This window comes from Callithrix jacchus, chromosome 10 (assembly GCF_049354715.1).
Source record: "Callithrix jacchus isolate 240 chromosome 10, calJac240_pri, whole genome shotgun sequence".
NCBI classification, from domain to species: Eukaryota; Metazoa; Chordata; class Mammalia; order Primates; family Cebidae; genus Callithrix; species Callithrix jacchus.
In genome coordinates, this window is record NC_133511.1 from 57,414,770 (window position 1) to 57,703,127 (window position 288,358).

The 288,358-nt window shown below is 39.3% G+C and overlaps 3 protein-coding genes, 2 long non-coding RNA genes, 2 other non-coding genes and 4 pseudogenes across 10 annotated transcripts; 4 read left to right on the forward strand and 7 right to left on the reverse strand.

Moving 5' to 3' along the window:
- Window positions 1-19,448: 19,448 nt before the first annotated feature.
- Window positions 19,449-49,880, reverse strand: DDIAS (DNA damage induced apoptosis suppressor). Of its 2 annotated transcripts, none has more exons than XM_054241859.2 (7): window positions 49,806-49,880; window positions 41,537-41,655; window positions 39,072-39,195; window positions 37,633-37,761; window positions 25,265-25,426; window positions 24,237-24,354; window positions 19,449-22,390 (listed from the first exon to the last, which is right to left on the reverse strand). In XM_054241859.2, exons 4-7 carry the CDS (start codon window positions 37,743-37,745, stop codon window positions 19,775-19,777), a joined length of 3,009 nt encoding a protein of 1,002 aa, XP_054097834.1. In that variant the 5' UTR covers window positions 37,746-37,761; window positions 39,072-39,195; window positions 41,537-41,655; window positions 49,806-49,880; the 3' UTR covers window positions 19,449-19,774. The 2 variants fall into 2 exon arrangements, with proteins under 2 accessions (XP_054097834.1, XP_002754793.1); XM_002754747.6 differs by having other exon boundaries at window positions 49,668-49,880.
- An 85-nt stretch (window positions 49,881-49,965) lies between these two features.
- PRCP (prolylcarboxypeptidase) lies at window positions 49,966-130,598 on the forward strand. 3 transcript variants are annotated; one of them, XM_054241860.2, is made up of 10 exons: window positions 51,164-51,359; window positions 93,218-93,358; window positions 99,690-99,791; window positions 102,775-102,956; window positions 103,231-103,388; window positions 104,072-104,241; window positions 113,691-113,855; window positions 114,556-114,743; window positions 121,070-121,283; window positions 128,398-130,598. In XM_054241860.2, the coding sequence occupies exons 1-10, from the start codon at window positions 51,192-51,194 to the stop codon at window positions 128,404-128,406; spliced, it is 1,497 nt and encodes a 498-aa protein (XP_054097835.1). In that variant the 5' UTR covers window positions 51,164-51,191; the 3' UTR covers window positions 128,407-130,598. The 3 variants fall into 3 exon arrangements, with proteins under 3 accessions (XP_078196241.1, XP_054097835.1, XP_002754795.1); XM_078340115.1 differs by lacking the exons at window positions 51,164-51,359; window positions 121,070-121,283 and adding an exon at window positions 49,966-50,141; XM_002754749.7 differs by lacking the exon at window positions 121,070-121,283.
- LOC118145928 (U6 spliceosomal RNA) lies at window positions 56,899-57,000 on the forward strand. The gene has a single exon (XR_004731412.1). It is a non-coding gene; the product is annotated as a U6 spliceosomal RNA (small nuclear RNA).
- On the forward strand, window positions 83,787-84,939 carry LOC144578092 (cytochrome c1, heme protein, mitochondrial pseudogene; annotated as a pseudogene).
- On the reverse strand, window positions 87,190-107,014 carry LOC144578094 (uncharacterized). The gene is made up of 4 exons (XR_013523203.1): window positions 106,800-107,014; window positions 104,802-104,863; window positions 95,370-95,461; window positions 87,190-89,592 (listed from the first exon to the last, which is right to left on the reverse strand). It is a non-coding gene; the product is annotated as an uncharacterized LOC144578094 (long non-coding RNA).
- LOC118146051 (small nucleolar RNA U13) lies at window positions 108,926-109,026 on the reverse strand. Its single transcript, XR_004731513.1, has one exon. It is a non-coding gene; the product is annotated as a small nucleolar RNA U13 (small nucleolar RNA).
- On the reverse strand, window positions 116,478-117,444 carry LOC144578093 (eukaryotic translation initiation factor 2 subunit 2 pseudogene; annotated as a pseudogene).
- Window positions 130,599-134,478: 3,880 nt separating the features above from the next.
- LOC144578095 (uncharacterized) lies at window positions 134,479-174,066 on the reverse strand. Its single transcript, XR_013523204.1, has 4 exons — window positions 173,912-174,066; window positions 173,696-173,810; window positions 143,981-144,096; window positions 134,479-135,121 (listed from the first exon to the last, which is right to left on the reverse strand). It is a non-coding gene; the product is annotated as an uncharacterized LOC144578095 (long non-coding RNA).
- Window positions 147,173-149,306, reverse strand: LOC100394996 (melanoma inhibitory activity protein 2 pseudogene; annotated as a pseudogene).
- On the reverse strand, window positions 153,644-154,553 carry LOC100395362 (RNA-binding motif protein, X chromosome-like; annotated as a pseudogene).
- A 57,959-nt stretch (window positions 174,067-232,025) lies between the features above and the next one.
- FAM181B (family with sequence similarity 181 member B) lies at window positions 232,026-233,894 on the forward strand. The gene has a single exon (XM_002754750.6). It carries the CDS (start codon window positions 232,163-232,165, stop codon window positions 233,429-233,431), a length of 1,269 nt encoding a protein of 422 aa, XP_002754796.1. The 5' UTR covers window positions 232,026-232,162; the 3' UTR covers window positions 233,432-233,894.
- Window positions 233,895-288,358: the final 54,464 nt, after the last annotated feature.

A 288,358-nucleotide genomic window follows, 5' to 3' on the forward strand; every position in this document is an offset into this window, starting at 1 on the left:
AGACCTGGCACCATAAAAACCCTAGAAGGAAATCTAGGCAAAACCATCCAGGACATAGGAGTAGGCAAGGACTTCATGAACAAAACACCAAAAGCATTGGCAACAAAAGCCAAAATAGACAAATGGGATCTAATGAAACTCCACAGCTTCTGCACGGCAAAAGAAACAGTCACTAGAGTGAATCGGCAACCAACAGAATGGGAAAAAATTTTTGCAGTTTACCCATCTGATAAAGGGCTGATATCCAGAATTTACAAAGAACTCAAACAGATTTACAGGAAAAAAACAAACAAGCCCATTCAAAAGTGGGCAAAGGATATGAACAGACACTTTACAAAAGAAGACATATATGAGGCCAACAATCATGAAAAAATGCTCATTGTCACTGGTCATCAGAGAGATGCCAATCAAAACCACATTGAGATATAATCTCACGCCAGTTAGAATGGCGATCATTAAAAAATCTGGAGACAACAGATGCTGGAGAGGCTTTGGAGAAAAAGGAACACTTTTACACTGTTTTTGGGAGTGTAAATTAGTTTAACCATTGTGGAAGACAGTGTGGCGATTCCTCACGCCTTAGAAATAGAAATTCCATTTGACCCAGCAATCCCATTGCTGGGTATATATCCAAAGGAGTATAAATCTTTCTACTATAAAAACACATGCACACGAATGTTCATTGCAGCACTGTTTACAATAGCAAAGACCTGGAATCAATCCAAATGCCCATTGATGATAGACTGGATTGGGAAAATGTGGCACATATACACCATGGAATATTATGCAGCAATCAGAAATGATGAGTTTGTGTCGTTTGTAGGGACATGGATGAATCTGGAGAACATCATCCTCAGTAAACTGACACTAGAACAGAAAATGAAACACCACATATTCTCACTCATAGGCGGGTGATGAAAAATGAGAACACATGGACACAGAGAGGGGAGTACTAAACACTGGGGTCTATAGTGGGGAAAAGGGGAGGGCCAGTGGGAGGGGGAGGTGGGGAGGGATAGCCTGGGGAGAAATGCCAAATACGGGTGAAGGGGAGAAAGGAGGCAAAACACACTGCCATGTGTGTACCTACGCAACTTCTTGCATGTTCTGTTCATGTACCCCAAAACCTAAAATGCAATAAAAAATTAAAAAAAAAAAAAGAATTAGAGAAACAAGAGCGAACAAATCCCAAAGCTAGCAAAAGAAAAGAAATAACCAAAATCAGAGCTGAACTGAAGGAGATTGAGACATGAAAACCATTCAAAAGATCAATGAATCCACTAGTTGTTTTTTTTTGAAAAAAATAATAAAACAGAGCACTACCTAGTCTAATAAAGAAGAAAAGAGAGAAGATGCAACTAAACACAATCAGAAATGACAAGGGGGATGTTACCTTTGACTTCACAGAAATACAAATAATCATCACAGAATATTATGAACACCTCTGTACACATAAACTAGAAAATCTAGAAGAAAGGAATAAACTCCTAGGCATATACACCTTACCAAGACTTAACCAGGAAGAAATTACGTTCCTGAATGGATCAATAATGAGCTCTGAAACTGAGTCAGTAATAAATAGCCTACCAACCAAAAAAAGCCCAGGACCAGATGGAGTCAAAGCTGAAATCTACCAGATGTACAAATAAGAGCTGGTACCATTCCTGCTAAAACTACTCCAAAAAATTAAGGAGAAGCGACTCCTCTTTAACTCATTATATGAGACCAGCATCATCCAGATACCAAAACCTGGCAGAGACAGAACAACAAAAAAGAAAGCTTCAGGCCAATATCCTTGATCAACGTTGATGCAAAATCCTTAACAAAATACTAGCAAATTGAATCCAGCAGCACATCAAAAACCTTATCCACCATGATCAAGTTGGCTTTATCCCTTGATGGAAGTTTGGTTTAACATACAGAAATCAGTAAACATGATTCATCACATAAACAGAACATTCATCACATAAACAAAACTAAAGACAAAAGCCGCATGACTACCTCAATAAACTAGGTATTCAAGGAAAATTCCTCAAAATAATAAGAGCCATCTATGAAAAACCCACAGCCAAAATCATACTGAGTGGCAAAAACTAGAAGCATTCTCCTTGAAAACTGGCACAAGGCAAGGATGCCCTCTTTCACTACTCTTATTCAACGTAGTATTGGAAGTTCTGGCCAGGGAAATCAGGCAAGAGACGGAAACAAAGAGCATCCAAACAGGAAGAGAGGAAGTAAAACTATCCTTGTTTGCAGATGACATGATCCTAATCTAGAAAACTCCACAGTCTCAGCCCAAAAGCTCCTTAACTTCAACAAAGTCTCAGGATACAAAATGAATGCGTAAAAATAACTTAAATTCCTATATACTAAAAACAGTCAAGCCAAAAGCCAAAACAGGAATGCAATCTCATTCACAACTGCTACAAAAATAAAATAAAATAAAAACCTAGGAATACAGCTAACTAGGGAGGTGAAAGATCTCTACAAGAAGAGCTACAAAACACTGCTCAAAGAAATCAGAGATGGCACAAACAAATGGAAAAACATTCCGTGCTCATGGATAGGAAGAATCAATATTGTTAAAATGCCCATACTACTTGAAGCAATTTATAGACTCATTGCTATTCCTATTAAACTATCAGATATTCTTCACAGAATTAGAAAAAAAAATATTTTAAAATTCATATAGAATTTTAAAAAGAGTCCAAATTGCCAAGGCAATACTAAGCAAAAAGAAAAAAGCTGGAGACATCATGATGTTAATACCTGACTTTAAACTAAACTACAGGACTACAGTAACCAAAACAGCATGCTACTGGTATAAGAAGAGCAGCACGTCTGCCAGGGGCTCTTGGCCAGCAAGAGGGTCCCAACCTTGATAGGGGGGTGCACAGAAGATTAAAGATGACAGACAGATGAGGTCTGGAGGGTTGAGAAGCTATGCTTCACCAACAAATTTATTGTGCTCAGGGTCTGGTTATATATGTTACGAGCAGAGTTGCTTACATAAAACACAAAAGTTATTTCCATGAGATAAAGGGGAACACAAAGTTTTACCATAAAATCACAAGTCTCCTTACATCAGATAAGTGTAATGGAATACTTAAGTCACAAGGTAAGTAAGTTATGCCCAATTGTAAATACTTAACAATTGTAAATACTTAAGTCACAAGGTAAGTAAATTATGCCCAGTAAATACTTATTATTTTACAACTATTGTAGCAAGGATCCAAAAATGAACACAATGAAGCAATAAACCATAAGGAACCGAAAGTGGACACAATGCCTCCCATGTCCTCATATCCATAAAGTAATGTCTGTTAATTATTTTGAATAGCATAGTCCCTCTCTCGGTTCCTGCTTTCCCTCAGCTTGACTTCCCCCAAAACCGGGGATCTGAGTCCGGGCTCAAGCTCACCGTACGGCGAGGCCCATTTCCTAGGGGCCTCACACAGGAGCGTTCCCTATACTCGTATGAAAACAGACACAGAAACCAATGAAACAGAATAGAGAACCCAGAAGGCTGCCCACCTACAACTATCTGATCTTTGACAAAGCTGACAAAAACACGCACTGGGGAAAGGGTTCCTTATTCAATAAGCGGTGCTGGAAAAATGGCCAGGCATATGCAGATGACTGAAACTGGGCCCCCTCCTTACACCATGTACAAAAACTAATTCAAGATGGATTAAATAATTAAATGTAAAACCCAAAACTATAAAAACCGTGGAAGACAATCTAAGCAATACCATTTGAACATAGGAATGGGCAAAGATCTCATGGTGAAGACAGCAAAAGCAATTGCAACAAAAGCAAAACCTGACAAATGGGATCTAATTAAACTAAAGAGCTTCTTCACAGCAAACAAAACTATCAGCAGAGTGAGCAGACAACCTACTGAATGAGAGAAAATTTTTGCAAACTATATATCCAACAAAGGCCTAATTTTCATCATCTATGAGGAACTTAACAAATTTACAGGAAAAAGACAACTTCATGAAAAAGTAGGCAAAGGACATGAACAGACATGTTTCAAAAGAAGACATACATGCGGCCAATGATCATATGAAAAAAGCTCAACATCACTGATCATTAGAGAAATGCAAATCAAGTCCACAATGAGATACCATCTCACACCAGTCAGAATGGTGATTAAAAAGTCAAAAACTAATGCTGGTGAGGGTGCACAGAAAAAGGAACACTTATACACTGTTGGTGAGAGTGTAAATTAGTTCAATGATTGTGAAAGACAGTGTGGCAAGTTCTCAAAGACCTAAAGACAGAATTATTATTCATCTCAGCAAACCCATTACTAGGTATATACCCAAAGGAATAGAAATTATTCTATTATAAAGACACATGCCTATCTATATTCACTGCAATACTATTTACAATACCAAAGACATGGAATCATCCTAAATGGCCATCAATGATAGACTGGATGAAAAAAAATGTGATACATATATACCATGGAATACTATGCAGCCATAAAAAGAATGAACTCAACTAGCTGGGCATGGTGGTATGCATCTGTAGTCTCAGCTACTCGGGAGGCCGAGGCAGGAGGATGGTTTGAGACTGAAAGATAGAGGTTGTAGTGAGCAGAGATTGCACCATTACACTCCAGCCTGGGTGACAGAGCCAGATCCTGTCTCAAAAAAAAAAAAAAAAAAAAAAGTGAGACTGTGTCATGTCCTTTGTAGGAACATGAATAGAGCTAGAGGCCAACATCCTTAACAAACTAACACAGGAACAAAAAACCAAACATGGCATGTTCCCACTTATAAGTGGCAGCTAAATGATAAGAACACATAGACACACAGAGGGGAATAACACACACTGAGGCCTATTGGAGGGTGGAAGGTGGATCAGAAAAAACAACTAATGGGTACTAGGCTTAATATCTGGGTGATAAAATAATCCGTACAACAAACCCCCATGACACAAGCTTACCTATGTAAAGAATCTGCCCATGTGCCCCCGAACTTAAAAGTTAAATAAAGAAAAGAAGAAAAAAATACAGTTAAAATGCCATAGTGTCTGATACATAATAGGCATACAGTAAATGGTAATATTATGTGTATAAAGTAAAAGATTAATTATCTAGCAGGCCACTGAAAGATGGTGTCTAGTTAATTAGGCTGAATGGCACTCAGTTACAGGTTTAATATCAGAGTCACCATATTCACTTTCTTGTGTTATATAAGAAAGAAATATTCCAAGATAGAGTTATATTGTCAAAAGCATTTTATTCACTTTACTTAGCTTAATCATGTCCATTCAGCCTGTTCAAATTTATAGTTGTTCAAATGCTTTCAATCAATCTGCCTTCATCTGTTACCAGCCAAACTGAAAGCCCTGAGACAAGCAATCTCTTTAAGGCTGCTGAAATACAGCTATTTTGCCAAACACACAGTACCCTAAGCTTAGATCTTAAAAAGGGTGATAAATGCTTCTGCAGCAACTGCTGGTTTTGGGGCCTCTGTTTTGACATCTTGCATAATATTTTTTTCATGGTTCTTTTGGTTGGTTGATTTCACAATTATTAAAGTCGTAGCCTATAGCAAGTATATACAACATTTGGATTCAATTACAGGTGTTGTTGAATCTATTAGCCCAGCTCTGAGCCCTTGCAGTTACTTTCACAAAATGAAAGGCTGCTGGTCAGACCTGGGTTTTACAATGCCATGTTATCATTTTCCATTCAAAGCAGGCAAAGGGTGGACAAACACTTGACTCTTGGCACAGCTGGTGCCTCTAGTTAGCAGAAAATGCTGCAGACTGTCAAGGAGCTGTATGGAAGGGACAAGTGGTCATGCACTTCTGCTTGGCACATTAAGGGAACTACAGGAAATAGACTGGATCCTATTAGAGGAAAGGTGTGAGTTTTTACAGGTGCATTTATGTTTCTCCCTTAGAGGCAATTTTCTCTAATCGCATCACAAATTAGGCTGAAAAGCAAGTGATGGATCAGAGGAAACCTATGCTCGACTTTAAGTTATTCAAGTACTTGCAGACATTGAACAGGAAGGAAGGTGTTTCACAGAGAAATGCCTAGTTTGAGAGATGGGGGTTCATGTAGCATTCTCCTTTAGCTTCATGAGTGGCAGTGCAGGATACTGGAAAAGTTAGAGCTCTGATTCTGCCACTTATTAGTGACATGGCCTTAGCCTTGAGGAGGTTACTTTATCTCTGCAAACTGAGTTTACAGAGCTTACAAAGATATTTTACTCAATCCTCATAGGTTACTTATAAGGAATAAATGAGCAAGTATGTAAAATATCTAAGATGGCTCAGAGGGAAAGGCTCCACATGTAATGTCTTTTGCTTCCCTCCGTATAAAGCACGTATTCCATTTTTGAAAAAAAGTGATTTTTAAACATCTTTAACATGAACTAAAACATGAATACAGAAAAAAATGTATTATGTAATGAACTATTATATCTCTTCTTTCTACCTCAAAGTAACCGCTATTTTGACTTTCATGGTCATCAAGGAAGTGATGCACCCAAATGTTTATCTCAAGGCACTTAAGTTTAATTTTGCCCATTAAAAACAAAAACAATTATTATAAATTTTTAAATCATTTTAGTATAAAGGTTTTTCCTTTACCCATTTCTTTCCCTTACAATCATCTGTGGAAGAATGTGAAGTGTTTGACTCACAGTTTCTCACAGTCTGGTTTTTCCTGATTTTTATTTATTTATTTTATTATTATTATTTTTTTTGAGGAAGGGAGAGATGAAGGAAGGGAGGAAGCGGGGAGGGAGGGAGGGAGGGAGGGAAGGGAAGGAAGGAATTCAAGCAATGAGAGAGACATTGCTGACCTGGATCTAGAGGTTTACAAGTTGATTTCTTTTTTTTGAGTGAAGGAAAGAAGAAAAAAATGAGTAAAGGAGAGGAAGAAAGAGGAAGAGAAAGAGGGAGAGTGAATGGAAATATTGCTGTATTCTGAAAAAAAAAAATCGGTACTAATAATGGCCAATCAATGTTTCATTTAAACCTATGAGTAGGTGTGATGTGGTATTGACTAGAATGTTTATTTTGTGTATTTGAAGTGGAGAGCTCTATAAATATTTATTAAGTTTACTTGTTCTGGATCTGTGTTCGAGTCCTTGATATCCTTATTAATTTTCTGTCTCATTGTGTCTAAGTCTCTATGTATCTGGGTGTTAGGATCGTTAGCCCTTGTTGTTGCATTGATCCTTTTACCACTATATCTTTGTTGCTTTAAAATCTGTTTTATCTGATATGAGAATTGCAACTCCTGTTTTTATTTATTTATTTATTTATTTTTGCTCTCCATTTGGTTGGTAAATCTTTCTCCATCCCTTTGTTTTGAGTCTTTGCGTATCCTTGCCTGTGAAACAGGTCTGGATGTAACATGCCATTGGGTTCTGGCTGTGTCTTTTGATTGGGGGATTTAGTCTATTTAAATTTAGGGTTACTGCCATTTGATGTTAACTGGCTGTTTTATCCATTCGTTGGTGTAAATTCTTCTTTATGTTGGTGCTCTTTACTTTTTGGTATATTTTTAGAAGGGCTGATACTGGTTGTTTCTTTCTGTGTGTAATGCTTCTTTCAGAAGCTCTTGTGAAGCAGGCCTGGTGGTAATAAAATCTCTGAGTTCTTGCTTGTTCATAAAAGATTTTATTTTTCCTTCAGTTGTGAAGCTTAGTTTGGCTGGATATGAAATTCTGGGCTGAAGGTTCTGTTCTTTGAGGATGTTGAATATTGGCCCCCACTCTCTTCTGGCTTGTAGAGTTTCTGCTGAGAGATCTGCTGTAAGTCTGATGGGCTTGCCTTTGTGGGTAAGATGATCTTTCTCTCTGGCTGCCCTTAGTATTTTCTCCTTCGTTTCAACCTTGGTGAATCTAACAATTATGTGCCTTGGGGTTGCTCTTCTTGAGGAATATCTTTGTGGTGTTCTCTGTATTACCTGGGGTTGAATGTTGACCTGCTTTGCTAGTTTAGGAAAATTTTCCTGAATAATATCCTGAAGGGTATTTTCCAGCTTGGATTCATTCTCTCCGTCACATTCAGGTACACCTATCAAACGTAAATTTGGTCTTTTCACATAGTCCCACATTTCTTGGAGACTTTGCTCATTCCTTTTTATCCTTTTTTCTCTAATCTTTTCTTCACGTTTTATTTCATTAAGTTGGACTTTGACCTCTGATATCCTTTCTTCTGCTTGAACAATTCGAGTGTTTAAACCTGTGCATACTTCTCGGAGTTCCTGTATTGTATTCTTCAGTTCCATTATTTCACTCATACTCCTCTCTAAGTTGTCTATTCTCAATAGGATTTCATCAAACCTTTTTTCAAAGTTCCATGTTTCTTTACATTGGGCTACAACGTGTTCTTTTAACTCACTGAAGTTTATTATCCATTTCTTGAAGAGTGATTCTGTCATCAGGATGTGCTCATTCTCCATCAAGCCTTGTTCCATTGTTGATGTGGAACTGTGATCATCTTCAGAGGGAGAGGTGTTCTGACTTTGAGTATTCTCAGCTTTTTTACGCTGGTTTCTTCCCGTCATTGTAAGTTTATCCTCCTGTGGTCTTTGAATTTACCAACTTTCAGATTAGGTCTCTTGAGTGGGCGTCCAGGTTGTTAGTTCCCAGGGCCAGAGCAGCGGCGTTAAAACTGATGGTGCTTTTCTGCCCAGGATTCTCTTGTCTGGCTTCCTTCTTGTGTCCATAGTGGGCGACTCTGCCTTCCAGGGGCTCCAAACCTCGGTCAGAAGGGGAGCTGGTCCCGTTTACTCTGTGCCGAGCACTGCCTCGCCGAGGTGCCATCACAGCCGCTGCGCCGGGCTCTGGTGTCGTCCTGGGGGCCCTTGTGGGTCTTCCGAACCTGTTTACTCTGCTCTGAGAGCTGCCGCGCCGAGGCTCCGGTGGAACTGCTGTGCCGGCCACGAAAGTCGCGCTGGCGACCAGTGTTATTACTCCACTGGGGATCTTTTGCTCCGTGAGTGACCAGAATTTGTCTGAAAGTGTGGCATCATCTAGTTCTCCGCACCTTCACTGAAAGCTGCAGTCCCGAGATGTTAGCGATCAGCCATCTTGGATCGGACCCTGATTTTATATTTATTGTGGAGGTCTGCATGTTCTGTCAGTTGTATATTTTTCATATTGACAGCTGGTTGCCTAACCTAAGATATATAATTTTATATATAAAATAAAAAATACAAGAAAATATTTAAAATAAAAAAATCATTGGATAGGTAGAAGAGTAAATTGGACACACCTGAAGAGATGAAAAGAAATCATATAGAATGAAGCATAAACAGATACAAAGATGAAAAATATCAAGAAAGTGTTAAAGAGACATGGAAGATAGAGCATATAACATTTTACTTGAAATCTTAGAATTGGAGAAAAAAGAAAATGGGATAGATGTAATATTTTAAAATATTATGGCTAAGAATTTTTCAGAATTGATGAAAGAAGCTAATCCACAAATTCAGTAAACAATGAATTTCAAGAGGGATGAATAAAAAGAAATCCACATCTCAACACATCATTAGTAGAACTAAGGAACACTGAAGACAAAGACAATAGACATTCAGAAAGAAAAAAATTCAGTTCATTTTCAAAAGCAAAAGGCAGTTAGATAGAAAGCTGGCTTCCTAACAGCAATGAGAGCCAGAGGACAGAGGACTGGCATTGTGGTTGGAAAAAAAATAACTCCCAATCTAGATTTCTACATTTAGCTAAAGTATCTTTTAAGATTGAAGGCCAAATAAAAATATTTTCATACAAATGAACAAGCAAGCAAGCAAGCAAGCAAAGAAACAAAAATTGAGTTTGTCATTAAGAGAACTTAACGAAAGAAATTCTAAAAGACATATTTCAGGTCAAAGGAAAATTATATAAGGTCTGAGATGAAAGATACATCAAAGTATGGAAAATAGTAAATATGTGGGTAAATCTAAAAAAAAGAAAGAAAAAGGAAAATGGCAGAAATTAGTATTCATTGGAGTTAAAAAATGTAGAATTACATGACAAACATAATTCAAGAGAAGAGTAAATGGAATAAAATAATTTAAGGTCTTTGGGAAAAGACTGTAAGTACTGATTAGCTTTACCACTTTGATTAGCTAAGTTTGCATGTTGTAATTCCTAAGGTGAAAACAAAAGAAACAGCATTTGACTTTCAAACCTAGGAGAAAACATAAGAATAAAAGTAACAGAAAAAGAAAAAAAGAAAGGAGAAGAAACATCAAACAGGCAGGACAAATTGAAAATATGAAATAAGATAATTAACATAAACACAAATATATATTAATTGGTGCATTGTTAATGAACCAAATGTTCCATTTAGAGGACAAAGATAGTCAGACTGGACAATAAAACAAAGCCCAACTATAAGTTTACAAGATGAACATCAAAGACATAAGGATATAGAAAGATTGAGAAAAGAGTGGTGGGATCTCTCACAAACACTAACTAAAATAAAGCTAAGGTAGTATAGTCATAATAGTTAGATTTTAGGACAAAAAGCATTAGTAGTGATATAAAGGAACTTCTATGATGAAATCAGGAAGACACAAGACGGAATTTGTGTCTAATAACATAACCTCAAAATAAATTAAAATGGACAGAACTAAAAGGAGAAATAAACACATTCACAGTCATAGAAAGAGTTTATTTGGGGGGTGTGTGTGTGTGTGTGTGTAGAACAATTGTTGCTTAGAGACGGAGATTTTAACATCTCTTTTAGTAATTGATAGAACAAGGGGAAAAATCAGTACAGATATAGATGATTTGAACAATATAATTCATAAATCTAACATATGCACATAAAATACTTTAACCATAATGTAATTTAGGTAGAAAGCATTCCAAAAGACCTAACTAGAAAAAAATCCTTTCTGTTTAGAAATTAAGAAACACATTTTAAAATAATTAATGCGTAAAAAAAACCACATGGAAATTATAAAACATTTTGAACTGAATTAAAATAAACAAATTAACATACAAGTTTGGTGTCAGAAAAAAATTTAGATAGAAGATAGACTTTGGATTAAACAATGTATTATTCCTGGGCACAGGACAAGAACTCAGGACCCACTGAATGGCGGGGATGAAAGAGCTATAACACAAACAGGGCTGATACATGTCTCTTGCTCACCATATTGAGGGCAACAAAAAGGAAAGAAGAGCTGCGGCCCTTTGGGGAGCCCAGACTTAGTAGCTCCTCCAGCCAGGGCTGTGACATCCTCTTTGGGCCTCTGTGGTACCTGGCATCTCCAAGCTTCTGGGCACCACCACATTTCCCAGTGTCAGCTATGGAGGTAGCCTGTGGGATGCCTGGTCTAGCCACAGCCTTACAGGGAGCTGATGCGTGTGCTGGTGCCTGGAGCTGCCCATCCTGCTGCAGCCAACATACCTGGCTGTGCACAGTGGCTGGACCTCATGCTCGCTCACTCATTCACTCTCCCCTTGCTGCTCCTTTCATCCTTGCAGGCATGGGATTCAAACTGGCAGTGTGAGCTGAGTGCAGGAGGCCAAGCTGAGTGGGCCCAGTGGGCCTGAGAAAAACTCTGGCAAAGGTGCCATTGGCTGGCAATGCAACACCCCAAAGATCCCATAAGAGTACCATGCTGATTTGGTTATTATAGCTTTGCAGTAAATTTTGAAGGAAGTAAGATGAGCTGAAAGATTTTGTTGTTGTTGTTGTTCAGGATTGCTTTGGCTATTTGAAGTTTTCCATGGTTTCGTATAATCTTTAGGATTTCTTTTTCTATTTCTTCAAAGAATGTTATTGGTATTTTGACAGAGATTGCATTTAATCTATAAATTGCATTGTGTAGTATTGTCAGTTTAACAACATTAATTCTTCCAATCCATGAGCATGGAGTATCTTTCCTTTTTTATGTTCTCTTCAACTGTTTTCATCAATGTTTTATAGTTTTCCTTGCATGGATTATTAGCTTGTTTAAATTGATTCCTAGGTATTTTCTAAACTTTATAACTGTTGTAAAAGGAATAGTTTCCTTGATTTCTTTTTCATATTGTTTGGCCTATATAATTTGGCATATATATATCCTATTGATTTTTGCATATTGATTTTGGATCCTGCAACTTTACCGAATGTTGATCAGTTCTAACATTTTTAAAAAAAAGTCTTTAGGTTTTATTCTTTCTTTTGCCTTAGTGTTGTGGTCAGGACTTCTACTACTATATTGAGTGGAAATGGGCATCCTTTTCTTGTCAAAGACTTTAGAGGAAAGGCCTTCGTTAATTTTTCCCCATGTAGTACAATGTTAGTCGTGGGTTTGTCATATATGGCCTTTATTTTGAGGTATGTTTCTTTTATACTCAGTTTGATGAGGATTTTTATCATAAAGGACATGAATTTTATCAAATGCTTTTTGGCATCTGCTGAAATACTTATATGGTTTTTGTTCCTGATTCTATTAATGTGATGTGTGGTGTTTATTGATTTGTGTATATTGAGCCATCTTTCAATCTCTGTGATAAATTCTACTTGATCGGTGAATGATCTTTTAAATGTGTTCTTAAACTAGGTTTGCTAGTATTTCATTGAGGACTTTTGCATCTATGTTCATCAGTGATATTGGCCTGGAGTTTTAACTCTGTGTCCTTATCTGGTTTGGTATCAGGGTAACACTGGCCTTGTAGAATGAGTTTGGAAGTATTCCCGCTTCTTCAATTTTTTTAAGAGTTTGAGTAGAATGTGTTTGTTCTTTTAAAAATGCTTGGTAGACAAACAAACAAACAAAACACATACACACACACACACACACACACACACACACAAAGTAAAAAATAAAAATCTTGGTAGAATTCAGCAATGAAGCTCTTAGTTCTGGGCTTTTGATGGTAGACTTTTTATTACAGCTTTGATCTCATTACTTTTTATTGGTTTATTGAGGTTTTCTATTTTTTCATGGTTCAATCTTGGTAGGTTGTATGTGTCCAGGAATTTACCCATTTCTTCTTGGTTTTCCAGTTTGTTGGTGTGTAGTTGTTCATAATAGTCTGAATCTCTGTATTTCTGTGGTCTCTGTTGTCTTCTGTTTCTAATATTATTTGTCTGGGTCTTCTTTCTCTCTCTTTTTTGTTGTTAGTGATATGGTTTTGATCTGTCTCTCCACCAAATCTCATGCTGAATTGTAATCTCCAGTATTGGAGGCAGGGCCTGGTGGGAGATGATTGGATCATGGGGGTGCATCCTTCATGAATGATTTAGCACTATCCGCTTGGTGCTGTTCTCATGATGGTGAGTTATCATGAGATCTGGTTGTTTAAAAGTGTACAGCACCTCTGCCCACTACTCTTGTGTGTGCTCTCACCAAGTTTGCCTTCTGCCATAAGTAAAAGCTCCCTGAAGCCTCCCTGGAAGGAGATCCTGCCATGCTTCCTGTACAGCCTGAGAACTGTGAGCCAATTAAACCTCTTTTCTTACAAATTATCCAGTCTCAGGTATTTCTTTATAGCTGTGTAAGAATGGATTGATATAATTAGTCTAGCTAGAGGTTTGTTGGTTTTGTTTCTTTTCAAAAAACCATTTTGTTTCATTGATCTTTTGGTTTTTTTTTCTTTCATGTCGACTTTTGTGACATCTTTTGGGTTTTCTTTAAGTCTCTATTTCATTTGTTTCTGCTCTGATTTTTGTTATTTCTTTCCTTCTACTTATTTTAGGTTTGTTGTTGCTTTACCCGTTCCTTGAGGTACATCATTAGGTCATTTATTTGAAATCTTTCTACTTTTTGTTGTACAGGTGTTTATTGCTATAAACTTCTTAGTATTGCTTTTGCTATATCTCATAGATTTTCATATATTGTATACTAATTTTCATTTGTTTCAGAACATTTTAAAGTTTCTTTTTTTTTTTTTTGAGACGGAGTTTCGCTGTTGTTACCCAGGCTGGAGTGCAATGGCGCGATCCTGGCTCACCGCAACCTCTGCCTCCTGGGTTCAAGCAATTCTCCTGCCTCAGCCTCCCAAGTAGCTGGGACTACAGGCATGCACCACCATGCCCAGCCAATTTTTGTATTTTTAGTAGAGATGGTTTCACCTTGTTTGACCAGGATGGTCTTGATTTCTTGACCTCGTGATCCACCCGCCTCGGCCTCCCAAAGTGCTGGGATTACAGGCGTGAGCCACTGCACCCGGCCTCTTTTTTTTTTTTTTTTGAGATGAAGTCTCACTCTATTGCCCAGGCTGGAGGGCAACAGTGCCATCTCAGCTCACTGCAACCTCTGCCTCCTGGGTTCAAGCAATTCTCCTGCCGCAGCCTCCTGAGTAGCTGGGATTACAGGTGTGCACCACCACCTGTAATTTTTCTATTTTTAGTAGAGACAGGGTTTCACCCTGTTGGCCAGGCTGGTCTTGAACTCCTGACCTCGTGATCTATTGTGCCCAGCCTGAAGTTTCTTTCTTAATTTCTTTATTGACCCTTTGGTTGTTCAGGAGAATGTTGTTTAATCTGAATGGAAATTAATTTTGTAAAGTTTCTGAGGTTCCTCTTGATATTGATTTCTTGTTTTATTCCATTGCAGTCAGAAAAGATACTTAATGTGATTTTTACCTTTTTTTTTGAATTTGTTCAGGCTTGTTTTTTGACTTAAGATATGTTCTATTCTTGAGAATGTTTTATGTGCTGTTCAAAAGTATGTGTATTCTGTAGGACCTGGATGAAATGTACACTATGTGTCAGATAGGCCTTATTAGGTGTTTTCTGTCTAGGTAATTTGTTCATTCCTGAGAAAAGTCTTCTATTATCATTATTTTTAGAGACAGAGTCTCACTCTGTTGCTCAGGCTGGAGTGCAGTGGTGTGATCATAATTCACTATAACTGTGAACTCCTGGACTCAAGTGATCCTCCCACCTCAGCCTCCCAAGCAGCTGGGACTACAGGTGTACACCACTATGCCCAGCTAACATTTATATTTTTTTGTGGTGATGGGGTCTTGTTATGTTGACCAGGCTGGTCATGAACTCCTGACTTCAGGTGATCCTTCTACTTCAGCCTCACAAAACACTAGATTGTAGGAATAAGCTACTGTGCCCAGCCCCTCGCTATTATTACATTTCAGTTTATCTTTCCTTTAGCTCTATTAATGTTTGCTTTATATGCTTGAAAGCTCTGGCACTGGGTGCATAAATATTTTTAAAGGTTATATCCTTTTGCTGAATTGACCTATTCATCATTATACAGTGACTTTTTTTTTTGGTCACTTTTCATGTTCCTTGATTTGCATTCTATTTTATCTGATACAAGTATAGCTACTCTTGTTCTTTTTTTGGCGTTCAATTGCATAGAATATCTTTTTCCACCCATTCACTTTTAATCTATGTATGTATTCATAGGTGAAGTGGGTTTCCTATAGTTAGGCCTTGTTTCTCTATCCATTTAGACACTCTGTAAGAGGCACCATCATTGGGCTGGGCATGTCAGCTCACACCTGTAATCCTGGCATGTTGGGAGGCTCAGGTGGGAGGATTACTTGAGCCTAGGAGTTCGAGAACAGTCTAGGCAACATAGGGAAACCCCGTCTCAACAATATTTTTAAAAATTGGCCAGGAATGGTGGCTCATGCCTGTAATCTCAGTACTTTGGGAGGCCAAGGTGGGCAGATCATTTGAGCTAGGAGTTCGAGACCAGACTGGCCAACACAGCAAGACTCTGTCTCTACAAATAATAATAATAAAAATTTAGCTGGGCATGGTGGTGCACGGCTGTAGTGCCAGCTACTCTGGAGGCTGAGGTAGGAGGATTGCTTGAGCCCAGGAAGTGGAGGTTGCAGTAAGCCAGGATTTTACCACTGCACTCCAAGATCTGCCTAATAAAATAAAAGAGGCATTATCTTTTTAGAACAGGCAAATAAAGAGGCACAAAAGGACAATACGAAGAGAAGATCAGAAAGTACCTCTGAGACCTGGGTGAGTGGATATCCTGTCACAGCCCCTATGCTTCAGGAATGTCTTCCTCAAGGTTCCTCCTAAATTCTCTTCTAGTGTCTAGTACTAAGCAAAAGGTCCACCCTGAGCCTGGACCTGGTCCTATGTGGGAGCTAGTTGCCAGAAGTGCCTCCCTTGAAATTTTCTAAGTCTCACTTTTGTGCCTGGGATAGTGCCATTCATCATCCCATTTGAGGCATTCTCCAACCCTCTACATCATGTTTGGTGTGTTCCAAATGTCCCCAGGAGCTTAGCACTTGCACCTATGAAATCAACCTGGCTCTTAAGAGAATGGGGTCGTTCCCATTGGCTGAGGCAATAGTTCTTTCATATGACAGTACAAGACTGGGCTGCCAGAATGGTGCTGACATATTTTTTAGGTGACTCTCACAAGTTCAGGGTTGTGGCTACCAAAGGTCACCACTGTCCCTTGGGATTGAGTTGTGTGTGTAGGCCTGTGCATTGGCTTTCCCAGGTCTGTGAGGGTAGTGGCAGCTGTTATTTACCATGTCTGCCTCCTACCACTGACACCAGGAAGGTTACCCTTCCCCCTTCTACAGGCCATGCCTATATCCTTTGAGGCCTTTTAAGACTGATGGTCCACAATGCCAGCGGGCACTTCCAATCAATATCCTCTCATTTCCAATTTACAGTGACACAATGCTTTCCAGATTAGGCGTTAAGCCATGCTGATGGAGGAACAGACACTCTTTGCACAAATGAAACCACTCTTCTTGCTCTAACCACAGGCCTCTTGCCTATCCTTCCAGAGTGCAGTCAACATTGAAAGAGATCACAGTACTAGGAATGTAGTAATTGCAGCCTAGAATGTTCAAGAGACTGCATGGTTGGAAAGCATGTTCAATATTTAGTCCAAATGGTAAATATGACCAGAAAATTGATTATTATTAATTTTTCTGAACACTCTGGGTGTGACTTGGTTTTTTGGTAATTACCAGCGAAGTACAGTAACAACCTTTGAGAGATCATTGGAAACGAGTATTCACAGTAGCACAATGGATGCCACATCATAAAGGAGGACTAGCATTAAACAAATGACATTTTGGAACTGCTGAGGCAAGATCTCTGTAGTTCAACACAAACAGTTTCTGAAGTCATGACATTGTAAATACTAACAGCATTGTTACTCTTATCACAGAGGGAGATATGAAATTAGCCAGGAATAGCATATCTGACAAAAAGCAGAGACTACTTCCTAGTCCAAAAGACTAGGAAACAGTTTAGAAAGAAGAATCTTTGTATGCACTAATTGGACAATAAATATGCACCAGTTTCTTGGAGACAGGGTCACCCAGACTGGAGGGCAGTGGCATAATCTCAGCTCACCAGAACCTGCACCTCTTGGGTTCAAGCCATCCTCCTACCTCAGCCTCCCAAATAGCTGGGACTACAGGCATGTGCCACCATACCTGGTGAGTTTTTTGTAGAGATAAGGTCTTGCCATGTTGCCCAGGCTGGTCTTGAATTCTTGGACTCAAGCAATCCTCCTGCTTCAGCCTCCCAAAGTGCTGGGATTACAGGCATAAGCAATGGGGCTTGGTTTATTGTTATTTTCACTGGAAAAATAAATTCTTGAGTCTGTAGTAATAGAAGGAAAAGCAAACTCATTTACCACCACTGACTCTTTACTCTTAAAAAAGGATTTAAAAAACCTGAATCCCATCTAGTCTTTAGGCCTAATTTTCAGGGAATTTGGGGACTGGGCTAGGGTAGAGGAACAATGTACTGTTAGTATAAGGAAACAAACACACAAGTGAAGAATTGGGGCATTCTACAAAACAGTGGTTTGATTTTTTTTTTTTCCGTAAAGCTAATATTATGTGAAATAAGAGGTGAGGTTATAGAAAAACAGATGGATGAAACTTGATGAAATTCTAGTTAAATAACTTCAATAAGTATACTTTGGGGACAAGTAGAAAAATTTGATTATGGGCTGAATATTTGATGATATTGGTGAATTACTGTTATTTTTCCTTGGTGTGATAATGATACTGTGGTTATGTAGAAAAAAGCCTTTAAGAAAATTTACACTGAAGAATTTAGGGGTGAAATGTCCTGTCTGCGGCTGACCTTTAAATGGTTTAGCAAAGCCAAACTGTATCTATATACACACACACAAACCAAACACACACATAATGCAAAAGGTAAGATGTTAAAAATTATTGAATCTAGATGATATATACAGTTACCGTATCACTGTGGTAGTCTTTCAACTTTTTTTCTTTCTTTTTTTTTTTTTTTGAGACAGAGTATTGCTCTGTTGCCCAGGCTAGAGAACAGTGGCACAATCTTGACTCACTGCAACCTCTGCCTCCTGGGTTCAAGCAATTCTTGTGCCTCAGCCTCCCAAGTTGCTGGGATTACAGGCATGCACCACCATGCCTAGCTAAGTTTTGTATTTTTAGTAGAGACAAGCTTTCACCGACTTGGCCAGGCTGGTCTCAAACTCCTGACCTCAAGTAATCCGCCCGCCTGGGCCTCTCAAACTGTTGGGATTATAGGCGTGAGCCCCCGCGTCCAGCCTCTTTCAACTTTTCTGTTTGCAAATTTTCAAAATAAAAAATGTGAGGAGGGAGAGAAACAGTAGAGCAAGAAGGTAAAAATACAGGGGGAATATTTGGTACAAGACCTCAAAGATAGGTGTAATAGATCAGTAGTCTAAATGGAAAGATTAGCACCACTTAGACAGTGAGTACCATTTTCTATGACTAGAGGAAAGCAGCTGTGGGTGAGTACAGATATAGACATGTGGGTAGGTATGGTAGTGGGAAGTTGAGAAAATATCAGGTGATCTCAATGTTCTCCATGAAGTAGGAGGCAGGGAGTGGCAGTTGGTTTGCGACATGAAGAAAGTGTTGTTTTAGAATGGTTGTTGTAGGGAATGGCAAAGGAAGCTGACCAGGGATATGTGAAAGATTTCACAGGGTGCAGTAGAGCTGTTGCTGACTTGAGTGTTTGAAAATTGCTTCTCATTTTTGTTCCTATTAGCACCCCATGCTTATCTCCTATCATAGAACTTAACCAGAGTCTAATTGCCTGATTACTCCAACTGATCACAAGTTTGAGGGATGGGGCTTTTTATCTTCAGTTTCCAGCACTAAGCATGGTGCTAGGCATGTAGACATTCTAGGCATGTAGACATTTAATGTATAGGTATTAAATCAAATAGTAACAGTTTCACATATAACTTCTAAATAGTAAATTTTTTTTTAACGTTTCTTCTTACCCTCAGCTCTCTAATGGGTTAACTGCTTTTCTTCCATGCTCCCATAGCAACATAAACGTTTGTCATGACTATTACAAACCCGCATCATTGCGTTTTCTCCATTGTATTGAAATTATGTTTTTATATATCTGTCTTATCCAGTAGATTAAATTATTTTGAGATGAATGATCTTGTAGCTTTCTATCCCAAACTCAGCACATTTGTTGACCTATAATATAGCAGGCATTTTCTGGTCTGAGCTGAATTAAGAAAGACTAAGTTTTGGTTCGTAATGGCTTTATTTCTGGATGTTTGTGTGATTTTAACAAATATTAATACTTTCAAAAAACAATCTTAACAATATTATTAAAGTACAATAAACAGTATAAAGTAAAGCACTTAATTATGTAATCATAGTATACTAGATAAAACCCTGGGGAAAAATAATGGCATTATATTTTAAAAGGCACAGTAGCATTCAGCACAGTCCCCTTCTCAATTTGCTTCTCTCCAAGTGTTCAAAATGTAAAGAACGCTTTCCATACTACCAAAGGCAAACATTTCCAAACAGATCTAGAAGTTCAGAAATTGGGTTCAGGTGACTTTTTATGAAAACAATTCAGGTGACCAAGCACTTTTAGTTTCATACACTGAAGGTGGGCCTTTTCCTGAAAATGGAAGGCAACATTTGACTTCTGAACAAGAATCAAGTCCAAGAATAGGGTACAGCTGAGGTGTTTCTAAGACTTGAATGTCTGCACATTTAGAAATCCAACTTGAACTTTTACAGTTATATTTAGGAGTATTCTCTTTTTTAACTATTGCTGCAAGCACATTCTTTAATTTCTTCTTAATTAAACCTCTTTTGGTTCCCTGTCTGATATGTTTCAGTTTCTTTCTTGCTAAGTCTTGTTGATCAGGGAAATGATGGGCAGCAAGGGATTTCCCTAGACCTATTACTTGGAATCCAAGCATATCTGAAGGAAATATTTTTTGTGTGGTAGGAGGGACCCATTCGTCACTATCAGTTTCATGGCACTTAGCTAAAGGATGGTGGTTTAAAACTTCTGTTGGTGATATACCAGATATAACAGGGCTTCTGATTTTCTGGCTAGCTGTTTTTATATATTTTGGAGAGCTTGGGCTGGCTTGCTGTTTGTCATTTTCAGGGAAAATCCTTATTTTTTCATAGTTAGCATCAAGATCTGAATAAAATACAGGTATTTTTTTGGAAGCTCTGTTTATCCCATGAATTCTGGTTTGGTGGAACCCTGAAATTGGAGTTGACTGTGAACATGGAACAAAGTCTTGACTATTTTCAAAGTTATATTCTGAATCTGATTGAAAATGAGGTGTTGGAGAGCTTGTTCTTGAATGCCTAGAGTCAGATGGGTTTTGCAAGGATAACTTCTGTGAAGGCTGGATGAAGTCTTCAGAAAGTGACCTCAGTGAAAAATCAGACTCTGAAGGATGACTTTCTGGCAAAGACATTCCCCACTCTAACAAACTATCCTGTGATTTTTTGGTAATATCTGTTGCAATGTCCATTTCTTTAGCAATATCATCAAAGAGGTCAGCAGAGGCATCATAGCTACCTTCACGGCCAATAGAATTGCTCTGTGTTAAGTTATTAGTGATATGTCCACAAGACATGCCTTTCAACGTATTTGTACTTCTATCTGGATTACTGCAAAGAGTTTCTAAAGGATATGTAAGTTTTCTGCAAATTGTAAAACTGTCATCTTGGTTCTTTGGCCACCTATAATGTTGTTTATTTTCTAATTTGCAAAGATCAGACACATCATTATACTTCCTACAACACAGAGTTGTCAACTTTTCATTCATTTCTGAAAGTAATTTTTCTCCACGTCCATTCAAATATTTGTTATTTAGACTAGAATGGTCACTCTCTGAAGTAATGGGCCTAAGTAGAATTTCATCACTGTGTGGTGAGATTCTTACAGTCTTCTTAAGAGTAACTGTTGTTTCTACATCTTTTGAAGATGAAAACAGAGCTGACAGTTTTGGTAGAAAATATTCTGACATATCTCTTCCATTATGATTTACAGAGACAGCCTCTACTTTGTTATCTGGTTGTGACTCCTTTTCAACACTGGGACTTAGATTTACTTTACAGTTGAAAAAGAAGTTATCTTTGCCAGAGTTTGCTTTGACTATTGCTTGTGATGATCCTAAAACTATATGTGGTGTATGCAAAGCTCCAGTAGTTCTCTGGGGAGTCACAAATAACATGCTGTGGTCTGCATAAAATTTATCGATGTCATTTTCTACATGATGTTTCCTACTACTGACATCTGCCTGGGTTATAGTAATCTCACTTTCAAGAACTGCCAGAAACTTGTTCAGGCTTTCAGAGAATGGTAGATCATCCCATATTTCAGGGTCACAATCCTCGGAACTGCTGGCTGTCTCTTCAAGTCTGAGTAACGAAGGTGAACAACATGCAGATCTTTTTTGAAGGCTAATGGGGGTATCTATACCATGATGCTGGAAACATGGTGGCTCATGCTGGGACCTGTTTTTAATTTCCACTGTACTGTGGAAGGAATTTGCATTACTTGACTCAAGGGGCTCTTGCATTTTCAAAGAGTCATTAACTCCAGTTTCATGATGACTGCTGTGAACTGTACTCAGCTCCTTAGCTTGTAAGCCAAGTTCTTTACCCAACTTTTCTGCTGAACTCTTTTTATCCATATATGAAACAAGGCTCCATGAATCCTGAATGGGATCATGGCAGCTATTGGAACCAGTGGCCTCTGCAACAGAGATGGATTTTCTGTTCTGGCGAAGAGTACCAAAGGCCATATCTTGTTCTGAAGCTGAAAAATCATCATCTGTCAGTTGTGAAACAATGGAAGTGAATTCAAGTGATGGCGGCCAGAATTTTGAAAAAGTATCCTTGCTGCAGGACTTGAAAAAATAAGAAGTGCTGTCAGGAGAATATATGCTGCTGAGATCACTACTTGAGTGATCTAAAGCAAGTAAGTTACTATTAGGTGCCTGAGAGTCACAATGAAGTTTCCTGAAATTAAAAGTCTGCAAAAGTTGATTGAAGTAGTCAAAGACAGTAAAGCCTGAAACATCTGGGTCTGGTAGAACAATCTGGCAAGCGACTAGTGCTTTGGCTTTTCTTTTATAGACAGAGCATTGTTGTAAGTAGTTTTTGGCCTCTGAACCTTGTCCAGATTGGTTTTCAAAATTCTGTGAAAGAAGTAAAGAAATTTAAATAAGAATAAAATTTTCTTCCTTTTACTTTAATATGAAACAAAGATTTAGCTAGGTGCAGTGTCTCATGCCTGCAATCCCAGCACTTTGAGAGGCTGAGGCAGGCAGATCACTTGAGCCTCAGCAAACTGGGCAATATGGTGAAACCCCGTCTCTATAAAAAACCCCATAAAAATTAGCTGGGCATGGTGGCATGCACCTGCAGTCTCAGCTACTCAGGGGGTTGAGGTGGGAGGATCACCAGAGCCTAGGGAGGTCAAGGCTATAGTGAGCCATGATCTTGCCACCGCACTCTAGCCAGGGTGACAGAGTGAGACGCTGTCTCAAAACTAAACTAAACTAAACTAAACAGATTTAAAAGGTTAAAATAGATACAACTATTACTCCTATCCTTCAATTCCAATTTCAATTCTGTTAGTGTTATAGGCAAAGTACCATATTTAAGAGAATATAAACCTTAAAGAGCTTTAAACTGATTTGAAGAAATTCTAGTTCCAGCATTTACTAGTAGTGTTGAGACACTGGACAATTTATTTAACCTCTCTGAGTCTTAGTTTTCTCATTTATAAAATAAAAATAAAAATGCAGAATTACTGTTTAGCAATAAAATGGAAAACTGCACAATGCTTAGAAAATAGTAGTGGCTCAATAAATGGCAACTTATATTTCTCATTAGTAAGAAAGAGAGGAGGGGAGGGGAAAAAGGGGGAGGGCAAAAGAAGAGAGGAGAGAAAAGAACTGCTTACGATTTTAACAAAGTAAAGCTCTGTAGCTGTTGATTCTACCTTCCCTTCGGATTTTTCTTACTCTTCTATTATGGAATCCTTTATTCCCTCTTTTAAAACCCTGATTCCAGTGTGGAAAAAATGTCTCTGTGTTGCCTTTAGCATAGATGAGACAGAAAACTATTACTCCTTCTGTCAGGCCTCCATGTGCAAGCCCAGACCCAAAAAGTCTAAAGTCCTGCCTGACTTGGCAGATCACCACCCCCTACCCTGTGTTCGCCATTATCCCTGATCGCCCACAGGGGAGCTTCCCTCTGACATAAGCTTCCCCTCACCCCACCCTGCCATCTTAACTACTCTTATCCCACCAGACATTGTAACTGAACTTATGTTAATCTATACTCCTTGCCCCTACTCCCACCACTGAAATTTATCTTACTCTGTAACTTCCCACTGCCCACCCCAAACCTATATATAAAACCAACTCCTATCTCACTGCTCTTCGCTAAAGTCCTTTTCGGCCTTAGCCCACCTGCACCCAGGTGAATAAACAGCCATGCTGCTCACACAAAGCCTGTTTGGGGGGTCTCTTCATTCAAAGCATATGTTTTTAACACCTTCAAAGTCAATACATTCTTTTAACTTCTTCTACAGTCATTTTTATAATTAAAGAGCATCCTTCTTAATATAGTTTTAAGATACTTTGCCTTCAGTGTTCCATTATTCTCTTTTTATAGATGACAGAATTAAAAAGCTAGAAAATTGATGCAAGTTTTACTACAGAATTTGAATAAAATCTATAGGGCAAAATAAATACTAAATACCCAAAATCAAATATCTAACATTTCTAAATATATAATTAATTTATTTTCTTTAAGCTCTGAAAGTATTTGAAGTAGGCTTCCCCGATTTTTGAAAGAGGAAGTTGCTACCCATAGTGTTTTAACAGACCACCTATAGGCTATTTTTACATAGTTTAATGTGTTTCTACAGGCCTTCACATTTATATAACTCCTAACAACAATTTGTAAAATTCACATAATTCATTACAATGAAAATATTAACAAATTATTAAAAAGAAAGCTAGTCACAATTACCGTCACTCCAAAAATAAAGCTTTGTCCCAGAAAGCAAGTTTCAACTGCTTTAGTTAATAGATCCTGAGTTGTATCATTGTCCAGTGTTTCTGGAATTGTTTTAGGATCCTGAATGTACCTTGATTGAAAAAAAAAATGTGAATAAACTTTGAAATTAAATCATGCTGTAAAGTCAGAGACACAATTAGTTTGAAAATGCAGCATGAACCTTTTATAGAGAAAAAAAGTCACTTTAAGAGCTATGCAGTTTGTTCTCTCTAGTTTCTCATAGCACAGAAAACTCAAAAAAAAAAAAAAAAAAAACAATTAATCAAGTGTGAGTAAAGTAGATATCTGCCTAACCATCAGGTCTGCCAATGATTGTAGGAAATAATTAAAGTGGCAGAGGGAATAGTGATGGGCTGGCTCTCTAGCCCTTTACTTCAAAGCAGGAAAAAGTCTTCCCTTTTCTCTGATAATCCTGGTTGTAGTCCTTTTATTGTCACAACCACAAAAAAGTAGACATAGATTTCTTGCAAGTGATTAGGGGAGCAGGGCAGAAGACTGAGGAGGAAGAAAAGCTTTAATTACTTATTCTTATATTCTCAGGACAATGTCTTAAAGGTCAAACTATGCAAATGAAGTTATAATACAGATAAAAAAATAACAAGATTTCAATTTCTGATATGCAAATATTCCCTCAATTAGCTTCTCCTGCCTCCTAACCATTTGAATGCCAACCTCAATTTGGATAATTCTTCAATTTGAAATGATGTTACTTTCTCCTCTGTTTCTCTAACTTGGATTAGAGATTTATAATTTAATATTCAAATTACAGATTAGTTACCCTAAATAAAAGGAGACTGTTTTAACATAATCACAATATGTATTCAGGAAACAAACATCTTTCTTACTTGCTAGTCTTTTAAAGGGAACTGATCATCTGAGATTGAAAGATCATCTTTTTACAAAAATGCATATTGCCTTATAAACTTGTATCTTTAAATTCTAAGGGCAGCTAGGAAAAAGGATGTTTTAAGTATTCTTACCTGTGCAAACCAGTGGCAGTAAGACCAAAAAATGTATCTAAGCAACTTCCAAATACAGTAATAACATATAATTTGTTTGATTCCGCAACTTTTAAGGAAAGTTTGTATCTGTAGTTGGCATTTCCAGATTCACCAACAGAGCCACATTTTGGACACTTAGACCTAAAAAAGTGGTGGAAAAAAGTGTGGAGATAATCATTAAGTGTTTTTTTCATATGATCAAAAATCCAGAACAGTAAAAATTTAAAATCACATTTTCTGTACAAATGCTCCCATAGAACTCACGTTCTTCTTAAACTCTTTCAGATCAATTTCTTTTAAATTTCTCTATTCAGAATAGTTAGCTTTACTGATTTAAATTAAATAGCTCCAAGTTGACAGAAATACATAATAAATTGATAGAAAATGAAAACTGTGCATGAAGGAGAGGATGAAAAGTAAATAATTTTAAAATATTTAATATATATTTATACAAAAAGCACTTAATTGCATTTTTCTCACAATAATGAAAATTAATTAATTGGAATATGTTGATAACTTATCAGATTATAAAATTAGAGATGAAAGCCACACATTTTTTTAATATGAAAAGTGTTTATTCAGAAATAGAAAGTCTGTTCTTACAGTTGATAAGAACAAATTTTAAATTTACCTGTAATTTCAAGCATTCCTCGGTGGGCTGGAATAAATGCATTTGATAGCACAGTGACTTAGTTATTATATACAGATCCATTTTTTTCTTGTTCAATAACATGTCTTATTTTGGTTGCTGCTTGATATTTGGGACATTTTTTGGACACTTAGAAAAGCTGGGGAGGCTGAGGGTGCTAAGTAGAAAAGCAATAGGCCTGGAACCTTTCACCTTGACTGTGCATTTTGTTCACCAGTTCAGCCTGGAAAGCCATGCAATTTAACTTGTTTTTAAGACAATCTGTAATGATGGCCAAAGGCTTTCCAGTGATAAAGTATACATCTACATGACAGTGTAACTCTATTGCCATGTACTCATTGCCTGATAGTTACTAAATTCTTGAGTTCTTCATCCATAAAGTCCAGAGCTGAAGGAGGATTAAAATAGACAAAATAAATAAAGGGTCTAGTGCAAATATTGTGAAATTAGTATTAGTCTGCTTCTCTCTCATAACTATATGAAGTATTGTGATGATTATTGTCACTTATACTGTTTCCTTCTTTTCTAGTTTGCAATGTATTATAACTCTGATTTCCATCTTTCATCTTAATTCCCCCAAGTTATGTTAACTTTATTTAATAGAATAGTATCAAAATTTTTTTGAAATAGAACAAGCACCTAAAAACATCTTATGGTAATGGCTAATACTAGAACTTTGTTTTTTCTTCAGGTTGCTAAAGATCTTAAAAAAGAGTGGCAAAATGCAAACAGAAAGCAATGTGAAAGATGGTTGGATAAATCTGATTGCTGCCAGATAGCCACTAGGGGGAGTCCAAAACCTGTAGCTCTCAAAGTGACTCACCTTTATTACATCTGTGTTATCATTTTTCTACCATACTGAGGATGGATCTGTACCAACCCATTCATAGAATCCTACAGAAATCTGCTGGAGTTTGTGCTGTAGGTTAGCCACAGAATAAATTAAAGGCAACTAACTCACTAGGGGATAAAACCCCAGTAGTACCAAATTCTAGTGAAATGAACTGTTTAAAATATATATTGGAAGTTCTTTAAAGGCTATGCAATAACAATGTATACATATTTAATGTAAAATTCCTAGCAAAACAGACTAATACGCATTAGAATTAAATTTAAAAATGTTTTCAACATACATTATCTCATTTTTATAGGTAAAATTTACACATGGGGAAATTTGAAATTTTATCTGAGAAGACAAAGTTGGTAAATTTATGACCCAAGCCCAAGGCTGTGAACTCCTATCATGAAGTTCTGATATTACGATATGATAACTATGAGACTAAATGGTTAAAATAAAGAACTGCTTGCAAAGGCAGTATCAATAATAGCCTCAAAAAACTATGTCTATTAGTGTTAATACATTTACATATTAAACTATATACACTTTTACAAAGTACATTTGTATAATGAAGACATTTATTTATATAGCTTCCTCTAATAATCCTTTTAGGAATGATGGTGGACTGAAACAAATGTAAGTATGGTGTAATACAGATTAAAGCTTCTCAAACATTAATGTGTATACAAATCACCTGGAGATTAAAATGAAGATTCTGATTCAGGAAAGCTGGGATGAGACCCAAGATCCTGCATTTTTAATACACTCCCAGGTGATGCCAATGCAGATGTACCTTAGGCCATACTTTGAGGAACAAGGGTACAGACATCACCGTTCCCTGATTTAACTTCTAGAGGCACCCTTATTTCTAAAATGTCATTTGTTACAGAATAACTGTTTCAAAATTTTTGGTCTCACACTCCTTTATACTCTTAAAAACATTATTGAGAATCCCAAAGAGCTTTTGTTTATGTGAATAATATCTATATATTTTTCAATTTAAAAATATTTACTTGGGCCGGTTGTGGTGGCTCACACCTGTAATCCCAGCACTTCTGAAGGGTGTGGCAGGCAGATTGCTCAAACTCAGAAGTTCGAGACCAGCCTGGGAAACATGGCAAAACTGCGTCTCTACAAAAAATACAAAAACTAACCAGCACAGTGGCATGTGCCTACAGTCCTAGTTACTTGGGAGACTGAGGTGGGAGGAGTGCTTGAGCCCAGGAGGCAGAGGTTGTGGTGAGCTATGATAGTGCCACTGAACTCCAGTCTGAGTGACAGAGCTGGACCCTGTCTCAAAAAAAAAAAGTACTTGCCAGATATTGTATATATTCAAGGTATACAACATGATCACTTGAAATACATGTACACTGTGTAATAATTACCACGATCAAATTATTTAACACATCATCTGTTACCACTCATGCTGTACTTTAGATCCACAGAATTTACTTGTTCATCTTATATTTGTCTATATATATATATTTTTGGTTTGTTTTGAGACAGGGTCTCACCTCACTCCGCTGCTCAGGCTGAAGTGCAGTGGTGTTATCATAGCTTACTGCAACCTCAAACTCTTGGGCTCAAGAGATCCTCCTCCCTCAGCCTTCTGAGTAGCTGGGACCATAGGCACGTGCCACCATGTTGGCTAATTTTAATTTTTTTTTTGTATAAATGGGGGTCTCATTATGTTGCCCAGACTAGTCTCGAACTCCAAGGCTTAAGTAATTCTCTTGTCTCAGCCTCCCAAAGTGTTGAGATTACAGGCGTGAGTCACCACACCTGGCCTCTATCTCTATTTCTCATGAAATGAGAAATTAAATGAAAGTGAGAAATTAAAACTGAGAAATCTAAAAAATATTTATTAATTAATTAAAAAAAAGACCCATTACATGGTTAACATAAAAACATATTTTTATGAAAAATAGTTGTTTTTCAAATTTAAAAAATTAGTAAGAAGAGACTAGCATTGTTTAACATTTTGCAAATCTCTTTAGTGTCTGATTTCATAAAAAGACAGCTGGATTCTCATATCTGCTTCTCTGCTCAATCTTTTATAATATTACATGTCGTGTAGCCTCTGGGAAACTCCGTTATGCACTCAAGAGAGGCTCAGAGTGAAAAGGCAAATAATGCCGTAGAATTATGAAAATAGATTAGAGCTCAAGGAGCCTCTGAAAGTACCTATCTGAAATAATAGCTGTAATTTGCTATCTTTTTGTTTGATCCCAGTTAAAACAGTAAGTTTCATTTGTTTATTTTTAAATTTTTATTTGTTTGTTTTTTTGAGACAGGGTCTTGCTTTGTTGCCCAGGCTGGAGTACAATGGTATGATCTCAGCTCACTGCAGCCTTGACCTCTTGGGCCCAAGCGATCCTCCTACCTCAGCCTCCTGAGCAGCTGGGACTACAGGCATATGCCATGATGCCTGGCTAATTTTGTTTATTTTTGGTAGAGGATAGGTCTCACTATGTTTTCCAGGCTGATCTCAAACTTTTGACTCAAGCAATCCTCCTATCTTGGCCTCCCAAAATGCTGGGATTATAGGTGTGAGCTACTGAGCCCAGCCTAATTTTTTATTTTTGTAGAAACAGGGTCTCACTACATTGCCCAGGCTGGTCTTGAACTCCTGGACTCGAGCAATCCTCCCATCTTGGCCTCCCAAAGTGCTGAGATTACAGGCATGAGCTACCATGTCCAGCCTCATTTATTTTTCTAGAGTACTTATATATAGCCCAGATGTGGAAGAATTAGTGAGATAAGTAATCCTTAATGTTTTCTTGGTCTTAAAAACCTTAAAAAATCTGATGAAAGAAATGGAGTCACTTTCTTTCACCAAAAAAACATATATGAAAACAATATTCTACATATTTTGGGGACTGGAGGATTCATACACACCTATAATGTATCCACAGATTCCAGTTTAAAAATATCCTGACTATATGATTGTATAACATCCCTTTCCAAGTTTATAGACCCAGATTAAATATACACAAAGTAACCAGACGTATTTTAAAAAACATATCTCTTAACGCTTCCATATATCACTTTTCTCACAAAAGAAGAAAACTATGATTCTATTTGTGTAAAATTAAATTTGACTTAAGTAAATGATATAAGCTTTTTGGGTAATCGGGAGTAGGGGAGTGGATAGGGAGTCTCTGATTGATGAGTCCTATTTTATTTTATTTTATTTATTTATTTATTGAGACGGAGTTTTGCTCTTGTTACCCAGGCTGGAGTGCAATGGCATGATCTCGGCTCACCGCAACCTCCGCCTCCTGGGTTCAGGCAATTCTCTTGCCTCAGCCTCCCGAGTAGCTGGGATTACAGGCACGCGCCACAGTGCCCAGCTAATTTTTTGTATTTTTAGTAGAGACAGGGTTTCACCATGTTGACCAGGATGGTCTCGATCTCTTGACCCTTGATCCACCCGCCTCAGCCTCCCAAAGTGCTGGGATTACAGGCGTGAGCCACCATGCCTGGCCAATGAGTCCTATTTTAACTAGGAAAAGAAAGTTATTAGAGACAGATTTCTAGGCTAAAAGGGATTATGGGTCCCATTAGTCACCTAGAAGGGCAATTTCTATCTGTTTGGGCTGGATGAATAGCTTGTCTGTATAACTAAATCCTTTCTCTTGTTTATAATTTTTGGCAGTGTACAGATATACACTATTGTGTGTTTATGTGTAGTTATTGCTTCATATGAAGGATCAAATTAACTCTGCACACATATATTTTTATAGATGTATATCTATGTCTGTATATTTATATAATGAAATCCCCTTTCAAATGAAATTTAACCTGGAACACTAATATAAGGATGAGAACAGAGATCTTGTTGAAACTAATGTAGGGGCCCTGGAGTCCTACCTGCTACTCAGTACTATGCATTATTATTACTCTAATCCCATCTCCCTCCAGAAGCACTTCCATGGAGCCTCAAGGCTCTGCAGAATACCTATGGATTGAAAATGACCACTGATCGTATCTTGGAGGTTAAAAAAAAAAAAAAGTTAATTCCATAAAGCACAAAATACTTATTATAATTTTAGTCACTAAGGATTTCAGGATCAAAGAAAATATTTAGGGAGTGGCCTCTTTGTTTTTCAGCATCTCTAAGATTTTTTGCAAAGGTAAGAGCATGGAACTCCTCTGCCATAAAGTTGCTGTGCGATAGCAATGGGGAAATGAACATGAGGAATTTCTGTTTCCTATGTTGGCTTGCAACTGATTTCAAGTATGAAAAAGGGAAAGCAAAAACAACACAAGAAAAGATAAGCACCAGGATTTAGATTATCATGGCGGATGGGAGGCAGAACTAGATTGCAGCCCCAACTCAAATGGACAGAGCAGCATGTGGAGGCTCATGTCATGAATATTAGCTCCAGAACAAGTGTAAGAACAAGCCAGGAATGCCAAGAAGACCCACAGACCCTCTGAAGGAAGTGGACTGCTCCTGTAGGACCCAGGAGACACCCCAAATACCATACTCATATCCATGGCTGAGAGACCCATAGACGGTTCACATCACAGGATTCTGTGCAGACAACCCCCTAGTACTAGCCCTGAGCCAGCTAGACTTGCTGGATGGCTAAACCCAGAAAAGAGATAACAATCACTACAGCTTGGCTCACAGGAAGCCACATCCATAGGAAAAGGGGGAGAGTATTACATCAAGGAAATATCCTGTGGGACAAAAGAATCTGAACAATAGCCTTCAGCCCTAGACTTTCCCTCTCACAGAGCCTACCCAAATGAGAAGGAACCAGAAAATCAACTCTGGTAATACGACAAAAACGAGGCTCTTTAACACCTCCAAAAAAAAAAAATCACACTAGCTCACCGCAATGAATCCAAACCAATAAGAAATCCCTGATTTTACCTGAAAAAGAATTCAGAAGGCTAGTTATTAAACTAAGAAGAGAGTTACCAAAGAAAGGCAAAGCCCAATGCAAGGAAATCCAAAAAAATGATACAAGAAGTGAAGGGAGAAATATTCAAGGAAATAGATAGCATCAAGAAAAACAATCAACACATCAGGAAACATTGGATACACTTATAGAAACGCAAAATGCTCTGGAAAGTCTCAGCAATATAATTGAACAAGTAGAAGAAAGAAATTCAGACCTCGAAGACAAGATCTTGGAATTAACCCAATCCAACAAACACAAAAAAGAAAGAATAAGAAAATATGAACAAAGCCTCCAAGAAGTCTGGGATTATGTTAAATGGCCAAACCTAAGAATAATTGATGTTTCTGAGGAAGAAGATAAATTTAAAAGTTTGTAAAACATATTTGGGGGAATAACTGAGGAAAACTTCCCTGGCCTTGCTAGATACCTAGACATCCAAATACAGGAACACAAAAAACACTCGGGAAATTCATCACAAAAAGATCATCGCGTAGGCACATTGTCATCAGGTTATCTAAAGTTAACATGAAGGAAAGAATCTTAGGAGTTGTGAGACAAAAGCACCAGGTAATGTATAAAGAAAACCTATCAGATTAACAGCAAGATTTCTCAGCAGAAACCCTACAAGCTAGAAGGGATTAGGGCCTATCTTCGGCCTCCTCAAAAAAACAATTATCAAAAAAAACTAAAAAAGAAAAAAAAAATCAAAAACAATTATCAGCCAAGAAATTTGTATCCAGTAAAATTAAGCATCATGTAAGAGGAAAGATAGTTTTTTTCAGACAGACAAATGCTAAGAGAATTTGCCACTACCAAGCCACCACTATAATAACTGCTAGGCCAGGTACAGTGGCTCAGGCAGGTGGATCACCTGAGGTCAGGAGATCGAGATCAGCCTGGCCAACATGGTGAAACCCCATCTCTACTAAAAATACAAAAATTAGCTGGATGTGGTGGCAGGCACCTGTAATCCCAGTTACTCAGGAGGCTGAGGCAGGAGAATCACCTGAACCCAGGGGTGGAGGTTGCAGTGAGCTGATATTGCACCACTTTACCCCAGCCTGGGTGAAAGAGTGAAACTCCATAAAAAAAACAAAGAAAAAAACACTAAAAGGAGTTCTAAGTCTTGAAGCAAATCCTGAAAGCACATCAAAAACAGAATCTCTTTAAGGCATAAATCACACAGGACCTATAATACAAAAATACAATTTAAAAAGCAAAAGCAAAAACAAACAAAAAAATCCAAGGTACACAGGCAACAAATAGCAACATGAATGCAATGGTACCTCAAATCTCAATACGAACATTGAATGTAAATGGCACAGATGTTCCACTTAAAAGATACAGAACAGGAGAACGGATAAGAACTCACCAACCAACTATCTGGTGCCTTTCAGGAGACTCACCTAACACATAAGGACTCACATAATCTTAAAGTAAAGTAAAGGAGTGGGAAAAGGCGTTTCTCGCAAATGGACACCAAAAGCAAGCAGGGGTAGCTATTCTTATATCAGACAAAACAAACTTTAAAGCAACAGCAGTTAAAAGAGACAAAGGACATTATATAATGATAAAAGGCCTTGTCCTACAGGAAAATATCACAATCCGAAACATATATGCACCTAACACTGGAGCTCCCAAATTTATAAAACAATTACTAATAGACCTAAGAAATGAGATAGACAGCAACACAATAATAGTGGGGGACTTCAATACTACACTGACAGCACTAGACAGGTCATCAAGACAGAAAGTCAACAAAGAAAAAATAGATTTAAACTATGCCTTGAAACAAATGAACCTAACATATATACCACAAATTTCATCCAACGACTGCAGATACACATTCTAATCAACAGTGCATGGAACTTTCTCCAAGATAGACCATATGTAACACCATAAAACGAGCCTCAATAAATTTAAGAAAACTGAAATTATATCAAGCATTTTCTCAGACCACAGTGATATACAACTGGAAGTCAACTCCAAAAGCAGCCTTCAAAAACATGCAAATACATGGAAATTAAATAAGGTGCTCCTGAATGATCACTGGGTCAAAAATGAAATCAAGATGGAAATTAAAAAATTCTTTGAACTGAACAACAATAATGACACCACCTATCAGAACCTCTGGGATACAGCAAGTGTAGAGCTAAGAGGACAATTCACAGCCCTAAATACCTACATCAAAAAGACTGAAAGAGCACAAACTGACATTCTAAGGTCATATCTCAAGGAACTAGTGGAACAAGAACAAACCAAACCCAAACCTAGCAGAAGAAAGGAAATAACCAAGATCAAAGCAGCACTAAATGGAATTGAAACCAACAAACAACAAAAAAATGTAAAAGATAAATGAAAACAAAAACCTGGCTCTTTGAAAAGATAAAATTGATACAACATTAGCAAGATTAATCAAGAAAAAGAAATACAATAACCTCATAAAGAAACAAAATGGAACATATTACAACTGATACCACTGAGATACAAAAGATCATTCAAGGCCACTATGAACACTTTTACACAAACTAGAAAACTAGAAGAGATGGATAAATACCTGGAAAAATACAACCCTCCTAGCTTAAATCAGGAAGAACTGGATACCCAGAACAGATCAATAACAAGCAACAAGATTAAAATGGCAATTAAAAAATTACCACCACCAACAAAAAAGTCCAGGACCAGATGGATTCACAGCAGAATTCCACCAGACATTCAAAGAAGAATTGGTACCAATCCTTTTGACACTATTACACAAGATAAGAGAGAGAACCCTCCCTAATTCATTCCATGAAGCCAGCATCACTCTAATACCAAAATCAGCAAACGACATAACCAAAAAAGAAAACTACAGCCTGATATCCCTAATAAACATAGATGCTAAAATCCTTAACAAAATACTACCTAATTTAATCCAACAACATATCAAAAAGATAATCTACTATGATTAAGTGGGTTTCATACCAGGGATGCAGGGACAGTTTAACATACTCAAGTCAATAGATGTAATTATACCACATAAGCAGAATTTTAAAAACAAAAATCACATAATCATCTCAGTAGATGTAGAAAAAGCATTTGACAAAATCCAGCATCCCTTTATAATTAAAACTCTAAGCAAAATTGGCATACAAGGGACAAACCTCAAAGTAATAACAGCCATCTATGACAAGCCCAGAGCCAACATAACACTGAGTGGGGAAAAGTTGAAAGCACTCCCTCTGACAACTGGAACAAGATAAGGATGCCCACTCTCACCACTCCTCTTCAACATAGTACTGGAAGTCCTAGCCAATGCCATCAGACAAGGGAAAGAAAGAAAGTGCATCTAAATTGATAAAGAGGAAGTCAAACTGTCACTGTTAGCTGATGATATGATTGTTTACCTTGAAAACCTTAAACACATTCCCTCAGTAATATATGCAGAAACAGATTATATTCCCCATAGACTATGTTTCCACAGGCAAGGACTATGTGCCATGGGTTTTATATTCTGAAAGCGTCCAGTCATAAGTCCTTTCCCAGGGCATTTTAAGCTCTAAGAAAGAGAGGGGAAGGTGTCATTCTGAATACACATTCCACTGCTAATTTGGAAGTCATATGGTGATTATGAAGGTAAATAGAATTTAGATTGTTTAGGCTTGAATATGTTTCTGCCCCTAACTAGCTGGCTGTATGATGATTTGTGGTAAGCTTCACTTGTCTCCTTTAAAGGTTGGCATTAACAATAGCATTCACTTCATAGGACTGTTGTATTAAAAAATATAATGTCCAAAAAGCTCCTAGCACAGTGCCTACTGTACAGTAAACACTCACTAATGTTATCTATTGATAATACCAGTCTAAATAACAATGGCATTATTGTTCAACCTAAATTTTTGTTGCAGATTATCTTTAAAATAAATGACTGAAGAGTTTAAAAAAGATTTTATATCTATATATTATTGGTAATGTATCAGACAATGTTCTAGGCATGTTATGTATATTAATCCATTTAATCCTTACAAGAACGCTATGAGGCAGATATCGCTTTCTGAGCCATTTTGAGGCTCAGATAATTAAAATGACTTGCCTGAGGCCACACAGCTATAACAGGCAGGGTTGTGATTTGAACCAGGCAATCTGTTCCAGAGAATTATGATTTTAATCATGATAATATACTGTAATAAGGAAAGTATACTTATAATAGACTATAATAATAATAGCTACCATTTTGGAAATCCTAATATATGTTATGTATTAGAACATTTTGGTGCATTATCTCTAACTTTACAATTATCCCATATTGTGGGTACCATTATCCTGTTTTACAAATGAGGAATTAGACTCACAGAAGTTAAATATCTTGCCCTAAGTCACATAGTTAATGAGTGCCAGAGCCTACATGCAACTCTGTTGTGTTCTCTGAAGTTTGAAATTGTTCCCTTACAGTAAGTCCTCACTTAATGTCAATGATAGGTTCTTGAATATTGTGACTTAAAGCAACACTACTTATAGCAGGTTCTCAAATAATGTCATTATAACATTGATGAGAAAAAAATTGGTTTAATTATACATCATTCTGCTTAAAGTTGGGGTGTCTAAGAATCTGACAACATTAAGTAAGGACAGTATACCACACTGCTTCTAAGTATAGATCCTGATGAAAGGCAAGTAGCCCAACGGTTTTAGTTATTTCAAATGACCGGCAGCAAAGTGAAAATAGGTGAACCTAAGACAATCTAAACACTATAATACCATCACTTATTCATTCATTTAATGAACATTTGTTGAATATTTTCTATGAACCAAGCCCTAGGAGGGATGCCAAGGATTTAATGATGAATAACACAAACAGGTCTTTCCCTTAGAGTTTATAAATGAGTACTTGAGAGAGTGACTTAATAAATAAACAGTGTAATAACTATTTCAAGGATTACTTAGAGTCTAGATGTGAGTTATAACTGCCAATCCCTTTCTGCCTCCCCATTTAATGCTAACTAGACAAAAAAACTAGTTAGGAATATTGCTGGCACATTACTCTTTCCTAAATACTTCTAGCTACTTACTAGGTATTCTTCTCTTCTCTTTCATGCAAGAGAGACAGTGTTCTGGAGAAACTTCAAATCTAACCTCTCACTTCTACTCTATAAAGATCAGAGGAAGATTTTAGGCTCTCAGATATAGTTGGCTTGCATCTGAGCATGATAATAAAGAATTATATGTCAGCTGGGCGCGGTGGCTCACGCCTATAATCCCAGCATTTTGGGAGGCTGAGGCGGGTGGATCACGAGGTCAAGAGATCAAGACCATCCTGGTCAACGAGGTGAAACCCTGTCTCTACTAAAAATACAAAAATCAGCTGGGCATGGTGGTGCGCGCCTGTAATCCCAGCTACTTGGGAGGGTGAGGCAGGAGAATTGCTTGAACCCAGAAGGCGGACGTTGCGGTAAGCCGAGATCGTGCCATTGCACTCCAGTCTGGGTAACAACAGTGAAACTCCGTCTCAAAAAAAAAAAAAAAAAAGTAAATGTCAAATACCTTTCTAGTTGCTAAAGAATAGATATTACTATAACATAGTACCTGGTCTCAAGGAGTTTATTTATTTATACTAAAAACTATTCTGTGGATCATGCAAAAATAAACAATAAACAAAAGCCTCCTATATTATTCCCAGGGATATCCCAGAAATGGACTATGTTTTGTACCAATATTGGGACTTACTCTCTGATAAGTTATTTTTGTTCCTTGAGCCAGGTATTTATCAAAGGACTTGATAGTAACTTAAAACTTTTCTCTCATAATAGAGGATTAGCAGTGAAATCTGTTCTGGGGTTTACAGAAGAACCAATCCGTGAGAGAATCTGATGTCCTGGTTTGGGAAATTTGGTCTTTGCTCTTGAGCCACAGGAAATCTACAGTGTGCACTTATATTTCCTCTCTCACTTACAGACTTTATTTTTACCTTTGGGAGACTACGATTATCCTAGATAAGCACTTCTGACAGGATGGATATATAAAACTTGAATTCTGGAGAGCAAGTACTGAGGCAAGAAGAAATTTTCTTCTTCTATTCATGTGTTCACTCTGTGGCCTGCAAAACAAAATAGCCATTGAGATGACTGGCAAATCGTTCATTGTAGTACACATTCATTTCTTAGGAAAACCATTTAATCTCCATGGCTAAGCTAACAGATGTCATTTTTTTACTTTCAAAGTAAAGGTGGTACTAATGTATTAGATAATTTTTTTCTGCTTAAAATATTAATAGGAAGAAAATCATATTTAAAACAGAGTGGCTTAAGCAAATTCTTATATCCTATTTCTTAATAAATGCTCCATCCCAGAAATTCAGGAAAGATGTCATTTAACTTGCTTCACACCTTTACAAAAAGATACAAAACTTGTGCCTGCCATCAATACGAAGGAAATTACAGGTTGAACATCTTTAATGTAAAAGTCCAAAACTCAGAATCTGAAATTTTTTGAGTGCTGCCATGATGGCACAAATCAAAATTCCACACATAAGTACTTAACACAAACTTAGTTTCATGCACTAAATTATTAAAAATATTGTGGCCAGGTGCGGCGGCTCATGCCTGTAATCCCAGCACTGGGAGGCTGAGGCGTCAGGATCACTTGGCGTCAGGAGTTTGAGACCAGCCTGGCCAACATGGTCAAACCCCCACGTCTACTAAAAATACAAAAATTAGCCAGGCATGGTGGTGGGCGCCTGTAATACCAGCTACTTGGGAGGCTGAGGCAGGAGAATTGCTTGAAACTGGGAGGCAGAGGTTGCAGTGAGCCAAGGTCGCACCATATAGCACTCCAGCCTCGGCAACAAGAACAAAACTCTGTCTCAAAAAAAAAAAAAGAGTATTGTATAAAATTACCTTCAGGTTATTTATATAAGATGTACATGAAACAGACAAAATTTATGTTTAGACTTGGGTCCCATTCCTAAGATATCTCATTAATTATATGCAAATATTCCAAAATCCAAAATTCACAACACTTCTGGACCCAGAAATTTCAGATAAGGTATATTCAATCGGTACATGAACTTACATAAAACCTTTAAAGAACTAAATTGGTGGAAATGGTTCTTTTTTAGCTGAAATATTGCTTTATTAGATTTCAATGTGCTCATTTATACATGTTGAGAAAAAACAGAAAAAGCAAAATGTTACATGTTAAAGGATAACTCAAAGTGTTTTAATATTCTTGTATAAAACACATCAAGAAGGCCAGGTGTGGTGGCTCATGCCTGTAATCTCAGCACTCTGGGAGACTGAGGTGGGAGGATCACTTCAGCCCAGGAGTTCGAGACTAGCCTGGGAAACACAGGGAGACACTGTCTCTACAAAAAATATAGGAGAATTAGCTGAGTGTGGTGGCACGTACCTGTAGTACCAGCTACTCTGGAGGCTAAGGCAGGAAGATCACTTGATCCCAAGGGGATCAAGGCCACAGTGAGCTACGATTTGTCATGGCACTCTAGCCTGGGTAACAGAGCAAGACTATATCTCTAAAAAACAAACAGACAAACAAAAAAAAAAAATCAGAGAAGTAAAGTAATGAAATACAGACATATCTCCTTTTATTATACTTCACTTTATTATGCTTCAGAAACGCATTTTTTTTTTACAAATGGAAGGTTTATGGCACTCCTGTGTCAAGCAAGCCCATTTTTCCAACAGCATGTGCTCACTTTCCATCTGTAACATTTTGGTAATTCTCACAATATTTCAAAAGTTTTCATTTTTATTATATCTGATGGTGACCTGTGATCAGTGATCTTTGATGTTACTATTGTAATTGTTTTGGGGTGCCACAGACTGCACCTGTATAAGACGAATTTAATCTATAAATATATGTTCTGACTGCCCTACCGTCTCTCACCCTCTTGTTGGGTCTCCCTATAATGAGACGGAACAATATTGAAATTAGGCCAGTTATTAACCCTCCGAGGACTAAGTGTTCAGGTAAAAGGAAGAGTCACATGTCTTTCATTTTAAAACAAAAGACAGAAATAAAAATTAAGGTTAGTGAGGAAAGCATGTTGAAAGCTGAGATAGGCCAAAAGTTAGGTTTCTTGTGTCAAACAGCAAAGTTGTGAATGCAAAGAAAATGTTATTAAAGGAAATTAAAAGTGCTACTCCAGTGAACACATAAATAAGAATGTAAAACAGCCTTATTGTTGATATGGAGAAAGTTTTAGTGGTCTGGCTAGAAGATCAAACCAGCCACAACATTCCCTTAAATCAAAACCTAATCCAGAGTAAGACCCCAACGCTCTTCAATTCTGAGGGCTGAGAGAAGTAAGGAAGCTGCAGAAAAAATGCTTGAAGATAGCAGAGGTTGGTTCTTGAAGTTCAGGAAAAGAAGCCATCTCCAAAACATAATCCATAACTTGCTGCAAGGTAAAGCAGCAAGTACTGATGCAGAAGCTGCAGCAAGTTATCCAAAGATCTGGTTAAGATAACTGATGAAGGTGGCTACACTAAACAATAGATTTTAAATGTAGACAAAATAGCCTTATATGGGAGCAAGATGACATCTAGGACTTTCATAGCTAGAGAAGTCAGTGCCTGGTTTCAAGGCTTCAAAGAACAGGCTAACTTTCTTGTTTAGGGGCGAATGCAGCTGGTGACTTGATATTGAAGCCAGTGCTCATTTGCCATTCTAATAATCCTCTGGCCCTTAAGGATTACACTAATTCTACTCTGCCTGTGCTCTAGAAATGGAAAAATAAAGCCTAGATGACAGCACATCTGTTTATAGCATGATTTACTGAATATTTTAAGCCCACAGTTGAGACCTATTGCTTAGAAAAAAAGATTTATTTCAAAATATTACTGCTCATTGACAAGACACCTGGTTACCCAAGAGTGCCAATGGAGTTAACACAAGGAGACTGATGTTATTTTCATGCCTGTTAACACATCCGTTCTATACACATGGATCAAGGAGTCATTTTGACTTTCAAGTCTTATTATTTCAGAAACACATTTCTTAAAGCCAGAGCTACCATTTATGCTGCTTCTGATGGATCTGGGCAAAGTAAGTTGAAAATCTTCTGAAAAGGTTTCACCTTTCTATATGCTAATAAGAAAATTCATGATTTATGGGAGGAAGTCAAAATATCAACACTAATTGGAGTTTGGAAGAAGTTGATTCCAGTCCTCATGGATGACTTTAGTGGAGGAAGTGACTGCAGATTTAGTGGAAATAGCAAGAGACCTAGAATTAGAAGTGGAGCCTGAAGATGTAACTCAATTGCTGCAATCTCATGATAAGGCATGAACTTATGAGGAGTTGCTTTTTATGGATAAATAAAGAGAATAGTTTCTTGATATGGAATCCACTCCTGGTGAGGATGCTGTGAACACTGCTGAAATGACAACAAAGGATTTAGAATATTCCATAAGCTTAGCTGATAAGCAGTGGCAGGGTCTGAGAAGAGTGACTCCAATTTTGAAAGACATTCCACTGTGGGTAAAATGCTATCAAACAGCATTACATGGTATAGAAAATCTTTTGTGAAAGAAAGAGTCAATCAATGCAGCAAACTTCATTGTTGTCTTATTTTAAGAAATTGCCTCAGTTTCCCCAACCTTCAGCAATCACCACTCTGAGCAGTCAGCAACCATCAACACTGAGGCAAGACCCTCCACTACAAAAAATTGATGCATTGAAGGCTCAGATAATCATTAACATTTAAAAATAATATTTTTAACTAAAATATGTATTTTTTTAGACATAATGCTATTGCATACTTAGTACACTATAGTGTAAATATAACTTTTATTAATATATGCACTGGGAAACCAAAAAATTTGTGTGACTTGCTTTACTGCAATACTTACCTTATTGCAGTGGTCAGAAACCCAACCTACAATATCTCCGAGGTATGCCTGTAGCAATGTTCCCTCTTTATATTTTCTTTGTAAAAATTCAGCTTGAGCAACATGGTGAGACCTCATTTCTGTAAAACAAAAAACAAAAAACAATTAGCCGGGCATGATGGCATGACCTTGTGGCCCCAGCTACTTGGGAGGCTGAGGTGGGAGAATCGCTTGAACCCAGGAGGTGAGCCGTGTTTTTGCCACTGCACTCCAGCCTGGGTGACAGAGTGAGACTTTTTCTCAAAAAACAAAAAACACAAAAAACCCAAAATTAAAAGATTGGTCTGTGGCTGGGTGCGGTAAGTAGCTCATGTCTATAATCCCAGCACTTTGGGAGGCCCAGATCACCTGAGGTCAGAAGTTTGAGACCAGCCTCACCAAAATGGTGAAACACTGTCTTTCCCAAAAATATAAAAAACTAGCCGGGTGTGATGGCACGGGCCTGTAATCCCAGCTACTAGGGAGGCTGAGGCAGGACAATCACTTGAACCCGGGAGGCGGAGGTTGCAGTGAGCCGAGATCATGCCACACTGCACTCCAGCCTGGGCGACACGGTAAGACTCTGTCTCAAAAAAATAAGTTTGGTTTGTTTACTAATTTTTTAAATGGATTAGGTTATTTATAGCATAAAATACTTGCTTTAAAACAAAGGTCTTTGTAACTGTTTAAGATAAAGCTATACTAAGAAACTTTCATTTGTAAACACATGGCAAAAGCTTTCAATTTCTGAAAATGAGTGATACTGTTTTTGATACTGGCATGAGCAAATTCTGACAGACTGGAGGTCACTGGTTTTAAAATAATAGAATCTTTTTGGTATAGTACTCCATAAAGACGATCAGAAATGTAGAAATGTGGTGAGTATGGAAGGGAGAAGTTAAAGTGATACTAATCCTGATAGTCTATCAAAACAACATTTCTATAAAAATAAAATCTTTGCACCTAAGGTAATAAGATGAAAATTTGCAAAGATGAAAGATAAATAATTTACATAAATCACTGATCTGTGCTATTAAAAGGAGCACAGAAAAGAAAAAGCTAATCCTATTTTTTTGCTATCCCTGTTGGGACTCTTATGTATACATTAGTAAGGTTCTGCCACAAGCAGATGAAATATTCCTAGATTTGGTTGTCACCTTAGGCTACATGGCAATCTCTAAGGACACAATAGGGTAGGTAATACAGATACAAAGGAAAGACAGAAAGAGGGATAAAAGAAAACTGCCATTATGAGTGCTAAAACCTTAAATTCCTTGCCATCGCAACTATCAAAAAACAAAATTACAACAATTTTGTGAAAGATCTTAATTGGCTTTATTTATGATTCTGTCAGAGGAGTTTGAACAAAAGCAACTCCACCTTGTCTAGAGGCTGGGTAAAATGAAGCTGAGACTTACTGGGCTGCATTCCCAGATGGTTAAGGCATTTGAAGTCACCAGATGAGACATGAGGTTGGCATAAGATATAGGTCATAAAGACCTTGTTGATAAAACAGGTTGCAGTAAAGAAGCTGGCTAAAACCCGCCAAAACCAAGATGGTGACAAGAGTGACCTCTGGTTGTCCTCAATGCTACACCCCCACCAGTGCCATGACAGTTTACAAATGCCAGCTGTCAGGTCAGGAAGTTACCCTACATGGTCTAAAGAGGGGAGGCATGAGTAAACCAGCCCTTGTTTAGCATATCATCAAGAAATAACCATAAAAATGGGCAACCAGCAGCCCTTGAGGCTGTTCTATATCTTTTATCCCTTTACTTTCCTAATAAACTTGCTCTCACTTTATGGACTTGCCCTGAATTCATTCTTTCTTTTCTTTCTCTCTCTCTCTCTTTCTTTTTTCTTTTTTTTTTTTGAGACGCAGTTTCGCTCTTGTTACCCAGGTTGGAGTGCAATGGCGCGATCTCGGCTCACCGCAACCTCCGCCTCCTGGGTTCAGGCAATTCTCCTGCCTCAAGCCTCCCGAGTAGCTGGGATTACAGGTACACGCCACCATGCCCAGCTAATTTTTTTGTATTTTTAGTAGAGACAGGGTTTCACCATGTTGACCAGGATGGTCTCGACCTCTTTATCTCGTGATCCACCGCGCTTGGCCCGCCCTGAATTCTTTCTTGCGCGAGATCCAAGAACCCTTTTGGTGGGTCTAGATTGGGACCTCTTTCCGATAACAATTCTAGAACTGGGAAATACTTTATTCCGTAAAATAGAATAAATGTCCCAGGGGGCTGAGCAGAGAAGTTTGGTTTTATAGACAGAGAAGAGCTGAAGAAAGTAGAAACAAAGAACAAAAAGCAGCTTAGTCATTTCAAAGTTACTTTCTTCCTAAAGTAGGAACAGAGAAACAGAAAAATATAGGAATAACTGGTTAACATAAGGCTACTTTCTGTTGTTAAGTATCAAAGGTTATTTCTCTCTCCTGAGTTCTAGGAAGGTCAGATAACAATGTAGTTTCGATTTGGTGAGGTGGAACTTTGAAGCATAAATAACTCCATTTTGATTTTTAGTCTGGTCCACTGGGGTGTAGTGCAGGAGCTCAGTACAAAACAAAGACCACCTATAACTTTTAGTTAACACAACAAATGATGTTATGTCAAAAAAGGTACCTTCCTTCCACATCTCTAAAATCTAATTTAGGATGGGGTATAATATGGTGGTACATCCACCTGTGATTTAGGGGAGCTAAAAGAACATAAAGCTCACTCCCGAAGACGCTGTCACTTACCTGCTTAAAATCCTCTTTAGAATGAAGTCTCAATATCTCATAATGATCTGTGCAGCCCTGGGTCATCTAGATCTTGCCAATCCCTGATCTCACTTTGTACTACTCTCCTCAATTACTGTATTTTAAGCCACGCTGGCCTTCTTTTCAGCTCCTCAAGCATACCAAACAATTTCCCTTCTGAGGGTTTTGTGCTTACTGTTCTCTTTACCTAGGATATTCTTCCCTTAGGTCTTGGAATAGTTGGTTCTTTACCATTCTTTAATCTTTAATGTTATCCCCTCAGAGAGTCCCACTTTAGCCCAAGCAGACTCCTCCTTTCTCTTAGTTTCTATGGCACCACCTGTTTTATCCTTTGTGGTACTATTCATGCTGGAGAGTCATCCTATATATGTCTTTGCTTACTTATTTTTGTTCATTCTATCCACCATTTGCCTAAGTTTCATAAAGAAAGGGACCTAGTCCATCCTGTTCTCTACAGTGCTCAGCACATACTAAGTTTACAATAAATCGTTATTGAATGGGGCCAGGTGTAGTGGATCAGGCCTGCAACCCCAGTACTTTGGGAGGCTGAGGTGGGATTGCTTAAGCCCAGGAGTTTGAGACCAGCTGGGGCAACACAGCGAGACCTCATCTCTACAAATAAGAATAAAAAAAATTAGCTGGCCATGGTGGTGCACACTTGTAGCTCCAGATACTCAGGGGCTGAGATGGGAGGGTTGCTTGAGCCTGGGAGATTGAGGCTGTCATATGCAGTGATTGCGCCTCTGCACTCCAGCCTGGGCAACAGAGACTTATCTCAAAACAAAATTTACTGAATGAATGAAGAACTATAAGCACTATCTTGCAATTTAAGAAAATTTTTATAACAGATGAGGCATATGCCATATGATACCAGAATTTTCTTCCTGTTTCATTTGAAGTTCCCTAAAAAGTCTTTCTTTGTTAACAAACAGAATGGCTTTTCTTTTTTTTTCTACACCATATACTATTGTATCTTTGTAGTCCTACCATTTGTTTTGTCTATTGTAGTGTATCGTCTATTTGGTTTTATTCTCCCTAATGCCTATTCTCTTAACTTTCTTTCTTGCTGTTTATGTGCCAGTAGTTTATGCTAAGGGAAACAATCTGAGTTGTGTTCCTTTCTTCCCCACCCCACAGTATGTTTCACATTTCTATGCCTTTGCTTTTTTCCATTCTTCTCTCTAAAATGCTCTTTCATTCTCCTGGTAATGCTTATTCTTCTTTAAGATCCTTCCTAGAAGTCTTCTTTTCTATGACATTTTCCGAGAAGTTAAATTACTCTTTAATTCATCACATGCCACATTATATTAAATTTATCTGCTAATACTTTTTTTTTTTTTTCCTGGACCCAGAGTAAGATCTTAGAAGGACGATCTGCTTATATTTTCAGAAATTGTCAATGTGAACTTCAGATATTAATCTTCTTCATGACTTGCAGTTCCTCTTCCTAAGCTACAATTTTGCCACATAGCATTAAATATAAAACAGAATTTTACCACATCATAAGATTATCTTATATTCGTATACAAAATACACAAACTAGTTTCATAGACAGTACCTTATTTAGTACTTATTTTAATCATTACTTACATCTTACCCTCACTTCTAATTTTTTAACTTGTGGTCATATTGTGAGCAGAGACTATTTTCTTTAGGGCTCTAAAACAGAATTTTATACTGTACCACAACAATATGGGCATTCATCAAATCATATTCTTTACACAATTGCTATTCAAACTTTAGGAAATGGGATAAATTTGTAACATGACTAGTATACTGGGCTAAGTAAAAATAAGATACCGTCTATCCCAAAAAAAATTTACTAATTGGGCAGACAACTCATGAATAAATGAAAAACTTAAATAAGCAGGAAATTTTGAATTTATTTCTAAATTAATTGTGCCAGCACTTACTACTGTGCTTTTAAAGGTTGCTTACACTGTCTTTAAGGGTTTATTGCCCTCTAGTGGATCAAATAAGTAAGTCTAAAAAATCTATTAAAAACAGCAAATTTGAGAACTGTAATGAAAAGGATCATTAGTATTTTCACTATTTGTATTTCACCTGGTGAACCCCAGCAAATGACAAAAAGGCCTCCTGTTTATTGTCTGTTGGACAATAACAGAATAAGATCCTTTCAGACAGTTACTGTTAACTATTTTCTTTGGCGTTTTAATAGTATTTCCTTCATATTTGCCACCTAGTTTATTTATTTATTTTTGTATTTATTTATTTTTTAACCTAGGCTCTGGGGTGTGTTATAGTTTGCTTTATTTCTCTGTCTCTCTCTACTGCTTGACTTGCAGTATAGTGACTACATGTCTGATGAATAATTAAATGAAACATCAGAAATAAGTAAACACTAAAATTACAAAGACATGATGATATACTCAGGAACAATTTCATACATCGTATCTTTGCAATTTCTCTTTCTTCTCAGATTTATTGAGAAGAATGATGATATAGTATTACATTTCTTTCAGCTCCATCACAGAAAATCATATTCCAATTTAATATACTAACACATTTATTTATTCATCAGTTATTAATTGTGCAGTTGCTAAATGCCAGGTGGGGATAGTATGACTGATGGACAAACAGACAAGGTCTCTTCCTAGACACTAGACTTACAGGCTAGTATAAGAGACAGACATTACATAAACAATCACAAAAAATTTATCTGCAATTCTGGCAAATTCTACACAGGAAATGCATACAGTGCCATGAGAAAATATAACAAGGGGATTAATTTAGTTTTTGATGGGAGGGATGGGGAAAGAGAAGAGGATAGGCAAGACTGCCTAAAGGATGAAATTACTCCTTTAAAAAACTTCTAATGGCATAAAGCAAAGAAAAGTATAACTAACTTTTCTCCTTTTCTTCATTCCTCTCCAAACTGCTCTTGCCTTGCAAGAAAACCTTTGTCACCTTATTATTCTCCAATTTTACATTTTATATTTTACAGGCCAAGAGGCCTCAGCTATGGGAAGGGTTGCTATTTTGAATTATTTTCTTAACACTATCTAATGGTCTCCTCCAAGGGCACATATTCGTTTAATTTTTCTAAAGGCAGTCACAATAAGTCCCTAAAAAATAATTTTGTGACATGAACACGAAAATTCTAGAAAAGTAAGACAGGCAGGCAAGAGAGTGAAAATTAAGTAAACAAAAAAACAGGCCGGGTGGGGTGGCTCACGAATGTAATCCCAGCTATTTGGGAGGCCGAGGCAGGTGGGAGGAGATTGAGACCCTACTGTCTAACACGGTAAAACCTTGTCTGTACTAAAAATACAAAAAAATTAGCCAGGCGTGGCGGCACGTGCCTGTAATCCCAGCTACTCAGGAGGCTGAGGCAGGAGAATCCCTTGAACCCAGGAGGCAGGGGTTGCAGTGAGCTGAGATTGGGACACTGCACTCCACCCTGGATGACAGAGTGAGACTCTGTCTCAAAAAACAATAAAACAAAAAAACAAAAAAAAAAAAAGAGAGAAAAGAAAAAACAGAGAGAAAACCTCCAAAGGAGAACTACTGATGAAAAATACTTTAAAAACATGAACCAGGAAAATCTTAGTACAGTTTTTCCATTGACTATCATTTATGGGGCATTTATTACAGGGATGTAGAAGGTAACAGGGTTAAAGAGATAGAAAAAACAGGCTCTTGTGTTCAAGGAATTTATAGTCTATTGGCTAAGACAAACAATATATAACTATCAATGAAATGGTAATTCATGCAAGCTCTAGACTTCCATACCTTAACTGCTTACCTGAGAGCCAACCCTACTTGATGTCTCATAGGGATATCAAGGTTTAATAGTTAAAAAATCTGAATTCTTAGTTTCCTCTCAAACCTCTTTGCCTGCAATTTTCCTCCATCTCAGTAAATGGCACTACTTACTAACCAGTAACTCAGGTCAGATACCTAGGAGTCATTTGTCATTCCTTCCTTTCCTTCATATTCCACATGACACTCATCAGAAGGTACTTGAATCTACTTCCATACCTAGAAACCATCATTCGCTTTTCCCTCATATATTCTGCCATCACCTTAATCCAAACCACCATTATCTCCTGCTTATGGTGCTGGATTAACATCCTAACCATGATATGGCCCCTATCCATCTCTCCAGACTCCTCTCATATAAATGTACTTTCTGAATATATTCCAGCAATACCGGTTTTACCTTAGATTCTTGAACATTAACATGCCAAGCTCTTTCCTGTCTCAGGACCTTTGCACAACCTGTTCACTCTGTTTAGAATGTTTTTCCTTCCCTCTCTTGCATGGTTGGATCATGCTCATCTTTTTGGCCTCAATTTAAATATCAACTCCTTAGAAAGGCCTTCTTAGACCAGTCTAATTCATAGTTTCCTCGTTAATTCTCCTTAATTCCATCCATAAAAGGTAAGTTTCATGAAAACAGGAATCTACCTTGTTCATCATTGGATCCCAGTACCTAGCAGTTCTTGGCACAGAGGAAAGAGGTATTTAAGTATCTGCAGAACAAACAATTTCTTGATGCTCTGTGATCCAGTCTTGCGAGGTCAGGAAAATCTTTCTGATTTAAAAGGCTTTGCGAACTGAGTAAGAATTAGCCAGGTCAGGGACAGGATCAGAAGACGGTTTGGGGTGAGAGAGACGACAGTATCCTTCAGGAACACAAAAGAAATTCTATATGGCTGGAGTGGTGAAAAGGCTGGAGTGGTTTTCAGCACTGGGGCTGAAAAGGCAGGCAAAAGTTAGACGGGAAAGAGCCTGTAAGTCATGTTAAAGAGTTTGGGCTTAAACCTGAGACCAAACAGGAGCGACTGAAAGGTCTTTAATGGGGAGTGTCTCAATCAAATATGAACTTTATCAGCCGGGCAATGTGGAGACTGGACTGGAAGGTAGCAAGACTGAAAGCAGGTGAACCAGGCGGGGGTGGGGGAGGTACTATCACAGCTATGCAGCAGTCATAGGGTCGAACCAAAATAATGTCAGTGAATAATGGAGAGAAGTAAACAGATCTGAGATATTTAAGAGGCTGGTAGGGACTGGCTAGGTGTGAAAAGGAAAAAAAAATTCAAGTTCTGGCTTAAGCACATGGCTCAGTTAATTATGGCCCCCTAAGCCATCACAGGAGTTGGGAAGACCCCCCTTCAGCAACCCCCCTTCAGCACGTACTACTCTGCACAGCGGCCAGCTGAGTATTTGAACAAAAGCGAGAGTCGCGCCTTTTCCTCTCTGTATTTCCGATTCTAAAAGCTCACTCCGCGACTAGCTCCATGGCACAGTAAGTGTTCAATAAACGTTCGTTGGGTGATAGCCACAGCACTGAATCTAAAATAAAATTACTGACGTTTATACCCTTACCCTCATGGATGCCGGTTTACGGAGAATGACTTGTGAAAAAACAAGTGCGGGCTCTGGGTCTCATTCAAAATGAAGTTAAGAGCCACCTTGAGAGTCTCCGGCCCTTGGGCTTCCCGAGAACCACTTTACCCAGTTCACCTGAGGCAGAAGACCAGGAGCGGGCCCAGGCGACGCACAGTGACGCACACCCACCGGGAGCCTTCCAATCGAATCTCCCGCGTCCTTTCCGCCGGAAGTAACTCTTGGGCCGGGATTATTCAGAACCAATCAGAAAAAGGCGCAGCAGAGGGTGGAGCTTAGCCAAGAAATCCTGCAAGCATCCGGGAACGACCATTTTAATCAAACTGCGGGTAGAATATTTCTCCCCGACAGGTGGAGCAGCAGTAAAGTCTGTAAAGTTGGTTTTGGAGAAGCTCTGAGCCTCCTGGGGCTAGAGATTCCCGGAAAGTGTGGAGCGGGCGAGGGCTCCCTGAGGTCTGGCGGAGTGACTGAAAGAGGGAATGGAAGCTGGATGAAGAGGGTTGAGAGCTGTGGAGGCCAGACTCCGCGCCGTCCTAGGGGCTAGCGCTACAAAGGGGAGGGAAGAGGAAGGGAGCGGCGGCAAGGAGGGTGGTGGGGCACGGAATTGGTTTTTGGGTGCCGGATAAGAAAGGGGGCGTTACTTGGAAGAAGGGACCGGGACCCGGCGGGATTTAGGAGCGATGAGGACCTGGGGAGACCTTTGTAATGGATGGGTTGTGCGAGCAACAAGGGTTTGGGTGACCCAAGAACGGAGTATCATAGGGAGTGGTTAGGCTCCATGATGGAGGTGGGTGCAAAGAGCACAGTCTTTGGAGCTGGACCCAGCGGTCTGCGACGACGTGCTTCGCTTCCTGCTATCAGTGATCTAATGCAAGTTTCCGCACCTCCCTGAGCCTGTTTTCTCATCTGTAGGTGGGAATAACAATCATATAGGACGCACAAGATTGCTGTGATGGTTGAGTTACAGGAGATGATGCCTGTGCCACCCTGCCTCGTGATAAACTGGCTTGTAGTGAACCTTCAATAAATAGACATGGTAGCTGTTATTGCCATTATGTGAGATATGCGGAGGGCAGGAGGTGTCGCAGTGGAATTGAAGCAGCCCGGGCGGGGTTTGGCGGTAATGATAATGATAGGGATACAGGGTGACCTGAAGGACAGGTGGGCTTTGGGGGCGCTTTAGATAAAGCGTGGGATACAGCGATGAGGTAGGAGTAGGCCCTAGCACTATAAGGGCAGACTTTTGGCGCAATGAAAATGAGTGCTAAGGAGCAGACGGCGCGAGAGAAAAGTGGAATGGAGGCGGTGCCCTCGGGGATCGGGGCAGAGTGGCTGGGGTGACCTGGTTTGGGCGGTGACTGAGGAGCTGGCTGGCTCTGGGTTTCCCCCGGGAGGAGCCGTTTTGCGGCGGGCGGAGCTGCAGGCTGGGCAGGGCTTAGGCTGTGTGCTTCTGCCGGCCTCCTTTTCGCCCTCCCACCCGCACCGCAGCCGCCAGCCTGAGCCATGGGCCGCCGAGCCCTCCGGTTCTTGCTCCTGTTGTTTCTGGCGCCCTGGGCCACCATAGCCCTCCGGCCGGCCTTAAGGGCCCTCGGCAGCCTACACTTGCCAACCAACCCCACATCCCTCCCACCTCTAGCCAAGAACTATTCGGTTCTCTACTTCCAACAGAAGGTAAGGGAGAACGGGGGCTTCGCTGTCCCAGGCCCAACTGCCAGGAATCCCCGACCCGCGGAGCCCAGGCAACGGAGCCCACCTCGAAATTCACACCCCTTGACGCCTAGGATCTGTTCGGTTTTTGGCTTACATTTTCCAGAGGGTGGCCCGAAATCCCAGTTCTGTTTAAATTTTCTCCTCTCTTTACCAATAATTTAATAGTGGTTCCGGCCCTATACTCTTGATTCAGGCTGTTCTACAACTGGCCACGACAGTCACTTCAACTCCCCCTGCTTCCAGAGGGTGCCCCAATCCGAATTCCCTTGACCTTCCCTCAAATGCAAATTATTAAATGTCAGCTCTGGTACCTAGTCTGCAGTGATAGTCATCCTTTGCCCCAAGGCAGCCCTAAATACAAAGTCTAATATCTTTACCTATGGATAATATCCGAAAGTTATGCAACCTAAAAGCCAGCCTCTCAAGGGGTCAGCTCAGAGCTGATTTTGTAGGCTTATTAATTGTTGACAGTCCCTGTTTCCCATAAGAGTGAATGTGTGTAGCCTGTGCTTGTAAAAGGCCTGGTAGGAGTTTGTGGTGGGGATGGGGATTAGCCTTTCTATGGTCTTGAGTTTCGAGGTTTAAATAGGCTTGATGCCTTTGTGCTTGGCTGCAGCATGAGGGATTCCTCCCACAGGGTTGGATGCAAAAGTACATCCTCTGTGAAATGACAAGAAATTCTGACAGTTCTGCATTTCTGAAAGTCTGGGTAAAAATCGGAAAATATTTGGAAAACGCTGGGATTAGAAAGAGTGCAAGGGTCTGAAGCTTGGCTTTAGGAGTCAGTCAGATAGAACCAGATTCCACCTTGCTAGCTCGGTGACCTTGGGCAGGTTACAGAACTTCTCTGAGCTTAATTTCTTGAACTCTTGAGGTTTCTGGTGATGGTTAAATGAGAACAGATAACATGTTCCTAGCAGAGTATCTGGCCTCAAGTAGGCACTCATATAATATGTGGTTATAGACCTATGTGAATTTTTGTGGTTGTTGATTGTGTAGAGACAGGTCTCATTATGTTGCCCAGGCTAGTCTTGAACTTGTGGGCTCAATAATTCAGGCGTGAGCCACTGAGCCCAGTGCTTATGTGAATTTTGGATGGGAATTTGTGGTAGAGGGATGTCATAGACTTCCAGAATAACTTAGAAATAACTGAATTAAAAAAAAATTTTTTTTTAAATAGAGACAGGGTTTTGCCATGTTACCTAGGCTGGTCTTGAACTGCTGGGCTCAAGTAATCCCCCTGCCTCGGCCTTCCAAAGTGCTGAGATTGCAGTCGTGTGCCACTGGGTCTGGCCAAGAAACAATTTTTAACCCAGACATTTGAGTTCAAGTTTATAAAGAAGAGGAAACACTTTAATTTTAGCAGAGGTACCAGGAAATAGTTTTTGTTTTTTCCCCTCAGGGAACTCCCTTAAATCAATTCTCTAGGGCATAATTCCCTCATTTGTAAATTAGGAAGGTTGGGACAAGGACTAATGTGTTTTACACTTTACTGAGGAAAATTAAGGGCTCTTTGGAGAGCTGTTTCAGAGGGAAAGTGGATGAAGGCTGAAGTCAAGGCCAAATGTAGGTGCTCCAGTTCCCCTCCTCTCCTTGACCATTTTCAGGTGGCTTTCTATGCTTTTATCTGTTTTGTATGCTGGGATTTTATACACAACTATTTGCAGAGTTCAATTCCTAAAGTAAAACTGGGGGGAGGCTATTGGAATGGAAGATCTCTAAAATCCCACTGGGATTGATGAAAAAGAGAACTATAAGCAGAAAAGGAGAGAGTGAAAGGATGAAAGGGTGGAAGGGAATGAATGATTTGTTAGTACCTTAGTTCCTAATTTATATTCCTTTATTGTAGATTCCTTTCTTGGCCACTGTACTCTTTAGAAATATAATTCAACACTGTTTCTTTTTCCATTTTTGATGATTTGCAAAATCCAGCTTTATTCAGCCACCTTTTGCCCACTGGCTTATATTTAATTTAAATTTTAGGATACAGATTCCATGTATGTATTTAATAATATAATAATTTTTCTTACATCAATTTCAGTTGAGTTTTATTTCATTTTCTGAGGAAAACTTTTACATATGTATTTATTGCATAATTATAATTATACTAGTTGCCAATTTCTGAAGCATTGATTTTTAGTTGGGACTATGCGTAAACTCAACTTTAATTTTTTTAGTTAGAGCACATGAAATACTTTCATGCCTTCTAATAATAAACCTATTATTAAGACTGTAAGGCTTAGTTTTTATTGAAAGTTTAATTTTTATCAAACTTTATTTATCTGTGATTATATTTGCCCCAGTGACCAAGCTGGACCTAGCTGTCCTTCTATGTATGTAAAGGATGTGGTTTTATGGAATGGTCTCTAAAAAGGCTTAGCCCATGGCCTTGTCCCTCCCCTGCTTAGAAATTCCTTCATAAGTCTGATTGCAGGATAAAGCTCAAACTCCTTGGCATGGGAATTCATTGTTCTTTACTATGTAACCCTAGCTGGTTGTTCCAACTTTATATTCTGCCATAACCCCCCATCCCAGCTTGCACTTTAAGCAACCTAACAGACTCAAGTGACTTACACTGTGTCAGAAATTCTGTCTGGAATACCATCCCTCTTCTCCACTATTTAAACTCATACTTCTATTCCAGCAGAAATGTCACCTCTTCTGTGAATCCTTGACTTCTTTAAGGCAATTTAGTTGGTCTTTTTTCATCCTGCACATTTACTTTATTTTATATGGCCCTCCAGCTAGTTAGTACTCTACAATATCTAGAAGAGCCTATAAAAAAACGTAAAGCACAAAATAAATAGTTGTTGAAAGTGAATGCAAGATTATCCAAAAAGAACCTAAACAAAGCAAAGGCTACCATCATTTAATTGTCACAAATCATTTTTATTTTTCTTTTTATCTTTTACTTTAATTCTTTACTAATTATTTTTTCTTCCTTTTTCAAAGTCTTCAAATACTGAATTAGGTAGGAATATTTGTTTTATTTTTACCTGAAATAACTGAATTAGTAAACCAGAGAAAGGATAGTACATCACTTGGACACATCGAGGCTCTGGGTACATGTATGGTATGTGTGGTATCAGTCTCATAAGGGGCTCCCTGGAAATTGTGGCTTATGGTTACAATGTTGCATGCTTACTACCTTGTACCTCCCACCTGAGCCCCTCAGGCTAGAATGTGAGTCCCAAGTCACACATTTTAGTGTGTGATGTAGTGGAAAGGGAGAATGGGTCCTGGCAGGCCATGATTTTTCTCATTGGTAAAGTTGGGAGAAATACTTATTTTATTGTCAGGATTTGTGTCTGTGTGTCTCTCTCTCTACAAGAGAGATTTTTATTAAGGAATTGGCTCATGCAATTGTGAAGGCTTAGTAAGTCCAAAATCATCAGGGTAGGTTGGCAGGCTACCCAGGGAAGAGTTGCAGGAAACCCAGGGAAGAGTTGGCAGGAAACCCAGGAAAGAGTTGCAGGAAACCCAGGGAAGAGTTGGCAGGAAAACCAGGGAAGAGTCGCACTTTGGATGCACAGACATTCCACTGGCAGAATTTCTTTTTGCTTAGGGGAAGTCAGTCTTTTTTTTTTTTTTTTTAAGATGGAGTCTCGCTCTGTGGCCCAGGCTGGAGTATAGTGGTGCAATCTTGGCTCACTGCAACCTCTATCTTCCGGGTTCAAGCAATTCTCCTGCCTCAGCCTCCTGAGTACTTAGGATTACAGGTGCCTGCCACCATGCCTGGCTAATTTTTGCAGTTTTAAAAATACAGACAGTCAGCAAGTACCAGGGCAAAAGAAAAAAGAAAATGCAGATGGGGTTTTACCATGTGGGCCAGGCTGGTCTTGAACTCCTGACCTCAAGTGATCCACCTGCCTTGTCCTCCCAAAGTGAGGGAAAAATCAACTTTTTTTCTATTAAGGCCTTAAACTGATTAGATAAGGCCCACCGAAATTATGGAGGGTAATCTGCTTAAAGTCCACTGATTTAAATGTTAATCTCACCCAAAAAATACTTTCACAAAACATCTAGAATGATGTTTGACCAAATAGCTGGGCACCATGGCCTATAAAGTTGGCATATAAAATTAATCATCACATCCACCAAGGTTGTTGTCCGAGTTCAGTGTGGCAACACATGAAAGCCACATGGATGGTGCCTAGAACATGCCAGGAATTTAAACAACTTAATGGAACAAATGCTAGTTCCTTCATAACTGTGTCCTGAAAATTCACTTCCATCCAAATGTATGACAGTAGTGGTAATGCCTCCTCTGAAAACTTAATAACCACTATTCCTGTTTAACTGCTGATCATTGTTTCTGTTAGAAGTCTGTGTTAGCCCAGCATTAAGCTCATGGTCACTGACTCCTGCAAGTCCTTCCTGCAGCTCCTTCCTCATCTGCTGGGAGGGGAATCACATTAGTGGGCTAAGCTATATGTAAATTTATGTACACCCTTTATAGTTCTGCTTTCAATTCCTGTTCTAGGTTCCCCTTGACCAATTTTTTTTTTTTTTTTGAGATGGAGTTTTGCTCTTGTTATCTAGGCTGGAGTGCAATGGCGTGATCTCAGCTCACCGCAACCTCCGCCTCCTGGGTTCAGGCAATTCTCCTGCCTCAGCCTCCTGAGTAGCTGGGATTACAGGCACGTGCCACCATGCCCAGCTAATTTTTTGTATTTTTAGTAGAGACGGGGTTTCACCATGTTGACCTGGATGGTCTCGATCTCTTGACCTCGTGATCCACCTGCCTCAGCCTCCCCAAGTGCTGGGATTACAGGCTTGAGCCACCACACCCGGCCCCCTTGACCACTTTTGTCACAGAGGCCCTGATGTCTGGTAAAATGTTATGTCTAGCTATGTTAGGTCCCTTGGAAGGGTGTGATGATAATGATCTTTCTCCTCCTTTAAATTTTTCTTCCCCTTTTTCTTCTTATCTGTTCATTTCCTGATGGCCTTCCCCTTAGGCCTGGAGTATCCTGTCAGAAATATTGTATGAATTCAGAACTGATTTCTGTGTTTCGTGACACAGAATCATTTTTAGAAGGGGCCTTAGAGATCATGTAGCCTCCCCCTTAGATGTGATGGATTGACCTTGATCTAAAAGAGAGTCAGAAACTTGATAGAGCTTGAATAGGATGGTGGTTAAAGGCATAGCTTTTACTTCTGGGTGTGGCGGTTCCTAGCATTTTGAGAGGCCAGGAGGTTCACTTGAGGCCAGGAGCTAGAGACCAGGTTGGGCAACATAGTGAGACGCTCTCTCTACAAAAAATAAAAAACAACAACAAACCCCAAAGCGTATCTTTTAGAGAGGCAAACAGATTTGAGAGAAAATTCTATTTCTGCCGCTACCTGAGTAAGTTACTCAAAGGCAGCCCCTATTTTCATAATCAGCAAAATGGGGATAATTGTATTACCTATCCCGTAAGTTTGTTGTAAAAAGAGGTGGTATGTGTAAAGTGCTTATTTAGCACAGTGCATTACACTTAGTAAACAATAAATGATAAACATTTTTATGGTGCTCGCTTTGGCAGCACATATACAGAGAAGATTAGCATAGCCCCTGTGTAAGGATGACACGCAAATTTGTGAAGCGTTCCATATTGTTTTATAAATTAAATATTAAAAAAACAACATTTTTATCTTGCAGTTTCCTAATGTACGTGGCTTTAATTAACCCCTTCACTTTTTTTTTAAATCAATAAGATTAATATAATCAGTACTTTAGTAAATTTTTGGCATAGGAATTCACTTTTTTCTTGCTCAAAATTAATCTTTTTACACAAGATTCTGTACATAAAAAGATACATGAAACTATTTCTGTTTTTCTTTCTATGCTATTTTAAGTGTTAAGAAAGTATTGGGAAATATGGTAATGAATTTACCCTTTTAGGTTTTTGGAAGTACTTTCTTTTTATAATAATAAAAATCTAACACTGTCTTTCTGATGGCTGTGTTTTTTATTTCTTACTAGCTAATGCTAAAATCTAATTTCAATAAAAATTAACTTTAGGTTTTTCACTATCTTGTTTATATTCCTCTGTCAGCATATTGCAGGGACTTTGTGCTTTAGAGAATTTAGACTTTTAAAACATTTTCCAAGTTTGGGTTCTTGGATCAGCCCTGCCACTAACTCACATCATACTCTTGGGCAAGTTGCTTAACCTTTAGATAATTGTACTCATCTGTAACATAGATGGATTGGATCTACTGATTTCTGATACACCTATAATTCTGTTCACTGAGTGCCTCCTGTTTATAGGGCACTGCATTAGGAGCAGTGGGAATGTGGGTACAAGTTCTGTTTTTTGCTATAACATTTATTGCTTTTGGTGAATTGGACCTAAACAACTTTTCCATCTTGACTTTGAAAAAGACACAGACCCATAACATATAAAGTGTTTTTAAATTAAAAAGTAATCAACTCTTCAATTGATACAATATTTATAACATTGCATAGTTGGTATATATTATAATATAATAGAACTTTGTGTTTGTGATTGGAAAGTTTGCTTGGTTGTGGGGTCTATTGGAGAAGAAAGGAGAATCATAGGTAAGGAAAAACATACCTCGATGGTAGATCTTATGGGTCTTCATTCCTAGTGCCTTGCATGGTACTTAGCTTTTTTTTTTCTTGTGGTTCTGAGAGGATATGGTACTTCTTAATAAAGATATTTTGAATTGAAAAAATTGACCATAAATTAAAATGAATAGGGAGTAAGAGATGAGAGTAAAATGACATATATAATGTAAATGTGTCTAATGCATTATTAATAATATACTACCATTTATTGAAAGCTTCAAATACCCTAAATATTATCCTAAGTACTAATAGACATTCATTTATTTGATCCCTATTAATGTCCTGTGAGGTAGATGCTATTATTCCATTTCGTAGGTAAGAGAACTGTCTTTTTTGTTTGTTTTTGGATAGGATCTTGCTCTGTCACCCAGGCTGGAGTGCAGTGGTGCGATCATAGCTCACGAAAACCTTGAATCTCTGGGCTCAAGTGATCCTCCCACGTCAACCTCCTGGGTAGCTGGGACTACACATGTACATCACAATGCCTGGCTAATTTTTTTAATCTTTTTGTAGAGATGGAATCTCATTATGTTGCCCAGGCTGGTCTTGAACTCTTGTTCTCAAGCAGTCCTCCTGCCTTGGTCTCCCAAAGTGCTAGGATTACAGGCATGAACCATCAAACTCGGCAAGCAAGAGAACTATCATACAGAGAGGTTAAATTATTATACTGAGCTATACTGCTTATCTGTACCATTTTGGTTTTTTTTGAAATTAAACTCTGATAAATTTCTAGTTCTGAAATGAATGTCATTAACTTGTTTGTATTATCCAGGATAGGTTAGGTTTTGCTGCTGTAGTAAAATTTATGAATTTTAGTCTCTTAACCTAACAAAATGTATGTCTCTTACTGTCATAAACTTCCAATTGAATGAGCAGGGAGCTGTGCTCATTATGTTCACTGAGAGACTGAGTGGTTGATGGGTTTTCCTTTTTAGCATATCTTTTAATAATCACTTATCTGTGGAAAAAGAACATGGAAGGTCGCATGTAAATGCTCCAAAATGGAAATTACTTATGTCACTTCCTCTCACAATTCCTTAGCCAGAACTGTTTAAAGCACTGTACCCAATCACAGGATAGGGAGACAAAAGTATTGGCTTTGTAGTGCCTAGACAGAGAGATAGCACTAATGACTACCATACTCAATCAGTCAGCCACCCACCCACCTACTCATGCTGATCCAGTACCTTTTATATGTCAGGCACTGGGCTAAGTCCTGGCCACGAAGAGATGACTATATCCTGATGGAGCTCAAATTGTACTTGTTGATCATTCCAATTGCATATACTCAAACTTGTATCTAAACAACATGGAAAAGCTCTGAAAATTGTGTAATGTCTTGGCATTCATCTGACTCCAACTCATGGATTGCTTCAAGAAACAGCCCTGAAGTGAGGCAAATTTTAAAAATATTTTCTTGCTTATTAACTTGTCATCATTATAATAGTGTACTGACCTGTTGTGTATATACAGTAAAGCACATGATAAAGAGGAACTTATTTATTAATACCATTGTTCAGTAATTAAAAATAATTGTTTTGCCTATTTTTATTATAATAGAAACAAAATTGATTTAGAGATTTTTATAATCTCAAGTGTGCTTTGATGAGTGGTGAATAATTGTTAATAAAAAGGATAGTTCTGTATTGAAAATTTTTATTATCTATTTAAAAATATGTTTGTAACAGGAGAATTTAAAAATTTTTCTGATTTGCAATTTAAAAAATCCTAGGTATTGTTTATGAGAAGTGAATGAACATTTATTGATGATCTACTCTGAGCTCAATATTATGCTAAACTCTTTACATCTCTAATTATTATTAACGTAATCGCTTTTTAAAATAGATGTTTTAATTGAATCTGATAGAGGTTAAGTGTCTTAAGCTATTAAAGGACAATATTGTGAGTCACATTTTAATCTGTTGCTTTCAAGATCTATGATCTTTCATTGATATCATGATGCCTCTGTAATCTAAGCAGTGGTAACAAAACTGATGACTCTGTGTCCACCTGTTAGTTCATATTCAGCCTTTACAACAATCCTGTGAGGTACATATCCCATTTTTAGAAGTGAAACTACTGAAGTTCAGAAATATTGAAGAAACATCCAAAATATCCCATTTATAAATATCCTGGGTTTTTAGTTCCAAATTGTAAATAATTTGAGGAATGTCTATAAAATGGAATATTATTAGCCCTAAAAATTATGGTCTTGAAGTATTCTGACAATGTGAGAAAATGTTTATGCATTAATAATAATTAAAGTAGGCAAGATAGCAAACGAAATGTTCAGTGTGTGTCTAAATTCATTTACCTAATTTTTTATTAGGTGAATACTATTGAAGTATTGAAATGTGAGATTATAAAATTAACACAAGACAAAAGTATGCCAAACTGCAGGGTCTTTATTGCCAGATACCACGGAGGACTCATGTCTCTCCAACCCGTGGCCCCGAAAAGAGGGTGACAAGACTCTTTTATACTCGTAAACCACCTCCGGGGGTGGTGGTGAAGGGATTCAGACATTCTGAGGGCTAGTGGATTCTGCAAATCACCTTCTGGGCGGAGATAAGGGTGAGGGGCGGGGGTGGTGGTGAAGGGATTCAGACATTCTGAGGGCTAGTGGATTCTGCAAATCACCTTCTGGGCGGAGATAAGGGTGAGGGGCGGGGATGGGGGTGAGGGGATTCCGGACATTCCGAGGGCCAGGGGACTATTTGACATTCTGATTGTTACTTATGTGGTTCACAAAAGCTAAGATTAGCATTCGTTTACATATTGTCTGGGTAGGGTGGCGATCACAGTCCTTAATTACTTATTCACATTTGGGTTATAGATAGCAGTTTCAACAGAAAGCTGAGGTATGGTTGAGGTATGCAGTTTTATGGGGCTTTTTACCATGTCACACTATATTTGAGGCAATGGGGAAAGAGCATTCTAGGCATGGGGAAAAACGTTCTAGGCACAGGGAATGTCTAGGCAGGGAAGATCAAGTGCAGAAACCCTGAGGTAGGTGTGTTGCCAGTGGGAGGAACTATAAGGAGGATGGTATGTCTGGAAGGACATTCCCAAGGGAATGAGTAATAGAGGAGGACAGAAAGGAGGTTCAGGAAACCAGATAACGTGGGGACAACTGGGCCATTAAGAATTTGGCCATAAATCAGAATGGGATGAGAAGGCTTTGGAGCTTTAGGTGCAGAAGAGTGACATACTCTGATTAATAAGTGTTAAACACTTTGGCTATCGTATTGAGAATAGACTATGGAAGGGAAAGGGGGAAAAAAGAAAGACCAGGTTGTTGCAAAAGTTCACGTTGGAGACGATGGTGGCTTCGATTAGTGAGGTAGTGGTGGAGGTTGAGAAGTACTCAGATACTGGATATTTCTGAAGGTGTAGCTGAGAGGTATAATAAATGAATTAGATGCAGGTGTGAGATAAAGAGTTGAGGATGACAATAACACTTTCTTGTGCTTGGATGGAAGAAGGAAAAAAAAGAAAATAAGTTAAAAAAAAAGAAAAAAGAAAAATAGTTGAGGTTGACTCTAAGGTTTTTGGCCTGAGCAGTTAGAAGGTTGGAGTTGTCATTTACTAAGATGGGGAAAGCTACAGAAGTAGGTTTGGGGAAGGAAGGAGATGAGGAACTTGGAACTTGGTTATAGTAATGGTATTGAATCAAGAATTTAGAAGAAAGTGGGCAAGTAATACAGATTCGAAGCTGACAGTGTACAGATGGTATGTATAAAACCATGAGATTGAAAGAGAGCAACAAAGGAGTTAGTGAAGATAGTCTTTTCTTTTAAAGATGATCTTCTCAACACTGCATATTTAGAAGTCAGGGAAATGAGGAACCAGTTAAGGAGACTGAGAAGGAACAGCTGGAGGAGGAAAACCAGGAGGGTGTGATGGCCTGACCACTTAATGAAGAAAGCATTTCAAGAAGATAAGCAACAGTGCCTAAAAAATGACTAGGAATCGGCCATTTGATTAGCAATGTGGAGGTTATGGTGACTTTGACAGCAATTTTTGTGGAGGGTGGGTGGAGGCAAAAGCCTCGTTGGAGTGGATGCAAGAGAATGGGAGAAGCTGAACCGAGACCATGAGCGTGGTAATCTGAGCAATTTTGCTGTGAAGGGGAGCAGAAATATGATATGGTAGAGGGAGGGGAAGAGGGTTCCCATTTTTAAGATGGGAGAAATAATTGTATGCTAAGGGAAATGAGCCAAGAGAATGAGAAGGTGATGGAACAAGAAAGAAGTAGGATTGCTAGTGGGATATCTTAGGCAAGAGGGAATGGGATCTAGTGAAAAAACAAGAGCATGAACTTGACTGTAGTAATACGGTGTAGGCACGTCACATAGGCACAGATGAAGGTGAGAGGTGGTATGGTAGTGAGAGCTTGTGTGCTGTTTTTCAGAATGCTTCTTTTTTCTCAGTGAAATAAGATGGAAGGTCATCAGTCGAGAATGAGAAAGGGAGAGAACAGAAATGTTCCTCTAGCAGAGAAGGAAAGTAAATGCACTAGGGATGTGGAGTTTAATTGCAGGGTGGCTTTTAGATCTCATATAAGTTAGTAAGCCATTTGATGTGGCTGTATGTTTCTCTAGCTACACTCAGTTCCTTGGGTATGGTTGTGGAGTTGGTGGATTGCCCTTTTGCCAAGTGAGAACAACAAGGTAAGAGAGGCCTGGGTAGTGAGAATTGTATGCAATGGAGTTATTGCAGCCCCTTGTTGCAGCTATTACCGCCTCCCGTGACTATTAGAAGAGTAGACCAGTGGTCCTCGGCGCTTCCTGCAGTTCCTCCTCCAGTGCAGCTTCCATGGGTTGTCACACAAATCACCTCTCCTCTAGTTGAATCACTGTTCTGTTCAGAAACTGCAACAACTCTTTATTGTTTGCTTTATTGAGAACAAAATCCGGTAACGTTTAAGGCCTTTCAGTCTATAGCCCTAACTGCCTTTCCATTTTGCTAATCTATTCAGCACATATGCCCATTCCTTTCCTGTCTCTATGCGTTAGTCCACATTGTTCCCTTTGCCTGGAACCTCTCTCTCCCTCGGGCCTAACCTCTTTTTATCAATCCCACCCAATTTTTTAACCCCCATCTCTAACACTTCCTCCTCTAGGAACTGTTTTTTTCCTGCTGTTTCTGCAGCTTCCTCTGCTGCTTCTGCCTCTGCCTCTCCTTCTGTCTCTGCCTCCTCCAGGAGCTGTCCTCTTCCTCCTCCTCCTTCTTCTCTCTTCCTCTTCATTGTTTCTTTTCTTCTTCCTCTTCGGTCTCCGCCTTCCTCCTTTCTCCTTCCCTCCTACTCTTCCTTCACCTCTTCCTCCTCCTTCCATTTTTTTTTTTTGAGAGAGTCTTGCTCTGTCACTCTGGCTGGAGTGCAGTGGTGTGATCATAGCTTACTGCAGCCTTGGCCTCAAATTCCTGGGTTTGGGTGACCCTCCTGCCTCAGGCTCTTGAGTAGCTGAGACTATAGGCATATGCCACCATGCCTGGCTAATTTTTTTTTTTTTTTTAAAGAAATGAGGTCTTTGCTATGTTGCCCAGGCTGGTCTTAAACTTTGGCCTCAAGTGATCTTTCCACCTCTAACTCACAAAGTGTTGGGATTACAGGTGGGAGCCACTGCACCCAGCCCATTTTTAAATCTCCTGGACAGTATGTGATTTGTCAAATCTTTTTTTGTACTTTTATGGCATATGTCTTATTCTAGCCTTGTGTTATATATAATCTTTTACACTCCTCTCTTATTCTACATTTAAAGTAGGAATCCTGTCTTATAAACATCCATACTTTTCTATAGCACATGTGACATTGTTTTTCCTAGAGTATGGTTTTCACAAATCTGGTGAAACTATATCTTTTCCCCTCCTTCTCTCCAATTTTTCTACACCCTGAGGTAAGGAAGGAGTGTGTATATGGAGGAGGGGGAAGGGTAAGGAAACTTGGATTTCAGCTGTCTCACATTCTTTGGCGAGCATGACAGAATGTCAGATAAAGACTGACCTGCCTGTTTTAATTTTCTTATTTTGGTGTCCTGGAAGCTGTGGCTAGAAGTTTGTGCTTTTCCTTCTTTCAGCATATCTACAGAGAAAGGATTATGGGAGGGAATGCTGCATTTCTTGTTTTTTCTTTGTTTCGTTTATGGGCAACGGCTGAGATGAAGAATGAACACAAGGAAAATGTCTCCTTAAAGGCTACTTCTGTGGTAATTGTGTACCACCTGTATTTATTACTAGAGTGTTAAAGTAAACTTTTCATGATTTTTGTTTTTCATTGTGGAAAGTCGGTTAACTATGTATATTTGTGATTTTGGTTTTTCAAGTGGAAGTCGGTTAACTATGTATATTTGTAAATCCTTACTTTCTATGGCATACATGTTAGTTCAAGTTGCCCTGCGGTGCTGCGGCTGGAGAGAAGCAGCAGCTGTGACTCTGTCAAGCCTACGATGTTATCTTTCCTGCTGCTCATATTGTGCAGATTGCCTACACAGGTTAGGAAAAAACACATTTGTTAAAGTCAGATTTCCTTTGAAGGTTTCTCTGAGCAGCCCTGCAATTTGGTTGTATGTTACGTAGGGGCACAAAAGTGCATTGCATTTTCTCACCCATCATAAGGGTCATGGTCAATACTCCTATAATAAAATATAGGTTAACAAGAGAAAAGCATAACAAATTTATTTAAGCACAGTTTTACGTGACATGGGAGTCTTCAGAAATGAAGACCCCAAAAGCTCAGGGAAAACTCTTCATTTTTAGGCTTAAGTTTGATGAAGAATGGACAGTCCTGTAGAAATGTGATAGAACAAAAAGGGAATGATCTTAGTGGTAATAGTCTGAGTGGGGAAGCTCAGCAAGGTCTGTCTGTTCTGATTCTTCTTGGTCCCTCTGTGTGGCATTCTTTCCTTCTGGATATAGTGTCAGATTTAATATTTCTAGGCTTCATGGCTGGCTTTCAAGAAGAAGGGTCCGAGTTTTTTTTTTTTTTAGATGGAGTCTTGCTCTTGTCACCCAGGCTGGAATGCAGTGGCATGATTTCGGGTCACTGCAATCTTTGCCTAGTGGCAAAGCTTCCTGAGCAGCTGGGATTATAGGCATGTGCCACCGTGCCTGGCTAATTTTTGTATTTTCAGTAAAGACGGGATTTCACCATGTTGGTCAAGCTGGTCTTAAACTCTTGACCTAGTGATCTGCCTGCTTACGCCTCCCAAAGTGCTGGGATTACAGGCGTAAGCCACCACACCCGGCCAAAGGTCCTAGTTTCTATGACCCACCTTGGGGGAGAAAGAGAAGCAGGAGAGAGAAAGCCAGAAGAGGGTCAGAAAGAGACTTTGCTTCTGAGACTCTTCCAGTGTTCTTCAATTCAGAGTACTCCCAAGAAACAATACTTTGGCGTACTGTTTTCTGAGCTCCAACAGATAACAATGAGGGATCACTCTGATAATTGATAAAATATCAATACTTTGTGGTATTGTTTTCTGAGGCCCAATGGATAACAATGAAGTATCACTGTATGATAGTTGATAAAATATCTAACAGTTACATAGTAAAACAAACAGCACAGTCATACATTTATTTAATACATATTTGTTGAACTCTTCCTTTGTGCCATATTCTGAGTTAATAGCTAGGGATAAGTGGAAAGCAAACATAGGCCTCATGTAGCTTAGTGAGAAAGAAGATAGTCACAAGTAATTACAAGTGTGGTGTATGCTTTAAGGAAGTATGGGATGTCTAAAATGGGGTCTAAGTCTGGAGTAGTAGGGACTTCTATAGATGGCAATGATGTTAAAGCAGAGACCAGAAAGATGATTAGGGATGAACTAGGAGAAGGGAGATGATAAAAATTTCTGTCAAGGTAGAAGGTATATCAGGTACAAGATCCTAAGGTAGGAAAGACCAGGCTGTGTTGGAGGAACTGAAAAGACGTCAGTAAAACTGAGATGGAGGGTCAAAGATGATGAACTTGGAGGTTGGCTTCCAACACTGTGAGGTCAGTATTGTCATAATTTCCATTTACATGCACATGGTGTGGATATTCCTTCCCTGTAGCTTTCATTGACTTTAAGAGCATAGCTTTGTGTTGAAATGGTGTGGGACGGAACACAGTTGATCAGAGTATGGTTGTCTTGTATTCATCTTCTGATGGCACTGAATAAATGCCTATTTATTTTTTACCCTGTGGGGAGTTACTCCTCCAACTTTATAGAGGAAAAAGGGCACAGAAGCTGAAGTGATTTATGCATGATTGCATAGCTGATAAGTGATAGAGTTAGGATTTAAACCTGGCTCTGTCGACATCACAGCCTTTGTAACATGTTGCTTCTATATTTCAGAAATAGGTTTTATAATTCATGGCTTATATTTAATTCATGAAGTTCAATCAAGCGTGGTGGCTCACACCTGTAATTCCAGCACTTTGAAAGGCTGAGGTAGGAGGATCGCTTGAGACCAGGAGTTTGAGAATAGCATAAGCAACAAAGCAAGACCCTGTCTTTAAAAAAATATAAAAATTAGCCAGGCATGGTGGTATGCACCTATGTTCTCAGCTACTTGGGAGGCTGATGGAGGAGGATCACTTGAGCCTAGGAGGTTGAGGCTGCAGTGAGCTATGATTGCACCACTGTACTCCAGCATGGGTGACAGAATGAGACCCTGTCAAAAAAAAGAAAAAAAAAAGAAAAAAATTCGTGTAGTTCATGGCTGATTTAGAGATATTAACCCATATTAAATAGCAATAAAGTTGAGGATAAGGAGAATTTTATTTCTCCTAATATTAGGTTGGGTAATTTTGGACAGCAAAAATATAATGGAGGTTTCAATTATACAGAAATTTCTTCTGACTTTGACTTTGTGTGACAGAAAGAAGAGTTAAATTGATGGAAACTATGTTAGCATCAGAAGGGGGCTATGAAAACTTCTAAGATAAAACTATGAGTTCTTTTGGGTAGCTCTGTATATTGAGATGTTAAGAGACCTCCATTGACTATCACAAAAACGTCCTATCCAAGGGAATAAAGGAGGATATATTGGTGAGGCAGGAGTAAAGTTTCTACTATGGAACTTTGTCCCTGAAAGCTTGGTGCTCAGTACACGAGCAGATTATCCATTTTAAGCTTTCCCAATAGTCTGTGTATAAAATTTGACTTAGAATAAGTTACATAGTTTGTGTAAAAGTCGCTGCATGGACTGGTCACTGCCATATATTTAACTTTCACTCTTGGAAGAGTGGAAGGTCCTTGCATGTCCCTGTCTTGTATTCTGATGTTGAAAGATTAGGGAGTCAAAACCAGTTAACTACTAAAGTATTTTGTTTTCTTTAAAAGCCTGGAGACTAGTCTTATTTTTAGCATGTTGTTTAGACTAAAAATACTATTCTTCTTATTTAATAAAGTGTATAATTTAAAAGGATATTAGACTGAAAATTTAAGCTAGTCTCCTTAACCACATTTATGAAAAGCCTGGCTGTTTGGACCATGGTTGTAGTTGTATTATTCTGCCATTTAAGGGGAATAAATAGTCCTTTGAGATGTGGATTTATAATCTTCAGCATATGGAACAATGAAAGTGATATCACAGATTATTTAAAAAGTAAAATATCCAAAGCACTCATGTTATATTTCTGCAATATATACTATTCCTCATAGCTGTTATTTATACAATTATGAATATATATTACACATGTCATAGCATTGGTGACTGTAACTGAAGAGAAAGGGAAAAAAAAGCATATCATATACCAGGACACATGGTATCTGGTGTATAAGAGGTTCTCACTATCACCAAAACACTGTCCTGTTTCTGTTTTCTGTTCCAAGATAGCTGCCATTAAAAAAATAATTTTACTTTGCAAGCCATCATTTTTTAAGTGACCACGGAGAACAGATTGCCAAAGTTTTAAATTATATTTTTTCTCTCACATGACAATATTAAGCACTGATGACATTTATTGTATATATTTATGCATGTGTTTGAACTGGGAGGTGTGTGCTAGTAACACCTTGCAAAATATATTAGTAATAAATCAAGCCCTTACTTCCTGCTGGCCCCTTCTGGGTACTTGCACACATGTATTATCCAACTAAATCATTACAACACCCCTCCGGTAGGTGTTATTTTTTCATTCTGCATTTGAGAAAACAAGCCCAGAACCATGAACTTGGTTAAGTAGCTAATAAATGGCCAAGTTGGCACCAAAAGTCAGGTCTGTCTGCAAATTCCCTTATCTTTCCACTACATCAGAACATTCGTGGTCTTCAGAAGGAGGAAAAAACAAAGGTTTTAAAAGGTACCCTTGGTAGAGATTAAATTTTATTAGTGCAAAAGTATGTATGTTTATGTGTTTAAGACCTGACACAACTGGATTTTTTGTAGTTGTTGTTGAGACAGGCTCTCACTCTGTCTCCCGGGTTGGAGTACAGTGGTGTGATCATAGCTCACTGCAGCCTTGATGTCCCGGGCTCAATCGATCCTCCCATCTCCTGAGTAGCTTCCTGAGTAGCCTGACTACAGGTATACCTATCATCCCAGCTAATTTTTGTATTTTTTGTAGAGATGGGGTTTCTACAGTTTACCTGGGTTGGTCTTGAACTCCTAGGCTCAAGTGATCCTCCTACCCTGGCCTCCCAAAGTTCTGGGATTACAGGCCTGAGCCACCATGCCCAGCGTAAATGGCATTTTTGATAAGTTTTCCTGATGGCATATGACTAGTATGTTTGGCCAGCATCATTGTGATTGAATAACCTAATTTAAACCAGGAACTACAACCCAAACAATGGCTGTGATTCAGCAGATAGGAAAGTAAGGAAGTACTTCATTTGTCAGTGAGTTTATATTTTTATGCAGTTTGAACTATGGGTCGTGCTGCAGACACTGTCCTTTAAAACTGTCGGAAATCTCTGCCTCTTCCTGAGCACTGATGGCCTCTTCCTTTGAGGGAGCAGCTCATACACCAATTTTGGAAAGCAGCAGCGATGACTCCCTTCTCCTTGGCGTTGAGTGCTTCCTTCCTCTTGAACAACTGGCTCTAGATGACAGTGACCAGTGCAGACTAAAACAGGCTATCGGTTTGCCTTTTTATGTAGTCTAATTTCTAAAAAACAACAACCCTTTAAAAGAGATGGGCATTTATACTTACCAACCACCTGTGATTTCATTAAGCAACCTTGGGTCACACTCATCTGTGCATTTGAGAGGCCTTCAGCAGCACCAAGTCTCATCTTTGGTTACACACATCTAAAAAGTGCAGGCAACACTACTTGATGTTGTGAATTCTTTTTTATGTGCTTCCTTTTTAAATTCCAAACTTAGTGACCCCTTTTTTCCGTGATATCTTGAATGCCCATCCCTTGCTTAGCTAGGGTAGGCTTAGACAATGCAAATATATTTTAGAATCAACCTTTAAAAACATAATTAAATAAATCTGCTAGAAAACTCTAATATTTATTATTTATTGTTATTATTGACACTGTGTGTCAGACATTACACATTAGTCATCTCATTTTGTACACAGTATATTGGGATGTGGCTTATATAGTGCTGCTGTCAGCTTGGAATGGTTTATCTTCCTCTTTTCCTTCCCTAGCAAACTCCTGTTCATCTTTTGCTGCTTAAGTCTTGTATCACCTTCTCTTGTTAGGAACTGCTTTGCCTCACTCCCATGGGCTGGGTAACTGACTACTATCCTCTTTGAGCCTCTTACTACTTTATAGATAATTTGATGATGCTACTCTGGATTGCATTGCTTTATTTATATGTTGGTGTCCCATTGGACTGTGAGCGGCCTGAATTACACCCATCAATGTATCAGTGTGTGCCCTCATTAGCCCTTCAAATAACTAGCTCAAGCAGAATTTATTCTTACTACCATTAGTACTTGGTTTAGTCAACAGTCTGCCAGTATTATACTACCAATATGGCTTAGACACTGTCCAGTCAGAACAGAAGCTAGTCATGGAGCTAAGGCTTTTTGAAGTACCATGGTTCTTTAGGTCTGGAGATCTAAAAAAGGAACTGGGGCATTAGGGAAGGGTGTGTGTGTGTGTGGTGGTGTTGCACAGGTAGTTTTTCACCAACTAGTATGGAAGTATTTCAGTATTTCAAGAACTGGCTCAGCATCAGCTTTGGTCCTCCCAGGTAGGGAGTACCTAAAGAATAGGATTCTGCTTGTACTGCTTCGTGTCCCTAATATGGATATCTCAGTGTAATTCAGGTGTCCAAAACAGGTTAAACTTCTACAGCAGATGTTAATGTTATTACCTAACACTTTTTAAAACTCCTCTGAATTTTTCACATTACTGTTAACGGTACTGCAGTTGATCCTGGAACAACATGCGTTTGAACAGATTCACTTACACACATTTTGTTTCAATACATCTGTCTGTCTCCCCTTTTACCTCCTCCACTTCTGCCTCTGCCATCCTTGAAACAGTAAGACCAACTCCTCTTCCTCCTCCTCCTGTTCAGCCTTCTCAAAGTGAAGATGAGGATAAAACCTTTATGATGATCCACTTTCACTTAATGAATAATAATTATATTTTCTGTTCCTTAAGATTTTCTTAATAACATTTTTCTCTAGCTTATTTTGATAAGAGTATGGAATATAATACATATACAAAATATGTGTTAATTGACTTTGTTATCAGTAAGGCTTCTGGTCAAGAGTATTCTCTTAAGTTTCTGTGAGTCAAAGGTTATAGGAGTATTTTTTGACTGTGTGGGTTGTGGAGGATGGGTAGGTGCTCCTAATCCCCCTGTTGTTCAAGGGTCAGTTGTACCCTCCTGTTCACATGGGATAGAAAACTTTGGAATTTTCTGGTTCTCTCACCTTCACATCTAAACCAAAATCCAGTCAATCACCAAGACCTTTCCAAGATTCCTTCCTAGTTTCTGCTCCTTCTTTGCTTTCCCAGGGTTACCAGTTTGTACCATATAATTCCAGGCTAACTTAATCATAGCCCCTTCAGTCCCTCTGTTTAAAAGAATAGAGCTTCAGTCCAGGCCAGCTGGCACCATGGTTCTCCTCTCCTTTTTTCCACTCCAGGCTTTACAGGGTCCTGCTTAAACCCTACATCTTCAGAGAAACCTTCCTGTGCTGACTCAGCCCAGCAGGGGCTGTTCTTCCCTCAGGTTCCCTAGTACTTACTATCTGTAGCACGCATTGGATGTTAACAGTGCTTTACTTTGTGAGACTGCCTGAACCGTAATTACATCTTCAAATGACACTGAACAGGTGGTTGTCCCTCAAGTAGAGAGCACACGTGCCCACTAAGTGAGAATTAATACACTCACAGGGGCATAATGGTTCAGGCCACTCAGTTTTTTTTTTTTTTTTTTTTTGAGACAGGGTCTCACTCTGTTGCCCAGGCTGGGGTGCAGTGGCACAATCTTGGCTCACTGCAACCTCCACCTCCTGGGTTCAAATGATTCTCCTGCCTCAGCCTCCTGAGTAGCTGGGAATACAGGTGCATGCTACCACACTCAGCTAATTATTTGTATTTTTAGTAGAGTCGGGATTTCACCGGGCTAGCCAGGATGGTCTTGATCTCCTGACCTTGTGATCCGCCTGCCTTGGCCTCCCAAAGTGCTGGGGTTACAGGTTACAGGCATGAGCCAGACTGTATTTTTAAAATTTCTTAATAGAAATAAGTTCAAATTCTGTAGCTTGGTTGCTGAATAGCATGACATTTTGTCAAAGAAAAATACTGACCATGATCCACTAAATGAATTCCTAACCTGCTAATGGATCACAACCTCCATTTTATAAAACCCTGATCTAGACCACAAAGGCCTTAAAAAGAAGAGTGTTTCTCTCATAATGGAAAGGTAAGACCTAGAAGCAAAAGCTTTTACTATGAGTATAAAGTATTGCAAGAGAGGTATAAATCATGCAAGTTTAGAGGAGGGAAAATTGCACAGTGAAAACGACTTCCTATTGTAGGAAGATGGTTCTCTGTTTGTGGAAGAAGGTACTTGGCAGTGGCTTGGCAGTTTATAGGTTTTTTTCCCTTGAAAATTAAGTCATTCCTTGCAGAGGGTTTTTTCCTTCCATAAGGGCAGGTGGGAAAAACATGCATTAATTCCTGCTCTCTAGTTTTCCTTAGGCTTTTATTTATTCACCATCTTGTTTTCCTTCTCACTATTTTTGCTCTTGTATAACAGCAGGGCTTGTTGAGGTTTTCTGATTTGGACTGTGTTTCTAAACACTAAAATCAGCAAAGCAGTATAACATAAAGGAGATTTATCTTTTGTTTAATACTCATTGTTTTGAGATGATCAAAAAACAATTTAAAAATGGAAAGTTCTAGAAAGTACTATGCCATGGGATGAAAACATCATCACTTGCAAATGGCTATAATTATCTTTTAATTGTAGGCTGCTAGCATTATGGTTTTAAAGGGAAGGAATGTCCTATAGTAAATAGTAGTGACAGATTATAATTATTATCCCTGAGTCAGTTTCTCTCCAAATGTGCTGTTTGGTTTTCATTGATTATTTTTTCCTTAGTGAAATGAGTCTTTGTGGTAAAGCTTTTCTTGGTTATATTCTTTGTGGCAATTTTCCATTGTAGGAGATCCTTTATTTGAAGGCTATCTAAAATTATTTTTATTGCCTAAATTAGGACAGAATTGTACCTGGAGAAAATGGATCATCAAACACCTTTTTTACGTTCTTCAGGGTCACATGCTGTATTAGTCTGTTTTCATACAGCTGATAAAGACATACCCGAGACTGGGAAGAAAAAGTGGTTTAATTGTTCTTGCAATTCCACATGGCTGGGGAGGCCTCAGAATCATGGTGGGAGGCAAAAGGCACTTCTAATATGGTAGGAGCAAGAAAAAATGGGGAAGAAGCAAAAGCAGAAACCTCTGATAAACCCATCAGATCTCATGAGACTTATTCACTATCATGAGAATAGCATGAGAACTGACCCCCATGATTCATTTACCTCCCCCGGGTCCCTCCCACAACATGTGGGAATTCTGGGAGATACAATTCAAGTTGAGATTTGGGTGGGGACACAACCAAACCATATTGTATCCCCCCTGGCCCCTCCAAATCTCATGTCCTCACATTTCAAAACCAATCATTCCTTCCCTGCAGTCCCCCAAAGTCTTAACTCATTTCAGGAGTGACCCAAAAATCCACAGTCCAAAGTCTCATCTGAGAGAAGGCAAGTCCCTTCCACCTATGAGCCTGTAAAATCAAAAGTAAGCTAGTTACTTTCTGGATACAATGGGGGTGTATGTATTGGGTAAATACACCATTCCAAGTGGGAGAAATTGGCCAAAACAAAGAGGTTTTAAGCCCCATGCAACTCTGAAATCCAGTGGACAGTCAAATTTTAAAGCTCCAAAATGATCTCCTTTGACTCCTAGTCTAACATCCACATCACACTGATGCAAGAGGTGGGTTCCCATGGTCTTGGACAGCTCTGTCCCTGTGGCTTTGCGGAGTACAGCTTCCCTCCCAGCTGCTTTCACTGGCTGGCATTAAGTGTCTGTGGTTTTTCCAGGCTCATGGTGCAAGCTGTCAGAGGGTCTATCATTTTGGGGTCTGGAGGACAGTGGCCCTCTTCTGACAGCTCCACTAGGCAGTGCCCCAGTAGGGGGCTCTGACCCCACATTCCCTTCCGCACTGTCCTAGCAGAGGTTCTCCATGAGGGTTACACCCCTGCAGCAAACTTTTGCCTAGGTATCCAGGCGTTTCTATACATCTTCTGAAATCTAGGTAGAGGTTCTCAAACCTCAATTCTTCTGTGCACCTGCAGACCACGTGGAAGCTGCTAAGGCTTGGGGCTTCCACCCTCTGAAGCCACAGCCTGAGCTCTATGTTGGCCCCTTTCAGCCATGGCTGTAGTGGCTGGGACACAAGGCACCCAGTCCCTAGGCTGCACACAGCATGGGGACCCTGGGCCCAGCTCACAAAACCACATTTTTCTCCTGGGGCTCTGGGCCTGTGATGGGAGCGGCTGCCGTGAAGCTCTCTGACATGGTCTGGAGACATTTTCTCCTGTGCTTTTGGGGATTAACATTAGGCTTCTTGCTATTTATGTAGATTTCTGTAGCCAGCTTGAATTTGTCTTCAGAAAATGGGTTTCTCTTTTCTACTGCGTTGTCAGGCTGCACATTTTCTGAACTTTTATGCTCTATTTCCCTTTTAAAATGGAATGCCTTTAACAGCACCTAAGTCACATTTTGAATTCTTTGCTCTTTAGAAATTTCTTCTGCCAGATACCCTAAATCATGTCTTTCAAGTTTAAAGTTTCACAAATCTCTAGGGCAGGGCAAAATGCCACCAGTCTCTGCTAAAACATAGCAAGAGTCACCTTTGATCTAGTTTCCAACAAGTTACTTATCTCCATCTGAGACCACCTTAGCCTGGACCTTATTGTTTGTATTACTATCAGCATTTTTGTCAAAGCCATTCAACAAGTCTCTAGGAGGTTCCAAACTTTCCCACATTTTCCTGTTTTATTCTCAGCTCTCCAAACTGTTCCAACCTCTGCCTGTTATGCATTTCCAAAGTCGCGTCCACATTTTCAGGTATCTTTTCAGTAATGCCCCACTCTACTGGTACCAATTTACTCTGTTAATCCATTTTAACGCGGCTGATAAAGACATACCTGAGACTGGGAAGAAAAAGAGGTTTAATCGGACTTTCGGTTCCACATGGCTGGGGAGGCCTCAGAATCATAGCAGGAGGCAAAAGATGCTTCTTACATGGGGCAGCAAGAGAAAATGAGGAGGAAGCAAAAGTAGAAACCCCTGATAAACTTGTCAGATTTTGTGAGACTCACTATCATGAGACATAAAAAGACTGGCCCCCATGTTTCAATAACCTCCTGGGTCCTTCCCACAATACGTGGGAATTCTGGGAGATAGAATTCAAGTTGAGATTTGGGTTGGGACACAGCAAAACTATATCATGTGCCATCTGTAAAAATATACGTATGGTTGTAATATACTTTTGTGTGTGTTTTGTTTAATACCACAATATAAAGTTACTTATGGCTATCAGTCACTGGGAGTATTTGTTGAGCCTTTGCTGTGGTCAGAAATTTGTACATACGCCACCTTGAATACTTGCAACCTTGTAAGTATTAGTTATTAGTTTTCCCTTTTGTAGATGAAGCAATTGAGTACTGAGATGTGAAATAGCTTTCTGAAAATCACCTAGCTGGAAAGCGGCACAATCAGCATTTCAACGTGGGAGTTTTAGGCTATAGAGCTGGGCTATTTTCACTGTACTGAGCCAACCTTCAAAACTGTGACAGCACAGTATGGTGGCAACTGTGCTGGAAGATGTTACAGGATCAGAGAAGGAGCATTCTCCTTTGGGCCTGGGGTTGTCCTAGAAAACTTTGCAGAGGGGACAGCACTTGAGTGGGCATTTTTAGGATGAGGTAGTAATTTTTTTGCAATGATGTGAGAGAGGAAGGCATTCCACGCAGGAGGAAATCCATGTAGAGAAGCCCGGAAACTTGAGAAAGCATATGTCCAGAAACTTTCTGGAATATGAAGTGGGAGAGGGCCATGTGGTAGAAGATGAGGCTGGAAACAAGGTGAGCAGAGTGCCAGGACAGATGTTATCAGCTTCTCTGAGTTTGCCTTCCCGAAGGCCTTCGGTACCAGTGGTTGGTTGAGTTGTGTCTCCTCCTGGCTGCCATAACAATCACCCTGTTCTCACCTACATTTGTAATGCGCATTCCTTGTATAGAAATAATTTCTCGCTTGCTTGTGGACCTGTGGCCTCCTTGAGAGCAAAAAATAAGGCTTTTATTCTTGTATCCAGTGTAGCCAGGCACATAGAGAAAGCACTCAGGAAATGGTGGGACGATGAAAGGGCCTTATCTTTGCTGAAGAGTCTCAGTATTAATTATAATCAACTGTGTGTTTACTGCTTTTCTACCTTTCAAGGTTGAGTTGGATTTTAACAGGGTAATCATAGGATCTGTTCACATTTCTGAGGCTAACACACCTCTGATAGAAAGAAAACAGAGTCTTACTGCTGGCCTCATGGCATACAGCAGAGTTAACTGGTATAGTCTTAAGTTCAGGTGAGGTCACTTGGTCTTCAGGTGTCACAACATACTTCTCACTTCTCCCAGTTCAACTCAGGAGTCATTGATGTAGCAAGGCCTGTGCATGTTGTGTTTTGTACTGTGTGCACTGGAAAGTGGCACAATAAGCATTTCAACGTGGGAGTTTAAGGCTACAGAGCTGGGCTCTTTTCACTGTACTGAGCCAACCTAGGTACAGAGATGAGCCAGAAAGGGAGAGGCAGTGGGGCATGGTGGGGAAAACACAGCCTCTCTACTCCGTAAGGTTCCTCTGAAGAACAAAGGAGATTATTTACATAGAGTCCTAGTTCAGCCTTTACACTATTCACAGGGGCAGGAGGAAATAACACACATGGTATGATAAATTGATTCTAACTTTTTAAATATGGGTTTTTGACAGTTTTGCAGTTTGTAATTGTATGGCAGTTACAAGACATGTATGTATAAATAACTATAGTGAAAGGCTACATTTGAAAAGAATATAATATAGCTAAAATACCATGAAAACACAAAGAAAGCAGGAATGCTTCATGAAGGGAGTGGTGTTGAATAGAACCCCCAGGTCCTTTCACAGGATAGATGGCTAGATGGCTGTGGGGATTAAAGGTGTAACTATTGCCTGCTCGAAGACTTCTTTTCTGACCACCCTATTAAAAGTCGATCTGCCTCTGTTATTCTCTATCAGAATAAAACCTGTACCATTAGTTTCCTCTTTTTGAGACAGGGTCTCACTCTGTTACCCAGACTGGAGTCCAGTGTTGCAATCAGCTCACTGCAGCCTTGACTTCCTGGGCTAAGGTGATCTTCCCACTTCATCCTCCTGAGTGGCTGATACCACAGGTGCATGCCATCATGCCATGCTAATTTTTGTGTTTTTTGAAGAGAAAGGGTTTTGCCACGTTGCCCAGGCTGGTCTCGAACTCCTTGGCTCAAGTGATCTGCCGGCCTTGGCCTCCCAAAGTCCTGGGATCACAGGTTGAGCCACTGCACCCAGGTAAAACCTGTACAATTAGTTTCTAAGTTCTTATTTGTGTGTTTGCTTGTTTGTTTTCTGTTTCTTATTGTCTGTTGCCATACTATAAGCCCTGTGAGGGCAGTGACCATATCTAGCTTGTTCACTCTTGTAACTCTAGAACTTATCCCATGATGGGCACTCAAGAAATACACATCCTACTAGCTCTGGGAAGATGTTGATTATCTGGTGATGTGGTGGCAAAAGCACCTGAAAGTAATCAAAGGAAGCCACTTAGTTACATTTGAACTTGCTGTTATTGTTCTGAGCTTTTTGGTTTCTGCTGAGGATATCCTTTTCCCTTCCTTTATCTTTTTTACAGCGCCATTATCATTTAGACCGGATGAATGTGCAAAACAATGAGCAGTCTGTAGTGTGTGTCTTTAAGATAATGATAAAAAGGTCCCCGGAGGACATTTTATAGTGAAATCAGTACTGCAAATTTGATGTTGGAGTTTCCAGGGAGGAAAAAACTTAGACGTTACTTTCCTCAGCTGCTTCCTTTTGTGGATGCTATTCATGTGGGGATTTTGTAAAGTTTAATTTTCCAGAGTGTTTTAACATAATGTATTTTTTAATGTGATAAAAATATTTTAAAGCAGTCTCTGAAAAGAGGTTGTAGGTTTTCTGTTACAGTGGTTCTCACGAAATGATTCACAGAAGATTCTCCATGGAGGAGGAAAAGTTGTATCTTAGCATTATGTTGTAATACTATGTTTGTATGTGCTTTTTCTTTTTAAAAAATGTAGTTTAATAGTTCATCAGAGGTAACCAGTGAAGATTGTGGCCGCTGATGTCTTTTATCTCATTAGGGTGGAACAGGACCAGTTGAGAACAATTAGTTTATTACCTTCTATCAATTTCTTTAACAGGTTTTGGAGAAAAAGGTTAGCAATAGAATATGCTTTATTGACTTCTATTAAGTGCTGGGGGGAGCGTGATGGCCTTGAAACTCTTTTGCCAATTTAGTGGGGCATTTAGTGTTCAGAATGCCTACTGTCAGGGCCAGTGCAGAATCTGTTATAAATGGGCTACAGTGGTGACTAAAAAGACTTCCTTTTGTTGATTGTTGTTAAACAAATACTGCTGGTGTCATATATTCCGTCCTTTATTGAGATCTTTCTTGGGTGTATTATGATATTGGAAATTAAACATTGTTATATAGGTAAAATATGTAGGAATTTAAGAGGGACCAACCTTGGCTTGAAGCCTGGCTTGTTCTCATAATCATGTGCCATGCGGACCTTTCGATAGCTTTCTACTTATTCTCTTTCTTTTTTTTTCTTTTAAAAATTTTCCTCTAGGCCATCTTCCACAGAACAGGTAAGCTGATCTTTTTTTTCCTTTTCTTTTTTTTTTTTTCAGAATGAGTTTTAAAACTCTTGAAGGCTTCCTATTGCCCTTAAATTATATTCAGACTCCCTATCATAGCCCACTTAGCTCTAAGCCTCATCCAGTGCCATTCTCTTTGGTCTTACCTCTGTTTCTACATTAAGCTCTTTCTGGTCTCTGGCTCTTTGTTTTTTCTGTTTCTTTTTTCTAGAGTTCTTTCCTTGTCTGGCTCCTTCAGGCTTCAGTTCCAGTGCCACCTCCATAGAGAGGCCTTCTGTATTAGTTTCTTAGGGCTGCAGAGTATCACAAACTGGGAGGCTTCAAACAAAATAAATTCATCTTCTGACTTCCAGGGGCCAGAAGTCCAAACTCAGGGTGTCAGCAGGACTGGTTACTTCTTGGGGACTCTTAGGGAGAGTCTGATTTGTACCCCTTGCTAAGCTTCTTCTGGCTGTTGGCAGTCTTTGGTGTTCTTTTGCTCGCAGCTGCATGACTCCAATCACTGCTTCCATTGTCACATGGCCATCTTGCTTCTGTGCATCTGTTCTTCACATGGCATTCTTCTCTCTGTGCCTGTCTCTTTGTATCTTCTTTTAAGAACATTAGTCATATTGGATTAAGGGCCTACCCTTCTCCAGCATGACCTCATCTTAATTAGTGACATCTGCAGTGATCCTATTTTTAAATAAAGTCACATTCTGAAGTTCCAGGAAGGACATGAATTTTGGGGGGATGCTCTTCAACCCAGTATACCTACCTGACTTTCAATTTAAAGTAGGCTGTGTTATTGGAGCTATATAGTAGTCCTCCCTTCTTTATGGTGGATAAGTTCTAATACCCACAGTGGATGCCAGAGATGTGGGTTAGTACCGAACCCTATATATACTATGTTTTTTCCTATACATACATTCCTGTGATAAAGTTTTATTTATAAATTAGGCACAATAAAAGATTAACAACAATTATGACAAATTATATGAATGAAGAGTAAACAATTATGACACATTATGTGAATGCATAGTCTCTCTCTCTCTCTCAAAATATCTTGTTGTACTGTACTCACCTATTTTCTGACCATGGTTGACTATGGGTACCTGAAACTGCAGAAAGTAAAACCATGGATAAGGTCTGTAAACTTACTCACCGACTATTCCTGGCCAGTGGTGAGCAAGGCACTTCATTAGACCACATGTTACATATTGTACTCAGCTCTGGGCACACCATTTGTAAGAGAGAATGTTGATTGATCCAGAGTGTCAGCAGGGTTAGGAGGACTTTAGATTATGTTGTTATATGGGAAGTAGTAAGAATTGGGGTTGCTTAGTTGGAGAACAGAAGATTTGTGAAGTCATCACAGCTCGCTGCAGGAGGAGGGATAGTATGCAAGATTGGATTGTAAGTTACATAGATCACAGGTCTGAACTCCCGTACATGAGAAACATGGTTTTGCCTTTTTTGGGCTTTGAGGAGTCTTTGTCCTTTTATATTATACCACCAGATACCAGAGGAGTCTTTGTCCTTTTATATTATACCACCAGATACCAGCTTCAGTCTCTCAGAAGATGTGATGTAGTTATAACAGTGGTATCTTGAGAACATTTTGCATGTATAGATACATTCAGAATAGTCCAGGTGTGGTGGCTCTTATCTATAATCCTAGCACTTTGGGAGGCTGAGGCAGGTGGATCACTTCAGGTCAGGAGTTTGCGAGCAGCCTGGGCAACCTGGCAAAACCCCGTCTCTATTAATACTATAAAAATTAGCTGGGCATGGTGGGGTGTGCCCATAGTCCCACTACTTGGGAGACTGAGGCATGAGAATCAGTTGAACCCGGGAGGCGAAGGCTGTATGAGCCAAGGTTGTGCCACTGCACTCCACCTGGGTGACAGAGCAAGAGTCTGTCTCAAAAAAAAAAAAAAAAAAAAAAAGATTCAGAACAATAGATTATAAAGGAAGGAAAACAATAGTAATACATCATCTTATGTTTAACAAAACAGAAGAATATAAATTTGTAAGGCTTTGATGATATGTAACCTTATTTTTATAAGATTATATTGAAATGTTTATATATCATATATATGAGTTCTGGCAAGATTATTTACTCCTTAAAATAGAATAAATACAACATGGTTTAGATTGCCTTGCAAATCAGCAAACAGATTATGGCAGCATTTGTCTGTGGTGGACAGGACCTCATAGCTCTGGATATATTCAGGGCTGCATGGAGATAGGAATGACCTTACTTCTCTCGCCCCCTGTCCTCTGTCACAACCCCTTTATGGAATTCTTATCTTAGAAACGTATCTGCTCCTGCTTCTGGGTTGTGAATCCCTGCTAAGCAAGCTCATATGTAGGCAGGTAATTGTGCCTACAAATTCAGTCTCCAGCCTCAGGAACTTTATGGAGGCCTAGGCATCAGGTTTTCCTTTCATGCTACACTTTTACCTTTGTCTTTAAATCATTGCCTTCCTGGGCTCTCTTTTACTATCTCTTTTTAATAGATTACCTTGTCCCTCTACTTCATTGACTAGAAACTAAGGTGTTTTATGAGGGACATTTTAACTAGAACCCTTTCTAATTAGTTTTCCTCCCTTGCTAGTTAGAGAGAACTCCTGCAGCCATCTGTTTCCCAGTGGAGAAGGGGTTCCTTGTCCTCCTCAAGTCAGATCCTTCTGTTGGTGCTGTTGACCCCATTCCCTCCTTCCTCCCCAGGATCTCGCAGCATCACATATCCCTCACTTACCTATTTTCTCAACTATTCCCTCCAATTACTTTTTGTCCTAGGGCATTGTACCTCTCCCCTGTTTCTTCCTTCTTAGAACTCTGTTGTTGGAAAAACATATTTTACACTTTGATCAAATTAACATTTCGCAGCACATGTGGGTTTACCAAACACTAGTATGCTGCTGAATGAGCTGCTATGTTGTATATTTTACAGATAACTGTTACTCAGGTAGTTATTGTGTCCTGGCTGACAGCCTTGACTTTAAACTCCTTTCCAGTCTTAAAAACTTTGACTTATAACTCTATCATAAGATCAAGTCTATTTTAGGTAATATACTTTGGGAAAATGCTGATTAGTTCTTCTCCTGCAGCCCCTGCAATGCTGGCCTTCTGTCCATATTATTTATAGTTATTTATTACCGTTCTGTCACCCAGCAGAAGGCATGCATTTCCTGCCTCCTCAGCAGGACAAACTTATGGGTTGGCCTTAGATTTTAGGCTTGGATTCTCCCTTAGGCATGTGATTTGTCAGTGGGCAAAAGGCACTGTTGTGCAACTCTTCCAAAGCTAGGAACAGATCCACTTTGGGTCTGCACAATAAATGAACCTGCACAAACTTGACCTTGGGAACTTTGCTTTCCATTCTCAGTTCTGTTTTTATACCAACTGCAGAGCCACGATGCATGCATGCATTTATTCTCAATATATTCATCGGTCTTCTACTGTATACCAGGCCTTATTCCAATCACTGTGGACTCAGCAGTGGACAAAACAGACAAAAGTCTCTGCCTAGTTGAGTTTATTTCCAGTGGATGTTTTTTATTTCCTGTTGGTTTAGAGAAATAATCTTGGATTTCAGCTAAGTTTCTTCCTTCCCTTTCTCCCCCCCTTCCTTCCTTTCTTCCTTCTTACTTGTCTTGTTTCTCTTCTCTTCCTTTCCTTTCTTCTTTCTCTCTACCTTTTTCTTTCTTTCTTTCTTTCTTTTCTTGAGACAGAGTCTTGCTGTGTTGGCCAGGCTGGAGTGCAGTGGCATGATCATAGTTCCTTGAACTCCTGGGTTCAAGGGATCCTCCTGTCTCAGCCTCCTGAGTAGTTAGGACTACGGACATGTACCACCACACCCAACTTTTATATATATATATGTATATTATATATATACATGTATATATATTTTATATATATGTATATTATATATAATATACATATATACAAAATATATATACATGTATATATAATATACATATATACATGTATATATATAATATACATATATATTATATTATATATATATATATATATATAGAGAGAGAGAGAGAGAGAGAGATAATGAGAGAGAGAGAGAAAGAGAGAGTTTGTTTTTTGTAGAGATAGTGTCTTGCTATGTTGTCCAGGCTGGTCTTGAACTCCTGGGCTCAAGTGATCCTAGCACCTTGGCCTCCCAAAGTGTTGGAATTACAGGTGTGAGCCACTGTGCCTGGCCTAGGTTTTTCTTTTTCTTTTTCTTTTCCTTTTTTTTTTTTTTTTGAGACAGAGTCTTGCTTTGTCACCCAGGTGGGAGTGCAGTGGTGTGATCTCAGCTTACTGAAACTTCTGCCTCCCAGGTTCAAGGGATTCACCAGCCTCAGTCTCCAGAGTAACTGGGATTGCTGGCGTGTACCACCACGCCCAGCTAATTTTTTGTATTTTTGTGGAGATGGGGTTTTGTCATGTTGGCCAGGCTGGTCTTGAACTCCTGGCCTCAACTTGCTCCTCCCATGTCAGCCTCCCAAAGCGCTGGGATTACAGGCATGAGCCACCATGGCAGCCCAGTGAGTCTAATCTCATCTCCCATGTCTTCCCCTCATAAACCTCTTGCCATAAAACAGCAGTTCCTGAATTTATGCTCATTCTGTATAGTTCATCATAGCTTTGCACGTATTTTTCTCCCTTTGCTTGAAATGCTCTTCTGTTTCTTCTGTATCTGAAAAAAAAAAAAATTCTTCTCTGTGTCGAAGTTCAGCTCAGACATTACTTCCTTGGTGCAGCCCTCTGTAATTTCCTCAGGCAGGATCACAGCTTTGGTTTGTGAGCTCCCACAGTGCTTTGCAAACAGAACTTAACCACACCACGGTCTGGTTGTTTACTAGCACATTCATCACTCCTGTTAGATTCAGAACTTGAGAAATGGAATTGTATCTTAGTTTCTTTCTTAATACCTGCCTTTTTTTTGAGTACTCAATAAATATATATATATATATTTTTTTTTTTTAAATTTTTTATTGCATTTTAGGTTTTGGGGTACATGAGCAGAACATGCAAGACAGTTGCATAGGTACGCACATGGCAGTGTGCTTTGCTTCCCTTCTCCCCTTCACCCACATTTGGCATTTCTCCCCAGGCTATCCCTCCCCACCTCCCCCTCCCACTGGCCCTCCCCTTTTCCCCCCAATAGACCCCAGTGTTTAGTACTCCCCTCCCTGTGTCCATAATTCTCATTTTTCATCACCAGCCTATGAGAGAGAATATGCGGTGTTTCATTTTCTGTTCTTGTGTCAGTTTGCTGAGAATGATGTTCTCCAGATTCATCCATGTCCCTACAAACGACACAAACTCATCATTTCTGATTGCTGATAATATTCCATGGTGTATATGTGCCACATTTTCCCAATCCAGTCTGTCATCAATGGTCATTTGGGTTGATTCCAGGTCTTTGCTATTGTAAACAGTGCTGCAATGAACATTCATGTGCATGTGTCCTTATAGTAGAATAAATATTTTTAAATGAAAGAAAAATTTAATATTAATGTGACTTACTGCAATATAATTTACATATGAAATATATGCTGGGCCCGCAGGCTGCGGGGCTCCCGGGTGCGCGTGCCCAGGGTCTGCTGTGCAGAGCGCGCTCAGGCAGCTCCTGCTGCGGACACCTCAGGCAGTGTCCTTGTGGTAGAGGCCGGAAGGTGATGCTGTCAGCACTGGGCATGCTGGCGTCAGGGAGTGCGGGGCCGACCGTGGCTCCATTCTGCTGTGAGTGCCAGTGACCTGGAGCTGCATGCCCCCAGTTATCCGTGGTCTCACCGTGGCCTCATTTCTTCCTTATACCACACCAGCATCGGTAGGGGTTTTCAGGTATATAAGCAGGTGTGCTCTTCCTGCCACAGCATGGACTAAGTGGCTTACCGCCACCTGGTTGGCATGTACTACACTGAGGCTGAAGCTAAGGTGCTGGCTGAGGAGGTGGAGGTTCAAGATGGCCCCAGTGAAAATGGGGAGTTGTTCATGCGGCTAGGAAAGCTGTATGACTATTTCCCAAAACCATACCCCCACCCTGAGGCTGACCTCAGCTACACTGTGTGAGCTAGGGTTGGTGGTGAGGACTACATCTTTTTCCTGCTCATGGGCTACACTGCGAGCCACCCACCAGGGTGTCACTGCGGAGAGGTCTCTACTTCAACCCCTATTTTCCTGGCCAGGCCATTGGAATGGCCTCTCCCATCTACACAGATGTCCTGGAGTTTGACGATGGCACCCCAGCTGCCATGTCCCAGGTAGCCAAGGACGTGTGCACCTTCCAGTGCTGGGCATCTGAGCCAGAACATAAGCAACGAAAACACATGTGGCTCAAGATGTTGATGACGATGATGCTGCTGGTACCCCTCATCTACACCTTGAAGCGGCCTAAGTGGTCAGTCATGAAGAATTGGAAGCTGACATAGTATAGTGAAATAGAAATGTAAACATGTACCTTATAAAATATATATCTAAAATGAGATTTTAAATGTTTACCAATCTGTTTTTGAATGATCTTATTATACATATTAGAACAATGCATTATCCTAACTCCAGAATCCCCTCATTCTCTTTTACAGTCACTTTTCCCCTGCAATGGTAACCAATATCCTGGTTTCTGACAGCACAAATATTTTTCTTTTTTTAAATTTAAGATAGGGTTTCACCATGATGGCCAGGCTGGTCTTGAACTCCTGACCTCAGGTGATCCACCTACCTCGGCCTCCCAAAGTGCTAGGATTACAGGCGTGAGCCACCGTGCCCGGCTGACAGCACAAAATTTTTAACCATGACTTTAAAAAGAAGGGGGATGATTGCTCTGTTTCAGTTTTGTGAATATATACTTATTTAGAAAAGAAAGATTTAAAATAATTGGCATCTTTGTGTCTGTTTTTTAAACAAGAGTTTGGACTTGAGATATAAGTTTCCTTTCTGTCCTAAGATTTTATGAAACTTAGTTAAAACTTAACGAACCAGGTGTGGTGGTGTGTGCATTTAGTTCCAGCTACTCTCAGTCCTAGGAGAGAGGATCGCCTGAGCCCAGGAGTTCGAGGCTGCAGTGAGCTAAGATCGGGCCACTCTGCTTTACCTGGACCATAGAAGGATGATACCCCCATATCTTAAAAAACAAAAAACTTAATGGAGCTTTCCGACATTACTACTTGTGTAAGAGCGCCCTCTAGTGGTGTGACATTTCCTAAAATTTATATGCCGTTGTTTATTACAGCAAAACTTTATCTCTAATTTGGGAGCTTGAGCTGTGGCCAGGTAATTCTCTCAGTACAAAGCTTCCTGAAGCCATGGGAAGGCATTGATTATGTGGTGCTTTCACAGAGCAATTCGGCCAACAGATAGAATCTCCCTCTAATGAAACACTTAACACTGTTATTTGACAAAACATGTTATTTCTTGATTTACTGGAGCATTTTAGATATTCTCAAGGGCAGGATAGTTTCACCTTTGTTTTAGCAGTAAAGCAAAGAGTGTTTTGATTTCACAGCATTTTTATAACTTAGTGATTTTTCCTCTGGGGCCCAGAGTTCTTGGTTAGAGGAAAGGAAGGTTATTAAGCACTGCAGAATTTTTGGAGAGGGTGTTTTCCCTCCCCATTTGGTTACTAAGCACATTTTTTTTCCACATGTAGGTAGATGCTGTTGTTGTATTTATATATACCATTAATGAATTTTTAATAGCTTCTTATATATTTTCTCAAGCACTGGCTACTAATGTATAACATATCTGTGATAATTTTAACTAAATTAACAAGGGAACCTCATACTCAGAAACGCAAGAATCACTTACTTAGAAGATTTGAACTGCTTCACAGTTTAACAATTATCTGTAAAGTATCTGCCATGTACAAGGGCACCGTGGTAGCTATTGTGTTCTTGCCTGTCAAATTATCTGAGTATAGGAGACTGGGGCACCAAATTTTCCCAATGATGGACTCTCCCATTATCACTTTTTTTTTCTCTTCCCTTCCTCATTTACCATTTTCTTTTTAATTAAATTTATTTCTAAGGTCTCATTTTTAAGATTAGGGGCATGTTAGGACCAAAAAAAAGCATAGGAGTCAGGGAATGCCGTTCTCTCTCCTGGTTAACACTTACATAAGGTGTATAAAGAGGGGCAGTGTCTTATTACATACAAATATGATTGTCTTTGAAGGATATCTCTGAGAGGACTTCCATCTTTTTTGTTAAGATAGATACTCGACCTTCTAAGGTTGGTAATGAAGAGAGCATCTTTGTGGGAAGAGAGGACAGTTCTTTTCTGGACTCTCCTTCCTCTTGGAGGGACTTGTAAACATTTCTTTTGCCACCACCACACTGTCACTGGGGGATACTAATTCCCCTTTAATTCCTTAAGTCAAATTTAGTCTCCAATACTTTCTGGTAACCTCACTGTACAGATGAGTAAAGGTAGAATATTTAAGCAGGATTTTTGAAAGGCTTTGACATAATAAAGAAGAAATAAACCAGGGGTCATCCACGAGCCAGAGATCTGACTCATAAGATGTGGCTTTGCTCTCTGATCTTGTCCTAGCTCTAGGGTGCCCATGTGTGAGGGACAGCTTAGTAGGATCCCACTCCTAGACAGCCATATTTCTCCAACTGTAGATCTAGGGCTTGTCTAAACTCCACCTTTCTTCCACATTTTAGTCCTTCTTTGGGAACCTGTGTTCTTCTAACAGAAAGGTGTTCATCCTTTCAGGGGATATCAAGCTTGCCCAGAAAGTTTTCAGTCTCCATTTAAGAACTCTAGTGGAATGTAATACCACAATCCCCGATTAACATAGGACAGACACATCAAATGGGAGAAAGAGGGTCTTATTTTATTTTAGCATCTCTGCATTAGAGTTGGAAATCAGAGCACATGCAAAAACTCCTTTAAGATGCTTTGATTTATTGGAGGCATTAATATTTTTGGTCATGTATATCTCTGGGTAAACTTTTTGTATCTTTAGTAAAATTTCAGTTAACTGTTATTAGATATCTGGGTGCCTGAATAAATCCAACTACATACTGAGTTTTCTAAAACCAAAGACTGCCGAGAAGGAGTCAATGTGATTTTGGGTTTTATCAGTGTCCTAATGGAGTTTGCAATAGTAGTGTAATAACAATTATTGTCAAGTCAGAGAAGAGACCCACATTCCACATATTCTGCAATGTAACTGTTAGTAAATGGCTGGGATATTTGTCCTTTATTTTGCAAATTTAGGAGAAAGATACTCAGAGTGTCCCTTACCGAGGGTTGAAGTTTATAGTCAGCTTTATTTGCATGAGCCTGTTGTAATGCAAGGAGCAGAAAGATCTGGGTTTTCTTGGAGGTGGGATTGGGTAGGGGTTAAAAGTACATGAAAAAAATTACATTTGATTCCTAATTATTCGTTACCTTACCTTGGCAAGTTATCTGGTCTCTCTGAGCATCAGCCTTCTTATTTTAAAAATGGATGATGAAAGTGCCCCCAGAGCATAACTGCTGAGAGGGGGAAGGGATCTGCGTAAAGCAGCAGCATGGTGGCAGACATGTGGTAGGTGCTCTGCGTTATTCCCTTCCATCCCCACTTCTCCCATCCCCACTGCCCCTAACTTGCCAGCAAAACTAACAGATGTAATGTTGTTACTGATTTTTTCTGGATGCGAACTTTATTCTTGAGTGGCTTTAAGTCCAAATAATTTGTACAATAAACATAATTTAAAGGATGCTCGCTTTTCTTCTTGCCTACCCATTCTCACAGATCTATTTCTTCTCCACATAGTAAAGTGGAGAAGCATGTTTTGAAATTTCTTGGATTATAAAAAAAATTAAAGAAATTTCTTGGACTATGTGCTAGAAAAAACTGCTGGGCATGACCAGAGAGGTTTGTTTCCTTTCTGAGGTCACACTGTGTTGCCTTTACAGTGCTATTATTTATTTTAATTGGTTCAATAAACCAAATTGCAAAAATAAAGTTCTAGCTTTGCCTCAGCCTTGTGACCCTAGCCAAGTCATCTGACCTCTTCGAGCCGAATTTCTTCAGTTGAGCAACACAGATGCATGATTTCTAAGGCCCTTGTCACCTTTTTGTTTTGTGATTCAAAAATCTTTATTTATGAGCCCAGAACAGGAAGTGGCATGTGGGTCCCACTTCTCAACAGCAGAGAGCATACTGCCCCTAGTGTGCCTGGCCATTTGGTTTTGAAATCTAGCCAGAAGTTGATATCCTTGAGGATAGGAAGGACCCAAGGAAATTCTGTTAATTCGTGTTATGCAAAGGACGTTTCACTACGTATTTCCAATTGTTTAGTACTTAGGTGAAGCACTACGAAAATAGGAGATTTGAAACATTCTAAGGTGCTGTAATTCTGTGAAGAACTTAATCTGCCTTCCGTCTAAGTACTCCATGCTTAGGATTGGTATGCAAATGGATGGAGAAGAGAAGTAACATCTTTTAAGCACGTATATATCAGGAACTATGCCTGGTACTTTAGGTGCATTTTTCGTATCCTCACAGCAATCCTCTAAATTTTATGTTGTTATCCTTATCTTATACAGGAAGATACTAAGGTTCAGAGAGGTTAAGTGATTTGCCCGAGGCTTCACAGAAGAGATTCAAATTCATGTCTGTTAACTCCCAAGTCTACTTTCTTGCCAGTTCCTCTCTCTTTTCCCCAGTCTTAATAATCAAGGACAATTGCTAGGAGCAGAAGTACCTTGGGCACGGCCACACAAGGGAATTTGGCTTTCTCTGGTTCTAAAGTTCTTGTGGCCTTTGTAATTCTAGATGGAAGTGTTTCTCTGGCAAGAACTTTTTATCAGTTATATTAAACATGACTGATACAAATACCCACGTTTTCAAATTTGAAAATTTTAGACTGGATTATTAGTGTTTTTCTTTGTGGGCTGCTTTTAAAGGCCACAGCAATATTTCATTTTACATGAAGACTCAGTTCTGTAGGCAGTGGGTGAGGTGAAAATCATTAGAGCAAAATTATCTTCAAGAATCTCGTGGGAAGGCATCTTGCTCGAGAGCCATGAGCTTTCTTTCTTTAAGTTCTCCCTTGTTGAAACCTGCTGAGCTTCAACAGGTGTTCCTGTGGTGCTTTCTCACATTGAGTGTCAAATGATAGAGTTAGCTTATATTTGGGGGTATGTTCAGTGGTAATTCAAATCTTTAGACACCAGAGTCTCATTCAGCATAGCGAGATGCTTATGGTATTAGGTATTCTGAAACCTAGAACAAGAGAAGGAATAGCACATTAATGTCTTATTTTGATGCTTATTCTAACTCAGTGGTTTTCAAAACTTTACAGAATCGCCTGTAGGGCTTGTTAATAACAGTTTACTGGGTTTTACCCACAGTTTCTGATTCAGTAGTTCTGGGATTCAGCCAGAGGGATTGCATTTCTTTTTTTTTTTCTTTTGAGACGGAGTTTCGCTCTTGTTACCCAGACTGGAGTGCAATGGCGCGATCTAGGCTCACCGCAACCTCTGCCTCCGGGGTTCAGGCAATTCTCCTGTCTCAGCCTCCTGAGTAGCTGGGATTACAGGCACACGCAACCGTGCCCAGCTAATTTTTTCTTTTTTTTTGGTATTTTTAGTAGAGACGGGGTTTCACCATGTTGACCAGGATGGAGGGATTGCATTTCTAACAAGCTCCCAGGTGATGCTGATACTGCTGGTCTGGGGACCACACGTGGAGAACCACTGTACTAACTTAATGCAAGCAGGTGGAAACACTTGTCCATCTTCCTTTCACTATCTGTCTGCTTCTCTTGCCCTTTTATTTTTAGGCTGAGTGGATGTAGTTGAATTAGTTTAAGTTAAATGCAGGGATTGTAGCTCAGCCAACTCTTTTTTTTTTTTTTTGAGACGGAGTTTCGCTCTTGTTACCCAGGCTGGAGTGCAATGGCGCAATCTCGGCTCACCGCAACCTCCGCCTCCTGGGTTCAGGCAATTCTGCCTCAGCCTCCCGAGTAGCTGGGATTACAGGCACGCGCCACCATGCCCAGCTAATTTTTTGTATCTTTAGTAGAGACGGGGTCTCACCATGTTGACCAAGATGGTCTCGATCTCTTGACCTCATGATCCACCCGCCTCGGCCTCCCAAAGTTCAGCCAACTCTTTATCCCATTGCTTAGTTTAGTACTTGTCCCAGAATAAGTGTTCAATAGATGCTTGTTGAGTGAATGATTGAGTAACAGGTATAATGGAAGAGTTTATAGCACATGGACATCATTATAGCATACCTAGTCCATACAAACTGCTTATATTCCTGAAAAGTAGACTGTCTTTAGATTAGAATATATTTTAGGACTACATATGGTGATGATTGTAGATACCAGGAAATATAAAGTTAGGTACAGTTTTGAGACACTTGCATTTTGGGACCTGTGGTATAAATGGGAACTGTGTGTTGATAGAGCTGGGTATAGGAAATCCCATCTGTTTTATAATGACCTAGGCAACTCTTACAGGACCTGGTTTAGGTCAGAACTAAGCGTTGCTCCTGGAAGACTGGAGCAGCACTGAAACAGCCTAGGTCTGATCCAGACTGGGTGCCGCATTCTCACTTCTGTCCTTCCAAAGCACTGAGGAACTCAGCCCCCATAATGCAAAAGACTCAGTGAGACTCCGTACTGTGGGATAACTGTAAATTCAGATAGTTGTACACGAATCTTACCATGTTATAGTATTTGATAAGTAATTTTAAATAGTAAATTCAAAAAACTCAAAGGGTAAAATAATCTAAAAAATATATTTTAAGTTCAGTTTAAGAAATCATTTTCTTATGTAGCCAAAACAATTTCACTTTTAACAAAATGAACAGGCCTTTAGTACAAGTTGAGTATTCATTCTCTGACATGCTTGGGACCAGAAGCATTTCAGATTTTGGAATTTTTTTTTTTTTTTTTGATTTTGTAATAGTCACATTGCAGTTACTGATTGAATATCCCTAATCTGAAAATCCAAAATTTGAAATGCTCTAATGAACATTTTCCTTGAGTATCATGTTGGTGCTCAAAAGTTTCAGATTTGGAGAATTTTAATTTTGGATTTTTGGATTAGGGATGTTCAACCTGTATCATTTAATACCCAGTCCATATTAAAATTACACATTTGTTCCTACATTGTCATTTATATCTTATTTGTTCAAACTAGGATCCAGTCCAGGGTCATGTATAATGAATGTCTGGTTATTATGTTCCTTAAAATTCATTTTATCTAAAATAGTCCTTTCTCATGATATTGCCTTGTTAATTGTCCTGTAAAATGTTCTATCTTCAGATTTATCTGTTGTCCCTTTAAAGTATCTTCAACTTGCTCTTTTACCTTTGTATTTCCTGGAACTTGGAAATTAGATCTAAAGGCTGGATTAAGATAAAATGGAACATTTTTGGCAGGAATACATCATAGGGGGTATGTACTTCATCTTTTGCCACATGAGGAGATACATAATCCCTGCCTGCTCTACCATTCATGATACTAACAAAATTGATTACTAGTTTAAAGTGATGACGGCCTGATCCTTCCATTGTAGTTATGTTTTCCCCTTGTGACCAAAGAGTATGCTCTATGGTATTATTTTGATACTAGATGAATGTTAATTTTCATATTATCCATTTTCCTAATGCTTTTAACACCAATTGATAATTCTTGCCTGAATCAGTAACTTCACAGAACTGTCATTATTCTAATTCTGTCATTCCTTCTACATTAGCTGACATTTGACTAAACACAGCTCTTCTTTATTAACTGGGACTATTCAGTGCTGTCAGATACAGTTCTGTTGGACAGGCAGGTTAAATGTTGAATTTTTTACTTTTTAATTCCCAATTTCCCCAAAGTAAGGATTTGATTTAATTGATAACTTAAATGGTGGCAAATGAAACTTTTCCTTGCTTTACTTTTTAAAAATATTTTTGTGGACTAATGGAGTTTCAATTAACTACAGTCATTATTCTTTTTATGTTTAATTTGTTTCTGTTTTAGGTTCAATTTGTTGAAATGATAGTCCCTTGTAGTTCCGCCTATGTTCATTAAGTACAACTCTTCATTAATTTTGAGCACTTTCTTGGTTCCTTGCATAGCAAGATACGTAGGCTTATCTTGCAGCTTCCTTGTCCCAAATGTCAATCAGCCTCTTCACTAATAAGCCCTAGTTTCTTTTGGTGGAAATGGTACAGACACAAAATTTTGGAACTTAGAATGTCTATGGTGTGCTGGGGTGACAAAGTTTATGGTAGTAAACCTTTTCAGTTGTCTATTTAATTCATGAATTTTCAATATTGAAAGTTTGTATAGTGAAAATTCAGATAGTAAGGGATATTTGTATTTTGAAAAATAATGTATTACGTACTTAAAAATTGCTCTAGGAGTAGATTTAAGTGGTCTTACCACAAAAAATATAAATATGTGAGACAATGCTTATGTTAATTAGCTCAATTTAGCCATTCTACAGTGTATACATATTTCAGAGCATCGTGTTATATACACCATTTGTAAAATTTATTTACCAATTAAAAAATACATTTAAAAACTAAAACAATGGGTTCATATTCTATCAGCAATTTAATTTTAACATTATGTTTTTAAGTAGCTACTGGATTTTATAATTGTATTTTTTCTTTTACATTGAAAATCTTGACCACCAATAGCAAACATTGCTTTATTTTATAATATAAAGAAAATGATTTCAAAATAATATCCTTATTGCTATTAATAAGAAAACAATGAACTTTAAAATTTCTTGTGATTATTTTTATAGTATAGGTTGATTTTAATGGAAGAATTAATTTTATGTTGATCTCATTTAATTACTTTCCTTTGAAATATGCTTTGTTTTGTTTTTATCACAGGTTGATCATTTTGGATTTAATACTGTGAAAACCTTTAATCAGCGGTATCTAGTAGCTGATAAATATTGGAAGAAAAATGGTGGATCGATACTTTTTTACACTGGTAATGAAGGGGACATTATCTGGTTTTGTAATAACACGGTATGTGCATATCTGTGAAATTCCAGTGCTCAGTTTGCCTTTTATTATGATAACCTGGAAGAAATGTTTTGCAGTATATATGACCAAGGATTACTGTGGTTAATTGTAAAGTTCTGTAAAAAATAACAAAAAAATTAACTCACTAATAATAGAAAAATAGCAAAAGTACCTAAATAGGAAGTTCATAAAAGAATTAAATACAGATATCTAATAAGTCTGTATATTCAGCCTTAAAGAATTACAAGTGAAAAGAATAATGTACTATTTTTGGATAATAGAATTATTTTATTTTATTTTTCATGGATTACCTGAACATCCCAGAGAACTGAATTTTGCAAATTTTTTGTTTTTCTTTGTTTTGTTTTTAAAATCTTAGCTTACTTCTGGAGTGAACAAGGTTATAAGGGAAACAGGCATAAAATGTTACTGTGTATAGTTTATTTTGATTATGGTCTCTAGAAGGTAAAAACAAGGACAGGAATTTCTGTATGTTTGTTTAGTATTATATTGTCAGTGTCCAGGACTGTATTAGGCATATAGAATGTGATAAACACCTGTTGAATGAGTGAATGAATAAAACCTGAACAAAGCCAATGCAAATGAGAAAAGATATATAAATAAGATTTGGAAAAGGTTAAATTGTAGCTACATTTTAGTTTAGCTTTTCTGTTCTGCCATTTTTCTTTTATTTGTGAGGGTTAGGAATAGTATATAGCCTGTTAGCTTGCTTTCCTGACTATATTTTCTATCACTTTTTATAATGCTGAAATCCATTAACAAAACTTAGTTTAGAAAGACATGTGAAAGGAAGAAATGCTCCTTTTCAATGTGTCACTGCTGAGACTAGAAAATGCCAACTTTCTACCAAAAAGCTAGTTGTGAACTACCTTAAAGTGGGGAATGAATTCTGTATTCTCTCCAATGCCAATGTCTGGCATGGTGCCTGGTAGTCAGGAGGGCTCAGTAAATGTTTGTTGAACTGGTATATGAATTGAAACTAAAGATATCAATCCAATTACATTGTTATTGCATTTCTTATTTCTGGTTAAGAATGTTAAGAATCTGAGTAAGTTAGTTGAAATAAAATACTTCCCTGAGAAATGAGATCCTAGGAGGCTTATTGCTTTTAGGTCAGTGACGAATGAAATCAGGACCTCCTTACCATCAGATTCCTGTTCTGTTATTCTGTGAAACAACAGAGTCTGCCTTGTTTATTTTCTCCTTTTTGTGTGACTTCCTTTTATGTGAAGGCCACAGGGCAACTTCTCCTGTCCAGTGATTTTTCCAGTTCCCGTTCTCTTTTATTATAGGCAGGGAGCTGTTCCTGCCTCCACTAGGCACTACTCTGACAGGCACTGTGGCAGAACTTAAGGCTTGCTGGGGAATCTCCATTCTCAAAAGTGGTGGAAAGGAAGAGATAACTCAGTGTAGGAACAGTTCCAAAGAACTGCTAGAGGCAGATCCTAGAAGGGCAGATCTTGGCCCATCCCCAGCCCCAGAGACCTTCCTTGACATACTAAAATGTTCCAATGCACATTCACTTCTGGACATTAATTTACTGAGAGGCAGCATCGTACAGTGGTCAAGGGTGAAGGCTTCAGCTAGACTGACAAGGTTTGAGTGCTGATTTTGTCACTTTGCTGTGTGACTTTGGGTAAGTTTCTTGTTCTGTGCCTCAGTCTTCTCATCTGCTAAATGGATACAGCAATAATAGCTAGTTCATAGAGTTGTGTCAAGATTTAAAGAAGATTAAGGGACTTGCAAACCCATAATGTTAAAAGATGTTAATATATTATGTAGACCTCTTTTGCAAAATAAGAATACTCCTGAAATAGGTCACTTATTACATTGTGAACTAGTTCAATGAAATTGCCTCCTCTCAAAGCCTGAAGTTGACTGCACAGAGGTCTGGACATTTTAATGGATGATCTTTACTCTTAAGATACTCAGGGTCTGGTGTGTGTGACATATATGTAAGCAAATTTTGCAGCACAGTATCCAGGATCTATACCTAGCACAGTGGTGTCGAGAAGCAGGAGTGATCAGCGCTTCCAGGGTGGGGCAGGCAGAGGTGGGCATGCTTGAACTGGATGTTTGCAGGATCTGTAGATAAATGACAGTGAATGAGTAGGTCCTTAAGAGAGAAGGTGGGGTTATTTAAACTGTCACAAATAAATGGTTAAATTTTCTATCCTTACATGTGTACAACTCTTCCAATTGTTCATTCATTGATGAAAACAAACAAAAACACTTGAGATTCTTAGTCTTTGTTAGGGAGCAGCAACACACTAAAAAGCAACAATGTGCACTGGAATGATAGTTTTCATCTGTGCTTAATCTAAATCTAATTGATTGACGTTGACTGCCTAGAATGCTTTGTTGAGAAAAGATTCTGAGGCCACAACAGAATAAGTGAAAAAAATGAAGTGATTGGCTAACGACCAGATATAGATGTTGTAGCAAGGAGACATTTAACAGCTCTTGATGTTGGTGGCCTGGAGCTAGATGCCTATGTTTGAATCTTGGCTCTGCTGCTTACTAGCTGTGTGAATGTTGAAGGTTATTTGTGCCTCATTGTTCTTGTCTATAAAATGGGGGTAATCAAAGTGCCTATTTCATAGATTGCTATGATAATTAAGTGAGTTAATACATATAAAATGCTTAGAACAGTGCCTGATACATTATAAACACTCAGTTAATATTAGCCTTTGCGAGCTATTATTTATTTTCCAATAAATAAAATAAATTGAAAGCCCCTAGGGAGTTTAGTATGCCTGTTTGTTTTCACTTTTATGTTGTCAGTGTCTATAAGTAGACAGCTTCTTTAGATACCTTTAGCTCTTTCCTAGAAGATTTGGCAAACAGTGCAGTTTGAAGACCATTTTTTTTTAAAGTTAAAATTATGTTTTATTTTAAATTTGTTTTCTCTCCATTGTGTGTATTTTTTTTTCTTGATGTTTATTTTAGGTTCAGGGGGTACATGTGCAGATTTGTTAACTTGGGTAAATTGTGTGTTGCTGAGATTTGGTGTATGAACAATCCCATCACCCAGGTAATAAGCATAATACCTGATAGGCAATTGTTGAACTCATGCCCTACACTCATACTCCCTGCTCTGTTAGTCCTCAGCACCTCTAGTAGTCACTCAGTGTCCGTTGTTCCCATCTTTGTGTCTAGGTGTATTCAGTGTTTAGCTCCTGCTTATAAGTGAGAACATGCAGTGTTTGGTTTTCTGTTGCTCTACTGTGTCACTTAGGATAATGGCCTCCAGCAACATCCATGTTACTGCAAAGGATATGATTTTGTTCTTTTTAATGGCTATTTAGTATTCTGTGGTATGTATAGACCGCATTTTCTTTAACCAGTCTACTGTTGAATGGTATCTAGGTTGATTCTGTGTCTTTGGTATTGCAAACAGTGCTAAGATGAACATACAAGTGCATGTCTTTTTGGTAGAATGGTTTATTTTTATTTTAAATTTTAATTTACTTTTTAATTTTATTTTTTGTAGAGATGGGGTTTCACTACGTTGCCAAGGCTGGTCTTGAACTCCTCGACTATAGTGATCCACCTGTCTTGACCTCCCAAAGTGCTGGGATTATTTTTCTTTAGGCATATACCCAGTAGTGAGGATTGGTGGGTTGAGTGATAGTTCTATTTTAAGTTCTTTGGGAAATCTCCAAACTTCTTTCCATAGTAGCTGAACTAAGTTAGTATCCCACTAACAATTTATAAGCATTCCTTTTTCTCCACAACCTCACCAACATCTGTTATTTTTTAACTTTTTAGTAATAGCCATTCTGACTGGTATGAGATGATATCTCATTGTGGTTTTGATGTGCATTTCTCTGGTTATTAATGATGTTGAGCATTTTTTCGTGTTTGTTGGGCTTGTGCCTGCCTTCTTTTGAAAAGTATCTGTTCATGTCTTTTGCCCACTCTTTAATGGGGTTGTTTTTTCTTGTAAATTTGTTTAAGTTCCTTACAGATTCTGGATATTAGACTTTTGTCAGATGCATAGTTTGCAAATATTTTCTCTCATTCTGTAGGTTTTCTGTTTACCCTGTTGATAGTTTCTTTTGCTATACGGAAGTTCTTTAATTTAGGTCCCACTTGTCAGTTTTTGTTTTTCTTGCAATTGCTTTTTAGAACTTAGTCATAAATTCTTTGCCAAAGCTGATTTCCAGAATGGTATTTCATAGTTTTCTTTCTAGGGCTTTTTTTAGTTTTCAGTTTTACATTTAAGTCTTTGTCCATCTTGAGTTGATTTTTGTATATGATGAAAGGAAAGGGTCCAGTTTTAGTCTTCTGCATATGGCTAGCCAGTTATCCCAGCACCATTTATTGAATAGGGAGTCCTTTTCTCATTGTTTGTTATTGTTGACTTTATTTAAGATCAGGTTGTTGTAGGTGTGTGGCTTTATTTCTGGATTCTCTATCCTGTCACATTGGTCTGCATGCCTAGTTTTTAATCTGATGTTTTGGTTATTGTAGCCTTGCAGTATAGTTTGAAATCGGGTAGTGTGATGCCACTGGCTTTGTTTTTTTTGCTTGGGATTGCTTTGGAAATTCAGGTTTTATTTTTGCTGTTGTTGTTCTATATGAATTACAAAAGTATTTTTTCCTAACCCTGTGAAAAATGATGTCAGTAGTTTGATAGGAATAGTATTGAATCTGCAAATTGCTTTGGGTACTATGGCCATTTTAACAATATTGATTCTTCATATGTATGAACATGGAATGTCTTTTCATTTGTTTGAGTTGTCTCTGATGCTTTTCAGTAGTGGTTTGTAATTCTCATTGTAGAGATGTTTCACTTCCTTGGTTAGCTGTATTCCTGGGTATTTCATCCTTTTTGTGGCTATTGTAAATGGGATTGTTTCTGATTTGGCTGTTAGCTTGATTATTAATGGTGTATAGACATGCTACTGATTTTTGTATGTTGAATTTGATCCTGAAACTGTACTGAAGTTGTTTTGTCAGTGCTGGAGGCCTTTTGGTGGAGTCTGTCGGGTTTTCTAGGTATAGTATCATATATATCATCTGCAAAAAGAGATAGTTTGACATCCTCTCTTCCTATTTGGATGCCTTTTATTTTTTTCTCTTGCCTGATTGCACTGGCTCCAACTTCCAGTGCTATGTTGAATGGCAGTGCTGAGACAGAGAATCCTTGCCTTGTCTTAGTTCTCAAGAGAAATGCTTTCAGCTTTCACACATTCAATGTGATGTTGGCTATGGGTTTGTCATAGATGTTTCTTATTGTGTTGTGGTATGTTCTGTCAATACCTGGTTTATTGAGAATTTTTACCATGAAGGGATTTTGAATTTTATTGAAGGCCCTTTCTGCATCTGTTGAGATGATCATGTGGTTTTTATTTTTTAATTCTGTTTATGTGGTGAATTCCATTTATTGATTTGTGTATGTTGAGCCAACCTTGCATCCAGGAACAAAGCCTGTATGATTCTGGTCAATTAACTTCTTGATGCTGCTGGATTGGTTTGCTAGTTTTTTGTTGAGGGTTTTTGCATTTATTTTCATCAGAGATATTGGCCTGAAGTTTTCATTTTTTATTGTGTCCCTGCCAGGTTTTGTATCATAATGATGCTAGCTTTATAGAATGAGTTAGGGAAAAGTCCCTCCTCCTTGATTATTTATTTATTTATTTTTGAGACGAAGTCTTGCTTTGTTGCCCAGGCTGGAGTGCAGTGGTACTATCTGAGTTCACTGTGACCTCTGCCTCTTGGGTTCAAGTGATTCTCCTGCCTCAGCCTCCCGAGTAGCTGGGATGACAGGCACATGCCACCATACCTGGCTGATTTTTGTATTTTTAGTGGAGATGGGATTTCACCATGCTGGCCATGAACTCCTGACTTCGTGATCTGCCTGCTGGTCTTGAACTCCTGACCTCGTGATCTTCCTGCCTCGGCCTCCCAAAGTGCTAGGATTATGGGCATGAGCCACTGCACCCACCCTCCTCCTTGATTTTTAAAAGTAATTTCAGTAGCATTTGTATTGGCTCTTTGTAGGTAAAGACCATTTTAGATGTAATGTTGATTCTAGGGCTAGTGTCAGGATAAAAAGATGTGGATGACTAGTAAATGAGCAGCCTGGGATTATTTTTAATTGTTTCACTCATAAAGTGTGAGATTGCTATGTAACAATAAGACAGCAATTATATCATTTATTGGTAGAACAAACATAAATTGTGCAACTTTTCAGGGTGCTCTTTTTTGGTCTGGCTTAACATCTATTTCAAATGGTTTGCCAAAAGGTTCAGTGACTTTTTTTCACCTACTGATTTTATCCTGTGAATTTGTAAACTCTTCTTAGGGTTTCATGTGGGATGTGGCTGAGGAACTGAAAGCTATGTTGGTGTTTGCTGAACATCGATACTATGGAGAGTCTCTCCCATTTGGTGACAGCTCATTCAAGGTAAATATACTTTTTACTTTTAAGTTACAAGTTTTTTCTTTTCAGTTTAGAATAGTTTCTAAATTACATGCCCCACTGTGAGATAACTTTAATTTGAAATGCCTAAAAGCTCAATAGTTTATATTTAATCATTGCCTTTTAGATATAATTTGAACAGATTGAGGGTTTCTTTTTTAGCCATTTTATTATAATTCTTAATGTTAATCAGTTTTTAACTCAGTATGCCTCAGGCAGTTAAATCTTACTCTGTGGCTACAGAGGCAGTACAGGGAACTTTTTATTATTTCAAAACTATCAGTAAACAATTTCGCTTTATAAAGTGTACACTTAAATTATTGAGCCTTCCACTGGAAAATATCTAATGAGCATAACAAATTTGTGTGGTGTTTTAAATAAAATCAATAAAATAAGGACAAATAAGCTGTGTGATGCATTAAGGCCCACTGACGCCTTGGATTCCCTTTCAGCCATTCCTGTTCTCACAGGAGCTTTGGCCTTTGTCACAGACTCTGCACCTAATAAATCAGGAAACTTTTCCTTCAACTGAGTCATTCATATACTACTGCCCTTGTGACTCTGGCTATAGTAATTTGCCACGTGTACTATTATTTACTTAATATTTTTCTTTTTTTTTGAGACGGAGTTTCGCTGTTGTTACCCAGACTGGAGTGCAATGGCATGATCTCAGCTCACCGCAACCTCCGCCTTCTGGGTTCAAGCAATTCTCCTGCCTCAGCCTCCCAAGTAGTTGGGACTACAGGCGCACACCACCATGCCCAGCTAATTTTTGTATTTTTAGTGGAGACGGGGTTTCACCTTGTTGACCAGGATGGTCTCGATCTCTTGACCTCATGATCCACCCGCCTTGGCCTCCCAAAGTAATATTTTTCTTTAATCAACTCACTTTTAAACTTAGCATTATCTTAACCAAGGACTCTATGTACTGGTAATTCTTTCCAAATTACACTAAAATAAAACAATAAATGTTCCATTAAAAATGTGTGCTTCCTAAGACCACCAGTATATACATATGCTTTGGGGAACTCTCAGCTGGAAGGACTTGGGGCCAGTCATTTACTAGGCTGCCTGTTTAGAAAGGAGTTTTTATTTTTAAAAAGGAGGTTTTACTATCACAAATTCCAAATAAATACATGAGTAAAAATAAGTAAAAAATGTTGTGTTATAAATAGAAAGTGGGACAGTTTGCTGATATTTTTTGGGCTGTATGGGAAATTCTATTCTTTAGCTTGGTATTTTGCATAAATACCTGATTAAGGGACTTGACAGATCCTGAAGCTATTAGGAAGCAGTCAGCTTGTTGCAGATAGAAATATAACTTCCTCTCCTAGGTTCCTGTGATTGATACTGTGTTAGCAAAATGAAGCTAGGGGTTCTTTTTGATATACTTCTTTCCCTTTGTGTGCTCACAGACTCTGTCAGTAGCATGAGGGATGTTACAGATATTATGCAAGGATTAGGAAAAAAATTACGCTCGACTGTACAGAGTGCCATAAAAACTGAAGTAAAGGATAGCGACAGACAGGGAGAGAGGAGGTAAGAAGTTAGAAAGCATACATCTTGGAAGCGTGGGAAAGCTAAAGGAGTAGGTGGCATATATAGGAGAGAGGAAAGATGAGATCTATGTGATTCAGTAATATGCAAGATGATGGAAGGAATCAGAATGGTGAGACCAAAGCATGAATGTCAAACAGGGTAGCCTAATAGAGGTATGTAGCATTAGTTATCTATTGCTATGTAAAGATGTGCCTCAGACCTTATGGCTTAAAACAGTAATAAACATCTATTACCTTATAGCTTACATGGGTGAAAAATTAGGAGTGGTTTAGCTAGGTGGTTCTGTTTCAAGGAGTCTCATGAGGTTAGGATGTCAGCTGGACTTGCAGTCATCTGAAGGCTTAACTGGGGCTGGAGAGCCTTTCTACTCATATGGAGGATCACTCACATGAGAGATAAACATGCTGGATGTTGACAAGAGGCTACAGTTAAGGACCTACTTGAATTCATTACAAGGCAGCTAATTTCCCTCAAAGTTGACAGTGCAAGAGAGCAAGGTGGAAGCTGCAGTGTTTTTTAATGACCTAACCTTGATAGTCATATATCATTATTTCTGCCCCATTCTGTTCATTAGAACCAAGTCACTAAGTTCCATCCAAGTTCAAAGGGAGTGGAATTAGACTTCACCTTTTAAAGGAAGGAATGTCAAGAATTTGCAGACATATTTTAAAAGACCTTAGCCTCCTCAGCTCGGCTGGACACTGAGCTTCACCTTCTTATACTATAGTAGGTAAATTGTCCTCATGTAGAGAGCAGGATGATTATGAGACTTAACATTATGAGTTTTCCTTTTCTCAAAGATCAGTGTCTCTTGTTGCCTGTTTTCCAATACCTGAAAATAGATTTTTTTTTCTTTCCAATTTTATGGTTGTTTACAATAGGCAGGCTACTTCGTTTCAGTTGTTGATAAGGCCGAGGTCACATACAATCTTTCTGATGAGGAAGGGTGAGTTTTATTTTTACTGGCAATTCTTACCTCAATTGTCCACAAGATTGAGTTTATGTTTGCCTATGTGGTCGACAGTTTAAATGTGCCAAGATTGGAAACAAAAGTTATAACAGTTATCTATTAAGCTTAGTTTATATTTTATCACATTTGCTATTAAATTATACTTATAGTTTGTTTCTATTGTTTCTACAACCTTAATAAAGTCTTTGGTAAATAGCATTTAGTAGAAATTACACTTGCATGCAAAATACATTATGTTTTTCCACAAACTTAAAATCATTTTCATGAGTTGTTTAAATCCGCAAAGCTATTGCTTTGACTAGGCGTTTTAGCTCAATTGCCTAGAAATTCTATTTGGAGAAAAGCTTATCTGACACTGGTTCTTTTCTGGATCCATGCTATTCCTAAGCTGCTATTATGTGCACATTTATACCCATGTTCTTTGTTATTTTTCTTTAGGATTCCAGACACTTGAATTTTCTGACATCAGAACAAGCTTTGGCTGATTTTGCAGAGTTAATCAAACACTTGAAAAGAACAATCCCAGGAGCTGAAAATCAACCTGTCATTGCCATAGGAGGTTCCTATGGTGGCATGCTTGCAGCCTGGTTTAGGATGAAATATCCTCATATGGTAGTTGGGTAAGTGCATTTATGTTGGACATGAGAGCTTCTTAATGATTAATCTCAAGGTAAACTTAGAGATTCATTTTGGGTAAAACATGTTCTATTCTATTACACTGAGTTTTCTAGCTTCTGTCTCATTAACAGCTATGTTATTTTTCTCACCATTTTTGTTTATTATAAGTTTCAACTTTAAAACTTGATTTAGATGACATATATACATGTGTATATATATATATATATATATGTGTGTGTTTTTCTTTTTTCCTTCTTTGATTTTCTTGCCGTTTAGAGCTCTTGCAGCATCTGCCCCTATCTGGCAGTTTGAGGATTTAGTACCTTGTGGTGTATTTATGAAGATTGTAACTACAGATTTTAGGAAAAGTGGTCCACATTGTTCAGAGAGCATCCACAGGTCCTGGGATGCCATTAATCGATTATCAAGTACTGGTAAGGTCTAATTAAGAGAATGGAATTGTGTACTTTTTTAGCCTTTTATTTGTTAAATTCAGTAGTTGTCATTTTTTAAGTAAACAGTATATTAAAGTATAAGGTACATACAGAAAAGTATACAAATTGAAATGCATAGCTTGATGAATTTTCACAAAGCAAGGACATAATGTAATTAGAATTTAAATCAATAAAGGACATTGTCAGCATCGCAGAAATCTCCTTGTGCATTTTCAGTCACTACCTCCATACCTACCCAGCAAAACCAAGTCCTCAATTCTAGAACCATAGATTGATTTTTACTTGTTCTTAAATGTTTTAGTAATTGGAATTACATAGTATGTCTTTTTTTGTGTCTACTGTCATTTGCTTGGCACTGTTAGATACATCCATTTGTTTTATTTAGTTTTAGTTTATGTATTCTTGTTGTTTGATGGTGTTCCTATTTGTTCATTTTAATGGTATCTTAAAAAGTAGGAATAATTCTGAATACTCACTCTGGTAAACTCTGTGAGGATAGGCAACTTGTCTATCATGGGATTCTCCAGTTTCTCTAAAAATATTCTGGGAAAGGGGGTGTAAAAGATTGAGTTTTCTAAAATACTATGTGAAGAATAAATGATCTGTAAAGCCATCTGTTGACCAGTACCTTTTAGATTCCAACAATGCGATTCTATTCCTAGGCAGTGGTTTGCAGTGGCTTTCTGAAGCCCTTCACTTATGCAGCCCATTAACTTCTGAGGACATCCAACATTTGAAAGACTGGATCTCTGAAACCTGGGTGAATCTGGCAATGGTGGACTATCCTTATGCATCTAACTTTTTACAGCCTTTGCCTGCTTGGCCCATCAAGGTAAGAGGAAAATGTCTTCTTATCATTTTTAATAACCCACTTCTCATTTTTTTTAACATGAATTCTCTGGCTTTCTGCATCAGAGAAAGTCCCAGTGACAAAAGGGCTCTGGAGTTAGTCCAACCTGATCCAGAATCCTGTGTTCTGCTACTTTCTGGTTATGTGGGCTTGAACATGTTACCTAGCTTTTTTGAGCCTCAGTTTCCTTATTTGAAAATTGGAGGTAAAATTTATTGATTATAGAGTTGTATGAATTAGAAGTAATACCAGAAGTTGCTGTTAATGGAATAATTACCATTTGTCAAATCCTGGGCTGTACACTTTGTGTGTATAATTTATTTAATCTTTGTGATATATGTGTAACCTGGGTCTGTGTAGTACATGATTGGTGCTTAAAAATGGCAGTCATGATCATAGTTCTGTGATCTAGTCAGCTGTGAAAGCATTCTAAGTGCTATACTCAGTGTGAAGAGTGACCCCATGCAGCACAGTAGAGTTGAAACAACATCAAATTCAGTTCTGAAAGTGAGAGTTTGGTCCAGAACTGCTGCTTCACTTACCAACTATGTGATCTTGGGCCAGGTGCTTTTCTTTCCCCATCCTCTGTCTTCCTCTGTTTGTGCTGAGAATAAAATAAAATGTTGGATATGAATCACTTTGGAAGTATAAAAACATATTACAATATAACTTTTAAGGTTCTTTTTATGTCAAAATTCTTTCTTATTATGTTCATTTTAAGCATTTCTTTGTAAAGAACTATCCTTTTAGTTTTAAGAACAAAGGCTGGCCAACTTGATGGTTAAATTTAGAGAATATAACCAACTCTTCAGCTAGAATGAGTGTTGGAAGTGAAAATAATATTGGTGATATGAGAGCCGGGTTTCAAACGGGCTTTAACCACCCCTTTGAATTATTGCATGTATACCTTGCTTAAAAATTTATAACTAAAAAAGTTCATTTGCTATTATTTTTCTTCATTTAAAAAGTAAAATGACTAATAAGTGTCTTGCATATATCAGGTTGGAGGTCAATAGGTATTGAATTCGATTGAATTTTGATAATACAAAGTTGTTAAAAAGAGCAGATCACTTTTATGTTAGAAAACCTAAATCAATAGGCCTGATGTGGTGGCTCATGCCTGTAATCCCAGCACTTTGGGAGTCTGAGGTGGGACGATTGCTTGAGATTAGGAGTTTGAGACCCACCTGAGCAACATAGTCAGAACTCATCTCTACTAAAAATAAAAAAAATTAGCAGAGCATAGTGAAGCGTGCCTGTAGTTCCAGCTGCTTGGGAGGCTTACGCGGGATGGTTGCTTGGGGCTGCAGTGAGCCTTGATTATGCCACTGTATGCCAGCCTGGGCGACAGAGCTACACCCTGCCTCAAAAAAAGAAAAGAAAGGAAAAGAGAAGAAAACCTGGATCAAAATAATAAGGAAAAAATAAATCTAAACCAGTTCATTTCATAAACGTCTATGTGCTAATAATGCCTTATCTGTCTATATTATTTTACTATTTACAAAGTACTTTCATGTGTGCTGTCCCACTTAATGTTTATAAAAGTACTGTGTAGAAAAAGAGGTATAAATCAAGATTTATGGAGAAGAAATTAAAGCTCAACTAAGAGTTGGTAAAAGTGGGATTTGAACTTGGGTCTTCATTGTTCAGAGCCTATATCTACTGCATTGCATTGGATTAGGAGGAAACTTGACTGAAGTTGAGTGACCATAGCTTGCAGTGTGACATCTATCAGATTTAACTCTGTATCTGTCTATGCACAAGGTGAGAATTATATTTGCATCTTTATTCTCACTTGAAGAATGAATGCGTTGTCAGATGATAAAAACATATGGGGAATTCTCTTGTTATTTAGAACAGAGACTGACAAACTTTCTCCATTTAAAGGGCTATGTTTTAGGCTTTGCAAGCCATATGGTTTCTGTCACAGTGACTCAACTCTGCAGCTGTAGCATGAAAGTAGCCGTAGATAATATGTAAACAAATGAGGATGGATGTCTCCAATAATACCTTATTTGTGAAAATAGGCAGTGGGCTGGATTTGGCTTGGGGAATTGTACTTTGCCGACAACTGATCTAGAAAAAGGCTGGAGAAATATAGCTGTTTAATGTTAGTTGGTGTACCACAATTTGGAATAGTGAGAAGTCTAACTGGTTTTCTTCCTAACTCTTTAATGTACATTTTGGGATATTTTGCTGTTCAGTCTTACATGTAAATTGATATTTTATCCTTTGCCCTTCTAAATAATTACTCAAAACCAGCAGAGTATACCTCAAATATCTTGTCATCTATTTTTGATTTAATGTAATCCTTTTATCCTTTATATATATGCATTATAAACGTTTATTTTTAAGGTAAGATATCTTTATGTCTTTCCCTCACAATCACCTTTTACTTCTTTTATCCAGGATTAATTCTTGTAATTCTCTTCAGTTATTTCTTACTGACATTATCCTTTCTCTTGACAAACCAAGGAATTCTTGACTGCTTGCATTTATGATTCTGTTTCCAGCCTGCACCCCACCAGAAGTAATCTTACCTCTTGCCTCTTGCTTTGAGAAATTCCATTTGCTCTGTTTTCCATTTTCATCCTATAGTTACCCATTTGATTTTCAGAATTTTTCCACTATGTCTTCCTTCGAAACTTGTAGCTTCAGATCACTTTCTTTCACTGTTCATTCTGTTTCTCCTTTTTTGACCCCCTCTCTGTTCTCCCGACCCACTAATCCCTGGAACACTACCCAGTTGGGGACCGCTCTTTCACTTGGATAGTTCCATTTAACCAGAACTCCTCCTCCCTCTGATACACTTCCTTCTTTTTAAAGGGCTGACTAACAGTGGTCCTTTTCTGAGTCTGTAACTCAGGCTTAGGATGGTGAGATAATATGTAACAGTTGGGTTATGAAAAAAAGCAGGTGATTTCCAATTCTGTCTGGGACCTTGTACAGTTCTGAAGGATCCATGGGCAGCGACTAAATGCCATTTTCCGTGTCAATTCAAGTATCGTTCTTTTTAATTTGTCTTTGGGCTTTGCATGCTCAGACTCCATTTGCTTTTGTTTACTGTTAACAGAAGCTGCAACATTCATGCAGAAATAATTATGGACTTGGCTGGTAGAACACAAGGAAGAAGAGAAAAGGGAAACAGAAAACCCCTCTGTCATTTGACTGTTCTGTCAGCATGAAAACTATTAGGTCTCTTCTCAGCTTAAAGACAGTTTTAAAGGATGAAGTAACTTGTTAATTTTGGAATCATATTTCAGCTGATAACTTCTCAAATATTTTAGCATAGGCTTCTGTGCATATAGATAGATACAGTGAAATAATGACATAAGATGGAAAAATCTCTTCCGTTTGTCTTGCTGTTTGGTAATGTATGCGACCTCTCTGGGTGGTTTAAGCGGTTTAGGTGCATTCTATGAAAAGGGAGCTTTTAATGACAAAACTAATGTGATTATCTGAGTGAGTGTGAGAGGGGTATTGAAGCCTTGGAGAAAGAAAATCTGTTAGAAAAGCTGAATGTATCTGCTTAATCCTTTCTCTAATGTGGATGGACTATGCTCTGAGAGGAGATTGGTCTTTTTTTTTTCCCCAACCTATCTTCTTTCCTTCCTCTGTTAAAAAATTCTCTTTGACCCCTTTTTCTTTCTCTTATTTAAATGTGTACTATCATAGGTAGGAACACTTAAAGCTTTTAAACAAATCATCTTCTTTACTTTGTCTGGTGTATGTGGGATCAAAGGGCAGAACCGAAATATTTGGTTGCAGATCTGATTAGTTTGGTACTAAGGTTGCGTGAATGTTCTACTTTCTCAACTATTTCTATACTCTTTAAAACTGGAATGAGTAAAATGGACTTTCCAGTACTCTTTCTGTTTCCTGAATGTTCATCTTTATTCTAGGAAATGCCTCATATTACTTTACTATTTTGCAGGGTTTTTTTTTTTACTATTATATGCTTTTAAGGTTTTATGATTTCATATTGCCACAAAATTCCTTCTAAGTTTTTGCCAAAACAAATAAACATAGAAAAATATAAAGATAATCTAAGAATTAGAAAAATTGTTTTAAAAAGGTAAGCATGAGACAGCACATATATTTAAGCATTGTTTTTGTTAGGATAATTTTTCTTTTAGCTTTTAGTTGAATACGTGTTATATAGTTACAGTGATTGTAAGCTCCAGAGAGTCTACATTTGTGTTCTTTTCTTTTCTTTTCTTTATTTCTTTATAAGATAGAAGGTCTCGTTCTGTCACCCAGGCCTGGAGTGCAGTAGCATGATCATAGCTCTCTGCAGCCTCGAGCTCCTGGGCTCAAGAGATCCTCCTGCTTAAGCCTTCTGAGTAGCTAGGATTACTGGAGTCTCTATTGGAATCCCAGTTCTGCCATTTCTTTGCTGTGTGGTTTTGGGCAAGTTTCTTAACCTCTCTGTGTTTTAGTTTTCTCATTTGCAAAATGTGTATAATAACAATTGTAATGCTTACTAGGGTTTTTATGAGTATTTCATAGGATCTAGTATAAAGTAAAAGGACTAAATTGATGCTAGTTATAAATAATAACAATAGTTATTATTATTATGTAATATTGGGAAACCAGATGATTATATCAGGACTTTGTGGTCAACGTCTGCATTGAGACCTATATTCATAGTGCTTTTTCTTTTCCACATCAGATAGGTAATGCGCTGATAGCATAACTGGGTTTGAGGGAAGTACATTTCACATGTGAGCATGAAAACCCAGTCGTACACTTCCTACATTAATAGTTTTTAAATTGTGTATCTGGAGCCAGACCTCTGAGCCTGTTTCTCTTCTGTGAAATGGGAATGATCGTCATATGGTACTCTCTGGGTTATTGTAAGGAAAGTACCTGCCCTCAAAGAATATTCAGTACTTGTACTAACAACCTCAGTCCCAGCTGTTCACATTTTAGCGCATTTACGGCATGTGTAGGAATGACGTGCCTTATGTAGAAATTGTTTAGAAGAAGCCATTTGCTGGAACTCACAAAATAAATAGAAAGTATACTCCAGGGCTGCCTGGATGTTGAGTATTTTGGATAGAGATGGTGGGCTAAGACTCTTGTTGTCTGACTATATCACATCCTGTATGTAAAAAATCAACAGGCCAAGTGCTTGCTTTCATCATGTGGGTAATATCTGCAAATTATCAGGGGTAAGCTAAAGTACTGTATGAGGTTGAGCCAAAATTGCTGATATTTGACTGTTTTTGACTTACAAATATGAGAGTTTCATATGGTTCAGTTTAATATTGATGTATTTTATGTAATCCTACAGTTCTTTGATAAAAGTATGTGAGTATCTCCTTTTAAACTACTCTAGCCTTTTTTTTTTTTTTTTAAAGAGATGGACTCTCACTCTGTCACCCAGGCTAGAGTGCATTGGTGTGATCATAGCACTGGAGCCTAGAACTCCTGACTGAAACAGTCATCCTACGTCGGCTTCCTAAGTAGCTGGGATACAGATGCGTGCCATCACACCTGGCTAATTTTTTTAACGTTTTGTAAAGATGAGGTCGTGGTATATTCCTAGGCTGGTCTTGAACTCCTGGCCTCAAGCGATCCTACTGCCTGGGGCTCCCAAAGTGCTGAGATTACAGACTGAACCACTGTGCCTGGCCTTGAGTTACTATAGTCTTTGAATAAGCATGAGAATAGCACCAAGGTCTTGCTAATATTTTTTTTGAAACTTCATTCACTATGCTACCAAATTGTTAAGAAAGTGCAAAGAGATATTAGGGATTCTATTTTTTAATGCTAGAGGATGATACTTGGACTCACAGAATCTTTCAGTTAGAAAGGAACTTTAGAATTACCTAAAATAAAATATACCTAGTAAATTTGCAAATATTTTGCAAAAAAAATTTTAAGTGACATTTTTCAGGCCTTTTATTTAGCATACTGGTAGAATTATAAATCAGTACTTCCTTTATATAAGGCAGTTTGACAGGATGTACCAAGGGCCTTAAAAATGTTCATTTCCTTTGAGCCAGTAATTTGTTTAAGAATTTATCTCAAGAAAACAGTTAAGGAGATGTGGAAAAATTTAGCCCCAAGGATATTTATTGTAGCCCTATTTGTAATGATGAAAGGTTGGGAATGACCCAATTTTAGGGTTGCTTCAGCGGTTTTTCAGCTCCCCACCCTGATTCCTGCCTTCTAGATTTTCTAATATTGGTCGGTGCCCTTCATAAGTTGTCATATTCCACTACTCCAAGGGTGATCTGACCTCACAGAGCACAGTGGCTGGGGATTGCCCTTATTCTGGACTTGGAATCCCATCCATACAGAGGCCAAGTCTCTGACCATGATGTTCTTTCTGTGTAACTGGGGCTGCTGAAACCCAAGTATTGTCAGCCAGTGCCGGTCTCCAGCTATGCTTGTCTTTTAAGAAGTGACGGTAACTGCTATTTGTGGAGATGGCTATTCATAGGGACTCCTTTTCTTTGCCTGACAGAGGCCCAGTGTTCTAAGTTCTAAGAGGGGCTCTGATGCCAGCATGTGAGTCACACTCACTTGCTACTGTTCTTTTCCAGAGTTTTGGGCCACTTGTTGTTTCACATCAGTACCTTCTCTCCCTGTGCCTAGCTTGCATTGTCGCCCTGCCCCCTACCATGCTGTGCTTGAACACAAGGCTCTTCTCTGCATTCCATGTGTCTACTGTGTAGTTTTGTGCTGCATTTTGAAAGAGCTGAATCGGCTGTTGGTATCCAGATTCAGGAAAGAATGCTGATCAACTCTTGGCAATTGATGGTTTAATATATCTTATGATTGTTTCTTGATTTCCATATTGTCTTGAGTTATTTCTTATTGGCATATTTCCTAGGAACATTTTCAGAGAAAAGCACCATGCAATGTTAGGTATTTTTTGACTACCATGAAAAATCGAGAGTTGTTAAAATGATAAAACACTGTTTTGACTTTTAATTTTTCTTCAATTGGCATTTCCTTATTGCTTTAGGCTTGATAGGTTTGCGAAGCTCTTAGTTTAGCTCAATTCTGTCTCTTCATGTACATCCTAAAGCCTGATATTCCTTATTCTTATGACCTCATAGTTACATTTAAAGGTATATACCATTATTTGGACATCTTAATTTCTGACTTTTCTCACACTCAGCAGTTCTAAAAACCTTTTGGGAATGATGGACACTCCAGCTTCCTTTGGAAAGTCATATTACTTTTGAGCATGTTAAAGGTTCTGAGAAATCCTCTGAAATTATATAATAATAACAACAGTCAGGAAAACTGTTCACCTTTGCTAGTATATAATTTCTCAAAACTATTGGCAAGGAAACGTTTATTTTCCACAAAGTACCAATTAACGTTCCATGGAAATATTGTTGTGCAGAATATATTTGGGAAAAGGCATTGAATTTTTCTGAAAATTCATTTTCTGTTTTACAGTTTTCTTTTCTTTTTTTTTTCCAGGAAGGTATTGCTGGCAGCTGGTGCCAGGCAGAACTGTGATGAAGGGCTGGGTTTGGTTGGATCCTTTCTCAATACCTTCTTTTCTAGGTCGGGAGCATACGCCTAGCCCAGGCCTTCTTATTCCTGCTGCCCAAAATCTCTCCCTGAGGTGGGGTAACTGGGCTCCTTTCCCAGCTCCTTCTCTGGACTGGTGTCTTTTTGTCAGAACTAGTCTATTTCATATATATATATATATATATATATATATATATATATATATATATACACATACATATATATAGTTTTTTCCACATGAAATGGGAAAGGACCAGATTACTGAATTCACGTCAGAGTCAACAGAGAATTCAAGCTTACCGGGTTTTCCTTGCTACTTGGGCTATTTGTAGTTTTACACGTGGACACTTCCCAAGCTGAGTGTCATAATGGATAAGATGTATATTTCATAACTGGAGACAACTGGGGATGAATCTAGGCCCTATTATTTGCTAACTGAGTGACCTTGAAGATGACTTAACCTAAGAATCTGGGTTTTTTTTTTTCATGTAAAATAATAGACAATCATCTATCTGACGAATCTAGGCCCTATTATTTGCTAACTGAGTGACCTTTAAGATGACTTAACCTAAGAATCAGGTTTCTTTTTTCATGTAAAATAATGGACAATCATCTGTCAACGGTGTAATTGTTGGAAACCCAGAGCTTAATAATCACTAGATGTTGTTGTCGTTAGTATTATTCAGCTATGATTCAATTGCCTGTGATTTTTCTAACATTTTATTATGGAAAATTTTAAACATATGGAAAAGGTAAAATAATTGGGCAGTGAACACTCATAAAACTAACATCTAAATTCTATAAATAGTATTTTGTTGTATTTATTTATCGCATATATATTCACCTATCCATCACTTCATCTATCCTTTAATTTATCTTATTTTAAAATGCATTTAAAAGTAAATTGCAGACATTTTCCCCCTAAATACTTCAGCTTTATTATTAACTAGAGTTCAATATTTGTGTATGGTTCTTCTTGTGGTGGTGGAGGGATGAAATCTAGGTACCATGGAATGTACGAATTATAAAATTTTTCATGTGACACAACCCCTATGAAGATATAGAACATTTCTGTACCCCAGAAGGTTTGCAATGGCTCTGTCTAGTCAGTTCCGCCTTTACTCCTAACCCCGAATATTGTCTGATTTTTATAGCTAGAATTTCAGGCATTTATTATAGTTTAGTCAAAGGAATATTTTAGAGCTGGGAGTTATAGCATATGCTTTTCATCACACCACAGATGGCTAGAACTTGGTGTAGTTTTTCCATATAAAATTGTATAAATTTTGCATTTTTATAAAAGTATAGTAATTCATTCAGCAAACATTTAGTTACCAGATATCTTGCTAAGTACTGAGGGAGACATTCTGAAATCAAGTCAGTGAAGTAGAGCATTACAGAGGCTCTGATAAAAATAAGTACAGGGTATAGTGGAGGCACCAACACGGGAGAGGGTTAGTTCTTCCCGACTTGGAAACATAGGCAAGGATGCCCTTGAAGAGGAGGTGATATGAGCTGAGTGTTGTAAAAGATGAATTGGTGTTTGAAGGCATTAGTGGAGTGGGAGAGGAGATAGAAAACAGTGTTTCAGGGTGAGCAAGGGGAAAGAAGAAGAAGGAGCCTGGTGTGGTGGGGAATGGTTTTCCTAGGCTGGAACAAAGGCAGCAAAGAGGAAGCTAGAATGGTAGTTGGAAAGGATTTTGCATACCATGCAAATGACTTTGGTTTGTTTCTATAGTCTAGGGAGTAATTGAAGAGGTTTATTTATTTGTGAAGGGGATTAAACCCAAGAAAGAAATTGTTAAACAATGCAGTTGGATGCTTAAGAATATTTTATGATCAGATTAAAATAATATTTCTTCTTTGTGTTATTAAACTCATTTTATATTCATATTCTGACTCTTTCCCCATTTATCTTTCTAAAATGACAGGTAGTGTGCCAATATTTGAAAAATCCCAATGTATCTGATTTACTGCTGCTGCAGAATATTTTCCAAGCTCTTAATGTGTATTACAATTATTCAGGCCAGGCGAAATGCCTGAATATTTCAGAGACAGCAACTGGCAGTCTGGGAACCCTGGGTTGGAGCTATCAGGTAAATGTGTATAATTTTCCAAGAGGAATTTACTTTTCACTGATACAGTTGTGCTATAAGAAAATCAGAGTACACAAGATTTTGTCAACTAACCAGGATCCAGTTTTGGGCCCTGTTACCTTACGCTGTAATACTATGGACAAGTTTCTTTGTTTATTCATTTGTTCATTTACTAATCACCAAATAGATATTGAGTTCTTATCACGTGTCAGGCACTCCTCTAGGTTTCAAAGATACAAAGATAAATAGTACATGATCAAATGTAGTTTAGTGAAAAAGTAAGTAATTAGTATTTCAATAGATCTTGATAACTCCTACAAAGGAAGCATTTTATGGACATAGAAAAGAAGGGGAGTCCAATTTGTCCTTCATCTGCACAATGAGACTAACAACAACAATAAGAAGAAGAATAAGACTTTCCTTCCAGAGTTGTTTTGAGGGTTAAATATGATAATAAATGTGAAATCAATCAGTTTGTATTGAAGGGATATAATGCCAACTTTCATAACTTCTGGGCCAAGACTTTTTTAGAATAATGAGAGATTATGTGTCATAGAAATAAAGCACAGGGGCTTCAAAGCTGCCTTGCCTGAGTTAAAACCCTGCCTTCGCTACTTACCAGCATTATGACTTTGTATAATTTATGTAACCTCTTTTGCCTTATTTTTCTAATGGGATTCTCTCTTGGTTTGCTGTTTAGGCCTGCACAGAAGTGGTCATGCCCTTTTGTACTAATGGTGTTGATGACATGTTTGAACCTCACTCATGGAATTTAAAGGAACTTTCTGATTACTGTTTTCAACAGTGGGGTGTGAGACCAAGACCCTCCTGGATCACTACTATGTATGGAGGCAAAAACATTAGTTCACACACGAACATTGTTTTCAGGTGAGTTTTTGCTGGTCCAAAGAGAAACTTCAGCTGATGGAGATATTTGTAGAATATTTGAAAAAATAGAACCAGGAAAATGCTGGACAATAGAACAATGTAGAATACAACAGTGGTACTCATCATTGTTTTCCTCTGCCTTGAAAGATAGGATGCTGAGAAGAGACAGGATTTTTTGCTCTATTACAATGTGCTTTATTAAAGGCTTAAAAATCAACAGCAACAAAATTAAAAAAAAAAAAAACTCTCCAGTACAAAATAAAGCATCATCTGTCATTCTCAATTTCTCATTATTGTTACTGTTGCTGCTGATGAAATAAATTTTCAGCATTCAACATTTTTGGAGTGCCTGCTTCATTCTGGTCCAAGTACTAAATGAGGCACTTTAAATAAATTACCTGGTTAAATCCTCACAACAACCCGGTGGAGTAGTTCTTATAGCCCCTTTTTTACTTTGAAGGAAACTGAAGGTCACTGTGTTCAATCCTTGTCAAAGCTCATCCACCTTTGTTTTAGTTACTAAGTGATAAAGCCAGCTCTCTACCATGGCCTATCTGACTACAAATCCTGTGTTTGCTTTTCTATGTTACGCTGCTCCTTAAGAAGTCACATCGTTGCTACTGGTTCACACTAGAGTTAATTGAGTAAACTCTATGTGTATCTGTCTGTGACTTCAAAATTTTAATGTTTTGACTGGAACATTAGGTTGTCAGCTATTAAAATAGCAACAAATTAATCAAGAATTTCCCCAACTCTATGTAGAAATAGGAGATACCACTACTTACCTCTTAACCGGAGCTACTGTTTAAATTGTAAATGCCATTCTTTTACAAGCTCTTTTATTTGTCTTAATTTTTATTTTTTGAAAAGAAATCTTAAACTTTATTTTGCATTTTACAAAAGTCTATGAATAGTTTTTAAAAGGTGCCTCCTTACTTCATATCACATTTCTCTGACAGTTGTTAAAGTAGGCAGTGAGTATATCACCAGCTTGAGCATTGGCATCTTGCAAGGATTTCAGACCAACCAACCACTAGCCAAATAATTTGGCAGCTTTTTAATCTTGTTTTTAAATACAATGGTAGATCCACTCTGATGGCAAACTTATCCAGCCAAATCTCCACAACATGCTTTGCAAAATCAGTGATTAGCAAATTGGTTAGCTTTGGCATAGAACTGTGCTTATTTGTGCATTACAGCCTGGTGTTGATACGGCAACCAAACATTGAGAGGGACAACTTTTGCACTGTAAGAAATAGAGTTGGGTACCCTTCTGCAGGATTGTGTCTGGAGATCGGCATATGTGACATCACCTTGACAATTCCTTGATATATCAAGGGCTAGTGTTTTCCAGACCTTTTATGAGGCACTACTCTGTTCATAAGGGTGGAGACCCATAACTTAAGTGACATATTCCTGGATACATCTCCTCAAGACATTTTCTGTTTCTGTTGGAATCTTCCTTTGATTACAAGTTGGTTATTACCATCTATAGAACCACTTGTACCCAGTTCAGCCAACAAAAATGCAAGGAGGCTGGTTGCAGTAGCTCACTCCCGTAATCCCAGCACTTTGGGAGGCCAAGGCAGATGACTCGTGGAGCCCAGGAGTTTGAGACCAGTCTGGGTAACATGGTGAAACATATCTTTACAAAAAATACAAAAATTAGTCGGCATGGTGGCATGTGCCTGAATTCTCAGCTACTTGGGAGGCTGAGGTGGGAGGATAGCTTGAGCTCAGGATGTGGAGGTTACAATGAACTGAGATTGTACCAGTACACTCTGGCCTGGGTAACAGAGCCAGATCTTGTCTCAAAAAAAAAAAAGAATCTCTCTCTCTCTCTCTCACACACACACACACACACACACACACACACACACCCCAACCCACAAAACAACAAAGCCCAAAAACGCAAGGAGACATTTGGGCTGATGATGTAATAGTTTATAGATATCCTTAAAGTTGATGAAAGGAGTTTTCTTGGTTCCTACTTGTACAACCTGCAGAGGTTTCACTGTGAATTTCCTTTTTTCTCAAGCAACCGTATCTGGATTCTTTTCCCTTATGATGTTGAACACATGATCCAGTAGCTCCTCATTTGTGCAGTCTCTTTCTAAGCCTACCTCACAGGGCCTATCTGATTATTGAATGAGATAGCATCGTCTTTTTTGCTGTCTTCATCTTCTAGAGCTGTGTCTTTTTTTAGTATTTCATTCTTATCTGGGAACTTGACATTCTTCTTTTTCTTGCCAAGTACAATGTTAAGGTCCTCCTCTGGTTCATCTTGTTCTTGAACATCACTTTCAATCTTAAGATCCTTTATACCTTCTTCAGCTTTATCAATATCAAATATCTTTTCCTCTTCTGATTAAAGAAGTTCATGCCATCTAGAACATCGGAAACATGTTTTTGCCTAGTGCCCTGTTCATGGGCTTCTACATCTTTGTCTTCAGCTGGCTCTAGCTTCACTTTTTGGGCTGGTTTTTCTCTGTTTTTGTATCCCCTTCTTCATCTAACATAAAGGGATTCCTCTTTTTCTTCTTGCCCATAGTAGGATCAAAAACTGTCTCATCCCTGGACATGGCTGTGGCTCAAGTGGGCTCAGACAGATGGGAACTCAGACAGGTCAGCTCCAGGTTCCTGGCAGCATCGCTGATCCCGCTACTATGTCTCCCACCACTGCACTCTACAAGTTATTTTAAATAAGAGTCAGATTTGGCCTTTGGTACGTAGCCAAAAGCTTTTAGGGGTGAGGAGTGCTGTTTTTCTGGAAGCTGATTCTGAGTTTAGGCTGGTGGCACTGCCCACTTTGTAAAAAAGCCCTCTGACTTAATTAGACTCATCCTATTTTCTTTTTTAATTTTTAATTGTAATTTTTACTTTAAGTTCCAGGGTACATGTGCAGGATGTGCAGGTTTGTTACATAGGTAAATGTGTGGCATGGTGGTTTGCTGCACCTATCAACCCATCACTTAGGTATTAGGTCCAGCACGCATTAGCTATTTTTCTTTTTCTTTTGAAGCAGAGTTTTGCTCTTGTCACTCAGGCTGGAGTGCAATGGCACGATCTTTGCTCACCGCAACCTCCACTTCCCAGATTCAAGTCATTCTCCTGCCTCAGCCTCCCAAGTAGCTGGGACTACAGGTGCCCGCCACCACACCCGGCTAATTTTTGTATTCTTAGTAGAGATGGGGTTTGACCATGTTGGCCAGGCTGGTCCTGAACTCCTGACTTCAGGTGATCTGCCCACCTCGCCTCCCAAAGTGTTGGAATTACAGGCATGAGCCACTGTGTTTGGCCTTAGCTATTTGTCTTAATGCTCTTTTCCCCCCCACTCCACCCCGTGACAGGCCCCAGTGTGTGTTGTTCCCCTCCCTGTATCCATGTGTTCCTATTGTTCAGCTCCCACTTATAAACAAGAACATGCAGTCTTTGGTTTTCTGATCCTGCATTAGTTTGCTGAGTATAATGGCTTCCAGCTCCATCCATGTCCCTGCAAAGGATGTGATCTCATTCCTTTTTATGGCTGCATAGTATTCCATCCAGCAGGATACCTGTTCCCAAATAAAAGGCAAGACACTTTAACAGAAAACTTAAAACTGTTTTTAAAAAATTTCCTTAAGTTGTGTTCCTTGTTCTCAACTGGATTCTTCAAAACTGTACTCTTCAGCTCAGTCTTTAAAAGTTAAGCAAATAAGTCTCTGCTTAGGATGTTTAAGGAAACTGTGCCAGATTTAGAGTATTTGAAATCAGGAAAACTTGAAAGAACTGAGAGCTTTGAAAAAGACCTAAGTATAAGCCTTTGGGTCTGTCTTAGTCCACTAGTGCTGCTATAGCAAATCACCTGAGACTGGGTAATATATAAATAGCACAAATGCATTGCTTACAGTTGTGGAGGCTGGGAAGCCCAAGATGAGGATGCTGGCAGGTTTGGTGTCTGGTGAGGGCCCAGTATGTGCTTTCAAGATGGCATCTTAAGGCAGTATCCTCACATGGCAGGAAGTGGAAGGGCAAAAGGGGCCTAAGCTAGTTTTCTCCAGTCCTTTTATAAGGCACTTCTCTGTTCATAAGGGTGGAGCCGTACAACTTAATCACTTTCTTAAAGGCCCCACCTCTTAATACCACCACAGTGGGGATTAGGTTTTAAAACATGAATTTTGGGGGACAGTTGGACTATAGCAGTCTCCAAGCTCATCTTTGTTCCATCAGAGGAAGAAGTACTCAATCAGTTTCTTAGTTTTCTTTAGGAGCTTGTCTCTGTAGAGTGTTTATATACATTGCTCCGGCTTTTGAACTTTAAGCTCATCCATCCTTGCTTTGACCCTACAAAGCTGAAGATCAAGTTGAATTTTTTTTTTTTTTTGAGACAAGGTCTTGCTCTGTTGCTCAGGCTAGAATGCAGTGGTATGATCTCGGCTCACTGTAGCCTCAACATCCCAAGGTTCAGGTGATTATCCCACCTCAGCCCCCCAAGTAGCTGGGACTAAAGGTGTGTAATTTTTGTATTTTTAATAGAGATGGGATTCTAGCACGTTACCTAAGCTGCTCTGGAACTCCTAGGCTCAAGTGATCTACCTGCTGGTCACCTAAAGTGCTGAGCAAAGCACCCAGCAAGTTGAAAATGCATTGCCCTTCTTAAATCATATTGAACCATTATATACAAGTATTTTAGTTATCTATTTGCTTTTTTATGTTATCTTTCTCAGACTGTCAAAGTGATTATAATAATTATCACCATCATCATCATCATCACTGGAGGAGGGAGGATATATTGTGAGAAAAGTCAGTAGGTAGGAATTAGAGCTCTATGTAAGAAAGGACTTTCAAGAAGAGCTGTACAAATGTAGAATGAGCTGTTAAGTAAAACTACTTAGGCTTTTTTGTTAATCAGTTTTATCCTCTGTAAAATGAGAATAATAATACCACTTACCCCATAAAGTTGTTGTGATGCATTAAAAGAGCCCTTCAAAGTACTTGGTCCAGACCTGGCAAATATCTGTGCTCAAAAAATATTTGTTAAATGAATAAATGAAGGTACACTTTCACCTTGCCCTTTATGTTCTAGCCACAGGGAACTGTATACTTGTCCCTGAATGTCCTTTCCCTTTCTCCTTTTCCTTAAGACTCATACCTTCTGCAAGAAATATTCCCTAAGGGAGGATAGGTTTCTACGTCCCCCTTACTTCTAGTAGCACCTATAAATACCACTTTTCACTCTGTGTGGTAGTTATCTGTTTGTGCTTCTATCTGCGCCATGAGATTATGAATTTATCCCCAGCAGGGACTTCATCTTAACCATCTCTGTATCTTTAGCACCTGCTACAGTGACTGGCACATAATGAATGCCCAGTAATGTGCCTATTGTTGATAAGGACAATGAATGAAATACACAGCTCAGGAAGGCTTTAGAAGCATGTGACAGTTTAAAGGCAAGACTGTTCGAAGATGCTGGTTTATCTTTTTGCAGTGGCAGGTCTACTTTTACAAAGAAATCTTTTTCTACAGTTTGCTAGGTATGAGAAATCCAATGTAAAAAGTTTTAAGTTATTAAAAAATTCAAAATTCTCTTACTTTTCTGAAGAAAGAGCACTCCCAAAGTAAAGGAACATCCACAGGTGTGTCTATTCTATGTACTTTATGGCCATTAGCTATAAAGCGTTTCTGGTTGCTGAGTAAGAATGTGTCCAAGTATAGGCATGGGGAAAGACTTCATGACTAGAACACCAAGAGCAATGGCAACAAAAGCCAAAATAGACAAATGGGATCTAAGTAAACTAAAGAGCTTCTACACAGCAAAAGAAACTATCGTCAGAGTGAACTAGCAACCTACAGAATGGGAGAAAATTTTTGCAATCTATCCTTCTGACAAAGGGCTAATATCCAGAATCTACAAGAAGCTTAAACAAATTTATAAGAAAAAGACGAACAACCCCATCAAAAAGTGGGCAAAGGATATGAACAGACACTTCTCAAAAGAAGACATTTATGTGGTCAACAAACATATGAAAAAAAGCTCATTATCACTGGTCACTAGAGAAAGGCAAATCAAAGCCACAATTAGATACCATCTCATGTCAGTTAGAATGGCAGTCATTAAAAAGTCTGGAAACAACAGATGCTGGAGAGAATGTGGAGAAATAGGAAGACTTTTACACTGCTGGTGGAGTGTGAATTAGGTCAACCATTATGGAAGACAGTGTGGCAATTCCTCAAGGATCTAGAACCAGAAATACCATTTGACCCAGCAATCCTATTACTGGGTATATACCCAAAGGATTATAAATCATTCTATTATAAAGACCCTTGCACATGTATGTTTATTGCAGCAATATTCACAATATCAAAGACTTGGAACCAACCCAAATGCCCATCAATGATAGACTGGATAAAGAAAATGTGGCACGTATATACCATGGAATACTGTGCAGCCATGATAAGGATGAGTTCATGTCCTTTTCAGGGACATGGATGAAGCTGGAAATCATCATCCTCAGCAAACTAACACAGGAACAGAAAATCAAACACCACACGTTCTCACTTGTAAGTGGGAGTTGAACAATGAGAACACATGGACACAGGGAGGGGAACATCATACACCGGGGCCTGTCAAGGGATGGGGTCCCGGGGGAGGGTTAGGTTTAAAAGAAATACCTAATGTAGATGATGGGTTGATGGATGCATTAAACCACCATGGCGTGTGTATACCTATGTAACAAACCTGCATGTTCTGACCATGCATCCCAGAATTCAAAGTATAGTAATAATAATAATAATAAAGAAGGTGTCCAAGGAGGCCTGCGGAACGCATCTTAATCTTTATGTCCAGGTTTCTCTCCCTAGGCTGCCTCACATGAATCCAAGTTTGACTGCTTTTCTGGTTGGGAAGTTTAATCTTTTAAGTGTTGGATTGGAGATTTTTCAGTTAAAGCTTTGAAGTCAGGTAGACCTTGATGCCATTCTTCTTCTTCCCTGAATTAGCTGCATGGCCTTGGGCAAATTGCCAATTCATATTAGTTAGGAATAATAATGAGTACCTAATAGGGTTATTTCAAGGAATAAATGATTGTGGAAGTAAGCAACAGATTTTGTCTGTTTTGTTCACTGTGGAGTCCCATGCCCAATCAATGCCTGATATATAGTAGGTACTCAGTAAACATTTGTTTACCTGTTAATAGTCTCATTACAGCAATTCTTTTTTTATTCCACTATTTTTTTGGGGGGAAGATTTATTTTCTTTCCCAACTCGTAGACATTATTTTGCCAACAGTCATTCTCAGTTATTTTAGTATAGATCCAAAAGGGAGTCCCTGAGGAGCTGGTTAGTTTAACACCATTTCTCAGGCAAATTAATTGTTGCCAGTGACTAAGTGAAGCTCCCTGTTGGGGGAATTTTACCCAGGCATCTAGATCCTCTCATGAAAGCCAGCATTTCTTTTTCCTTCTTGTTGTAGATTTCCCAATGATTGGTTTAGCTTTCACAGGTCTAGGACCAAGAAATTCAAGTTCATGTGCAATCTTAGGTCTCTCAGCAACTCCAAACACTGTTGCTAAGCCACTAGGCTATTTCAGATGACCTTTTAAATCAAATGCAGTTTGCTTATTATGTGGCTGTTGGGATAGCTTTTTTGTTTTGCAAATAATGGAGAGTTTCCTATCTGGGTTGGGCTTGTCAAATTGGAATAAGGATAAAGGCGATTTGTTCATTTAAGACATTCCAACTCCTTGTGTAGTTTACTTTAAAAGTTTATCTGGTAGTTGAAAACTAAGGCTTCTATTTTATATGAGATTTTCTTTTTGTTTTTAATAAAACCAAAAATGTTCACTTCTGGAGTATAGTTTTTTGTTGTTGTTATTTTTAAAGCATTATGTTAAGTTGCAATTGAACAGAGGATAGGCAATTTTTTTTTTTTTTTTTGAGACGGATTCTTGCTCTGTCATCCAGGCTAGAGTGCGGTGGCATGATCTTGGCTCACTGCAACTTCTACCTCCTGGGTCCCAGCCATTCTCCTGCCTAACCTCCCAAGTAGCTGGAACTATAGGCATGTGCCACCATGCCTAGCTAATTTTTGTATTTTTAGTAGAGGTGGGGTTTCAACATGTTGGGCAGGCTGGTCTCGAACTCCTGATCTCAAGTGATCTGGGCCCCCACAAAGTGCTGGGATTATAGGCATGAGCCACCGTGCCTGGCCAGGACAGGCAATTTTAAATTGTATTTCAAACACACATAAACTTATTGTGCCTAAATTTTTTTCTCATATAATTTGTACATTTATATTTTCATGATTCATTTACCTCTTGCTGGTGTTAATACTTATGCTTACAGAATATGGTAATAACTATAATGACATCATACATTTGTGTAGTATTTATAGTTTACTTATTTCCACATATATTATTTGACTTGGGCCTCACAGTAGTTCTCTGAGAGAAGGATATTATCTTTCTTAAAAAACATTTTTTTCTATAATCCACATGAGAACTGAGGTTCACAAGGGTCAGTAACTTACCCAGCATCATGCAGCTAGTAAGGATGTACAGCTTAGATCTGCTGAATTCATTGTTCTTTCCACTATTAACACACAGTTGAAGGCCAGTCTCTTTATATTTATATTAATCATTTATAAAAACTTTTCTTACCCCTGTAAAAAGTATTGAAGTGATTTACAACATGTTTATGAACTTGCATATGTATATTTATAGATGTCTAGGATGGGCATCCAATATAAGGCCACAGACAACTAGATACTTTTTAAGTTCATTCAGTAATTTTTTTGGGGGGCTCTTACTGTGAGCCAGGTCTGCTTCTAGGAACTGGGAGATATAGAAATAAACAAAATGGACAAAAATCTCTGCCCTCATGGAGTTCTAGTTTGAGAGATAAGCAATGAAACAAGATAGAACTTATAAATATGTTAAAAGGATATAAGTGGCAAAAAGAAAAAAATGAACCGGGGAAAGAGGATATAAAATGTCATAGGGAGGGAAAACAATTGAAATTTTTTATTAGCATGACCGGGAAGATGTCATCAAGGGGTAACTTGTAAAAAATGATATAGAGGAATTAAAGGAGCTAATCACGAAGTTGGTGGGGTAAGAGGATTAACCAACGGCAAAGGTCTTGAAAGAGAAGTGTCCCCAGCATGTTCTTCTTCAGGTGAAGTAAGGTCAGTGTGGCTGGAGTGGAGTTAGTGAGAGAGTAATAGTAGATGCAATCAGGGAGGGAGCAGAGGCCCCACATCATGTAGAAACTTTGTTCTAGTAAGGGCTTAGGTTTTTGATGAAAGAGATAGGAAAACTTGGAACATTTTGAGAAAAGGAATGACATAATCTGGTTCAGGTTTTAGTAGGATCAAGTTGGCTGCTCTATGGATATTAAATTGTAGGGAGACAAGAGTAGAAGCAGGAAGATCAGTTAAAAGGCTATTGTAAGTAACTCAGGTGATAACGACTTGGATCAGGGTGGTGCAGTGGAGGTTTATGGATATATTTGAAGATATAGATGACAGGATTGTTGACAGATTGTGTGTTAAACAATGAGAAGATTAAAGAGTAAAATCAAAAAGATTAAAGAGTGACACGAAACTTTTTGGCCTGGGCAACTAAAAGGATAGACTTTCTACTAACTGAGATTGGTAAGATGGCGGAAGGGACTGGTTGGCATTTGGGGAGTATCTGGAACTGCTAAGTGTCTAATTTGACTTCCTTGTAAAAATGTAAAATAGACAGTTGAACTTTGGTTCCGAAGTTTAGGGGAATAATCCTGGCTAGATATATTATTTGGTAGTCATATGTGTATAGGTTGTACTTTTAGCTGAGAAGTTTTTTGATGGTTATGCAAATTATGGGAATAATTTCATGTATTTGATAATGTGAGCTTAAATATTTTTGTTTCAGGCTTTGAAAACAGTATTAGCAAAATGGAGTTTGCATTAAACAAATATCAGGACACATATAAAAATGTTCTATAAGTGATTCCAAGTGGTAGGTAGGTAAAGATAGGCCAAGAGGTACCATAGAAGGGGAAAGTAATCTAATACTCGCCCTGGGCAGAACACTCAGATCCAGGTATTTCAGTGACAGTTTTTTCCCTAAGGAATGTGTTAGATGAGAAGCAGACCTGAGACTGGAACCAAAGTGTGTCTGATCCCAAAACTCATGTTCTTTTTACTCTACAGCACACAAGTTAAGAGAATGTGAACTATCGACTTCCAACAGCAGTCATGTTTCTGCGAAATGCAATGCCGTATAAAATTAAGCATTGGACTAGGGTTTTTAGAGCTGTGTTTGAATCTCAGATTTGCCAAGTCAAATGATTTTGGCAAGCCTTTTAACCTTTTGGGTATTAGTTTTCTCATCCATAAAAGAGTTGTAATTAAACCTACTTCATAGGGTTGTTACAATGAACAAATGTGAAAGGCTTTGTAAACACTAATGCAATCTATGCATAATATGTTATATTAGGGAAAATTTGATTTAAATAGCATCAAGAATAAAATACTTTGGCAAAAGTATTAATTTAGCAAAAGAAATGCTAGATGTATACATTGGAGACAAAGAAGTTAAAAATTGCTGCCTTTAAATGGAAAGACAGCTCATGTTAAGTGTTAATACTACTAAGTGTTAATGCTATTAGTATTAACACTATTATTATTAACAATATTAAGATTAATAGTAGTGTTAATACTATTAAGTATTAATATTAATATATTATCAATAGTATTAATATGGTTGTTATTAACACTATTAATATCAATTTAATATTAATTAATATTAATTTAATTTAATATTAATTTTAAATTGATGCACATTTGTGCATCATCAATATCAATATTAATTTAATGTTAATGTTAATAGTATTGATACCATTAAGATGACTTAATAGTATTAAGTGTTAATACTTAAGTGTTCATACTATCAAGATGTATTAATGCTATTAAGTGTTAATACTATTAAGATGACTGTGCTCTTTAAGTTGATCCACAGATTCAATGTGATCACTATCAAATTTCCAGCTCACCTTTTTTTTAAAAAACAGAAATTAACAAACTGCTCCTGAAATTTATGTGGGAATATAAAGAACCCAGAATAGCCAAAACAATCTTGAAAAGGCAGAACAAACTTGAAGAACTCACACTTCCTGATTGCAAACTTATTACAAAGCTACAGTCAATACAGTGTGATATTGACATAAGGATATATATAGATATATAGATAAGTGGAAGAGAATTGAGTGTCCAGAAATCAAACCTTATATGTATGGCCTATTGATTTTTGACAAAAGTAGCAAGACTATTCATTGAGAAAAGAATAGTTTTTTCAACAAATGATGCTGGGAAAACTGGAGATCTGCATGCAGAAGAATGAGGGTCGCTCCCTATTTCATACCATAACAAAACAATCAACTCAGAATAGATCAAAGGCTTAAATGTAAGAGCTAAAGTGATAAATCTCATAGAGGAAAACTTAGAAATAAATCTTCATCACCATGGGTTAGACAGCAGTTTGTTGGATACAATACCAAAAATACAAAGAGAAAAAAATAGATAAATTTGACTTCATGAAAATGAAAAACATGTGCTGCAAATGATACTATCAAGAAAGTTAGAAGACAGTCTACAGAATGGGAGAAAATATTTGCAATTCATGTATTTGATAAGGAACTTGTATCCAGAATAGATAATGCTTTGTAAACAATACCAGCAAAATGGAGTTTGTGTTAAACAAGTATCAGGACACACAAAAAATTGTTCTATAAGTGATTTCAAGTGGTATGTAAGTAAAGATATGGCAAGAGGTACCATACAAGGGCTTGCCATGGGCTGAGTACTTAGATCCAGGTATTTCAGTGACAGTTTTTTCCCTAAGTAATCTGCTTCCGTGAGATTAGGTAGATGAGAGGCAGGACTGAGACTGGAACCAAAGTGTGTTTGATCCCAAAACTCATGCTTTTCTTACTCTGCAGTACACAACAGAGTATGAGCTCTCACTCAAGAATAAAAAGACATATAATCCTTGTTAAAAAATGAGAAAACATAAATATATGACTAGGCATTTTTCCAGAGAAGATATACAAATGACCAATTAGCACATAAGATCTTTAAATCCCATCAGTCTCTTGGGAAATGCAAATTAAAACCACAGTGAAATACCATTTAATACTTACTAACCTAGGATGTCTAAAATAGATAATAATAAGTGTTGAAGAAAGTGGAACCCTCAACTGTTGCTACTGGGAGTATAAAACCGTGCAGCCCCTTTGGAAAGTAGTCTGGCAGTTAATAGATTGTTACCATATGTCCTAGAAATTCCTAAGTATATGCCTGAGAGAAGTGAAATCATGCATCCACACAAAAACTTGTATGTGAATGTTCAAAGGAGCAATACTCATTAGCTAAAAAGTGAAAACAACACAAATGTGCATCAAATGATGAAGAGAGAAATATGATGTATCCATACAATGAAATATCATTTGGCAATAAAAAGGAACATGTACTGATTCATGCCACAACATGGATAAAACTTGAAAACATTAAGCAAAGTGAAAGAGGCCAGTTCCAAAAGACCCCCTATTATTTAATTCCATTTGTATGAAATGTCCAGAATAGGCAAATCTATAGATTCAGAAAATAGATTCATGGTTTCCTGGGGCTGAGAGCAAGCTAGGAAGATGGGGAGTGACTGCTAATGAGTATGGGTTTCTATTTGGGGTGATGAAAATGTTCTAAAGTGGTGTGTGGTGCTGGCTGCATAATTCTAAGTATACTAAAAACCATTGAATTGTGTATTTTAAATGGATGAATTCTGTGGTAGATGAATTATGTCTCAAAACTGTTCAGAAATATTATTAGGGATGCTGTCTGTCTGTGGTTATATTGGATTTTTTACTCAGTTAAACTAAATAGTTTCAGTGACTGATCCTGTTTACATTATTCTGAATTGTGTTGTGTGAACCAGCTGAGACTAACAACCTGGTAGAATTTCCTTAACTTTAAAGCCAATGTAAAATGAGGATTTTTGAGTAATATCCAAATTTTCTGATTCTAGTTCCTGGTGTCATTTTTCAGCTCTACCATCCTGTTTTCCAAAGTACTGTATTGGACAAAAAATGCAGCTTCCTCCTTTCCTCCCTTCCTCCCTCCCTTTCTTCCTTCTTCCCTCCGTTGAGAAGACGGGGTTTCACCATGTTGCCCAGGCTAGTCTTGAACTCCTGGGCTTAAGTGATTCACCATCTTGGCCTTCTAAAAAGCTGAGATGATAAGCATTAGCCATTGGGCCTGGCCTGTTATCTCTGTTTTACAGATTAGGAAACTGAGTCAGGCAACTTGCATTATATAACTTTTGAATGATGAAATGAGGATTGAAATTCAGGTTTCTAAATTTCATATCCCAGTACAGTCTAGGATGATTTATGGGAACACTCCCTTCAATAATCTCTGGTTCTGTTTTTTCTTTTTTGCACTTGGTTGCAGGAATATTGCAAATCTCCAGTTTGAAGCATCTTTCTATACGATAAATTAGATCCTCAGATCAAATCCACCATGCTATAAGTTTATAATTTTAGGTGTTAAGCATATAATAGGTTTCTCCTAGCTTTATCTGAGTAGCGATACAAAAACGTAACAACTTTATTTTTTCTTCTTTTTTTCACTTGCAGCAATGGTGAACTAGACCCCTGGTCAGGAGGTGGAGTAACTAAGGATATCACAGATACTCTGGTTGCAGTCACCATCTCAGAGGGGGCCCACCACTTAGATCTCCGTGCCAAAAATGCCTTAGATCCCACGTCTGTGCTATTAGCCCGCGTCTTGGAAGTTAGACATATGAAGAATTGGATCAGAGATTTCTATGACAGTGCCGGAAAACAGCGCTGAGAAACTTGATTTTTTTCAGTTTCTTCTTTTATGTTCACACCACTACATTCCCATTTACTTTGATTTTCTACATGCAATTACTTTATCTTGTTTATCATTAGATTTGATGGTGCCAAGGTTGAGATAGAATAGAGGGTGATGATGGTAAGAGCAGCTGTCCCATGAGTGTGATTTCCTGGGTTCTCACTGTCTTTGCACCACATCTAGGAAGAATCTTCTTGATAGCTCTCCCATACCATCAGTGGCCCTCACAACTGGAGCAGAGTTCCTGACTGCCTTTCATAAGCGGGAGAGTTAATTCCTTTGTATCTGCATGCAGAGATTTCTCCTTGGTTTTGTGGTTGAAGTCTCTTTGGCTCATTTGTAAGTCCCCATCCCTACCCTACAAAAAGTAAAAGCAGAAGATAGATAAAAAATGATGTAATTGCAGCTGGTAGGATGTCTGGTGCCAATCCAGGAAATGAGAGCCATTTCTTTTATACTGGATTTAATGACTTTGAACTGTGCTGTAAATAAAAAATACAGCTGGACCTTATACCTGTGTGTTGCTTCTGAAACTCACTCTGACTCCGGCTGTTGGGAATGCTGTGTGCACTGGGCTTAGCTGTTTTTGGAAAGTCCTTTAATTTTTTTCTCTTTCACTTGGCAACTTTTCTTAGTTCTGGGATATTGGCCACTGTGATACTGCCAGTAAGAAATCTGGCCTTTTTCTGCTCCATTTCTCTTTGTTTCTAAGGTCAGTTTTGTGGTAATTTGGTTAAATTCTGCCAGTTTAGGAAAATGACTCTCTCTTGTCTTTTTAAATATAAGCAAGCTTTATGTCATAGTCCCTAATTATATTTCAGTAAGAATCCTTTAAAATGGATGAATCAGCTATTCCAAAAGTAGAATATAACATTTCAGCTTTAAAATTTTTTAAATTTTATTTTCTGATAGTTCTGCTATCATTAAAACCAGAAGTATCAGACAAACAGGCAGGTGCACAAGAACTTTTCTGTATGACTTCCAAAAGACAAGCTGACTAATTCATGCAGGCAATATATTTGACATTAATAAATGGCCAAGCCATTCCTATTTCCAAGGGGTTGGCTTCTTTCAAGCACTTCTTACACTGAGACCTTTCTTCAGAAGAGCTTTTCTAGGATAACAAATAGGGTTGGATCAAAACCTTTCAGGGACACAGAGAGAGAAAGAGAGAGAGAGAGAAAGAGAGAGACTAACAGTTTCTACTCTGTTGAAAGATTTCTTCCTCCTTGTTTCTTTTCATTTTCTTTCAATAATTTTTTTTTCTTCAACCTGCCTTGGGAACATTTTCTGCTTTTTAAAAAGCTGTACCTTGAGCTTGGTCATTTCTAAGGCACTTATTATTTTTTTTTAAAGTGCAGATACAGAGTTCATTCTTGGGGTGGAAGGCTGAAATTTTTTTTTACTTTCCCTGGCATCTGGGAGATATAGGAAAATCTTTGTCTTGTTTTAGAAGCCTTCAGTTCTCATTGTAATGAGTTGTCTATCAAAGCATTTGGTCGCTATTTTTGTTTCAGCACCAGAGAACAATCTATTGGGGTGGGAATTTAAGGGTCAAAACAATACTAGTTTTTATGCTTTGTCAACTAAGAAATTATATAATGCAGGCTTTATGGGGTTAATAGAGGATATCCTTACAATTTATTTTATGGGTTTAGGGATTTTTCCTTGTTTAGAATCTTTAAAATACTTTGCCATTTTATTTAATATTGGTTGTTTGGATGAATTGCATCATTCTAAAGAAACAAACTGCAAAAATATAGATTTTTTGGCAAGCATAATTTTATCCTATTACTGTATGCATTTTATGAATATAGATAGCAGCCTTAATTGAAGTGAGTGTAATTATAATATGCTAAAGTTTAATTTTAAAATGAAAAAGAATTGGAGTGTCAGATAAGCCTTATTATTTAAAGCATCCCCCTAATAAAACTGCACTTTTTACTGACACGGAAAGAGAGACATGGAGACTTGAGTGCTTTTTATTTTTATTTTTTTCAACTCCCAAGAGCTTAGAAAGAATTGGGTGCTTTTTATTTTCTGTTTTTGTTACTTTAACTGCCTGGATGCAATGGGTAAAACTAAAGAAATGTAGGGGGACTTTCTTAGGGAATCTGTAGCACCAAGAGGTTATCCGGAAGAGCTGGTGTCTAAGCCAGCATATTAGAGGGCGAAGGCCCCCGAGATATCCAGTTCAACTCTTATCATTTTGTAATAGAGAGAATTGTGGCCTAGAGAGAAGGAACTTGTCTAAGGCCTCACAGCTCCTCTGTGGCAAAACTGGGGCTCCTTTTTGGCAGATTTTGTTTGCTTCATTTTACTGGTACAGTTTAATTTTTGTTTGGATTCAAAAAACAAAAACCCATAAAACCAGCTTAAGGAAAAGAAACGTTTTGAAACAGCAAGATCAGTGCCAGGACTTGGGTTACTAGGAATCATGGGGAACTAGAACTAGGGTCTGGAAAGTTATTGAAAATCAGTACTACTTTTGTGTACTATTTCACTTTCAACAGCGGTGACCTGTTGTCAGACTGTGGTTTGGATTTGGTTGTCAGAGGTCTACAATTCTGTAGGCAGTCTAGAGAATGCATCAGAATTACCCAAAAGGGCTTGTAAAAATGCTGATTGCTGAGCCCCATCCCAGAGTTTCTAACATGTGTTGGGGTGGATCTTGGGAAGTTCCATTTCTAACAAGTTCGCAGGTGATGCTGGAGCATCACACTTTGAGAGTCACTAGTTGAAAGAATCTGAAATTTGAATTTGAATTTAGTTCACCTTACTTCTGTCATCCTGCCTGACTCAACTGAGTGTGGGAGCCCTGCCTAATTCATCTCTCCCCATGACTGCTTTATTCTCCCTCTACAGACCGGCTTACTTTTCTCTATTTACACAAGGCCCATGGTGACTTCTTAGAATGGTATCCTCAGCCCTCTGAGGGAGCAATGCCTCACAAATTCTCAACTCTCAGGTAGTTAGGGAAGGACAGGTCCATGAAAACATGGTTACAGAGGTGTACTTCTTAGGATGGGGGAAGCAGTGCAGGCAACTCAATCACACGGCATCTATCACACAGTTTCTTGGAGCACTGGTATCCAACAATATGCCAGTAACTTGGGTAGTAGAAAGACCTATACTATTGTGGAGCAAGTGTGGAAAATAAGGGGACAAATGAAGTTAAATAGTTGTTTTGTATATCTGTAGATAGTATGTGACTCTCTTAAATGGTAATTGAGAATACAACTTTTTATGTTCTTGACAGAGACGTAAGGAATTGGTCTAGAACCTGAAAAATACAATGGTGAAAAAGCAAACACAGCACTTAATTTAATAAAGTTTATGTTCTGCTACGAGAAAGACATGACATGTCAAGTTATACATTACAATGATAAGTGTTATGAAGAGTTGAGGCAATTAGGACATTAATTGCAATCTAATAGGAAAATAGAGATTAATTGCTAAATGTCCTACTCTAATGGTCCCAACTCTTGATAACACTAAATGTTAAATGTTTAGCATTTAGACAATGTGAGGTAGTCTGGGGGAATAGGAGTGCCTTTTTGAGATGCCACATTTTTGGTGTGATCTAAATGATGAATGGGAGCTATACTAGGAAGAGGAGTGGAGAAAATGACATGAGCAAAAGCCCTGAGTGTAGCATATTCAAGGAACTGAAAGAAAGCCACTGCAATGGGAAACAACCACAGAGAATGTGACATAAGATGAATATGAAGACATGGGCAGTGGGAATGCTCATTCAAGTAGAATTATACGGATGAAAAACCTTTGATGGGCTTTAATTAGGGGTGTGACATGAACAGATTTTCATCGAAAAGGACTACTCTGGCTATAGAGTAGAGTATGCATTGTAGGGACAAGCGAATAATGTAGGAGACCCCAGTTGCAGTTGTCAGGTTAAGAGAAGAAGGTAGTTTTGACTAGAGTGGTAGAGATGGAGATAAGAAGAAGTGGAAAAATTGGATAAAGATTTAGTAAAGAAAGTCAGCGGGATTTGGTAATAGTTCTATATGAGATATGAGTTGGGCAGGTGTCAAAGATTATGATGTCTGGTTTGTGCACTTGGATAGATGATGGTGCCATATATAGGAGAAGGTGCCCTGGAGGGTGTCCAGGTTTGACAGGAAGACTTGAGTTCAGTTTTGTCATGCTGAGTTGTATGAACTTTTGAAATAACCAAGTAGAGTTGTTGGACATAGGGATGTGCAACTCAATGTGTGCTGGAGAGTCATGGTGAGTAGATGGCAATCAAAGCATGGGCTCAAGGCGCTAGTGTTTGAGAAACATATTTCAGGAGCTCATACTGTACTTTCGTTACCCTGATACTTTTTAAAGAAATATCAAAACATCCTAATTCCCCTACATATTACGCCACTGATCCAAGACACCACTGAGCCCCGGTACAGCCTTTCCTTAAATTACCTCTCTGGACCCACTTCCCATTTTTACTGCCACCCTTCACTTTCCTAATAACCCTGCACTTCAGCTGTACCAAACTTCTCATTATTCTGAAATACCGCTCTTCTGTCTAAAATTCCTTTCTCCCAGCACTTTGGGAGGCCGAGGTGGGTGGATCATTAGGTCAAGAGATCGAGACCATCTTGGTCAACATGGTGAAACCCCGTCTCTACTAAAAATAAAAAAAATTAGCTGGGCATGGTGGCATGTGCCTGTAATCCCAGCTACTCAGGAGGCTGAGGCAGGAGAATTGCCTGAACCCAGGAGGCGGAGGTTGCGGTGAGCCGAGGTTGCGCCATTGCACTCCAGCCTGGGTAACAAGAGCGAAACTCCGTCTCAAAAAAAAAAAAAAGAAAAAAACAGAAAATTCCTTTCTCAGCACCAACCTCCATTTTTTTTTTTTTTTTGAGATGGAATCTCATTCTTTAGCCCAGGCTATAGTGCAGTGGTATAATCTTGGCTCACTGCAACCTCTGTCTCCTAGGCTCCAGCAGTTCTCCTGCTTCCTCCTCAGCCTCCCGAGTAGCTGGGATTACAGACATGCACCATCATACCCAGCTAATTTTTGTATTTTTAGTAGAGATGGGGTTTCGCCATGTTGTCCATGCTGGTCTTGAACTCCTGACCTCAGGTGATCCACCTGCCTTGGCCTCCCAAAGTACTAGGATTACAGGCATGAGCCACAGTGTCCAGCCTCCAATATATTTTTTTTTTTTACTGGCAAACTGCTGTGCATCATTTAAAACCAAGATCAATTTGATTGTCTTCCGTGTGAAGTCTTTCCCAGCTTTCCTAAAGGGAGTAATTCCTTATCTGTGCTCTCACAGAACCAGGTTTACACCTAGTGTGTCAGCTAGAATGTAAACTCCACCAAGGTGGGGATTGTCTGTCTGTTCTTCTAGCACTTTAAGCAATACCTGGCCACCTCTTATTAGTCCTTGTCTTCAGAGAGCTTGGTTTTCCTAAAAACAGGGTGAGAACATTAAGCAAAATATTATAACTTAGGATATATATCTTTGAAACTGGAAAAGCAATGACAAAAAAGGGGTACCTTGGGCAAAAGTATTTGAACATGGTTGAAACAAGTTTAAACAGGTTATCTTTATTACCAAATCTCTCAAACCTTTAATATGCTATAAGCATTGTGAATCAATAAGAAACTTTCCAAAACTAAGTTTTTTTCCAAAATGTATTTGATTGAGAACCCTTTTTCATGTAACATTTTACATATTGTGAATGAACAAGAATGTGACATTTCTCAAATTTATTTGATATGAAACTCTTTCTAAATGGAACATTTGAGAAATTAGTGCTCTGCTGAACACCTGTTGGGAAATGCTGCCATAGAAGTTTATGTATTTTCTGAAGATGAGGGCTAAGAAAATCTGGCTCTAAGCTTTCTAGCAGAAAACAAAATGAAGGCAGTTAAGCAGTTTACTCTGTGCATCAGATAGAAACAGACCAACTAATCTGGAGAAGCCCATGCAGGAACTTATTGGAAGAACCTCAGAAATGAGAAAAGTATGAATGAGAGCTCCAATCTCTCTTCATATATTTATACGTTTCACTGTCTTCATAATTGTACAATCTTGCATTATAGATGAAAGTCATAAAACCAGAATATAACAATGATTTTACAATTAACTAAGGAAATATAATACAGGTATACACATTTTTGCTAATCTGGTTTAATTTAGAAATAGATTTTAGTATCTGGAGGGACATTCTCAGCCAAAATTTTGCTAGATGTTTCTTGGCCAGTTTAAATGCCTTAGTAGATAGTTGAACGGGGGAAGAAATAATGAAGTAGTTTTGAAAATGAGCTCAGACACCAAATATACTGTCATCCTATTTCGCTTAGAGGTGAACTGGGCTTCCCAGCCATGGGAGGCAGAGTCAAGACAAACAACCAGGAGCTTCTTTCAACACAGAGAGGTTGGCATCTGTTACTAAATTTCCTCTGTCCGTTTGGAGGAGTGGTGTTAACTGTTTTTCTTTGTTTCATAAGTCCTAAAATGTAGAGATACATAGCCAAAGAAAGAAAGATTTTAACCATCATCAATAACTCCAAGATACTAAACTCTAAATGGAGCTGTGTGCTAAGGATGATTAGAAAGTACTATGACACTGAGAATGTACAGTAAGTGTCCTTAAGTTTACAGAAGTGGAAGAAGCCAGATGACTTGATAAATGGCCTTTTCTCAACATCAAAGAGCTATCAGATTATTCCTATTTCAGAAGTCTCTTTTACAGTTAACAGAAGACATTTCATATGTTACCATAATGTCAATTCATTTGGTTAAACTACCTCCCTTCACAATGGAAGGTAAAATATAAACCAGTAAAATACCCATCTGCTTTATCTTTAAGGAGCTTACATTCAGATCCATCATCTCTTTTGTCTCCTTTTCTGAATAACAGGACCCTCACCTGCAGGAGTTTGTTCTTTAGGTTTGCAACAGTGCTTCCCAACTTGTAGCAATTTTGCCTCCTAGAGGACAGCTGGCAATGCTGGAGATGGTGTTAGTTGTCACAGCTGGGGTGGAGGTGTGCCAGCGACATTCCTGATGCAGACCAGGGATGATGCTGAACATCTTACAATGACAGGACAGTTCCCCCCATAACAAAGAATTACTGGGCCCCAAATGGCAATAGTGTTGATGTTAACTTAGTCTAACCTAAATTTTTCCCATCATAATTTGAGACCCTTTCCTCAAGTTTTGTCCTGCATACAAAATGAAAAACTGATTCTTAACTCAATAGCCTTACACTTTACCCTCTAAACAGCACAGTAGCACAATGTCTAGTATAGACATTAATCAGCAAATTTAATAACCTTTATTTTGGAGACTGATTCTTGGGATACTTCCTCTTTTCTGGGCCAAATAACCTCAATTCTTTGGATTGTTTGTTTACTTATCATTCATTCACTCATTTATTCAATGGCAACTTTGTGCAGGTTTAGTGTTAAGGAGTTTAACTGTTTAAAGGTAAAGCTCGGTGTTCTCAAGAAGTTCAAGTCTCATGGAGAAAGACAGTCACAATGTCAGATGATTACATACATTGGACTAAGAATCTGTGCGGCATTCAGGTTACCGTGGGAATGTGAATGCAGATGTGATGAACTCATCCTACAGGTCTGAGGAAGCCTTTCAAGGAGAAGCAACATTTAAACTGCGATTTGAGGGATGAGAGTTTACAGCATGGTTGGGGACTTGAGGGAAAGATAGTAAAAGCACTATTCATTGAGAAAAAGTTGTTAAGCACTAACTACTGGTAGGCCAGTAGTTAGATACCACACATATTACTGTGAAAAAATGAAACAAAAATCCCAAAACACATAGCTTTTATCATGGGGCCTATTAAAAAAAGAAACAAATAAAATCTCCCCTTTAATGCTTGAATCATACTATATAGACCTCAGAACTCTTCTGTCTACGTTTTCTCATTTTAGCCCCACAAACAGCCTGGGTGGGAGAAGAAACACATATTGTCTCAATTTTATAATTGAGGACCAGAGGTAAATGAAGTGACTCCCTTCTCTCCCCAACCATGGCCACAGACCTAGTAAGTGGTAGTTGCCCGATTCCAAATCCTGTGTTTTTCTGCTCTTTTGTGTTTCCAAATGCAATTTCCCGTGGCAGAGAGGCAAGCACACTCCTTTGTACCTGCTCCTTGCCCTTGCTGTCTTCATCTCTTTCTAAACTGTTTTCTGCTAGCCTCAGTGCTGAAGTCATTTTCCAGTCCTTCCAGTTCTGAATGCAGAGGACTATCCAGGGGAGGAAGGACTGAGGGTTGCTGTGCAGCCACCGGCCATTTGCAAAATCATTTCTACCTTCATTTCCCAAATTTTTGAGGAGAAAGGAAAACTGAGATGTGGGACAGAAACCCCTTTTGTTTGTCTTGTGTTTGATAATGTATGCAACCTCTCTGGGTGGTTTAAGCGGTTTAGGTACTTTCTATAAAAGGGATCTTTTAATGACAAAACTAATGTGATTATCTGAGTTGAGTGTGAGAGGCGTATTCAAGGCTTAAAGAAAATCTGTTAGAATAGCTGAATGTATCTGCTTAATCCTTTCTCTAATGTGGCTGAACAATGCTCTGGGAAGCCATTGGTCCGTTCTTTCTTCTAGTAAATGCCTGCCTCCAGAGGTAGGGACCGTTTGCAGCTTTTGATACTCTTATGCTTCACCTTCTCAGCTGCACAAAAGCACAGGAAAAGCTGAAGGAGTCCGAAGCACGGACAGAAAGCAGTGTCCCCTCTGAATGCTGAGGGCTAAATGTACAGCACATGGCGTGCTTTCTCCAGGACATTCTGAGAAGCGAGGACTGTTGTCACCATTGGGCATGGCACCTCAGAGAAGGGTCCCTTTTCTGGCACTTGCTTTCATGAGGTGCTGGGTGTCAGATAACTTATCGATGTTTCAAATCTAACACCTGAGGTTTAAAAGTGACCAGCCTGACCAACATTTAATTAATCATTTTGTGAAATCCCATCTCTACTAAAAAATACAAAATTAGCTGGGCATGGTGGGCATGCCTATACTCCCAGCTACTTGGGAGGCTGAGGTAGGAGAATTGCTTGAACCCAGGAGGCAGAGGTTGCAGTGAGCCGAGATTGTGCCATTGCACTCCAGCCTGGGCAACAAGAGCATAACTCCGTGTCAAAAAAAAGAGTGGTTTAGCTATTCCTCTTTGGGAATGCCTGGGCAAGAGAAACTTAAGAAGGGATAAAAGTGATACAGGTATGAGTTCTGCCACCTGCTGTGTAACTTTGGGTCAAAATTAAATTTTTCTGGTCCTCTGTTCTCTCATTTGTGAGCTAGAGATAATAATACTTGCCCGTTTGTAGGGACATGGATGAATCTGGAGAACATCATCCTCAGCAAACTGACACAAGAACAGAAAATGAAACACCGCATATTCTCACTCATAGGCGGGTGATGAAAAATGAGAACACATGGACACAGAGAGGGGAGTACTAAACACTGGGGTCTATTGGGGGGAAAAGGGGAGGGCCAGTGGGAGGGGGAGGTGGGGAGGGATAGCCTGGGGAGAAATGCCAAATGGGGGTGAAGGGGAGAAAGCAAACAAAACACACTGCCATGTGTGTACCTATGCAACTATATTGCATGCTCTGTACATGTACCCCCAAACCTAAAATGCAATAAAAAAAATAATAATACTTGCCATATTAATTCACTGTGGGAATTGAAATGAAAATGGGAACATGAACACAAAAGTGTCCCAGCTAATCTGGAATATTACCACATAACATGTTGCACACTTTTTATTTTAAAGTTTTAAATCTTGTTCTTTGAAGAATACCATTCTAGATGTATAATTTAATTTAGCTCCATAAAGCATTTATAGGCCACTTAAGTGCGGGTCATTATGCACAGTTCTGGAGATGCATATAGGAGTAAGTCAGTCTCTGACTTTTAAAAAAATCACAATGTTATAGGGAGGCAGGCATGTAAGATGTAGCTAAAAAATGTCTCTTAGAAATAATTAATTCTAACTTGGGATAATTAATAATAATAGCTAAGCCTCATATAGTGCATACTATTTGCTCGGAGGTAAGCCAAATGCTTTGCTTGAGTTACCTCATTCAATCCCAACAGCCCCAGGAGGTAGGAACCGCTATCATCCCGTTCACAGATGAGGAGGCTAAGGCTCAGTCAGATCAAGTAAGTCACTTTTCCATAGTATTACAGCTGGCATGTGGTGGGCCAAATTAGTGTCCTGGGTCTGCTTGGCTTCCCAGTGTAAACTCTTCCCCATTGTTTGGTGCTCTATCCCAAGTTAAAAGAGACTTCCTAGAGGATGTGACCATAGGTGGGTTTCAACACGGAATTTGAAGTTTGCTAAGTACACTGAGGAGAAAGGGCATTGTGAGCAGAGGGAACAGCACAGGTAAAAGCACCTTGGCCAGGAAAGCATTTGTGCAGAGAGGAACTGGAAGCAGTTTGTAGTTAGTAGTGGAATGGGGCAGCTTAGAGGAATAAGCAGGGGCCCAACTATGATCTCTTATGGCCCCTTTGTGAAAAAAAAATGAGTGTTTATATTTTAATTATTTTGTTTATATCTTGTTTGTCAAAAAGGGTTTTGCAGCAAAGTGGGAACTGTCGTAGCCTTTATGGTACAAGGTTACAAAATATACTTCAAATTTTAGGATCAGAAAACTTTAAGGATGGAAGGCACTTAAAAGATCATAAATTTATTCTATGCAAGAGGAAATCAAAAGTGAATGTATGTAGATGTCTCAATCAAGGTTACAAAGGAGTTTAGCCAGCCAAACCAGAATATTGGTGTTTTTTAGGTGAATTATGGACTTAAAGAAAACATTAAATGAGAATTACAGAATTATCTTCAGATTCATTTATAAAAATTGGTGAGTCGAAAAGAGGGAGAGATGCAGTTGATAATTCCAGGAAGTGAGAAAGGAAGTCTTTCTCCTTTCTGTCCCCTCCTTGAACAATGTAGGAAATTTTTTGAGGAACCTATTGCTGAAGCTATAGGTTTCCCATTGAGAATGCTTGTGACAACTCTCTTTGGAGAATGGTGCTGGGTGTCTAAGTTGGTGCCTTGGCTGGGTTAAAGCTGGGAATCGGATTTGTCTGGAAGGTAGAATTTATTATCTTTCTATGTCTATTTATTAATTTTTATTGACTTCTTAAGTGGGGGCCTGGTACAGATGTGGCCTGGTTCTTGTTCTCACCAAGCTCATGATCTGAAAGACATAACAGACAAGAAAACAGGTAATTGCAACAAACTGGGATTAGTCATATAATATGGAATAGGAGCTTTGGAAGCCCAGAGAAATGAGCAACCGAATGGATTAGGAAAAGCTTCATGGGAGAGTAATATCTAAAGAGAAACTTGAAAGGTGAGTGAAAGTGGGGTAAAGAGGAGAACAAATAGTGCTCTAGGCAAAGGAAATGCCCCAAGGAGAGAGACCACAGCTTGAATGTGTTTCCCATTTGATAGTTCTGTGTGGAGTGTGTGTAAATTGGGAGTGACATGAGAGTTTTTCTCCACCCTTTCCTTCTCCAATATACAAAGATATATATATATATATATATAAGCAGTTTATTAGAGAATGTCACAAGTCTGATGAAGAAGACTGCAGGTCATTTGGGAATGCCACAGAGAGCAAGTGCTGACATGCTGAAGGAAACTAAATGACTGCACAAAACAAAAACTCCAATATTCCTCTTTCCCATGTCACTACAGCCATCCCACTGACCTGAGAACCAGTCTCCCCAAAGGGACTACTTCTCACCCTAAGATGGAAAACAAAAAGGCATGAAATCGATGCTCTGAATGTAAACTAGACAGAGTACAGCAGGAGGGGAGAGCAATAAAGTGAGCTGGTCTGAGTGATGGTGGTAGCCAGCTGGATTCTCAGGTCACAGAGTAATTTACTGACTAGTCCTAAGCCACTGGCTAATTATCCAGACAGCCCTGATCGTGGTGCAAAGCCTCCTGCTGCTCATGTTATTAATACCAGCAGCAACCAGCGGGCGTTGGTGGGAGCAGAGAAGCAGACTAAGTTGTCAGACTGAGCAAATGCACAGACACCTGCCTGGTCCCTCCGAGTTGGACCTCACCATGAAAACAGACCCAGCGCCAGCATTCAGCTCTTGGCTCAGCCACTGCATGGGCCCCAGGGAGAGGCTCCCCAAAGATGGCTGAGAACTTGGGTGGAGGAAGAAGTCATCCAAGTCCTGGAGTTTGACTAACTTGTGTCAAAGAACCTCTGCCCTTTTCCCCCTTGGAGCTGACTGGAAAATGATTTTGAAGTCTCCCTGGAATAACTTAATACCCATGGAGCAATGTCAAACATTCCTCTTTGACATGGCGTGGGAATTAGACTTCACTGCACGCAAATGGGGCCAGGGAAGGTAATGGTGTCTGTTTTAGGGTTTAATAATTTGGGAGCTTGACCTAAGGTTACTCTGAAGGGATTTCAGGGGCCAGTTGGGATGGAGATGGGGTGGGGTTCTCTTATCTCATATCCCACTTTGAAATGGGATAACAGGTAAAGTGCTTAGCACATAGTAGACATTTTTAATCAATGTGAGTTCACTGCCTTCTTTCCCCTATAACACTGTCCAGTGAATGCCCTCCATTTTACTGATCTTTCATCTTCTTTTCCCTCTAGGACAGTGTTTCTCAATCGGGGCAATTTTACTTGCTAGGGACATTGCAATGCCTGGAGACTATTTTGATTGTCATAAATGCGGGCAGTGGGACGTTGCTGGGATTTGGTGGAAGAGGACAGAGATGCTGCTAAAAATCCTACAATGCACAGAACAACCCCCCATAACAAAGAATTATCAAGTCAAAATGTTAATAGTGCTGAGATTGAGAAATCCTACTCTAGGAGGTTCTGTGCATTGTAGCCTGAGTAATCCCTGTAAATACATATCTTGTCATTTGCTGACTTAAAAAAACCCCAGATGGTTTAGTTATCATAAGTAATGCATTCCAAATTACTTACTCAATACATACAGAGCACCTGTCCTGTGGCACTCACTGTGCTGTGGCGTGAGATTGCACAAGTACATCTTTGTAGACCCTGACCTTGAAGAGATGCTTACAAAACGCTGGCTTCCTGTCATCCCCAGGGTAAAGTCCATTCAACTGAAGGTAGAGATGGGATGTGGAAGAATGGAAAATAAGAACTTGTTTTAGGACACGAGGAGCTAGTTTGCTGGTGGGACATTCAGGTAGATTGGGTAGAAAGGACAAGAAACAGCACATTAGATGCGGAAGAAATTTCTACACCAAAAAGACTGAGAATATGCGTGTTTTTAATTTTAGTAAATAGAACTCCCAGTTTCACAGGTTCCAAGCCAGGAACCCATGCTTTCTTTCTTTCTTTTCTTTTCTTTTTTTTTTTTGAGACGAAGTTTCGGTCTTGTTACCCAGGCTGGAGTGCAATGGCGCCATCTCAGCTCACTGCAACCACTGCCTCCTGGGTTCAGGCAATTCTCCTGCCTCAGCCTCCTGAGTAGCTGGGATTACAGGCACGCGCCACCATGCCCAGCTAATTTTTTGTATTTAGTAGAGACAGGGTTTCACCATGTTGACCAGGATGGTCTCGATCTCTTGACCTCGTGATCCACCCGCCTCGGCCTCCCAAAGTGCTGGGATTACAGGCTTGAGCCACCGCACCCGGCGAACCCATGCTTTCTTCTCGACCCTTTCCCTGTCTTAGGGTCTCTATTCTGAATATCATGAAGGAATTATGCCCTGATGGTGTAAAGTATCCATTGTGTGTAATGGAATTAATGTCTCACCATTGCATCAGGAAATGGCATTAGCTATATACCATTGTTAGGATAATTTTTTAAAAAGTAATTCATGATATTTTTTGTAGAATTTAATTTTCTCAAGAGACCTTTACTGAGATAGACTGCCAAACATCGTGCCTCTATGGTGTGTGTTTTAACTGAACTCTTAACATTATGATCTTTAAAATATCTCTTTTCTTTTTTTAAAAAAATAACAATCTCTAGTGGTTACCATTTGCTTTGAGACAAGGTCTTACTCTGTAGACCAGGCTGGAATGCAGTGGTGCCATTACAGCTCACTGTAAAGCTTCATTAAAAAAGTTTGAAACACCTGCAAACGTCCAAAAAAGTTACATATACAGATGTTTTTAAACTTAAACCACTTGACAATAAGCTACTGAATTAATGTACCATTGCCTCAAAATACTTTAGTGCACAATTCTAACAAACCAGGATATTCTTCTTAGTGACAATATATCATCAAAGTCAGGAAATTAGTACTGGCATATTATTACTATCTAGTCCTCAGATCCCATTAGTTACCCCAGTTGATCCAATAATGTGCTTTATAGCCAAAAGTTATAGTTCAGAATCAAGCCTCGAATTTAGTTGTTATCACTCCTTTAATGTGGACCAGTTTCTCAGACTTTCCTTGATTTTCATGACCTTGAAACTCTTGCCAATTATTGGCCAATTATTTTGTAGAATGTCTTTCGCTTGTGTCTGCAAAAAGTTTCTTCATGGTTACATTCAGGTTAGGCATCTCTAGCAGGAATGATGCTGTGTTTTCATAATATCTTATTAGATGATGCATAATTTCAACTTGTTTGGCTACTGATGATGTTTACTTTAATCATTTGATTATCTCTGCCAGAGTTGTCCAGTTAAATTTACTCATTTTTAACTTTGTAAGAAATCAGTCTTTTATGGGCAGGGACTTTGAAAATATGTTAATAACATGTTCTCCTTTGAACTTCCCATTTGTTTATTTATTTATTTTATCCAATGGGTTATACTTTGTTACTATTTTTATTTTGCTGCTCAAATTTTCTTTGATTTGGTTGGTAGGAACCTTTCAAGCTGAATTTTTCTGTCCTTTTGACATGGCCCCATCATTCTGTGAGCTCTTCTGTGTTTTTTAGCATAAGATGTTCTAGGCTTATCTTATAATCTCTTTACCCCAGCCCTGAAATTAGCTATTTCTCCAGTGAGCCCTGGTTTCTTTCACTAGAGAGTGGTATTTTAGAAACCACACATTGGTACAAATTGTACTCATACCTAGTGAGGTGTTGCTGGTCTCAGACCCTCTCAGGGGACAGAGGTAGGAAAGATATATAGCTTTCCATAACAATATATACTATACACACAAATGCGCGCGCGTGTGCGCACAGACACACACACACACACACGTATTTCTACATCTATCACTATATATGGAAAACCATGATGTTTCCAATTTCAGTCCAGTATCACAGGGTTTCTTCTAGTTTTATTCCTTTCCATAATTATAATTCTCTTTTCTAATAATGAATAACCAGCTCTCAATATCCTTAATATATTTACTTACTTGATCAATCTCCACATGTGTAACCAATCTTCTATCAATGACACCATCCTTTTTTAGCATGTATTACTTCTCACTCTACTTGGGTGGAAGCCTCCTGTCTTGATCTGCTTTGGCTGCTATAACAAAATGGATAGAATGAGTAGCTCATAAACAACAAAAATTTGTTTCTCACGGTACTAGAGACTGAAAAATCCAGTGCCTGGTCAGGACCCAGCCTTCTCATTAATAAATGGTGCCTTTTAGCTGTGTCCCCACATGGTATAAGAAAACAGCTAACTTTCTGTTGCCTCTTTTATAAGGGCACTAATCTCAACCATGAATGCTCTGTTCTCATGGCCTGATTACCTCCCAAAGACCCCACCTTTCAATGTCATCACCTTGGGGATTAGGATTTCAATACATGAATTTTGAGGGAGACACAAATATTCAGACCACAGCACTCCTTCGTCTAATGAACCTCCTTCTCACCCTGCTAGGGCTCATGTGGGGTCGACCTCCACCCCACACTGTATGGGTACCCTTTTTGCTCTGATCAGGCTCCAGTACCTTGTGCCAGCTTTCATGGATGCCCTCCTTTTCTTGTCTTCAACCCTCTGCACCAAGCAGCTCTCCTATACAGCCAGACCCCTCCTCACCCTACTTGAACTGATACTCTGCACTGTGCTCACCCTGCTGTAGAAGCCTTATCATCCTGTTTAGATTCCATCCATCTGATGTTCTTTTTGTTTCCAAAGAAAAAAATTGCTCTTATTTCTCATTTTTAAAAGAAAAAGAAATAAAGTGTATTCAATTAGAAAAAGAGGAAGTCAAATCATCTCTACTAGCAGATGACATAATTGTATATTTAGAAGACTCCATCATCTCAGCCCAAAATCTCCTTAAGCTGATAAGCAACTTCAGCAAAGTCTCAGGATACAAAATCAATGTGCAGAAATCACAAGCATTCCTATACACCAGTAACAGACAAACAGAGAACCAAATTATGAGCAAACTCCCATTCACAATTGCCACAAAGACAATAAAATACCTAGGAACTAACAAAGAAAGGATGTGAAGGACCTCTTCAAGGAGAGCTACAAACCACTGCTCAAGGAAATAAGAGAGGATATAAACAGAAGGAAAAACATTCCATGCTCATGGTTAGGAAGAATCAATATCATGAAAATGGCCACACTGCCCAGAGTAATGTATAGATTCACTGCTATCCCCATATAGCTACCATTGACCTTCTTCACAGAACTGGAAAAAACCACTTTAAACTTCAAATGGAACCAAAAGAGAGCCTGCATAACTAAGACAATCCTAATCAAAAAGATCAAAGCTGGAGGCATCATGCTACCTGACTTCAAACTATACTACAAGGCTACAGTAATCAAAACAGCATGCTATGAGTACCAAAATAGAGATATAGACCAATGGAACAGAACAGAGGTCTCAGAATTAATGCTACACATCTACAACCATCTGATCTTTGACAAACCAGCAAAAACAAGCAGTGGGAAAAGGATTCCCTGTTTAATAAATGGTGTTGGGAAAACTGGCTAGCCATATGCAGAAAGCTGAAATAGGACCCCTTCCTTACGCCTTATACAAAAATTAACTGCAGATGGATTAAAGATTTAAACATAAGACCTAACACCATAAAAACCCTAAAAGAAAACCTAGACAAAACTATTCAGGACATAGGCATAGGCAAGGACTTCATGACTAAAACACCAAAAGCAATGGCAACAAAAGCCAAAATAGACAAATGGGATCTAATTAAACTAAAGAGTTTCTACACAGCAAAAGAAACAATCATTAGAGTAAACCAGAAGCCAACAGACTAGGAAAAAAATTTTGCAAGTTATCTATCTGAAAAAGGGCTAATATCCAGAATCTACAAAGAGCTAAAACAAAATTGCAAGAAACAAACAAATAAACCCATTCAAGAGTGGGCTAAGGATATGAACACTTTTCAAAAGATGACATTTATGCAGCCAACAAACATGAAAAAAATGCTCATCATCACTGGTCATTAGAGACATGCAAATCGAAACCATATTGAGATACCATCTCACGCTGGTTAGAATGGCAATCATGAAAAAATCTGGAGACAACAGATGTTGGAGAGGATGTGGAGAAATTGGAAAAATAGGAACACTTTGACACTACTGGTGGGAGTGTAAATTAGTTTAATAATTGTGGAAGATAGTGTGGTGATTCCTCGAGAATCTAGAAACAGAAATTCCAGTTGACCCAGCAATCCCATTACTAGGTATATATCCAAAGGAGTATAAATCATTCTATTATAAAGACACATGCACACGTATGTTCATTGCGGCACTGTTTACAATAGCAAAGACATGGAACCAACCCATCAGTGATAGACTGGACGGACAAAGAAAATGTGGCACATATACACCATGGAATACTATACAGCCATACAAAGGATGAGTTCATGTCCTTTGTAGGGATATGGATGAATCTGGAAACCATCATTCTCAGCAAGCTGACACAAGAACAGAAAACCAAACACTACTTGTTCTCACTTATAAGTGGATGTTGAACAATTAGAACACATGGGCACAGGGAGGGGAACGTCACACACTGGGGTCTGTTGCGGGGTGGGGAGCTAGGGGAGGGACGGTGGGGGTTGCAGAGGTTGGGGAGGAATAACACTGGGAGAAATGCCTGATGTAGGTGATGGGGGGTATGGAGACAGCAAACTACCATGGCATATGTGTACCTATGCAACAATCTTGCGACATCTGCACATGTATCCCAGAACTTAAAGTGCAATAAAACAAAAAACAAAAAACTGGCATACTAAAAAAAAAATCAACAAAAATTTATTTAATTAAGCACAAAGTTACTTTCACATTTGTCTACAACCACAGTAAATACAGTCCTAAAGACACAGGCTTTACACTTAAAGCCTCTCCACCTGCAAGATTACATATATAAAATTCTCGCTATTGTTTATATAATAGTGGATTCATTAATCAAATTGAAATAGTTATAGTATTAATAAAATAAAATGGGTAGAATTTACTCATAAGATTCATATTTAAATCATTTTTGTTTATAAAATACTATCCTGAGAATGGAAGCTTAATGCTTCAATTTGAGCCAAAGTTTAATATTTAAATAACAATAGTTACTTAGAGTGAAAATGAGATCAGTCAAAATTAATTGAGAAGAGAGCAAAAATATTGTCAGGTTTCTTGCTGTGGTTCTGGATGTTCAGTAGCAGGCCGAATTGACCTTTCTACCTTCAGAATGTGGGGTTGGAGGGAAAAATCCAGGCCTTGCGGGAAGATAATAGCCAAAGAAAGCATATTAAAACTTCTGAGTTCTGCCGATCCATGCAGTCTACCAGAATTAGAATAAAATCTGTCTTGCCTTTGTGGAAGAAGAGCTGAATCAGGATATGATTGTCCTGGTGGAGGAAACATCATCCTATGCTCCTGTTCCCACGGAGGTGACAGGGACACAGTGTCAGGAGCCCTATGAGGACTGGTTAATTAGTCACAGCTTGATTCTCTCTTTCATTCGTAATCTGAAGTTTCAGAGGATTCCCTGGGCTTCTTGAGCCTCTTCCTCCTACCCTGGGAAGCAACGATGAGAGTCTGAGTGGACCCTTGAACAAAGTTGGAAGAGAGAGAAAAGCTCTCATTTCAAATGAAGGCCGACTCAATGGTGAGGGACCATGTGGGGAATGTTCTCTTTCAAATGCAGTATTTGGAACATAAAGTACATAACAGTGGTTTTCTAAAAGTTGAAATTTAAACACTGTTTCGGTTAATTTTTGTCTGTTGTAAGCATTTTCTGTCCTTAAATCATTGAGGTTTCTTTCAGAAGTCTGAGCTGCCAACCAATTATCATGTGCTTTTTTTCTCATAGGCAATAATCTGTCCTTGATAATAATGAATAGCTCTCTCCAATTCTTCTTCAAGATCTTTGGCTTGCTTTCTATAGGTCTCCAACTCTTCAGTGCTGTGATTGATCTTTTCATCCACTTTAGAAAGTTTCTCTTCTTTCTCTAACTGGTAATTTTCCTCTACTATTAATTTCTTGTGGAGTTTTATTTCATTTTCTTGATATAATTCAGTCATTACTCTAAGTTTCTGTTGAAGTTTCTGATTCTCACTTTCAAAATGTGTGTTTTCTGACTGCAAAGATGCTTGTTCAGTGTGAAATTTTTTAACATGCTCTGTAAACTCTTCCTTTGTTTAATCAATTTCAGATAACTGAATATAAATTTGTTTTCTTTCTCCTTCTAAGGTTTTTAAAGAAGCATTTAACTTAATTTCAAAGCTCCTTTTGGAGGATTATCTAATTAAGCACCATTTTCCAATTCACTGTCCACTTCTAATTCCAAGTTCTCATCATTGTTACATCTTCTCCAAGCATAGCAGCCCAATCTTTCATCTTTAGCAAGCATCAGTCAAAGTCTTGATGGATTTTATCATTTAGAACTTGTTCTGGGTGTACTTTGGAGTCTTCAAATGTTATTTTCTGTTTGTTAGGTTCACTTACTTGTTCTTTCCATACTTCGGCTTGTTGAAAAAGTTGTTCTGGTTCTCCTGAAGTTGAGAATGTTCATTCAAAGCATCTTTTATTGCTATCTTCAGTTGTTCTTCATTCATTTGAATTATCTTGAAGGTAATTTTGGCTTCAGCTACTTGTGATTTGAGGGATTTTGACTCGTCTTGTAGAGACTGTAATCTTTTTGAAATATCCACCATCAATTCATCTTGTTCAGAATGTTTAGATTTCTCTTCTTTTAACTCTTTTACTAGACAGAGTTTTTCATCCTTTAGTTCAGAATTGGACCTGTTTAGCTATTCACAGGCTGCCTCCAAACTTTGCATTTCTGTTGCCTCCTCAAAGCTGGCATCCATTAAAGATGATGCTACTTCATAGCCTTCATACTCTTTTTGAACAAGGCTAAATTTTTCAAGTAGTTTACATTTTTCTTCAATTAGTCCAGAAAGTGCCACAGCAAGCTTTTTCTCTCTTTCCACATAGAGCCAACTCCTAACTGATCTAAATCTTCTCCATACACAAAAAAGGGAAAAGCAAAAAATCCAATAATAGCTGCCCATATCACCAATTCCCATGGAAAACCATAAGGATTAGAATCCCGTATCATACCATCAGGCAGTAGCACCTTCAGGACCACCTGTAAGTACTGCTGAGGGGTAGCTCGGGGCTGCTCCATAGTGCCAAGGCTGCTCTGGAGGTTGCTTCAGTAACCCGGGCCTGTTGGGGTCACAGTGAAGGGCAGAGAACACTCAGCATTCGGTCTGGAACCCAAACCATTACGGTCTGGAACCCAAACCATCACGTGGCAACTAGAGCGGACCACTGCGGAGCTGGCTGCAGGGAGAGCTGGGAGACACAGGCACCCACAGGCCTCACAGTCCCACGCTGCCCACCCCGGCCCCCTTGTTACAATTTTCATCCTGAGACAGCAGGTCTGAGCCCAACCCACACAATCCTGTGATGCACCATGTTGTCACCACCCCACCCCTCGGTTTGGTTTCTATTTCTTATTTTTTGGAGACAGAGCCTTACGCTTGCCCAGGCTGGAGTACCATGCTGCTACTGTTATCTATGGCGGTTATCCGATTTACCGGGAGCGAATCCAGAAGGATCTGCAGCAACCTCAATTCTTGCCTCCTCAGAAGAAAGAATTTGATGGAGGGGCATAAGGCAGAAGAAGAGACTAAGGAAAGTTTTAGAGCAGGAGTGAAATTTATTAAAAAGCTTTAGAGCAGGAATGAAAAAATAAAAAAAGGTAAATTACACTTGGAAGAGGGCAAAGTGGGCATCTTGGAAGACAAGTGTAGGGTTTGACCTTTTGTCTCAGGGTTTTATATGTTGGCATGCTTCCGGGCTCTTGCATATTCTCTCCTGATTCTATCCTTGGGGTGGGCTGTCCACCTGAGCAGTGGCCTGCCAGCACCTGGGATGGGCCACATGCACAGTGTGTTTACTGGAGTTACACGCATGGTCACTTGAGACGTTCTTCCCTTACCAGCCTAATATTCCTAGAAGGTCATATACCAGTTAAAGTCTGTCATTTTGCCTCTTAGTGCACATGTGTAAGTCCATTCACCTAACTCCTGAAATCTTAGCAGGAAGCTACAGATCACCAGTTCCAGGTTTTTCCTATCTATAGGGAGCCTGCCTTTTCCTGGTGCTGGCTGCTAAGAGTTATTAGAGAGACAGTTAACAACTGCCTGACCATCACCTGATGGTCGTTTAACTTTCTTGGAGTGGGAGGCCTCTCTCCTTCCCTGTTTATGTCTAACTAGCTACCAGCTGTAACCTTATCACAGCTCACTGCAGCCTCAACCTCCTGGTTCCAGCAATTCTCCCACCATAGCCTCCCAAAGTGCTGGATTACAGGAGTGAGCCATCATGGCCAGACCATCTGACACTGTACACAAGGCCTCTCCTATGTAGGAATGACCGCCTCACCCTATTCTGACTCCAATATCTCACACCAGGCTGCTCCCACATGTGGATGTCCTCCTCATCCCCTGTGGGCTCAGATTTCCAATGATGGCCCTCCCTGCTGTACAGACACCCCCCTCACCCTGCCTGGGTTCCAGCATCCCACTCTGTATCACTGTGGGTCCCCTCTCTGACTGCAGACCTAACTTGGTGCCACCTAATGTCTTGGCACTGAATTGTAAGGGAAGGGAAGGAGAAAAGGAAGAGGGTTATAGTAACTTAATATTTGTAAAGCAACTGTTTTCACTTATCAAATTTTTTTGGTTGTTTTAACTTTTTTTAGATTACAATCATTTTTGGAGACAAAAATCCATTAGAATTCTAGTTGCAGTTGCATTGGAAAGGACTGCAGTTGTTATATTGTGAATGAAATCTTCTAGAGAAATTTGGTAATCGTCTCTGCTTAGTTTTTGTTTTATATTTTTATGTGAGATTTTATGGTTTTCCATTATACAGATTTTATACTTGTTAAATTTATTCCTAGGTATTTTATGAATATAAGTGGAAATTTTGTCTGATATTCCTTTCTAATGGATTATTGTCACAAGGAAACAAGCTATTGATTTTTGTATGTATGCCTCCTTTACTGAAAATCAACTGATCATCTTGAACTTTGAATGTGATGTGTGGCAGGACTCAGTCCTTATACTTCTCTTTTCAGTCTATAATTACTGTCTATATTATCCATCATTCTCCTGGCCTTAATATCATATATATACTGATTCTTATGTCTAGACTCAATTCCAGACACATATATCAAACTGTCTACCCGATCTCTCCACTTGAATGGCTAATAGAGATCTCACACTCAGGGTCCCCAAACTGAATTCCTGAATCTATTTCTGCAAACCTGCTCCCCGTGCTGTCTTCCTCTTATCAAGAAATGACAGTTCTGTTCTTCCAGATTCTTAGGCCAGAAGTCTTTAGAATAATTCTTGAATTCTTTCTATTGCATTCTGCATCCAATCTGACAGAATCCTGGCAGCTCCACCTTAAAATATATCTCACTACCTTCTCTGCTATCACCTTTCCCTGTACGGACTTTTCCTTTAAGGCCTTATCAACTAATAATCAATATATTTTGTTTATTTATTTGTTTACTCTTTGTTTCCCACCACCGGCACAGTAAAAGCTGTTTGGGGGCAGGACCGTATTTCTGTTTTCTTCCTCTGTATCCTCAGCTCCTAAAACAATTCCTGGAGCACAGCAGCTGCTTATTAAATATTTGTTGAATGAGTTTGGTATCTTGTATTCTACTGTCTTGACAAATGCTAATAATAGGTTTTAAAGAGTCTCTTGGGTTTTCTAAGTGTAACTTGTACAAAATGATAGCATTGTGCATTGTGTCTCCTTTTTAAACATTATGCAGATTTTATATTTCTCTCATCTCCTTGTATTAGCCCAAAGCCTTCCAAAAACAATGCTGGGTGATAGTGGTGATAGCAGCCAACATTTTTGGTTCTTGATTACAATGAAAACGTCTTCAGTATTTATCTGTTTAATGGGATATATGCTTTTGTTTTTGGTTACTTTATAAAATTCAAACAGTTAATTTTTCAGAGTTAAAAAGATTCCAATGGTGGCTGAATTAACAAACGCCTTTTCAGCACTCTGAGAATACCTGTGTGTATATGGTGGGAATGAATGGTGGTTTCCCTACTACCACACAGACCTTATGGTTGCTTCCCTTCCTTCTTGCCTATATCATCCTAGGTGTGCTACATATTTATTTTTCCCTTTAATTTCCCTCGAAGCATCATTAAGCAAAGTTATGTCTGGCATACTTTCAATAAAGGTTTGTGTAACCAAAGGGGTTGTTATAGTATGTATGTGTAACAACTGATAGCTATCACTGATATAAATATCAATGAACCATTTCTTGCTCTATGGATTTCTGGCTAGAAATATTTTCCAGCTCACTGTCATGCTTTCTGGCACCATTTCTCTTCAAATTCTCCTCCTACCCTTCGAGCTTTTTGCCTCCTTCTTGTATATTCCTGCTGCTTATACAGTTATTCAATTCTCTCTGTGATTTTACTTTCTCCTTTCTGCCATAATTTACATTTAAATGTATAATTGTTGTAGTTTATTCAGCATCTAGATGTTTCTTAAAGTATGTATTCTATCATGCTGTCAGTAATATACATCTCTGTTTTTGTCTCTTACGTTCTTCGAATATTGCTTTATTGAGTTACACATTATATTCAGTAAAATGCACAAATCTGAAGTGAATAGATCAGTACATTTTTTTACATAGATATAAACTTATGTGACCATTATCCAGAAAAAGATTAGAACATTTCAATGACTCCAGAAAGTATCCTTACGTCTCTTTTTGGGTGATGCCACCCCCTTCCAGAGGTAACTATTATATTGATTTCTGTTACCATAGATCTGTTTTACCTGTTATAGAGCTTCACATCAATGGAATTATACAGAATGCACTTTTGTTTCTAGTTTATTTTGCTCAACAGTTTTGAGATCTATCCATGTTATCACATTAGTAGTTTATATTAGTGACTAGGTATAATTCATTGTACAAACACAAAACAATTTCTCTCTCTCTTTTTTTTTTTTTTGGCCAAACTTTTTATTTAGTATTCTGTAGTTGTTTAACACACACTAAAATGGTCATATTGGGGGAGGGAAATGGGAGGTTCTTGCAGATTTCCAGGGAAATGTCAGAAAGACAAAATGACCAGCATTATTCATTTGCTTTTTTTGGGTTTACTGGGTAAACAGCACTTTCCTTACATAAGTATCTGAATTCAGGTTTTCATACTGAGAACATTGAGATTTCAGTTGGAAGACACCCTGAAATCTTGAGTAGCGTACCCCAACCACCCTCTAATAGCTAGCTTGTTTCTATAGGCAGAATGATTCTCTCCATTTTTTACATGGCTGGATGTTTTATGGAAGATCTTAGAATTGCTTCCCTAATTTACTGGGGAAAATTACATAGGAAGTGGCCATTAAGGACACTTTTACTTGGAAAGTTGCAGCACTAGTACAAGAAGTCTTAAGACCTTTAACATTTGCTTGTTGAAAAGCAATGTCATAAAGTCAATAAAATTAAACATGTTTTACTTTTTTCCTCACAAGAATATAAAAATTATGGAAGGGAACTTAACAGGAAAGTTTAAAAAGGTAGCATATTTTTTTCTTTTAGTAGTCCTTGGGTAGTTATGACAGAATAGTTTCCACTTTTTGTTTGTTTCTTTGAACTGGGATTTTGGTCTCAGTTTTGTTTGTTTCTAGTCTCTGTTTCTGCCTCCCCCTCTATCAGATCGGCTTCCTTCATGGCCACCACCTCTTGGTGTTCCTCGGCTTGAACTGCTGTAGGAATCATGTGAAGGAGGGTACCCCCTTTCCATAGAAGGAGGAAGCCCTCTTTCTTGTCTGTCAACCCGATCACAACCACTTGAGTAGAGATCACTTCGGCTGCTTGAGTAACTGTCTCGACTTCCACCATATCTGTCACATGAGCCGCTGGAATCGTCACAGCGACTGCTTCCACCATAAGATGGTGGGGGCCCTCGTTTAGGTGGAGCACTATGTGAGTTATCATAACTCTCATATGAATCTCTGTAGGAACCTCCACTTGGATGATCTGAAGAGTCACGATCACGACCATATCCATCTCTATTACTATAGCCTCTTGGTGGATAGTCATCACGTGAACTGGAGTGACCATAATGGCGATAAGTATAATCTTGTGGTGGTGGTGCATAATCTCTTGTATCAGGAGAACTTGGGTAATCGCTGCTTGAGTAGCTATCTTTACTAGAATACTCATCATCTCTTGGGGACAAATAAACATCTCTACGAGAGACCAGCAGTTCCCTTTGAGGTGGACCTCGTAACTCTTTCTTCCACACGATACAGAAGCTCTTCCTCCCATTCCACTGCTGCTGCAAACTGGTCCTGAAGGTGCAGATCTCTTAGGAGAAGGACCCCCACTTCTTGGTGGTGGTATTCTTTTTTTTTTTTTTTGTATTTTTAGACTTTGTTTTTTTTTAAATTGCATTTTAGGTTTTGGGGTACATGTGAAGAACATGCAAAATTGTTGAATAGGTACATGCATGGCAGTGTGATTTGCTGCCTTCCTCCTCATCACCTGTATCTGGCATTTCTCCCCATGCTCTCTCTCCCCAACTCCCCACCCACCACTGTCCCTCCCCTGTTTCCCCCTGACAGACTGCAGTGTGTGATGCTCCCCTCCCTATGTCCACGTGTTCTCATTGTTCAACGCCTACCTATGAGTGAGAACATGCGGTGTTTGATTTTCTGTTCTTGTGTCAGTTTGCTGAGAATGATGGTTTCCAGTTTCATCCATGTCTCTACAAAGGACACAAACTCATCATTTTTTATGGCTGCATAGTATTCCATGGTGTATATGTGCCACATTTTCCCTGTCCAGTCTATCATTGATTGGCATTTGGGTTGGATCCAGATCTTTGCTATCACTCTACTTTGATAATTATGGCTATTATTGTTTGACATGCTCCTCACCCACTTTCCTGTCTTCAACCTGAATTATTAGTAAATTTTGATATCATATTTTTATCTATTACTATTTCAGTATATGTAAGAGATAAGGAGTGTTTAAAAAAACAATGCAACTACAATACTCCTATTATGCCTAAGCAAGTAACTATAATTACTCAATATCATCTAAATGTAGATTAGTTTCCACATTTTTCTGGTTGTCTTATAAATTTTAAAAATTATTTTTCTTATTTTTTGAGACAGAGTTTTGTTCTTGTTACCCAGGCCATAGTGCAATGGTGCAATCTCAGCTTATTGCAACCTCTGCTTCCCAGTTCAAGCAATTCTTCTCATCCTCCCAAGTAGCTGGGATTATAAGCATACCACCATGCCAGTCTAATTTTCGTGTATTTTTTTAGTAGAGATGGGGTTTCACTATGTTGAACTCTTGACCTCAGGTGATCGACCCACTTTGGCCTCCCAAAGTGCTGGGATTACAGACGTAAGCCATTGCACCTGGCCAAAAATTATTTTTTAAAACTAAACTACGGATTCAAATGATTTCCATGTATTGATTTGGTTGCAGAGTCTTGCAAGTATGCTTTAATCTAGTAAATATACTCCTGCCCTTTACAAATTATTTTTTGAAGAAATATTGAATTTTTTTTTCTCCCTATAGTTTCCCACCCTCCAGATTCTGCTGTTTGAATCTTTTTGGTGTGATTTAAAATATTCGCTCTCTCCTCCAATTACTGTGAATTGATGATTAAATCAGCATTCCCCAAGGGGCTCGAAGACACATGCAAATGGCTCAGTACCTATGGAATTCACTGGCTAGGAGAAATGACAACAAGTTTGATCTCCAAGTTAATGTTTCCAATCTCTCTTTTTCCTTTTTGACAGAATACAAAGGGGAGAAACCTCATTCTGAGTAGCTCCATTCTTCTCCTGTTGGCCTCCTGGGTCAAATGGGTCAAATATTTTTTCTTGTGCAGAGGGCCCTTGGTGCAGTGGAGCCCTCATTGCTCCACACTGGCGCATATTCTTAGGCATTTGGTACACTCTCTCACCTGGATTAGGAGCCCGAGCTACCTCTTCCTTCAGGTACAGAGATCTTGGTGCAGCAGCAACCCCCCTACTCCATGCCCAGATGTATCTCCAGGCATTTGGCACAACCACTCTTCAGGTGTTTAGGCTACTCCTCCCTTCCTGGGCAGAATACTTGGGGAAGCAGAAGTTTCTCCACTCCACACTCAGGCACAACTCTAGGTGCTTGATGCTGCCTCCTGGACTTCCCTTTTGGAGCCAGTGCTTACACTTGCCATTGGGGGATGAATAGGTGGGCCTGCCCAGTTTGGCAGGCCAAGCTTGGTCTCTTCTGGAACTGAGCAGAAAGCTCAGACCACTGTGCATTCCACAGGATGGCATGTTGCCTCAGGAAACAGGGAGCACCTTGTGGCAAACAAAGATCAAGCATATACCCATTTACCTGAGCTGCACCTGGCTCTTACTTATAAGAATCACCCACAGACTGAGAGGATCAACTAAACAACCCGAAATATAATTTGCTGACATAAGCACACAGCAGCGAGGAACTAGATTAGCTTCCTGGGGCCTCAGCTGTATGGGCCATGCAAGAGGCAGTGAGCCTGCTCATCTGCCCAGTACATTGCTACTACAACCAGCATTGAAGAAAGCTCCTGTACGAAAGCTATCTATAACTAAGGAAACTACACAAAGTCTTTGCCACTGAAAGCACCCAGAACCAAACCCAAAGGATTCTATTCAACAATATTGTAGTCAAATTATCTAGCGAGAGAGAAAAATCTCATGCCAAGGAAAGTAAATTCAAAAATAAGAGGAAGAGACAGCTTACCCAGATGAGAAGGAACCAAAAGAAAAGTTCTGGAAGTATTTAAAGAGAGTGTTACAACATCCCCAGAGGATTACACTAACTCTCTAACAATGGATCTTAACCAAAATAAAATTTTTGAAATACCAGATAAGGAATTCAAAATATTGATTTTAAAAACACTTGATGAGGAGAAAGTTGTATACACACACACACACACACACACACACACACAAGCACACACACTAAGGAAACTACACAGTCTTTGCCACTGAAAGCATCCAGAACCAAATCCAAAGGACTCTATTCAATGAATATTGTAGTCAGATCCTTGAGAGAGAGAAAAAAATCTCATCACAATGAAAGTAAATTCAAAAATAAGAGAAAGAGATAGCTTACCCAGATGAGAAGGAACCAGAAGAACAATTCTGGAAGTATTTAAAGAGAGTGTTATAACACCCCCAAAGCACCACACTAATTCTCTAGCAATGAAACTTAACAAAAATGAAATTTTTGAAATACCAAATATATAATTCAAAATATTGATTTTAAAAACACCCAATGAAGAGAAAGTTGAAAACACACACACACACACACACACACACACACACACACACACACATGCACACTTGGAAAAACAATTCAGGATGTTAAAGAAGAGATAGATATTAAGAAAACCAAACAGAAGTCCTAGAAATAAAAAATTCATTTAAGGAATTACAAAATACTGTTGAAAGCTGCAACCATCGGCTTGGACAAGCAGAAGAAAGAAATTCAGAGTTGGAAGACAGGTCTTTCAAATTAACCCAGACAAAAATAAAAATGATTTTTTTTACATGAAAAGAGCCTTCAAGAAATATGGGACTATGTTTATTGCCCAGACCTACAAGTTATGGATATTTGAGAGGGAGAAGAGGCAAAAGTTACAAGTATGGAAAGACCTTTTGGAGGGAATAATTAAGGAACACTTCTCTGGTCTTGCTAGAGATCTATATAGCCAAATACAAGAAGCTCAAACTTCTTGAGGATACATTACAAGAAGAATCTCACCAAAGCATATAGTCATCAGACTATTAAAGTTAACATGAAGGAAAAAATCCTTGAAAGAGGAGAGAAGCATCTAATCACCTATAGGGGAAATCCCATCAGACTAACAGTGGACTTCTCAGCAGAAAAGACTGGGGTCCTATTTTCAGTCTTTGTAAAAAAAAGAAATGCCAGCCAAGAAAGTTTTTGTCTTTCTAAGCTAAGCTTCATGAATGAAGGAGAAATTAAAAGCCTTTCAAATACAAACAAACACCAAGAAAATTTCTCACCACTAGACCAGCCCTACAAGAACTGCTCAAAGGAGATCTAAACATAGAAATGAAAAGGTGATACTTTCTATCCTAAAACACACGAAAATGTAAAACTCCTAGGTCTTATAAAGCAGTTACACAATGAAGACTGCAAAGCAACACAGTAATAATTAACATTGTAACAGGAATGGAACCTTATATATCAATACTAACCCCAAACATAAACAAAATTCTCTACTTAAAAGATACAGGCTAGGGAAATGGATTAAAAAAAGCAAAATCCAATCATATTCTGCATACAAGAAACCAACCTAATGGGTAAAGACATTTACAGACTCAAACTAGAGGGGTAGAAAATGTTATTCCATGCAAACAGAAACCAAAAATAGGAGCAGTAGTAACTCTACTTGTATCAGATAAAACAGACTTTAAATTAACAACTATAAAAAAGACAAAGGAGGTCATTATATAATGACAAAAAGATCAATCCAACAAGAAGATATACAATTCGAAGTATATATGCACCCAACACCAGAGCACCCAGATACTACTAGATCTAAGAAACAAATACTACTAGATCTAAGAAAAGACATAGACATCAATACAATAATACTGCAGAGTTTAATATCCCACTGACAGTATTGGACATATCATTGAGGCAGAAAATCAATAAAGAAACTCTGGACTTAAACTGGATTCTAGACCATGTAGTTTTAACAGACATTTGCAGAACATTCTATTCTACAAACACAGAATAGGTGGGAGGATCTCTTAAGCCCGGGAGGTTAAGGCTGCAGTGAGCCATTATTGTGCTAATGCAATCAGCCTGGGTGACAGAGCAAGACCATGTCTTTAAAAAGCAAGTAAGCAAACAAACAAAAAGTAAAAGAAAATATAAAAGTGATAGATGACTAGTAGGTTAACTGATTTAAAATGGGATGATTCTAACAAGCACAATAAAAAATGATAAAGGTGTCATTACAATTGGTACAATAGAAATAGAAAAGATAATCAGAGCATCTCTATGTGTGCAAACTAGAAAATCTAGAGGAAATGGATACCTTCCTGGAAACACGAACCTCCCAAAATTGAATCAGGAAGAAATGGAAATCCTGAACACATCAATAATGAGTAGTGGAATTGGATCAGTAACAAAAAAACTTCCAAAACAACAACAACAACAACAACAACAACAACAATCCCAAGACCAGACAGGGTGTTCACAGTTGAATCTTTTTTTTTTTCTCATTTGGCCCAAATAAATAACTGGCCAGTGTTCTTCTACACTGGCCAGTTATACCAGATATACAAGGAAGAACTGATACTAATCCTACTAAAACTGTTCCAAAAAAATCAAGCAGGAAGGAATTCTCCCTAACTCATTCTATGAAGCCAGCATCATCATGATACCAAAGCCAGGCAAGGGCACATCACAGAAGAAAACTATAGAACAATAATCCTGATGAACATGGATGCCAAAATCCTCAACAAAATACTAGCACATTGTATCCAACAGCACATCAAAAAGATAATACACTATGGTCAAGTGGGTTTTATTCCAGGGATGCAAGGTTGGTTCAACATACATAAATCAATAAATGTGATTCACCACACAAACAGAATTAAAAACAAAAGCCGTATGATCACATTGATAGATGCAGAAAAAGCATTTAAAACATCCAGCATCCCTTCATAATAAAAATCTTCACCATATTAAGCATAGAAGAGACATACCTCAAAATAATAAAGGCCATATATGACAAATCTACAACCAACATCCTACTAAACAGAGAAAAGTTGAAAGCATTCCCCCAAAGAACTGGAACAAGACAAAGATATCTCCTTTCACCGCTTGTATTCATATAGTGCTAGAAGCTCTAGCTAAAGCAATCAGGCAAGAGAAAGGAATGAAAAGCATTCAAATTGGAAAAGAGAAAGTCAAATTATCTCTGTTAGCCAATGATTTAATCTTATACCTATAAAAGCTTAAAGACTCCTCCAAAAGATTCATAGATTTTATAAGTAACTTCAATAAGGTTTCAGGATACAGAAATCAAACCAAGAAAGTTAGTAGCATTTCTATAGATCAATGATGATAAAGCTGAGAACCAAATCAAGAATGTAATCCTATTTGCAATAGCTATAAAAAGACTTAGGAATACATTTAACCAAGGAGGTGAAAGACCTCTACAAGGAGAACTACACAACACTGATGAAATAAATCATACGTGACAAAAGCAAATGGAAAAACATCCCATGGTCATGGATGATCTCCTCCAAACTAATTTTTCTGTTTTTCTTCTTCCGTTTTGACAGAATACAAAGGGGAGAAACCTTCCTATTTTGAGTATCTCCATTCTTCCCCTGTTGGCCTTTAAATATTTTGGCCTATTTAACAATATTTATTGGAAGAATCAATATTATTAAAATGCCCATACTGCACAAAACAATCTGTAGATTCAATGCAATTCCTATCAAACTACCAACATAATTTTTCACAGAAGTAGAGAAAACAATAGTAAAATTTATATGAAGTTGAAAAGAGCCTGAATAGCCAAAGCAATCCTAAGCAAAAAGAACAGTGCTGGTGGTATCACATTGACTTCAAATTATACTACAAGGTTATGGTAACCAAATCAGCATTGTACTGGTATGAAATAAATACATAGAATAGAGAACCCAGAAATGATGTCACACACCCACAACCAACTGATCTTTGACAAAATTAACAAAAATATAGGAGAAAGAACACCTATATTAGTCCGTTTTCACACTGCTGTAAGGAACTGCCCAAGACTTGGTAATCTATAAAGGAAAGGGGTTTAATTGACTCATTGTGGCTGGGGAATCCTCAGGAGACTTACAATCATGGCAGAAGGCAAAGGGGAAGCAAGGCACATTCTTCACAATGTGGCAGGAAGGAGAAGTGCAAGCGGGGTAAAGGTCAGATGCTTATAAGACCATCAGATCTCATGAGAACCCACTCACTATTGTGAGAACAGCATGGTGGCAGCTGCCCCCATGATCCAATTACCTCCACCCAGTCCCACCCTTGACACATAGGGATTATGAGGATTACAGTTTAATGTGAGATTTGCGTGGGGAGACAGAGCCAAACCATACCAACACCTTATTCAATAAGGGGTCCTGGGAAAATTGGATAGCCATATGCAGAAAAATGAAACTGAACCCCTATCTCTCATCACTTACAAAAATTAACTCAAGATGGATTAAAGACTTAGATGCAAGACTTGAAACTATAAAACTTCTAGAAGGAAACCTACAAAAGACTCTTCTGGACATTTGTCTAGGCAAAGAATTTTTGACTAAGTTCCCAAAAGCAATGGCAACAAAATGAAAAATACACAAATGGGCCTTAAGCTAAAAAACTTCTGCACAGAAAAGAAAATAATCAACAGAGTAAACAGATAACACATGGACTGGGAGAAAATATTTGCAAACAATGCATCCAATAAAGGGCTAATATCCAGAATCTACAAAGAACTTACATTACTCAACAAGGAAAAAAACCCAATTTTCCATTAAAAAATGAGCAAAGGACATGAACAGACATTTTTCAAAAGAAGACATACAAGGAGCCAATGAACATATGAAAAAAAAAATGCTCATCACTAATGATCAGAGAAATGCAAATGAAAACCACAACGAGATACCATCTTAAAGCAGTCAAAATGGCTATTAGTAAAAAGTCAGTAAACAACAAATGTTGGAGAGGATGTGAGGAAAAGGGAATGCTTATACACTGTTGGTGGGAATGTGAAATCAGTACATCTATGGGAAATAGTATGATGATTTCTTAAACTAAAAACAGAACTACGCTTTGATACAGAAATTCCTCTACTGGGAATCTCCCCTAAGGAAAATAAATGATTATGTAAGAAAGACACCTGCACTTGTTTATCACAGCACTATTCACAATAGCAAAGTACTGGAAAGAACTTAAGTGTCCATTAATGGATAATTGGGTTAAAAATGTGATATATATAAAAAACATAGATAATGGCCTCCAATATAATATATATGTTACATATAATGTATTTATTTTATATATTATATTAGAGGCCATTATCTATATTATATATTATATATATATATAATCTTTTTTAACTAAAAAAAGAATGTAATCATGTCTTTTGCAGCAACATGGTTGAAATTGGAGGCCATTATCTTAAGTAAAATGACTTAGAAAGTCAAAAAATTTATGTTCTCTCTTATAGGTGGAGCACAACAATGGGTACACATGGGCATACAGACTGAAACAATAGACACTGGGGACTCTAAAAGATGGGAGGGGGAGAGGGATGAAATATCACCTATTGGATACAAGATACACTATTTGGTAAAGAATACACTAAAAGTCTAGATTTCACCACTACACAATAAATCCATGTAACACAACTTTACTTGTACCTCTAAATCTATAAAAATAAAACTTAAAAATTTAAAAAACATACCATTTTTACCTATCAGATTGAAAAAGATGAGCATATTTGATAACACACTGCATTGGTGAGAGTGAGGGAAATTAGGCACTTTAATAAATTGCTAATGAGATTGTTAACAAGACAGTAATTTGGGAATAACTTTTTTTTTGAGATGGAATCTTGCTCTGTCACCCAGGTTGGAGTGCAGTGTCGTGATCTTGGCTCACTGCAAACTCCTCCTGGGTTCAAGCAATTCTCCTGCTTCAGCCTCCCTTGCAGCTGGGATTATAGGTGCCTGCAACCATGCCTGGCTAATTTTTGTATTTTTAGTAGTGAAGGGGTCACCATATTGGTCAGGCTGGTCTCAAACTCCTGACTTCAGGTGATCCACCCACCTCGGCTTTCCAAAGCGCTAGGATTACAGGCATGAGCCACTGTGCCCAGCAGCAATAACTTCAAAAAGTAAAAATATACCTAGCATTTCTTTTCTCCTGAAGTTCTATTTCTTTCTATTTTTTTAAATTATACTTTAAGGTCTGGGGTACATGTGCAGATTGTGCAGGATTGTTACCTAGGTATACACATGCCTCCGTGGTTTGCTACCGCCATCCCCCCATCACCTACATTAGGTATTTCTCCTAAGGTTATCCCTTCCAGTCTCCCCACCTAATGTTATCCCTCCCCAATCCCCCCACCTCCTGCCTTCCCTTCCCTAGCCTCCCCACCACCAATAGGCCCCAGTGTGTGAAGTTCCCCTCCCTGTGTCCATGTGTTCTCATTGTTCAACACCCACTTATGAGTGAGAACATGCGGTGTTTGGTTTTCGGTTCTTGTGTCAGTTTGCTGAGAATGATGGTTTCCAGCTTTATACATGTCCCTGCAAAGAACATGAACTCATCATTTTTTATGACTGCATAGTATTCCATGGTGTATATATGTCACATTATCTTTATTCAGTCTATCATTGATGGACATTTGGATTGGTTCCAAGTCTTTGCTATTGTAAACAGTGCTGCAGTGAACATGTGTGTTCATGTGTCTTTATAATGGATTGATTTATAATCCTGTGGGTATATACCCAGTAACGGGATTGCTGGGTCAAATGGTATTTCCATCTCTACATCCTTGAGGAATCATGACAGTGTCTTCCACAATGGTTGGATTTACACTCCCACCAAGAGTGTAAAAGCATTCCTATTTCTCCACATCCTCTCCACCATCTATTCTCTCCAGATTTTTAATAATTGACATTCTAACTGGTGTGAGATGGTATCTCAATGTGGTTTTGATTTGCATTTCTCTAATGACCAGTGATGATGAGCTTTTTTTCATGTGTTTGTTGGCCACATAAATGTCTTATTTTAAAAGGGTCTGTATCCTTCACCCACTTTTTGAAGGGGTGGTTTGTTTTTTTTCTTGTAAATTTGTTTTAGTTCTTTGTAGATTCTGGATATTAGCCCTTTGTCAGATGGGTAGCTTGCAAAAATTTTTTCCCATTCTGTTGGTTGCCGGTTTACTCTAATGATTGTTTCTTTTGCTGTGCAGAAGCTCTTAAGTTTAATTAGATCCCATTTGTCTATTTTGGCTTTTGTTGCCATTGCTTTTGGTGTTTCAGTCATGAAGTCCTTGTCTATGCCTATGTCCTGAATGGTATTGCCTAGGTTTTCTTCTAGGGTTTTTATGGTGTTGGGTCTTATGTTCAAATCTTTAATCCATTTGGAGTTAATTTTTGTATAAGGTGTAAGGAAGGGGTCCAGTTTCAGCTTTCTGCACATGGCTAGCCAGTTTTCCTAACACCATTTATTAAACAGAAAATCCTTTCCCCATTGCTTGTTTTTGTCAGGTTTGTCAAAGATCAGATGGTTGTAGATGTGTGGCATTAATTCCGAGGCCTCTGTTCTGTTCCATTGGTCTATATCTCTGTTTTGGTACCAGTACCATGCTGTTTTGATGACTGTAGCCTTGTAGTGTAGTTTGAAGTCAGGAAGCATGATGCCTCCGGCTTTGTTCTTTTTGCTTAGGATTTTCTTGGCTATGCAGGCTCTCTTTTGGTTCCAAATAAAGTTTAAGTTGAGATTTTTTTTTCTATTTCTGTGAAGAAGGTCAATGGTAGCTATATGGGGATAACATTGAATCCATATATAACTTTGGGCAGTGTGGCCATTTTCATGATATTGATTCTTCCTAACCATGAGCATGGAATGTTTTTGCTTCTGTTTATATCCTCTCTTATTTCCTTTAGCAGTGGTTTGTAGCTCTCCTTGAAGAGGTCCTTCACATCCCTTGTTAGTTGTATTCCTAGGTATTTTATTCTCTGTGTAGCAGTTGTGAATGGGAGTTCACTCATGATTTGGCTCTCTGTTTGTCTGTTATTAGTGTATAGAAATGCTTGTGATTTCTGCACATTGATTTTGTATCCTGAGATTTTGCTGAAGTTACTTATCAGCTTAAGGAGATTTTGGGTTGAGACGATGAGGTCTTCTAAATATACAGTCATGTCATCTGCAAATAGAGACAATTTGGCTTCCTCTTTTTCTAATTGAATACTCTTTATTTCTTTTTCTTGCCTGATAACTCTGGCTAGAACTTCCAATACTATATTGAATAGAAGTGGTGAGAGAGGGCATCCTTGTCTGGTGCCAGTTTTCAAAGAGAATGCTTCCAGTTTTTGCCCATTCAGTATGATATTGGCAGTGGTTTGTCATAAATAGCTTTTATTATTTTGTGATATGTTCCATTGATACCTAGTTTATTGAGAGTTTTTAGCATAAAGGGCTATTTAATTTTGTTGAAGTCCTTCCTCGCATGTATTGAGATAATCATTTGTTCTGTTTATGTGATGAATTACGTGTATATATTTGGGTATGTTGAACCAGGCTTGCATCCCTGGGATGAAGCCTACTTGATTGTGATGGATAAGCTTTTTGATTTGCTGTTGCAATTGGTTTATCAGTATTTTATTGAATGTTTTTGTATCAATGTTCATCATGGATATTTGCCTGAGATTTTCTTTTTAGTTGTACCTCTGCCAGGTTTTGGTATCAGGATGATGTTGGTCTCATAAAATGAGTTAGGGAGGATTCCCTCTTTTTGTGGCTTATGTACCAAAATATTTAATAAAACTTTTTTTGGTATGGAATAATGATTAAAAAGACAATCAGATATTTAGAATACTTGACAATGGTTTGAGAATGTAAAACAAAAAAGAACCAGAGAGTCAAGTTTTAAAATTATTTTTTACTTTGCTGAATCTTTTTTTGGCATTTTGACTGAAATGTACCTATCATTAATTCCCTCTTCATCTTTAAGATGCTTGGCAATAACAGGGTCTGTACACATTTTGCTTTTGCTGTATACAAAAATTGTAACTGAAAAAGAAGGCAATTTAAAAGTCAGCGTAAAGAATGTAAAGATGTTTATATACATTACAAAAGGCTACCTTTTCTAAAAACTGTGTACACATAATTTATTAAAGAGCTTAATAGATATTTTTTAATGTTAGAAAGTAGAAAAATAATACTAACAGTTCTATCTATTTTCAGACTGTGCAGACTATGAGTATATCATTTGTATCAATAAAAACAGTTATGCAAACAAACTTTTATTAGTATAGAATAAATTTTATAGGTAAATATATTCTTGTATAAAGATACACAAGAAACTGGTATCCTTTCATGCCTTTAAAATGTTTTACCATGTATATGTATTTGCTAATAAAAATAAGTTATACAACCGACTAAAAATACAACTGATAAGAAAACTATCTGTAAAAAGTAATTTAACTTTATATGTACTTGATTTGTCATTGGCAAACTTTTGACTTAGTGGCTTGGGCATTTTTGCAAAATTCAGCAAATGAAATTCCTGGATTATAACTTAAACAGTTAATACAATTAAGTTAATTAACATATCTGAATTGTTTGAGTTAAAGCCTACTCACTGTTCCAGCTTTCTCATTGTTAAACTGAACAGCGAGTCTGTTCACATGCCTTATTGAGTTGCCAGAGAGATATCTGATGAGGGTTTCAACAGCAACTCATAAAGGTGATGGAATTGCAGAAGAAGGGTCTGCTGCAATTTGAGGCCACTAGGCCAAAGTTAGCCAAGTGTCCTCCCTCCTATTCATCACTTCATCACTTCCAGGAGTGTAAGAGCATCTCAATTATTCCATTGGTTTGGATTTGTGGATCCAACCCACCTTCTCTTTCATCTTTGCCCTGAATAGGCACCTCTGCCTAGGAAAATTAGTCTTCTTTGTGAGACTAATTTGGAGCATCACAATCTTCCCACTGCTGAGCCCACCCTCTGCCATCTTTTACTTCTTCCTCTTCCCTCACTCAGCCCCATGCCCAACCCATCACCAAGTTTGGTTGCTTCTGTTATCCTAATGTTTTTCCTCTCTGCTGCTGACTCTTCATCTATACAAGCCCATAGGAATAGCTTGATGTGTCTTCAACTGGGACCTCTGCTCCTATTGCCCTTCCTCTTCATTTTACCTGGTGAATTGTTATTCGATTTTCAACACTCAGATTAAATTTGTCATTGAAACTTCCCCTGTGGGTTTCAAATATAAGTATATTTCACACTTATATTTGGTGCCCTATACTTCGTGCACACCTCTTGTAGGTTGGTAACATCACAATATAATTATGTGTTTTTTATATTTGTTGTTCTCACTGGATAGGGATACTGACCCCCTCTACCTTTCTTAACTATTATTTATTGATTATCTTCTATGTCCCAGGTACTGCATAAGAATTTTACCTAAGCAAACTAATTTCACTGCTTCTTTAGCAACATCTGGAAATAGGTATTATGAGCTCCACTTTACAGGTGCGGATTCAGAGAACAGAGATTTGAAGTGACTTGCTGAGTTGTGAGTTGAATGTTTCCTCTTTATATTCTGCATCAGCCAGACTTGGGACCAGGCATGTGGCAGATGTTCAAGGCTGAGTTACCAGCTAATATTATGAAGGTAAACCTCACTGCAGACATCATCTATTCTAGGAATCCTTTGTAGCCTATTTCTGCTGATATTGCCTTGTCTTTGTTGCACATGAGCCTGTAACAGTCCTCCATTATCACAGTTCTCACACTGACTTTGATCAAGTCAGTTTTCTAAGCGTGTGGAGTGGACTATGTAAATTTTATTTATATGTATCTTATGGCAAGAGTGGGAGGCTGGACTGCCGAGCCAGCTCTGGAGAAATACTCCCAGAGTAACCAGGACTGAGGCAGTTAATTTGCCCCAGTGGCGAGGAGGAAATTTCTTGTAAAAGCTAGCTCCCCTAAGAACAAAGTGGCCTTTTATTTTTTAGCTTTGGAATGGAGCCTAGCTGTCCGTGGAAACAAAGAGAGGAGAGAATCACTGAACCAGTCTTGCACATAAAAAACTGGCCATGCCTGTCTTTGAAGTCTCCTTTATGTCATTTAGAAGACTTTGGATTATAGGGGTGTTTTTCCCTCCTTTTCTTCCTCAGTTCCTCACCCACCCCAATTTTTTTTTTTTTTTGGAGAAAAGAGGGAACTGGATATAAGAGAACCTTTCTTTGAAACAAGGCAGAAGTCATTAATTAAGGTTTCCATTCATCCCTGCAGACACTTGCTCATCAATCAGATTTCCTGTTAGCATTCTGATGACCTCGCTGACCTGGGTCCTCCATACTGTCTGCTAGACAGAATTGAGACTCAGACCACACACCAGAACTGAGGGAGTGGGCTCTGGCTCTTGGCTTCCTGAGATGGAGAAGAAAGGGTCTGGGGGCAAAGCTGGCTGGTCTGCAGCTCTTCTGGCCAAGGCAAAGGTGGATAAAGAAGACATTTTCTTTGCGGAAGCAAGTGTTGTTTGCTTCACACAAGCAGTGATCTATAGCTGCCCTTCTCTTTTTCCCCAGAACCCAGGGCCAGCCATGGAGCTTGGAGCCCAGCCAGCTGAGCCCAGGGGAGGAGGCTAGCAATTTCTCTCTGCCAACTCAGCGCTGCTAAAAGAAGTTAACAACTCTAGTCTTCTCTCAGAAACGTATAGGAAACTGTTCTGGAGATGGGGTTGGCATCTAGGTCTAGTCAGCCTAAGGTGTGGGGCTTTTATTTCAGTATTTGTTCATTCATTCATTCATTCATTCACTCATTCAATATGCATTTACCTGGCAGCCACTATGTACTAGGCAAATTTTATGTTATGTATAGTTTATCACAATTTAAAAAATAGAATTAAAAAATTATGTATGTAGATAAACTTGGGAACACAAAAAACACTTGCTACATTATTGAAGGTAGGAAGATTGTTGGTAAATTTATTCTGTATGTCTGGTGCTAGAAAATATTTGCAAAGCAGGAAAACCTTAAAGAAAGAAAGGGCAAAGAACTGAAATAGATTTTTCTAGAGAAAAATGTATACATAAATGATTAACAAATGCATGAAAAGATATTCAATATCATTAGTCATTAGGAAAACTCAAAATCACAAGATACTACTTCAACACACAAGACGGCTATGATAAAAAACAATAAAAATGGAGAATAGCATATTCTAGCAAAGGTGGGGGAAATCAAAACTTTCATAAATGACTGGTGCAGATATATTAATAAAATGGTGCAACTTCTCTGGAAATGCAGAAAAGGAGAAGAGATTTTCTGGAATTATGCCTTTTTAACCAAGGGAGTGGGGATGGCATCTCATGTACAGGTTGGCCTGAGTTAAGAATGAAGACGATCTATTTACAGTAACGGGAAGGAAGGCGGTGAGTGTGGGCACAGACAAATGCATCAGGTCAAATGTAGTGATGCAGCTTCTGGAAGTTCTATATGACTGTTCCTACTTCCTCAGTGAAGAAAGTGGAGAGTGAATGGATCCGGGAGATGATTTCCAAGCAGTTACAAGGGCCTGCACGAGCTTAGAGTCACAGACTTAAGTCGGACCAGTCAGTATGGTTGTGTGTTACCTTTAGCCAGCTTGAGTTGCTCAGGTGCAGGCTGGAAGTGAACAGGTGAATCTCACTGAGGTTCTTTGAAACTTTTCAAGAAAGTATGATAAAGCAAGAAACATAATTTTTCTAGTTGAAGAGAGAAATTATGATGATGAGACTATGCTCTAAGCTGGAAAAGGAGGGGAGGGGAGTGAAGTCTCACAGGTATTGATAGTGGTGGGGTAGCAGTGTAAAGGAGTGGGATCTGCAGATTGGTGGTCTCTGTGGGGTCAAAAACTTGCTGGAATTGGGACACTAAACTGGAAAGATAAGAGAGGTGGTGATCAGAGAGTGGGATGCTCGAAACTCAAATAGGTAAAATTTGCAAGTATTGGTAATAATAAGGTGTAGGACATTACCATGGGAATGAGTGGCTAGACGAGGGTGTGAGACAATATCATTGGAGGAGATGAGGTCAATGAATATATAAGCCAGGATATAGGAAGGAAGATCTGTATGGTTATTTAAATTATGCCTCAGTGAAATTATTAATTTAACTACATGAGAGCAAAAGTGAGATATGATCTTCAAGAAACGAAGGAGCACGACTTAGAGGCCAGTAGATGACAGCAATGAAGTGGGAGTAGGAGTTGTATAACCTGGTGATGTGATTAAAAGCAGAGTGTTAGGGCAGAGGGGTGAAGTGGTCAACAGGCATCAAGATGGACAAGGAAACATTTGCCCCCACCAGGGCTTTGTGTGGTACAAGGAGTTTTAAACAGCAACCACTTGAGAGGGTTTCTGGAGAAGCAGTGTCTTCCTGGGAGAGTCGGGAGGATGTATGGGATTTGCTGATGACTGGCTCTGATTTCCAGGGGGATATAGTGGAAGAGCTTCCTCAGATATCTCCCCAGGTAGATGGCATCAGAAAAGTGGATATAGCAAGCCAAATGGAGATGAGAGCCCAGAGGACAAGGAAGCTCCACACCACTTTTGGTGTCTGATTTAAGCAGAGTAAAGGGTTTATGAAATTAACCCTGATTATCTTGAGGCAGGTAGGGGTATAGGCTGTGAGTGTTGGAGGGATAGGAGGAGGGAGAGCGAGGGTCCTGTCTGGAGCACAGAACCCAAGAAAGGGTGGTCTTTTCTGGATCAACCCAAACTGTGAGGCACTCTTCTCACTTATATGGCACAAGATGCTCTGAGGCTTTCTCCTGACTTGATTGGTGGATGTTTCTGATGGAACTGTGCTGCAGTTACTTGTTTAAAACCATCTATTGACATTTATTCCAGACCTGCTTTGGCTCCTTTTATAAACTGGGATGTTGGAAAGTAACCTGGCAGGCTCACTCTTAAATTTGGCTTTTAAAATTGTGAAAAACTCAATTTGGTTGAAGATAATCATGGATTACTAATAGATCATTTGTGGCAGGTTGCAAGTCAGTCAGGGCATCCTTGATTCTGGGATGTCTGGCAAAATGCTAGGGAGTAAGAGGTCATTGAATCTTAGTGTGCCCTTTCGACCAGGTCTGCTGGTGGTGTATACACATTCTACAAGTGTACTGGGCATCGTACTTTTTGGACTATTCAGATTATTTTTTAATATATTATAAATCTTGCTGCCTTGGAGCTCTTCACTCAATGACTCAATGTCATCATCTCTCTGTCACTGCAAGGGTAGAAAACAAAATGTCTATTGCTCAGAATTCAGTTTCATCCCAGAGTTCTTTTATGAATTTCTGGTACAACAACAGTTTTGAGATCAGGCATTTTTGACAGAAAAGACTGATTTTTTCCTTTATTATTATTTTTGAGATGGCGTTATTGCTCTGTTGCCAATGCTGGCCTCAAAATCCTGGATTCGAGCAGTCTTCCTGCCTCTGCCTATCAAATAGCTACAGGCATGCACCGTCCTGCCCGGCCAAGATAGATTTTTTAAGTCTTAAGCTATCTTTATATACTAAAAGCATTGCTTGGATTTCTTTTCATTTATGTATTTTTTTTTTAATTTTTCAACATTCACATTTAAATGTAGCCAGTGATTTTCAGGGTTTTTTTTTTTTTTTTTGGTGTGTGTGTGTGTGTGTGTGTGTGTGTGTGTGTGTGTGTGTGTGACAGGTTCTAGCTCTGTCACCCAGGCTGGAATTCAGCGATGCAATCACATCTCACTGCAGCCTTGACCTCCTGGGCTCAGGAGATCCTCCTACATCATCCTCCTGAGTAATTGGGAATACAGGCATGTGCTACCACACACAGCTAATTGTTTTATTTTTTGTGGAGACAGGGTCTCACTATGTTGCCCTGGCTGGTCTATAACTCCTGGGCTCAAACAATCCTCCTGCCGTGGCTTCCCAAAGCGGTGGGATTACAGGCATCAGTCACTGCACTGGCCTGGACTTTTTGATTACAATCTATGGTGAATATGTTTTTTGTTATTGCTAAACACACACACACACACACAAACACACACACACACACATACGTACACATGACACATGCACACATTCATGTAAAATTGTAATAAAATTTTCAGGAAATAGTATTGCCCTTACTTTAGGAGATGCCATCTGATACTTTTTATTGTGTCTTATATTTTGTTTCTAAAAATCTGGTCTTGACCCACTAAATAGATTTTATGACACATTAGTAATATAGAATTTAAAAAATTACTATAAACCATAATACAAGGAATGATCAGGGTACATAGAAAAAGGCTCTGACTCATGAGAAATAACTTGAGAAATTCCACCTCTTTTGGCATTGTTAATGTTGGAAGGAGAAGAGAGAGCATGGAAGGATAAGAGAGACAAACACCAGTGTCCTCATTTCCGCATCTTTTTAGGGTATAACTTTGAGGTGTGTGTGTGTGTGTGTGTGTGTGTGTGTGATGTGTATGTGTGTGTGTGTGCGGGATGTGTATGTGTGTGTGTTTATGTGTATGCACTGTGGAAGTCTTCAGAGAGTCGTAAGAGAGTCATAATAGAAATAGTGGCCTGGGTTCAGGGCTTAGGGATGCAGCAAACCTCTAGAAGAAGTGCGTTCGAGTTAGCATTGAGCCTAAGCTGAGGCAGAAGCTGCATAATGTAGCAGTGGTTGAGAAGTGGCCTAGATAGTGTAAGATAGTACTGCTGATTCCCCTGGCCTGTGCAGGAGCCATAGGGAATTCAAAAGTTTCTGCTTGGTTTGGTGAGGGGGCTCAGATGTGCCCAGGAGATTAGTGGATTAGCTGAGCTGGGCTTGAGATAAAGAAAAGATCATTCGCATAGAGGCCAAGTGTGGTGGCACACACCTGTAACCCCAGCACTTTGGAAGGCAGAGTTAGGTGGATCACTTGAGACTGGGAGTTCAAGACCAGCCTGGCCAAATGGCAAAACCTTGTCTCTACTAAAAATACAAAAATTAGCTGGATGTGGTGCTAGATGCCTACAATCCCAGCTACTTGGGTGGCTGAGGCAAGAGTATCACTTGAACCTGGGAGGAAGAGGTTGCAGTGAGCTGAGATTGTACCACTGCACTCCAGCCTGTATGACAGAGCAAGATGCTGTCTCACAAAATGGGGGTGGGGGTGGGCAGGAAAAAAGACCACATAAGAGTTTTGCAACCCAGACAAATGATAACCTTAAAAGATATGATGGAATTAGCAACACCTCATCATGAACCAGTCTAGAGGCCAAAGGAGAGAGTAAAAACATAAGGAACTTTCTGGAGAAACGCAAGGACCTTTCTCTTCAACTGCCACATATTCAGGTAAGTCCCTCCTCTTTGACCCAAATGCCATTTCTGAGAGGATCAGAGGAAGGGAGAGAAAGTCAAAAGAGCAGAGACCCCAAAGACACCAACATACACGGAAGAGACTGCTAAACATGAAGAGAATGAGATACCATGAATCGAAAACGTTGTTTTCTCTCTCCTGTAACTTTTGAGGAGAATTGGAGCAATTAAAGAAAATATGAAATAGTACCCTAGTTATGCAATAATATTTCATAAAATATGAAAATATAAATTGCACCCTTGTTACAGGAGTACTAATTTCAAGATATTCTTAGTGACCTGGACAAGCATGATCATCCTGGTATTCACCTACAAACTGGGAAGTTTAGACACTGACCAATCACCCCAACTCAGAAGGTATGTGCTATTGGCCTGACGTCACAGATAAGGGTACCGAAACCAAAACGTAAAGTAATATGTCCAAGGCCCCATAGCTGGTAGTAGCTTACCTGCTTTCAGGACTATGTGATTTCCTCTGCACCCTGCAGTCTTCTTTGGTGATCTAATTACGTTGTTGTCCTAGGCAGCATGACAATTGACAGTCACTGATTCCTTCACTTTGTCCTAAGTCATATATAGGACAAGACAGAAATAGGCAGATGATAATCTGATAAATATACTCAGAATCAGAATCTAGAGAGCCTTTAGATGCTCTTAATACTTACTTATGTTTACAGTGCTTTAGAGTTCGCAAAGCTTGTCACATGTCTTAGTTGACCTTTACGAAAATTTCGAAGCAGGTGTTCCTATTATTCCCTCTCCACAGATGAAGGAGCCAGGTCTTAGAAGGCCCAGTAAGTTTCTGAAAGGCACACAGTGAAGGAGTGGAACAGAAACCCTCAGCCAGATCTTTTTTACTCCTAGAGAAATGCACATCCACAGACTGTGCTGCCCTATTTAGGTCAAGGACAGGAAGATACTGGCAAAATGTTCTGTTATGGTCCTGTCGTCTTCTCTGCAAGTTGACTACAGGCCCCTTGGCTCTCCTTCATGTCCTCCTTCTTGTCCTCTGACTGGTGCTTGTCTTTGTGTGTCTGGCTCTGCTGTTGAGGACAAGTGAAGTCTGAATTTTTGACAGGTGATAAATGGCTATGGTTTCATTTCCCTCTCTCTAGTCTGAGGGTTGGCAAGCACTGCAGCTGGGAAGCAGCTGCCCAGAGCTCGGGTGTGGTGGGAGAGGGGCGTCTGGAGGATGCCTGGCCACGGGCTGATGCAGTCACACAGGCTCCTGCCTCCACAGCCTTTGAAGGAAGGTCCTGTGTGAACTTAGACCTCTCTTACCATCTGGTTAGGTATCTTTTCCTCTCTGGTTTTAAGGAGTCAAGAGGTAGTTGAGGGACAATGGACAAATGTTTCCCTGGTGACTAGAGACCTATCTTGGAGGCCCGAATAACTGGCTTCCACATAAATGAAAAAACAAAAAGCTCTAAATGAATTGTAAACAGAAGAACTGATGTGCCTCTTATCAGTCTGCTGCCTGTAGACTTTGGCTGAGAGATAATCACCATGGTTAGTGAGGATCCTGGAAGCCAGTTATTATTCATTCCTGACTGTGTTCTCCCACCATTGTTGTGGCAAAACAAAACCCTAAAGAATATAAAATCCCCGGTGCTCTGTGGCATCGTGGCTTTTCTCTATGAACCATGACCTCCTCATCTTTCTCCCAGCTCTCCCCATCTGCTTGCACTTCCACCCCCACCAAGTGCAAGGGACAAGGAGGGGGCTGAGCAGGTGGCATTCTGGACCTCACACCTTCACTTCCATCAGACAAGCTCTGCTCTCATCTGCTTTATGTAATGACCTACTGGGCACCATTTGCTCCTAAGGTTTCCTCTGTGAAGCAGGTAAAAAATCACCTGCTCTCAGATGTTCACCATCTTTAGCTACAACAGACAGGGTTGGGGAAGATGGTGAGGTGGGTGGATTCAGGCTTCCTGCTCTCCACTTATTGTGTAAGTAGGCACAAATAATTGTTGGTGCTTGCCGTCTGTCTTTCTCTCTAACTGTGACACAACAAGGAAGGTGAGGAAGGCCTGGCACATCCTGTGTGTTCAGGTGTCTGACATCTAATCAGCTGCCTTTTCTTTTCTTTTTTTTATTTTTTTGAGACACAGTTTCGCTCTTGTTACCCAGGCTGGAGTGCAATGGCGTGATCTCGGCTCACTGCAACCTCCCCCACCTGGGTTCAGGCAATTCTCCTGCCTCAGGCTCCTGAGTAGCTGGGATAACAGGCACGCTCCACCATGCCCAGCTAATATTTGTATTTTTAGTAGAGACGGGGTTTCACCATGTTGACCAGGATGGTCTTGATCTGTTGACCTCGTGATCCACCTGCCTTGGCCTCCCAAAGTGCTGGGATTACAGGCGTGAGCCACTGGGCCCGGCCCTAGCTCCCTTTTCTTGATCAGCCTTGTGTCTCAGGTCCTCCTGCGTCAGCGTCCTGAGTAGATAAGACTACTGGCTTGCACCACTAGACCTGGCTAGCATTTTATTATTTACAGAGACAAGAATCTTGCTATGCTGCCCAGGCTGGTCCTGAACTCCTGGTCTCAAGTGATCCTCTTGCCTCAGCCTCCCAAAATGGTGGAATAACAGGTGTGAGCCACCATGCCTGGCCCCTTGCTAGATCTTCATGGATAAATTCTAGGAAGTTTCCTGCCTGAATTCTTGTTAAGAGGTGAAAAACAGGCATGTGAACACGCAAGGAAAGCCCAGAGGAAATAGTAAAACCTCTATTAGGATTGAGAGATTGGGCTCGTGCACAGAATTATGAACAGGCATTGGCTCAAGTGCTTGAACCCAGAGGTGGATCAAGACCCACTCTTTGCCTTCATGGTGCTCACTGGCCGGGTGCTCTTCATGGAAGAGAAGGCAACTTCCAAAGCAAATAGTTCCAATACAGTTTGCTCAGTGTTGTAATAGAGTGGATATCAAAATCCATAGGAAGGAGAGAGTAATTGCTGAACTGTAAGGTTCATGAAGGTAAATATCCCTGTCTATCTTATTCACTGCTATTTATCTAGAACCTAGCAAGGTACCTGGGACATAAAAGCTGTATATATATATATATTTGTTAAATGGCATTGATTCATTGACTCCAGGTATATCCAATGGTTTGACTCATTTATGTGATTATTCATTCATTTATTTAGTTATTTATCCACTCCTTAATTAGTATTAGCTATTCATAGGTAGTAAGCAACTTATTAACATTTAATTTGAATATAAAGTTATGCTCGATTAATAGTAGGGGGAAGTTTGATTAAATACAAGTGAAAAAATAATGACCTTGGACAGACCTCAGGGAATAGCTGACAAGTAGTGAGAGCACCTACCCTTAATTGCGCAATGATAGCTGCCAGGTTTCTCATAAGGCGAATAGTATTCTATTTCTTATGCAGATTAAAAAAGGTTACAGAGCTGACATAACTTACCCAGCTCATAATGGGATTCAAACCGAGGTCTCTGCCTGACTCCAAGTCCTGTGATCATTCTCTACTCCACTCTGCTTCTACGAGGGGGTATGAAACTTCAAAGTCAGGCCCTGGAGAAGTGACTGGAGCTGGACTCAGGGAGGGCCCATGTTGGAGGAATGAAGCTCTCTGTAGGAGAGACCTGACCTCTGACCTCTGAGGGGGAGAGCCAAGAATTTGGTTTAATTCAGGCTGGTACCGGGTGGCCAGAATTTTTCAGAATTTTTTTCTGGGAAGCAGAACCACTCATGATACAGCAGCAAGGGTTCTTGGTAGTGATGATTCTTAGACAATAGGGAATGGGGGTAAGGAAGGGACAGGATATGAAGTAGGGTTAGAGCTAGCATCAGGTTGGGAGGTGATGCTCCTCAACAAAGGTTGGGAGGGTCTTAGAACACAGATCAAGCACGCTGGGTTCAAAGAATTAAAGTAAAGCAGGAAATTGCTGAACTAAATTAAAAGTTGCTTTTTAGGGGACAGCTCTCATTTTATCCTTTTGCCGATGTATTAACAGCATGGCAGCTGTGTGGTGCAGTATAAAGAATTTTGGACTTCAGGCTCCTTTACCCATAGTTGCTGACTCTGAAGTTTCATCAGGTGACCTAATCTTGGATTTCATTTTCCTCTTCTTAAATGTGAGGATTTTGATGCTTGCCTCACTCTGTGCTTCTGGGGATCATATGAATCATATGAGAGAGGTTGTGAAGTAGCACACTGTCAGGATGCTGAGGCTTTGAAACCACTGAATCATATTCTCTCATAGAACCAGGGCTTGAAACTATGTGAGTAGATGCTGGTCTTGAAGGCAGAGCTGGTGGAATGGTATGTGCCAGTGATTGTAGGGCAATGGGGGCAGCAATTAAAAATGGACCTTCTTTGGCGGAGGTGGTGGGGCCTAATTGAAAGTAACAAGAAATGCTCATAAAACAGCTCTTTATGCAGAGAGGAGCCAGTTTTTGCCTTGTTGCTAAGGTCCCGATTGTTTCCTGGCTGTGTTTTGTGTGTCTTTGTCAGGCCATTCTGTGGGCTCCTTTCAGGAACTTGGTGATATTGGCCTGCAGATAATTAGATCAGTGTCATCACTTTCACTGTCCCTGTTTTTCTTCTGCTGGGACAATTTGCATGAAAAAAGAAGTGGGAGATATTCCTTTCCCATTAATAACGCTCAGCCTCTTTCTTGGGGGGCTATCCACATATATGGGATTTGGAGAAAAGTCCCAAATCTACATATAAGTGAGGCTTTTTTTAAAAAAGGCCTTAAAGACCCAAAGGTTCAGCCCAACCATGCACTTCACAAAATGGCCTTTAAAAATGGTTTCCTCATAATGCAGAAGATCTTTATATGGGATGTAGGTTTTTCAAGAGAAACTTTTAGGAGACCTGTATTCTGCAGTGAAATTTACTCTGATGCTAATAAATATATATAAGTTTTTACAGGTCTTACCTTAGCTTACAGCTTATTAAAGAGCTAGATCCATTAGAAATCTCACTTTGCACAATGAAGTTTGGGAAGAAGATTCCCATATTTGTCATTAATTTGCTGTAAAGCAGTGGGGATGCAGTAAAAAGGATAGGTTTGGGCATCAATCAGAACTAAATTTAAATATTTGCTCTACCATCTACTGGTGATAGGACCTCAATAACCCTGTTTTCTCATCCACAAAATGGGGACAACAAACTTAACTTGCTGTTTTCATTCTCATATACAAACAGACAAATTATATATAAAAGGCTCTAAATGAATTCTAAAAAAAGAGGCAAGAGGCACCTATTAATTTGTTATTGGGTTTACTTTTGCTTCTTCGTCTTTTTTTTTTTTGAGACAGAGTCTTGCTCTGTCACCCAGGCTGAAGTGCAGTGGTGAGATCTTGGCTCACTGCAGCCTCTGCCTCCTGGGTTCAAGCAGTTCTCCTGCCTTAGCCTTTCAAGTAGCTGGGATTACAGGCACCTACCATCACATCCAGCTAGTTTTTTGTATTTTTAGTAGAGACGGGGTTTCACCATGTTGGCCAAGCTGGTCTTGAACTCCTGACCTCGTGATCTGCCCACCTCAGACTCCCAAAGTGCTGGGATTACAGGCATGAGCCACCATGCCCGGCCTATTTTTGCTTCTTGTTCCTTTATACTCTTTTCTCTCTCACATTTCTTAGTAATTAATGAAGAGGTGATATCATTTGGGCACCCAACTTCCTGGATCAATGGTTTTTACACTGCCTGCTCCTAGCACATGTGAAATCCATAACATGGGGTGGTTTGTTTTTGATGTAGATCAAAAGGCAGAGGTTAGCTTTGTTTTGTCTATTAAATGTAAGAAATTGCCTCCAGAAAGTGCTCCCATCCAGAAAATTCTCCCATCCTGAAAATCTTATGAGCATTTTCATTTTTTTGAAAGGAGTATTTGAGGAGTGTGGAGAGGGTGGAGGAGGAGGGGAAAAGAAAGGCTTTTTTTTTTTTTTGATGACTACTTTTCCAGTGCTAAGAGAAGCAAGACAAAAAAGGAAGTTTTCTGAGTTATTTATGAAGCTACATTTATTTTTAGGTCAGCATAGATATTTAAGATGTTATTTTTTTTCTCTACATTTTTTCTCATTTCCTTCCCCACTTTGAGAAGGTAGCCTGTCCTTCTGGTCCTTTGCCCCAGAAGTTGTGGTAAGATAGACAGTAGGGGCTACCCTTTCCTGACTTCTCCGCCGAAAGTCTAAGCCTGCTGAAGAAATCTTGCTGAATGTCCTGAGGGGTGGAAGTGAGGGATTGTGCCCTTTGAGATGCATCAGGCAAGAGACTGGGTAGGGTATAAAGATTTGTGGGTCCCTTGAATGATGACTCTTTCTCTGTGCTTTAGCAGTACCACCCAAGAGATGCAGAACTTTGGAGGAATCCCTAACCCTGCCCAAGGTTGCCATACTATAATTCATTTTAAAAACTAGCTAACATTTACACCTGCTATAATTCATTTATTTCTCACATAAACTCTATGGGTTAAGTATTATCATTCTCCCCATTTTATAGGTTAGAAAACTGAGGTTCAGATAGGTAGAGACAGAATTTAAACATGGGGGATTTGGATTTGGCCCCTGAGCCTATTTTCTAATCATATTTTTCTGTAATTCTGTACTTCTGGGCAGAACTGGCCTGAAGATTATGTGAGACTGTATATCAACAGGAATAACCTATGACTGAGCATGTCCCAAAGTCCTGATACCATGTAAGACCCCAGAACCTTGTAATGCTTGGGGAAGGGATAACTCCAAGAAGGATTGAGGTATAACTTCCTGCCTATAGAGCTGGATGAGAATCTTAGTATTGAAGTGAAAATGATTTAAAGAAAATTTTAAAATGTGTATGTGGTTTTTTTGGTGGTGGTGTTGAGCATTGAGATTCTTATCTGCTAATATCTTTGATAATATGTGGCAAAGGAGTGTAAAAAAGGATTTATGTAATCTCACCTAAAATATTAACATTAATAGCTTGCATTTATTGAGTGCTTACATATGCCACGAGACATAATATCTTTTTAAAAATAGCATATAGATTTTGGGGATACAAGTCCAGTTTTGTTACATGGATATATTGCATGGTGGTGAAATCTGGGCTCTTAGTGTAGACATTACCTAAATTGTGCACCCTGTACCCCTCAAGTAATTTCTCATCCCTCACCCCTCCCATTCTTCTCAGTCTCCAGTGTCTATTATTCAATACTCTATGTCCATGTGTATGAATTATTTCACTCCCATTTATAACTAAGAACAAGCAGTGTTTCATTTTCTATTTCTGAGTTATTTCACATAAGATAATGGCCTCCAGTTTTATCCATGTTGCTGCAAAAACATGATTTTGTTCTTCTTATGGTTGAGTAGTATCCCATTGTGCATATATATATTACATTTTAAAAATCCAGTCATCCACTGATGGATACTTGGGTTGATGCTGTATCTTTGCTATTGTGAATAGTACTGAGATAAACATACGTATGCATGCATCTTTTTAATTTAATGATTTCTTTTCCTTTAGGTAGATACTCAGTAGTGGTATTGCTGGATCAAATGGTAGTTCTATTTTTAGTTCTTTTAGGAATCTCCATGTTGTTTTCCATAGAGGTTGTACTAATTTATTTAATCCTACAGCCTTATGTGGACAGTCTTAAGGTCCTAGGGAAATTAAATAATTAATTCAAGCACAGACCATCACTAAGTTGTGGAGTTAGGATTCAGATCCAGGATAACGTGATTTGAAAGGCATTATTTTTTCCAGTACAAAGCACTCTGATGCTTTCACACCACCACCACTAGGTAGAAACATTCTCAATGAGATAACCCACCTTTAATTTATGACCATATTAAAAAGCGAATACATCATAAAACATGTAGTTCAATTGCAGAAACACTAGGAAAATCCAATATTAGTAAATATAATAATAAAATAATCACATAGAAATCATCTTGATAAAAGTTAAAAAGTCATTTGAAATAAATTATATACCATGATAAGTGGGATTTATTCCAAGTATTCAAAACTGATTCAACATTTTAAAAATCAATTAATGTAATTTTTCACATCCATGGACTAAAGAAGAAAGTTATATAATTTTTCAAATGTAGAGAAAAGATTTGACAAAATCCAGCATCCATTCATTATATACATTCTCAGAAAACTAGGAATAGGCAGAAACTTCAAGTCTGATAACAAAATAAGGATGTCTCCCTCACCATTCCTATTTAACATCATATTGGAAGTCCTAGCCAATGAATAAAATGAGAAAATGATTTAAAAGGCATACGAATTAAAAAGGAAGAACGATAACTATGTTTGCAGATGATATGATTATCTATTTTGAAAATTCTGAAGAACCAACAAAAAAATCCTGGAACAGTGGTTATAGTGAGTTTGCAGGAAAAAAAATTAATATAAAATACTCAATTGCTTTTCTGTATAATGGCAGTGAACAATTGACATTTTAAATTAAAAACAAAACTTCTTTTATATTATCACTAGAAATATGTATAATACTTATATGAGGAAAACTATAAAACTGTTAAAAAATCAAAGATGTAAATGAAAAGATACTCCATGTTCATGGACAGCAAGACAATATTATTAAAATGTCAGTTCTTCCCAACTTTAGCTATAGATTTAACGTAATCCTAATCAAAATCACAGTAATTTATCTTGTGGATATTGGTAAACAGATTCTAAAGTTTACATAGAAAGGAAAAAGAACCAGAATATCCAACACAATATGGAAAAAATGAAGTCAGAGGATTGTCACTCTATGGCTTCAAGACTTACTACTGAGCCATCGTGATCAAAACATTGACAAAACAATGGACAAATAGATCAGTGGACCATAATGGAGAGCCCAGAAATAGACCCATGCAAATATAATTAAACTGGACTTTGACAAAGGAGCAAAGGCAATTCAATGGAGAAAAGGCTTTTCAATAAATGGTGCTGGAACAATTGGATGTCCCCATGCCAAAAAACAAAGCAAACAAAACAAAACCTAGAAACAGATTTTAATACCTTTCACAAAAATGAACTCAAAATGGATCATAGACCTAAACATGATACAAGAAACTATATGACTTCCAGAAGACAACATGAAAGAAAATCTAGGTGACCTTGGGTTTGATGATGACTTTTTAGATACAGTACCAAAAGTATGATCCATGAAAGAAAAAGTTGATAATTTGGACTTCTCAGTGGTAGACAATGTTAAGAAAATTAAAGAAAAGCCATAGACTGGGAGAATATATTTGCAGAACACATATCTGATAAAAGACTTATACCCAAAATGTACAAAGCACTCTTAAAACTTAACAATAAGCCGGGCGTGATGGCTCATGCCTGTAATCCCAGCACTTTGGGAGGCCAAGGCGGGTGGATCATGAGATCAAGAGATCGAGACCATCCTGGTCAACATGGTGAAACCCCGTCTCTACTAAAAATACAAAAAAATTAGCTGGGCACGGTGGCGCGTGCCTGTAGTCCCAGCTACTCAGGAGGCTGAGGCAGGAGAATTGCCTGAACCCAGGAGGTGGAGGTTGCAGTGAGCCGAGATCACGCCATTGCACTCCAGCCTGGGTAACAAGAGCGAAACTCTGTCTTAAAAACAACAACAACAAAAAAACAACAATAAACAACCAACTCAATTGTGTCAAAACGACCCAATTATAAAGTGAGCAAAAGATCTGAACTGAAGCACCTCTGAAAAGAATATACAGTTTGTAAATAAGCATATGAAACAATGTCCAACATCATATGTTATTACATAATTGTAAATTAAGACACCAGTGAGATACCAATACACACCTATTAGAATGGCTAAAATCCAAAAACACTGACGAGATGAAGTGGTGAAAATATGTAGCAACAGGAATCCTCATTCATTGCTGGTGGAAATGCAAAATAGTACATCTATTTTGGAAGATAGTCTATCAGTTTCTAACAAAGTAAAACATAGACTTACCATATGATTCAGCAATTGCACTTCTTGGTATTTACCCAGATGTGTTGAAAATTTATGTCCACAAGGAAATTTGCACATGAATACTTCTAGAAGTTTTATTCTTGATTGCCAAAAATTGGAAGCAACTAAGATGTCCTTCAATAGGTGAATGGATAAACATACTATGTACAGTGGCATATTATTCAGTGATAAAAGAGATGAACTATGAAGCTATAAAAAGACATGGAGGAAACTTACATGTATATTGCTGAGTGAAAGAAACCAATCTGAAAACCTGCATTCTATATGATTCCAACTATTTGACATTCTGGCAAAGGCAAAATTATACAGATAGTAAAAGTATCAATAGTTGTGCTACTGGTTGAAGGTAGTTGTTCAGGTTCTTGGCATTTTGAACAAAGAATTGAACAAAATGCACAAAACAAAGCAAGGCAACAAAAGCAGAGATCTATTTTAAAAGGAAGTATACTCCATAGGGTGGGGGACAGGCTCAAGCAAGTGGCTCAAGAATGTCAGGTACAGATTTTTCTGGGGTTTCCCATTGGTTCGCTCTATGCAAATGAAATAGTGGCCCATGACCAGTCTAATTGGTTGTAGGAGGAGACCAATCAAAGTTAAGAGTAGGCTCACGACCAGTCTGATTGATTATGCGAGGGGACCATTAGAAGGTATTGTCATTTTCCTCTGCCACGCAGAAAAAGGAGGGGTTGAAAACGGAGTAGTCTCTGATATCCAGTTAGCATAACTTGGTCTTAGGTTCCCTGCCTCCAGACCCTATTCTCCTGCCTTAGTTGGTAGGGATTTGGAGAAAAGGGACAAATAATTGTAACACAGGGCATTTTTAGGTCAGTGGAACTATTTTGTGTGATACTGGAATGGTGGATACATGGCATTAAGCATTTGTCAAAATTAATAAAACTATACAACTCAAAAAATGAACTTTTAAGGTAAACTATAAACTTTAGTTAATAATGATGAATCAACATTGGTTTATCAATTGTAACAAACAGCACAAATACAAGATATTACTCATAAGAAAAACCATGTGTGCGTGGGGGAGTGGTTTCATGGGAAATTTCAGTTTCTGTACAATTTTTCTGTAAACCTAAAACAGCTCTAAAAAATATAGTCTATTAAAATAAAAATAGTTATTAATAAAATTCAACATCTATTCCTGTTTAAATGTCTGTTTTATCCAGGAAAGGATATGTTTTGAATGTGATAAATTATACCTGTCTTTAGCAACTAGTCAACAATTACTCTCTAATTTCTTCTCTCTCCTTTTCTATAAAATTTCCTGAAAGTGTTGGCTACACTCACTCTCTCAACTTTCTCATCTTCTAGTCTATCCTAATTCTTCACCATCATAATGAAACCACTCTTGTTTATACCAGGTAGTAATTGCTATCCTATGCCAGAAACCGAATGGTTGATCTCAGCCAGCATCTTTCTTGACCTCTCAACAGAATGCAACAGTTTTGTATATATGACACTACATTCTTCTCTTTTTCTGCTACCTCATTGGCATTCATGACCAGCTTCTTTTGCTGGCTCTTTCTCTTTATTCTGAGTTCCAAATGTTGAGGTGCTATTAGACTCCTCCCTGCCTATATGATCTCATTTAGTATCATGGCTTTCTTTACATATTTATGGCTCCTGAGTTTTATCTCTGGCTCTGACCTCTTCTCATAGCTCTAAACTCAAGGACCCAATCATCTTCACTTTGATTCTAAGAGGCAGGTCTATCACATACAGTTTTGTGTGCACACACACACATATACACATATATACTTACCCACATATATACATATATACGTCTAAGAATCAATGTATATCTCAACATGAAAAATTATATATAACTTTGGGAGACCAAGGCAGGACGATTACTTGAGGCCACGAGTTCAAGACCAGCCTGAGCAACATAGTGAGACTCTGTCTCTACAAAAATTTAAGAAAATATAAAAAATTCAGAAAATGTGTAAATGTGAATGGCATTCCATAGAATCTTCTACAGTTGTGCAACACGACATCCCTAAATGATGTATTTTAAAGTTAACATGACCAAAAGAGAAAATTTTCCTCAAGTTCATTCTTACTTCAGTCTTTCTCAACTGAGTGCATGGCACCATCTTCACTCCCTGTACTACAGAGGCTAGAGACTGTACTTTTACTAACTTTCTTGACATAGGGTTCTAGGTATGATTTAAATTCTGCCAATAAAATGCATTTACTTAAGACTTGGAAGGTGGAGGCCATTGATACTGTGATGATGATGGCTAATGTGTTTGCTCTGTCAGACATGGCGTTTGCAACCATCAGACACTATGTTTCCCCATGAGGAACAAGAATGCCATTATGGTACACCAGTCAGAGTGGAGACTAGGGAGGTCAGGTGAGAAATCAAATTTTGTCTGTAGTCTATCTCATCAGAGGCACAGTGGGCTTAAGAATTCATCGATTAGTTATTTCCTTGGTTCCTGAATGCATACTTGGAAAAGGCTCACTCAACAACTAACAGAATTTCCATAGTGGCTCCCTGAGTTACAGAATGAAAGCCATTACGGTAGGAAAGATCAAGGGGAAGCCATGGAACTGATTACAGTAAGTAGCCTCTTAGGGGAACTTCACAGTTTTGTGTCATCATCAAGACTTTGAAAGATGTAGGGGTGATGATTTCTCTCACATTCCCTTTTACTTACCTATTTGATCTGTGTAGAAGGTGGATGGATTTTGGAGAGTAACAGTGGATTATCATATATTTAATTAGGTTATGACTACATTGTAGCTGCTATTCCAAATGTGGTTTATCTTTTTTTTTGTTTTTGGAGCAAATCAACACAGCCCCTGCCACTTGGTGTAGTTGCTTATCTGGCATTTTATGTGTAGACACACACACACACACACACTCTCTCTCTCTCTCTCTCTCTCTCTCTTTCTCTCTCTCTCTTTCTCTCTCTCTCTCTGTTGTTGAGTAGGTCTTTTCCAAGTATGCATTCAGGAACCAAGGAAATAACCACTTAATGGGTTCTCAAGTCCTTTGTGGCTCCTATGAGATAGATGACAGACAATGTGTGTGTGCGTGCATGCGCGCATGTATGCCAATGTGTGTGTGTATACATATATGCCAGATAATAACTGTAAACCTGGTAAAGTTATATATAAAGCCAGTAGGAGTTAGCACTCATTGAACAGGATGAACCGAACACCAGCAGTCAAGTCTATGTCAGCATTCTGTTGCAATTTAGACTATAGGTACTTTGATTATGTCACCATTTCATAGGGACATCATGCTTGTTCACTGTGTCAATGATATCATCATGTGTGTGCCTTGGCAAAAAGGACACATGAGGGGAAAAGAAAAACAAAGACCCAATAACCTCCAAAAACTTGAGTACACTGTATTCTGGGACGAGTTGAGATATCATCTCCAAAATGAAGGGCAAGTCTCTCTGCCTTATATACCCTATTCCAAATAAATAAAAACAATTTTGTGTGTTTTTTTTAGATTTCAAAGGCAACATATACCACATTTTAGAGTACTGCTCAAATCTGTTTACTAAGAGACATCTCCAAATAAAGCTCTTACTTTTCTCAGTGGTGCTCAGTGGTGCTGGGTAAGAAGCTTTACAGTAGAAAGTACATTTATATTCTTGTTTTATTCTCATAAAAACTTCATGAAGTCAACAAGATACTCCTTTTTATATTTAGTTCTTATTTTAATAACAGGGGCTCAGAAAACTTAGGAGACTTGCTCAGTTTACTCTCCTTTGAATAGGCGGATTCTGGCTCTAACCTGACTCCTATTCCTTCCCAGAAATAGGACATTTGCACTGTTTTGGGGGTATTGCTACCATCTTTTTCAATGATTTTTGGAAATAGGTCATTTTTGAAATATAATTTTTGTTAGAGGTGGCCAACTAAGTTAGCTGAGCTTTGACATCTTCACTGAAGTCAGTGAGCCTGTGCAAAAAGTTTTACATCAATTTCTCCTTTAAAAAATAGAGGAAAATATTCACCATATATTAGAAATTCATAGAAATATTTTGGAAATGTCTACACACTGTGAATAAAATCAGTGTAGCATATAAAAAAAGAAACTTTACTACTTGGGTGCTACAGTCCAGCCAAGCTAAAGATACTTAAAGTGAATGTGACATTTTTGAATACTACAGAGGCTGTGGCAAGCTCCTAAAATAACTCACAGTAGGTCCTTAGAATTTTAGAGCAAAGCCATACCTTCTCTGGAGAAGTACTCTTCTCTTCTCCTTTTAGGGAACGGTTTCTGGATTGCTATCAGGCCCTGGTGAAAACTTAAGACCATGGGACTCTAAGAGAAATTGTTGCTGAACTTGCATGCTATGTAATGGGTGTCATTTATTCCAAGCTACAAAGCTGGATGTGTGCAGCAACTAGGGTAACCAATTTTCCCAGTTTGCCTGAGACTGAACAGGTTCCCAGCATGTGAAACTTTCACTGCTAAAACTGTAAATACCCTAAAGATACTGGGACATGCATCTTATCATCAAGTTAAAGTAATTTATATGCGACTAGGCTTCAGCAGCACCTGAAGGCACAAGAAAGTTATGTGATTCAGACTCTCATGGTACCTACCATTGTGTCACTAACTTGCTCTAAGCCTATACCCATGGCTTCATGGGGAGTTCCCTATGACCATTTGACAAAGGAAGAAAGTTCCAGCCTGGTTTACATATAGCTCTATATGTTGTACCAGCTTCAGCCAGAAATATATTTTAGGAGCACAAGAACCCAATTTTGCAGAACTTTGTCATTTTTTCCCAGCCACTCTGATGCTTGCTCGAAGTTGTGTATAAAGTTAACAACATAGAACTTCCCTTCCCAAAGATTGAACTACCTATTACCACAACAAAATGCCCAACAGCAAAGACCAATGCTGAGCGTTTGACCTGGGAGTACTAACCAGCCACCTGGCAGCAGGTTAACTTTATGGTCCCTTCCGTCATTGAAAGAACAAGTTTTCTTGCTAGAATAGACAGTCATTCTGGGTATGAATTAGCTTTTCCTCCTTCAATGCTTCTAAAAGCTCCATTGTTTATGGACTTATCAAAGGCCTTATTCACTATCACAACATCTTAACCTTCATTGCTTTTGTGCAAGGAAATAATTATCGATGGCAGTGAGCATATGAGCTCACGGTATTCATTGTTTTCCTTATGCAGTCATGTTTCCCATTACTCTGAAGCAGCTGACATTATAGGACAGTAGAATGGCCCAAAAGTGTTCCCCAGCTGCAAGTGTTCCAGCTGGGGAACACTTTTGGAAGCTGGGTCCTATCCTGTGATTTTCAATATGTGCTGATCCAGTGTCTGATATATGAGGCTGTTTTTCTCATACCTAAAATACACAGGGCTGAAAATCAAGGAGTAAAAGTGAGAGTTTATTCTTTCACTACCCACTTGCAGAAAATTTTTTTATTCCATCTTGATACATTTGGCCACTGCAGATTTTGAGGGCTTAACATACAGGGAAAGAAAGCTTTCAACAGGGGACATGCAATGGTTCCATTGAATTGGAAGTTGAGACTATCACTTCTCTATTTTGGGTTCCTTGTGTTACTGATCTAACATAAAGAAGAGTGTGATGGCTGTGGCTGAGGTAATTGATTCTGATTGCAGAAGTAAAACTGGATTGCTGCTATAAGGTGGAACAAACACAGTTTAATCTGAAACCCAGGGATTCTCTAAGATTACTATAGTGACTCAATAAAGGTAGGACTGTTAAAGATTCAGACCCCTTAGGCATGAAGACTTGGGTTATTCCACAAGGTTATGAACCTTGATCGACCTTGGTGATGGCTCAGGGAAACAAGTATGGGAAGTTAGTGGAATAAGAAAACTATAAAAATCAACTATGGCCCTGTGATTACTTATAGAAATGAGACTATAGCAATTATATTTTATTCCTTGCTTGGATGTGTGTTTTAGTATAGGTTAACTATTTTTTCTCCTTCCACCATTTTCACTCTTTTTTTAAAATAATTTTTTTTCTTTTTCTTTTTTTTTTTAACAGGTTCCCACTCTGTCACCCAGGCTGTATTGCACTGGCATAATCTTGGCTAACGGCAACCCTTGTCTCCCAGGCCCAAGCAGTCCTCCTATTCCAGCCTCCCAAGTAGTTGGGACTACAGGCCTGTGCCATCATGCTGGTCTAATTTTTTTTCTTTTCAATTTTTGGTATAGATGAGGTCTCGGTAAATACCCTAAAGAAACTGGGACATGCATCTTATCATCAATGAAAAGTTATTAATATGAGACTAGGCTTTAGCAGCACCTGAAGGCACAAGAAAGTTATGTGATTCAGACTCTCATGGTACCTACTATTGTGTCACTAACTTTCTCTAAGCCCATATCCATGGCTTCATGGGGAATTCCCTATGACCATTTGACAAAGGAAGAAAGTTCCAGCCTGGTTTACATATAGCTCTATATGTTTTACCAGCTTCAGCCAGAAATATACTTTAAGAGTGCAAGAACCAATTTCCCTCTCTCTCTCTCTCTCTCTCTCTCTCTCTCTCTCTCTCTCTCTGTTGGGCATGGTGGCTCATGCTTGTAATCCCCCAGCATTTTGGAAGGCTGAGGTAGGAAAGAATCATTCAAGGCCAGGAATTTTGAGACCAGCCTGGGCAGCATAGAAAGAACTGGTCTCCATAAGAAATAATTTAAAAATTAGCTGGACATAGCAGCACGTGCCTGTAATCCTGAATACTAGGGAGGCTGAAGCAGGAAGATTGCTTGAAACCAGGAGGTCAAGGCTGCAGTGAGCTGTGACTGTGCAACTGCACTCCAGTCTAGGTGACAGAGTGAGTCCCTTATAATATATATATACACACACATATACATACACACATATATATGTATATGTGTGTGTATATATATGTTATATAATCACAATTTTAAAAATCCATTCATCCATTGACAGACCCTTAGGTTGTCTCTATATCTTGGCTATTGTAAACAATTCTGCAATGAACATGGGAGTGCAAGTACCTTCATGAGGTAATAATTTCATCTTCTTTGGGTATATACCCTGAAGAGGGATTGCTAGGTTGTATGGTAGATTTATTTTTAATTTCTTTAGAAACCTCCAGAATGTACTCCATAATGGCTGCACCAACCTACATTTCCCACAAACAGTGTACTAGGGCTCCCTTTTCTCCATACACTCTCCAAAATGTATGGAGAAATTGTTTATTGTGTTTTTGATTACCATTATTTTATATAGGGATTGTTGGTTGAGGTTAACTTTGCAATTTAATCATTTAAAAAATTTTTAAAAATTTTAAGTTTTGTGGGTACGTATTAGGTATATACATGAGATGGGTTGATACTGGCGTGCAATGCATAATAATCACTTCATGGAAATTAGGTATCCATCCCCTCAAGCATTTATCCTTTGTGTTACAATCCAATTGTACTCTTTTAGTTATTTTAAAATTAAAATAACTGCTAAACTATGTACTGACTGTAGTTACCCTGCACTGCTATCAAATACTCTTTCTTATTCATTCTTTCTAGTTTCTTTGTGCCTATTAACTATCCCCAACCTCTCCTCACCCCTCCACTACCTTTCCCAGTTCCTGGTAAGAATTCTTCTACTCTCTATCTCCGTGTGTTCAATTGTTTTGACTTTTAGGTTCTACAGATGAGAACATGTGATGTTTGTCTTTCTGGGCCTGACTTATTTTACTCAGCATAATGACCTCCAGTTCCATCCATGTTGTCAGAAATGGCGGATCTTACTCTTTTTTTATGGCTGAATAGTACTGTATTGTGTATAAATACCATATTTTCTTTTTCCATTCATCTGTTGATAGCCATTTGGTTGCCTCCAAATCTTGGCTATTGCAAATAGTGCTACAACAAACATGGGAGTGCAGATATCTCTTTGATACACTGATTTCCTTCCTTTGGGTATATAACCTGCAGTGGGATTGCTGGATCATATGGTAACTCTATTTTAGTTTTTTGAAGAATGCCCAAACTGCTCTCCATAGTGTTTGTACTGATTTCATTCCCACCAATAGTGTATGAGGGTTCCCTTTTCTCCACATACTTGCCAGCATTTGTTATTGCCTGCGTTTTTGATAAAAGCCATTTTAACTGGGGTGAGATAATAGCTCATTGTAGTTTTGATTTGCGTATTTCTGATGATCAATGATCTTAAGCACCTTTTCAGACACCTGTTTGCCATTGTATGTCTTCTTTTGAGAAATGTCTAATCAAATCTTTTGCCCATTTAAAAATCAGATTATTAGAATTTTTTTTCCTGTAGAGTTGTTTGAGCTTCTTATATATTCTTGTTATTAATGCTTTGTCGGATATTCTTGTTATTAATGCTTTGCAAATATTTCTCGCATTCTGTTGGTTGTCTCTTCACTTTGTGGATTGTTTCTTTGCTGTGCAGATGGTTTTAATTTGATGTGATCCCATTTGTTTATTTATTTATTTGCTGTGGTTGCCTGTACATGTGGGGTTTTACTGGAGAAATTTTTGTCCAGATCAATGTCCTGGAGCATAAAAGCCATATCTAACAGACCCACAGCTAGTATCATACTGAACAGGGAAAAACTAAAAGCCTTTTGTCTAAAAAAGTATATGTTGTTGGCACCTTTGATAAAAATCGGTTCACACTGTAGGTGTGTTTCTGGGTTCTCTAGTCTGTTTCATTGGCCTGTTTGTCTGTTTTTATGCCAGTAGCTTGCTGTTTGGGTTACTCTAGCTCTGTAGTATAATTTGATGTCATTAATGTGATTCCTTTAGTTTTGTTCTTTTTGCTATGGGTAGCTTTGGCTATTCTGGGTTTTCTTTGTTCCACATAAAATTTAGAATTTTTCCTTACTTCTGTAAAGAATGTCATTGCTATTTTGATAAAGATTTCATTGAATCTGTAGATTGTTTTGAGTGGTATGGACATTTTAACAATATTGATTCTTCCCATCTATGAATATGGAATATCTTTTAATTTTTTTGGTGTCATCTTCAATTTGTTTCATTAATGTTTTATAGTTTTCACTATTAGATATCTTTTACTTCTTTGTTTAATTTAATTCCTAGCTATTTAATTTTATTTTTGGCTACTGTAAATAGGATTACTTTCTTGTTTTTTTTTTTTTTTTTTCAGATTTTTCCCTTTTGGCATATAGAAATGTTACTGATTTTTGTATGTTGGTTTTGTATCCTGCAACTTTACTGAATTTATCCATTATAATAGTTTTTCGGTGGAGTCCTTAGGGTTTTCTAAATAGAAGATCACATAGTCTGCACGTAAGGATAATTTGACTTCTTCCATTTCAATTTGTACGCCGTTTATTTCTTTCTCTTGTCTGATTGCTCTAGCTAGGACTTCCATATTATATTGAGTAAAAGTGGTGAAAGTGGACATCCTAAGATTTCAGATCTTAGAAAAAAGGCTTTCTGTTTTTCCCCATTCAGTCTGATGCTAGCTGTGAGTCTGTTATATATGGATTTTATTATGTTGAGGCATATTCCCTCTATACCCAGTTTTTTCAGGGTTTTTATTATGAAGTGATGCTGAATTTTATCAAATGCTTTTCAGCATCAATAAAAATGATCAGATAGTTTTTGTCCTTCATTCTGTTGATATGATATATCACATTGATTGATTTGCATATGTTGAACCATTCTTGCATCCCAGGGATAAATTCCACTTGGTTGTGATGAATGATCTCTTGAATGTATTACTGAATTCAGTTTGTTACTGTTTTGTTGAGGATTTTTGCATTAATATTCATCAGAGATGGGCCAGGCATGGTGGCTCACATGTCTAATCTCAGTAGTTTGGGAGGCAGAGGCAGGCAGATCACCTGAGCTCAGGAGTTCAAGACCAGCCTGGAAAACATGGTGAAACTTCTTCTCTACCAAAAATACAAAAAAATTAGCTGGAAGTGGTGGCATGCATCTGTGGTCCCAGCTATTTGGGAGGCTGTTGGGAGAATTGCTTGAGCCTGGGAGGTCGAGGCTGTGAGCTGAGATCATCATGCCATTGTACTCCAGCCTGGGTGACAGAGGGAGACTCTGTCTCAAAAAAAAAAAAAAAAAAAAAGTCATCGGAGATATTGGCTTCTACTTTTTCTTTTTTTGAACATGTTTTTAATTTTACATATATATATTTAGATGGAGTCTTGCTCTGTTGCCCAGGCTGGAGTGTGGTGGTAGAGTCTTGGCTCACTGCAACCTCCATCTCCCAGGTTCAAGTAATTCTGCTGCCTCAGCTTCCAGAGTAGTCAGTGCTATAGGCATCCAATACCATGACAGCTAATTTTTATATTTTTAGTGGAGACTGGGTTTCACCATGTTGGCCAGGGTGGTCTCAAACTTCTGACCTTAGGTGATCACCTGCTTCAGCCTCCCCAAATGCTGGGATTACAGGTGTGAGCCACTGCACCTGGCCTTTTAATATGTTTTTGTCTGGCTTTAATAACAAAGTCATACCGGCCTTGCAGAATAAGTTTGGAAGTATTCCCTCCTCCTCTATTTTTAAGAATAGTGTAGGTAGAATTGATGTTAGTTCTTTAAATGTTTGGTAGAATTCAGCAGTGAAACCATTGGGTCCTGGGCTTTTCTTTATTAGGAGACTTCTTATTACAGCTTTTATTGCATTACTTGCTATTGGTCTGTTCAGGTTTTGGATTTCTTCATGGTTTAATCTTGGTATGTTGTGTAGGTCTAGGAATTTGTCATTTTTTTCTGAATTTCAAATTTAATGACATGTAGTAGCCACTCATGATCCTTTGAATTTTTTCAGTATTAGTTTTAATGTCTCCTTTTTCACCTCTGATTTAGTTCTTCCCTCTTTTTTTCTTATTAATCTGGCTAATTCTTTGTCAATTTTGCTTAACTTTTCAAAAAAATATTTTAGATTGATTTTTTTGTATTGTTTTCTTCATTTTAATTTCATTTATTTCTTTTTGATCTTTAGTATTTCTTTTCTTCTACTAATTTTGGGTTTAGTTTGCTCTTGCTTTTCTAGTTATTGAAGATGTATTGTTGGGTTGTTTATTTGCAGTTTTTCTTCTTTTTTGATGTGGGCACTTACAGCTATAAACATCCCTCTTAGTACTGCTTTTGCTGTATCCCACAGGTTTTTGTGTTTTGTTTCCATTACCATTTGTTTGAAAAATTTTTTTCCACTTCCTTTTTTATTACTCACTGGTCATTCAGGAGCATATTGTTCAATTTCCATGCATTTTTTATAGTTTTCAAAATTCTTCTGGTTATTATAGCTTTATTCCATTGTAGTCAGAGAAAATGCTTGATATTATTTCAATTTATTGAATATTTTAAGACTTGTTTTGTGATATAACATGTGGTCTATCCTTGAGGATAATCTTTGTGCTGAGAAAAAGAAGCTCTATTCTGCAGTTGTTGGATAAAATGTTGTGTACATGTCTATTAAGTCCATTTGATGTATAGTGCAGATTAAGTCCAGTGTTTCTTTACTGATTTTCTGTCTGGAAGACCTTTCAAATGCTGAAAGTGGGGTGTGGGAGTCTTCAGCTATTATATTGAGTCTATCTCTTTTTTGAGCTCTAATATTTGTTTCATATATCTGGGTGCTTCAGTGTTGGATGCATATATATTTAAAATTATTATATCCTCTTTAGGAATTCAGACCCCTTTATTCCTATATAGTGACCTTCTTTGTCTCTTATTTTAGTTTTTGTCTTGAAATCTATTTTGTCTGATATAAGTATAACTACTTCTGCTCTTTTTTTGGTTTCTATTGGCATGGAATATATTTTTCCATCCCTTTATTTTTAGCCTGTGTATTTCTTATAGGTGAAGTATGTATTTTGTAGGCAACAGATTATTGGTTTTATTTTTTTTTAGATGGAGTTTTCTCTTGTCACCCAGGCTGGAGTGCAGTGGTACGATCTTGGCTCATTGCAACTTCCGCCTCCTGGGTTAAGCTGGGATTACAGGTGTACGCAACCACACCCAGCTAATTTTTTGTATTTTTAGAAGAGATGGGGTATCACCACGTTGGCCAAGATATTCTTGATCTCCTGACCTTGTGATCTGCCCACTCTGGCCTCCCAAAATTCTGGGACTACAGGCTTGAGCCACCATGCCCGGCTGGGTCTTATTTGTTATAATCCATCCAGGCACTCTGTCTTTTGACTGAAAAGTTTAGTCCATTACATTCAATGTTATTGATAAGTAAAAACTTACTTTTGCCATTTGTTATTTGTTTTCTGGTTGTTTTGTGGCTTTCTGTTCCTTCTTTCTTTCCATCCTGTTTACCTTTTAGTGAAGACAGTTTTCTTGGTGATATGATTTAGTTTCTTGCTTTTTATTTTTTGTGTACCTGTTGTATTTTTTTTCATTTTAGATTACCATGAGGCTTGCAAATATTATCTTATAACCCATTATTTTAAGCTGATAACAACTTAACACTATTTTCATAAGCAAACAAACAGGCAAAAAGGAAACTAATAAAAACTCTATGTCTTAACTTTGTCCCCCTGCTTTTTAATTACTTGTTGTTTCTATTTACATCTGATTGTACTATTTCTTGAAAAGTTATTGTATTGTTTTTGATTGGTTCATCATTTACTTCTATTTAAGATTAGTTTATACACCACAACTACAGTGTATTAATATTCTGTGTTTCTGTGTACTTACCAGTGAGTTTTGTATCTTCAGATGATTTATTAATTTTCATTAATATTATTTTCCTTTGATTGAGGTACTTTTTTTTTTGATGGAGTCTTGTTCTGTTGCCAGGCTAGAGTGCAGTGGTTCAGTCTTGGCTCACTGCAACCTCTGACCCCCTGTTTCAAGTGATTCTCCTGCCTCAGCCTCCCAAGTAGCTGGGACTACAAATGCATGCCACCATGCCCAGCTAATTTTTCTATTTTTTGTAGAGATGGGGTTTCACTACGTTGACCAGGGTGGTCTTGATCTCTTGATCTCATGATCATCCTGCCATGGCCTCCCAAAGTGCTGGGATTATAGGTGTCAGTCACCCCGCCCAGCCCTAATTGAGGTACTCTTATTAGCATTTTTTTGTAGGACATCTCTGGTATTGATGAAATCCCTCAGCTTTTGTCTGTCTGAGAAATCTTTATTTTTTCTTCATGTTTGAAGAATATTTTCACTGGATATACTATTGTAGCATAAAAGTTTTCATCCTTCAGTGCTTTAAATATGTCGTGCCACTCTCTCCTGATCCATAGAGTTTCCACTGAAAGTCTGCTGTCACATGTTTTGGCACTCTATTGTATGTTATTTGTTTCAGAGTTTGGGAAGTTCTCTGTTACTATCTCTTTAAATAACCTTCTACTCCTATCTCTTTCTTTATGTCCTCTTTAAGGCCAATAACTCTTAGATTTGCCCTTTGGGGCTGTTTTCTAGATCCTTTTGGCTTGCTTCATTGGTTTTTATTATTTTTCTTTTTGTCTCTTCTGTGTATTTTCAAATAGCCTGTCTTCAAGCTCACTAATTCTTTCTTCTGCTTGATCAGTTCTGCTATTAAAAGACTCTGATACATTCCTCAGTATGTCAATTGCATTTTTCAGCTCCCGAATTTTTGCTTGATTCTTTTAAATTACTTCAGTTTCTGTTAAATTTGTCTGATTGAATTCTGAATTCCTTCTCTATGTTTTCTTGAATTTCTTTTGAGTTTACTCAAAACAAATTTTGAATTCTCTGTCTGAAGGGCAACATACCTCTATTTTTCCAGGATTGATCCTGGTGCCTTATTTAGTTCATATGAAGAAGTCATGTTTTTCTGGGGTGTCTTGAAACTTTTAGATGTTCATCTGTGTTGGGAAGAATTGAGTATTTATTATGGTCTTCTCGGTCTGGGCTTGTTTGTACCAGTTCTTCTTGGTAAGGCTTTCCAGATATTCAAAAAGACTTGGTTGTTATGATCCAAGCTGTGATTGCCTTAGATGGCACCACAAGTCCAGTAACACTATAGTTCTTGCAGACTTGTAGAAGTACTGCCTTGATTCTGGTCTTGGACAGGATCCAGAAGAATTCTCTGGATTACCAGAGAGAGAGATCTCTCTCTCTCTCTATTTTGAACCACATGGAACTGGGAGTGGAATGACCCAAACACCCTGTGGTCACCACTACTGGGACTGCACTGGTTAAGACCTGAAGCCAGCACATCACTGGGGCTTTCCCAAGACCTGCTGTAATCATTCCCTAGCTATGGCCTGTGTTTGCTCAAGGCCCTGGGACTCTGCAATCAACAGGTGGCACAGCCAGCCAGGCCTGTGTTCTTCCCTTCAGGGTGGTGAGCTCTCTGAAGCTCTGGGTGGGTCCAGAGGTGCCATCTGGAAGTGAAAGCCAGTGATTAGAGTCAAAAAGCTTAGAAGTCTACCTAGTATTCTATTGTACTGCTGTTGAGCTGACATTCAAACTGTAAGACACAGTCCTTCCTACTCTTCCCTTCTCTTTCCAAAAGCAGAGGAGCCTCATCTGTTGCCACTGGCATCACAGGTCCATGGGGAGTACTACCAGAGTACCACTGATGTTCTCTTAAGGTCTGATGGTGCTTTAGTCAGCTTGTGGAGAATGCTACCTGGCCTAGGACTCACTCTTCAAGGCAGTGGGCCACCTTCTGGCCCATGGCAGGTCCAGAAATGCCATCCAAGAGCCCAGTCCTAGAACTGGGGACCCCAAGAGCCCAGCTGGTATTCTACCTCCCTGTGGCTGAACTGGTACCTAAGGTGCAAGACAAAGTACCCTTTACTTTTTGCTTCACTTTTCTCATATGGAAGCGATCTCACCTCATAGCCACTATAGCTGGAAATGTGCAGAGTCTCACCCGAAGGCTTCAAATCTGCGAGTCTCACCCAAGGCCCTCAATATAGTACCTGTGTGTTGCTGCTGGTCATTCAGGGCCCAAAGGCTCTTCAGTTAGCAGATGATGAATGCTGCCAGGATTGGATCCTTCTCTTAAAGGCAGTGGGTTCCCTTCTGGTCCAGGGTATTTGAAGAAATGCCATTTGGCATCTAAGGCCTGTGACAGAGGCCTCTTGACTCTGAGCAGTGCCCTGTCCTGCTGTGGCTGAGCTGGCATCCAGGATGCAAGACAAAGCCCTCCCCTCTCTTTTCTTTTCTCTCTTCAAGCAGAGGAAAGGGCTCTTTTTGGAGCCATGAGCTATGCAGCCTTGGGTTAAGGGAAGAGTGATGCCAGCCATCCTTGCTGGTGTCTCAGTAGGTTACATGCTCACTAAGAGTCCACTGGCTCTGGGTCCAGTTCAGCCTTAGGGCTCACATAGGAGTTGACGTCCTTGTGGCCTAGATGGCCTTTCAAGTTTATTTAGAGCCCCAGAGCACTTCAGCTCACAGTGGCTAGGTTTGTAGGAACTCATCTCTGGACTACTGGGCTTGGTGATTTATCTCTGGCCAGGGCTGGTTTAATGCTCCTTCTGTGGGCGGGCATCAGCTGAGTTTGTTCTGGTTTTGTTTTCTGTTACAATAGGGCAGCTCTGAGTTCAAAGTCTCACAGTTGCTGCTCTCTCCTTCCCTCTAGTGCACAGAAAGATGCTACACACCACACTGCTGCTGCTGGGTGATGGGTGAGGGGGTGGTACTGGTGATTCAAGACTGTTTTTTTTTTTCTGACTCTTCAGTGCCTATTTCAGTGATGTGAAGTTAAAACCAGGTACTGTGAATGCCCACCTGATTTTTGGTTCTTATGAAGGTGCTTATTTTATACAGATAGCTGTTAAGTTAGTGCCCTTATGGGGAGGATGATTGGTGGAGCCTTCCAGTCCATCATCTTGCTCCCCTAAAACTTTCATGTTTAATATTTTTAGAAACTGCCAAACTGTTTTCTGAGGTGGCTGCACCATTTTCTATTCTCACCAGAAATGTGTGAATGTTTCAATTTCTCCACATTCTTGCTGACACTTGTTATTGTCTTTCTTTTTTATATTAGCTATCCTAGATAATATAAAGTCATAACTAATTGCTGTTTTATTTGTACCAATGAAGTTGAATATCTTTTCCTATGCTTATAGACCATTTGTATATATTCTTTGGTGAAATGCCTATTCAAATCAGTTGCCCATTTTAAAACTGTATTGCCTTTGTATTGCTGAATTGTAAGAGTTAGTATATATTCTGGATACAAATATCTTTAAAGATATATTATTAAAATTTTTTTTTGTATTTATGGATTGTCTTTCTACTTTATTGATATTCTTTGGAGCAAATATTAGGCAATTTAATTAGTGGTTATTAAACAGAGATAAACTCATATTTGGAAACACATTTCTTAATGAGATGGATGGGACGGTGGACTTCACAGTGCCTTGATTAAAGGACTTGTCAAATGATCTCTTCACTTTGATACCCTTGACATTTTACGTGTCATGACAAAACACTATCATAAGATTCGAGGTGAATCATCTCCATTTTATTATTATTTATTTCAAAATAATCACAAACTTACCAAAGAGTTGTGGCTATGATACAAAGATTCTTTTTGTGGGTGCCAACCTTTTGAGAGGAAGTTATGACATGATGTCACATCACTCCCAAATACATTAGTGTAACTTATGACATGATGCCTAATTACTCCAGGAAGCTCACTTGAGGTCAGGAGTTTGATACCAGCCTGGCCAACCAACATGGTGAAACACTGTCTTTACTGAAAAGACAAAAATTAGCTGGGTGTGGTGGTGCATGCCCATAGTCCCAGCTACTCAGGCGACTGAGGCAGGAGAATTGCTTGAGCCCAGGGGTCAGAGGTTGTGGTGATCTGAGATTGTGCCACTGCATTCCAGCCTGGGCAATAGCATGAGACTCTGTCTCAAAAACAACAACAACAACAAAACGAAACACTGGCAAGGATGCAGAGAAAAGGGGGCTCTTTTACACTGTTGAAAATGTAACTTAGTACAACCATTATGAAAAACAATGTGGAAACTTCTCAAAAACTAAATATAGAACCGCCATACGATCCAGCAATTCCACCACTGGATACATATCCACAGAAAAGGGAATCAGTATGTCAAAGAGATACCTGCACCTGTTTTTATGTTACTAGCCACAATAGCCAAAATATAGAAAAAAACCTAAGCCACAATAGCCAAAATATAGAAAAAAAATCTAATTGTCCATCAGCAGATGAAAGGATAATGAAAATACGGTATATATACACAATAGAATACTATTTAGCCATAAGAAATAATGAAATACAGTCATTTGTGGCAACATGGATGCACCTGGAGGACATTATGTTATTGAAATAAGTCAGGCACAGGAAGATAAATACCATACGTTTTTACCCATGTGTGGGAGGCTAAAAGTTGATCTCATAGAAGTAGAGAGTAGAATAATTGTTGCTAGAAGCTGGGAAGGGTAAGCAGTAAGGGAATGGGGAGGGGTTGGTTAATAGATACAAGGTTACAGTCAGGAGGAATTAGTTCTATTAGTGTAGCTATCTCTTTGAAATACTGATTTAATTCCCATACAATCCAGTAGTGTGATTGCTGGATCAGATGGTAGTTTTATTTTTTTTAACCTAATCTGGTTTCTCTCTTTATATACTTTAAAAATATATTATTTATTTTTAGCACCATAATGTGACTATACTAAATAATTTATTGGATATTTTTAAATAGCTAGAAGAGAGGATTTTGAATATTACTAGCACAAAGAAATAAAGATTTGAGGGGATGAATATACTAATTGCCCTGATTTGATCATTACACATTGTATACATGTATGGAAATATCACATCATGCCCCATAAATATGTACAACTATTATCTATCAAAAATAATAAAAGCACAAATAAAAATAAATAACATTTAAAAAAAATATACAAAGAGATAAACCAGATTAGGTAAAAAAATAGAACTACCATCTGATCCAGCAATCACACTACTGGATTGTATGGGAATTAAATCAGTGTTTCAAAGAGATAGCTACACTTCCATGTTTATCGCAGCACTGTTTACAATAGCCAAGATATAGAATCAAAGTAAGTCTCCAGGAATGTATGGATAAAGAAAATGTGGTACATACACACAATAGAGTACTATTTGGATATAAAAGGATGAAATCTTATCATTTGCAACTACATAGATAGATCTAAGCACATCATGTTACATGAAATAAGCCAGACACAGAAATACAAATACCACGTGATCTAACTCAATGTGGAATCTTAAAAAAAAAAAAAGTTGACATCATAGAAGCAGAGGGTGGAACAGTATAACACTGAATACCTGAGGCTGAGGAGGGGAGCAAAGAAGGGAAGGATGGAGAAAGGCTGATCAACAGGTACAAGCTACAATTCGATAGGAGGAGTATGTTCTGATGTCTATTGCCCAGTAGAATGACTATGGTTACAGTAAGGTATTATACATTATAAATAACTAGAAGAGAAGTTTTTGAATGTTCTTACCACAAAGACATAATAAATGCATGAGATGATAGGTAAACTGATTTAATTATTATACAGCATATACATGCATGGAAACAGCAAATTGTACCACATAAATATGCACATAGTGTGTCAATTAAAAATCAATTAAAAAATTAAAATTCTAACTATGGACACATGAACTTATGCAGCTCTACTTGCCCTAAGAGAAATACAGATTGGACAAATTATGTCATACCCCGTTCTGAACTGTGCTCTGGCTTTGACACTCTACAATGAGCTCCACTCCAGTGAACTTCCTCCTTGCCAAAATCAGGCTGCCTCCCAAGGTTAATACCTCTCACCTTGCTTGGGCTCTGACACCTGATCATGGACCACTGCACCTCCCCTTCCTCACCCTGACCCACTGTTGCACTGCCAAGACATATGAAAAACATATGAAAGGCCGGGCGCGGTGGCTCAAGCCTGTAATCCCAGCACTTTGGGAGGCCGAGGCGGGTGGATCACGAGGTCAACAGATCGAGACCATCCTGGTCAACATGGTGAAACCCCGTCTCTACTAAAAATACAAAAAATTAGCTGGGCGTTGTGGCGCGCGCCTGTAATCCCAGCTACTCGGGAGGCTGAGGCAGGAGAATTGCCTGAACCCATGAGGCGGAGGTAGCGGTGAGCCGAGATCACGCCATTGCACTCCAGCCTGGGTAACGAGAGCCAAACTCCGTCTCAAAAAAAAAAAAAAAAAAAAAAAAAAAAAGTAAGGAAACAACAGATGCTGGAGAGGATGTGGAGAAATAGGAATTCTTCTACACTGTTGGTGGAAGTGTAAATTAGTTCAACCGTTCTGGAAGACAGTGTGGCGACTCCTCAAGGATCTAGAACCAGAAATACCATTTGACCCAGCAATCCCGATACTGGGTATATACTCAGAGGATTATAAATCACTCTACTATACAGACAAATGCACACGTATGTTTATTGCAGCACTGTTCACAATAGCAAAAACTTAGAACCAATCCAAATGCCCATCCAGGATAGACTGGATAAAGAAAATGTGGCACATATACACCATGGAATACTATGTAGTCATAGAAAAGGATGAGTTCATGTCCTTTGCAGGGACATAGATGAGGCTAACACAAGAACAGAAAACCAAACACTGCATGTTCTCACTCATAAGTGGGAGTTGAGCAATGAGAACACATGGACACAGGGAGGGGAACATCACACACCTGGCCTGTTTAGGGGTGGAGGGCTAGAGGCAGGATAGTGTTAAAAGAAATACCTAATGTAGATGAGGGGTTCATGGGTGCAGCAAACCACCATGGCATGTGTATATCTATGTAATAAATCTGCACGTTCTGCACATGTATCCCAGAACTTAAAGTATAATGATAATTTAAAAACTATTGCTGATTTTGATTTGTTTCTATGTTCCTGAAGGGTATTGGTCTGTTTTCTTCTACTCTCTTGGTCTGGTTTTGGTATAAGGATAATCCTGGCCTCATAAAATAATTTGGGATGTGATTCTTTCTCTTTTACACTCTGGAAGCAATTATGGAATCAATTCTTCTTTAAATGGTGGCTATAATTTGACAGTGAAATTGAGTCTGGAGATTTCTTTTTCCGACAATTTAAAGTTATAGATTTAATTTCTATAATAGCCATAGGGTTATTAAACTTACTTCTTCTTGAATGAGTTTTGATTGTGATTTTTGAGGGCTTCATCTATTTCATCTAAATTATTGAATGTATGTGCATAGAATGGTTTGTAGTATTTTCTTATTATCCTTTTAATGTCTATGGAATTTGTAGATATATCTCCACTTTTATTTCTTTTATTATTAATTTGTGTCTTCCCTCATTTTCATTTTTCAGTATTGTTATTTGTTCATAAAGTTTATTAATATTTTCAAGAAAACAGCTTTGGATTTCAATGACTTTCTCTATTCTCCAGTTTTCAATTTTGTTGAATTTTGTTTTTATAAATATGTTTTCTTCTGCTTCTTTTGGGCTTATTTTGCTTTATTTTTCTAGTTTTTTTTTTCTTTAAGGTGGAAACTTAGGTGATTTGAGAACTTTCTTTCTTTCTTTTTTTTTTTAGAATAAGTTATTTTCCCCAAAGCTCCTCTCTCTCCACAATCTATGTTCCTGGTATTTTTCCATTTCCAGGATCCCTTTTCCAGCCCTTCGGTAGCTGGGCTTTATTTATCTTGCTCCGCTATGACGGTGGCCATTTCTAGGCTCAAATGTCAGAAGGACAGAGAGAAAAAGAGAGCAATGGAGTTTGTCCCACTTCATTAGGAACATAATTGCTCTGACTGGGAAGGAAAATTGCCCCATCCTTCAAAATTTCACTTGCCTGCAGGTCCTCTGTGACTGTTGCCACTGACCTTGGTGCTACCATCACCACTGCTAGTCTGCTTGGCGGTTAGGCATGAGAAGAAAAAAAAAAAGGAAAAGAAAAAGGGGGATTTCCCCCACTTTCGCTGAGTAAGATGCTCCTTGAGCCAGAATAGAATAATTTTTCTAGTGCTCTTCATCCATGACACTGTTTACTTCCTATTTTCAGGCTGTGAGTCTAGTCTGGAGAATATTGAAGGCAAAAAAAAAAAAAAAAAAACAGGTAAACGCACTGTGAATTTGGTGACATTTCAGATTCTGGTCTTCCTTTAATCTACCTACTACTATTTACTCTTCAGAGGCTTCATAGCTGTTTTGTGTATTCTGTCCAGGTTTATTAGTTACCTTTAGTAAGAGAGACAGAGTGAAGTGTGTTTACTCCATCTTATCTGGAACTGTAACCTTCCAGTATATTTTATTTCACAGTTTGTTAGTGTGATATAGAACTTTATTTAGACATTCAGTATGTGGGCCTTCATGCATGTGTACTCTTGCCTCAGGCCCTGCAAATGTAGGAGCAGGCATGGTTGCCAGGATTTAATGAAAGGGAATAAGTAGAGAGAACAGTATGTGTTTGAAAAATATGTATCAGATATTGGACACCAAGGAAACAATATTTATTATCTGGAATTTGTAATTACCTCTACAAATACCTTGTATAAAATACCTAATTAATGTTGGATTATCTTTAATTCAGGGAACTCACTGCCTTCTGAGATCACTGATCTCATGCTTAGATATTTCTGTGATAAATTTCTTCACTATATTGGTTTAAGATTTCTTTTCTTCTAGCTTTTAATTCATGGCTTCCAGCTAAAGTATTTGCTTTTTGAAATAATATAATCTCTTTCCCAATGAGGTACTTTGATTATTTGAAGAAAGTTATTTCTAGTTTTCCCTGGGCTAATGTTCTCTTTCCATTGTCTCTCATTCCCTTCTCTCGATCACTGCTTTCCTTATCTTCCCTTTCTTCTCTTTTTGCTTTTACATCAGTCACAAATATTTATTAAATATCCACCTGTCATACTATCTGTCAGGCACTGAGGACGCCTTCTTTTCTTTCCGTAGAAAGATTATGCACTGATTTTTTAAAAAAGGGCTTCCCCACCACTCAGTGGTGTAAGAATGTTCTGAACCTATGGAAGCATCCTTTTTCTCATGGTTTAATTTTGATCATCATCATCCTCTCCCAGTCATTTTTCTCTATACAAGCTATAACATACCAACAATCTCCTTAACTTGTGGTCTAGCTGTAGACCAATCAGTACAGATCTGCAAAGTCCTCTTATCCCCCATTTTAGAAGGCTAAATGTCTATAGAATAGGTTGATGAATATTTGTGTAGGGGTAAGTCATGACTGGAAGAGTGCATTTGAATAGCTGATGCCATATGCAGAATTTGGACTGGTTGTATATGCATTTTCTAATGAATACTCTCCCCACAGCTAAATGTCAAACTGTAATTAGGTGCACAGAATTCACAAAGAATGGCATAGCTATTCTAGAGTTTGGCAATTTTTAATGTAAGATGAATAAAACTTTATGTGTGGTCTGATGCAGATGAAGACTCTGGTAACCATTAGGGTAGATTTGGACATAGTCTCTCCCAGAAGAGACAGTTTTGCTATGAATCCAGAATTTTATGTTGTGGAGGGCCCATGATTTATACTGGTCAACTGACTCATTTGTGGTAGATGGATGAAGGATAAAACAATACTATTTAGTGGGTCATCATCATTACTATTAAAAATAAAGACATGCATGTATATTTTTTAAATTTTAAAATATTTTCAAGGTGACTTTAAATTGCCTGATGCTACATTCTTAAAACTAAACTGGTGGCTTAGAATTCAAAATGAAAATGAAATGCATTCTAGAAAGAGAGCATACAGCTTCTTAGAAATTTTCTGTAGAGCTTTGCAACTGAAAATTTGTATTTGGATTCCAGTGACCCTGAACAATGAGGGTGGAAGTGGACCTTTACATTTTTCATGCTGCTTTTCAGATTTCTCCTTAAATTCCCTGTGATAAGTGACTGTCATTTTGATGTGAAAAATATTTGTAAAGATGAAAACCAGAAAAGACCTTGACTAAGGTAATAAAATCTGTAATATGCCCTGGAACAGACTATTTAAAGATTTGAAGATGGACGAAGGACAGAGAGGCATGTTAAGAAGAATTTCCAGCTCATGGCAGCTTAGTAGAGAAAAACTAAGATCACCATATGGTTATTTTTTCTGCCAAAGCACAGTGGCTTTTGCTTCTTGCACATAAGAGTTATTGGAAATCATAGCGTTTCACCATGTATTAGTGAAAGTTCTATGTCATCATGCTAAGAAGTTATAACTTAGAAGAGGAAGTTGAAGAGAAAATTCTTTGGAGCATTTACACCTACTTGTGAAAATCTAAAATCTAAGAGAGGCTACTGAGTCAGATTTCAGAGCAAAATACTCACAAATACGGCTCTGATTTGTAGTGTGAGAAGAAACAACTGGATTTCCTCTGAGAGATATTTCTTACCCCTGAAATAGCAGAGAAACTGAAAAGAATGGCCTTTGTTCCTTCAAATGTTCAAAGAATGAAAGTGAAAGCCTAGTCTTAAACAAAATATTTAAAAATGTTTTTTAAACAAATACTTTTTGTGGCACATAACGGAGTCCCCTCCTATTTCCTTCTCAAAATTAGATCATTCCTTGGTATCCTCTAAGAGCCTAAGATTCACTGTGGGATGACTCTGGTGAACAAAAAGCAAGCACTATCTCAAGCCTGCATTCTGAGCTTTTATGTCTCCTTGCCTGTCATGGGGAAGCTTCCTGGACATTTTAGACTTTTTAAAAAACTGCAATTCAATAAAAATGAAGATTTTCCTTTTAGGTCACCATTTCTTCTGGCAGACTGAGCCTAAAGTGCACTTTATTTCCCTTTAATTTAACAGCTCCAGCAGCTTTTCCAGTTAAATCGACTGTTCATTATTGAGCCCCATTTAGGAAGGGGCTGTGCAGTGCAGTTTAATGAATCCTTGGCACAAAGCTCCCTTTCAGGACTGGGAAAGAATAGGGGCTGTTTAGGCCCTGTAGGGCTGTATGTCAAAGCCAGGCCATAATGCCTGTCAGCCAAGGGCAGAAATTCCCACTGATATAAGAATGTGCAAGAAATCAACTTTCACCACCGATGAGCAGATTAAGACACGATCAGGAAATGAGACTGTAGGTTTAGAACAGTGACACCTGTTTGAACAGAGCGATTTTCCCATCCCTCGATCACTGTGTGGCTGGAGTGGGGGCTGGGAGAAGCTGCAGCACAGCCAAGTCCTCAAAGCCCTCCAGGTCCTCTAAGAGGGGAAGGAAAGATAGTGGGTGGGGACATCTCTGGGCTAGACTCCATGCTAAGTGCCTTCACATGCTTTTTCTACTTTAATCCTTATAACTAGCCTATGAGGATTATTTGCATATGACAGGGGAGAAAACTGAAGCTCAGGTGCTTTCATTTCTGGTTCAAGGTTACACTGCTAATTGGCCACTAAATGGCAAAGATGGGATGCAGCATAGACCTGTTTCGCTCTAGGATGTCTGCCTTTTCCAGTGCTCTGAACTGAGGTTCATCAAATAAATTTGATTCTTTAGAAATAACTGTACTTTAAAACCTTTAATTGTATGGGGTATGCATGGAATTTCTATGTACTGGGCACATGTGATATGGTGGGAATATCAGTACAGGAGACATAGTGTGATGGCATGAGGAATGGTAGTTAAGGTACTGCCTTTAGTGCCAGACCAGCCCAGGTTTGAATTGCAGCTCTGATAATGTTTATGTCTTTCAGACCTTGGGAAAGTTCCTCTCAGGAAGACTTGGTGGTGCTGTTCTTTCTCCCAGCCCCGCCTCAGCCACACAGAGATCAAACATGGTGGCTACAGTTACTCTGGTATTGCTAAGTGCTCTCTGAAAGTTAAGATGATCCAAAAGATGTCTACAGAAGGGTGTCCTGGATGCCTTTGTGTTACATTAATACCATGAGATTCTGAGTTCTCAAGGTGGGTGTGTGGATTGGTTTTCCTCCAGTTATCATGGAGCAGATCAGGCCTGTGGAAGTACATTTTCAAAAAGAAGAAATCATGACTATTAAGCAAATATAATATGGACCACATGTAAAAATTGTTTAACTCATTAATTAGAGAACCACTAAAATGTTAGGACTGGTTCAAAGAACATTTAAGAAGTCTGCTCTCTCTCTCTCTCTCTCTCTATATATATATATATATATATATATGTATATATATATATATATATGTATATATATATACATATATAAAACATTGCATATATATACACACACTTTATATATATATATATATATATATGCAGTGTTAAGATAAATTCACTGGTTACAAAGAACCGAGATACTTATCTTTGCGGTCATCTGTTCCATGGACAGAAATTATTTGCATATCTACCAAACAAAACTCTACCAAGCAACAAATAATTTTACTAAATCTGGTAGCACATAGAGAGAAGAATGAAATACATTCCTCTAGACAATCTTTGGGTGTTCTTTTTTCCTGTATAACATTGAAAGAATGTAGGACTAAACTTTCTGCCTCATTTCCAAATTTTGGATAATTTTTCTGGTAATTCCATATTTTGTATGTAAATTTGGACCCACCTAAAGAAAAGAAGTAATTTGTGTACATCATAGTGTTAGTGGCAAAAGCAGAAGTAAAACTCAGGTCTGCTGTCTCCTCCACATGGCTGTGAGACCACGTAACAATCCTGTTTCTTTAAGCTAATGTTTCCACTAGAGACCAGAGAGGGAGAGGACTTGCACTTTTCTGAGTGTAGAGAGTGAAAGGATATGCATTTTCTAGGGCAGTTTTAAACCAATTTCAATTAAATTCAATAAATATATGCTAATTGACCCATGTTATTAAGGTAGAAATTAGGAAGTTAATCTCAGAGTTTACTTCCTGCTAATAGCACAGGGCTGATTTGGTTCCTTAGTCAGGGATGTCTGGAAACAGACCTTGAAATAGGTCATTGTGTGCAGGTTGATTGAGGAGGACTCTTAAAGGACACATATGTATGTAAGTCAGGATTGGATGAAAAGAGAAACTGACCGGATGTCAGCCTGAGCTTATCCCATGGGAAGCTCTGGTGCTGAAATACCCTTTGGAACTCTACCCAAGTTGAGGAAAGAGGGGTTTTGCCTTTGTATCCCTGCATCAGTCAGGCATTGTTCTCTGGTGCGCCTGGGAAAGGAAGTGAACTTGGGCAATCCAGTTTCCTTCAACAGAGGTCAATGCTTCGTGAGGGGGCCAGCTGTAAGCCATCAGTGGCCAGCCAGCTTAGTAGCTAGGGGATAGGTTCATTAGCTCCTAGGTGGGATATGGGCAGAACATCATGGTATCCACAACATTTGGCTTTTATTACAAGGATATCTGTAATAAAAATATATCAACTCAAGGGTCAACACTAATGGATGAGTAGTGAGTGTCAGGAACCCAATGTTGAGAGGGGTTCTAGGCTCATCTGGGCTTAGTGGAAAAAGAGTGAAGAATGATAAGTGATGTCCATACAAGAGAGTGGTAAGTAAGGTTATGTTTCTTCTTGAATTTGATGGTGATGAAGGGTGACTACATCACACAGTTTGCCATGAACCATCAGCGTTTATGCCTGGTATACCAGGGTAATTCTAAATGATGTTACCTTGTATTCAAAAATGTCCTTCTTCAGAAGCTTGACGGTCATCCTAACTAAGAGGTCATTCTAACTAAGAGATTCTTTTCTTTGCATCCCAGTGGGACAAGGAGCCCAGTATCTTCAGTGCATTTAGGATTTCAAAGAACACTGGCAGAGAGAATTTTCTTCAGCAACTTCTGCTTCTAACTTAGCAGCACAAAACTCCCTTTAGGCAGAGATGCAACCATTCCTGGCAATCTTCCTAGAATGGGTAAGGAGGAGGTGGAATGTGGGGATGCGAGGCAAAGTACAGGGAGAATAAAACACAGATTACAATCACAAAGAATTATTCTGTCACGTGGTAAAGCAATACTTTGCAGGTATAGCCATCTCTGGCCTGGCTGAAGAGGGTTAACCCTGTACTTAAAATCAGACACTCAAAAAGTTGAAAGGGAATGTAGATATCATCTATTCATTGTATAGATGGAATACAGTCCAAAGTTGCACTCTAGGTACTTGTGGAGCAGGGATTAGGATTCTGGTTCCTTAAGCCTCCCAGGCTAATGCTTTTTCCACTGGACCAGCAATTATTTGTCTTCTGTTCTCAAAAAAGAAATTAGTAGGATCTGTAGCAGTGACAACAACATGGAGGCAGCAATTTGGCCTCAGTTAAAAGAGAAAAATTGTTCACAGATCTGGGAGGACTTGGCAGAGAGGCTGGCAAGAAAACTGCTATACGCAAGAGCATGGGGAATTATTTTTTCCTGTGTAAACAGAGCATGGCATCAGGTTGGGGGCCAGGGTCCCCTCTTGTGCCAGGAAAGTGACAAATGCTAAAAAGTGCTACTGAGAACAAGGCAATGTGCTACACACCATGGAATACAGAGATAAATACACTCCTCTTCTCAGAAATCTCCAGTGGCTCACCATATAAGATCAAATCTAAGCTCTTTTCCATCAGGCATTCGAGACACCTTTTCCAGTATGCTCCCCCTCTACTCCCTGCCTCACACCTCACATTCCAAACACATAGTACTATTTAAGCTACCCTGAAATTTTTTTCAAGAATTTATTTTTTTAAAAGCAGTTTGAGGTTTACAGCATAATTAAGACAGAAGGTTCAGAGATTTTTCGTATATTCCCAGCCCCCACACAACCATAGCCTCCCCCATTATCAACATCCCCCACCAGAGTGGTGCATTTTCTATAAATGATGAACTTACACTGACACACCATAATTATTCAAAGTCCATAGTTTACATTAGGGTTCACTCTTGCTCTTCAACATTTTGTAAGTTTAGACAACTTAATGACATGTTTCCATCATTATGGTATGATACAGAATATTTTTACTGCTCTAAAAAACCCTCTGTGCTCTATATTTTCATCCATCCCAGCCCTCTAATATCTAGCAACCACTGATGTTTTTATTGTTTCCATAGTTTTACCTTTTCCAGAATGTCTGACAGTTGGAATCATACAGTATGCAACCTTTTCGGATTCTTTCCTTTCTCTTAGTAAAATGCATTTAAGCTTCCTTCATGTATTTCTTTCCATGACTTGATAACTCATTTATTTTTGGTACTAAATAATATTTCCATTGGCTGGTTGTACCATGGTTTATTTACCAGTTCTCTGACTAAGGGCTATCCTGGTTGCTTCAAGTTTTGGCAATTATAATTAAAGTTGCTATAAACATGCATGTGCAGATTTTTGTATGGAAATAAATTTTCAACTTTCTTGGGTTATATATCGAGGAGACCAATCATTCCATTGTATGGTAGTATGTTTAGTTTTGTAATTGACCTCCAAACTGTCTTCCAAAGTGGCTGTAACATTTTGCATTCCTACCAGCAATGAATGAGTTCTGGTTGCTCCACATTCTTGTTACAATTTGGCATGGTCAGTGTTCTGGATTTTGGCCACTGTAATAGTTGTGTAAGTGCTACCTCATTGTTGTTTTAACTTGTATTTCCTTGATAACATATGACATTGAGGATCTTTTCATATGCTTATTTACCATCTGAATATCTTCTTTGGCAAGGTGTTCGGGTATTTTTTCATTTGGTTTGTTCATGTTCATGTATCGAGTTTTGTAAGTTTTCTGTGTATTTTGGATAACAGTCCTTTATCAGAGGTGTCTTTTGCAAACATTTACTCTCAAGCTGTGGCTTGTTTTCTCACTTTTGACCTTGTCTTTCACAAAACAAAAGTTTTTAATTTTAACTAAGTCTAGCTTACCATTATTTTTCTTATGATCATGCCTTTAATGTTGTATCTAAAAAGTCATCTTCATACCCAAGGTCATCCAGATTCTTTCCTATGCTGTTTTCTAGGAGTCTTTCACTTTTGTATTTAGTTCTATGATTCGTTGTTATTTTTTGTAAATGGTGTAAGGTCTGTGTCTATATGCATTTTTCTGCATGTGGATGTCTAGTTGCTTCAGAACCATTCAGTGAAAAGACTGTCTTTGCTCCATTGTATTGCCTTTGCTCCTCTGTCAAAGACCAGTTGGCTATATTTGCATTGGTCTATTTCTCAGCTCTTTACACTGTTCCATTGATCTCTTTGTCCATATTTTTCAGTTAATACTACACAGTATCAGTTACTGTAGCTCCTTTATGTTAGTGTCTTGAAGTTAGATAGTATCAGATTTTCAACTTCATTATTCTCTTCCAGTATTATGTTGCTACCCTGCAATTTTAAATCTCCATATTTTGGCCCATGAGGATGCTTTTTAGAATGCCCTTTTTCTTTTTTCTGTTATAAAAATTCTCCTTATCTTTTTAGGCCCAATGTAATGACATCTTCTTGTGAAGCTTTCTTGACATTTCTCATACACAATGAATTATTCCCTTTTGTGTGCTCCTGTGACAATTTGCTTGGGCCTCTATAAAACACTATCCTGAAGGCAGAAAATAAGTCTACACCTTTTCTCCCTGTTTAGCATACAGTGTAACTGGGATGTTGTAGGTGTTCAGTAAATGTCTGCTGAATGAATAAATAAATAACATGACGAATAGACCATTGGAAATATATCTATCTCCTTAGGACCAGGAGTCAATCATGTGTGTATCCTTGTTGCCTAGCACATAGTAGGCCCCAAGTAGATATTTAGTAAGTGACGAAGATAGACAAGTATGCGAATAGCGGATACAAGACAGGCTGGGCCTGGCAATAGGGAATTTGGTGTTGCAGCTAAACATGGTTGCTACCAGCCATTTGACCTTTGGCAAGCTGCCTAAACTCTAGGCAGTTTAGGATTCTTCAGTGAAATGTGGATGATATTTCCTACTTGAAAATTTTATTGTGAGGATTAAATAAATAATGTATGCAAGTGCTCAGCACTGCCTCAAATGTAAGGTGGAAACTCAGTAAGTGCTTAAGTGAATGAATGGATGAATGAAGAAGTGCATAAAGGTAAAATATCAAAGGAACGTGAGGAAGAGATGTGACAGCCCGAATTGGTGATAATGAGGACTTGGGAGAACTTTTTGAAAGAGATTAACATTTCATGTGGGCTTTAAAAGCAGGATAGATCTTCAGGAAGTGCAGTGGAACAGGTGTCTCCCTGGTTCAGCCTTATAGAAGTACAATCAAATACCTTTTCTGCTGTCTCAAATGCTGCACCTAGCAAAGTCAACTTAATAACAGTGAGGAAAGATCAAGTGTAATATAGTAAAACTAGTCACAGGCAGGGGAGTCTAATTTCGGAGTCTCTTTGCATAATAGTGATTTTGAGGAGTTGGAGGAGGGGGATTGAAATATGGGTGTGGTATCCTAAGACTTGAAAGCACTCCCTTAACTAATTTCCTCCCTTGATGCAGTCAGGAAGTACTTTCCGGAAAGAACAGGCAGGTTTAATGCAATTACGTGGTGTTGGCCCTCCCCAGCTTGGCGATGTGCTTGGCAACTCCAGCTGGCCTCACACAAGAGAAAGCAAACTTCAGCTGCCCCTCAGGCCATTGTTTTAGCACTCTGCAGAGTAGTGTTCCAGCGGCTGATCCAAGCTGCTTAAGCTGTTTAATTGAATGAATTCAACCTCATATAATAGGATCTAGGTCTTTAAGCATTTCTGTCTGGTGCACCGGATATTGGGCTGCTCAAGTTACTCAGCTTTACTAAGGCCCTGGGTTTTTCTGGTCTCCATACTTGTTATATTTTGGTGCAGACCTCTGTGGGATCAGAACAGCCTTATGCTGTATGGACTGATGATCCACACAGTGATTCAACTTTAGTCGTGTTTCTTAGAGCGGTCAGCTATCAGGTATTTTAATGAAGTCTGGAAAACAGAGATTCCATGTAGACAGACTTCTGTAATTTTCCTCATTTCAGGAAAAGGAGGGGGCATCACCACTGTTTGGAATTGAATCCTTCAGCTCTGTCTTGGTCTCATGTGCTTGTGCCTGCAGCACACTGGCCATGCAATGGAGCAGGCACTAAATATATTCTAACAGAAGATGGGAAAAACAGCAACAACTGAAAAACAGGTTGATCTTTAGCCTTACTCTCTGTCAATCCATCCTTCATACAGATGCCCACCTGAGATTTCTTTTTCTTTTTCTTATGTAGAATTTACTGACATAGACATGGTATGTCTTAAGTGTACAGTTCCTGAATTTTGACAAATGCTCCCACCCCTACAACCCAGTCAAGATATACGACATTTCCATCACTACGGAAAGCTGTCTGTGTCCACTTTCAGTTGATCCCAACCGCTGTGAGCAACTATGATTCTGATTTCCCACACCATCAATTAGTTTTCCAGTTCAAGATCTCATATAAATGGGATCATGCAATACAAACTCTTTTATCTTTGGCTTATTTGGCCCAACATTATGTTTTCAATGTTTCTCCATATTCTTGCATCAGTAGTTTGTACCTTTTATTACAGAATACTCTCTTCTATTGCATGAATCTACCACACACCATGCTCTTTCTAAAATAAAGAAATGACCATGTGCTTAAAATCCATCATTTCCCCATTGTTTATATAATAATGCCAATTTTTTTTAATTTTAAGTTTTAAATTTTTTGTGGGTACAGAGTAGGTGTATGTATTTTTGGAGTACACGAGATGTTTTGATACAGGCATGCAGTGAGTAATAATCATATCATGGAGAATGGGGTACCCATCCCCTCAAGCATTTACCCTTTGTGTTAAAAACAATCCAGTTATACCCTTTTTGTTATTTAAAAATGTACAGTTAAATTATTATTGACTATAGTCACCCTGTTGTGCTGTCAAATAGTAGGTCTTACCATTCTTTCTAGCTGGTTTTTTTTTTTTGTGCCCATTAAACAATCCTCCCTCACCCCGACTTCACCACTACCCTTCCCAGCCTCTGGTAACCATCCTTTCACTCTGTCTCCATGAGTTCAATTGCTTTGATTTTTAGATCCCACAGATAAGTGAGAATATGTGACATTTGTCTTTCTGGGCCTGGCTTATTTAATCATCATCATCATCACCTGCACTTCCATCCATGTTGTTGCAAATGACAGGATCTCATTCTTTTTTATGACTGAAGAGTACTCTACTGTGTATATGTACCACATTTTCTTTATCCAGTCATCTGTTGATGGACACTCAAGTTGTTCCCAATTCTGAGCTATTGTGAACAGTGCTGCAACAAATATAGGAGTGCCGACAACTCTTCGATATACTGATTTCCTTTCTTTTAGGCATATACTCAGCAGTGGGATTGCTGGATCATATGGTAGCTCAATTTTCAGTTTTTTGAGGAACCTCCAAACTATTGTCCATAGTAGTTGTGCTGATTTACATTCACACCAACAGTGTACAATGTTCCCTTTTCTTCTCATTCTCACCAGCATTTGTTATTGCCTGTCTTTTGGATAAAAGCCATTTTTACTAGGGTGAGATGATGTCTTATTGTAGTTTTGATTTGCATTTATCTGATGGTCAGTGATGTTGAGCACCTTTTCGTATGCCTTTTTGCCATCTGTATATCCCCTTTTGAGAAATGTCTATTCAAATATTTTGCCCAGTTTTTGATCAGATTATTAGATTTTTTCCTACAGAGTTGTTGGAGCCCCTTATATATTTTGGTTATGAGTTCCTTTCTGATGGGTAGTTTGCAAATATTTTCTCCGATTCTTTGGGTTGTCTCTTTACTTTGTAAATTGTTTTTTTTGCTGTGCAGAAATTTTTTTAACTTGATGTGAACCCATTTGTCTAGTTTTGCTGTGGTTGCCTGTGCTTGTGGGGTATTACTCAAGAAATTTTTGCCCAGACCAGTGTCCTGGAGATTTTACCCAATGTTTCATTGTAGTAGTTTCATAGTTTGAGGTCTTAGATGTAAGTCTTTAGACCAGGCACAGTAGTGCACACCTATAATTTGGGAGGTTGAGGTGGGTGGATTACTTGAGGTCAGAAGCTCGACACCAGCCTGGCCAACTCAGCAAAACCCAGCTATTGTATTCTTTACTAATGATACAAAAATTAGCCAGGTGTGGTGGCACGTGCCTGTAAACCCAGCTATTTGGGAGGCTGAGACATGAGAATTGCTTGAACCTAGGAGGTGGATGTTGCAGTGAGCTGAGATTGTGCCACTGCATGCCAGCCTGGGTGACAGAGCAAAACTCTGTCTAAAAAAAATGTAAGTCTTTAATCCATTGTGATTGTGATTTGAATTTCATATGTGGCAAGAGTTAGGAGTCTTTTGGTTACCATGCCCTTTTGGTTACCATAGCTCTGTAGTATAATTTGGAGTCAAGTATTGTGATTCCTTCAGATTTATTTTTTGCTTGGGATAGCTTTGGAATCACTCTTTTGTGACTCCATATAAATTTCAGGATAGTTATTTCTGTTTCTGTGAAGAATATCATTTTCATTATTATTATGATATGGATTGAATTGAATCTGTAGATTGTTTTGGATAGTATGGACATTTTAACACTATTAATTCTTTCAATCTATGAAGAGGGAATATCTTTGCATTTTTTGATGTCCTCTTCAATTTCTTTCATTAGTATTTTATAGTTTTTATTATAGTGATCTTTCACTTTTTTGGTTAATTCCTAGGTATTTATTTGTGGCCATAGGATTACGTGTGTGTGTGTGTGTGTGTGTGTGTGTGTGTGTGTTTTGCAAGTATTTATATATTTTTAGCTTTTTTAAAAATTGTACTTTAGGTTCTGGGGTACATGTGCAGATCATGCAGGATTGTTGTATAGGTATAGGTACACACGTGGACTGTGGTATGCTGCCTCCATTCCCTCATCACCTGCATCTGGCATTTCTCCCTATGTTATCCCTCCCCCACCTCCCCACTCCCCTGCTGTCCCTCCCTTGCCCCTCGCAACAGACCCAAGTGTGTGACGCTCTCCTCCCTGTGTCCATGTGTTCTCATTGTTCAACACCCACCTATGAGTGAGAACATGGGGTGCTTGATTTTCTGTTCTTGTGTCAGTTTGCTGAGAATGATGATTTCCAGATTCATCCATGTACCTACAAAGGACACGAACTCATCATTTTTTATGGCTGCATAGTATTCCGTGGTGTATATGTGCCACATTTTCCTTGTCCAGTCTATCGTCAATGGGCATTTGGGTTGGTTCCAGGTCTTTGCTATTGTAAACAGTGCTGCAATGAACATACATGTGCATATGTCTTTATAACAGAATGATTTATAATCTTTTGGGGATATACCCAGTAATGGGATTGCTGGGTCAAATGGAATTTCTATTTCTAGGTTCTTGAGGAATCGCCACACTGTCTTCCACAATGGTTGCACTAGTTTATACTCCCATCAATAGTGTAAAAGTATTCCTATTTCTCCACATCCTCTCCAGCATCTATTGTCTCCAGATTTTTTAAATGATTGTCATTCTAACTGGCATGACATGGTATCTCAATGTGGTTTTGATTTGCATTTCTCTAATGACCAGTGGTGAACAGCATTTTTTCATATGTTTGTTGGCCTCATACGTGTTTTCTTTTGAAAAGTGTCTGTTCATATCCTTCTCCCACTTTTGGATGGGTTTGTTTGTTTTTTTCTTGTAAATCTGTTTTAGTTCTTTGTAGATTCTGGATATTAGCCCTTCGTCAGATGGGTAGATTGCAAAATTTTTTTCCCTTTCTGTTGGTTGCTGGTTCACTCTAATGATAGTTTCTTTTGCCATGCAGAAGCTCTGGAGTTTAATTAGGTCCCATTTGTCTATTTTGGCTTTTTTTGTCAATGCTTTTGGTGTTTTAGTCATGAAGTCCTTGCCTATGCCTATGTCCTGGATGGTTCTGCCTAGGATTTCTTCTGCCTAGGGTTTTTTATGGTGTTAGGTCTCATGTTTAACTTTTTAGTTCATCCAGAATTAATTTTAGTGTAAGGTGTCAGGAAGGGGTCCCGTTTCTGCTTTCTGCACATTACTAGCCATTTTTCCCAACACCATTGATTAAACAGGGAATTCTTTCCCCATTGCTTGTTTTTGTCAGGTTTGTCAAAGATCAGATGGCTGTAGATGTGTGGCATTGCCATATGGGCCTCAGGCTAGATCTCTCATGATCGTAAGATGACTATTATAGCTCCAAGTACCACTTCCAAACACCAAAATGAGGAAGAGGAGCACTTCTTCATCCCTCTTCCTTTTCTCTCCCTTTATTTTGTTTTTCTTATATGTAGGCTTTCCTAAAATTCCAAGATAGACTCAATGTCCCATTGGTCAAGATGGGATCTCATGTCCATGGTCTGGTTAAAAGGGATGTATAATTGTCTGTCATTTTCAGCCTCCACAAAATGGGACAGTTATGTGTAAGCAACAAGAGTATCTACCACCTCCTATCATTATGATCAAACACATAAGGAAATATGTCACTTCCAGTTATTTTTCTTGGCGTCACCCCTTCCTTGAGCACTACCTTCTCCTGTTCCAATTTGGACTGATTGTCACTAGGCTTGCCATATGGCTATTGTCCTGATGTTTCTCTTTAGTACTGTCTGGGGAATTCTCCTTGCTTCTTTTCCACAATAGAGCTCCTGTTTTCTAGATACCCTTTTCTTCTATTTTCTTCATGGAGCACATTATTCAGTGGCTCCCAGAGAAAAGTTTTCTGAGAGGAAATTTCATAATATATTGCATGTCTTAAAATGTTATTCTGGGCCAGGCGCAGTTGCTCATGCCTGTAATCCCAGCACTTTGGGAGGCCAAACCAGATGGATTACCTGAGCTCAGGAGCTTGAGATCAGCCTCGGCAACATGGTAAAACCCCATCTTTACAAAAATTACAAAAATCAGCCAGATATTGTAGCATGCACCTGTGGTCCCAGCTGCTTGGGGAGGCTGAGGCAGGAGGATCGATTAAGCCCAGGAGATGGAGGCTCTGAATTGTGTTTGCATCACTGTACTCCAGACTGGATAACAAAGTGAGACCCTGCCTCAAAACAAACAAACCATAAACAAGCAAACAAGAACGTTATTCTGTTGTTATTCTGTCCTCATGCTTGATTGAGCATTGGGTTTACTACAGAACCCTAAGTAAGAAATAATTTCTTCTCAGATTTTTAAGGGCATTGCCTAATTGTTTTCCAAGTTCCAGGGCTGTTAATGAGAGGTATGGTATTATTCTGATTCTTTTTTTAGTTTGTTATCATTTTTTGTACATGATGTTTATTTCTCTCTGAAATCTTTCAGATCTTTTCTTTATTCATTGATGTTCTAAACAATTTTAATAATGTGCTTTGGTGTCTTTTTTTATCATTAAGTTTGCTAGGCATTTAGTGGGTTCTTTTAACATGGAAATGCATTTTCTTCAGTTCTACAAAATTTCCATTTATTTATTTTTTTGACAATGTTTTTCTCCACCACTTTGTTCTTTATTTCTGGAATTCCTATAAGGTTAATGTTGAACATCTCTTTTGCACCAACATAATACTTTATTCAGATTTTCTTAGCCTCACTTAATATTCTTTCTCTGCTCCAGGATCCTGTTAAGGATACCACATTGCATTTAGTCATCATGTTTTAGGCTCCTCTTGGCTTTGAGAGTTTCTCAGACTTTCCATGTTTCTGGTGATTTTAGTAGTGTTGAGGAGGATCAGTCAGGTATTTGGTAGACTGCCTCCCAACTGGAATTTGTCTGATGTTCTCATAATTAGATGGGGGTAGTAGGTTTTTTGGAAAGACCAGAGAAATAAAATGTCACTTTCATCATATATTATTAAGGATATTATCAACATATCATCGCTGTTGCTATTAATCTTGATCACCTGGCTGAGTGATGCTTTGTCAGATTTCTCTACTGCAAAGTCACTCTTTTCTCTCATTATATAAATTGTACTCTTTGAAAGGAAGTTATCATGCACAGATCACATTTAAGGGGTGGGGAGTTATGATTCACCTTTTTAAGAGCAGAGTATCTAAATAAGTTACTTGAAAAAAAATTTTTTTTTTTTTTGCATGGGATATGGTCTATTCTCCCTCATGTATTTATTCCATTATTTGTATTAGTATGGACACAGTTATTTATTTCATCTTTGACTTATAATTCCATAGCTCATTATTTATTTTGTGGCTCAAATTGTTCCAGTTTTGGTCATTAGGAGTTCTTTTAGTTGGCTCCTCTATCCCTTTGACATAACCTCATTTTTTCTGTTTTGAGCACTTCCTCACTTCCTTGAACTATAAAATGCTTCAGGCTCATCTTGTATATTCCTTGCCCCAGTCCTAGAATCAGCCAGTCCTCCTAGGGCCTCTAGCTCTTTTATATTAGAGAATGGTATTAGGAACCAATATTGGGGCATTAGGTTGTCATTCTACTTTTAATCTGTATTATCTTATTACATTTTATGTACCCTTAAAAGTGGCCTAAAATTCCTTCTGAAATAAAGCAGAATAAAATAAATAAACAAGATCCACCTTAAAAAGTAGATCTGAAACTTAAACCCGGATATTTTCTCACCAGATCTTATTTTCCTTTGGCATAAACCAAACCCAATATATCTCAAGAGATACAGAAAGGCAGAGACATACTTTAGAGTTTAATGTTGATTCTACATTTGTTTCTTGGCTTGGCATTCAGTATCTTTAACAATCCTAGCCCAGTTAGCATTGTCCCCCACTGTTTTCCTATAAACATTAATACAAACACAAACACAGAAGTACTTATTAAGTACTGAAAATACCATCCATATTCATTTGAAAGATTAACATTTTTGATTAAACATGTGATAGACATAAATAAGTAATATATGAATAGATTCTCCTTGTAAAAAATTTAAAAAATCCTACCTAAGGACAAATATAATTTTTAAGTCTCCATGTGGCCTACATGTCTTATTTATTATTATATACCTTGGGAAAGTCTTCTCTTTCTGAAAGCTGTATTTGAACGTCATGTTATCCATGCCTCCTTCCCAGTTTCCTTTATCTGAGTGAATTTCCCTTTCTATTGAACCCACAACAATTCATTCATATCTTATTTTGTAAGGCTTTGCATTCTGTTGAATATGTCTGCATATTCTACAAGACTATGAATTTCTTGAGAGTAGAATATGACTTTATACATCTATGTGTTCCCCTGAAATTATTACCACTTGCTGACACATAATCTGTACTCAATAAATGTTCACTAAGTAAATGAAAGGAGAAATAGAATATAAATTAGTATATGCTTTATTTTCAGCACTACACCAATAGTACAAAAGGAACAAGCGGAGGATCCAAGATGGCCGATCGCTAACATCTCAGGATTGCAGCTCTCAGTGGAAGCACAGAGAACTAGAGGACGCCACACTTTCAGACAAATTCAGGTCACTCACGGAGCAGAAGATCCCCAGTGGAGAAGTCACACGGGTCACCAGCGCAACTCTTGTGGCCGGTGCAGCAGTTTCGCTGGCACCTCAGCGCGGCAGCTCTCGGAACAGAGTAAACAGGGCTGGCTCCCCTTCTGACCAAGGTTTGGAGCCCCGGGAAGGCAGAGTCGCCCACTACGGACACAAGAAGGAGGCCAGACAGGAGAATCCTGGGCAGAAAAGCACCATCAGTTTTAACGCCGCTGCTCTGGCCCTGGGAACTAACAACTTGGACGTCCACTCAAGAGACCTAATATGAAAATTGGTAATTTCAAAGATGACAGGAGGATAAATTTACAATAATGGGAAGAAACCAGCGTAAAAAGGCTGAGAATACTCAAAATCAGAACGCCTCTTCCTCTAAAGGTGATCACAGTTCCACATCAACAATGGAACAAGGCTTGATGGAGAATGAGTGCATCCCAATAACAGAATTACTCTTCAGGGAATGGATAATAAGAAACTTCTGTGAGTTAAAAGAACATGTTGTAGCCCAACGTAAAGAACTAAGAACTTTGAAAAAAGGTTTGATGAAATCCTATTGAGAATAGACAAATTAGAGAGGAATATAAGTGAATTAATGGAACTGAAGAATACAATACAGGAAATCCGAGAAGTATGCACAGGTTTAAACACTCAAATTGTTCAAGCAGAAGAAAGGATATCAGAGGTCAAGGTCCAACTTAATGAAATAAAATAAGAAGACAAGATTAGAGAACAAAGGATAAAAAGGAATGAGCAAAGTCTCCAAGAAATGTGGGACTATGTGAAAAGACCAAATTTACATTTGATAGGTGTACCTGAATGCGATGGAGAGAATGAATCCAAGCTGAAAAATACCCTCCAGGATATTATTCAGGAAAATTTTTCTAAACTAGCAAAGCAGGTCAATATTCAACGCCAGGTAATACAGAGAACACCACAAAGATATTCCTCAAGAAGAGCAACTCCAAGGCACATCATCGTTAGTTTCACCAGCATTGAAATGAAGGAGAAAATACTAAGGGCAGCCAGAGAGAAAGGTCAGGTTACCCACAAAGGCAAGACTATCAGACTTACAGCAGATCTCTCAGCAGAAACTCTACAAGCCAGAAGAGAGTGGGGGCCAATATTCAACATCCTCAAAGAACAGAACCTTCAGCCCAGAATTCATATCCAGCCAAACTAAGCTTCACAACTGAAGGAAAAATAAAATCTTTTATGAACAAGCAAGTACTTAGAGATTTTATTACCACCAGGCCTGCTTTACAAGAGCTTCTGAAAGAAGCATTACACACAGAAAGAAACAACCAGTATCAGCCCTTCTAAAAATATACCAAAAAGTAAAGAGCACCAACGTAAAGAAGAATTTACATCAATATATGAATAAAACAGCCAGTTAATATCAAATGGCAGTAACCCTAAATTTAAATTGACTAAATCCCCCAATCAAAAGACACAGCCAAAACCCAACAGCATGTTAAATCCAGACCTGTTTCACATGCAAGGATACACAAAGACTCAAAACAAAGGGATGGAGAAAGATTTACCAACCAAATGGAGAGCAAAAATAAATAATAAATAAATAAAAAGCAGGAGTTGCAATTCTCGTATTGGATAAAATAGATTTTAAAGCAACAAAGATATAGTGGTAAAAGGATCAATGCAACAAGAGCTAACGATCCTAACACCCAGATACATAGAGACTTAGATTCAATGAGACAGAAAATTAATAAGGATATCAAGGACTCGAACTCAGATCTGGAATAAGTAAACTTAATAAATATTTATAGAGCTCTCCACTTCAAATACACAAAATATACATTCTTGTCAATACCATATCATATCTACTCATAGGTTTAAATGAAACATTGATTGGCCATTATTAATACCCATTTTTTTTCAGAATAAAGCAATATTTCCATTCACCTTCCCTCTTTCTCTTCCTCTTTCTTCCTCTCCTTTACTCATTTTTTTCTTTCTTTCCTTCTCTCAAAAAAAAAAAAAATAAATAAAAGGAGCAATAGACCAGGAGTTAGTAAATCTTGGTTTTACATTAAAATTATTCATTGTAGCGCTATATATAATACAAAAGCTCTGTAAAACATCCAAGTACAGCAGGGGGTGAGGAGTTGGGGAGGGATAACATGGGGAGAAAAGCCAGATATAGGTGATGGGGAGAAAGGCAGCAAACCACATTGCCATGTATGTACCTATGCAACAATCCTGAATATTCTTCACATGTACCCTCAAACCTAAAATGCAATTTTATATATATATATATATATATATATATATACACATATATAAACAATAAAGAAAGAAAAAAATCCACTTAAAAAAATAATAATTAAAAAAAACCCTCCAAGTAAGTTAATCAAAACAGGACTAGTTAAATAAAGTATAGTAGATCCATTTAATGGAATATTACACACTGTAAAAAAAGAAAAAAAAGAAAGAAAGATATATTGTTAAGTTAGAAAAAAGGCAAGTTAGAGGAAAGTATGTATAATGAAAATATGAGTGAATTATAGGCCAGAACCCAAATGAAACAAAACAAAACAACAATGATTAACTCTAGGAGTTGGGGAGAAAATTGTAGAAACTATCCCTTCCTGAATATATCTTGTGGCATAGTTTTGACTTTGAAACCACGTAAACTGGAGAAAAATTATAAAACAAAAATTAAAGATTTATAAAGCAATTTGTTATAAAAAGCAAAGTAAAACAAACGAATCTGATTGTGCATTGAGGGGGTGGCATAACCAGAGATAATTTTTTTAAGTGAATTTGAAACATAGTAATTGGACTGTCCATCCCTAGTGGGATAGATCTTGAAGACAAAAAATGGGAATGACAAAGAAAAAGGAATTAAATTGTTTGTAGTAGTTGTTTTGTTTGTAAGAATATTGGTGTTGTTATTCCAAAAGTATTGCACATTTTGGAGCATACATATAAAAAAGCAGAGAGAGATTCAAGATGGCTAATTACTAGCAGCTCAGGATTGTAGCTCCCAGTGAAAGTGCAGTGAACGAGACAACACCACACTTTCAGACGAATTTTTGTTGTTCACGGACCAGGAGATTCCCAGCGGAGGAGATTCCCAGCGGAGGAGCCCCATGGGTCACCAGCACGACTCTTGTGGCCGGCACCGTGGTTTTGCTGGTGCCCCTGCATGGCAGTTCTTGGTGCAGAGTGAGCAGGGCTGGGTCCCCTTTTGGTCCACGTTCAGAGCTCCAGGAAGGCAGAGTTGCCTATTCAGCTGATTGAAAAAAGGACTGAGGGAAGCCAGACCAGAGATTCCTGGGCAGAAAAGCACCACGAGGTCTTAATGCTGCTGTTTTGGCCGGTGCAGTGGGTTGCTCGGATTCCAGCGCTGGGAATCAACAAGTTGGACATCCACTCAGAGACTTAATTTGAAAGTCGGTAATTACAAAGATGATAGGTGGATAAATTTACAATGATGGGAAGAAACTAGCATAAAAAGGATGAGAATACCCAAAATTAGAATGCCTCTCCCTCTACAGGGGATCACAGTTCCCTATAACAAGGGAACAAGGCTTGATGGAGAATGAGTGTGTTCCAATAACAGAATTAGGCTTCAGAAGGTGGATAATAAGAAACTTCTGTGAGTTAAAAGAACATGTTCTAGCCCAATGTAAAGAAACTAAGAACGTTGAAAATAGGTTTGATGAAATCCTAAGGAGAATAGACAATCTAGAGAGGAAAAGAAGTGAATTAATGGAACTGAAGAATACTATACGAGAACTCCACGAAGTATGCACAGGTTTTAATAGTCAAATTGATCAAGCAGAAGAAAGGATATCAGAGGTCGAAGACCAACTTAATGAAATGAAACGAGAAGACAAGATTAGAGAAGAAAGAGTAAAAAGGAATGAGCAAAGTCTGCAAGAAATATGGGACTATGTGAAAAGACCTAATCTATGTTTGATAGGTGTACCTGAATGTCATGAAGAGAATGAATCCAAGCTGGAAAATATTCTTCGGGATATTATTCAGGAAAACTTTCCTAACCTAGTAAGGCAGGACAATACTCAACTTCAGGTAATACAGAGAACACCACAAAGATATTCCTCAAGTAGAGCAACCCCAAGACACATAATTGTTAGATTCACCAGGGTTGAAATAAAGGAGAAAATTCTAAGGGCAGCTAGAGAGAAAGGCCAAGTTACCCATAAAGGGAAGCCTATCAGACTCACAGCAGATCTCTCAGCCGAAACCCTACAAACTAGAAGAGAGTGGGGGTCAATATTCAATATCCTCAAAGAAAAGAATTTTCAACCCAGAATCTCATATCCAGCCAAATTAAGCTTCATAAATGAAGGAAAAATAAAATTTTTTGTGAACAGGCAAGCACTCAGAGATTTCATCACCACCAGGCCTGCTTTACAAGAGCTTCTGAAAGAAGCACTATACACAGAAAGGAACAACCAGTATCAGTCATCCCAAAAACTAACCAAAAGGTAAAGAGTATCTCCATAATGAAGACTCTATATCAACTAATGGGCAAAATAGCCAGCTAGCATTAAATGACAATGTTAAACTCACAAATTTCAATATTAATCCTAAATTTAAATGGATTAAATGTCCCAATCAAAGACACAGACAGGCAAATTGAATAAAAAGTCAAAACCCATTGGTTCGTTGTATCCAGATCCATCTCATAAGCAAGGACACACAAAGACTCAAAACAAAGGGTTGGTGGAAGACTTACCAATCAAATGGAGAGCAAAAAGGAAAACAGGAGTTGTAACTTTTGTCTCTGACAAAATAGACTTTAATAGTAACAAAGACTAAAAGAAACAATGAAGGACATTACATAATGGTAAAAGGATCAATGCAGTAACAGGAGTCAATGATCATAAATATATATGCACCCAATAGAGGAACACCCAGATACATAAGACAAGTTCTTAATGACTTATAAAGAGACTTGGACTCCCGCACAATAATAGCGGGAGACTTTGATACCACATTGTTAATATTTGACAGATCAACGAGATAGAAAATTAACAGGGACATCTATGATTTGAAATCAGACCTGGAACAAGTAAACTCAGTGAATATTTATAGAATTCCTCACCCCAGGTCCACAGAACATATATTTTTCTCAGTATCACATTACACCTATTTTGAAAGTGACCACATAATTGAAAGTAAGTCACTCTTCAGCATTTGCATAGCATTTCACAGACTTAAATGAAATATTGGTTGGCTGTTTGTTTGTTATTTTCTTCCCTTATTCCTTCCTGTCTCTGCTGTTAAGCACAATTATCGGCATAAAAGAGGTTTTTAATACCTATTTTTAGATTGCATTCTAGCCTGGGCAATAGAGCAAGACTCCTGTTCTCTCTCCCCCTTTCTCTTTCTCTTTCTTTCAAAAAAAATAAATAAAATAAAATAGCATAAAGAAGAACATGACTCTGATGAAACCTCTACATTTCTTTCTCAGTTACAGGAAACACATGGACCATAGAAACATGTTAAGTGGCATCATGGAGACAGATGCAGCCAACCAAGTCCAGAACGTGGGAAAGTTGACAACGATGCAGTTCTTCAACAAACAAATCACAAAGAAAATAAAACAGTGAGTTTATGTGGCTATAGATTAAAAGAGATTTAAGAGACATACCAAATAAATTCTTTGTCTTTCTTCCATTAAGGGTTAAATTCTAATTTCCTTTTCTTTGAATCTGAGCTGGCCTTAATGACTTGCTTGACCAATAGAAAGTCATGGAAGTGACATTCTGAGGATTCTTGAGCTATGTCATAAGAAGCCTGGCAAGTGCCACGTGGGCATCTTGCAGCACTGCCTCTAGGATTCCTGAGGCTCCAAGTAGAAGTCTGAGTACTCTTAGACCAACATACTGGAGAGGCCAGCATGTGTAGGCGTAGGTGCAGTCGTGTGAATGATGCCATGTTGAATCCTCCAGGCCAGCCATTGTCAACGTCACAAGAACCAGGAGGATCACCTAACCAGCTCTTGCTCAAATTACTTACCCACATTATTGTGAGATATAAAATGGTTGTTGATTTGAGCCACTGAGTTTTGGAGTAATTTGCTATATAACTATAGATAACCAGAATAACATCTAATATTTTAAATAATATCTAATATTTAGAGCTTAAAATCTAGTGTTAGGAGAATCTGGTTTGCAGGGGAAAACAATAAGAATGAAAAGAGACATTTTTGAGGGTGCACAATTTGTAAGGTAACATTGTATTGTGATGATAATGATACTTTATAAATTGTGTGGTAAAATTGAGGAATTAATTTGCTTTATTTGAGATTTTAAAAATAATGAGTGACAGGAAATTGATTTGGGAAGAGAGAGAAAAACAGATGCGTAATTATTTCTTTCATTATGAATGTGCATTCCTGACATCTCTGAGGGCTAAGATTGTCCTGCAGGGAATATGATTAAAGTTACAAAAGAGGAAAACAAAATAAATAAGTCAGCTTTTGATCCTGCTGCTATATTTACCCACAAGAAAGGAGGCAGCTCTCAGGTGGGCTTTTGTCTAAGTAATGTCCTGAAATCCAAGTGTAAAAGAACAATATGAAATCTCAATTCTCCCAAACGGTTTGGGGTGAGTTCAGCCCTTGAGCCCCTGGGGGACTTGGTTCCCTAGGAGACTAATCCCACTTGCACAGCATTAAGCATCACTGGGGTGAAAGATCTCTAGTTTGGAGTTCTGCAGAGAGCCCCTAGTGCAGGCTGGTGCCGGGTCCCTCTGCTCCGTAGGAAGTGAAATGTATTGATGTCAAAGCCACTCAAATGAATGTGCTCACTCAGGGAGTAGGAGGAGGGACGAATGGGCTTGGCAGGAGCTGGCCACTAACTTTCCTGAAACCAATTTTATTCCAGATAGAGCTCTTCCTTCCTTAAAGGAAAGGAGATCAAGGGAAAAAGCAACCGAGGCCATGAGGCTGGGTCTATATGTACAATTTAGTTGGACAGTGGAAGCTTTAAGGATTTATTTTGGTCTCAGGTATAAAATTACTTCAAGCAGAAGCTGTTCTTTGTTGCCCTATTGCCTAAATTTTTCCATAAACACCACTGCTTTCATTTAGCCACACCTCTGCCCAGGATGTTCTCTTTGCCAGAGATATTATGTGCTTGCTTGACACAGTCAGATGTATCATTTAAGACTTAGCTCAAATGCTACTGTCTATACAGGCTTCCTCAACTCTTATGAGCAGATTTGAGGGTCCTTTTACTTCATCAACTATTGTACCTTTAATTTACTTCCATTGAGACATGTATCACATTATATTACAATGGCTTGTTTGTATGTCTGTCTTTCCACCCAAAGGGTAGAAATCACGGCTTTTTTTTTTTTAACTTTTTTATTGGATTTTAGGTTTTGGGGTACATGAGCAGAGCATGCAAGACAGTTGCGTAGGTACACACATGGCAGTGTGCTTTGCTTTCCTTTTGAAATCATGGCTTTTTATCTCTGCATCCGAGTAACAGCATAGTGCTGAGCACATTGTGGGTGTCAATATCTTTCTGTTGGAAAAAATAAGTAACTGGATGGATACTTATGTGTAAGGATCAATTTTGTGACTCAGGCTATAGATGTCTTATATTTGTATATAGAGCTTCATGGTTTACAAAACCTTCAATTTCCATTATCTTACTGATTTTCACAATAGCCCTACCAAATAGGATTACATTATCATTCCCCATTTATAGATGGGAACATTGAGATCCTGCAGGTTAAGTGACATTTCCACAGGCATTCAGATAATAAAGGCAGGACTGGACTCCAGCGTTAGTCTCTGGCTCCAGTTTTAGCACTCTCTCTCCTATATTGCGTGGCCTTTTTGTAAGTTTCTAGAACCTCCAAGTATAGCTGCTGTCTTGCATTTGAAAATAGTCACTCACTTTGCTGAGGAAAAGGACAAATAATGCTGGTTTCATGGGTGACATGTTGGTAAGGAATGGGTGAGGCCTAAGGAATCAAGAACATGGACATTTGTTGAACTATTTTGTGTCAGTTGCGTGTGTGTGTATATAATTCATAATAAAATTATATATTAAATTATATATATATATACATATATATATATAAAATCTCACAACAACCTTGAGGAGTTGAGATTATCTTCATTGTACAGATGAGAAAAGTAAGATACAGAGGCATTACTTGACTCTTATGTCATGTAATTCTCACAGAACCCTGAGAACAATTATGACCATTCCTTTTTTTCAGATAAGGAGTTTGAGCCTTTGGAAGATGAACTGTCTTGTCCAAAGATTTTTACCTCACAATAGGCAGGGCCAGAATTTGAACCTGGTGTCATCTAACTTTAAATCAACTTTTATGCACAGAACTCCAATTAACTGGAAATGAAGAAAGACTTTTAATATGAAGCTTTTCATATTCCATTTATTTTGAATATGATTATTTTAGGATTTTGATAACTCTGGGAATTAAGAGATTATTCAGACTAAGATGTCAATTAAATGTAGAGTACTGTGCAATTGGTGTTCAAGGATTTGTAACAGTTGCTTAGTTGACAGAAGGTGGAAAAAAAAATGTTAGTGTTTTTGGCTGCCAGACCTGGAATAGCCCTGTTGGAAAGGGGAAGGGCAGTGCTGACATCTACATCTGGAGGGTAAGAAGCACAAAATCAGTGACAGGTTTTCACAATTTTCTGAATGCGAATGCGACCAAGAGTAAAACAGACAGTTCATCCATGGAGGACAAAATGCTGTGTGTAACTCAAATGAAAGGTACATGAATAATTGAGCCAACTTGAATTTAAAATAAAAAGTTTGGCTCAGCTATGTGGCTTTGAGAAGTCGCTACTTCATCTTCTAAATGAAAGATGTTCATTGGGTCTTTTTCTTTGGCAAGGCTGTGCCTTCATGGTGTTAAAAAATGGTTTCACTACATCCACAAAATGAGGCTTAATGAAAACAGTTTTGAAAGAGATGGTCTATGTCTCTCTTACGCAGGCTTTGCATCTAAACTAAAGTAATTTAGAGAACACTTTATCATGCACACAATGTTTTTACATACAGACAGCCCCCAACTTACGATGGTTCAACTTTATGATTTTCCAACTTTACAAGGGATTGATCAGTGCATTACATGCATTTCTACCTATAATATTTTCAACTTATGATGGGTTTATCAGAATGTTGCACCATCATAAACTGATAAGCATCTGTAATCTCACTTAATGTTCACGAACACCCTATGATCCAGAAGACACTTAAGGAAATATAGTCACCTATTTGTGTTTCAGAGAAGTAAAGGTGAATACTCATCCAGGCTATGGAACAGCACAATGTTCCCTTTAAACATAACAAGTGCCCTGTGGGGAGGGGAAAACTTACTTGCCTTTAACATGAATAAGCTAAACAGAGAGTACGCTGGTTTGTCTAAAGCCGTGTCCTCAGCAGAGCAAGGATTTCAACTTAAGTCACAGGGATTGAGTGGTGGCTAAGACTAGAACCCAAGTCGTTTCTGAATCTCTTGTGAAAATGACCTTATTGCTCATTTTCTCTATGTAGCCCAAGAGGATTGCCCAGGGGAAATTGGGTTTAAGTGAACTTCAAGATGATCCTCAAAATGCAACAAAAATTCCAGGATAACCTAAATGGTATGACAGGTAGGGGAGAGGTTCAAATCCATCTTTTGTTCTAACGTGCCGAGTTTTACACACACACACACACACACACACACACACACACACACACACACACGGTGTTCTCAAGTAACAGCTGGCTTAGCCAGATCAACTACTTTCTCCATTGCCTCTGGCTGTCTTTGTATCAGTTTACTGTTATTACTTGTAACAATCAAGCTGCAGTCAAGAAGAAAGAGCACCGGGTTTGAGAGTCCTAGGAAAACTCAGGTTAGAATCTTAGGATCAGACCTAAAGCTTTAAGAAATACTAATTTTCCTTCCCCATCTGGTAGATGAGAAAGACATGGCCAAGAGAGGACGCAAATTTTGTCAAGGGCTTGGGAATGGCTTTGGAGTCCGACTGAGCTAGATCTGACCTTGGTTAACTCACTGATCCTCCCTAAGGCGCAGTGTCCACATTTGTTGAATGGAAATAATAATATGTAATTTACAGGGCTGTTAAGGATTAAATAAGATAATGGACGGACAGCATCTGGCAGAAGCAAGCTTCCAGACGCTGGCGATTGTTGTTATACAGCTGGACTGAAACCAACTGAAACCCACGTCTCCAGACTCCTGCCTTCTTGCCTCAGGACCACCGCAAGTACTTGCAGAAGCAGATGAGGCCCTGCAGCGGCCTCATGGGCCTGAGCTGGATTTGAGGACCAGCCATCTCTTCCTCACCCCATGCGGTTGGAGGAGCCAAGAGAAACGCCGCGGGGCAAAGGGAAACGAAGGGGTTAAGGCGATGAGCTTGAGAAAGCTCCGAAAACTAAAGCGACCCCCCGCCCCGCCAAGCCAGGCTAAGTAAGCCCCTCCCCTCCACCACCGGGGCGGTCGCCGAGCGCTCCCTCCCTCCGCCACTTGCTTACAAGACCTAATGAGCTCCCCCGGGAGGCTGCGCTGCGAGCCAGACCCGGAGCTAGTAGGCTGCGCCGCGCGCGCGCTGCGTCGGGACGGGAGCCGGGCCTGGGCTGCGGGCAGGAGCCGGCGGGGGCGCACAGGCAGCGCTGCGGGACAGCCAGGAAGCTGCGGCGATGGCGGTGCAGGCGGCGCTACTCAGCACGCACCCTTTCGTGCCCTTCGGTTTCGGGGGCTCCGCGGACGGGCTAGGGGGCGCCTTCGGAGCCCTGGACAAGGGCTGCTGTTTCGAGGACGATGAGACCGGGATGCCGGCTGGCGCTCTGCTGTCGGGAGCCGAGGGAGGGGACGTGCGCGAGGCCACCCGCGATCTACTCAGCTTCATTGACTCGGCGTCCAGCAACATCAAGCTGGCGCTGGACAAGCCCGGCAAGTCGAAGAGGAAGGTGAACCACCGCAAGTACCTGCAGAAGCAGATCAAGCGCTGCAGCGGCCTCATGGGCGCCGCGGCCCCCGGCCCGCCTTCCCCGAGCGCCGCCGACACGCCAGCCAAACGGCCACTGGCCGCCCCGGGCGCCCCGACAGTCGCGGCCCCAGCTCACAGCAAGGCTGCCCCCAGGCGGGAGGCGTCGCAGGCCGCGGCGGCCGCCAGCTTGCAAAGCCGAAGTCTGGCCGCGCTCTTCGACTCGCTGCGCCACGTTCCCGGGGGTGCCGAGCCGGCTGGGGGTGCGGTGGTTACGCCGGCGGCCGGGCTGGGCGCTGGGGGCGCCGGAGGGGACGCGGCCGGTCTCGCGGGGGGCGCGGCGGTCCCAGGGGCCAAGAAGGTCCCGCTGCGGGCCCGCAATCTGCCCCCGTCCTTCTTCACCGAGCCGTCCCGGGCGGGCGGCGGGTGTGGCCCGTCGGGGCCGGACGTGAGCTTGGGCGACTTGGAGAAGGGTGCAGAGGCCGTGGAGTTCTTCGAGCTGCTGGGGCCCGACTACGGCGCCGGTACCGAGGCGGCAGTCTTGCTGGCCGCCGAGCCTCTCGACGTGTTCCCCACCGGAGCCTCCGTACTGCGGGGACCCCCGGAGCTGGAGCCCGGCCTCTTTGAGCCGCCTCCGGCAGTGGTGGGAAACCTACTGTACCCCGAGCCCTGGAGCGTCCCTGGCTGCCCCCCGACCAAGAAGCCGCCACTGACTGTCCCCCGCGGCGGCTTGACCTTGAACGAGCCCTTGCGCCCCCTGTACCCAGCCGCTGCGGACTCTCCCGGCGGGGAGGACGGGCCGGGCCATTTGGCCTCTTTCGCCCCCTTCTTTCCAGACTGCGCCCTGCCCCCGCCGCCGCCGCCCCATCAGGTGCCCTACGATTACAGCGCGGGCTACAGCCGCACCGCCTACTCCAGCCTTTGGAGACCCGACGGGGTTTGGGAAGGGGAGCCGGGGGAGGAGGGGGCGCACCGGGACTGACTTCAAGGCACCCTTCCCGCCATTAGAGACGGCTATGGAGAGCGCAGCTCCTCCGGGGGTTGCTCCTAAATCTAAAGAACGCTGGGAAAACGCACATGGAGATGAAACCGGATTTTTAAAAAACGCACGTGGAGGTGAAACTGGATTTTTCAATTAATAAAAGCAACTTCAGAGAAAAGATAGAGGAGTTGGGATTGTTTAATCACAGCCTCAAGTGTTAAAACAAAAACAAACACGTTGGTAGGTTCTTACTGGACCAGAGGAGCCAAGAAACCAAGACGGTTTGGGATATGGGGTGAGGGCAGCAGAAGGGGTTAAGAGGTGGCTTCTGTAGCCACCTGTCCCTTCTATTTTTCAGCGAAGGTCAGTGTATTTAGTATAATTGCCCCTTCTAAACAGTGCCCTAGTCCTTCCCTTCCCTCTCCTTGAGTGCATTTTGAATTAAAGCCTATAATGAAAAGAATGGAGCAGAGACGTTATTGATTTGGGTGTTTTCTTACCGGACAGTTTTCCGTCTGGTCCCTTAGCCTTGTTAGGTGAGCTTGTGGCTGAGGACGGAGGCCAGTGGTCCACTGCTGACCTCCTGTGCTGGTCCTTGGGTAGGGTTCTCTTCTCTCACCCTTCTACTTTTTTTTCCCGCCCACTTCCTACTTCCATCTCCTTCCACCCTTATCAGCCCCAATGCTTACTTTTCTTCTTTCTTTTCCTGGCTTCTCATTGCTCTATTTCTTTCGGTCGGCTTTTCTTGCACGTCTGTTACATAGGGGACTTAAATCTGGCAAACCTGTAGTCCGTTTCTCTCCTGTCTTTTCCCCAGTTTCCAGCCACTTTGGGAGGGAGAGGAGTGGGCAAATGTAACCTCCTTGTATCAAGTTGTGATCTGAGAGGGTAAGGACTGTAATGTTCTACTCTCAGTTCACAGCTGGCTGGATAGCTCAGAGGGAAATATATAAAATATCTTGAGGTTGTGGCAGTGCTTGACTAGTTCCACTGTGTGTACAGTAAATGGTTTCTGCACATGGAAACAGAGTTGTGAGTCCCAGGCTTCTTTTGGCGGGGGGGGGGGGGGGGGGGGTCTATCTACTAGCCTGGCGATTGCCCTTTCCTTTACAATTTGTACACCCTCTTTACCATCCCTTCTTTTCTCCTTCCACAGTTCACCCCCACCACCTCTGTTGTTTTCTGCCTCCCTGTGTTTCCTCAGTCCTTATGCCCACATCCTCCCCACGGAAGGGCATAGAGAAGTATGTGAAGTTTGCAAAGGAGTTTCTGTTCCCTGAATAGCAGGTTTGATGAGTGGAATCTGAAGGGGCTCTGGAGGGAGGTGTATCTGTTGTCCAAGGGAGATTTGGGGGAAAAGAGAAATATTTTTACCAGCCATGAATGTGGCAGAGAGGACACACAGCACCATCAGGATGGTTAAGGGTCAGGGGAGGAAAGACCGGTAGGAAGTGAGCAGCTGGAGGGAAAAGAGGAGCCCTTGGTGCTGTAGACCTGCCAGGTTGGTCTTGGCTGCTTGGCTTCAAGGCAACCAGGATTGATTGCAGGAATGTCTAGATGTGAGTTAGTAGAAAACTGGGTGTTATAGATGTAAAAATACAGATTCATATTTGCACAAAACAAAGTGTGATATGTTTGGAAAAGAATTTTTGAAAAAATGAATGAGTATTAAGGAATGGTAGCTATAAATGCTATCACTAAATCAGTTTCTTCTGAATAAAACCTTTCTTAAGAAAGTGCCACAGGAAATGCAGCAACTAGTACTGTTAATGGTGAAAAGAACTTTTGCAACTCCAGAAAGCTAATGTCTATTGAATTTCTTCCAAGGTGGTGAAAGGTGATTAATTCCATTGTGCTAACAGAAAATATTACTTAATAATGATTTAATTTGTCTAAACCACTTTTTGTGAATACAATCCAGGATATACTTGCACAGTAGGAAAATATTAATAACCCTCTGACTGTCACTAAGACTGTAGTGTCATTGTAAAGTTTCTTAATTTGCCTCTCTTTTCTTACCTAGTGTAGTAAAACAAGTTATCTCTTTCCTACTGTTTTGCTTGTTATACCTTACATTAATAATAATATCAACACTATGTGTTTTCACATCCCAGGCATTTAAGCTAAGCACTAACTCACTGAGCCTCTTAACATTTCCATGAGGTAGGTGCTTGATATGGTTTGGCTCTGTGTCCTGATCCAAATCTCATCTCTAATTGTAATCCCATGTATGAGGGAGGGTCCTGGTGGGAGGTGATTGAATCATGGGGGCTGTTTCCCCCATACTGTTCTTGTGACAGTGAGGGAGTTCTAATGAGATCTGATAGTTATATATGTGGCACTTCTCTCTCTCCTGCCACCATGTAAGACATGCCTTGCTGTTACTTTGCCTTCTGCCAATATTATATGTTTCCTGAGGCCTCTCCAGCCATGTGGAACTGTGAGTCAATTAAACCTTTTTCATTTATAAATTACCCAGTCTCAGGTAATATCTTTACAGCAGTGTGAGAACAGACTAATACAGAACTGTTATTATCCCTATTTGAAAACTGAGGCTCAGGTAGGATCAATTACTTGTTAACAGCAAGTACTGGATCCAAGATCCAGATATACAAATATCCTATTACCAAGACCTGCCTGTTACTTGCCAGGCTTTGCTGGACTTTGTACATGTGTGTGGTTCTAAGTTCCCTGTTTTATGCTACTAGCAGAGTTTTTCAACCTCAGCACTATTGACATTTTGGGTGTCATTAGTCTTTGCTGTGGGAGCTATCCTGTGCATTGTAGGATGTGTAGCAGCATCCCTGGCCTCTAGCCACTGGAAGCCAGTAGCACCGCCTAGCTGTGACAATAGAAAAATATCCCCATTACGGTATGTCTCCCTGGGAGGCAAAATTACTGCCAGTTGAGAACCACTATGCTAGAGAAATGTATATATAAAGTGTCTGGGGTGCCTGGTGCTTTCATATACTTTATTTCCTTTGACTCCTACAGTGGCCTGTGCTTCAGTGTTATCTTCATTGTTATAGGTAACAAATAAGAAAGGCCAAGGGGAGGGGCTAAATCAACTTAGGTGCATCTCATGTCTGCTGATTTACCAGCTGTGAACCAGTGACTTAACTAAACTGATGCATGGTTTACCCATTGGAAAAATTGGATAACAATGTATCACCAAGTGTTCTGTGATTTGGCATAAGGTATATATAAATACTCTGTAAGAGGAAGGGGACAGTGCTTAGTAGCAGACAGCCAAGGTTTGACATTATGTCAAGGTTCCAATCCATCCTGTTACATATGTGTCTGACCATGTCACCTACTGCTTGTACAGTAAGTAGGGCCCCTTAGTAATCATTCCACCAAGGACTGAACTTGTTTCCTCTGTTATGTCAATTTCTGCTGAAACCTGTTAGAATCTTCTTTTAATCTCTTGCTTAGCCATATCCCTGCCCATAGAGATTTTTTTTTTGTGGGGGGATAGTGTCTCACTCTGCCACCCAGGTTGGAGTGCAGTGGTGGTGTAATCTCGGCTCACCGCAACCTCCACCTTCTGGGTTCAAGTGATTCTCCCACCTCAGCCTCCTGTGTGGCTGGGATTACAGGTGCCCATCACCACACCTGGCTAATTTTTGTCTCTTTAGTAGTGACGGGGTTTCACCACATTGGCCAGGCTGATCTTGAACTCCTGACCCGCAAGTGATTCACTGGTCTCAGCCTCCCAAAATGCTGGGATTACAGGTATGAGCAACCATGGCTGTGCAATGGTAGGTATTTTTCAAGACTAGAAATATTGTAATTACATGGCTTTGGACAGGCTGGTAATAATAATTATGCTTGCATGCCTCATTGGTCATGATCCTTCATCTCAGCTGGGTGTTCCTTGGTATGTGGAATGTGTTTTAGTGTCTTCCTGTATCCTCATGCCCCAAACCTTTGTCCATCTCCATTCAAGCCTCCACCCTATCTCTTCTCTCATTCCCAGGTCCTGACAAGATGGAGAGCATGTGTTGTGACATCCCTCCATTTCTCACCCCACTTTTGCACTTGATCTTTCTCTCCAGTTAGCAGGAGCTTCTCTTGCCCTCATGGCTCAGGATCCTTCCCCTCCTGCCTCACGAGGACAAGCTGTTGCTCCATCTTCTCCTTATTAGCCATATCTTCAGCCTCATCCTTGCTCCCCTTTCTTCTCTCATGCTAGAAATAAATCTTTAGCATGATTTTTAAAAGAAAGAACAAAGAGGAATAAGTAAGTGAAAAGCTCTCTCAACCCTGTTTACTTCCCTAGAAATTTCTTCATCATCTTCTCCTAAGAGTCAACTCTCTGATAAAGAATCTACACTTTTGCTTCTACCTCACCTGCTATGTAAACCCTAACTCTTTTGAGTCATAGGGTGACCAACCATTCCAGTTTGCTTGAGACTGTTCCAGTTTTAGCACTGAAATTCCACATAACAAGAACTCCCTTAGTCCTAGGCAAATGCCGTTTCTGCCCTACCATTTTCCAGGAATTTTTCTCACGGAAGCTTCAGTGACCAAACATGGGATCCTCAGACTTGAGTTTTCTTAACCTCCATGCCGCATTTGAACAGCTGGGCTCTGTCTTCCTAAAATTCTCCTCTTTGGGTTTTTGGTTTCTCATTTTCTTTTGGTTTTCCTCCTAACTTCCTCCCCATGCCTTCTTCCTCGTTGGTGTGACTCAGGGTTCCTTCACTTCTGTCCTGTATTATTTGCCCTCCATATATTCTTTCTGGGTGTTAGTGTCTTTTCCCAAGGGTTCTGTTGTTCTTAACGTTTTGATGATCCTCAAATCTATACCTGCAACCTTGGCTTCTTTCTTCTGTCTGAGACCCATTACCCGCCTATTTCCTAGACAGAGTCTCTTGGGGGCTCATAAACTCTTCAAACTTTGTGTCCAAAACTGAACACATGTGTGAACTGACTAGCCACAGTCAACCTCACCATACTCGTTTAGCCTGTCCCATCTTGTTCAAATAGTTACCACGGCCTATTTCATATTACCTTCTATGTCAGTAAGTTTTAAATACTTTTATCCATGACCTTCAGAAAAACTTCACTGGACACTATGTGCCAATATATTCATAAGTATATTGATATAAATCTATATTCAAACACCCCCATATTTAATAGTGGAAATATTACTATAATCTATGTTAACATTCCATTATGTTTTGATATATAATTGAAAGTTTTTTACAGAGCCCAGATTCTTTCTAAGAAGCTATATGTTACACTGATAGTTTATTTTCTATTTCTTAATAAAACCTGGCTATTATTCATTACGTTGATTCCATGACTCACTGATAGCTGGGTCTGCAGTTTGAAAGACACCGTTCTAAGCAACTCTCATCCATCTCCTCTACTCTTTTACAATGCCACTTCCTTAGTTTGGGCCCTCATCACCCCTCACCTAATCTAGTATCATGATCACCTAATGACCTCCTTGTCTCTGGGCTCACAGTCCTCTCAGCCAACCTTCCCATTGCTCCTGGAGGTGATATTATTAAAAAGCAATTCTGGTGTCTTTCCTCCTTTGCTTAAAATCCTTCAATAGCTCCCTGCTATCTCTAGAGTAAAGTGCAAAGACTTTGCTTACAAATATTGCTTCTGCCAGCCTCTCTTTTCTCATTTACCACTCTCCTAATAGTACCTGTATTCCAGAAATTTTGTACTAATTGTAGGTGCTGTAATGCTCAATATCCATGCTAACTTCATAAATTCACTTGTGCTCTACTTAAGCCTGGAATGCACTCCTTTCTTTGCTTGCTAATTTTTGCTGAGCTTCTCATTCTTAGCCCAAGTGTCACCTTCTTTTTTAAGGTCCCTGAATCAATTAAGCACATTTACTTTGGAATCTACTATCATACTAAAAGACCCCAGGCTTTGATAGCAGTTAATCATACTGTTATAGTAGTTACTAGTTATTCCTATGACTCTTATTCTGGAGGCAGTTACTTGCTTCTGCTTTCTTATCACTTTTTGGAATCTGGCAATAGTAATGTGTAACCCATGTTGACTGGTTGAATTTTACAAAACTTTAGAGTTAAATAAGGGACTTCCCACTCACCTTGTCACTTGAGCTTCACCCCAAATGTCAAATGGCCGTGTAATCATATGCTCCCATTTGTTAAGGACCTGTTACACAAACTGACCTCCTTTTGTGTGGGAACCTCAATTTGCAGCAGGAATTACATACATGGCAAAAATAACCTTATCAGTATTTTTATCAAGCCAAAGGGCAGAGTTATTTTTCTTGAAGCAGCGCATGTTATGGAAAACATAGTGGATACTGGTGACATGCTTTGATCATTTGTTCTGCTCATAAAGTGTGACCAGAATGTTTCTCTGTGAGATGAACCATAGAAGCCCTTGCCTCAATGAGTCTAAAATTGATTTGGGCAGTTAAGATACAGATACATGAAATGTTCGGTGTCAATCAATATGGGAGTGAAGAAACAACATAATGCACTTTGGGAGGCTGAGGCGTGTGGATCACTTGAGGTGAGGAGTTTGAGACAAGCCTGCCTAACATGGTGAAACCCCATCTCTACTAAAACTACAAAAATTAGCTGGGCGTGGTGGTACATACCTGTAATTCTAGCTACTTGGGAGGCTGAGGCATGAGAATTGCTTGGGGAGGTGGAGGTTGCAGTGAATGCCATTGTACTCCAGCCTGGTGACAGAGTGAGACTCTGTCTTAAAAAAAAAAGAGAAAAACAATATAAGAAAATAATCTAAGAGATGTCACAAAATACTAGAGAGTCTAGAGAGTTTAATTGCTAAATGAATGCCATGGGTAGTTTTCTTTCCACTTTCAAAAAGTGATGATCCTAGAAACAGTCTAAGTAGAAAAAAATCATATTTATTTTTCCATAGAATGTGATGAGAGAGAGAGAGAGAGAGAGAGAGAGAGAGAGAGAGAGAGAGAGAGAGAATGAATATGTTGAATATGTGGCTAGATTCCTGGCACAGGGCTCAAGATCCATTTATTACCTCTAATAAATGTTGTGGGTTGAATTGTGTCCTCCCTCAAAAGATGGTTGAGGTCTTCACTCCCATTGTCTCAGAATATGATCTTGTTTGGAAATTGGGTCTTTGCAGAGGTAATCAAGTTAAAATGAAGTCACTAGGGTGGGTGATAATCCAATATGATTGGCATCCTTATAAAAAGGAAAAATTCAGACACATGCACAAAAGGGAAGACAGTGTGAAGACACACAGGAAGAAGATGGCCATGTGACTGGGCAATGCATGTACAAGCCAATGCATGTACGGCCAGGATTTCCAGCCACCACCTGATGCTGGAAAAGGCAAGGAAGGAATCTCCTCTAGAGCTCTCAGAGAACTGTTGCTCCTGCGGACATCTTCAGTTTGGACTTCTTGTCTCTAGATCTGTGAGACAACAAATTTATGTTATTTTAAGCCACCCAGTTTTTGTGTTCTTATAACAGTCCCAGTCAATTAAAAATGCAGCAAATAATGAAGATCAAGGCAAATACAAATTAATCCTATTTATTGTGCCACACAAGGTTTCTTGTGCTTAAAAAGGATCTATGTAACCTTAAGCACATCCATTTTATTTTAGTGAATACTAGGAAAGGGGCTCTGTTCAGATGTAACAAAACTTCTAGAAGCTGCCTGCAACTTGAGGGGTGGGCTCTTGGCAGCCAGAATGCTGGAGAGCCAAATGAGCAATTCCACTCCTGCCCAGGCTTAGGTAATAATGAGGCACATCTGGCAGAGTTGGAATCTGGCTGCTTGTTAAGCTCTCTGAGGCTACTGTCAAAGCTTATCACATCCAATTCCACTCCGCTGCAAATACTCAACATCTGGCCAGTAAGAGCCTGTCCTAACAGTGGATTGGGAATTTTCTCCTCATCCACAGGTGGGTCTAAAGGCCACTTTGGTATCCAGCAGTGGTGGTCGGAGGGACAGCTGGCAAGCAACTGTGTACTTGAGATGGAGCAGTTTTCCCCTGCCCCCACTTGATGTGTGCTGTGTATGACATGGCTACAGCCCTGGTATCCACTGAGGTTCAGCTAAGTCTGGAGCTTTCCTGGGATGCTGGGCTCACTTAGCTGGGACCTGGCACCCTTCCTCTTCCTGAGGGTTCAAGCTTGTGAATGCAGGCACCATGTGCCTCCTATTCACTATTGTACCCCCAGAACTTGTGTCTGACATACAGGAACTAAAATATTTATCATGTGAATGAATTGACAGTTCTCTTTGCTATTGGCAAGACCCTGCCCTTTCTTGCTGCCAGATTCACTGTGATCTCAGGACAGTGCTGCAAGGGAATCAAACATGCCTTGAAAGTAGAGTACTGCCTTTCATGTGACTCCCTTTCATGGAGTCTAACAGCTCTGAATGCCTCCCTGCCCCTCCCTTTTGCGAAAACATGCTCCAGTCTCACTCGCCTCTAGGACCTCGTGACTAATCAGCTTTTCAGGGCTCCCAGCCTTAATCATACCTTTAGTTTTGTTTGGGTTTCTCTATAACATCCACCTCACAAAAGACACCATCTTTCATTGCTCAGAGGGAGTTTTTGTTAAAGTCAGAAATTGCTGGAATTGTTAAAAACACACAAAATTGGCTGCATGAGTCATGGTTCCATTTGTTTGTCAACAGTATAAATATAACTTAATTTTTCTCAAGGTAGAAACTAGTAATAAAGAAATGTCAGACTATCTTAATGGAAAGACCTCTCAACAAAACTAAATAATGTGTCCGCGTGCCATTTCCATCACGCTGGTGTGGCCAAAGCTGCTAGGTTATGGCATGCGAAGTCAGAGTACATTCTCTGGTGGGAGCAGGGACTGGAAGAATATATAGAATTTGGTGAACAACTTGGATAGAGGAGGCGTTTCTGGTGAAGGAAACTTCTGGGTGAGGGATTCATTTATAAAACAATTGGTTTATTCAAACACCTTTATAGAGTTTTTCTTTTGTGTCCATTATGTATGAAGTGTGAAGATGCAGAGATGAACATAATATAGGTCCTAACTTCCAGTGGTAGCTAGTCTTCCTGTGGGACAGAGAGACAACCCACACATGCTTATAGCACTGTGTACTAGGTGCTGGACCCAGGGCATAGATGATGTCCTAGGGGAACAGAAGAAACTCATAACTCTGTGAGATGCACCAAAGGGTGATGTTATCCTTCTTTCATTTCACACGTTTTTATTAAGCTACTCACTAAGGGCAGGTATGGTGCTAAGTGCTGGGGATGTCATGATTGGAAAGACGGGCAAGGAAATGGACATGGCATGTGATAAAAGTACAAGGGAGGGGGCATCTGTGCTATTGGGGAAGGACTAATAGGCATTTGCAGAAATTTGATGTGGTCCAGGTGTGGCAAATGTGTGGCAGGAGCCACTCCTTACTCCTGTAGTTATGCCCAACATTGCTAATTCAAGAGGGCGCTCTTGCCTTTAGAGCATTAATTCAGTTCTGTTTACTCCCATCGGCCTAGGTTAAAACCCATTTTCCATCTGGTGTTTGTTTAGTCAGTGCCACAAAACAGATCCAATGCTGGAGGACTGACTCACCCTGTCCAAATTCACAAGAGATTACAGTTTATAAACTCTAAGTCCTCTTGCTAATATGTGGTGAGAAACATAATCAGTTCACTCCCGACCCTAGGATCTACCTACGCAGATGGCATGCAAATGAGAATAGGATGCAGTGAGCAGGGACTTGGAACCGGAGAGGTAGTATAACTTGTGCAAACAACTCCACAACTTGGGGCAGCTATGACTAGGTTTCTTGTATGTTCATGTGACTGCTTAAGCACTTACCTGCCTTTTTTGTATAGAGCCTTAGTATCTCTCACTATAGTCTTCCCCTCTCCCCAGAGTATGCCATAACCCTGGAGGTTTATCCATTTCAAAAGATGAGTCCAAACAGGGGATTCAGCCTGGCTTTGTTATTCAAGTGAGTCTAGAACTGGGGTCTGAAAATCTGCTACTATCATTGTTTGTCATGCACCAGAGGATTGTACAGATCATCACTGCATAAGCATGCGTGGCCAAGGAGATAAGTGGAAACTGAAGTCAGCTCCTGCTTACTTTAGTGTCACCAAACTGTGCACCCAAGGAAGTAGAAGGGTTTTTGAAAACAAATTTGCACAAAGACACCATAAAGCTGCTAGTAGCCCTGAGAGTCACCGCTGAAAACTGATCCCACCCAGCTGGTGCTAGCAGCTCCCATTTGCTGCAGAGGCCCCATGTACATTGTGGGAAGATGATCTCCACCTTTGGGGCTAGGCCCGAGGAGCACTGGGTCAGGGCTGGTTTTGGCATCTGTGCCTCTGCGATCCAGCACCGTCAGCACTTCTTTTTCTGTGATATACTTGGGTCATGAGTTATTTCTCTTAAACCCTTTCCCTTGATTATGGGGCTCCTTGAGTCTAAGGGAGGCCCTGTCAGTGTTCACAGTTTATTTTCTGTTCCTGCCTAAGCTGGCAAATTTTCTTGCTAAACAAGAGCTTCCTGCTGTCCAGTAGTGACTGCTGTGGGTGGCTCCTGGCTACATTGGAAAAGAGGTTTGACGGTTGGGGGTATCTTTGGTGTATTGAGTCAGACAGAGCTTACTGTTAATTGCTGCTTTTTCCTTTCAGCTGTTTGCCCTTGGGCAGATTACTAAACCAGAGCTTTAACTTCGTCATGTCGTATGGAAATAATGATATGGCACAGGGTTGTGGCTGTGTTAGGTGATATATATACAGCCCCAGAATTATACAAAGACCCTCTTTAAATGGTAATTATGAGCAGCTTCAGTAGAGAGCTGAAAAAGCCTTGAACTTCCTGGTCCCTCTTTTGCATCCAATGAGGAAGAGCTCTGGATGCCTTGGGATTTTCATCTCAGGACTGAAAAGGTGCTGGAACCACTGGCATTGAAAACATCCCATCCCTCCACAATGACTCGGAATCCGTGACTAACTGGCCCCTTCAGATGAGCTGGTTTGCCAAGGAGCAATGGCAGAGAGAGCCTTTACTCCAGAAGACAAAACAATACCCTGCACAAAGGACTGGCAGCAGCCTGGCAGGGATGGTGCATCTTCCCAGCGTGTTTGGAGAGTCTGATTCTTCTCCTGGAGGGCAGTGGGCCTCCCTCTGAGGGCCCAAAGGTGGGTGGTCAGCTTTGTGTTATGTGAGTACCAGGGTCCCCAAGATCTGGGTACAGAGTGCTGCTCAGAGTTCGATCTCTTAATCAATTTTGCCCATAACAGGATTTCAACGCATGGCAGGGGCTAAAGTGGCCCAGAGGAACTCACAACACATTTGAACAGTAGCCCAGAACTTGGACAGAATCTGAATTACATTGGCATAGGTCTGGGTCATGGGTTGCTGCCAGAACATTGTAGGAAAAGCCATTCTTGTCCATACAATGGCAAGAGGAAGCGGAAGCGCCACAGCATGTCTTTATTATCCTCTCTCTGAGCAGGGCCACCGTTCAGCTGGGAGGACCTTACCTCTGTTCATACAGGTTACTACACACCAACTGCTGAGAGCAAGCTGAATGACAGTAAAAGGTGGTGAAACAGCAACACAGGAGCTGCAGCTACAACAGCAGCCTTGGACCTGGAATTGCCACGCTGTAGTGGTCACTGGCCCAGACTGAACTGGTTTAAATTTCACTTCTGCCTTTTCTTACTGATGCCATTTGGGTAGACTCAGTGGACCCTTCTAAGCATCAGTTTTCTCATCTGGAAAGTGGGAATAACAATATTCCCTGCTTTTCAGGGTTGGTGTGAGAATTAGAAATCAGGCAGGTAGCTACTGCAGAGGGCCAGGCATAGAGCAGGCTCCCGGACACTGGTAGATAACTATTATTTCTAAGACCTGGCTATAGCCAGTGTTGATGCTATGTGAGTGTCCTGGATAGGACAGTCACATGATCATTTCTGAGTATCAGTGTTCTTTCTCATTTCTGATGTTTTCACATGCTGTTTGTGAAGATGAACTGAAATATAAACAGCCTCCGGCATAGTATTTGCCAAATGCAAGGCCTTAATAAATATCAGTAGGATCTGAAAATTCCATGATTGGAGAATCAAATCTCCCCTTTAGCTATAAATTTATTTCTGTTTCTTCTGGAGTCTGAGGAAAATCCAAGTCCTGTCATTTATTTAACTGTATTTGACTGTGTTTAATACATGTAGCTGACTTTTAGGTCACTTTGCTATTTCCTCTGAGTGAGATTTTCATTTTCCTTTGGCTAAGAGAAAAGTTTTAAACAGAAGAGCAAATCGTGGACTTCTAGTGCTAGATCTTATTTTGGAGAGCTGAATTGTCCTCATTCCTGCCTGGGTGTCTGAATCTCCTGGGTCAAGAGAAGGGCTTGAAAAACAGCCTAATTCTACCCCAGACCCATGGATGTGACGGATGTGGCTGGGCCTGGGATGAGTGCAGTTGGAAGCCACTGCAGTGGAGACAGGCCCAGGCCCCTTTTCTCTCTTCTATCGTTTCTTTAAACATGAAACTATAATTTTAGCCAATGTCAAGATCAGCTCTGTCCAGATGTTTCCCACAGAGGCGCCCAGGACTAGCCACACATTCTCTTACATGCTTGCTCCTCAGTCTCCATCAATGCCTTTATGTTTCTATTCTCTTTATTCACAAAACTGATAAAATGTACAATGAAAGCATGCAAAAGACAGAGCTGATCTTGACATTGGCTAAAATTATAGTTTCATTTTTAAAGAAACTATAGAAGAGAGAAAAGAAGTCTTTTCTAAATTTAAAAAGAATTTAAATATTTACACTTTGTATGTGACCATAAGTGGAGAGAGTTGGCCCTTTTGTTCAAGAAAAGTGACTGGTGTTAAGACTGAAAAGCTAATTTCAATGAGGAAATCTGGAAATGAGAGTTATAGCATTAATGCTGCCAAGATGAACAGATTGCTTCAACCTCACTGGAGTTCAGCTTGCTTTCCCCTCTATAGAATGAAGACAGTGATGGCGACACTTAACCTTGCTTTCATATGCTGTAGTGAGGAACGAGGAAGCCAAAGCACTGGCAGTGCAAAAATGCAAAGAACAAAACAATGAAAAGGATACCTTGCCTCGTGACCTCATTGGGCAAGTTATTTGCCAATTTAGTCCCTTAGTTTCCCCATCTGCAAAGTGGGACCCATAATGCCTAATGCCAACCTCACTGGTACGTTATGGGGACAAAAGTAGAGGGTGTTGTAAAGGCACTTGGAAAAGCAGGACACCTGTATTAAATGAAAGTAGCAGTATATTCTCCATTTAACAGACGATGAAACAGGTACTGTGAGGCTACATTCTGCTGAGCATGCTGAGCAGAGAGGCGCCTCTGGCCAGGCCTTCTGGAGTCAGTGTCTCTGCTTCCAATGGACTTCCCCATGCCCTGTTTAACAACACTGACTTCTCTTTTATCTTGGTTGCCAGTCTTCCCGAGGTGGAGACAGGCCCAGGCCCAGGCCCATTCTTTGGGTGAGGCTAGGAAGAATAGGGCCATTTAGATCTCTGCTCAGATGACTGGAAAATCCTTTTATACTGCTTGGCTGAAAAGCATCTCAGAGCAAAATCTTGGGGAATCCAAATGCCTAAAGAGCCATCTAGTGGTTGCACATACAAATGATGCTGACTTTTGCCAATTGCTTCATTGGAATAGAGGTAATAAAAAGGGATTTATTTTTTCCTCTCCTAAATTTGTGCCTGCCCTGGAAACCACAGAAAAGGATAGATGCAAGTGTCCACTGTCCCTGCTTGTAACCCTGGACTTCAGAGTGAGGTTGGAGAAAAACTGGGAACCTCTACAGATGTGAGCTGCTACAAAGCCTTGGTTTCCTTTCAGCTCCTGTCTTACGGTTAGTTGTGTCCATGTAACTGAGTTTTTTTTTTTTTTTTTTTTGAGATAGAGTCTCACTCTTGTCATCCAGGCTGGAGTCCAGTGGCTCGATCTTGGCTCATTGCAACCTCCGCCTCCCAGCTTCCAGCGATTCTCCTGCCTCAGCCTCCTGAGTTGGGTAACAGGCGCCTGCCACCACACCTGGCTAATATTTGTATTTTTAGTAAAGACAGGATATCACCACGTTGGCCAGGCTGGTCTTGAACTCCTGACCCAAGTGATTCTCCCACTTCTGCCTCCCAAAGTGTTGGGATTATAGGCTCAAGCCAACCGCGCCCAGCCTGTGACTGAGTCCCAGGTGATGAAATATAAGCGGAAGTGATACACATCACTTGTGAGTCTGGTCCCTAGAACTCTCTACATAGAAATCTCCAAGCTCTTTCTCCTTTTGTGGTGTGATGCAGATGAGCATGGCAGTTTTTGAATTCATGTGTTGAAGATGGAACCACAAGATGCAAGGAATCTGGGTCTTCAAGTCACCACTAGGAGGAGATCTACCTGTCCATGAAGAATGCCTCTTTTGGACTTTCCATAGCAAAAAGAACCTCTAAGTGTCTTTGAGCTATTATGAATCTTTGTGTTTGTTTGTTATAGCAGTTAGAAACCTTAACGAATATAGCTGTGGTTAATCAAGTTAACAGTGAAAATCAGAGATAGATTTACCACGAAGCCAGTGAATCTCTATCTTCAGGGATCTTCAGGGACCTTTCCAAGGTCCAAGGTGTGCATGTGAGGAAGTGTGGGATTGGGGGTCCCTGGCAATGTGTTCTGATAGTTATTTTTTGTGAAATTTGCAAAAGTAAGATATTTGAAACTGTATGCAATTGGTTAGGAGTGCTGCCTCCTTCCTCATCAACTTCCCTTCTATCATATTTTACTCTGTGTTGGATGGCGTTGGGAAGCATGGGCATTTTGGGGATCTAGCTAAGGGAAGCTGAGTGGATATACATTTAGCCTGAGTGTAGTTGTTGCATTGTCATGTGTTCTGTCTCTTTCATGTAGAGTTATTGGTAACTGTTCTTGTATAAGAATGATTTCCAGGAATAGTGATATACCTGCTGTGCAGTTGTGAAAACGTGATGCAAGGTCAGAGGTTGTATTGTAATAGAGTCTGTTCAGGGTGCCTGGTTCAGGAAAAATGTGAGCGGCAGGGAGAAGCAAGGTGTGAAATATGTGGAGTCAGAAACTAGTCTACAGAAATTTCTTCTAATCCATTCTGATGTGTAAAATTGTAAGCAGAGAATTTAGTTCTTATTGATGCTTTGTCAAAATTGAATTTCATTCCTGTCCGGAACACTCTTGGTAATTTTTAAAAGCATATCAATTTTTAACATACTTGATGTTTTCTCTTCTTATTTTCATGGGAATAGCTTAGTTGATAAAGCTTGAATGTAGCATTTAAATTGAATTTCAAAAAGATATTCTGGAATGTTTTAATAGAAAAAGGAGAAATTACGAATTTTTGACTTGGACCTTTTTTTGACACTTTAAATGTAGCTATTAAAGAACAAAGTGAGGCTGAAGTGTCTCAGGAGACTGTCTTCAGTGGCCTGATCGGGACCCTGGCAGCAGGATGGAGGGCAGGAGAAAACAGAGTTTGATTTGCCCATTTATCTGCCTCCCTGGCACTGGTCTGTAAATCTGGCAACAGCTGTGTCCTCTTTGATGGTACATTGGTGTTTTATTGCTGCCTAATAAATCACTACATTTAATGGCCTAAAACAACATTCATTCATTAGTTCACAGTTCTGTAGGTTAGAAGCCCTAGTGGGCTCAATTGGGTTCTCTGCTCTGGGCCTCAGAGCCTGAAATCAAGGTGTTCGTAGAGCTGGTTCTTATCTGAAGGCTCACCTGGAGGTAAGGATCTACTTCCAACTTCATTCAGGCTGGAAGAATGCAGTTCTTGTGGTTGTCAGACTGAGATTTGCATTTCTTGGCTGGCTGTCAGCTGGAAGTAAACTCCACCCTGCTTCTGGAAGCTGCCTGCATTCCTTCCCATGTGGCCTTCTCTTCATCTGCAATGGACCAGAAATGTAACATCAAGTTTGTCTCACTATTTAAATCTTTCTGTCGTTTCCTCCCACTTCCCTCTTCTGTTACCAACTGGAGAATGTTATATGCTTTTAAGTGCTCATGTGATTTGAGTGATGTACTTGGATAATCTCCTTTTTTTGTAAAGGCCATTAGTGAGATATAACGTAACACAATCACAGAATGATACACACTCAAAGGGTAGCGATCAAGGTTTGGACTCTGAGGACATTCTCAGAAATCCTGCCTGCAGCAGGCTGCATTTCCTTTTTGGTAGGCCTACTTAGTGGCTCCAGCTCTGTCCAGGGTCTCTAACACTGCTTTTTCCCTGGCTTCCTCTTGCCTGGGGGTGGTAAAGGCATACTGCTGTTTCTAGGGCCTGGGTCTCTGCCATCCCTCATTGGTTCCTTTACCTCTGCCCATACATCTGTAAATAGTATTTTCTTCTTTGTGAAACTCTCTCTGGTTTCTCCCTTGGAGCATGTTATCAGTTTTTTTCCTAAGACTCTGATAGGGCTGGGAAAATATATTTTGGTGAGAGGCATACTTTCGTGTTCTCTTTATCCTTTGAGAAGATGTTAGATCTTTTTTTTTTTTTTTTTTTTTTGAGACGGAGTTTCGCTCTTGTTACTCAGGCTGGGGTGCAATGGCGTGACCTCAGCTCACTGCAACCTCCGCCTCCTGGGTTCAGGCAATTCTCCTGCCTCGGCCTCCTGAGTAGCTGGGATTACAGGCACGCGCCACCATGCCCAGCTAATTTTTTGTATTTTTAGTAGAGATGGGGTTTCACCATGTTGATCAGGATGGTCTCCATCTCTTGACCTCGTGATCCACCCGCCTCGGCCTCCCAAAGTGCTGGGATTACAGGCTTGAGCCACTGCGCCCGGCCAAGAAGATGTTAGATCTTATCCTGTGGCACTCACAAGGGAAAATAAGGAATTTTGCAGCCATGGCCTGTGAGAGTGAGAAGGTGTACTGTTTTAAAGGTGCTGAGAACAGATTCTGGTAATCATATCAGTGTGATTCAGACAGCACTGGGGGTGGGCTCAGATTTCTCATGTTCAAAACCTGACTCTGTTTATCAGCTGTGTGGACGTGGACAAGAGGCTTAACTGCTATATGTTTTAGTTTCTGCATCTGAAAAAGAGAGATAGTAAGGATATCTCCCTTACTGGTGGGCTAAATCCATGCAAAGCACTTCACAGTGATTGGGGCATAGTAGGCACGTAGTCAGTGATGTTGTTTTTATTGATGTTATTTGATATTGAGGGCTGCCTTGATGAAGAGTTGCTCTCTCACTGATTTGCCAGTACCAGGCTTGGTTAAAACAAAATTAGCCTATTTCATCTTTAAGCTGTTTGCTCTTTCTTGTTCTTGCTCTTCTATTCTTATCATTATACACCGAGTCTGAAATTCTGTGTAACAAAGGGATATTTTGTATTTCTTTCACTCTTCCATTTTTACTTATTTTTGAGGATACAGAAACACTTAAATTTGCTTAAATCCAGTGCAATCTGGGGTGGGGCCTACCCTGGATGCTTGTGTATCTTATAAAGAAAAATTATGATAAGAAGAGAAAATGCTCAAATATTACAAAGGAAGCTTACTCCCTCCCTTGCTTTTCCTAATTTATGATTCAGGAAAGCCCCCACTCTGTGAGGAGAGTTCCCACTAAGCGCGTAGTTTTGCCTGTCTAAGACTAATAGAAACCTTTAGTATCCCTGACCAGCATCATCACTATCACCAGGGACTTTGATAAAAATGCAAATTTTGGAGCCCACCCCAGATGTAACATAGACATTCTGAGAGTGGGCCTGGCAATTTGTCTTCTAGCAAGCCCTGCAGGTGATTCAGATGAACCCAGAGTTTGTGAACCCCAGCATTGACACAGGATTCAGCTATGCTTCAATGTATTAAATGACCTTGCCCTTGGGAAAAATCAAATGCTATAGCCTGTCTGCTTTACCCATCCGGCCACTCTTACACTCTTTTTCAAATACTCCATTAACAAAACTGTCTTGTCTTTTTTTTAGGTTGGAACTTCAATGCAGAGGGTTGAAGTAATCATATTCTTCAGTTGATGGTACATCAACTGCAAGTCTCTTTTTTATGTATGTATACATATATTCATCTGTTCATACATTTATTAATTCCATTTTCATTCCTTGTTCTCCATCCCACCATGTATGTGTTTAATATGCATCTTCTCGGTATGTATTCTTGTAAAATGTATATTGTTTTGTGTACATGTATTTTTATTCACATAAGTGGGCCTGTGTTATATATCTCATTTCATCCTTTCTTTCCACCACTCATCACCATATTTTAAAAACTCATTTGAGTTGTTCTGTGCTCATCTTGGCTGCTACTTCTGACCGCTCCTTTCCAAGGTTGACACCTACCACGTTTTACCCAGTGGACACCAGATTGCCGCAAATTCCCTATCTCCACAAAAATGCTGTGATGAACTTCCAGCCTGAGAAACAGCAGCCTGAACTAGTCTGAGGAGGCACAGCTATCTGCTAACACAGAGGGTCTCTCTCAACAGAAGTCTAGCTGCTTAGGTAGGGTGTCTGAGGAATCTCCTACAAAGCTTCTACCCCGAGGGAAAAAGATGCTGAGCTGAGTAAGCTTGGCCCAGCAAGGAAGACTTGATAGTGTCTTCTCTTTCACTGAGCTGAGTAAACTTGGCCCAGCAAGGAAGACTTGATAGTGTCCTCTCTTTCACTTTGTCTCCTCATACAGTTCCTACTGGTTCTGGGTCTGTGTTCCTAGTAAAGAAGTGGGCAGGAAGAGGAGAGAGGCTGTGGACCTCACATGCTACTTGCCTGGCCTTGTTCCTGAGCACAGGTGAGATATGTTCTGGGAATTCTTAGAAAGACTCTGCAGTTATTTTGCAGGAGTTGAGTTTGCATATATAGATGGAAGAGAGAAAGAGTGGAATTTGGATTGTGACTGTCACTGTGACCCCATCCCCACTCACAAATGCTCAAATATTACAAAGGAAGCTTACTCCCTCCCTTGCTTTTCCTAATTTATGATTCAGGAAAGCCCCCACTCTGTGAGGAGAGTTCCCACTGAAGCTTGGGACAATGCAAGATCCATGCAAAGAACTGGAAGGCTGGGGCAGTCGTAAACTCTGGGTTATCACACACTATACCAGACATGAGATGGTGTTAATATTAGGTGGCAGAGCTTGTGATTCACTCGCAGTCTGGAAGGGCATCCACAGGACTCTAGTGCAAAGCTGACTTTGAACATGCATTATGTTAGGGGATTCAGTCCCCGATGATGTGGTTTTGCAGCACTGGGAGGACAAATTGAGATCTGTATTTATCAATATGGCTTAATCATGGCCGAAAAGACCCCATAAAAGTTGCTGTATGTGCCTGGGCTACAATGCTTAAGAAATGCCTCATTGCCGCCATCTGCCCATTACAAAGTAGGGCAGAGGATGCTTATCACGGCTTTGTTTTTGCCCCAGGACTGTGATCTCCATGTAGTTTTCAGAGAAGCAATTCCATTCTGGAATATACTTCAATGGGCTTTTAATTCCCTAATTAAATCACTCTTCTGGATTATACAAATACATGTTCTAGGATAAAATGTTTTATGAGATTTTCCTTTAATAAATCCCACTGCGATCTAGCTGAACCTAATTAGTCCCTTTACTTGGCGTGTTCTGTGTGAGAAGGCTCAAGCCAACTGCTGATACTGGAGCTTCCTCACTCTGCTAAGAGCTTCGGTCTCTGGGTTTTGGCAGTTTGTATTTACCAGACAGATGGTGGATGGACCCATTACCCCAATGACTTGTGTAATTAGAAGAAGAGAAAAAATCAATATTCTTGTTCAAAGAATGACCTAAAGTGCTACCTGGCATTTACTTCATTCTTGCTGAAAGCAAAAATATTAATTAGCTCTCCAGAAAGTGACTTTATGAATTAAATGAGTTTTGTTACCATATTTGTAGCCACCATGATATAACTTGGGGTCACTTAGGCAAAGCTTGTGTGTCACTTAGTTTGCATAAAAGTGTGGATGTCTGTGGAACACCTTAGGCTGTGGGACACCAAGTCTACTTATCTCAGGCCCTGTTCATATAGCAGTTCCCTGTCAAATCATCTTTGGCTTCCACTATAGGGAGTGCTACAAGGGGTAATATGGTGTAGCGAAAAGACTTTGGATTTTAATGTGGCACTCAAATTTGTATCCAATTTCCACCAATAGTTAGCTTTGTGTTGTGCAAGTTCCTTAGCTTTTCTGAACCTCAGTCTCCTGAGCTATATAAAACAGATAAAATAGGCTGGGCGTGGTGGCTCATACCTGTAATCTCAGCCCTTTGGGAGGCTGAGACAGGTGGATCACCTGAGGTCAGGAGTTCAAGACGAGCCTGGCCAACATAGCAAGAACCTGTCTCTACTCAAAATACAAAAATTAGCCGGGTGTGGTGGCATGCACCTGTAGTCCCAGCTACTTGGGAGTCTGAGGCAGGAGAATCACTTGAACCCAGGAGACAGAGATTGCAGTGAGCCGAGATTGTGCCAGCCACTGCATTCCAGTCTGGTTGACAGAGTGAGACTCTATCTCAAAAAAAAAAAAAAAAAAAAAGAGATGAAATATTCTAAATAATGTTATGGTGAGGATACATTCTGACATGTTAGATAGTAAATATCAGATATCAATTGTAGAAAATGTCATATTTCCATCTGCACTCATCTAAGCACATGACCTAAACCTCTACTGAGCATTTACTTCATTCTGTCTTATATCACAATCAAGTTAAAAATTAGTTTGTATAGACTAGATTATGGTAACCAAAGGACTCGTGCATGTGGTAGTTTAACACAGATAGAAGTTTATTTTTTGCTCTTATAACAGTCCAGAGGTTCATGGAAGAGTATCTGTACTGCGCAACAAGATAAGATATGGCCAAGGAAGTCAATATTGCAAGGCACGGAAAGATTTCTTCAGTAAATAAATGGAACCAAGCAAATAGCAGATTAAGGGTATTATTTTCTCACTCGAGTCTTTTATTTCAGATGGCCTCAAGGTAGCTACTCTCATGCTGAGAGAGAGAGAGAGAGAGAGAGAAAGAGAGAGAGAGAGAGAGAGAGAGAGAGAGAGAGAGAGAGAGAGAGAGAGAGAGAGAATAAATCACTGGGACTAGTAAGGAAAGAAAGAAAACAGACTTCAGTACTGTGTCTAGCAAAGAGACTAGATTGTAGTAACTGGCACATGGAAATGAAAACAAATTATTTCCCACCGATTCCGGCATTTGCCTGTCTATTTTGCTGGAATGCAAATTCTTTGAGAGCAAAGATTTTGCTTAATATTTTCTGCCTCTTCCTTTATAGTACCTGACACTATAAATGTTGAATTGAAGTTAATTGAGGCTCTTGTATCCTTTGAATGAGGAATGAGGAAGATATCGTATATAAATATTGGATACTTAAATGGCAGTATCTGGACTCTGCCAGAAGGGACGGGTAGCTTCAATAGCCTCAAGGCTGGTGATATGAAATGTGTCAAAGTAGAATTTCAGCGTGCTGCATGCTAGGAGGAGTGCGGTTTATTAAATGTGCCCACAGAAATTACTTTGCTACATATATGTTCACATATACCTCTAAAAAGGGGATGTTGTATTAAATGGCAAAACATTTGTTCTTTTGGTAGCTTGATGACTTTGGTGCTATAGTTTTGGATGTAGGGTGATAGGGTTTGGATGTTTGTTCTCTCCATATCTCATGTTGAAATGTGATTTCCAACGTTGGAAGTGGGGCCTGGTGGGGGTGATTGGATCATGGGGGTGGATCCCTTATGAATGGCTTAGCACCATCACCTTGGTGATAAGTGAGTTCTCACTCAGTTACTTCACCCACGATCTGGTTGTTTAAAAGAGTCTGGGACCTCCCCCGTCTCCTCTGTCTTGCTGCAGCTCTTGTCATGTGATGTATCTGTTTCTGCAGCAGCGGGAGTGAAAGCTTCCTGAAGCAGATGTTGGTGCCCTGTTTGAATAGCCTGCAGAACCATGAGGCAATTAAACCCCTTTTCTCTATAAATTACTCAGCCTTAAGTATTTCCTTATAGCAGTGCAAAAATGGCTTAACACATGGGGCAGAGAAATACTGGGCTCTTTATTTCTCTAGGGAGAAATAAAGATTGGGGGTTGGGGAGGTGGGAACAACTGGTAGGGTGAGGTAAGGGGCAAAGAAAACAAGAGGGAGAGGTTTGAACTGGAGAAGCTGGAAGCAGGCAGGTGAAGGGTCAGGAAGGCCCCTGGTGCTGAGCCTGAGGAAGGGGTGAGAGATGATTCCCACTGGAAGCTGCTTCTGTGTGTGAAATCTTCCACTGAGACAATCAGCTTACTTTCGCATGCGTGATGGGAGGCATTCTTGTGGAGCTTAAAGGAGAGAAGAGGTTCACATCTGGAGAAAATGGTGGAAACCAGAGATGTGCAAAAGCAGGTATCTGGAACACAGAGGAGAGGAAAAGAAAAAAAAAAACCCACCTCTCACTTCCTAATGCTCAAGGGCTCTGTGCTTTTGCAGCTCTGGCATTGAACTCATTGGCCTAGATCTCCAAGGGCTGGTAGACCTAGATGATTTCTCTTCCTCGGAGGAGAAGGTGGCCAGGATTTGAATCTCAGACCAGTGCTTGCTGTGACTGTATTCACTCATTCTGTATTCTGGAAGGTGAAGGGACAATCCTAGTTACCACATGGGCTGTTGTCCCTAAATTCCTTTGTGGGTCTTATTCTAGTTGAGTTGAAACACCTCTAAGTGTTGAGGTCATTTTTTCAACCCAGACCAGAGGTGGGTCTGAGCAGCTTGCCTTGTGCTTCCTTCCTTCTCTCCATTGCCATATTGCTGTCTTGGAAGGACCTAAGCTATATTAGGCCTAGGCACTTCATATCATACCAGCTGCCTGGGAATCTGATAGGGATGGAACTGGAGGTAGATGGATAGGTATATAAAACTCAGCACATAAAGAGGTACAGAAGAGACCAAGAAAGAACTTATGCAGTCGCTTCAGACACAATCTCTTAGCCTGGTGGCCTAATTTTATATTCAAAAGTCTCCATTCTGCCCTTGTGCCCACTGGGGCGCTCTTCCTCCACTTTGAGAGGGTAACAGGTAGGGATTGCGGGCAGAAAGAAAGTCTTGAGCTGTGTCGGTATGGTTAACCCTTGTGCCATGTTCCACATGATGGGATTAGGAGGCCCCTTTTTAGCTTGAACCCTGATTCGAAAATTTCTTTTTTCATTGAAAGAAGCAATTCACGGCCCCTCCCAAGGCTTCAGTGTGCTTACAACACAGAATTCACAGAGGGAATATTAAATGGCAAAACTATAGCACCAAAGTGCTATAGTTTTGGATGTAGGGTGATACGGTTTGGATGTTTGTCCTCTCCAAACAGAGTAGAGAGGGTAAGAAGGCAGTGGTCACCCCGCGCTCAGGTTTCTCAGGCAGTCTTTGCATCTCTGTGCCATTGTCCTTAACATTCTGAATTGTAATATTTCTTTTTTTTTTTTTTTTTTTTTTTTGAGACGGAGTTTCGCTCTTGTTACCCAGGCTGGAGTGCAATGGCACGATCTCGGCTCACCGCAACCTCCGCCCCCTGGGTTCAGGCAATTCTCCTGCCTCAGCCTCCTGAGTAGCTGGGATTACAGGCACGCGCCACTGTGCCCAGCTAATTTTTTTTGTAATTTTAAGTAGAGACGGGGTTTCACCATGTTGACCAGGTTGGTCTCGATCTGCCGACCTCGTGATCCACCCGCCTCGGCCTCCCAAAGTGCTGGGATTACAGGCTTGAGCCACCGCGCCCGGCCTGAATTGTAATATTTCTGTGTAGGTGGGCGACTCCATGAGGTTGTGAGTGCCCCAATGACAGGCGTGTGCTCTATCTGTCTTTCTATCTCGGCCTGGCAACTCCAAAAAAGTTTGCTAAATGGATTCTCATTTTAGTGGGTGTGTCAGGAAACATACCCAGGGCAGAGTGGAGCAGAAACTTCAGTTAGAATCAGCAGAAACCAGGAATCAGCGAAGGTGCATAAAACAAGACAAAATGTGGATCTGAGGTACAGCACAGGGTGGTTGTCACCTTAGTGGTCTGGGTCCAGGACTCACCCAGTATGCCAGGTGCCCGGCGGAAGAAGGCAAGAGCAATTTCAGAGCCTACTTGCAGGAGGGGAGAGGATCGTCACCTGCTGCCAAGTTTCTCAGGTTTAACTTAGGAACTGGCAGTCTTTAAACCTGCCATTTGAGGGTTCTCTATGCCTACAGCTGAGCAGCTCAACAAGGCAGAGAAAAATAAACATTTGTCATTTGTTAGGTTCTCACTAGGTGCTAGGAATTATTATTATTATTTTTAAGACAGGGTCTAACAGCTGCAGCTCACTGCAGCTTCAGCCTCCTGGGCACAAGTGATCCTCCAACCTCGGCCTCCCAAGTTGCTGGGACTACAGGTACATGCCAGCATGCTCAACTAATTTTTGTATTTTTTGCAGAGATGAGGTTTTGCTATGTTGCCCAGGCTGGTCTCAAACCCCTGGGCTCAAACAATCTGCCCTCCAGGGCTTCCCAAAGTGCTGGGATTACAGGCATGAACTACCGCATCCAGCCAATTCTAGGAATTCTTGTATCATTAATTCTTAAAGCAACTTTACAATAAAGTATTATTACCGCTATTGTATAGATGAGTAAACTGGTTCAGAAAGTCTCAGTGAATATAGGCAGAAAGAAGACAGCTAAATTCACCGGGGCCAAGGAGGCAGAGAGCCGAGTAAATCCTTCAGGCACCACACTTTTATGTGTACAGCACATGCATTTTTTGATATTGTGATGTTCTGGCACCCATGCTAGGTCCTGGAGATGCTCTGGGAGCATCAGGTGTGGTCCCTGCCCACTCTTATGCAGCTGTCAGCCTATGCGGGACACACTCATTAATCCAATGATCACAGAAATATTTAATTTCGATCTGTAATAAATGCTATGAATGTTACTTAAAACTGAAGAGAGGTGAATGACTGAATTTCAGGTATTACAAAAGGCTAGCTTGAGAGAGTTAATTGCAGGCAGAAGCTTTTGGGACCTATTGAATCGCTTTCAAGCAGGCAGCTTCTCTTTTTGCTATACAATATCCAGTGTGCAAATGTTTAGACAAACGGCATTGCAGATGGAACTCACTTTTTTTTAATTGCATTTTAGGTTTTGGGGTACATGTGCAGAACATGCAAGATAGTTGCATAGGTACACACACGTGGCAGTGTGTTTTGCTGCCTTCCTCCCCTTCACCCACATTTGGCATTTCTCCCCATGCAATCCCATTACTGGGTATATATCCAAAGGACTATAAATTGGTCTACTATAAGGACACATGCACAGGAACTCACTTTTGAAGTCAGGTAGATTGGGATTCAAATTTTGATTCTGTTTCTCACTAGCTAGATCACGTTGGGTAAGTAACTTAGCCTCTTCTGCCTGAGTGTCAGATGGCTAAGTGGGGTTGATGATGATGATGCCTGCAGGGCAGTTCTGTGGTTGACCATGCACCCACCTAGTTTAACCCTTTTTTCTCACATGAAGTTCTCAAGAATAACTGGATGTGCAGGGGATGCAACATCCTAGAATAAGGAGAATCTGGCTGGAAAAGCCCAGGCTCTGTTCTAGTCCTGCCTGGAACAGGCTGTCCTTCAACACCTTAGCCCAGAGGATCATGTGCCTGGCGTGTAAAACCCAGGGCAGACTGCCTTCTGGGCTTGTTCAGCTGTCATGCATGTGGAGCACACGCAGAGACTCTATCCACCCAAGGCAGCGTTCCTGAGCCTTGCGGGACAAGGCTTAGGAAGTGAATCTTAGGCTTCTATGGTCCCTTGCTGCCCCCTCATGTAACTTGTATATGTGAGTGTTTTTTTCTCACTTTCTCAGGCAAGTAGTAGATGTGCAACCCAAGAAGAGGTGGCCTGCAGTGACAACCAAAGCACAGTGAACCTACTTCACAATGATGATAATGATAACTAACATTTATTGAGGCCTTAGTGTGTGCTTGGCAATGTCCTGAGTCTATGCACTCATTTAACAGGATTGCTGTGAGGGTTAAATCAGGTAATATATTTCAAGTTGGCAGCACAGTCTGCAGCACCAAGCAGGAGTCTGAAAATAGCAGTGAGGTACCAACGGTGCATGTTGGAAGTGGTCTGCTGCATGTGTATGCAGTAAAGGGGACGTTTCTGTACAGAATTTAGAAACAGTAATAAAGTTGTCTAGAAATTGATCTGCCTTTTATTATCACCATAAACTAGCAATTCTGTACACTGTCAATTACAAATACTTGTCTGTGCAATAAGACGTGCTATAGGTACTGTGGCATTTGAATAATTTTTTTGACTTGTGAAAATTTATGGGATACAGATGTAATTTTGCTATATGGATGTATCGTATGGTGGTGAAGTCTGGGCTTTTAGTCTTTCTATGACCACAATAACATACCCTGCACCCATTAATTAATTTCTCATCTTCCGTTCCCCTTCCACTCTCTCACCTCTGAGTCTCCAGTGTCTAGCATTGCACACTCTGCGACCAAGTGTACACATTATTTAGCTCCCACTTCACTTATAAGTAAGTAGATGTGTTATTTGTTTTCCTGTGTCTGACTTGTTTCACTTACGATAATAGCGTCCAGTTCTATCTGTGTTGCTGCAAGATATGATTTCTTTTTTTTTTTTGGCCGAACAGAATTCCATTGTGCATCTCGACTACATTTTCTTTGTCTAAACATCCACTGATGGACACAGATTGATTCTTTATCTTTGCTCTTGGGAATAGCAATAACATATGATTGCAATAAACATGTGAGCTGCAATAAACATGTGAGTGCATTAAAATACACATTCATACTAAGGTGTTTTTGTTACTTATCTTTTATTAAAAATTGTAACTTACATGGAAGTTAAGCTGAACACCTCCCAGTTATTCAGGCAGCCTCTGACACATGTAGACTCAGCTACATGTGTGTGTTTGGAGGGTGCATTCATAATAGCATGTAATTTTGGGCACAGTTCCCTGTGTCCCCTGTTTCTGTGGTACTATATGTTTATGCGTATAAACAGTATTTTCAAAATAAATATTGATAGCACAATGATTTAAAGATGAAGAAACAGAACTTGAGTTACTTCAATTCTGTCACACTCCATGCAAATCATTCTTAGAACACTGCAGTGTTTACTCTCTGGGAAGCATTTCTTAATCTGTTTACTACCCCCTCCTTAAAAAAAAAGGTAATGAATGTAATCATAAAATGTTAACCCATTATTTCTTTCCTTTTATACTTTAATTTTTTCAGTTTTTATTTTTATTATCATGAATAATACTCATAGTGTAAAATATTTCACTGCTTGCTTCCCTTGTCTGATCATTCATTAGATACCCTCTAGAATTTATTATTTGCTTTATTTCATAGTTATTACTGAAAATAAATTTATTTTATTGAGGAGGGAGGTGTTAAGAATGATCCCCACCAGGTATCAAATATGCTAGGTACGGTCTTTTAATATTTCACTCACTATTCTTATTTCATAGGTCAGTTAAGCTAAGCTTCATTGTCTTCATTGAATACACTTGTCAATAAAATACTGTTGTTCTGAGCTTCACTGCTTCAGTTTTGTCTTGGAAAAATATTGAGGTGGGGGTGAGGTATGACTCATTGACTTTCCTGCGACCACAGAAAAGATTCCTGAAACGCAGGCAATTTAGTGGCTAAAAGATAGATCATTTTTTCTGAAAGCACCAATCATGGGAGCGAAGGGGGTGTGACAAAATGCACAAAGACCTGTACACCTTTTGCCAGGATTGAAGGAACAAGGGTGATCATTGAATCAAAGAGCTTGAGACACAGGGGGACAACTCCCAGCTGTGCCACTTCAATAGAACGAACAGGGGTGCTTCCCCCAGCAGAGGCGGTGTTGCAGAAGTAGATTCTGAGATGGTTTATTCAGCTGTGCCTTTAAGGATTGACACTTAAGGAAGAGAGAGACTGGAAGTAGGATTAGCCAGAGAGAGAAGCTGAGCAACAACATGGGTCCAGTATCAGCTACAGCTCACCCTGTGGGGAGATCTGGAGCGAGAATGGACCTTGAGAGATCTCGAGTTGGGCTAACATGGTCAAGCGTCTACACTACCGCCTCAGTCAGTCACTATTATGTGGGTCACTCTGGGGAGGGCATGACCTGGGAGTGGCAGCTCTCTGTAGTAGAGGCAATTCGTTAACAGCTGAAGTCTTTTCACATGTACACTCCCAGCAGCCGGCAACAAGTCCTTCACTGAAGTGGATTGCAAGCAATGCACACTGTGCCTACCATGCCTTGGTATTGTAAAGGGATGGGGTTCTTAAAACAATGCATGTGTGTTTGTGTGATTATTAACACTCATTAGAAGGGAAAAAGGAGACTTACTCCCACCCTGTTTGCATGGTTCAATGTGGGTGGCATAATGGCCTTTGAACAAAAGATGGTGCTGTAGTGTCAATTTTGAGGTGCTTTGATGCAGCTAGGAATTCTGTCAGAAACAGTAGTACCATTTGATTTTCTTTATAAAGGAAAACCATAGGAAAGAAGAGGAGATGCTGTTTTCAAGTTGTTTTTTCCCGACACTGAAATACTTGGAAAAGGTGAGATCCAAGGGGTGTGTGTGTGTGTGTGTGTGTGTGTGTACATGTGCATGTACACATGTGAGTACATGTTGGCAGTGACAAAGTGGGTGGGGGATGGAAGACCCATTGTTTCCTCCTTCTGTCCTTTTCTTCTTTCCTTCAAAAAATACCTTAGTGCCAGTTCCTAGGTTTTGAGCTCTTGGCTGATCATCAAAATAACAGAATTGAGCAATATCGATATCTGGACTTTTCTTTAGGAAGCTTTGGTGGAACAAGGAAATGCCACCTGTATGTACCTCATAAGATAAAAGCTTCATGGGTACTTCATTTCTAAGTCAGAGATTAGAGTGTGATCAGGGGAGGCTGGAGAGAAGTTAGGACCAGGCTTTGAATGGTGGGACTGAGCTCTCCACTCAAGATGCAAGTGTAGAACAGAGGCTGGGTCCAGAGTTTGGGGTCACATCCCTGGGCCTATTTCTGACTCCTACTATTCAGCTGTGTGCACTTAGGCAAATGAGTTAATCACTGTGCTTTACAATGGCCTCAGCTGGAAAAGACGATCTTCTAGTTCCTAATTACAGGTCTATTGTGAGGATTAATTGAGCGCTAATAAATATAAAGGGTTAAGTTTAGCATATGACATGTGATCTAGTATCTATCTTTCTTCTAGTTCCTACTTACAGAGCTGTCGTGAGGATTGAGAGCTAATAAATATAAAGGGTTATGATTAGTATATGGCATATGATAGGGTTTAATAAATAATAGCTATTATTTTAATATTCTCTATTATAGTTTCAAATTATTCTTGGGCATGTACATTATGCTAGGTCCTATGCCAGTTACCTGAAAAACAAAGATGAACACAGCACCTTTATGGAGTCACAGAGGACAAGTTCACATAGCAGACAATTAAAATCAAGGTGTGAAGCCTTAGGACTGAGATCCAGGCAGGGTTTATGGGAGTAGGTGGAGGAGCACCAAACTCATCTTTGATGGGGAGCGGTGTTGGTGTGGAGCTTGGGGAAAGCTTCCTGCTTCTTGTGGAGCAGGAAGTGGGTGGGGGATGGAAGACCCATTGTTTCCTCCTTCTGTCCTTTTCTTCTTTCCTTCGGAAAATACCTTAGTGCCAGTGGCTTGAACTGAGCCACTACGTGATGAGTAGGGGTTCAACATCGGAGGATGGGAGAGGATGGCTGGGTGAGAGAAATCCATGAAGAGGACGCAGAAAGGAAGCTAGTACCAGACACTGGTGAGCAGGGAATGACTAACAGTTTGGCATTGCCAAAGTATACAGTTCGAGTGTGAAGTAGCAAGTTTGGGATAGGGAGGGCCTGGATCACAGAGAGTCGTGGGTGGTAGGAAGTCATTGAAGGTTTTAAACAGAGTAGTGCATCCAATGACCATGCTTGGTACCTAGTGGGGCTTAATAATGGATGAATGAATAAAAACTGAGTAGAATTTTAGCAGATGAGTGTAGGGAGCATCATTGAGATTAGCCCTAAGGTGGATGATTGCATCAGTCCAGGTCTACTGACTCTGTAAATGTGCGTACACACACACGCTATGTATATCGTAAAGGTAATGTATGCTCATTATAAAAAATAGTCAAATAGTACAGTAAGCCATACAGTGAGAAGGTAAACATTTTCTTTGCATTCATTCCTTCAGTTCCTTGGAGGTAACTCTTATTAAGAGTTTTCTTGGGTGTCTTTCCAGACAGATGTAGGCATACATACCTGCACAGAAAAAGGCAGAAGGGTGTGATGCTAAGATGCAAGGATCTGGAGCCAGTGATAACCCTTAGTCTCCGCTACTACAGATTTATGAGCTTACCCTAGTTACACAACCTCCTTACACCATGGTTTTTCCATATGTAAAGTGAGCATTACCCAATTGGGTTATTATGAAGATTAGATGAGTTACAAATAAAGCATTTATAGTGTCTGGAATATAGCCTTTGCTATTTTTATAGATAATCTCTTTTCTAGAATAACACAAGGGAGTCAAAATAAAAAACACAATCTCTTAAAATGATGAAGGAATATATTTTAACAGTACTTTGCAGTGTGCTTTTTCTCACACACTAAAGAATTTTACACATCTTTCCACATCAGTAAACATAAATCTACCTCATTGCTTTTAATGCTGCAAAGCATTGTATGGAATGCATACAATGTAATTTATTTAATCACTCTCCTGTTTATGGACACTTAGGTTGTTTCCATTTTTCACCCTTACAAACAACGCTGCAATGGCTACCTTTGTGCACTCATTCAAGTACATCTGTAAGGTAAATACCTACAAATCACATTGCTGGTATAAGGGACCCCTACCATAGGGTATCTATTTTCTTCTTCAGTGGAAGTAGCTGCCAAATGATACTACCCTGAACAGGCACATCTTGAGGAACACATCTTAAATCTGCACATGTGCACCAGGCTGTGATCCTATCCTGTATAAAAGGTGTAATGGAGTCACTGGGAAGTTCAGGGGAGGGGTTAGGCCAATGGGTATAAGAAGCTCATCTGGAGGCAGGGAGTTTTACTTCTCCCACCTTTCCTTCCTGCACTCACCTTCTCCCTGAGATTCAGAGTCAGGGAGAGATTTTGGGGTGGATGTTGGCCTTATCTATAGACTAATGAGTTTCCAGAACCCAGGCCTCCTACAGCTGTCTTGCTGTCTGGGGAAGTAGGATGAATGCCTCTGATATGGTTGTAACACAGAAACACACAGATTTTCAAAGAACCACAGGTCACTGGAAAGGGACCCACACCAGCAGCTCTGGTAGCGACCAGGTCTATGACCGCACTTGGGACACTGCCTTCCCCACCTCTGAGCCTTCTGGCACATGTTTTCACAAATACCAGAAGCCCTGCCACCCCACCACTCCAAATCTTGAAGGGCAGACCCTGGATGGGCACCTCTGCCACCACGAAGCACCCTCCCTCCAGACCTTTCTATGGAAGTTGAGTGGACCTCAAAGGCCCAGGGTGATAAGAAGCCTTCTTCACTGAGCTGACTCTTGGATATGAGCATTTCATGCTCTTGAAGAATGCCAATGATTGAAATAGGGACCATAAGGGCAGCAGGAGTAGTGGGTAAGATTCACCCGACGAACATTCCAAAACTAGCTTTCGACAGTGATTGGAGCTGTGGTGAATGAGAAGCACCGGATAAACAGACACATCCCATTTTAGGTCTCTTTTTGCTGGAAGTTGTGAACAGGGCTGGTGCCCACCCTCACCTTCTGACTGTGGAGCCCTTGGACTTTTAGGAAGTTGGGGCAGGGCTTCAGGAAAGAGATTCTGGACCTTCACATGAGACCACGTATCTTAGGTTCATTTGTACTGCTAAAACACTGTAACAACATACCCGTGACTAGGTCATTTGGTAAAAACAAAAATTAATTTCCCCGAGTGTTCTAGAGGCTGAAAGTCCAGGAGCAAGGCACCAGCAGGTTTGGTGTCTAGTGAGGGCCCTGGTCTCTGCTTCCAACATGAGGAGGCTTGAAAGCTGCATCATCTGCAAATCAAAACCACATTGAGATACCATCTCATGCCAGTTAGAATGGCGATCATTAAAAAATCTGGAGACAACAGATGCTGGAGAGGCTGTGGAGAAAAAGGAACACTTTTACACTGTTGGTGGGAGTGTAAATTAGTTCAACCATTGTGGAAGACAGTGTGGCGATTCCTCAAGGCCTTAGAAATAGAAATTCCATTTGACCCAGCAATCCTATTACTGGGCATATATCCAAAGGACTATAAATCGTTCTACTATAAGGACACATGCACACAAATGTTCATTGCAGCACTGTTTACAATAGCAAATACCTGGAACCAACCCAAATGCCCATCGATGATAGACTGGACTGGGAAAATGTGGCACATATACACCATGGAATATTACACAGCAATCAGAAATGATGAGTTCATGTCGTTTGTAGGGACATGGATGAATCTGGAGAACATCATTCTCAGCAAACTGACACAAGAACAAAAAATGAAACACCGCATATTCTCACTCATAGGCGGGTGATGAAAAATGAGAACACATGGACACAGGGAGTGGAGTACTAAACACTGGGGTCTATTGTGGGGAAAAGGAGAGGGCCAGCGGGCCGGGGGGGAGCTGGGGAGTGATAGCCTGGGGAGAAATGCCAAATGTGGATGAAGGGGAGAAAGGAAGCAAAACACACTGCCATGTGTGTACCTATGCAACTGTCTTGCATGTTCTGCACATGTACCCCAAAACCTAAAATGCAATAAAAAATAAAAAAAATAAATAAAAAAAAGAAAGCTGCATCATCGTAGGGCAGAAGGGCAGGAGAGAGTGAACCTACTCCCCTCAAGTTCTTTTATATGAATTTTGGGGAACACATTCAGACCATAGCAGCATGTATATATAAAAACAAAAAAGATGCTGGTATTTGCCCCTTGAATTGGGGGAGTAGATGTTCCCAAATTCTTCTTTTAAAACTTGGACCAGTTTTTATTCCCACGGTGTATGCAAGGGCCTATTTCCCCTTATCTTTGACCACAGTGAATTTCATTAAGCTTTAAATATTTTGCCAAATTGATAGGGATGTAAAGTGGTATCCCAATTTTTATTTAATTTGTATTTTCTCAAATGTGACTGTAATCAAACATACTAAAATCTATATATTAGACACTGGCATTTCTATTGAGCAGTCTGGCTTTTCCTTAGGATTTGGAAAAGCTCATTTGATAAGCAAGAATATTAGCCCTCTGTCTAGCAGATGTATAGCCAATATTCTCCTAAGTACTTTGTGTCTTTTAACTTGTTTTCTTGTGTGGGAGTATAAACATTTCATGCGGTCAGATTTATCAGTCACTTCCTTTAAGATTTCTGGGGTTTATACCATGCTTAGAAAGGTGTTTTCCACTCCAATACTATAAAATTACTAACCCGTTCCTTTCTGGTATTTCTGTGATTTTATTTCTTTAGTTTTTTTTTTTTTAAAGCAAATTAAAAGAAAATTCCTGAAGTAATTTTATTTGTTTAAAACAGAAAAAGAAAAGGAAGAAAACAAAAAAAATCACCTATTATCCTAACACCCAGAGAATCTCTGTGTTAGCAGAGGTTAACACAACTAAGAAAAGATTATACACACATCAGATTTTTAAAAAGTAAACAATACAGAATGTAAATATCAAATGACGTCTCTCTTTCTCACCCACACAGTATTCCCCTACCATCCCTCTCTCAAGAGGTTTACCTATCACCAATTTCTCATATTTTTTCAAAGAAAAAATTTTAATTTATGGCGTAAATACTTTGAAAAAATGTATACACTATACTGTTACTCTACATCTGTCCTTAAAATTCATAGTGATTAACAAGAAAACTAATAATTATTAAAAATAAAAATAATTATTAAACAATTAGTAGCTACATCTTCTAATTTATCTGGTGTTTGTTTTGGCACAGAAAGTGAGGTAGGACTCTGGCTTCATTTCCTTTTGTAGAGTGGCCAGCCAGTTACTCCAGTGCTATCAAATGTCTTCTTTTTTTATGTATCAAAAGGTTTCCCTCTCTTAGAAGATCTGGGTATCATCCCCAGACAATACCACTAATTTCAATGTGGTCTTTGAAAAGCTCTATCCTCTCTGGGTTTTAGTTTATTCCTGTGTAAAATGAAGGATTGGGAGAGTTGGTGTTTAAGTTTCATTCCAGCCTTCACACTGTGTGTTGATACCAAAATTACACAGTGACACAGATTCCCTGTCTTGGGTTGTTTTCAACCCATTGTCAGGATGAGCTAACCCAGCACCCAGTGCCTGCAGGCATTTTCCAGGGCTGTGTCTGCATCACTTTTTAAAATTACCTTTTTTCTTCACAAAATCATTGTGCTGAAACCTTGACACTTAAGCCCTCTCTTATGAGCTACATGGATTCTTGTGTGGCTGTCCCTGTGAGCTAGAAGGCACAAAACGGGTCTTATTAAGGAATTCTTAATTTGGATCTCTGGGACCTCTGAGGGGATAGCATATTATGAAGACAGTAATGGAAGGTGTTCTTTAAACACTTGAAAAGCTTTATGAAAATTGGGACCCACAGACTAATTTCAACATTGCCGTCTTTGCTTTGGGTCAGAAGTCTGTCTTCACAAAGAGTTCACACTGCTAGTTCCTGCTGGTCAGGGAAGAAGTGAATAAATATTTGCTGAGTTTTGGATGTTCTATATACAGTAACTGATTTAATTTTCTCCCAAATCCTGCCAGATCAGTACAGTTATCTCCACTTTGAAGGTTTAAGTAGTAACTTGCCCTAGGTTAACCGGGTCAGTAGGTTTTAAGTTCTAGGATTTAAATTCAGGTCTGCACGCAAAACTTTTGCCCTGTACTTCCCAAACTCCAGTTCCCCAATGGAATAAATCTGACCGGAATATATTCTTGAACAATTTAAAAAAGTGTAAAGCTCGCTCCGGCAGACTATGATGGTTTTGGCGCTGGGATTAAAGTAGCTACAGTAGCACACACTTCCCAGCAGGTGGCACTGTGAGCTCAGCAATGGAGTTAAACTTCCCGCAGCATCCACCCAGAGCCCACAGGCACCTCTGGGGATCTGGCTGTAGATTGAGCCTCTCCCAGCTGATGGAGTTTCCCTTTATGTCTACTCTGAACTCCCCCAGGCGGGGCACAGCTGTGTTGGTTCTATTTTGGGTTAAAGAGGGCCCCAGGTAGTCCCTCTTCTTTTCATGATCTGCAGCTGGTACAGGAGCTGTCTCCCCGGCAATTAGGTGGCCCGGGATGAGGCTCCTGTGCTACTGGGTGGTTGCATCTCCAGTTATAACAGGTGGTGAACTTCAAGTTGCAGGAAAAGCCTCTGCCACTGCTTTTGCTGTGGTGCATACAGGAGCATTTACTAAATGTGGATTGGAAAGTCCTACTGGAAAGGCCAGAGTGAGTTTAAACCAAGAGACTGCTGTGTTAGGTTGAGCAGCAAAGGGGAAACAGTGTAAGAGAAGGGAAGTATCTATCATTCATTGAGTGCCTACTCTGCACTGGGCTCCGGGAAGGGAGCTTTCCCCATATTATCTTATTTAGTCCTCACACTAATTCTGTGAATTAGCTACTATTATTTCCTCCATTTTATAGATGAAAAACTAGGCCTTGGAGAGATGAAAGGACCTGACCAAAGTCACAAAGCAAGTTAGCTTTGGAGCCAGTATTCAGTCTCAGTCCAGAGTTTCAGGACCAGATCTCAAAGACCTGGAAAGAAGGGGTAAGAAGAGATTTCAAATCTGTCATTTAATTCTGTAGCTAGCATAGACCTTTCTCTTACTTTCTCAAAACTTTGGTTCTTTAAAGTGTTTGAGAGACTCTTCGTAAAAGAGGCATAAGCAGTATTATCAACTTGTTATAGATTAGGAAACAGACTCAGAGGGGTTACACAACTTGCTCGAGGTCATACTCAGTGGTAAGTGGCACAGTCAGAATTCAAATAAAAAATCTGTGTGATCAGAACACTTGTTCTGTAAAAAATGCAAATGAAGGCCAGGCGCATTGGCTCATGCCTGTAATTCCAGCACTTTGGGAAGCCAAGGCGGGCGAATCGCTTGAGTCCGTAAGTTGGAGACGAACCTGGCCAACATGGTGAAACCCTGTGTCTACTAAAAGTACAAAAAGTTAGCCAGGTCATGGTGGTACATGCCTGTATTCCCAGCTGCTCAGGAGGCTGAGGCCTGAGAATTGCTTGAACCTGGGAAGCAGAGGTGGCAGTGAGCCAAGATTATGCTGTTGCATTCCAGCCTGGGTGATGGAGTGAGACTGTCTCAAAAAAAAAAAAAAAAAAAAAAAAAGCAAATGTAGTAATTTAAATATTTATTCATTCATTTAATTCATTCATTCGTGCAACAAACAGTGACCAGGCAACATCTAAACACGAGGTATGGAAGCAGCTGCCTTTACTTAAGATTAGTTCTATCTAAATTTTCTTTAGTTCTTCAGGTTCATACTTGTATCATCCATCCTAGCACAGTGCCTTGCCATCATAGATGGTCAATAAAGGCTTATTGAATTTAATTAAATGGAATTGAACTGATTAGGTACAGCTGGAGACTTGGAGCGGTCCAGCTCTTTGAATTTTCCTTTCCAAGTCCCCTGAAACCAAATTATTGAAACTATTTGATTTAATTCAATATGGCCAGCACTTGTTGAGTGCCTGCCATTTTGTTCCTTTACTATTTAGCCAATTTTAGCCACACCACCCAGCCTATTGCCCAAATAAAATTGTATGTAAAGCTACATTAAAGTCTAAAGTAAAGGCAGGAGCCTGTGAGCCTCATACTGCTGGAAGGCAGAAGAGGAAAAGCTGAAACTTGAGGCTATGGGAAGGTAGCATTTTGTTTAGTAGAAGAAAGAGGCATTTGAAGTTTGGTTATCCTGTGAAATAGCTGGGGAACCTGAACAGGCAGTATAACATTTATAAACTGCCGTTTCCTTTTTCGTAAAAGGAAGCACAGGATCCGTGGAGCCTGTACAGTGTTCCTCATCTTATTAGATCATGACCAACATAAGCTCCTTGAGGGTACAGTCTGAGTATTTAGGGTGACGTTTTTAGTCCCTGACAGAAGCCCTGGCACATAGTAGGTGGTCCATGAATATAGGAAAAAGGAAAACTGTTCTTTGAAGTCGGTAAAGCAAATTCAGTTATTCTAATTTTATAACCAGGCAACGATCTTCCTAATTGGCAGAGGTGAGGGCAAGAGATGGGCTTGAGCTAGACTTTGTAGAATAGGTAGGGTTTAATTAGGCAGAAGCGAGGATGGAGAAGATTTCAAGGTGAGGAAGTTACGGCAGCAAGGTGTGAAATGTGTAGGACAAGCTCAGAGGACATGAACAATCTGAAGAAGGCACATGTGGAAAAGGAGTGAGACAGCAGGTAAAGAGGTATGTGGATGTATTCATAGGTTATGAAGGGTCAATCTGTTCTCTGCCCTTAGGGGCTTACAAAATTTTCTCCATTGCCTCCAGCAGGTTCTATGGCAGTGCTTAGGAGAGGCTTCCTGTGGCTTGGATTGGTAAGGAGCTGCATGTCAAACACAGTGACATGCAAACAGAGTTTGCATTTGAAACAGAGTTTGCATTTCGAGCCACTGTCTGGGACTATTAAGAAAAACTTTTTTTGGGGCTCTTTGATCATTGCTATGGTCTGCATGTGCCCCCTTCCCTAAATTCATATGTTGAAACTCAATGGCCAATGTGATAGTCTTAAGAGGTGGAAACTTTAAGGGATGATTAATTCACGAGGGCAAAGCCCTCATAAATGGGATTAGCAACCATATAAAAGGGCTGGAGGGAACTGGCTAGGTCCCTTTTGTCCCTTTTTCTCTTCTACCATGTGAAAGCTCAGTGTTAAAGACACCTTTAGAGGGATGGACAAGGCTATTACAAGACACAGTACCTGCCGGAGCCTTAGTCTCGAACTTCCCAGCCTCTGTAACGGTGAGAAATAGATTTCTACTGTTTAAAAATTTCCCAGTCTTAGATTTTGTTATAGCAGCACAGACAGACCAAAACAACCACAATAAGAATGAAAACCCATCTCCCTTGAACAACCAGTGGAGATGGGTCTTTTATCCTTCCTTGAGGATGAAACAGACTCTTTATCCCTTTATTACACAAGAGCAAGTTCAAGGCTATCATCCACTTGTCCAATTGGAGGGAGGGGCTTGCCCAGTCATTCACCATTCTCTGGACCAAAGCATATTTTCTGATTTTCTTTCCTGATGCCCTCATTTCTTGTATAACCAGGCCAGGAAAGCAAGCTACCTTTGAGTGACTATAGTCTTGCATTTCCAATTATCTCCCCTGCTTCTGGAAACTCTCCTTGGTTGGGTATGTATACATAATTCCACCAAGCACCCAGTTCAATACAGGAATGCTTTCCTCTGTATCCTTAGTCATCCGAAAAACTCATTCTGTAGCGGAAATCATTTGATAGTCCTCCCATAACAGGCCATTCAGTTTCATTTGACAGTGCTGGGGGCATACGCTTCACTGCAAACTAACCATTCAAACATCTGAAAATTTCTCTGGCTTGGAGACATGATATCCACTCTGGAGGCAGTCCGGTTCTAGTTTTGGGCACTCATACACTTGCTCCTACTGATATTTTCTTCAGGCCCCTGTTAGGTATGCCACATGCTATGGCCTTTATGTGTTTCCCCAAATTCATGTTTTGGGAACTTGATCTCCAACTGTGTTGAAAGGTGGCACATAATGGGAAGTATTTAGGTCATGAGGCTGTCATGAACGCATTCATGCTGTTATAAAAGAGCTTTACAGCAGCGGGTTTGCTCTCTTCTGCTGTTCTGACATGAAATGATACAGTGTCCATCCCTCTTTCTCCCATGTGTTCCATCTGCAATGTGAAGACACAACAAGAAGGCCCTCACAAGACACCAGCGCCTTGATCCTGGGCTTCCCAGCCTCCAGAACTATGAGAAAATCAATTGTTTTTAATAAATTACCCGGTCTCAGGTATTCTGTAATAGCAGCACAACACAGATTGGAATGAGTGAACCCACACCACTTTTTCATTCATGAGTGAATGCCACTTTTACATGGTGCATGGTAACTCACGCTGCTAATGGTATATGGTGTTAACTATGAAAAGATTTGCTGAGAATGATGTAAAAGCATAGGAGTACCGTGGAGCACAGGATCCTTGGAGCCTGCATGGTTGTACAGTGAGATGTGTTTGGGCTGCAGAGCTGAACCGTGTAGTAAAAAGTGCCCAGCCGAAAGATGTTGTTAACTGCTTTGCACATTTATAGGTAAAGCCAGAGGACCGGAGGAGGGGGACTCTGATTTTCTATGTAACAAAGGACCTTTTGGTTAAAGAAATCACCCTGAGAAGCCTTCTAAGTTTAGTTAGGGAGTTTGTGAACCAACCTTGCTGTCAGTGCAAACTTTATTATTATTCTTTCTAGTTGAACTAGTTTTTTGTGACGACTTCAGGAAATGAGGAGGAAAGGGGTGTCCCTGGCCATTGGAAACCAAAGGTTTGCCTTCTTTCAAAAAGATCACATGCACATTACGGTTCGGCAGTACTAAATTCCCCCCATTGGGCCACAAATTATCTGTGATTCTCGCAGCTTTGGAGCTCAACTCTTAAATCATTTTATTCTCACTGTCTTGGGCTACACACCACAAGATTTAAAAATCAGATTTTGGGTTTGGGTACATGCTTGGCCACTTGCTAGCTGTGTGCTCTTGGATAAATCATCAATGTTTCGGAATCTGTTTTCTCATCAGTAAAATATCTCACTCTTGGGGCATCTCTAAAGATCAAATAAAACAACAAATGTCAATGCTCTTTGCAGACTCCAAGGCACATTACAAGAGTTTGCTGTGATTATTGTTGCACCTGCAAAATTCTAGGGAACCTGATGGTACATAAATGGCACTGTTTGGCGTACCCTATAGCAGCTGCTCCGGTTCTGTTTACTGCACATGGGTGAACCGTTTACTCCAAGGGGATAGCTTACTCATCACAGGGCTGTAACTGCTACAAGTAGCACAGGGTGCCTCCCACCTAATGCAGAACACAGGCTATGCCATCCCAAGAGCCAGTCAGATGCCAGATGCCACACTACGTGTGCAATAGAGAGTAGCCGAACCTGCTGTCTTGTAAAAATGTAATGGCAGGTATCTAACGTGATTAAGGCTTGGGGGAACAAGCCTGATTCAGTGACATGTTGTTGTGAATCCCGCTACAGACATTCTTGGACACTAAACTCCATTTTTCACCTAATTGCCCATATGAGTTTTCCTAAATTTGGCTGCGCCTTTGATTTGCTCTTTATTTTAAGCAATACACTGTAGTAGAATGAACATGTGCTTTGGAGAGACAATTTCAAGTTCAAATCCCAACTCTGCTTATTAAAAGCTGAATGGCCTTTGGTGAGTTACTCCAACTCTTTGAGCCTTGACTTTCTCGCCTGTAAAATGAGGATAATAGTGCCTACCACGAAGGGTTTTTAGGATGATTAAGTAAGAGAATGTATATAAGCACCCGGTCTAGTCCCAGCTGAGTTGTACATAGTGTCGACTGTCCAACAAATGTCCAACGAGCAATTTGCAACCCACCTGACCCCAGGGTTAGATCCCCTTATGATTTGTTGTTAAGCATGTTCTAGTGCTTTTCAGTCTTCAATGTACCTACAAAGTAGCTGGAGACCTTGTTAAAATGTGGGCCCAGGCCAGGCTTAAGCCTATAATCCCAGCACTTTGCGAGTCCGAGGTGTGCAGATCAGAGGTCAGGAGTTTGAGACTAGCCTGGCCAACATGATGAAACCCCATCTCCACTAAAAATACAAAAATTAGCCAGGCATGGTGGTTGGTGCCTGTAATCCAAGCTACTTGGGAGGTTGAGGCAGGAGAATCACTTGAAACTGGAAGGCAGAGGTTGCAGTGAGCTGAGATCATGCCACTGCCCTCCAGCCCAGGCGAAGGAGCAAAACTCTGTCTTAAAAAGAAAGAAAAAAAAAGCAGGTCCAGATTTAGTAGGTCCAGGGTGGGGCTTGAGATTCTGCATTTCTAACAAGCTCCAAGGTGCTGCCGCTGCCACCATTTCAGGGGGCATACTTTAAGTAGCGACATTTTTTAAGTATATCTAGAATGTCTAACCTAGTTGGCCAAGAGGCCCCAACCACTTGTTTCCTACTGTTTTTGCTTAACTCAGAAGTTTGCAATTGTTAGTTGATTAACTCTGTCCACTTGTAGAAGAATCAACTGCAGAAAAATTAGTTCTAACACTACAGATTCCTGAATCCACTCCAGTAGATTCTATTTCTGTCGGTGAGGGGTGTGGCTTAGAATCTGTGTTTTAAAAAGGTACCCTGGATGATCCTAATGGGAACTAGCTATGTAACAACTACTGCCAGGTGTAAGGCCACCATGTTGAGATCCATTAATTATATAGTATTTGAAGCTAAACATGACTTGTGTATAATCCTGAGTGGTACCGTGTGAAATGGGTACCTTGAAGGTGCAAAATATTCATATGCCTACACATATATGAAATTTCCATCGTGTGGCCACTAATAGGAAAACTTGGCTGCTCCTGACTTCCACTTTATAGATCAGCAATGTGCAGTGTTTAAGTGCTTAGACTTTGGTGTCAGATAGACCAGGGCTTACATCCTGGCTCAACAGCTGAAAAGGTGTGACTTTGGATAAGTCACCTAACCATGCAAGCAACAGTTTCCTCATCTGTGAAATGCAGACAACATTGCCTATTTCATAGGTTTATGGTGATGATTATCAAGACAATTCTGTTCTCAGTCTTTCTCACATCAAGTGACAGCAACTCAGTCTTTCCAACTTCTCTGGCCAGAAGTCTTACAATCATCCTTGCCTCCTCTTTTTCCCTTATGTCCCATGTTCAAGCTATTGGCAAATTCTGTTGGCTTTACTTTTAAAATAAACACAGAATCCAGCCACTTCTTACCAACTCCTCTGCTGCCCTCTTGGTTCAAGCCATCGTTGCTATTTTTGTCATAGCTTCCAAACTGATTTCCCTGCTCCTACCCTTGCCCCACCATGGTTTGTTCTCAACACATTAACCAGAGGGATTGTGTTAAAAAGCAGGTGAGACCATGTCACCTCTCTGATCAAACTCTCCAACAGCTCCCCATTTTTCTCAGAATAAAAGCTAAAATGGTGTTTACAAAGTCCTGTATAATTAGATTTCCTGTTACGTCTCTGACCCCATTCCTAATTACCCTCTCTTCTTTACCTTTTTCCAGACACAAAAACATCATCAATTTTTGACAAACATTTCAAGAAAACTCCAACCTTGAGTTGTTTGCCCTGGATTCATTTCCTCTGCCTGAGGTGCTCTTACCCCAGATACCTGCATGACCAATTGCTTTCTCCTCCAAGATTTTGCTGCTCCAGACCACCCTGTTTAAAATCTTTCCTGTCCTCAGAACTTCCTTTACTCTGCTTTTATTTTTTTCCCCATAATTTTCTTACACACTATGATTATGTTTGCTATTTATCGTCTTGCCCCAGAGGAATGTCAACTTCACAAGGGCAGGGAATTGTTTTCTCCGCTGACGTAATCCATGTACCTAGCACACACCAGCATTTGTTACATAGGATGCTTAATACACGTATTTTTAAAGTAAGTGGATTATGCATGTAAAGTACTAATCACAGTGCCTGGTGCATAGACAGAAATAGCTTTTCAGGTGTCTCAAAAATAATATAAATAAAATAGTTTATATTATTTTTGAGACACCTGAAAAGCTATTTCTGTCTTGGGTGTCCTAGCCTAAAGCTCTGCATAGCACATATTTGCCTCTCAGTGAATCTATGCCTCATCATCGCCATGTGAAGTGAGTGAGGCTGAGATCCCTCCATATTCTGGCAGGGACAAGCAACAAAGCTCACCGGTCCTAAGTGATTCATTCAACTAGTGTGTTATAGAACCAGAACTGAATAGATTCCTGGTTTCTCAATTCTGAGCCCAGTATTCTTTCTTTCCTGCCATGAAAATTAGAAAAGAGAGATAACTTCTTAACACCAAGTTCTTAACTTCCCCACGCCCAGCTTATGTGTTAATCAAACATCCAAAGTGCTGATGTGCACAGGTGCCAAGATAATGTCAATAGTCTAACATGAGCCTCATTTATCTACGTTACCTTGAAGCAAAAGAGATTTTTAAGTTTGGGAGACATTGAATTGAATGACAAGATAAATTACAAGAACTTTCATGCAATAGATTAAAAAAAGTACTGATTCCCCAAAGTTTGTAAATGTCTTGTCTTTTGCTGTTGTTTGGATAAATACAGTCAGTTTAGAATTATGTCAAGCTACTTAAAATAAGTTATATTGTAACAAATGTACTGGAAATTTAAAAAATGAAGAGAAAAACCTGTCTATTATCCCATCACCCTAACAAATCAATCGTTATTTAAATGCTCTCTTCCACACTTTGCTTATATGCATATGGTATTTTTGCATGGCATAGTAATTTTTCTTTTTAAATTTAGTATACTGTGAACTTTTAATCTTTATCTAGTGTTTAGAAATACTACATTTTATAAGCTACATAAAATACTATCTGGTTGATATACCATAGTTCACTTAACAGTTCCCCTATTGTTGAATTTGTAGGTTATTTTCAATGTTTCACTGTTTAAATGGCATTGTAATGAATGTTTTTGTATAGTAGCTTTTCCTTTAGGTATTTCCCCTCTTACTGTAACAATTCTCAAGAGCACTACTACTATATTTTAAAAAAGTCTTTTATAAGTCAGTAAATATGGTTCCTTTTCTGCTCCTCTCTATGGCCTTAGGTGATTTTATCAAGTGGCTAATATATATTTTATAGATGGGAAATTAGAAAACAATTGATTACTATTCCTTGCTTGTTAATTTTCTTATCAAGATACCAATCTATGATATCTACATTCCTGAGATGATACTGTTGGAATTGTTTTATTCACTGGGAATTTACTCAGTAAATAAGTAGGTTTCTTTTTAAAGAGACGCTATTGTCTGAATGTTTGTGTCCTATCAAAATTCAGATATTGAAATCCTAATGCCCAAGGAGGCCTTTGGGAGGTGATTAGGTCATGAGGGAGGCGTGCTCATGACTGGGATTAATACCTGTATGAAAGATTCACCAGAAAGCTAGCTAGGCCCTTCCACCATGTGAGAATAAAGTGAGAAGGCACTGCTGTCTTAAGAAACAAGAAAAGGCTCTCATCAGACACCAAACTGTTGCTACCGTGGTCTGGGACTTTCTATCTCCAGAACTATAAGAAATAAATTTCCTTTGTTTATAAGCTAAACACTCTATGATATTTTATTGTAATAGCCCAAACAGACTACCAAAATACTATGTTAGGCAGGGTGCCTTCTCTCACTTCTCTTTCTGGATGGGTAGCAGATTGTCTTCAGCGTGTACTCCCGTGGAGCAGATTTTAAAGCACTGGCATTCCTTTGTCTCTTGAGACTTTGAAGAAAAAGCACCTTATATTTCTTCTCACCATCTTGGGGACACTCAGACCTGGCCTGCTGGGGGGAGCCTTGATTTTCATATTATCCGACAGTCACATCTTTTCTGCAGACGGAAGGGCAAATGGACTGAGGTCCCCTAGGTACAGACTTTCTTTGCCCCTCGAGACAACCCAGACCTTGACAAGTTCTGTACAATCGACCTGCTTCTTTTAGCAGCCATGGCAGGCAAGCCCACAGAGCTAGAGCAGATTCCAGACGAGCAATGTGAGACTGCTGTTGAATGTCCTAACTTTGCCAGTATTCGTCCAATCATACCATCAGCTTCTCCAGCTCCCCCATGTCTAGTATTACCTACTCTCCCCTTTTCACTTTTACCTCTGCAGGAAATGCCTGATGGGAATGGTGCCATGAGGGTTCAAGTTCTCTTTTCATTATAGGACCTTAAGCAAATAAAGGGAGAGTTAGGCCAATTTTCTGATGACCCCAATATGTATATAGAAGCTTTCTACACAATTTAACTAAGGTTTATGGTGTTTTTCCTTCTTTAACAGTTTAAAATGGCTCTTGTATAATGTTCTTTTAACCCAGGAAAAGTTAAGTTTCCAAACCTTAAAATGCTTGTCTTAGAGTTTCACTAGGGGGAAGGAAAACCAGAAGCCTGACATGCTGACAAAAGAGTAAAAACGTCTTACCAGTCGGCTTCTGGCTATTCTCTCCCTGTGCAAACTGGTAAAAGGGATAATAAGGATTATTGTTTGTATTCTCTGTAAAGTGTTAATAATTGAAAAAGGATTTGTGAGGCTGGTCTTAAGCTGTAGCTAACCTGGTGTGCTTCGTATGTTTGTCTGTATGGTTCTGTCAAAAGAAAGGGTATCTTAAATTAGAATGCAGGCCCAGAACCCCATAAGCCTGCTGTTCAAGTTAAATGGTCAGTCACAAACATGGCTACAGGCCTCTATCTTGTTTCATGTCCTTGGGAACATGACTTGTAACCACGTGGCAATACTTTGGTTTAGTCTCCATCATTTTACAGTGATGGCTGTCTTCTTTTGCCAGATCAGTTCCTGGATGAGGGCCACAAAATCACATAAGCCACTTTATTGATCTGGGTGGTGCCAGCTAATCCATCAAGGGCAGGGTTTACAAAATATCTTAAGCACTGATCTTGAGAGCAGTTAAGGAAGAGTCAGAATTTTGTAGCTGGAGGCTACATGATCTCTAATCTTGTGGCTAGTTTCCTGTCTAGTCCCCAGGCAAGAGGGAAGTATATCTGTGTATCTTAAGAAAGGGCTGTTATCATCTTTGTTTTAGACTATAAGCTGTAAACCAGGCACCTCTTCAAATTGGTTTGGCCTATGCTCAGGGATAGGCAAGGAAAGCTTGGGGTCTGGAAATAAAATGGAGTTGCTTAGGTTGGATGTCTTTCACTATCTCTCAGTCACCATTTTGCAATGACGGTTTCAAAAGCTGCCTATCACCCCCTTTGGAAGTATCTCCTACCACTCGTGATTAAGTCATAACCTAATTAAGGCTTGTTGGTTTCACCTGTGAGGTTACTTGTCATAAAGTCCAAAAGCTGAAAAATCTTAATTGCTTGGCATGGCTAAAGTTGAATAATAAGGGATTTAAAAGGATTTTCTTAAAGAACTCTCAGCTTCGTTAAAAGGGATAAATCAAGTTATATGTATATTTAAAAGGCCTTTATGATTTTCTCTTCTTGGGTCTTGTTTTTCTGGAAAAAGTTTTTTTTCTTCTCAGGTGACTAAATTATTTTTCTTCGTTTTTTTGTTTTGCCTCTCTTAATGCACGCATGAGAGGCTCTAAGATGACTTCTGGTAGCATGGGACTCCCTGGGAAAACAGAGGAGGCCCCACAGACCTTGTTTTGGGAAAAAAACCTGTTTTTCTCATGAAACCCCAGGAATTAAAAGCAGATAGTTCCCTCTCAAAATCAAAGGCTTTGTTCCTTAATTTTAGGCATCTGTCTTTGCCTTCAGCTGTGCTTGCATATTAGGCCTTCAAATTGCATGCTGTCCTGCCCCTATTCCTCCAGGGCAAGACAACTCTATAATCTTAGTTGTCTGACCTCTGTGAGATCCTTCTGTAGACTCATTGCTTCACATTCTCTTGACCGCTTCTCTGTTCCAGCCACTAGTAGTATAAATTGTTCTGCTCCAGTTTCTACCAGTTTTACTCTTGATGGGGCCTCAGTTAAATGTGTGCTACTTTCTGTCCCAGTGTGCCTGCAGGAGCCTACTCAACGCTCACACAGGGGCAACCTGGATGTACAAGACAGTTAATGCCCCAGGGAGGATTCCTCAACCAGAGGGAAATGGAGGTGGGGAGTCCTCAGAGAAAGGGGAGAGGATGAGCATTACAATGAAGGCCAGTGGATATTGCCTTCCTGAACTGGCTTTTTCCTTTCCTCCATCCATCACTTCTGTTGTATGGTGTTGGTTCTCAAACTACTGCACACAAACAAGCCCTTGGCTGAGGTTCTGCTTTCAGGTGGAAGCCAGGCTGAGGCAGCATCTGTTAAATGGGGGTCAAAATAACAATACTTTCCTTGTGGGTTGTTAAGTGAGATATATACGCACACAACACGAAGAAGATAAAGGAGATATGCCCATAAATGTGCACATAAAACACATAGCATTGTCCTTAGCACAGAATTAGTGCTCAAGAAGCATTATGTATTATGATGTGGCTACTGCTTCTGACTGTGAGCTTACATGTTGAATTCTGGTATCTATATCACATATCTTATTTATGAAACTCTAGGCTGAATTTTAATATAGTGACATGGTTTGGCTGTGTCCCCATTCAAATCTCTTCTTGAATTGTAGTTTCCATAATCCCCACATGTTGTGGGAGGGACCTGGTGGGGAGGTAATTGAATCATGGGGGTGGTTACCTCCATGCTGTTCTCATGACAGTGAGTTCATTCTCAGATCTGATAGTTTTATAAGGAGCTTTCCTTAGCTTTACTCTGCACTTCTCTTTGCTGCTGCCATGTGAAGAAGGACGCGTTTGCTTCCCCTTCCATCATGATTTTAACTCTCCTGAGGCCTCCTGAGCTCTGCAGAACTGTGAGTCATTAAACCTCTTTCCTTTATAAATTAGCCTGTCTCAGGTATTTCTTCATAGCAGCATGAGAATGAACTAATACATATAGTAATGTGCTTTATGTTTTCCAGACCATTTTAGTATAATGTTAAAAAATATAAAAAACATTTCTTTGGATTCACTCTACTCAGTCTCAAAGGACTTCCAGCTTTACTCTTTTTATTTTCTCCAAGTTGTTCTTGATGTCTTCAGAAGGAGACTTTCATGTGCTTTCTGCTACTGGAGGGAGTCTAGCATTTTTTTTTTCTCTGATGCATATTTGAAGACAATGTTTTCTGTTCATTTTGCAAATGTGGAAATTGAAGCTTAGGTACTTTCTCAACTTGTTGAAAGTCATGCAACTAGTGAGTGGTAGATTCTCAAATTGAACTGACTCTGATTTTAGAACCCAAGTTCAAACTTATTTTTCAATTACTATACTATATGATACGATACGATACTATACTATACTATTTTAGCTCAGTTGGTTTGTCTTCAAAATTTCTATTCTATTCATCATGATTCTATTATAACCACCCCTATATATCTGGAGAGTGTACATAATTTTAGTTTTCTTTTTTTCCAGAGACTAAAACAACTTTACCAGATTGAAACACTGAAGACAAAGGAGCCCAGGAAGCAAAATTCATCAGATAACTAGAGGAAGTTTTCATGGAGTTGCTATGAGTTAGAAACTTTTAATGAATCCAGTTGTATTGTTTACCAAGTTAAGATCCTCTTGGATGTCAGGAGATAGATGTGTAGATGTCAGCTTATAAAATACAGCACTTGTGTAATAGCAGAAATATAAGAGGCTGGAATCCCTCCATGCCAAGAGATAATAAAGGAGGCCTGGGATAAGTTGGAAGAAAAACTGGCTACCAAGAGGGATAGCAATTTTTTTGTTGTTAAATCAAATATTTATGAGACTGGGATTTGATTCCTTATGGTTTAACAATTCAAGAGAAAGATAATTTTTGAGAGATACTTAAGGTCTATGGAGTAATTCAGATAAATGTACTTTGTATGAAAATAATTAATCACTAGAATTTGGAATGCATACAAATTGGGATGGGAGTAGAATAAATTTTGCAATGTTAAGACATGATAATGTAACATGTTCAAATGATTAAAATATGTCCTGGTGTCATAGACATAATTCTATCTCTTGTCAATACAGAACATTTGGTTTTGATTTTGGATTTTACTAATGTTTATTGAATGCCTGTCATGTGTTGGACACTTTTGTAATGGTTTTAAAATTTTTAATAATTATTAAACTCTTAAGATATATATTATTTTATTTTTTTAGCTAAGAAAACTGATATTCATGTAAGTTAAGTGGTGCTCAAAGAAACAGAGTGAGTAAGGTAAAAGTTGGACTTGATACTCAGGTCTGTATGTCTGTTGATATCAAAATCAATGATCTTTTCCTGATATAATTTTTTTTTTTTTGGAGACAAGGTCTTACTTTATCTGTCATCCAGGTTGGAGTGCCGTGGTGCAATCTTGCTCACTGCAGCCTCTACCTACTGGGCTCAAGTGATTTCTCAAGTGATCTACCCACCTCAGCCTCCTGAGTAGCTAGAATTCCAGGTACATGCCATTATGCCTGGCCTAATTTTTGTATTTTTTGTACAGATTGGGTCTCATTATGTTACACAGACTGGTCTTGAACTCCTGGGCTGAAGCAATCGACCAGCCTAGGCCTCCCAAAGTGCTGGAATTACAGCTGGAATTACATGGTGGAATAAAACAAACAATAGATTATTTTGAGTAGGAATGAAATAAGGGAAGTCAAGATAGTTCATCAGCTGTGTCCACTGATTCATTGTCGGAAGAATTGTGCTTATTAACTTTGGTAAAAAAATGAACTGAAATCTGTCAGGTTAAAGGAAACTGTCGGTCATATGATTCAACCTCCTCACTTAACAGATGACAATCCTGGGGTCCATAATGGGGAGGTAGTTTGTCCAAAGTGTTAGGTGATGAATCAGTGTCAGAGATCATTCACAAAAGTCCTAGCTTTCTGTAGTATGTTTTTGGGCCTATTCTCTGGAACTACATGAGAAAAGACTAATACTTCTTCCACATGAAAATATTTCACATATTTGGTGACAGTGCTCATGTGCCCCCTGGATCTCCTGTTTTTCAGGTTAAGCAACGTTCATTGTTTAAGTATTCCCATCATGATAGAGTTTCCAGATTCTTCATTACTTCAGTGTTTTCCAAAAGTACATCACATAGTCAATTTTCCTGTCAAACTTTGGTATCCAGAAATGAATGCATTGCCCCGGGTTATATCAGTAAAAAACTTAATTAAGGAAAGTGGATATACATTCTTGCAACTTTCACAATTCTATTGAGTTTTGTAAATAGTTTAGTGTTTTAAAGAAAATTTCATGCTATACTCATTGGTTTCAGAATTATGTAATCATGAATATGGCAAATTGAGTGAAATCGACAATTGCTTTTCCTATTTTAAGCTTATAAAAATATCTGATAGAATATGACACATTTTATTTGCATTTATAGCTGAAAAAGAAACTAAGAACAGAAAATACTCTGGTGCTGAAGATGAAGTACAAAGTTGGAGTAGTTAGTGGACCAAAAGCTGAAAATGCTTCCATGGTTACCATAACATCGCAAGGAGCTTAAAGCCTGGGAACTAGGAACTGGGATGCTCTGATACTGGCATCAGGAAGATATGTAAGGCCTCATAGCTCAAGCTCATACCATAGATAAATTACCTGCCCAGTGGCAGAAGACATGAAAATTTCTGGAATAAGGAATATTTCAGAATTTCTAACTTGGCCTGCCTTTCCTGGGAGGCAGCAAAGAAGTTTGCAATCCACTTAGGGTTGTGTCCATGAATAAATCACCAATGCAAAATCAGAACCCCAGATCTGCACCACACATAGTTGTGAAATATGACTTCAAATACCCATGGAATATGAATACCAAAACTAAAAGTTAACATAAAAACTAGTTTAGCAGATCATAGAAAATAACAGAGGCAGATGTAGCATGTTCTGTAGAGACACTTCCAGAGCAGAAGACTCCCAAAGTGCTGCTGGAGATGACCTCAATATCAAATATTAAAAATCACACAAAGAAATATAATTAATTTACACCAGGTAAACCAACAAGTGAAACAAACATCAGTAAATTAACTAAATATCACCTCTAGAAATATAAATAATAGAACAATCTAAAAGAGATACTAAAATAAAGAGATAAAACTGATCAGATAAAAGATTAAAGAATAATAGAAACTAAGCCACAAAAAAATCATTTGAGGGAAAAAAAACAGGTAAATTTGGAACAGAATTAAAGTAGAATTCTAGAGAATAAAAAGGTCAATAAAGTAAGAAACTCAATTGATAGATAAAGAAAGAAATAATGAATTTTAAAGATAGACCTGAAAAATAACATTGGTAATTTGATAGAAATTCTATTGAATCTGTAAATTGCTTTGGGCACTATGGTTATTTTAATGATATCAATTCTTTCAATCCATGAGCAGAAAATGTTTTGCCATTTGTTTGTGTAAGATTTCTTTCATTAGTATTTTGTAGTTCTTGTAGAGATATTTCACCTCCTTGGTTAAATGTATTCCTATATATTTTATTTTTATTTGGCTATTGTAAATGGGCTTGAATTCTTGATTTGGTTCTCAGCATGTTATTGGTGTGTAGAAATGTTACTGATATTTGTATCCTGAAGCTTTCTTGAGGTTGTGTATTAAATCTAGGAGTCTTTTGGAGGAGTCTTTAGGATACTCTAAGTATCAGAGCACATCTTAGGCAAACAGGGATAATTTAAATTCCTATTTTCCAATTTGGATGCCTTTTTTTCTTTATCTTGCCTGATTGCTCTAGTTAGGACTTCCTTTCTAAGTTGATTAAAAGTGGTGAAAGTTGGTGTCCTTGTCTTACTTCAGTACATAGGAGAATGTTTTCCACTTTTTCCCATTCAATATGATGATGGCTGTGTGTGGGCTTGTCGTATATGGCTTTTATTATTTTGAGGTATGTTATTTTTTATGCCTAGTTCATTGAAGTTTTTTTTTTTAATCAGAAAGGATACTGAATGTGATTGAATATTTATTTCTGCCTCTATTGAGATGTTTGTGTGGTGAATCACATTTGGTTTGTGCATTTTCCACAGAATTAGAAAAAAAACTAAAATTCACATGGAACCAAAAAAGATTCAAACAGCCAAAGCAATCCTAAGAAAAAAGAACAAAGCTAGTGGCATCACATTACTTGATTTTAAATTATATTACAAGGCCACAGTAACCAAAACAGCATGATATGGGTAGAAAAATAGACACATAGATAAATGGAATAGGCTAGAGAACCCAGAAATAAAGCCACATACCTACAACCAACTGATCTTTGACATAGCCAACAAAAATATACACTGGGGAAAGAATATCCTATTCAATAAATAGTGCTGGGAACATTGGATAGCCATATGAAGAAAAATGGAACTGGACCCATATCTCTCATCACATACAAACATTAATTTAAGATGGGCTAGAGACTTAACTGGAACACCGGACACTATGAGTATCCTAGAAGAAAATGAGGAAAAACTCTTCTGGACTCTGGCCCAGACAAAGAATTCGTCACCAAGACTTCAAAAGTAAATACATCAAAAACAAAAATAGACAAATGGGACTTAATTAAACTAAAAAGCTTCTGCACAGCAAAAGAAATAATCAACAGAGTAAACAGACAACTTACCAAATGGGAGAAAAGATTTGCAAATTATGCATCCACCAATGGACTTCAGAATCTACAAGGAACTCAAAAGACAAAAACGAATAACTTCATTAAAAAGTGGGCCAAGGACATGGACAGACATTTTTCAAAAAAGCCATATAAGCAACCAACAAACATGAAAAAAAAAAAAAAGCTCAAAGTCAATAATCATCAGAGAATTGTAGGTTAAAGCCATAATGAGATACCATCTTAGACCTGGATGTAAAATACTGTCTTACATTCTGGATGGTCACAGAATGTCTATTATTAAAAAGGCAAAAACAACAGATGTTAGCAAGGATGCAAAGAAAAGGAAATGCTTATGCACTATTGGTGGGAAGGTAAATTAGTGAAACCTGTATGGAAAACAGTATGAATATTGCTCAAAGAACCAAAAATAGAGCCACCACTTCATCCAGCAATTCCATTACTGGGTATCTATCCAAAGGAAAAGAAATCACTATATCAAAAACACACCTGTATTAATATGTTTATTGTAGCACTAGTCACAGTAGCAAAGTCATTGTTCCCATCAGGCATCAGTGGATGATTGGATGAAAAAACGGGATGTATATGTATATATACACACACCATGGGGTACTATTCAGCCATAAAAAGAGTAAACTCATATCTTTTTCAGCAACATGGATGGAACTAGAAGCCATTATCTTTAGTAAAATAATTCAAAAACAGAAAGTCAGAAAACTCACATTCTCACTTATAAGTGGGAGCCAAACAATGGGTATGTATACACATAAAATGGAATAATAGGCATTGGAGACTTAAAAAGGTGGGAAGCTGGGAGAAAAATGAAGGCTGAAAAGTACCTACTGGCACAATGTTCACTATTTGGGTGATGGTCACACTAAAATCCCAGACTTTGCCACTATGCAATATATCTAGGTAGTAAAAATGTGCTTGTACACACTGAATATATTAAAAAAAGTTAAAAGATATACCTTATTATCCAGAATGTAGCACAGAGAAGCAGATACATTAAAAATATAAAAAAGATTGAGAATGGAAACCAGAGATTCCACCATCATAGAAGTAACAGATGAAGAGAATAGAGAGAATAGGATATATACCATATTGAAAGACATAATGGCTGAGGACTTTCCAGATGAAATATGCAAATTTACAAACAGAGAGCACACAAGTCCTGCTCAGGATAAATTAATTAATTGTTAGCAAATACCTAACGAGAACTTACATGCTAAACACTGTTGTGCCAAAAAGTTTTACCCTTATAGACCTTACATTCCAGTTGAAGGTAAGGAGAAATGGAAAAGAAACAAAATAGACAAGAAAAGTCAAGAAGGGAAGTGAGGAAATTGTGTTTACCACCTGATCATCTGGTAACTACACAGCCCCTCCTTCCATATATATATATTTTTTTTTTGAGACAGAGTCTTGTTCTGTCGCCAGGTGCCAGGCTGGAGTGCAGTGGCGCAATCTCTGCTCACTGCAACCTCCGCCTCCAGGGTTCAAGCAATGCTCCTGCCTCAGCCTCTCGAGTAGCTAGGACTACAGATGTGTGCCACCACGCCCAGCTAATTTTTTATATTTTAGTAGAGACAGGGTTCCACTATGTTGGCCAGGATGGTCTTGATCTCTTGACCTTGTGATCTGCCCGCCTCGGCCTCTCAACCATCCATATATTTTTACGGTTTGTTGAGTCAGAGATTGGTCCTTCTCATCTCTGCACATGATGAGACTTGATTTATTATCGCTCCCAACAACATCTAGATGTCCTGTAAAATCAAATGAATTCGCTGGAATTAACTTCTCTACTATGTTTATCTGTATCAAGTTTTATGCCCTGGTTAGTTTCCATCTTATTGATTTCTAAGGCTGTACTCATGTGTTCTTGAAAGGAATTAACCAAGAATTCCATTATTTGACTGCCCACAGCCATACTTCCAGAACTGTCCTTCTCATTTTGTACCTGTCCACTCATCTAGATCTTTACTGCTACTGTCCCCTAATTGATCTTTCTTCCAATCTCTCTCCCCTCTAATTTATTATTCACATTTTCTTTTCTAACATAAGTTTGAGTATGTCATTTTTCTGTTTGAATTTTATCGCTGACCCCTAAAGCTTTTCTAAACCATACAAGACACTCTATGATCTAGCTTCTTCCTACCTCCCCAGTCTCCCTTCCCCCGCCTCCATTTCTATCCTGTGTGCCTTCCATACAAAACATATGGATGGTACCTTGAATGGTCAAATATTTTCAACATGTTTCTGTCCTTTTATTTATTCTGCTACATTTGTATGACAAGCTTTTGTCACCTTAATTATTGCTGACTGCCAGACAGATATATACTCATCTTAAGATTTGGTTCAACTTTCACCTCTTCTATAATACTTCTCCTGACCCCTATCTTGTAGCTGAATTAATCCACCAGTTTTTGAGACCCTTTCAACTCTAAATACAAATTTCTGTCATAATGTCCTTACATTATCTTGAATTTTTTT

Bases quoted from the DNA above. Each gene is read 5' to 3' on its own strand.
- DDIAS (XM_054241859.2), bottom strand. From the start codon at position 37,745: ATGAATAGAAGAAGAAAATTTCTTCTTGCCTCAGTACTTGCTCTCCAG. The intron at 25,427-37,632 runs GTAAAAATAAAG...CCACTTTTTTAG, and splicing joins ATAATCGTAGTCTCCCAAAG to GTCTAAGTGTCCAAAATGTG. The intron at 24,355-25,264 runs GTAAGAATACTT...TTTTCAATCAAG, and splicing joins ACTGCCACTGGTTTGCACAG to GTACATTCAGGATCCTAAAA.
- PRCP (XM_054241860.2), top strand. From the start codon at position 51,192: ATGGGCCGCCGAGCCCTCCGGTTCTTGCTCCTGTTGTTTCTGGCGCCC. The intron at 93,359-99,689 runs GTATGTGCATAT...AACTCTTCTTAG, and splicing joins TCTGGTTTTGTAATAACACG to GGTTTCATGTGGGATGTGGC. The intron at 104,242-113,690 runs GTAAGAGGAAAA...CTAAAATGACAG, and splicing joins TGCCTGCTTGGCCCATCAAG to GTAGTGTGCCAATATTTGAA.
- FAM181B (XM_002754750.6), top strand. From the start codon at position 232,163: ATGGCGGTGCAGGCGGCGCTACTCAGCACGCACCCTTTCGTGCCCTTC.